Consider the following 275,070-nt stretch of genomic DNA (forward strand, 5'->3'; position numbering starts at 1 on the left):
AAATCCATTAACTAACACTTATTTCTGCTGACAGATGTGGAAATAAATAATATTTTCAAAAGAAAACTGGAATAAATCAATAAAAACTAAAATCCTAAGTAGAAACTGAAGGGCCTGACGGGGCACTTTTTTTTATTCCAATTGAAAGTAAATATTCAAAGTAAATAGCTGGCTATATAGATGAATGTTGAAGAATAGGATTTGGTTTTCTGGATCATCACTTATAGTACCAGAACAACAGGTTCCTTGGCAAGGGACAGAATGCATCTCATGAAGACAAGGAAGAACAGGTTCGGCAAAAGTCTTGCTGACCTGATCAAAAGGACCTTCTATTTAATTTGAGGGAGATGAATTAAACATCCAAGTAAAACTATAAAACCAGAAACTATGAAATACAGCAGCTCTGAAAAAGAAACCACAAGAGTAAAACAGGTACCCAGCAATTCAAGAGAAAAAACAAGAGGGTTATGTGAACAATCAAACTTAAATAATCAAATGACCCTAAAATTAGCACACTGGGGTACAGGTGAGAATAGGGATGAAAATCAGGGCAGTACTATAACGATGGATGAGTACACTTGTCCAAAATAAACAGATTCTCACCGTTCAGCCTTCATTCTAATCATCCTTCGTTTCCAAGAGAAACAATGATATCTTGACTTGCTCATGAATTGGATTTACGTGAGGCAGAGTTGCACAAAGCCTTCAGCCTCACTCTCTCTTCCAGTCACCAAAGTCCACTGGCAAGACAAAAGGCAGGACACCTGACAGTGGCCCAGGATCCAGTGGATTACCTTGGCCGCTCTAATGTATAATCAAGATCTAAGAGCTCCAGTGCCTGCTTTTCGCTTGCCTCCATGGCCACTGAAACAAATTGTTCTCATCCACCCATTCTGCCAGGGAAAGTCCTCAAATGCTTGGAGTAGCCATCCCCCTAACTCACCAACAAGTTTGAACCCTCAATCTGGTTTAGTCCCTCTGCAGAAACAATTTTATTTAGGATGTGGCCTTTGCACATACTTCAGCTCTTGGAGCCATTAGTGAAAGTTAGGTGAAAGATGGACACCAATGATGGATGAGCAACCCTGAGAAGAGCTCAGCAAACCCTCACCCCAGAGGTGCTAGTACTCCCTGAACACCCCATACACCCCCAAACAGTAAACAGCTAGGTGGCACAGTGGATAGAACACTGGGCCTGGAGTCAGGAGTTCAAGTCCAGTCTCAGACACTTACTAGCTGTGTGACTCTGAGCAAGTCAGTTAACCTCTGCCTCAATTTCCTAAACTATAAAATAGGGGATAATAACAACAGCACCTACCTCCCAGGGTTGTTGTGGAGATCAAATGAGATAATACTTAGGACAGTACCTGTCATATAATAGGTGCTATTAAAACGCAAATTATTCCTGTCTCTGTTCCCTCCCTCCCCTCCTCCCCAACCACTAAAACCAAGTACAAACAAACAGGCTCTATACAAGTGGCAGAAGAACAGCACCATCTGTCAAGCAGGCATAAACTTTCATGGAAATCCATGAATTTTAGGGTAGAAGCACAGTAGAACTATTTAGGAAAAGACAAAAATTATTTTTAAATGCATTAACGTTAGGACTGCTTCAATGTGGAATGCTGGGCAGAACACTGGATTTAAAGTCAAAATAAACTGGGATTGAACTGAATGTGTGTGGCCTTGAGCAAATCATTTAACCCTTCCGGACCTTAATTTACTCCTATAAAATGGAGGAGGGATGGCACAGAGAATAAGGGATTAGTCAACATGGTCTCTAAGGTTCCTTTCAGCTTTAAATCTATGATCCTACAGATAACTTCTATGACCTCATTTAGCTCTAAATTCTTTCATGGGGAATATGGATGATGGTTTCCTAATAGAAATTATAAAACAAAGAGCTAAGATGTTGTAGTGATGGGAACAACTTCAACTACCTTAACATTTGCCATCACTTAACAAACTGTCTTCATTTGCCTTGATGAAAAGTTTAATTCTAAAAAAAGTAGCAGCAAAAAATTAACTGTTACTTTAAATTGGGACGTTTTAAAAAATTAGCTCAGAATGCAGAAGTGTCAGGAATCTTAAAAGAAATCGATTGTATATAAAAACATTTGAAATAACAAACAAACAGAGGGCTAGGGCATAGACATTACCTCAGATGTTAGGAAAATATTTCTAAAAACTTCAAAGATGATATAAAAATGGATTATGGGCTCAAGAGGGTTGGAAAGTCATTAAATTTTTTTAAAAAAAACTTTAAAAAAAACTCCAATAAAGGGGAATTCACCATTATTTCCTGAAGCAAAGACATACCACAGAGAATTATACAAAAGTGGCTCAAATGAACCAGAGCTGAAAGATAAAGAGAGAAAACAAAGGCTTTTTCTAAAGTTTTAATCAGCACAAAATAGAAGATATGATCCCTACTTAAGGTAGGCAGACTAACATTTACAGACGTTAAAAGAGAAAGCACAAATACAGTAGTTGTAATACTCATTCCTTCTCTGCCTTCTCAGTCATAGTGCTGTCAAAGCAGTGCTAGATTCAACAAGAGGATCAGAGTTCAAATACCAGCTCTGCCACTTCCTACTTATGGGACCCTGGATAAGTCACTATGAGCCTCAGAATCACAACTACATAAGTAATCCTGCCAAAACTGTTACAGGGATTATTCAACACTTCAAGAGCAAACAGAAAAGGGATGATCACAAGCAGCCATCAAAGTTTTGAATAGAACAACTAATACTAAATTCTTTTTGATGTAACTAGATCACTAGATCAGAGAAATGCTATAGACATTACACATAACTTAATTCCAGCAAGGCATATTACAAAGTCTCATGTGAATAAAGTGAAGTGTGAACTGAATGATGATATAACTGCCTCCAAATTCATGGAATCATGGATTGGTAGCAATCTGGAAGGAAAGGCCCAGTGGGGTACCATTTTTTTTTTTAACACCAGAAGGACCAGAATTTCCGAATGCCTTGAGGATCAAGCTGCATCAACTGACTAAGTACTGTTAAGGCAAAAAAAAAATAGTAGGATGAAAATTTTTATTTCAAAATAAAATATATTTTTTAATCAAGGGACACACCTGGTTCTTCTACTGTTAACCAACAACTTAGATAAAAACATAGAAGGTATGCTCATCAAATCTGAAGATGACACAAAACAGGATTATGGAAATGATCCAAAGAGATCTTAGAACCATAGACTGTTAGAGCTAGAAGGTACCTTAAAGCACAGAAAGATTAAGTGGCTTATCCAGAGACGTAGAGTGGTGTAGTAGACTTGGGAGTTAGAAGTAATTGGGTTCAAATCTCACTTTTAACAATCTCTTGCTGTGTGATCATGCACAAGTCACCTAAGTTCTTTAGGATTCAGTTTGTTTCCTCATCAGTAAATTGGGCATAATACCCATAATATTTACCTTGCATGGTTGTTTTGAATCTCAAATGAGATAATTACATACAAAGCTTTGCAAACCTTAGACTGACGGGCCCAAACAATATGAAACTTAACTAATAAAAGGTAAAACTCCATATTTAGGTTAAAAAATAAATCATATGGATATAAACTGAGTGAAACCTGGTTTTGGGCAATTCATATGAAAAAAAGATGTGAGATTTTACCTGACTACAAAGCTCAGAGTTAATGGTGTAATGCAGCTATTTAAAAAGCTAATGCAATCTTAGGATTCCTTAATATAAGTATAAAATCCAAGAGTGGCGATAATAGCTCTAACCCAAACTCTACTGATCTCAGATTACATTTAGAATAGTATGTTCAGTTCTAGGAAACATGCTGAGTTACATAATCAAAACTGGTGCATCAAAGTTATCAAAATGATACATAATAGAACATGGTCTAAGTAGAAGTTTACCTTGAACTAGGGATATTTAACTTGTGCACAACCATCATCAAATTTTCTGTATTAAAAAAGTATTCTCTTTTGTGTGGTTTTGGAGTGAACAGTGTAACAGGTTGAATTACTGTGTGTTCTGATGACAGAAGAAGACTGGTTACCTACTTGGCTAAAGATGGAGATACTTGGCAGAATACCCCCTAAAATGAACCATATAATCAAAAAGCTTCCTAATTGAGAACATATCTTCCAGAGAGCTTGATCCAGAGTTACCCAGATAGGCTAATCTTAAATCAGTCATGCAGGATATTGTGTAGCAGCAGCAGTCATTCTCATCAAAGACTGCAAAAGAAACAATCTTGTGCTTAAGAAGAATCATGAAGTCCAAACTACAGCAGGGAAACTCTTGTAAAATATTAGCTTAGAAAGCATAAGTGGCATCTGGTCTGGATCCTTCAAAATTTTCTTCTATGAACATTTCTAATTACTTTACCCTAAGGTGTTATTTCTGAATTCATATATATTTTCTCATCAATCAGACATCAGGTGTAACAGATTGCTGAACTCAGCATGCCAGGAAAACTCAGAGAACAAAAGTTCAGGAGGTCTGGTGTTTACAGTTTAGAAATCAATTAACTTTAGAAGATAGTAAAAGTAGGCGATCTAGGGCCAAAGTCCCCTGGGACTGGTTCCCAGGAGACAGAATACAGGAAAGCCAAACCAAAGCATAAGATCTTTCACAGATATGAAAGAAGGCTCATTGCTGCAAAAAGTAGAATGAAATGGAGGCAGATTTTCTGCTTTTGAAAAATGAAATGGGTTACCTCACCATTAAAATATGTTCAAACAAAAACAGGGAAACCATTTATCAGTGATATTGAGCTAAATTATAAACCTCTTGAGGGAAGGATCACATCCCATTTATCTTTTGATCTCCCTTTGAGCCTAGTTTAGAGTAAGGAATTTAAAAATGTCTCTTATATTGAAATGGAATTCCTGATTAGGCAGGAAGTTGGACTAAGTAACCCCTTTGCACCTTTTAAACTCCAAGATCCTATACTGGTAAGGGGAGTATTGAAAAGACTGGACATTGAATACAGGTTAGACTGAGTCAAAAGAAGCCAGGAAGGAACTAATATAGCATGGGTGAAATAGGTGGTCAAAAAGCTTCAGGTCACAATGAGGACAAAGAGAATTAAGTCCAATGGCTTGGGTAATAGAGAACAGATAGGTAAGGAGCATTATGTCCAGAAGGCCAAGATTTAGAAGAGTTATTATGATTAGTGATTAGAACTTTCCTTGCATTGTAGGTAGTATGAGAGAGAAGGGCTGAATAGTAAAACCCCTACTTATCCCTAGGAGCTGCAACATCCCCAAAATATGGTCATTTCCATAAAGTGCTGCCTCTAAGCCAAAATATGAAGCAAACACTTCCATTTCTTAAACGGCATCTTTTCTTCTGTGACCTTTTCCCCAAACCCCAGGGCCTTTACACTACCTCTCAAGATATCCAAAGCCTAAAACCCAGAAAATCCTTACTTTCTGGGGACAGTCCTTCTCACGTTTCCAAAATAAAATATTTTCCACTTGACCTATCAAATCTCTCAAGAGACTTAATTCCAGCTAGTTGTTAGGACAACATCTGATTAAAATTAACTCCCATGACCAGAAATGATTAAGCCACAAATTAATGCTTCCACTCTTACAAAGGCTGAATTTCAATAGAAGTGTTGTTTTGAATGCGTGAGCCTGCCTTTCATATTACATCAATAGAAGCAGACTGCTATACATGTGAATATGCAAGCCTAGAGAGCTAAAAATCTGGCCAATAGTCTTACTTAAATACTGCTTAATGTTTGTAGAGTATGACCTGTCAAGCTGTTCCTAATGCTAACTCTTTTTTATGAGACATCTGAATGAATACTAGGCAGTACAAGAGAAAGAGCTCTGGAGTGAGAGGACCTCGATTTAAATACCATCTTTTTTTTTTAAGGCAATTGGGGTTAAGTGACTTGCCCAGGGTCACATAAATCCCACCTCTTGACACTCACCTGTGCGACCTCCGGCAAGCCACTTAGCTTCATAGGGCCTCAGTTTCCTCATCTGTAAATGAGAGGACTGAACTAGATGGCCTCTGTAATCTCTCTAGACCCCTTTCTGGGATGTTTTTATCTAAAAATAAGGTCCATCAACAGGCATCCCTAAAAGGCATAGGACAGAGCAGACACAGTCCTTAGAGAAAGTTGGTTTAAAAAGAGTTTCAAAGAGAGCTCGCAGAGAGGAAAAAAGAACCCATGTAAACATGCAACCAGGATGTTCTGCATTATGCAGCTTGACCCTCCTTGCTTCTGTATTTCTCAGAATACTGACAGAGGGCCAACTATTCAAGACCCATTAGGGAACCATCATCCGATCCCGAGGTACACCAAGGGTCCACAACGCTCCCCCATTTTTCTTCCTCCACTCCCCCTTTTCTCTGAGTCACGGCCCGTTCCAGGCCTAGGCCTCGAAAAGGAGCTGGACCCGCGAGAGGGATGGGGGACGGGGCGGAGCCTCCGCCGCTGTCCTCGGAGCTCCGAGCCCCTTCCTCTCCTCGGGCCCTTCCCGGGGCAAATCAACGGCGGCGGGTGGGCAGCAGACGGGCGGGGGCGGAGGCGGGAGAAGGAAGGGGGAGCGCGCGAGCCGCTGCCGCCTTCTCTCGGCCCCCAAGATAAACACTGACGTGGGAACGGGCAGCGCGAGACAGAAAGGTCAGAGTGAGGGGGGAGGGGTGACAGCGGCCGCTATCCCTCCCCCCCCACCTCCCGCCTCTCCCCGTTTCCCAGGCGGCCCTCGCGCGCCGTCCCCATCTCCCTCCTTCCCTCCCCCGCCCATCCTCGTGGGCTGGCGCGCGCAACCCCCACCCCGGCGCCGCGCGGGCGGCCGGCGGCTCAACGAAGTGCCACGGGGGGAAAGGAAGAGGCGGCGGGGGTGGGAGTGAGCGGTGAAGGGGCCGGGAAGCCCGGCTCGCGGCTCCTCGGACTCAGAGAGAGGCTGTCTCTCTCCCTCCGTTCGCCAGATCGTCGCTTACCTCCCGAGGGGAGGGGGCGGAGCCCTGTACCGAGGCGATGTACCGCTCCACCTCGGCCTTGCTGCGCCTCATCGCCCCAGTCACGCAGTCCGTGGGCTCTCCGGGGGTCCGGCTCGGGGAGCCCGGCAGCGTTCTCCCTACGTCTCCGGGCTCGTTGAGCCTAAAACTCAGTGACGCCGCCACCGTCGCCGGAGCCTAAACAGCGGGCTGACGTCATCTGCGTGTGGCGTCAGTACTGCGCGCCGCGGCGCTGACGGAGGCGATTCCGCCGGGGAATCCCGCCCCGAGGGACTGACTGACTGACGACTGACTGCTCGCTGGGGGCGGGCTCTGCGTGGGCGCAGCCTGGAGGGAGCGGCCGAGCCCCTAGGACGTCCTTGGGCCCGAGGCTAGCTCGGGACCTGTAGCTGTTCGCGGTCTGGCCCTTCCACCCCGGCTCTGGACTGTGCCCGGCCCTAGCTGGGCCGTGGATAGGGTGGGAGCGCCCTTAGAATGGACCCCACCCCCGACAGGGGGAATGTGAAAGTGCTTTAGAAAAAGTGAAAAGCCACGTAGAAATAACGCAAGATGACTCCACAGTGTATAATCGAGATTATATTGCTCGCTTTCGGAACTCACAATTTTTAAAATTGAATGTTAAAATATGTAATTGGGAAATATTTCACTAAATATATATATATATGTATATATATATACACACACACATATATATTTAATTTGTAAAAGAAAGGCAAAGTGGTGGTGTCGTTGATCTGATAGGACTAGTCTCATCGGTTCTACCTTCATTCACGTTGTCTTTGAACTGTTTTTACTGATGCTGAGTGAAATGAGCAGAACCAGGAGACCATTGTACACAGTGACAGCCACATCGTGCAATGACCAAATCTGATAGACTTAGCTCTTCTCCATAATGCAAGGATCTAAGACATGTCCAAAAGACTCATGATGGAAAGTGCTGTCCACATCCAGAGAAAGAACTATGGAGTCTGAATGCAGATCGAAGCATACTATTCCCTTTTTTTCCCCTTGTCCTGTTTTTTTCCCCGTTTTTTCTGATTCTTCTTTCACAACATGACTAATATGGAAATATGTTTAATATGATTGTACATCTATATCCTATATCAGATTTTATGCAGCCTTAAGGAGCAGAGAGAGGGGGGAGATTTTAGAACTCAAAATCTTATAAAAACGAATGTTGAAAACTAAAAATAAATAATTTTTAAAGAAATTAACTGTATATTACTTTAAAATAGCTAGCATATAAGAGAGAGTTTTAAAGAGCTTTTCAAATAGCCCATATGATCCTCGAAATAACCCTGGGAAGTGGGTGTAGTTATTAAACCCCTATACAGAGAAGAATATTGAAGTCCCCAGGATCACAAAGCCAGTATATTCCTGGGGCAGGGATTTGTTAGAGGGAGAATTCAACCTAGGAATCCACTTTTATGGCAGAAAAGCAGTCTTGTAGTCCATCCCCAGAGAGGGTGATTTGGAGAGGCACTTTCTAGGGTTAATTAGGGGGAAGGGTCCTATTCATTGTGGCTTACCCCACAATAAAAGCAGCCTAGTGCCCTGCATCTAAAGGGCTGGGGGGAAGGGGAAGAGAATAAGTATTAAGGGCCTATTATGTGTCAGGCACTGTACTAAGCACTTGACAAATATTATTTGATCTCCACAATAACCTGGGAGGTAGATGCTATTATCATCTCCACTTTACAATTGATGAAACTAAGGTAGAGGTAAAGTGACTTGCTCAGAGTCACAGAGCTATTAAATGTCTTGAGTTTGTATTTGAACCCAAGATCTTCCTACTCCAGACCCAGTGCTCTATCTGTGACACCTTGTTGCAGTAGGCAGTCTTACTGACTATAAAAATAACTTTTCTACTAGCCTAAATTTTTTTACCATTGGAGTAATTAATGGGGTTTGTAACCCTCCTATGCTAACCCTAAGTCCCCTTCTCTCCAGAAGACCATAATTAAAATGGACATACTAAAGAAGGCTTTTATCATTAGAATAGATGAGTTTATTATAACTAGACACCTTGGATCAGGAGAAGACAGAGGAATTTTAACTAGAGGGGAAACAAGGCTTGGACAAGTTCAGGGCATGGGAGAGAGGGGAAGATGGTCTTTCTTTAATGTCTGGTTTAGGTCTTCAAATTCCAGCAGTTGTAATTAGTAATTTCATTTACATAGTGATAAAGCCTAGTGAATAAACAGTCATTTAAGATTCTTTGTGACCTCATTTTGGGGTTTTCTCTGTGAAGATGGAGTGGTTTGATTGTTGTTGGTCAGGTAGTTTTTCAATTATGTCTGACCCGTGGGCAGCTAGGTGGCCCAGTGGATAGAGCACCGGCCCTGAAGTCAGGAGGACCTGAGTTCAAATCTGGCCTCAGACCAAACACTTGACACTTACTAGCTGTGTGACCCTGGGAAAGTCACTTAACCCCAATTGCCTAAAAGACAAAAAAAAATCATGTCTGACCCCATTGGGTTCATATCCTGCCTCTGATAGATACTGGCTGTGTGACTCCTGAGCAAGTCACTTAAACTCAGTATTCTAGGCCAGACATGTCAAACACAACCCATGGGTCCAAACCACATTAAAATATATTTGGGGAATATTTAACAAAATAAATGTAAATACAATAAAACAAAGATAACATTATGTTCTTAACAACTAAGTCAATTTTCAGCCCAGGAGAATCCTTATGCATGGATTAGTGGCCCCATTTCAATTTTGAATTTGACACCACTGCTCTCAGCAATTCTTTAAAACAAGAGGTCTTAACATGAGGTTTTCTTTTAAATAATTTTAAGATATTTAAAAATTAAAAACATAACTATTTTAATATAATTGGTTCCCTATGTATTGTACTTTATGCATTTAAAAACATGACTGTAAGAAGGGGTCCATAGGCCTCACCAGACTACTCAAAGGGGTCCATGATTCAAAAAAGGTTAGGAATACTTCATATAGAGGAAAAAGAGGAAAGACACAGCCTTAGGGAAAATATCAGTCAGTAGGTAGTAGGCATGGTCTGAACAAAGATCTAGCAAAAGGAGACTGAGAAGGAAGAGTGAAACAGATAGGAAAAGAACAAGGAGAAAATAAAGTTTGGAGAGAAGAGACTATCTAGGGCGTCAAAGAAGGATGAGATCAAGAAGGATGTTATAAATTGGTTTTGTTTAATAGCCTTTTCTATTTTATGAGAGGGTTCCTGTGGAGGTTGGGTTGGGGAATGGCAGGGAAAAGTTGGAGATCACTGCAAAATGACAGTTATGTATAAACAAAAGACATCAATATAACTTTAAAATGTAAAAATAAACTAGAGAGGGCTAGTAACATTGTAATGTAGAAACACTGGAAGATTTCCCAGTAAAATCAGAAGTGAAAAAAAGATTATCATCATTATGATTTCACCTAGTTCTAGAATTACTAGCTAGTTACAGCAATAAGACTAACTAGGAAAATAAACACTAGATAAAAAGGAAAAATTGACAATTTACTCACAAGACATTAAAGAATAAAAAACAATTCAGCAAAGTAACAAGATATAAAATATCAATGAGAAAATATATAAGAAAAAATCACCAGCATCTCTGTATTCCTAACAAAAAACCAGAAAGATGAGAGAAAAACAAAAATATAATTCAAAATAACAAAATCCATTACATATTTGGGACTTAATATGCCAAGAAACATACAAACTATGTAGTGAATAGAGTGCTGATAAGTCTGAAAGATTTGGGTTCAAATTCTGTGACCATGGGAAAGGCACTAAAACCTCCCTGCATCTCAACATTCTCATCTTTCAAATGAGAATAGCTGTAATGCCTCTCTTACAGGGTTGCATCAGATATGTTACAGTAAGTAGAGTACTTTATATAAATGGCTATTGCTATTATTATTACCTATAAAACACTCACTATGGAAATAAAGTCCTAAATAATTGGGGAACATTCATTGTGCCACTTCCAGAAAGTTACTCCAGGTTCAAGACATTTTATGAGTCAACATAAACTAAAAAGCACAGATCACAAGGCCCCACCAATGTGTTTCTTTTACTGGGTCAATCAAATGACACATGAATTCAAAGCAAAAGATATTAGCTCAAACAGCACCACAAAATAAGTGCAAAATAAAGATTTCCCCCCCATATAGTCAGGGGTATACTCTCCCATGGTTTACCATATCACCAGTAGAGATGGGGACACATATGAAACATGTGTGGTCAGAGTACAAACCTGGCAAGGGAAATTCAAGTTTCTAATACTGCAGAACCACCATCCTCTGGTGAATACTTTGGGTGAAGAATTGCATGGAGTATTCAGGGAGGACTAGCACCTCTGGTGCAAGGGCTGCTGAGTCCTTTTCAGAACTGCTCATACAATCTTTGGTGTCCACCTGCCACTCAACTTTCATTTATGGCTCCAAGAAGCTATAGCATGTACAGTGGCTACACCCCAGGAAACTGTCTCAGCAGACAGCCTAAACCAGGTTGAGGGTAACTAACAGGCCTCAAACCCATTGATGAGTTAGGTGATGTCCACCCCAAGCATGTGAAGACTTCCCCTGGCAGAATAGGTGGATGAGAACAATTTGTTCCAATGGCCCTGAAGGCAACTGAAAAGCAGGCGCTTTAGAGCTCTTAGATTTTGGTCATGCATCAAAGCTGCCAAGGTCATCATCTACTGCATCCTAAGCCCTCCCCAGTCTTCTCAACTTGTGTCTTGCCAATGGACTTAAACTCTGGAAGAGAGAGTGAGGCTGATGACTTTGTGCAACTCTGCCTTACTTAAATCCAATCTACTCTCCAGAGAAGACATCACCTGTGATGTCTTTGGTCCTTTTCAGAAATGAAGGATGCACAACAGTTTCAGGTGAAATGTTTTCGCTGCTGAGCTGGGATCTCTCCTTTCAGTCACATCCTCTGCTCTGTTCTCTGGTCAGCATCATCTCAACTGGTCAGCTAGTTGTCAGCTGTTCTCTTCTGCCATTTACTAGATAGAGGTTATACAGTTCATCCTCTCCCAGGCTAGACTACTGGGAGGTGGATAGTGGGCCTGAAGACTGGAGTGGATCTGGGTTCTGAATTATCTCAGGGAAGTTTAGGGCTTAGTTAAGTCAGAGGGAATATCCAAGTCAGAGGGAATATCCATTCCAGTGGGAACTGGGCAATAGAATAGAGGAAAGGAAGGGCTCGATGAATCTTGTTCCACTTTGTTCTCCAAAGAAAAAACTCCTGCTTGTCCATTTGATGCTGGTTGGCTTCCAGGCAGCAAGAAAAACCAGCAGGAGTAGCTGCTGTGGGCGGCTGGAGCCCTTCCCATCCCCTGCCCACAAGCCAATGGACACTTGAAAATAATAGCTAGTTATTAGCTCTTATGTATTAATATACTAATGAAATTATATATAAAATAGATATAACTTATTTGTGTTATTATAACAATATGTGTATATTGATATATGTATAATTATATTATGAATGTATGAGATATATAATTACAAAGTAGATCATTATAAATAGAAATATAAGCTATAGTACATGTAAGATAGAATTATATTAATATATTAATTATATACATCATATATATGTTAATATTTAATATTTTACTTTAAAATATTTAATATTTAATAATGTTACATAATATATAATAATATAGCTAATACACCAATGTATTAATAACAATTTATGGATAATAATAATAGTTAACATTGACATAGTGGCTGCTATATACTAGGCACTGTACTAAGTACTTTACAAATTATCTTCCTAGATCCTCATAACGACTCTGAGAGGTAGGTGCTTTTTATCGTCCCTGTTCTGTATTTGAGGAAACTAAGGCAAACAGGTTAAATAACTTGTTCATGGTCACGCTACTAATAAGCGTCTGAGTCCAAATCTGTATTCATATCTTCCTGGGTTCCTGGCTACCTGATGATTCAACAACAGCAAGGGTAAAACCGGAAGAATTAAAAGAAACTCCCCCGAACTTGTGCCTGGTAATGTGAGTGAGAAAAGCAGATACAAAATAACAACATACTCAGTAATTACAACTACACAAAATAGGACAGCAATGGAAACAAAACTCAGACTGGATAAAATGGACATTGTTGCTATTAATTTGTTAAAGTTAAAGGTCATACCCTTTCCTTAACAGTAAAGTGCAGAAATGTAGGGGTGTACAGGGTGTTCAGGGATGACTAGCACCTCTAATGGGAGGGCTTGCTGAGTCCTTTTCAGGTGTCCACCTGCCACCCAACTCTCACCTGTGTCTTCAAGAAGCTGTAGCACGCACAGTGGCCACAGCCCATACTGTCTTGGTAGATGGGCTAAACCAGGTTGAGGTAACAGAGAGGCCTCAAACCCATCGGCGAGTTAGGGGGATGACTACTCCAAGCATGTGAAGACTTCCTCTGGCAGAATGGGCAGATGAGAACAACTTGTTCCCGTGGCTGGATCTGAACTCAGGAAGAGGAGTCTTTCTCACTCCAGGCCTGGCACTCTAATCACTGAGCCATCTAGCTATTCTGATTTCATCCTTCCTACCTACAAACGTGCCCAATCTCCCTAGAGTTAAAAAAAAAAAACTTCACTAGATCCTACCGTCTTCTCAAGCCAATAGTCCTATTTCCTCCCTTTTCCAGCCAAACTCCCAGAAAAAGTTCTCTCAGCCCATTGTCTTAATTTCTTCTCATTCACTTCCTAATCCTTTCAATTTGGTTACCTTTTCTCAATTCTCATCCTTTTTGACTTTGTAGCTTTTGATACTGTTTTCTACCCTCTACTCGGTTTTTTTTTCCCAGGCATTTGGGGTTAAGTGCCTTGCCCAGGGTCACAAAGCAAGTAAGTGTCAAGTGTTTGGTCTGAGGCCAGATTTGAACTTAGGTCCTTCTGACTTCAGAGCCAGTGCTCTATCCACTGTGCCACCTAGCTGCCCCTTACTCTCTACTCTTGAATGTTCTCTCCCATCCAACTTTTCATGACACTGCTTTCTCATGGTTCTCCATCTGACTGTTCCTTCTCTAATCCATTTACTGTATCATCATCCATATCATACCCCTATTGGTTGGGTACATAGACCTCCACTCCTATCTTTTCTCTCTCTGCAAACTCTCCCTTGGTGAGCTCATTAGCAACAACCGATTTAATTATATCTATGCAGAGACTCACAGATTTCTACATTCAGACCTAGTCTTAAGGTAACTGGGTAGTATAGTGGATAAGGCACAGGATCTGAAGTCAGGAAGACCTGAGTTCAAATCCTGTCTTGGACACTTACTAACCAATGTGACTCTGGGCAAGTCATTTAATCTCTAACCTCTGTCTGCCTTGGTTTTGTTGTCTCTAAAATGAGGATAATAATAACATCTCCCTCCCAATGATATTATGCAAATAAGATGATATTTTAAGTGCTTTATAAACCTTAAAGCCACGTGTATGTATGTATATATGTGTGTGTGTGTGTGTGTGTGTGTCTGTGTGTGTGTGTGTGTGTATACATATATATGCTAGTATTTATTAGTCTCTCTCCTAAACTACAGTTTTGCATCACCTACTGCCTATTGGATATTTTGAACTAGAGGCCCCATGGACATCTCAAACTTACCTTGTCCAAAACAGAACTCATTACTCATATTTCTAGTTTTGGTTCTTGAAATGGGGTTTTGTGCCAAAGCCAGGCTCTACCCACTGCCATGCTTTGGGGTGGGGTGGTTGGCTCTGCTTGATCTCATCATTGGTCCTTGACTTTGCACTGAGACCTCTTTCTCCAGGATGACCCTCTCTCATCCCCTTCAAGACTCTTTTCGGCATCTCAAGAGAGAATGCTAGGGACCTCAGATCCCTGACTTCAGACTATCCTGATTGAAATGATGTGGCTGTGTGCTGGTTGGCATAAAAATAATCGCTTCTCACCGACATTCTCTCCTCCTTGAGCCTTCCAATGTCCCCAACCAGGGCTGTATGATGGGAACTCTTTGCTCTTTCTCTTTTCAGACACACAGCCTCATGGGTGATATATGTCCATAATCTTTTCTCCAATTTTCTGCTTTCCTTCTAATTTTGATTACATTGGTTTTATTTGTACAAAACCTTTTAAACTTAATGTAATCAGAATTATCCATTTTACATTTCACAATGCTCTATCTCCTGTTTATTCATAAATCCTTCTCTTATCCTTAAGTCTGAAAGGTAATATATTTCATGTTCTTCTGATTTACTTATATCTCCTTTTATGACTAGGTCAGGTATCCATTTTGACCATATCTTGGCAAATAGTGTTAAGATATTGATTTATACCTAGTTTCTGCCAGACTGCTTTCTAGTTTTCCTAACAAATTTTTTAACCAAATAGTGAATTCTTGTCCCCAAAGCTTAAATCTTTATCTTTGCCAAACACAAGGTTATTATAATCATTTCTACTCTGTATTGCATGTCCACTGTTCCATCTTTTTATTTCTTAACCAGTACCAGAGAGCTTTGATAATCACCACCTTATAATGCAGTTTAAGATCTGGTACTGCTAGACCTATTTCCTTTACATTTTAAAAAATTGATTCTTTTGATATTCTTGACTTTTTGTTTTTCCAAATGAATTTTATTTTTTTCTAGCTCAATAAAATATTTTTGGTAACTTAAATGGGAAGGCATTGAATAAGTATATTAGTTTAGGTAGAATTATAATTTTTATTATATGAAGCTTTCCTTGTCTGAAACTCAGATATAAGTTCTTTGTATTCTGAATTTTCTGCAACGTAAGAGAAAAATCTGTCCTCTATTTGATATATTGTTACTATAAGTGCTTGTTTAGGAACAGAAGGCCTTTTTTTAAAAAACCATTTTGTAGAGACCTAGCCACAAGCTGTATGCTAATGTACCCAGGCAATAAGCCAAAGAATGATTTTTTTTGTCTTTCTTTCTTTCTTTCTTTCTTTCTTTCTTTCTTTCTTTCTTTCTTTCTTTCTTTCTTTCTTTCTTAGGCAATTGGGGTTAAGTGACTTGCCCAGGGTCACACAGCTAGTAATCATCAAGTGTTTGGACTGAGGCCAGATTTCAACTCAGGTCCTCCTGACTTAGGGCTGGTGTTCTATCCACTGCGCCACCAAGCTGCCCTTCAAAGAATGATTTATTACTCAAGTCTGAAGAGGTCCAAGATAAATCCTGGGCCATGGGTTACACATGTGTTTAAATATGGGTTAGATCATGTTACCATAAATAGAACTCTCTAATATAAGTATATGTATATATACACACACATATGTATATAGTTGCATATTATTGCATGTTTGAGTATATAGTTAGCCCATACATGAGTAGTATTACTTAACCTTTGACACCATTAAAATAGGTTTCATAGTATCTCAAAACCGTTCAAATAAAAAACAGTGCACAATAGGCCATTGCTAATTATTATAAACATTTATTAAGCACCAAGGGTATACTGCTAGATAAGACATTAAAATGTTAATTTAGTGTCCCTGCCATCAGGCTTACAATCTAAAAGAAGTCACATATTTAGGTGTATTATTAGCCTGTTTTATAATTTCTTTCACTTGGAAAGAGCTATTTTAGCAAATAGGTAAGGCAACATAATGTCTTATTTCAAATATAGTGTTAACAGTCAATTTTCCTTTTACCTTAACATGTTCCCCCTACATATATTTGGCTTATTTCTAAGAGAAATTGCACCTACTCATGTGTAAGTAAGGGCCTTGGTTTATTTCATAACATTTAATTTCTCACCCAGAGGACTTTAAAACTTAAGACAAAGATGTAGAACAGACTACTACTATGGTGTCCTACAAACTGTAAATCTTAGCTAGCGCCTTACTAACCTGAAAAGAATTCTTGTCGTTAGAACAAGTCCTATGGACATAAGTTGTCAAGTAGGCAGCTTGTCTTTGGCATTTCCCTCCCTAAGAACTTTCTCCCTTCCCTGAAAGTCTCTTCCCCTCACACTGCCAGTGGCTCTAATACTTTCCTCCATGAAGGACCTAGCATGTGATAAGCAAATATACATTACAGAATTAAGAGATATTAGCCCTCTCAAGTAATCTGCATTTTAAATGAGGACTGGTGGGGACATTAATGCTCAATACAAAGAAATGAATTGTTAACAATAAAATATCAGTTATTGGGATATACTAGTAGGCAAAAACCTACTGTGCCTACTTATGTATTAAGTATGTCCTGATTAGGCCCATGCAATGATACTTTTTTTTTCTGTGTTTCTCCTCTGCCAAAGACTTCTCAAGATTTGTGTTGATCTTTTTAATATCCAGAGTAATTTTGAAAATTCTACACAACTTTTTGACTGGTACTGAAAAAAGTTCTTCCTAGGTCTTATGTTGCTGGTCATATCTGAGATGATAAAGGCACAGTTTTGAGGAACAGTAATCTAAGGTTTGATTGCAAAAAATTATTTTTTGCATCTGTAGACCCTACAACTTGCAAATAACAGGAACCCAATGCATATTAGTTGAAGGAATACATTTAACTTTAAACTACATATAGATTCTATGTTTTACATGAGGCTGACTTCTTTGGGCTACTATAATGTTAAAACACTGAAAACAAAAACTCATGTAATTTGCTACAGCAAGTTTGAAATCATTACCAAAATTTACCTTGGTGAAAGTTATCTGGGAAACAAGTACTTAATTCAAAGTATTCAAGGGCAGCCTAGTACTTCCCAGTCAATTGATTCAAAAGATGGAAAAATCGTAAAAAAAAATTTCCGACGACCTTCTGGCAAACTGATATTTTTTTCCACTAGAATTCATTTTGAGCACTTTATCTTGGACTGATCCTGATGACAAAAATAGCAGTATTTTTTAAAAAAGGTTCCAGAACCGCATTTTTATTATGTAACAAATCCATATGGAAAGTTAGGTTGAGAAACTGTTGGGTATCTTTTATTTTGGGGCTAAAATTCCCCTTTTCAAAAATGCTTCTGACCAATCTAAGGTCACTTCTACCTCCTTTCTGTTAAAAAAAAAAGAATCTAACTGGATAGTGAAACTGAAATAGAAATTCTGAAGCATAATATGTACATCTCTCACTTTCTGAAAGACAACACATAGTAAATTCCATGAGCTTTAGCTGGCAACATATTAAAAAAAAACCCACATATTTAAGGCTATGGTAAAGGAATTTGGGTTTACTAGTCTAATTAAATTCACTTTTTTTTTATTTGGTATTGTACCAAGCAGCAAGAATTTGTGATTAAAAGATGCAATTTTCTAAGGCAAAGTGTGTTTGATTGTATATAAAGCATAGCTATTAGAGAGAATACTAAAAGAAGTCTGACCAATACAGATAAATACATTCACTGTTTTTAAGTGTCAACATTCCAAGATTACATAAAATTGAGTTTTACGTCCTATTCTAAGACTATAGCTTTGACATTAAGCCTAGAAGCACAATAAGAATACTTGCTTTAATACATTAAAAAATACTTCATATGTCCAATATAGTTAAAGTATAATGTATTTTCAAATACCTGGTATAAATTCTCTGCACAAAAAAAAAAAGAAATTTAAAAAAATGAATACATATTTGCTAGATATACTAACTAGTATGTTATATATCTGAATGAAGGACTAAGATTCATAAAGAATAAGAGTAAAATACAAAACCATGCAGGATAATTATTGCATTTAACAGAAAAATAGCAAAATTCAAGTAATTCTGAATAAATTTGTTTCCTGTCTTAGTAACCCGAAAGTCAAGATCTTTAATCTGATGCACAAAAAAAGTTTAAGATTTGCTTGTTAATTTTTGCTCAATGGCAGTAATTTTCTCTTGACTCTGATTCAAAATTATTCCAAGATTTGGTAAGTGAATCATCCAAAAACTAAGACTTTCATAAAAATAAGTTAGGGGGTTTTTTTGCCTGAATTAATTTAAATTTAATCATATGAAACTTGCTGTGCAAGTACAGTCTATCTACAAATGAGTTTGTGTTGAGAAGGCAAATAAGAGAATTTCAGCTGTGTCCTAAATATGGCCATACAAAAGTTACGGTTCTTCAAGGGAAAGAAGGACAATATAACAACATTGTGAAGCTATTTGTGTACAGAAGCTTTTAAATCCTCACTTTTACAGGATAAAACCTTATAGGAGGATAAATGAAATCAAGTAACATGGGTAACATTTCCTAATCTTTGCATATGAAGGAAGAAATTAAAAACAAACAAACAAAAAGTAATTATTTCCTCCCCAAGGTTTCAGCCAATTTCTTAAGTCTTTTCTTCAGTTCTAATGGAAACTTCTCGTAGCATTTCTTACAGACAGGCTTCATGTCAAACTCCACAAATTTATTCCTAAAAATGTTTTTTAAAAGGGTAGGAGGAGGGGACAGGAAGAAGATACATTAGTGGAAATGTTTCAAACATGACAGCTCAAATGATATGAAGTGATTTTACTGAGTCAAATTAACATATCTTGATGTCCTTCCTGTGTAAAAAAAGACTAAAATCTTACTCCCTTTCACTGTGGCAGAAGACACACTTATCCAGGTCTATACTGATAGTTTTATTACACTAATGAACATTTGGGCATTCACCTTTGAATGTGCCATTTCGAGGAAACAGGAAAAAAAAATTGTACAAGTTTGCCTTGCTTTAAAAAAGCTGTGTTCCTGAAATATTAACCTAATCTAATTTTGGTCATTTTACTTGTTTTAAATCAACTGTTAAGGAGCTCTCTATTTAAAGTAACCTTTTTAGTGAATCCTTTGGCAAACTAGAGAATCTTTTAGCAATGCCTGCCAGTAATTTTAATTTTTCTTCTGTAAGAATAGATTCATGGGACTATAAACATATCATTGTGTCACAGGACTGCTCTGATCATTTGGTAGCAACACTATATTACCGAAGATTTTACATTAAGTGGCTTGGAGAATTTTTCCCTTCCTAGAATTAAATGGGTTTTCCCACAAAATACTTATGTTTTGACCACAAAAAAAGTGATAATGATAAAATGGCTGTTCACATTACAAAAAAATTTCACAGAAACTAAAAAGCTTTGGAAAATTCTTAGGACTCTTCCCCTCCCAATCCACCATGGCTTATTTTGTAACTGTATACAGATTATATACACTGTATATAATATCAAAGGCCAAACAGCACAACTTTCACTTCACAGAAAAACTTGGGGTAAAGAGGAAAAAAAGGAAGATTGGGCTACCTCCCCCTCTATAGCCAGAAGGTGGATACCCACGGTGTACTCATTTCAAAAAGGCCATCTCAATGATTTGCTAGCTTTGGAATCTAGAATTTTAAATTAAATAGGGTGAATATGTAATTCCTTAAAGCCATCCAATTCTTTGAAATTCAGTCAACAAGCATTTAATGAGTGAGCAGAAAAGCTCATATTTTTTAAAAAAAAAAGAGGAAGAGAGAAATGGATGAAATACTTCAGATTTCAAAAATTCTGTGATTAAGTAGCAATTTTTAAATCAACATAACAGCAGCACTAAATTAGATGTAAGCCTCAACAAAAGTTTAACATTTGAGCAATTTTGTTATTAAAGTTAAATTATTAACAATTTGCCCTTAAAAAGAAGATACTTTGGATTTTTACATCAATATCAAAATTACTTTTTGGATCTTCCTGTAAAGAGGTTCTTCTTTCACGGACAATTCAAAGAAAGGCTATTTTCAATTAGAATAAAAATACAGTTAAGATTCCATCAGTACAAATAATGACTCCCCTGAACAGGATGTATGTATTCAAATTCACACTATTTTAAGTTATAATTATGTAAAATATGGTCACTGGTTCCAACCTAATGGAAAGATAAAGTATGAATTTGAATAATGTTATCACTCCAGGGAAACTCATTATTTGTATTAATAGGGACCTAGATGTACTTAAATATTTCAGGTAAGTAGTTTCATATAAGATATCTTGCTTGATTGTATTTGCATCCCCAGCATTTAGCACAGTACCTCCCATATAAAAATTGCTTTATAGATACTTTTTCTTTCATTCATTCAAATATCATTATTAGATGATGTATTTTCCACAAAAGTCATCCTATCACTAAAAATACTACAAAATGCTACTCCTTTTCACAAAGTTAGACATTACCACTATTTTCTAGAAAGCTTCTTGATAAACTGTCCATATTCTCATTGTTTATTGCTAAGTTAGAGTCCCTCTCTGGAAACTGAAGTGTGGAAAAGAAATACAAAATGCTGTTATGATAAGGTAATGTTTTAAAAACTTAGAACACATATAAGTATAGAAGAAATAGGAAAAGCATGCTTGCTGTGCAACAGGATGTAAAAGGATGAAATACTGTTGTTTGAATTCTGGAATTAAATATTCTTTGTAATTCTCCATAAAGAGATTTTTTAAATGGTAGTGTCAAGACAATTGGTAGGCAAACAGACATACTAAAGATTTTTTCCTGTTTTTTAATGATACAGTCTTGAATAGATAAAAAGGACAGAGTCTATCAGATAGGTTAACATACCAAAAGGGCTTTTAAGGAATAATTTTAGGTCTATGTTATATGAAATTCTTGAATGACTACTACGTATTTAACACTTTTAAGTATTGTGGTATCCTAAGAATACAGTTCACATATAAAATATTTTAAAACAGTAAAACCAAGGGCTAGGAATCAGTAAGCCAAGATACATCAAATTAAAATTCACCTACATATATGTGAGGCACTGTGCTAGGTATTAGGAATGCCAAGACAGATAGAATCTAGAATCTAGACCCTGTTCTCACTAAATCTGCAATCTAATTGGGGGTAGTAGGATTAAGGGGAAGGCCTCTCAAAGAAGTGTCAACTGACTTGTAACTGTTAGGAAGGACAAGATTTCCAAAGACCAAGAAGGTACTGAGGTGGTAGGAAGAGAGGGGAATGGGCATTTTAGGAATGGGTGGGTGATAGAAGCAAAGGTATGAAGACAAAACAGAACTAGAGGAGAAAGAGGAATTAACAGTGGTCTAGTTTATCTGGCAGGGAGAGTACATAAAGGGGAATAATATGATAAATGTCTGAAAGCGTGAGAGCCAGACTGGATGGTTTTGAACGCCAAGATAAGTTCATATTTTATTTATCAGGCAATGGCAGGTCAAGCCATTATGGGCTATAGAGTAGTAAAGATTTTTTAAAAAGGAGTAAAATAAGATTATTTGAACAAGGTTGTGAAGGATGGATTAAAGACTAGACAGAATGGGGACCTGAGGACCAACTGGGATGTTATTAAAATAGTCTAGTCAAGAGGTCTGAGGTTATAGGAATGGAAAGGAAGGAATAAATTTGAGACATACTGCCAAGGTAAAACTGACAAGACTTTGCAACTGATTGGCTGTGAGTTAGAGGGAAGAGTCAAAGGTGATTCTATGGTTATAAGTCAGGAAAGACTGGGAAGAAGGTAGTGCTGTCAATACCAATGAAGAATTTAGGAGAAAGGGCAGGTTTTGAGGGGAAGATGAGTTCAGTTCTGGACATGTTGAGTAGTGGTGGGACATAAAAGTGGAGACAGTCATCAGGCACTCTGGTACAAGTAAAATACTAGAGGATGGTTAGAAATCTTCTTCACAGGGTGACAATTAATGCTGTGGATTCTGATGAATGTAATGAGGAGAGAGAAAAAAGAATGAAGAAAAGAGTGTCAAGGACCGAATCTTGGAGGAAAAGCTTAAGGGGTAGAAGGAGCCCACAAAAGAGACAGAGGTCAGAGAGACCATAAGAACTTGGTTACAGAAAGTGAGGGAAAGAGATATTATTAAGAATAGTAGAGGTCAACAATGTAAGTACAACAGAAAGATTATAAAAGATAAGAACAGAAAAAGAATAATGTATTTAGTGATAAGAAGGTCTTAGTGACCTTACAATGAGCTTTTTCAGTAGATAATGAGAGATGGGGAGGAACATGTATGATGGTGCAATGTCACAGAGAAAAATGGAGGGGACCAGACTCAGGACACAGCTAGAGAAAGAGGCTAGCTTTAGCAAGAAGGGCTATCAAGAGAATGTAGAGAATGAGGAAAGAACAGGTAAGGATATTGAGAGATCTGGAGAGGGAATATTTGTAAAGTACTTAGGCATAATGCCTGACATTATGTAAATGTTAGCTATTATTGTTATTAGGTAAAAGAAGGGAGCTTAAGGGAGTCCATATTGTGTGGACTCAATTAAGGCAGGAGATGAGGGCATCTGGTGACAGTGAGGGAAATGGGGTGAAATTTGAGGGCCTAAGGAGTAAAGAGGAGAGTCAATATGAGACAAGATCGTCTTGTAGCAGCGAGGACCCAGCTGAGGTTAGTTAAACATAGACAGAAATGGATCCAATCATAATTTCCCCCAGCAGCATTCAGAGAGTAGGAGCAGAGGAGGAGGCAGGCAGTAGGGATTACCCAGTGGATGAGGATCAGCAAAGTAGAAACAGAAGAAAGTCAAGTACACAGGGGTAAGAAATATTTACAAAGCTCTCCCACTCTACTTAACAAAATCAAGATTCTTCTCTTATAAATCTATTTATTTTCAGGCACCTAGGTGATTCAGTGGATAAAATTCTGGGCCTGGAGTCAGGAAGACCCAAGTTCAAATCTGGTCTCAGTCACCTAACTGTGTGACACTGGCCAAGTCACTTAACTTCTGTTTGCTTCAGTTTCCTCATCTATAAAATGGGGATAAGAGTCTACTTTGAAGGGTTTTTGTGGAGGTAAAATGAGATAATATTTGTAAGGTGCTTTGCAAACCTTAAAGTGCTACCATTATACTAGCTATTATTTTAGACACTGACATCTAGTTAAAATAAAAAGAGCTTAAAAACAAAACTACCGATCTTGCAAAAAAAAAATTACTTAACACAGGATTAGTTTAATCACGGATCTGTCTGAAAGGCTTTCCAGCTTTAGTAATCTAACTGGCAGACTCCAGATGCATACATGATAATTACCAGTATTTCAACCTCTTTGATGGTCACAAACACATGCGAGAGAGAGAGAGAGAGAGAGAGAGAGAGAGAGAGAGAGAGAGAGAGAGAGAGAGAGAGAAACACACAGAGAAGAGAAAAGAAAAAGTTCCTGAAGCACTAACCAAAGGAAAATGCTGAAAGAAGGGATAGAAAAGTTTACAAACAGACTGGCTTTTTCTTTTTCTGCTTGTCTTTATCCTTCGCTTCTTTCTCCCGTTTAGCAAGTCGCCGCTTAAATTCTTCTGGCATTTTCTCGTAACAGTGTTTGCAGACTGGTTTTAGATCAATTTCAATAAACTTATCCCTTTGAGCAGAACAAAGAAGAGACAGAGGAAAGAACATAGGACAGTTAAAGAAAGAATCTTTGATTTTAGGAGCCCCGGACAGAAAGGATAAATAAAAAGTCAAAATCATAGGATGAGTTTCTTTGAAACTCTACACACACTTTTTCTTTACCTCTCATCATTTTTTTTTTCACTTCTAAAGATTCACCCGGACTCAAATCACAGAACTTACTTGAGAGTTAACTTAGTGTTGCAAGTAGAACAGGCAAAACAGTTCACACACCAGGCCTTATTCAGGGCTGAAACAACTAGAAAAAGAAGGAGCAGACTCTGTCAATAATCACAAGGTTGCTAATAATGTGTCAAAAAAATCTAAAATTCATTTACTTAAAATGCAGCTAAAACTATTTCATTCCTTTGCTTTGGATCAGCAGCCATCAGCAATACAAGTGAGAGCATTGGCCAAACCAAAAACACTCACCTCATAAGAAAGATTTAAATTAAATGGTATCTCCTCCAAATTAAAAGTAAAACAAAACCTCTCATAAATTTAATCTAACTGCTCCAAATTGGGTATTCATTTATTCACTTTTGAGGAGTCTATCTTCCTGGCTGATAAACAGAACAAAACTTAAGAGTGACTCTTACCATTTTTAATGATTTTTTTTCTTTAAAAAAAAAGATTGATTGCAAAGCTAATATTTGACATCAATACAACTAAGTAACAGGCTTGGAAACTATTTACATTTAAATAAATTTCAACACAAATTATCTTACAACTTTTTAGTTACTCCCTCTCAAAATCCATTAGGATTTTGTGTCCATTCATTTTTCTCTTCTATGGTTTTAATCAGTATGTATCCTATTTTTTTGTCTTTTCATTATTTCATAAAAGTCTTTATAGATTTTTTTATATTCCTCTTATTTGCCTTCATTGTATTATCGTATTCTAGTACATTATTCATCATAATTTATTTAACCCCCCCCAAAATACACACATACACACACACCCCTTTTTCTACTGGTAAACTACTCCCTTTTTCTACCTGGTAAGCTGTTTTGTACAGGAAAGAGTTAAGTGGTGGCGACTTCCATAGATTTTATTGCTTGCTTTCTGAACACTAATCCTTTTGCCAATTGCATGGGGGCAGTGTGTTTGAGAAAGTATTTCCTGAGTGAGGCCATGTCTGCAAAGAACCATAAAGCATGCCGGCATCCAGGATGTTTCTGGTAGAACTGTGCTTGACAACCATTTCCAAACACAGCTGTTTCCTTTCTGTTCCAGTCAATTAGAACTAGCTGATTACCAAGGTACCAGAGTGATAAGAACTCCAGAAATGCTTCTTGGTGCCGGTGCCAGGGCATCAGCATCTGCAGGGTTAGGGCTGTTTTCCCAAACAACCCCAGGAGCTGAAGCTGTTCCTCATAAACATGTACCATTAGTCTCCATGGTTTGTAATCATAGTTGGTATGAAAATAAAACAGGATTCCTCCCCTGAGTTCACTAGCAGTTTGTAACAATGGTTCTCACACTACTCATTGTCATATCAATGACACATCTGGTAGAAGTGAATGTCTGTGATGAGGAGAGAAGCAGAAGTTTATGTGCTATGTGATCCTGAAGTCCTTATTTAAAATTCCTTCTTGCCCACAGTCTAATTCTTTGGGAATTTAGGCTTCTGATAATTGACTGAAATAAATATGATGCTGCATTTAGAATCTGCTTCTTTAGCCATGAGCATCACATAAGATATGAAATAACTATTCTAAGTTCAAGGTGGCAAGCATCTTTCCTTTTTTTGGTGATAAATCTGACTCTGCTGACAGCGTCAGAGCCTCACTCCAATATGACAGAAACAGAAATGAAGATGATAATCACATTCTATAAATAACAAAAGGCAAGCTCATTCCTTGTGATTTTCTACGTGTTTCATAAGATTTAAACAGAGGCTTACCATCCCCTTCGATGACACGGTTACAGTGGAAACAAACATCGCCAAATAGCTGTGGATCGGAAAAAGTAAAAAAGGAAAGTTTAAAACTTCACTGGCAATATGAAAGGAACCATTCTACATCTCTTTCGTGCTTAGAAACAAAAAATAGTGGGTACCAGGAACTACCAAAAATTACTCTTCAGATTAGCAATCCAATTGCTCATAGTAGGAAGTTGCCAAAAGGATAACTCAGTTTTCTTAATGTTGAAAAAAAACCCATCTCTATAATAATGCATTCAATTTTTTAAATTGGTAGCTCCAGCTTTTTATATAACCTTCATTTGTGAATATATCTTTATTCCCTCCCTTACCTAGGAAACCACCCCTTCTAACAAAGAATAAAAGAGAGAAGGAAAGAGAGAGAAAGACTAAACAACAGAATAACTGAATCACATAGTTGTGTTCCATACACAGTCCCCATCCTCTGCTAAGAAGAGGAGGTCACTTTTATGTTGTTGGTTTTTTTTTTTAAAGAGAAAACCTTACAACTCATAATAACAAGAATATCTGATTTTTTTAAAAAAAAGAGTAACAATCACCTGATTGTAGTGAGTTTCACAATATGCCAGACCCTTCCTTTCATAATGACGATGACCAAGAAATGGCTTCTCACACTTGGCACAGACAAAATGCTGCAAAGAAATCACATAGATCATTTCTGAGTTGCCTTGTTTTACTTTAACATTGACAGCTGAATATTGGAATTCTGAAATACAAAAATCTACATGTGACAAACTGGCCACTTCTTTTTGACCACCGAGCAAAATTCTAAACTCTGCCCTCTAGAAACCTGAAACAGGCTGCTTTGGAACGTGACCTACTCAAATGCAAATGCAAAAAAGGGATGGGGATTTTTTTGATGCAGATATAAGGGAGCATTAGTGATGTGGAAGACACATATCAGAAAAGACCCACAGTATAAATCCGGTACTCAAAAGATACTCTGTACCAGGGTTTCCTAACAGTTTTTGGTTGTCATACTCTATCCTTACTCCAACCCCCAAATTTCAGTAAATTTCCCCATACCCTCTATTCAAAATGAAAGGAAAGAAGTTCTATTGTTTATCATGCATATATATACATACAAGGAATAAAATAGATGTTAATTTTTCATAAAGAAAATTTTATTTAGTACAAAACATTTTTTGTAACATAAAGTTGTTAGGTGTTTATCAGAACACAGTAAAATAAATTAATAAGACCCTTGATTTGGTTTGTCAGCTAATAGCATTGTCCTTTGTGTAGTTTTTGAGAGAGATAACTACAAGTTACATTCAGTCTCCAGTTTATTTCTTCCTTTAGATGTGATTGAGAGTAAGACTGAGATTCAGAGATAACTTGTTATGTCTGCCTTGTAAGCATCTTTGGTAAGAATGAGATAGGCTTCCACAAGAGTATAACAACAATTCTGTGACTTCATTGACTAGAAATCAGATTATGTGGGAGATCAATTAGCTTGTCTTTCACCAAGTCGCTGCCACTGGGGTTCTGTATCTAAACCTCATTCATTTGGTTTTGGTCAGGAGGAATTATTTCTTCAGTCATCTCTTTCAGGTTTTTCAAATGCTCTACAATACTCCCTCTCCCTTTCCTACCTCACCTCCTAAACAATTCTCTCTCCATTCCATAAATGTTTTCACTAATTTGACAATACTTGTAATACTTCAGTAGCATAATACAGTTATTTACAAAACATTCCTTATACTTTCTTAAGAAGGTTTCTTGGGGAGTGTGTACCGCAGATTGGGATCACCTGTTCCCATCATTGACCTGAATCACAGAATCCATCTCAAGAGGAAATGCTTAATAGTTTTCTGTATTTATTTAAAAATTGAGTAAGAGATCTTCTTGATAATATGGAAAGTCAAAGAAAAAGAGTTGTTCTCACAACCAGGTTCTTACCTCCACATGCCACTGCTTGCCCATAGCATTTACAACACGTCCTTCAATAGGCCGTCTACAGGCCCCACAAATGGGGACCCCCATTTTGTCATGACATGGCAAGCAATACAGTTCTCCTTTCAATTCACGAGCATCAGCAGTCAATTCTTTCCTGTCATCAAGAAAGTTAGCAAAATTAGCATACATTCAAGGGACAAGAAAAAAAAACAGGCAATATTTTTTACCTAATGCATTCTCTGTAATGATATTTTTAAAGACATCATTAGAAAGTCTCTCTCTCTCTGGTTTCTATTCTGTTAAAATTCAAGGACTAAGAGAGAACTAAGGATCACAGTAGTTTAACAGGAGATCTGGGCTCTTTAATTCTTGTCAAAACCAACCAAGTTGGTTACAGTATGACAGAAAATCATTTAAAATAACATAATATGGACACGCTGCAGGGGAAGTCAGATATGTACCACCATGTTAATAATCATATTTACCTTTCTTCCCGTCACAAGATCTCATTTTATTCTAGCTAGATCCTCTCATCTTCTAGGTTCTAAATGTTATAGCAAAACAGTCACCACTGCTAAGAGCAGTCTCAATGCCACTATCAAGTCTGAGGGAGTTTTTTCTTTTTTCTTTATTAGTAGAAATCTATTTTCTCTCCATTCCATCAGCCCCCATCCCCCCCAAAAAAGACAAACAAAACCCTCGTAACAAATATGCACTGTTGACCAAAACAAATTGTGAGAGTCTTTCAAAACTAAGCTGGGGACCAATTTTATTTAGTACTATTTATTATATTCATAATATAATGTTGCTGTGAGGAACAGCCATTTCTCTTCTATAAATAAGGTAGTGTAAAATGGGAAGAGCCTGACTGAAGCCTAAAGAAAATATTTAAAACTTCCTTTTTGAGTCATTAGCTTTCCTTCTGTTTCAGTAAACCATTTGCCAGGGCTGCTCAAATAAATCAAAAGGAATAGTCTGAGTTTCATTTCCATTTGATATTCTCTGTGCAATAATACTCACGACTCTAATGAAGGTGTTAATGGAAATTAAATAGCCAATGGGTCACAAGAATGAGAACACATGATTCATAAGCTAGATGATTAAGTCTCTGAAAACTTCCAAGCTGATAACACAAAAGAATTTTATTTCACCCTTTCAACTCCCTCTCCTCTATCCTGACTCCTGACAATACAGCCTACAGAGCACTTTTTAAATGGGCATTCTTCCTTTCTTGATAGCTATTTGGGAGAAAATGCATACTTCATAACATTTAAAGGTGGAAGGCTTTCTTTTTAAAGACAGAAAATAGTGTTGTTTTACAATTGAAATCAAACCAAATTAAATCATTCTGATTTAAATAAAACTCTTAAATAAACTATTTTACCCGCAGTTGGCACAGTTGAAATGATCCGGATGGTAAGGGTCATTCTTGAATATAAGAGGCTGCTCATCAATGATGGCATGGCACTTTTGGCAAATATACTTCCCAAGGCCCCTGGCTTTCTCACGATTATGACAAGGACGACAAAGATGTCTAAAAGGAGCCAAAAAGGAAGACCAAATCCAGTAAATTTGTTTATTTGGAATGTTATGTGTTGAAATTAGGAAAACAACTTTAAGGATTTTCCCAACGACCTAGAAAAATAAAAATAGAACTTTTTAAGGGAAACCCAAGTTTCAGACAGGAAAAAATAAACCCAAATCCAAAGCACAGTCATCTTTGGCCACCAGGGGGCCTAAACATTTAACAAGATGAAAAGATCATAGAATCATAGATTTAGCTGGAAGGGATCTAAGAGGACATTGAGTACAGCCCCCTCATTTTACAGATAAGGAAACTGAGGCCAACAGAGGTTAAGTGACTTGCCCAAGGTTGCAGATATATTAAGTAGCAGACCTGGGATTCCAACCCAGACATTCTGATTCCAAATCCCCCACACTTTTCATTGCACCAGGAAAGGCTGGAGGGGAGGGGAGGTGTTGGTGCTAAAAGAAAAGGAATACTTCTTAGTATTTAAGTTGGTGAATAAGAACAACAAAAATGCTCATATCACTACATATAATTATTTATTTTAAAACTTACTGTTGTGTGGAGGTGATCATATGTGCACACATGCACATACACATATGTGTGTAGGTATATGTATTTGTGTGTGTACATATACACACATACATGCATACACATATATGTTTGTGTCAAATGGTGGCCTCATTAGTGTGGGGTAGAGACAGACGGAGGGAGACAGTTCAGGATTTAAAATGCTAACAAAAAAATAAATTTAATTTAAAAAAAAGTTAACAGATATGTTTTAAAATAACCATTTCCTGATACGCCCTGCTCATTGAAAGCTCTCTTGCAAGTATGAAAAACAGTTGAGCCAAACCAATCAAAACAGTAACTATCTTAACAATGCGTGCAACATTCTGCAAGTGCAGTTCCCCACATCTTTCAAAAGAGGAGGGAAGGATATTTCTCATCATCTGTTAATTAGACCAAGACCTGACCATGTGTTTTTATGGTTATACAGGTTTTGAAAAGAACGCATTCCAGCATATCCTGCCCAGCTGAGAATGAGTGGAGGAAATGCACAAGCTAATTGACTGAAGTTTGATCAAAGCAACTCATGAAGACCGTCCATGACAGCATGGACAATGGCATGGGATCTATCCCTGGAAGCAGTACTTACATGAGGGAAATCTTTGGGAAGATGGAAGGACGGAGGAAGGATGGAGGAAGACCAAGCAATGGCTTTTCCCAGAAGAAATCACTTTTAAAACTACAAAGAATTTGATTCAGACAGTATTCACAATAATAATGGAAAGAGTTGTGGCAATAGGAACGTGTCCGTTAAAAGCGCTCTTTGGGAATATTATAGAAATAACACAAGTCTAAAAGACAGAAGAAGTAAATGTCACAGTGTGAGTTTCGTGCTTGATCTTCAATAAGCTGCCAGTCTCTTTTCTGAATTCAATGCAATTCGACAAACCTTTATTAAGCAGCCAGTCAGTGCAGTGGAAAGAGCTCTGGACTTGGCATCGGGATGACCAAGTTCAAATCCAGACACTTACTAGCTGTGTGACCCTGGGCAAGTCACTTGACTTCTGTCTGCCAACGTTTCCTCAACTGTAAAATGGGGACAATAATAATAATAACATTAATATGAATATGAATAGCACCTGCATCTAAAAGTTGTTGTGAGGATTAGTTATTTGTAAAGCACTTAGCACAGTGATGGTATGTACTAAGTAGGTACCTCATAAATGCTTATTTGCTTGTTTTTTCCCCAAAAAACTAGTAAGACCCTAAGAATACACATCCTATGTCACCTTTTTTTCCTTTTTTTTCCTTTTTTTTTTTGGCAAATTGGGGTTAAGTGACTTGCCCAGGGTCACACAGCTAGTAAGTGTCAAGTGTCTGGTCTGAGGCTGGATTTGAACTCAGGTCCTCCTGACTCCAGGGGCAGTGCTCTGTCCACTGCGCCACCTAGCTGCTCTTCCTATGTCACCTTCCACAAGCATCCTGGCTCCCTTTCCTAGCAAATGAATAAAACAGAGAGACTTCAGTGAGTCAACATAGTGAGTTCACTCCTTCAGACCTTATTTCTATTCAGATTTTGAGAACTGGCCCCTAAAAAAGCCCTGGACAAGGAGTAGGAGAAAAAAAATTGAGACACATTACTCTTGTGATAATCACTTTCCGGAACCACAATTTTTGTTTGATATGGATGTAGTCAGAACCTACCTCCCAGCATTCTTGACAAACCCGATGTCTGCTAGGACTTGTTGGCAGAGATCACAGCAGAAGCATCCAGGGTGCCAGCTGTTGTTCATGGCTTTAATAACTCGACCAATGATAAATTCACCTGTGAGGAAATAAAATACCAGGCTGCTTAAAAGGGTGTCAAAGATACTGGTGCTGAAGACAAGGAAAAGTTCCAGAAGAGATAGTTTCTCTATTAATGATAATTGCATCTGTATGTGTGAGCATAAATGTGTGTGTGTGAGAGAGAGAGAGAGAGAGAGAGAGAGAGAGAGAGAGAGAGAGAGAGAGAGAGAGAGAGAGAGAGAGAGAGAGAGAGACAGAGACAGAGAGACAGAGAGACAGAGAGACTGACAGAGAGAAACAGAGTAAACAACTCTGACCGAGAGAATTTTCTATGTGAACTTCCTACTGGTGCTTGTTATCCTCAAGCCATAGTTTTATGATTTCACCTTTTCACCTTTCAGTTGCCACTGCTGTTTGTCCTTTGTTCTCAAAGAGGACCAATGACATCACGAGGGTGATGTCTTAACTTGTGAATGAACAGGATGTAAGTGAGGCAGAGCTGCACAAAATCATCAGCCTCGCTCTCTCCTCCAGAGTCAAAGACCAGTGGCAAGACAAAGGTCAGAATGACTGGCGATGGCCTAAGATGAAGTGGATGACTTTGGCCTTTCTAAATTAAAGTCTTTCCATATTTCTGAAATGGGCCTCTTTCCTTTTATCTGACAATGGATTTTCTTTTATTTGCCTATATTATTGCTAGTAAGGGACAGCATGAATAATCGAAATTCACAGATACCTTAAAACCTCCTTATAAGCCCATAGTTAATTTCTTTTGCCACCAAATCTTTGCTAAGGTTCATATGGTGGTGATTCCAGTTTCCCTTGCTCTCTGTATAAATTCTGGTGGAGGGGCTAAGTTGCTAAAAGACAAAGGAAAAAAGGACAAGCAAAAGACCTGGCTAACCTATGAGCAATGGCTGAATGTCTTCCTCCTTTAGATTCATTTCTTTTTTTCCATTACATGGAACCAGAAAGTAAAAGTTTTCCCATTAGGCTGCACAAGTGTGTGAAAAGTATATTCCAAGCTGTTACCTAACAGAGGGCTGAGTCGATTGCAATCCATTTGTGAACATTCTGAAAGCCTTAAGCCCTCATGAATTAAATTCATTTTGAGGTGTATATGTTTGTTTTGAGGCCCCTACAGACATTTTGAGAGGTTTACTAAGTACCTTGAAGTTGTTTGGCAGGTTTAATGGAGACTGTTATAATCGACACTTTTTAATCCAGTTTTGTTGACTTGTTTATATGTGGAGGAAATGTAAAGAAGATTCATCATCTTGTTTAGGTGCTATGACTTACCACACTGGTGACAGCATGGGGCAAAAAGCATCTGAAAATCATGTTCACAGTACTTCCTTCCTTCAAACTACAAGAAAAATACACATCAGTTAATATGTGTTGAGTACCACAGGGTGCAAATGATACAATGCTATGAAGAAATACAGAAAAAGAGTTACTAAACAAAAAATTCTGCTCTACAAGTTTACAAATTCACTTGAGATAAAACAAACATTGATGAAGTACAGATTCTTTTGTATATATTTATGTATAAATACATTTGAGAACCAATGTACAAATATATGATTTGGTAGAAAGGTCAAGTTTAGGCTAGGTCTGAACTTGTACTTCTTGCTTATTTAAGGATGGATTCCTGGAGGCAGCTTCAAGCCGTCAGTGGAAAAATGCAGTTTAATGAATGAGACTGACTTTAAGGTGGCTTAGGGTGAGAGATTACTTTAGTCGACCAATGAAGCAAGGAAAAGGCGAAGTAGATTGATGGAAGCTGATATGGAAGTGAAACTGCTCATGGGAAGAACGTTATAGGACTGTAGGATTTAGAGTGGAAGACCAGAGGTCACCTGGTCCAATCCTCTCAAACCGAGAGGTCCCTTTTGCCTGCTGAGCTCCTATACACACTTTAAAGGCCAATTCAAATGCCACCTCTTTCTTCACAATGCTTTCTCTGATATCCCTAGCTTGTAATGGCCTCGCCTGTCAGATCCCACATATCATTTTGGGAAGCCTCCAATACACTTAAAATTTTTTTTCTAAATTTTTTCTTTCACTCAGCAAAAAAAATAAACCTTTTCTCCCTTCTACTCTACCAGTTGAAAAAGAAAGACAAGCCCCCAATACAAAAACATACACTTAAAGGGGCAGCTAGGTGGCGCAGTGGATAGAGCACTGGCCCTGAAGTCAGGAGTACCTGAGTTCAAATCTGGTCTCAGACCAAACACTTGACACTTACTAGCTGTGTGATCCTGGGCAAGTCACTTAACCCCAACTGCCTTAAAAAAGAAAGAAAGAAAGAAAAACATACACTTCAGCAAAACAAATTTCTGCCGTTGTTGTTCTGTCATTTTCAATTGTGTCAAACTCTTTGTGCGCCCAGTTGGGGTTTTCTTGGAAAAGATACTGAAGTGGTTTGCCATTTCCTTCTCCAGCTCATTTTAAAGATGAGGAAACTGAGGCAAATGGCATTAAGTGACTTGCTCAGGGTCACCCAGCTAGTAAGTATCGGAGGCTGGATTTGAACTTAGGTCTTCTTGACTCTAGTCCTGGTGCTCTATCCACTGTGCCACCTAGCTGGATTATGTCCAAAAACACCCATCTCAATCTGCACTCTGAGTCCTTTACTCCTATCAGGAGGTTGGCTGACGCTCAGAGACGAGTCCTCCAGAATTAGGGTTGATCACTGTGTTGATCAGAGTTCCTCAGTCTTTCCGAGTTCTTAGTCTTTACAAGAGCATTGTCACTAGATCAGTTGTTCCAATTCTGCTCCCTTCTCTCTGCATCACTTCACATAGATCTTGCCAGGTTTCTCTGAAACCTTCCCCTTTATTATTTCTTTTTTTAAAGTACATAATTAATTAATTTACTTTTAGTTTTCAACATTCACTTTCATAAGATTGAGTTTTAAATTTTCTCCCCCCTCCACCACCCCCTGCCAAGATGGCGTGCAATCTGATCCTTTCGTTATTTGTAATCGTACAATAGCACTTAGTACTGTGTCTGGAACATAGTAAACACTTAATAAATGTTTCCTGATTGACTGATAGTATTCCATCTTGTTCACAGCATTCCCGATGTCACCTCAGCCTCTTAGGATCACTTATTTCCTTTAAAACTTACTTCAAAAGCCAAATTCTTATCTTCTCCCCTAAGTGTTAGTCCCACTCCACCCTCCATTACTTTGCATTTATTTTGCACACAGCTTATAGGCTACCTTTTGATGAACATGTTATTTCCCTTGATAAAACGTAAACTCCTTGAGGGCAGAGACTATTTAATTTTTATCTTTGTATCCCCCTGAACTTATTGGGAAAAAAGCTGTTTACAATCATGTCCTACTTCTTCAGCATCCACTTTTCATTTAACCTCTGGCAATTTGACTTCTCCTGCCACTACTCTACTGAAATTGCTCTCTTTTTAAGGTTGCTAAGAACATCCTGACTGTTTGCTTACCACACTCTCATACTTGGGTAGGCTATTCTCTCTTGATTTCTGAGAAACCTCCCCTCTCCTGATTCTCTTCTTACCTAACTGCTCCTTTGTACTCTCTTTCACTATCTTTCCATCCTCTCAAGTTCGGTTGTCATCAAGGATGTCATCATCCCTCTTCTTTTATTTATCTACAATCTCTCCTTTGGCAATCTCAGATACTTTCCTGGCTTTAACTATTCCCTCTCTGCAGATGGCTCCCAAATTTGTATCTCCTGACCTAGCTTCTGAACTTTAGCCTCATGTCCCCATCTCATGTGCTCTCTTTTCTTGCACTTTCTACCAGCACTTCAAACTCTTCAGGAACCTTATGCTCCACCCAGGATGAGCTGATCACCTGAAATCTTATCATCATGCAGAATGATTCTGTTCAGATATTCAGTACTTTCCCATTTCCCTCAGCTTCCTCTCCCCTCTGACTGGAAGGCTGGAGAGTGGAGTGCTAAATTCCTCCCAGTGCTTTTCTTTAGAGAGGGCAGAGATCTGGACTTTCCAGATAACTCTCCACTTGCCATGTGAAGCTCTGTTTGGTTTGGACTCCAGGTACCCACCAGCGCCCCTTCCTTTCCATTTCCTTTTGTGTGTTTTCTTCCCACAATAGACTGTAAGCTCCTTGAGAGCAGGGATTACCTTTCCTTTTCTTATTTGTATCCTCAGCATTTAGCACAGTGCCAGGCACCTAGTAGGCACTTAAATGTTTACTGAATTTTTAAAACTAAGGTAATTATGTTCTTCCCCAAGCTGGTTCTTTCTTTTGACTTCTCTAGAAACCTTGAGGAATAGTTGGCTCTTCCCCTTGATCTTACTTCTGTCCATAGGTGCAGAGATTTATAGAGGGAATTATTACATGTAATAGCATTAGAGTTATACGTTGGTATCTTATCCCCCTACTAGACTGAAAGCCTCATGAGTGTACAGATCACATCTCACAAAAACTTTGTATCTTTCCTGTTGCCAAGCAAAGGGCTTTAATAAAGGAAATTAATAAGGGTTTCTTGAGTTAGTAACAGAATTAGGGGTTTATATTAAATGGTATAATACCAGGCAAAGTTTTGGTCTTTATGGGCTGCAAAAAATCTAGACATTTATTTTCTATTTTTCTGGTCATAAAGTGCATTGAAATGGCTAGATCTTCAGACAAACAACTGTTCTAAACCAGAGAGATTTTTAACTTGTCTGACATTTCCATCTCTCTCTGCCTTTCCTGAATGATATCATTCAGGATTAGAGGAAATAAGAGGATGAAGATGGAGGCTGTTTGTGCCAGAAATCTTTGAAAACAGCTCTCCCAATAAAATCACCCATCATAAGGGTGTCTTTCCTGTTACGTATTTTTAATTGAGGGAAAATAAGGGTAATAACATATATTTAGTTAAAGTAACGAAGCGAATATTTTGAAAATATATGTGCTTTAAAATGGGTTTTATCCCCAAATCCAGAAGATTGACCAAGAAGTAGAATTCTGATGTTTATTTTATGGAAGAAGCAAGCAATGCTAGGTTAAGAGATCAATCCCTGGCCATACATTGTCTATGAAACAACAAAGGGTAGGAAATAGCATTTTGGATGTGCCAGTCAGTCTAGTCGTCAACTTTGGTGAAACTGTGATTCCCCATCATTGTTTGTTAGATTTTTAAATCACTGAAGAGCTTCACTGGGAGCAAGTTCAAGACACCCTGGGATGTCACAAAACCAGGATTAGAGCTCTTCTCTCAGTAACTGAATGAAATCTCATGAGACCTAATGACTCCTGCATCTACATGTTCAGCTCTCCTCTTTCTCCTGAGTTCCAGCTGTGTACCTCCAGCCACCCTGCAGGATTGTGCCACCTGGATGTCCTACTAATATCTCAAAATCACTATCATCATCATCACTGCCAACATATGTAGCACTTCTTATATGCCAGGTATTGTGCACTTTACAATTATTATCTCTATTTGATCCTCACAACAACCCTGAGAAGTAGGTGCTATAATAATATAATAATAATAATAATAATAATAATAAATAATAACAATAATAATAATACCCATATTATTCCCATTTTACAGATGAAGAAACTGAGGCAAACAGAGCTTAAGTAACTTGCCCAGGGTTACATGGCTAGAACAGCTACATTTGAACTCAGGTCTTCCTGACTCCAGGCCTGATGTTTATCCATTGAGCCACCTAAATGCTGTGTCCAAAACATGTACAAAATGGAAGTCATATTTCCCTACCAGATGGTCCCCCCCCATTTATAATAAACTTTGCCATCTACAGCATCTCTTACATCTAACCCTTACTCTCTAATTATGTAGTTCAGATCCCAATCACCACCTCTCTGACCAGTGGTGTCAAATTAAAATAGAAACAGGGGCCACTAAGGATCCCTGTGCGCTACATTTTGACTTAGTAAACAACATAGTAACATTACATTCTATTGTATTTTTATTTATTTTGTTAAACATTTGCCAATTACATTTTAATCAAGTTCCCCCAGCATTTGGAAGTATTGCTGGGGCAACTTGTTTGACACCTCTGACTTAGGCAACTGAAAAAGCCTCTCCCCACCTTGCTTTTTCTTTTTTTTTTTAACATTCATTTTTTAAAATTTTGAGTTCCAAATTCTCTCCCTCCCTCTCCAGCCCCTCCTTCACCCACTGAGAAGGGAAGCAATATAACTCATTATATATACATAAATGTCATGCAAAACATATTTCCATATTAGCCATGTTACAAAAACAGGTGGGTGTGCAAGAAAAATAAGGTGAAAAACAATTTGCTTCATTTTGCACTCAAGAATCTGTCAGTTCTCTCCCTTGGAGGTACATAGCATTTTTCATCACAAGTCCTTTGGAATTGTATTGGATGACTATACTGATCAGAGTAGCAAACTCTTTCATTATTGATCACAGTTACAATATTGCTGCTACTGTCTACAATATTCTGCTCGCTTCACTTTGTATCAATGCATATAAGTCTTTCCAGGCTTTCCTGAAAACATCCCCTTTGTCATTTTTTTTTTGTGAGGCAATTAGGGTTAAGTGACTTGCCCAGGGTCAAACAGTTAGTAAGTGTCAAGTGTCTGGTCTGAGATCATATTTGAACTCGGGGCCTCCTGACTCCAAGGGCCGGTGCTCTATCCACTGAGCCACCTAGCTGCCCCCTTGTCATTTCTTATAGCACACTAGTATTCCATCACAATCAAACATCACAATTTGTTTAGCCATTCCCCAAATGATGGGCATCCCCTCAATTTCCAATTCTTTGCCACCATGAAAAAGCTGCTATAAACATTTTTGTATGTATATGTCTTTTTCCCTTGAAATAGCCTCCTAATTGATCTCCCCTCTCTGAAACATCTTTTAGTAGTTCCTTAGTACCCCTAGGATAAATACAAAGCACCCAGTTTGGCATTTAAATGTTCCAGACTTATTTTCTTATTATTCTTCTTTCAAATATGCTATCTTCTAGCCAAACCAAGTCTTTTACTGATTCCTCAAATTTAGGATTCAATCTCTCATTTCATGACTTTGCATAGGCTCCTACTTATGCCTGGAATGCACATTTGCATCACTTTCCCAGGTACAGTAACTGTTTTATTTTTATCTTTTTTTTAATCATTTCAATCTCCTGAACTTGACTTCAAATCAGAGAGGTGAATTACCTTTTACAGTCTTACTTTATATTTCTGTTCCTCCACAAACCATGATCTCACCAATGACGATACTGCCTCTACTGGTATAGACCAGGGGTCGGGAACCTGTGGCCTTGAAGCCACATTGGCCCTCTAGGTCCAAACTTCACAGAACAAATCTCCTTAATAAAAGGAGTTGTTCTGTAAAACTTGCACTCAGGCAAAAGGCCACACCCAAGGACCTAGAAGGCCTGGTATAGTAGACTGAAATCCATACATGCCTTCAGGTCCTCTCATAAATCCTCCATAGAAGATCTACCCAATGCCCTGGAGGTCTTTTTCTTGTTTTTAGTAGCTCTGAGCCACCCTTTCTCTGGCATCAACCAGCTAGAATAAATCATATGATATCACAATAGCATATACTTTAAATAGAATACAGGGTAAGATAAGTAACAAAGAATAAAATCAAGGTACAAACATTTTTGCCATCATTTCCCAAGGTGATCATCTCTTTATCCTTCAGGGACTAAAAGTTTTGCATCCATTTATCTGTCTATTCCCACAATGGCTTACCAACCCAGCAGTGTAATCTAGAACAGTAGTATACTAGTCAAATAGAAATGCATCTGTGTTGTCACATATTGACTTAGAAACAACAAATTAACATTACCTATTCTATATTCTATTTTTACTGATTTTGTTAAACATTTCTCAATTGCATTTTAATCCAATTCTTCACTCTAGAGTTTTGCTGAGAGTTTGACACCTAGTTGATGATAAAAGGCTGTGATAGTGACTTGCTCCTTGGACAGACACAGAAGTCTCTATGCCTTGAAGGTTCTGAACTAGAGCTCGAATCTCCTGGAAGGCAATGTTTCTAAAGCATTGTTGAGAACTTATTCTACCTTCTTGGGGATGAATATTAAATGCCTCTTACCACATTGCTACCAGGAGTGTGAGGAAACAGTCTGCTAGCCCCAACAGGCATAAAATGCAGCCCAGGGAGAGCCTATGGCTCTGGGTCCATTTTCTCCTCTCATCTCCATCTCTGTCCTTTTTTTTCTTTTTCTCTAGGATCAAAGTTTCTCTCTCATGAAATCTCTGTATAACTTCTCCCAGGTATGCTACAAGTCCATTATGCAACTTTGAATGCCTAGCACAGAGCTCACCAAAACAAATGTTAACTGTAAACTGCAAATGTTAGTGGCTTACAGTTGAAAAAAATTGGGAAATTTTCCTGGAGAAGGCAGCATTTAAACGGGGGACTTGAAAGACAGGGAAGATTCCAAAAACCTAAATGAGGGCCAAAGCACACTCTAAGGCACAGAAATAGCAAAGTACACTTAGGACAGTTCTTAAGTTCATGGATTTAGGAATTAGTGATCCTATCTAATTGTAACACAAAGGACATGGTAAAGTCTGGAAAGGTGGTTTAGGACCAGAAGGTGATAAGAAGGTTGGGCTTAATTCTGTAGGTGACATGGAGTCATTGGCTATTTTTAATCACAGCACTAGGCTGAGCAGAGCTGTCATAACTGGTAAAGTCAGTTCACCTTGGCAGTCAGGAGAAGATAATTATTTGTTAATTATATAGCACTTTTGACATACATGTAAAAAAGTACCTTCCTTACAATAACCCTGTCAAGTAGATAGCACAGATAGTTACTGTCATTTTATAAATGAGGAAACAGAGGCAAAGAGAGATTAAATGTCTTGCCCAGGGTCATGTGGAAGTTGAAGTACCAACATTCAAACCCGGTTCTGATGCCAAATCCAATGCTCTTTCTGCTACACTTGATTTTCCCACATCTGAAACATATCTGGGAATAATCAATTTAAGGTTTACCAACCAAGAGCCTATTCCCAATGCTTGAAATGTTCTCCCCTCCTCAACTTCATCTGCTCAATTCTTACCCATCCTTTTAAACAAAGTTACGAGAAAAAAAGCCTATTTTTTTTTAAGAGAATGACTTTTTGCCCAGACAAATAAGTTAATGAGCTTCTTTAGGGCAAGGGCCAGTATGCCATTTTTTATGTTTAAGTTCATAAGTGGCTTTGGAGAATCCATGTGGCTACATGTTGATTTGGCTTCACTTTTTACCAGCTATTACCACTGACCTAGAAGAATGCTGGTGGAATGTTTGATTTTGACTGATTATTTAACCCAGGCTTTCTTGCCCCTTGCTTTTGCGGTTTTATATCACAAGAATCTGAAGAGACTACCACCAGCTCTCCCACTGATTCACTCGGTAACCTTCAATTCACAAGCACTTCCTGGCAAAGTCTTCCTTTCTGGACACGCATAAAGTAGCTATTCTATTGAACTTATAATGCAGTTCTCTACCATGACACACATTTCTGACAGTATAACAAGGAAGTTATATTTTTGCTTGAAAGAAACATAGATTTTGAGTGGGTAGCAAGGATAGAAGCTACAAAAGCAGTAATTATAAATGTATTCCTCCTCAGCTGTCAACAATGGATAAAAATAATACAGACTCATTCATCAACAAGTCTTTATTTTATGATTATGTGCAAGGTGCTATAATGAGTACATTAAAAAAAACCATACTATCTGTATATAGCTGGGCTTAAAAAAATATAGCTTTTAGTGGAATCTGGGGAATATCTTTAGATATGTAGATTTAGCCACTTTTTTCTCTATCATCTCAAATCACTAAACATCTGCTCTCTATCATCCAAGACGTCTATAAACTACTTAAAAAAGGAGAGGAGTGTCACCATTGCTTTAGACTTTCATTAGCGTCAAACTAATAGACCCAAAGTATTATCAATATTTACTCTTCATGAGACTCACAAGGACTTCTCACCAACTACTCTGCCACCCTGGACCTCCACCTTAAAGTTCCACACTCCTGAACAGTGATTGTATATCTAGACCACTATTTTAGGGGGGCCCTAGCCATGCTTCACTTTTCTCACAACTTGACTCTAAGGACTCCTCCACCCCTTGCCCACCCTTGCCAACTGCTTTCTCTCATTAAAACATAAGCTTGTTTGTATTTGAATCAAGGTATCTGACATTCCAATTCAGTCATGCAGGTGCCATATTGGATAATTAGAAGGCAGAAACAAAAATAGTGCCCAAGGGGTCCCTACATTGATTTAGAGGACAGTACTGAAAGTAAGAGACCCTTCTCAGCCAGAGGACCATTTTCTTTGTAAATTACAAGAAGGAAGGAGTGCCCAATTTTAAATCAATGTTAGCAGGAAGCTACCAGTGGAAAACAGATGGGTGGTGAAGAGGAATGATGGTAATTAGTGACACAGAATGAAGCATCTCAGTAGTTACTGGAGAAAAAGTTATTAGACAACTAATCAAAAGAATGATTCCATAAACTGTTATGATGCTTTGGATTATCTCAGAGAGTACAAATTTAAAGTTTTTTTTTAATGTTATTTAATGTAACTGTCCCGAAGTCATATGATTCAGCACTAGTTTAAGCTGAATATTTCCATCTCAATGTGACAAAATTCCTATCTCTTTATCTCCCCTGAGATTATGAATTGTGTGAAGTCAGGCAGACATTTCCTGATATGAACAAAACATTCACAGGCAGTGAGTCGAGATTATTGTAAAACAAATCAGGATACAATTGTACCAGAAGTATGAGTGTACTGGGCAGCTGAGATAGCTTATTTATAAGTACTCACAATTTTGTGAAGTGTTAAAAAGGAAACCTCTCATTTGTAGGTATGAAAGGGCACTAACTAACCTTTAAACATGGGTCAAGTGGTGAACCATTCTCTCAAGTGACCAGTGTCATAGAAGATGTTGGAAGGGAAGCTTCTTTTGAGATTTTGTCAAGTAAAGTGTATGCATGCACATACTTTAATCTGCTCAGTGAATAATGCCACAAAAAAATGTAAGTAAGCATTGATCAAAATTAGTGGGGCACAATGTTTGGCCAATCCAGAGTACTAAAAACATAGCTTCATAAATCAGGGCTCAGAAAGTCTGCCTTGGGCTCTACCAATACCTCAATAAGTGACACAGATGGTCCATTTAACCACTCAGAATGCATTTCTAGCATATATTTGCTCTGAAGATGTGAGTATAAAGTATAATCTAAGTTTATGAAGTGATTTGAGATCTTTTGATTAAAAGTACAAGGAGTTCTGAATATAGCTCTTAAACTCTGGGGTAAGAAAACTGAGTTGGACAAATAAAGCTTCATTACAGTGGCATGATGTAATGTTAGCATATCAATTTTCAGCACAGGCTATTTTAACCATAAATCTAATTGTCCTCTTTTGGCTTTGATGTTCCAGATCCAATTATGTGACAAGACTATCAGCAGGTAGTTCTGCAGTCTATTTTTGAATGACTTGAATACCAGTGGGCTATGCGGCCTACTTTAGATTAATGTTTAAAAACCTGGTGAGATTAGGATCAATTAGTAAATAGACTACCTAAGAATTTATTAAGCACCTACTCCGTGCCAGGTTTCTAGTCTAATACTTTCATTTCTACACAAGATGAAATTGAGGCTTACAGAGTTGACATAATTTGCCCAAGGATATAGGATTTGAATCTAGGTCCTCTTGGATTACAAATCTAGTGTTCTTTTCACTATACCATCCCACTCTCAAAAAGCTCGCACATAAATTCTTTAAGGACATGGACTGCAATGTTAAAGATAGCACTTTCAATTCAGTCTGAAGCAGAAAAATGACCAGTGAGATGGAGGTTAGTCCATCATCAATCACCCCTTCTATCTTCTATTTTCTCTTCCCTCAGTTTTTGTTCTCTGTCCTGGTTCTCCTCTTATCTGCCTCACCATTCTTCTCCATCTACTTTGCAGGTTCTGCTTCTGATTCATACCCTCCAAGAATGGATGTCACCATCTCCTCAAGGTTCCCTTTTGAGGCTTTTCCTCTTCTCTCTCTGCAACCTCTTCCTTAAAATGATCCCATCCATTTCTCCCCAACAAAATGTATGCTCTGGCTTAGATTCTTAAAATCTAGCCACTGCTCAGATTCTCAGACTCCTTCAGAGTCTGCCCAGTATGACGGATGTTCTAATAAACCGTGTTTTTGGCTTTTAAAAAAAAAAAAGGAAGCTTTGAGTAGGGGTTGTTTCTTTCTTTGTACTTGTATTCCCAGGGCCTCACACAGTGCCTGGCACATTGTTATTGTTGTTCAGTCCTGTCCAATTCTTCATGATCCAATCTGGGGTTTTCTTGGCAAAGATATTGGAGTGGTTTGCCATTTCCTTCTCCAGTTCATTTGACAGATGACGAAACTGAGTCAAATAGGGTTAAGCTGGGTCACCCAGCTAGTAAGTGTCTGAGGCCACATTTGATCTCAGGAAGATTAGTCTTCCTGACTTCAGGCCTGGCACTCTATCCACTGTACCACTCAGTTGTTCCACACATAGTAGATGTTTCATACCTGACTGATGCCATGACTTCAATGATTACCTCTGTGTAAATCTTTATTTAACAGATGACAAGCTAGGTTGCACAGTGGATAGAGTGGGAGGCCTGGAGTTGGGAAGATCTGAGTTCAAATTTGGCTTCAGACTCTTACTACTCAACCCTGGTGTCTGCCTCAGTTTTCTCATCTGTAAGATGGGAATAATAATAGCCCTATTTCCTAGGGTTATTGTGAGGATCAAATGAGATAATAATTATGAAGTGCTCAGCACAGTGCATGGCACACAGTAAGTAATATGTAAATAGCAGCTATTATTATTATTAGCTATCTCTCCTATTATGTTACCTCATTTCCAACTGCCTTTTAGATATATTAATAATTCAAAATTCAAAATCAATGAAACTGTTTTCCTAAATCTATACTTCCTCTTATTTTCCACATTTCTATTAATTCAGTCACTATTCAGTCACCTAGGCTGGAAACATTTGGGTCATCTTATCCCTGATCTCCCATCTAATTAGTTACTAAATCCTGTCAAACCTATCAGGGCAATTTCTCTCCTTTCCACTACTCTAATTTAGGCCTTTTTGCCTCTCACTCAGACTATTTTAATAACCTCCTAAATAGTCTTAATGTACAAAAGTCTGATTATATCACTCACCTTCTCAAAAACTTTTAATAGCTCTCCATTGATAAAATATAAACTTCTTATAATCAAAAATTCCACAACTTACCTTTCAAGACTTATTTTAAACCACTTGGTTTTACATTCTCTACGTTCTAGCCACACTGCACTGCTAGTCATTCCCTAATCTTGTCCTGCTCACTCCTATGTCCATACATTCACACATACCATTGTCCCCCACATCTGAAAGGGGATCCATTTCACTTGCTGAAAGCAGGACTTTTATTTAAGGCTCAGTTTTCACCTCTTTTTAGGCAGCTAGGCAGTGCAGTGGTTAGAACTCTGGAACTGGAGTCAAACCTCAGGCACTTTCTAGCCATGGTCGTGAGATTTAAACCTTTTCTGCCTCCATTCCCTCAACTGTAAAATGGGGATAAATAACAGCATTTACCTCTCAGTGTTTCTGAGAATTAAATTAAATAATAAGTAAAGTGTAAATGTAAAAAAGTATAAAAAGTAAAAAACATAAAGTGCTTTTGCACATCGAAGAAGTTCAATGAATGTTTGTTCACTTTTTCCTCCTCCCTTTTTTTCTGCCTCTTTCTCTTCTAAGAATCTAGAAGGATAATTTGTGTACATGTTTCATTTTTTTAGATCCCTGAGAGTACATATTATTTAATTTTCTACCTTTGTATTCTAGCAAAGTACACAAAATATCACTTAATAAATGTATTTAATTTTTTTTATTGAAGTGTTGTGCTTTCACGTTGCAAACATTTACAGATTACCCCAACTCCATAAGACCTCTTGAAACAAAGTAAAACAATTAAGCAAAACTAACAATATAGCAATCTCTTCTGAAAGTGAATGCATAGTGCCCATTGGTAGCACCCCTCCCCAATCTCTAATTTTTTTTTTAAAATGAACAGTGATCTTTCTTCTTTTCCTCATTAATTTAATGGAACCCACAGCTAATACCCAGCTATCAGTACAAGGTACTAAAGTATTCCTAGGAGACCCCAGAGATCTGGTGCTCTATCAGCCTGTCCAAATTGTAGAAGCAAAAAAGTGAGAGAGGAGCCCAGCGGGTGAAGCAACATATAAAATGTATAAGGTATCAGCATGCAACCACTAACTAGCTGGATGACTTTGGAGAAGCTCTCTTGCTCTCAAGTTTTTCAACAGTAAAATAAGGGGAGGTGTGAAGGGTCGGACTCTTCACAGCTCATTTTCTTTGGCTTTTATGAAGTCAGGAAAACAATCGTCTGCTCTGAGGACTTTATGGCAAAACAAATGAGAAGAATAAAAGAGCTCTGATTGAAAATCTCCAGCAGGGCTGCTACAACAAAATTAAATCATGGAAAACTAGGCAAGGGGGAAAAACAGACAAGTGTCTAGCACCCACCAACAAGCACGTTCCTGGTATGTTTCTGGGCAACAGAAGAGAGAGAGAATGGGGGAATGGTTTGCTTAAACACCAAGGAAAAGAATCTAACCAACCAGTGAAGCAAACTGATAACACAGGAAGAGAGAAAATTATCATCGCATGAGGGGCAAAGCACAAACTGACTCACTCTCAAATGGAAAACAAGGCAAATGATTGTTTTTTCAAATGTTCTTTTGCAGGCAACCAATTTGTTGCTGGGTCTTACTCTTGCTCTGCGTGCTGACTGTTTCTAGGAGGCCCTGAATAAACACTCTCTCAAAAATCATTCAATCTACTGGAAAGTTTCTTCTATTCATCCTTTAGGACTTTGATACCTTTACCTGGAAATCTGTTTGTTTGTTGTTGTTGTTGCTGTTATTTTGTCTTTTTGTTTGTTTTTGTTTTTAGGGTGGGGGGAGGTATATTATATCAGAGACAGCAACCTCCTATAGTGCTTGTGAGAGACCAAATTGAGTGTGAGGTTCAACGCAAAAACTGGTTCTGGGTATTTATAATGTCATTTTGAATAATATCATGCAGACCTAGGAAGGTATTTATAGTTAAGTAGTAGAAGGCAGGCAAGAGTAGGATGGGTGAGTCATAAATTATTCCGTTCTATTCAAAGATTATTATAGCACTTTCCCTGAAACACAGAGCATTACAGATACAGACCTTAAAATTTTAACTCATATTCTATTTTTGAGGTGGTTTTATCAGTTAACTAGGGGTGATTTCTTTGTCGCAGATAAAAAGACAACAGAGAAGGTAATGTGGGACAAGTCTACAGGCCTTCAAACATGCCTATCCCTCCTATCCTTAAAACATCTTCACTAGCTACATATGAGGAAGGGCAACTTTGAAAGTAACATACAGGATTTCATGGCTTTTCTTTTTTTTAAAGTAAGTGTATGAAACAGATTCATGATTTCATTCAGAATCCTCGCTGTGTGTATGTAAATGATCTTTCTGTGTGTTTAAGTTCAGAATAAAAAAAATGAAATAACTGTCATTAGACTTTTACCATCCCTTCAAGCTATATTTCTCTGCTCTGTTTTTTAACCAAATTCTGAAAAAAGCTATTTATAATCATTACCTCTACTTCCTCCCTTTTCATTCTATTTAAACTCTTTGTAATCTGACTTCCAAACCTCACTCCTCAATTGAAAGTCTTCCTCCAAAGATACTAATGATCTTTCAATTGCATCATTTGATTTTCTTTTTATCACTCTTTATTCTTTACTTTTCTGCAGCTTCTGACACTCTTAACCACCCATATCCTTTCTTCCTGGATACTCTTTCCTCTCTTGGTTCTCCTGTCTATCTGATGACTACTTCTCACACTCCTTTGCTGGATCATCATTATTATGCCCTTTAAATATGAGGGGGCATGGAGAGAGATAGGAAAACAGCATTCTCAAAGCTCTGTCCTAGGCCCTCTTCTTATCCACTCCTCACTCTCCAAATTTCTCCATTTCCATGTCTAGAAACCCCTGGAGATGCCTCTGCCTTGTGGCCCTCTCTTCTGATTGGTGAATCCCTGGTCTGGATTCCCATTTCATGCCAGGCCATGTTCACTTCTTTGGATTTCTCTACCTTCTTCTTCATCCTGGACTCCTTCACTTTCCCCTTGTTTTTCACCTCTCCTTTATGTGTTGCCTTGCCCCACTAGAATGAGTTCCTTGAAGGTAAAGTTTTTTTTTTTTTTGCTTGAAGAACTTAGAGGGAAGCCTGGCCCATAGGAAGTGTTGAATAAATCCTCTATATATCCACCTTTTTCTTCGTGACTTTATCAGCTCCTATGAGTTTGATTACCATCTCTATGGAGATCAGATGTATATATCCAGTTCTAGTCTCTCTACTGAGTTCCAGTCCCACATTGGTACCGCCTACTGTACCTTTCAAACTGGATGTCCCATAGATATCTCAATTTCACCAAGTCCTCAACTGAACTCATTATCTTTCCTTTCCAGCCAACCTTCCCCACTTCTGTCAAGTGTACCACCATCCTTCTGGCCTCTCAGGGTTTCAACCTTACTTTTATTCTCAGATCCTCAGTCCCTCTCACCCCACGTTATCAAGTCAGTCGCCAGAACTTAATTTTTCACCTCCACATTATCTCTAGCATCTTGACTCATCTTTGTACATACAGACACCATCTTACTTCAGGCATCCATTGCTTTTTGCCTCAACTATTTTAGTTTGTTTGTTTTTTGTTTATTTTGGTCTCCCTTCCTTAAGTTTTAGTCCACTCCAGTCTTTTTTCTATATGGCTATCTACTTGCTAACATTTTATTTAAAATTTTTGCATTTTTTTCATTAGGGAAATTGGTCTATAATTTTTTTTCTCTGTTTTGATTCTTCTCAGTTTAGGTATCAGCACCATATTTGTGTCTCTATATCAAAGTGATTTTCTTTAAACAAAGGTCTGACCAGATCACTCTCCTATTCAATAAATTTCTGTGGCTACTTATTAATTCTACAATCAAAAATAAACTTCTCGTGGCACAGTGGATAGAGCACCAATCTTGGAGTCAGGAGGACCTGAGTCCAAATCTGGCCTCAGACTAGACACCTGACACTAGCTGTGTGACCCTGGGCAAGTCACTTAACCCCAGTTGCCTCACCAAAAAGCAAAAAATAAAAAAAAATTATTAATTATTAAAAATAAACTTCTCTGCTTTACTTTCAAGGCCTTTCACAATGTGACCTCAACTTATGGTCCTAGGCTTACTATATATTACTCTTCTATTCATATTCTACAGGTGGCACAAGCTTGGAGTCAGGAAGATCCAAATTCAAATCTGGCCTCAAACACTGACTAGTTGTATGACCCTGGGCAAGTCATTCAATCTCTATTTGCCTCAGTTTCCTCAACTGTAAAATGAAGATAATTTGATAAAATGAGCACCTTCCTCTCAGAGTTGTTGTGAAGATCAAATGAAATAATATTTGTAAAAATGTTTAGTACAGTGCCTGACACAGAGTAAGTAGGTGCTATATAGAAGCTTATTCCCTTCCACTACAGCCAAATGGGACTTCTCTCCCACCTCTGTGCCTCCACCTGCCTGGAATGTGCTCCTTTTTCACCTTGACTTTACAGAATATCCTTCTCTTCTTTTCTTTCCTTCCCGACTTGGCTTCAAGCACCTTTTACACAAGAACTTTATATAAGCTCCTTTTACACAAAACCACTCCTGATTTTGCCAGCTGTTAAGGCCCTCTTTTACTAAAGCACCTAGTACCTACTTTGTGGTTATTCTGTACATATTTATATAGTATGTACATGTTTTAAGTGCTTGCTATGTGCAAAGGACTATGCAGAAGTGATGTGTGTTTCTGGGAGGGAGCGGTGGTAAAAACAGAAGATAGTTACTATAATCTGCACAACTGTAGTGACCACAAATACCAACCCCTGAACAAATTTTTTAAAATTATGAAGTGAGTTATGTGGATTATGGGTTATTGAGTCATCTCTCATCTGTCTCTGACACTCCTTCTCCAGGGATTCAATTTGGCAAATGTTTTGTGGGCATGGCACTAGCTGTGGTATTGTTGGAGATTCAAAAGAGATGGAAGACATAATTCTAGCTCTTGAAAGAGCTGGCTGGGAAAATTTTATATCTATATCTATGTATGCATGTACACACACACGTATGTATACACATGTAGGTGTGTATGCATGTACATACACATGTACATGTATATGTGTGCATAGAAATCTACATAAATAAAGTTTCCCATATACATATTTGTATGTGCACATATTTATATTCATATGTAAATCTGTACAGGCACATGGGACACTTAAAGGTTACTTGAAGGCACCACAGGAAGAAGGGCTGAGAGCACATAGGGAGAAAAAGCAATCACAGGACTTGGGTTCCATTCCTTGCTCTACCACTCACTCACTCACTAGCTGTGGGACTTCGGAGAAGATCCTCCCTGGTGGTCAGTTTCTTCATCTGTAAAATTAAGAGGCCAGACCTGATGATCTCTAAGATGCCTTCCAGATCTATGTCTACCCATCCTAACACTTAGAGCCAGAAGGGACCTTAGAAACCATTTAACACAATCATTGTTTTACATATGGAGAAACTGAGGCTCAGATAAAAATCATAAAGGTCAAAGTAGGGTTGTTGCTGTGTAGTTGTTTCAGTTGTAGCCAACTCTTCATGACCCCATTTGGGGTTTTCTTGGCAAAGATACTGGCGGGGTTTGCCATTTCCTTCTCCACCTCATTTTACAGATGAAGAAACGGAGGCAAACAGGGTTAAGTGACTTGCCCAGGGTCATACGGCTAAGAAGTATATGAGGCCAGATTTGAATTCAGGAAGATGAATCTTGCTGACTCCAGGCCCGGCACTATATCTACTCTGCTACCTAACTGTCCCTCAAAATGGGGTAGGGTTAGTTAATAAAAGTTTTCTGAAGGAATTTATTTTTGAAGCAGATCTGATAGAGAATAAGGAGCATGGATAGTTGGAGAGGAGGTCAAACAACACTGTAAGAAGGGTAATTGGCAAGGCGGTGAAACTTAGAAAGCTAAATGCACGTGGCAACAAACAGTATGGTTTGATTTCACTACACTGGCCATACTGCGGAGGGAAGGAGAATTAGAACAGCTGATGGGGTCTCAGATGCTCACAGAACAACACGCTGTGGGAAACACTGGGGAAAGACACCTTGGGGAAGTGAATAGAGTCCTGACTTCAGAGTCGGAAAGATCTGGGTTCAATTCTTACCTGTGACACAGAGCTCTGCCTAAGGTGTAACTTTGCAGTGCCCCAGAAGACTTTCCAGTGGCAAAGAAGGTATTGATTTACCTTGGTGGAGAGTTTCCTCTATTTATGAAATCACAATTCCAGTGAGACAGAGACAGAGACAGAGACATACACATACAATGGGAACTCAAGCAGGTCAATGATATACTATATCACTGCAGTGAAATTTAAAAAAAGAAATTCATAGTTTCTTCTCAACATCTTACATTTGCTGCTCATTAATACCTAACATGTACCAAGGACAAAGCACTGCATTTATTATTTTAATAAATGTTAGAGGCTGGCAATCAGAAGCAGAGAAAAATTTCTATGTCAGGGCTGGCTCACCTCATAGAATAGGCCTTCAGGGAACTGCTGGAAGCACTGGGCGCAGACGAAACACTGCTCGTGGTACAGCTCGCCATTGCTGTTCACAATCTTCTCGGCAGGTGCAAAGCCTCCTTTGCAGCGTTCACATAGGGCATTAGCCAGGGCATTCGCCATATTGCTGTAAAAGACAAGGGGAGGGGGGGAGACACACAGAGACTGTGAGACTTTTTTCATGCTTAAAGATATACAGATAAAATGGAATGCAAAACACGATCATACGATTTAGAGCTAGAATCTCCTTCATTTATACTTGGGAAACCTTAGGCCCAGGCAAGTGAAGAGATTTGTTTTTTGTTGTGGGTCAGTTGTTTCAGGCTCATCATGAACCTGTTAAGGTTTTCTTTTTTTGGGGGGGGGAGGCTAGGCAATGGGGTTAAGTGACTTGCCCAGAGTCACACAGCTAGTAAGTGTTATGTGTCTGAGGCTGGATTTGAACTCAGATCCTCCTGAATTCAGGGCCAGTGCTCTATCCACTGTGCCACCTAACTGCCCCCTTCATTTGGGGTTTTCTTGACAAAGATACTGGAGTAGTTTGCCATTTCCTTCTCCAGTTCATTTTACAGATGAGGAAATGAAGCAAACAGGTTTGAGTGACTTGCCCAGGGTCAGACAGCTAGAAAGTGTCTGAGGCCAGATTTGAACTCAGAAAGAGGAGTTTTCCTGACTCCAGGCCAGGTGCTCTATCCACTACATTACCTAGCAGTCCCCAACTTACACAATCAATATTGTTGTGTAAATTATACATAAACATCAAAAATACTTTTTAGAAAATATCCCCATTACTAATATGTTTAGACTGTAGTGGACTTGAATCTATGGTCTCTAATCTCTAGGAATTTACATTAAAAAATTCAATCAACAAACATTAAGTACCAGGGACTGTTAAATGCTGGGGACACAAAGACAAAAAGAAAACCATTCCTGCTCTCCAGGGGTTTATTTTCTAATGAAAGGATTAAGATAGATAGCAGAGGGACAGCTAGGTGGTACAGTGGATTCAGCTCCAGCCTTGGAGTCAGGAAGACCGAATTTCAAGTCTGGCCTCAGACACTTGACACTTAGTAGCTGTGCGACCCTGGACAAGTCACTTAACCCCAGTTGCCTCACACACACACACACACACACACACACACACAAAATTAAAAAGATAGATAACAGACATAAATAATAGATAGATAATTAAGTACAAAGTCCATACAGGAAGAAATGCAAAATAATCTTGGGAGAGAGAAAACACTCACAACTGAACTAGAAAGACCAGAAAAGTAAAGTTTCTAAAAAGCTGGCATGAGGAGGGAATATATTCCGTGTGTACAGTACCTCTCCCCACCCCATCCTACCTGTAGGTACCCCAGAAGAAGGTGGCAAAGAAGGTATTGATTTGCCTTATGAAATCACAATTCCAGTAAAAGAGAGACACAAATACACACACATTCCCCCCACTGCATAAATACATAGAGGTTGTCATGTTAGAGGAACAGCTGGAAGGTCAGCTGGGATGGAATGAAGGACATTCACCAGATGAGGAGTGATATGAATTAAGACTGGAAAAGTAGGTGGGAGTCAGACTGTGGGGTGTTTGAAACGCCAGGCTTAGGGCTTTGTATTTTATCCCTTAAGTAATAGGAAGTCGCTGAAGATTTGCTTACCTGTGTTCAATTTCTCTTAATATAAATAGGCAGATAATACCTGCTTTGGCACTATGTAAAACTAGAAGGGTCAAAAGGAAAAAACCCTGACTACTGAGCTATCAAATGAAATCATCTCGAAAGTTTCTTTTCCCTAATAAAAATGCTAACAAGATTCCAAAATGGAGTATTATTGCCAAACAAAACAGGTTATAGGGGTAGAAATCTTTGCTTTAATTCAAGTGGCTCCTTTGTTTGGAAAACTGAAAAAACTACTGCTTAAGTTACTATTTCCATTTAGTAATATTATTAGCTTCCCATAAGCTGCTTTAAGTCGAAAGAACAACGAAGTGAGGTAGGTAGTGTAAGTACAACTATACCCATTTTGCAGGTGCTGAAACTGGTGTGCTCATGTTCACCTGGCAGAGTCCTCATTCCAACCTAAGTCTCCTGACTCTTAAGAACAGCGTTCTTTCCTCTCTAGCATTCTTTCCTCTGCTGCCTCTCAATAATAACTTGCATTTATATAGTGCTTTAAGATTTACAAAGCACTTTGCTCACAAGCCCATGGTAAAGGCAGTACACATATTGTCATTTTATTGAAAAGGAGACTGGGGTTCAGGGAAGTTAAGCAATTTACCTGTGGGTCCAAACTATTAAACCCAAGATTCAAAACCCATGTCTCCTGACTCCAATTTCAGGGTTCTGTTTCCTACACAAGGAAGCCTCTGCACCTAAAGTTTCCAAGAGCCCACTGTTCTACTGTCTAATTGTATTATAACCCCACACTTAAGCACTTTAAAAAATTACAATATACACTGCTATCTTGGAGTCACACAATTTTAGCATAAGAAGCCTAGAGAATCTTTTCATTTTATAGGGGGGAAAAATGAGGCCCAAAGAGTCAAGCGATTTGATCAAGGTTACCTAGCTTTTTTCCCCAAACTAGTGCTTTTTTCTCCTCTATCCTAACTGTATCATGTTTGAAGGTCTAGGTTCCCCTACCCAGTAAGCCCTTTGTCAACAAGGGAACATGTCTTACTAGCTGTGTGACCCTAAGCAAGTCACTTAATTCTGTTTGCCTCAGTTTCCTCATCTGTCAAATGAGCTGGAGAAGGAAATGGCAAACCACTCCAGTACCTTTGCCAAGAAAAACCCAAATTGAGCCACGCAGAGTTGGACAGGACCTAAATGACTGAACAACCCAGGGTTGTTGTGAGGATCATGTGAAATAATTGTAAAGTGCTTAGCACAGTGTAGGGACTTAATAAATGCTAGCTGTTATTAGCTAATACTCTTTGTTTAGAAAAATATTAGGGATATAGAGAGTACTCAATAAATACGTGTCAATTGATTGATCAATCAATTTCAAATTCTATCAAACCAAGTACTCCAATGAAATCTATAACCTCATCAATTTGGACATTGCCTTCCAATGACACAGATCAAAACCCATCCATGCCAGCCCATCTGGTATAACTCTTGATCCATCTCCTCCTATAAGTTTGCCACGGGCATCTACCCACAGTGCTACATCTGCCTCCCCTTTTTCAGACATCTTGAAGAAACCAGTGGAACACTCTTTTTTGATCGTACATTTCCCTGATGATATCCTTTCCTCCAGTTTTCTTTGAAGTTCCTTATTTGTTACACATTACAGTTAGCTCACACCCATGATGTACATTGCCACCACTCCCTGCGCATAATCATTTTCAATTCTTTGAGGACTATTGTGCATCATGATTCATTCTTACATGACAACAGCAGTAGGATATCGGTATTAGACAATGGGCCTTTGTTCCTGGGAGCAGTCTGGGGTCATTAAAGAAGCTCTGCAATTTCTTGAAGATAATAGTCTCCTAAATCACACATATCCTGGGGGGAAAAGATGAGCTATCGTTATAGTGCTAGCTATGTGACCATGGGCATGTTATTTTTGTTCCTTTATTTATTTATTTGTTTATTTATTTATTTTTTAAAAGAAACTAGGTCTCCCTATCTTGCCCAGGTTGGAAATATAGGTGCTATTCATGGGCCTGATCCCACTACTGATAAGCATGGGAGCTTTGACCTGCTCTGTTTTGGAGGCAGGCTGGTTCACTTCTCCTCAGGCAACCTTTCACTGTATTTTTTTTTAATTTTTTTTTAAGGCAATTGGGGTTATATGACTTGCCCAGGGTCACACAGCTAGTAAGTGCAAAGTGTTTGGTCTGAGACTGGATTTGAACTCAGGTCCTCCTGACTTCAGGGCCAGTGCTCTATCCGCTGCACCACCTAGCTGCCCCTCCTATCACTGTATTAATGTAGAAGGTGGGGACCTAGCTTCCTGTAGCTCAGAATACCAGAATTCAAGAGATCTATCAGCCTCGGCCTCCTCAATAACTGGGCCTGTGTCTCCACATCCACCCACTTTATTCTTCTAGGATTTGGGCTTCTCATTTATAACATAAGAAGTCTGGCCTAGGGGCAGCTAGCTGGCGAAATGGATAGAGCACCAGCCCTGAAGTCAGGAGGACCTGAGTTCAAATCCAGCCTCAGACCAAACACTTGACACTTACTAGCTGTGTGACCCTGGGCAAGTCACTTAACCCCAACTGCCTTTAAAAAAATCTACTGCTACCCATTTTTCCTTTTAAAGGCATCATAATAATAACTTACATTTATGTAGTCATTTGCAAAGTGCTTTCTTTACAATATCCCTATGATGTAGGCAGTCCGAGTATTATTGTGCCCATTTTACAGAGGAGAAAACTGAGGCTCGAGGCTCATGGAGTGAGCCCAAGCTCACGGAGGAAGCCTCAGTCATGACTTCAACTTGATTTTCTGACTCCCAACACCAGTACTCTTCCCACTATACCACCAAAAGTTAAAATCAAACCCCTCCATTAGCCAAAAAAGATGAAATATCATTTTCTCCTTCCTATGGAAGCTAGACCTCCAAAAAAGTGACAAGAAAAGGGGGGGGGGAAGCAGTTATAACAAACCAACAAAAACCCCTATACGAAAAAAGGACATTTTTTCCTAAAAACAATTCAGCCAACAGCAGCAACTCAGGTCAACAGACTACAAACCACAATTATAACCATAATGAAAATAATCTGCCGAAACATTACCTTGTACTTATAGGGTTTCGTGCTTTCCAAATAGCTTTCCCGTGTTTGAGTCAACCAGAAAATATTTATTAAATGATTCCCAGGGGAATTGCTTCTTATTTCCATTTACAATAGATAATAAAAAGGAAGCGCAGAAATGTTAAATAACGTGCCCTAGGTCATACAGTTTGATAGTGACAGTTTATCTGGATTAAATTCAAGGCTGATTCTGCCTCCAAGGTCTCACTTACGACTTTTATAAATAATTAGAAGCTATAATGAATTCAGCTAAGGATTTAAAACACATGTCAAGGTAAAGAGTTTTCTACCCTTCCTCATCTCCCTTCCCACTCCCATCCCAAAAAAGGGGGGAGAGGGGTGAGGAAGAAGCAGGATCATAGTCACAATATGCCTCAGCTGTATGGTACACTTCCCGTCCCCCTCCCCCGCCGTAACAATATGGTCCATTTTTTAGTCTAGCTGAAATGAAATCCGTGTGAAAACAGTGTAAACATCATCCCACGCCTCCTACAGGAAGCCTTTCCCAGCCCTTTTAATTCTAGTGCCTTCCCTCTCTTAATTATTTCCTATTTATGCTATATATAGCTTAGTTGTACATATTTGCTTGTTGTCTCCCCCATTTGATTGTGGGCTCCACTAGGGTAGGGGCTGTCTTTTGCTTCTTTCTGTATTCCCAATGCTTAGCACAATGCCTGGCACATAGGTAGCCAGGTTTGAAGAAATATCATTGCTATATATGATACATATCACATGATATGTAAATATTATTGCTACATATCATAGTGTAATTTTTGTGATAGAAATAATCAGACAATGAAGGATCACCAAAGCTGTCTGGTATCAAGGAGAAATCAAATGAGAGCTCACAGAAGCAATATGGCTAATTATAATCAGTTAATTTGCCAGGATGTGAAATCAAAAAGTGTTCATGCAAGAATTCCTGTGAACACTTAAACCCTCAGGATAGAACCTAAAAATCTACCACGGATTAAGTCAATTTATTCTAAAACAAGGGTTACTTATATCTAGCTTTCCACATTTAAATGTGCCAGCCTTCTCCCTTCCATTTGTTGTAGCTTTCTGAAAATAATAATTATACATATTTATATAGGGCATACATTTTACAAAAATATCATTCATAGCAACTATGCAATAGATAATATAATTATAATCACCTTTATTTTGCAAATGGAGATCCTAAAGCTCACAGAAGCAGAGATTTAGAGCTTAAAGGGATCTTGGAAATTACCTAGTCCAATTCTCTTATTTTACAAAAGGGTAAACTTGGACTCAGAGAAGTTAAATTATTCACAAGGATAGTTAGAGAGTAAGGCTAGAAAAGCCTAGGCTTTCTGACCCTAAATACAGCACCCTTTCCACTGTACTATACAAAATTAATCAATAATTCAACAATAAGCACTTATACAGCACTTACTAGCACAACAGGCTCAGATTAAGCATTTTTCTGGTTTTAATCAGAACATCACATAGCTCTGGACATTATCTTCAGAATCTCCTGAATAAGACACCTTCCACTCTCCTCTGTAAATCTGGGAGGTCCCTGGATGTAGAACATTGCATATAGATAGTTTCAGATCTCCCTTTCCCCATATTAGATCGGTTTTTGTTGATTCTTTTTTTTTCCCTCTTGTCTCATTTTCTTTCTTTAAAATATAGTCTTTGCTACATGTGATAGCTCTCTGGGAGAGTTGAGGAGGTATGGTATACTAGAGGTAGAAACAAAATAAAGCATGTCCCAAAAGTCTCAATGAAGTTCTAAGTTTCCAGCAGGTTAGAACTGCAGGGACTTTTGGGATACCTTGTATATGAATAAAAAATAATTTAAAAACACAAATTCATTGGATAACACAAATCCTGATCACAATATAATGAAAACAATCCCTAATCTCTCAACAAATGAAGCTGTTAAATGGGACGGACAGGTTACATTCTAGTACTGGAGAGCACTTAATGATCACTGGTAAGGAAGAGTTAGCAGCTGTGAAGTGTGGTAAACCATTCAAACAACAAAGTCATTAATTTAATCTTTACTCATTTGGAATTTTTAATAATACAAAATGTGTAATCATTTAACTTGGGCCTGCCAGTTGTTTATGTCTGTACTACTGCTGAAAAAAAGTGAGGGGGCCTTACCTAGCAGAGATATTTTACTTCCATAATTGTGATCTCATTAACGTGGGCATTCCTATATCACTGTAGACTGCTAATCATCCATGCCTTCTCATCTTTTGTGATTATAGCCCTTCCCTTTTCCCATTAATCCTACACAAAAGATCTTAGGGTATTATTTATCATATAAACTTTAAAAGCATTTACTTATAGGTAACCAAGTTGGCCAATCATTAACTATTTTTATTTATTAAATGAAGTCACCTAAGAACCATTACTAGAATACAGCCTAGTTCTAGGTACTATAGGTAGATATGTATTGTGGACGAAACATATTAAAATATACAAAATGTACAAAAAAGTACAAAAATACATTCTTGATAAATATGCTGTCAGAGCCTCTAAGTGATTATCCCTCGAACTTGCCTTGAAATTTAACAGTGTCTGAAATGCGCAAAAATTTTAAGATCTGACATCTGAAAATATAAGATACTTTGGAGTAAACATTTTTTCATCATACTATAGAAGAAATGAAAATTCATCTTTGCTGCTATCAACCTAGTGAAAAAAAGCGACTACCCCATCTAACCTAAGAGTACTTTTATGTTAACGGACCACATTAACTAGCAAAACCAAGAGAAATTATCGAAGGCACAAATCCATCAACTTGTTAACAGTAGGCATATTTAGCAATGCAGCACCCTTCAAAACCATTCCTACAAGGACACAATGGCAAAACAGCCAGTGAGTTTAAAAGGCTGAGAACACTAGATTCCCATCAGTAAAGTACCCACCCTGGCAGAGGGGAAACTTACAATCTTGCATAAAAGTCACAGAATTCCTTGTAGACTTTTATGTCACTTTGCCTACGCTGCAGTTTGGACACAGCCTTCTCGCCTTCATTCTCATCAGCATCGTGGACATCGTTAATTACAGTCTGTGGGATTTCTTCGTTTTCTGGAATGACAAAGGGGTGTACCCTGCCTGGGAGTGCCATCCTGAAGCAGTAACTTATCTGAGAGTTCTGATACCGGGACAGAAAGCTGCAGACTACATCCACCAGCGGGAAAAACAGTGTACAGGACTTCCCCCCTGATTCCCAGCAATGGGATTCACTTCCACTGTTTACACGTCAGTTAGGCAGGCTTTATAAGGGCTCCGCAGAAGCTTCAAGTTAAGAGCCCAGAGGCACAGTAGACAGAATGACAAGGTATGATTTACTTGAGCTTGCTGGAAGCCCTACACATAGCACTCCATTAGAGCCAGCACAACTCAGGGAGGAAGGGCAGTCTTCACTGTCTATTATGGACCATGAACATTCTACCACAGCACAGTGGAAGTATTTTATGGCCAACCAAGACTCAGTCACACACACTCACTCTCTCTCTCTCTCTCTCTCTCTCTCTCTCTCTCTCTCTCTCTCTCTCTCTCTCTCTCTCTCTCTCTCTCTCTCTCTCTCCCTCCTCCCTCCCTCCCTCCCTCCTCTCTCTCTCCTCTCTCTCTCTCTCTCTCTCTCTCTCTCTCTTCTCTCTCCTGTCTCTCTCTCACACATACATTTATTTCCAGATTCTAAAACTAAACTCAAATAGAAACAGGGACCACTAAACCACACATAAGGATTCTACGTGGCACATACTGACACAGAAAACTACATATTAACATTATCTCTGTTTTATTGTATTGCTCCTGAGTCACAAAGAAGTTAGTTTAAAATTTAGAGAAAAGAGGAACCTCTAATAGGCTGCTTCACCTGCACCTTTTTCTTTGGTATTTCACTTCTATTTTTTTCTACAGCTTTGCCTATGATTGAATCCTTGCAAAGCTCCCAATCAATATTTCTTAATAATTCAGTTATCTCTAGGCCTCCATCTCAAAGGCTCCATAAGCAGCCAGCACAGGGGCAGTTTTGTAGGCGATTACTCAGTCCCTTCCAACACACATGCCCAGCACTTGGCTTTCCGCTTTTACCATAGGGACCTACCCGTTTTAGCATTTTGTGCAACAGATCAATTTGCCCCACCCCAAAGGTCTGTGTTATGGCAAACAATAGTCAGACTTGTGTTTGTTGGTGTTCTTTAAGACATTCTCTCCAGATCTAAATTCTTACTGCCTTTCTTCTTTCTATATGATTGATAAAATGTCTGAATTTTATCAAAGACCCCCTGGTCTCTGACAGACAAAGACAAAAACAATGAAACAGATCAAATATATTTCTACAAAGAAGCTTCTCATGATTTGCAAAAAAGATACTCTGTGTGTGTGTGTGAGATGTGTGTATGCATATATATACATACACATTAATTACATACACATATTAATATTGTCTGCAACAAATTTATCACAGGTTATTCTCACTTGTACAAAATGAACATCTGAGCCACCTTGCCCCATCACTTGGTACACATTCAAGAAGTGCCAAATTGTTTTCATATTAATTTAAGTAAAAATATAATTATGAAGGCAAATCTACTATGAAATATAATGTACCCTAAAGACAAATTTAATGTTTCATAATAATCCATGGCTCTCCTACAATCAATTTAGATGATTGAGGGTTGACCACCTAGAACCTAAAGAAGAAACAGATTGAAACTGTGGAAACATTTAGGTGGTGGACAAAATTCTGGACTTGGAGTCAGCAAGAACTAGGCTGAAATCCTGCCTTAAGATATGTACTGTCTGCGTTGGCCTTAGGCAAGTCACTTAATTTTTCTAAGACTCAGTTTCTTCATCTGTAAAATGGGGGTATTAATCTTAGAACTAACCTTATGTGACTGTTGTGAGGCTCAAACAAATATTTAAAGCATTAAAAAAAAGTCAGCCATCATCACCATCATCACTAGGGCCAGTGAAAACCTGAAATTTATCATGTGGCTCATAGATATTCACTGTAATGTTAAAAAAAAATGGATTCCATGTTTGACTTAGCAAGGACTACAAAATATATTCACTTGTGAGCAAAATGTTTGTCTATGTGAGGCAAGTTATCATAAGTCATTTATAAGATTTAGAGACAGAAGGGGCCTCAGTGTAATACAGACCAACATTCTCATTTTGCAGGTGAAGAAGCTTGAGATCCAGAAATTAAATGACAACGTCATCAAGACAGTAAGTGGGAGAACTAGGATCTGAACCCAAGTCCTCTGACTTTAAAGACAATGTTTTTTTTTCCCCACAGCACTATTCCCCTCCCCCCACAACATTGCTAATAATCCAATAACTCTTCAAAACACATGACAGTTTAAGATTGGTTAAGAAAACAGTAAGTTAGGTTGGTTTAGGCTGGATAATATTATGGAGTGGTAGGAAGGGCTAGAAAGGTTAGTTAGCCAAACTGGGGAAAGCCTTGAATGCCAGGTCTTTGTAGCTAATGAATTAAACCTTTTAATTTTCTTTTCTTTTCTTTCTTTCTTTCTTTCTTTTTTTTTTGAGCAGGGAAGTGGCATGACCAAATTTATGCATTAGGAAAATTACTCTGAGGGCATTATACAACATAGAAGACATATTAGGAGGTTACATGAATACTTTAAGGAAGAAGTAACAGGGATAGGAACTGTACTTGTGAGCTCTTTGGTATGGGAAACTCACTCTATCAGCACTGCACTGAGACTAAGTGACTTGTCCAAGGTCACACTGCCAATATATGCCAGAAGAAGGATTTGAATCCACGTTTTCCTGGCTCCAAGATCAATTTTGTATTCAATATACCATGCTGCCTTTGAATTCTGGTGGTAGTGGTGGTGAAAAAGAAAAAAAAGAGAGATACTAGAGAAGACAGAACTTGGTGACTTGATTGAGAACAGAAGACTTGGAAGCATTAAAGATGGCTGAAGTTTGGAGCCTGGGTATCCGGGAGGATGTTGGTGCCATAAATAGAAAATAGGAAAGTCAGGAGGAGCAGGGCAAGCTTTTGACCATCATGAAGGGTTTGGTTTTGGACAAGTTGAGTTGGGATGCCATCAGGGTATCAACAGGCAGATAGATATGTGGTTCTGGAGATGTTGGGAAAGATTGGAGGACACAGTACACTTGGGAACTGTCCACATAGATGTGACAGTTGAAGCCATGGGAATGGATGAGATTAACCAAGTCAAAGAGCTGAGGGATAAAGAAGAGGACAGCAGATGGAACTTTGGGGAAGACCCATAGTGAGGAAAGTGAGGAAAAGGAGAGAAGCCAACATAAAGGGATTAGTCATAATTGAGGAGAACCTTTGTAGAAACTATTGTTATTGAGCAAAAAAATGTCTCTAAGGAAAAAAACCCCACTATTGTTCACATTACATATTCTTATTTCTTAACAGTTCTTGCTACGAGTTATTTATCATACAAGAACTTGGGGACCTGCTGCTACGTGCCCAGCTCTCTGCTATGAAGATATGTAAGGTCCTAAAGTTAGCCTTCAAGAAGCTTACACTTCTGCATAGGGAGAAAAACACATGATACCACCAAAGAGGGCTGCTAGGTGGCACAGTGGATAGATAACTGGGCTTGGAATCAGGAAGACTCAACTTTCTGAGTTCAAATGTGGCCTCAGACACTTAACTGCTGTGTGATCCTGAGCAAGTCACTTAACCCTCAGTTTACCTCAGTTCTTCATTTGTAAAAATAAGCTGGGGAAGCAAATGGCAAACCACTCCAGTATCTTTGCCAAGAAAACTCTCAATGAGATTCTACAGAGTCGGACACATGTGAAAACAACTGAATAAAAACAACATTAGCCACTGAAATACTGCAACCACATAATGGTGGAGCTCCAATAATACTAAAAGGGCCAAGGTTTCTCACATCCTGCATAGGAAAGGACTGGGATCAGCTCTTCTAACACTGCAAAGTTATATGGCCTTACTCTCCTCAAAAGCCTGTTTAAACTGAAAATTCAATTCAATTAATCACTCATTTCATCTTGATACCATGGATTAGAACCAAAGCAAAAGGTTTTTTTAAGGGCCTAAATATTTGAGTCATTATTTTTAACAAGGCATGGAAGAAGATGAGGGAGTATTTAAGGCCATGTCAATAACAATTGCTGAGGTTCAAGTTTTCAAATCCAAACATTTTGTGATTTTTAAAGCTTTTCTGGCACCTAATAAAGTCAGCTAAAAAAGTATAAACAATCTTTTCAGGAGTAATTAATTCTGAGAGAAATATTTATCCCAAGTCACTTGATTTATGGTACTACTGCCACTGTAGCAGTACAATCAAACCAACAGCTGTTAGGGGAAATTAACAAAGGAGGAGGGGGATGTATTTCTGAAGAGAACTGCCATTTTGGGCTATCCTGTATTTGCTTTAGCAGAAAGTAGCAGTAGGGGCAGCTAGGTGGCGCAGTAGACAGAGAGCACCAGCCCTGAAGTCAGGAGGACCTGAGTTCAAATCGGCCTCAGACCAAACACTTGACACATACTAGCTGTGTGACCTTGGGCAAGTCACTTAACCTCAACTGCCTCACTTAAAAAAAAATAGTAGCAACGGCATCAAATATGCTCTGTAGAATCACTGAATCTGAATTCCAGAGCCAAGTTCCATTGGGGTTCCAGAGATTGGGCCAATAAGAGTTCTATCCAAGAGTAACCTAAATTGACCTTTTTATCCATTTGCAAAAGACTCTCTCTCTACACTCGAACAGATAAGTTTGGGTTCAGATCAAGCCCAGGCAATAAAGTATAAAACATCTAAACAGGTAAGTATATGCATACCTGATCATTTGAGCAGGATGAGAATCCTCATAACTAGGAAGATCAAGAAATGTTTCCTATAGGAAGTAGCACGGGAGCTGAACTTTGAAGAAACTGAAGGATTCTAAGAGACATAGGTAAGAGGCAGTGCATTCCAGTTGAAGCAAGGAGAACTATCTGTACAAAGGCACAGGGAAAGAAGATGGAATGTCCAGTTTTCGGGACAGCAAGTAGCTCAGTCCTACTGGAAATGTAAACATCCATGAAGCGGAGGAGGAGAAAAGAATTCTGGAAGGGCAAGCTGAAGCCAGACTGGGCAAGGTTTTAAATGTTACATTAAGGAGGGTTCATTTTGTCCAAGAGGCAACAGGGATCAAATGAAAGCTCTCGAGCAGTAAAGTAGTAACATGGTCAGACTTATGGTTTAGAAAGATTATTTTGGCAGCTGTCTGGAGGATGGAATGAAGAATTCCAGAATCTGAGAGTGAGAATGGACCTCAGTAGTTGGCCAGTCCAACCTGTACCTGAACATGAATTCATTCCCCCTGTAATACACCCAGCCTGAAGTCCTCTAATGATGGCAGCTAGGTGGCGCAGTGCATACAGTACCAGCCCTCCAGTCCTGAGGGCCTGAGTTCAAACATGAGCTCAGAGATTTACTGAATGTATGACCCTGGGTACGTCACTTAACCCCAATTGCAGCGACCCCCCAATAAAACCTCAAAAGAGAATGAATCCACTGTCTTTCAAAACAGTCTGTTCTATTTTTAGCTAGCTCTAGTTATGAAATTTTTCCTTATATCGTACCTAAAACTACCTCTGCAAATTTTTTCCTATTGCTCCAAGTTCATGAACAAGTCTAATCCTTTCTTCCACATGAGAGCCATGACAATTCCGTTAACTGATCTTCAAATGGAATAAATTCAAAGATCTCTGACTGACTTCCTTTGGTACTCTCTGGCTCATCACCAATCTTGTTAAAATATTAAAGTTAAGTGGTGTTTGGGAAATCTTTTTTTTTTTGACTGGCTACACGTGTTTGTAATAGGGACTGTGTTTTCCTTTCATTCTCAATGAGCAAGAGGATTGGAATGGGAGGGAGAGAAGGTAGGTTTCAGCCAATTGAAAAAAAATTAATTAAAAAAAAAGAAAGCAGTGTTTGAGCTTTGTCTTGAAGGAAGAGAGGGTTTCTAAGCAGTGAAGAAAAGGAGGTTCATTACAGCCCGGGTAATAGCCAGAAAAAAATGCAGGGAGGAAAGATGAAGTATTCTAGGTAAGGAACAGTGAGTCTAGACGGCTCTGCTTTCTACATGAAACCTTCCTTTCCTGCTCCCCACAATTACTAGCATACTCCCTCCCAACTACCTTGTAACAACAAGCAACACCATCATTCAGTCAATAAACATTTGTAAAAGAGCCACTATGTGAGTACAAAGAAAGACAAAAGATAGTGCCTATTCCCAAGGAGCTCATGGTCTAATGGGGGACATGAAAGCAACTATGCACAACAAGACAGAGATAGGATAAATCAGAGATAAATCAGCAGAAGGAAAGTATCAGCAGTGGGAGAGGAAATGAGAACTACCTAGTATTTTATTCTTTTCATTTTTATTCTTCATAGAAGTACTTGTCTCCCCAGATAGCATGCAAGTTCATATTTACATCTTCAACAACCAGCACGGCTGATAAAGCACAGCAGGCACTTAATAATCCTTATTGCTTCTTTGACTGATAGTTTGCTGACACACTCAAGGTCAACAACCATTCACGAGGCGCTTTTATGTGCCAGGCTCTATGCTATGTGCTGAGGACACAAAGGAAGGCAAAACATGGTTCCTGTCCTCAAAGAGCTTCCATTTGAATGGAGGAGACAATATACAAACAATCTTACCGAAGGAAATCCCTTCCAAGAACAGGTATCACTTTAACTTGAATTGCCCAATCAGAAGCACCTTTTTAAGAAATGGCACCATTTATTAAAATGCCCCTAAATAGCACTGACTGAATTATTCAACAGGACCAAAGTGTATCTCTCTCTACTAAATACTTCATCTAGCAGGTTTTAAAACTCAGCTCAATTGCTTTAGGTAGCTGCCTATAAAATACGTGTGTGTGTTGTGTGTGTGTGGGTGTGTGTGTGTGTGTGTGTGGGTGTGGGTGTGGATGTGGGTGTGGGTGTGGATGTGGGTGTGTGTGTAGGGAGGTGGGGGGACTCTTATATAGGCAAAGGCATCAAGTGTTCTGCAAAATGTTTTATTTTATTCCACAAATAGATATGCATCATACCCGGATCTCTGAACTAGGTACTTGGCAATAACAGCTGCCATTGGGCAATGTAATTGCCCTGCTGGAACCAAACAATCCGTCTTGCTCCAGCTCAAAGCTTCTGTGTCATTCTGGGCAGCCCAAAGTGACAAAATATCCCTGCTTAGTTTCTGTGTGGTCAGACTGAACATTTTCAGTGTGATTTTCAAACCCACTCAAATGGAAAGTTTAATCTCGAACTTCCCCAGACAGCTCAAAACAGAAGCAGCATGACATGCAAATAAAGATACTGCAATTGGAAAATTCTCTCTTGTTTCCGTGGTTCCAACACCACACTCTGTTTTTTTCTCTCTACAGACAATAAGAGAAAAGACTTGGCCAGAAAGGAGATATTAAGATTTAATTGGTGCATATTCTTGACTTTTTTTATCCTAAAATGATTTCCAAAAAAGAAAAGCCTTCTTCTTCTCCAAGAGGATTTAGGGTGGGAATATTTTCCTCTTCCCTAACATTTTTTTTTTCAAAAGTTCAAAATGATGAAAATTATTTATTTTAAAAATAGTATTATTCTTTTTTAACAGTATTTTATATTTTCCAGTTACATGTAAAGAAAGTTATCAACATTCACTTTTATAAGAGTTTGAGTTCCAAATTTTTTCTTCTTCCCTTCCCCAAGACGGTAAGCAATCTGATATAGATTATACACATACAATCATATTAACCATTTCCATATTAGTTACAAAACAGTACTATTCTTGATAGTTGATTATTAATTAGCATTCTCAGGGCATAGCAATATTTTAAAATAAAAATCCACAATGTATAATAGGAAACTGGTTTAAGTGAGCAGGAAAATTCCTTAATTGATACAGATCAAAGAAATATAGTAACATCCCTTTCCCTAACAAAAAAAGGCAAAATGCTTATATATAATAAGGATTACTAGTCTAAAAAAACCTTAGTTTTAAATCCCTTCCTGTTCTCCTAGGTCATAACCCCTATTCTGATTTCATTGTTCTCTTTCTTCAGTCTTGACCTTATGGTCAGCAATTTCAACAAGGGACTTTTTCTCTACTCTTGAATTCCCCCTCACCCCGCCCCACTTTATCCTCAGCTGTTCCTACCCTGCTAATTCTCAACCATGGGTCAGCCCACCACCACCACCACCACCACCACCATCTGCCTTCTCTATATCTGCTTCCAAGTCACTAAGCAAGGCTATAGCAGATACTTGACCACACAAACTGCGGCCACTCACAATACATTTATGTTTAGCTAATCATAACTGGACCCTCCTCACTGCATAGCAAGCATTCTCTTGCCTTTAACTTATGCCCTATCATACTCTACAGAGTGGCTATACCAAATCATTTTCTTTTGTCCCGATTCCATGCCTCTCCTCTTTCCTTCTCCCCATCTCCCTCCCTCCCTCTCTGCTGATGCCCTCATCTCTTTACTGAGAACAGCGTTGTCGTGGAGCATGAGCTCTTTCAATTTTCTTTCATTTTCCTTCTTCTACACCTGAAAGCCTATATTCTCACCATTCTTTTCTCTGGGCTCAGTGAATGAAGTAACCTTATGTCTTTGTCAGGACTACCTAATCCCTTTACTTATGTTCTTGGTCTCATCCCTTTCCACTTTTCCTGGAACCTTGCTCCACTGGAGCATTCTGACCATTCTCCCCACTCTTCCTTTTAATTTCTCCCTCTTTATCAGATCCTTCTCTGCCACCTACAACTCAGCACTCTGCTAACTTAAAAACTCACCAAATAACAAAACCCACCTTTTTCCTTGATCCTGGTGCTCCTTTCAGTTATCCTATGTTCCACCTTCCCTCCCCCCCCCACTATGAAAAATGCTTGCATTTGGTTCTAACGGGAATGGGTGGGGGGGAGAGGAAGAGAAGAGAATAAGCATTTATATAGCACCGGTTATATGACAGGTACTGTGATAAATATTATCTCATTTAAGCATAACAACCTGGGGAATTAGGTGTTGTTCTTACCCTAGTTTTACGGTTATGGAAACTGAGGTAAACAGAGGTTAAGTGACTTGCCCAGGGTCACACAGCTATTAAGTGTCTGAGACTGAATTTGAACTCAGGCCCAGCACTCAGTCTTATCCACAGCACCACTTATCTGCTCCTAAATCATCTCCTTCATTAGTTCATTATCCTCCTAGGGTTCTCTGCCTGGCCCCTTTGTTCTTCTTTCAGAGAACCCTCCCATTCATATGCTCCTTTGGCTTCAATGATCACTTCTACACTGATAAATCCAAAATCTCTTCTCTTTCCACTGAACTCTAGTCACGCATTTCCAAGTATCCTGTGGGACAACTCCATCTGTATCTCAAATACAAGTCCTAGATTAAACTTATTTTCTCTCCTAAACATTCCCTTTCTAACTTACCTATTTCTGCTGATAGCAGCATAATTTTCAATCACCTAGACTAGCAATCATAACTTTTTCCCCTCTCCTTCTCTGAACCCCACCCCATCCAATCAGTGGATTCTTTTTTTAACTTTTTTTTTCAATTGGGGTTAAGTGACTTGCCCAGGGTCACACAGCTAGTAAGCATCAAGTGTTTGGTCTGAGGCCAGATTTGAACTCAGGTCGTCCTGACTTCAGGACTGGTGCTCTACCCACTGCACCACCTAGCTGCCCCCTAATCAGTGGTTTCTAATAATCAATCTTAGCTATTTTTATATTAGCTTTTTCACTCTCAGTGTCAACATCCTAATTCAAGCCCTTGGATCACCTCTGACCTTGAACTGTCATCTCCCAAGTGGTCTCTTTGCCTCTAATTCAGGGATTCTTAACCTTTTTGTGTGCCATGCACTCTTCTAGAAATCTGATGAAATCTGTGAACAATTCCTTCTCAGAAAAAATAAATATATATTTTTAAAAATTCACAACTGGAAAGAGATTATAAATTTCAATTATAATTTAGCAGGAAAAAAAAGACGCAATTTTTTTTTTCCCATCTAAATTTGAGTCTGATAAATCTAACCAATGGACTTCAGGTTAAGCACCCTTGTTCTGACCTCTCTCTCTCTCCTCTCAAAATTTAGGCAAACATTTTTTGTTGCCATAATAAACTTCTCAGTGCACAAGTTCATCCATGCCACATTGCCCTGTTCAAATATAAACCTCTCAGCCTGACATTTTGCGCCTCCTCCATGCTATTCCTAACCTACCTTTCCTAACATTGTTTCACGTGCACTTTGGGCTCTGGCCAAATTTTAACCCTTAGCTGTCATCTTGAACTTTCTTGCCTCATTTATGTTCATGTAGGCTTTTTCTCCCATGCCTCAAAAATACATTCTCTTCCTCTCAGCATATTGAAATAATCCTCTCCCTTCAAGGCTAAATTCATTAATCATTTTCTGGTCTGAACATAATCTGCCCTGTGCATCTAATAGTAGCCTAGGGTTGGGGCAGGGGGGAGGGAAGAAAAAAAAAAAGAAATTTACATGTACTTTATATTTAAAAGGAACAGCAAATTGTACATAATACATTTGCAGTTTCATGTGCAATCATCTTTTTTATTATACTATATTATGAAAATGCTCATTTTATTCCATAAATTAAAAATAAGTAAATAAATGTTAAAAAAAATATATTTGCTGAACTCAAGTGCAAAATCAAATTTACAAATTAGAGTACGCCTTTAGGGGAAAAGAATCAGATGATGGATGGGCTTTATCACAAAGAATATAAAAAACCTGTAAATTTTTGGGAAATTCATTCAACTTTTCCTGCACCTATTAAAGAAGCCCTATCTATCTATCTATACACACACACACACACACACACACACACACACATATGATTACTTTAGAGAGAGAGAGATGTTGCTCACTAGTGATATACATGTGTAAAGTTTCCTTTCTCAGGACTTAAAGAATCCTAGTTTGTCTTTCTCTTATGCTAATCACATTCTAGTTTCTTGTAGAGTTATTTATGTATAATCCAACTCACCCTAACAATGAAGTGAGGGACTGTCACTTTCTCCCCACCCCTCAGCATAAATACCCTGCATATGGTGGCAGCCATGGTACCATCCAAGGAATACTGCATCTGAAGAGAGAAGACCTCAGGTTGAATCCAGGCTCTATTACTTACTAGCTGCAGAACCATAGGCAGATCACTTCATCCCTCATGAACTTGTTTCCTCAAGTGTCAAATTAGGACAAAACCACTTATCCTATCTACCTCATAAAGTTATCCCCCAATAAACAATCAAATGAGATAATTTAACAAAAGTACTTTGTAACTCATAAACCACTTTAAACTTCTAGACTTCAAAGATTTGTCAGCTCCTTGAGGAGCTTGCCTTTGTATTCTCACAGCCTAGCACACCACAGACACTTAATAAATATTTGCTAAATGATTGGTCGCCTTCATTAGAACCTAAACTCTTAAAAGAGTAGGGATTGTTTCATTCTCTGTATTTGTATCCCTAGCTCTAACAGCAGTGTTCGTGCATTATTGTTGTTATGAGAGTTGTATCTGACTCTCCGTAACTCCAGTCGGGGTTTTCTTGTCAAAGATGCCGGAGTGGTTTGCCATTTCCTTCTCCAGCTCAGTTTACAGATGAGGAAACTGAGGCAAACAAGATCACACAGCTATTACATGTCTGAGGCCAGATCTGAACTCAGCATGACAAGTTTTCCTGAGTTCAGGCCCAGTGCACTACCCACTGTGCCACCTAGCTGCCATGAATGCATAGTCAGGGCTTAAAAATACTTACTGATTGATTGACTGGATATTCACTTCAGGGACACAGATTAAAACCCCTCCTTATCTTCGCAGGCCATTTGTTGAGTTGCTATGGTGGCCAATCCTGTGATAGATGAGTTTCTCTGAATGTGGCTAGGCTGGTTCTCTGAGAACAGACACAGGCTCTGTCTGTCACCAGGTCCATAATTAAAACATTTCCATGTTGGTAGGAGCTGCTAAGCCCGTTAAGCTTACTGACACAGACTTAAGAACTTAATGTTACCTCCATGCTACCATGAGGCATTAGAGCAGGGCTTCCCACAAGAAGGAACTACATAGCCACCAGTTATTACCACTGACCTCTACATTACTGCCACATGTGATGCATGATAAATGTGGACTTTGGAGTGGTACACGAGCTGCTAAGCCTTTCCGAATATGCCTTCTGCTTATTCTACACCTCCATTTATGGCATGTGACCTGGGTCTCAAACACTGCAAACAGATCATTCTGCCATTGATTACATTCAATTTCAGAGTGTCTGAATGCCTACTATTTTCTTGCAGTAGCTCTCGCTTGAAGATCTCAGTGCAGGTTACTAACATTAGTCTAACATAACAATAATTTGTCCATTGTCACTATTAGTAGAAGTCCAACAAAACAGGGCAGTTCATGCTAAAATAACCCCGGTTCATCTTTGCTGTAATAGACTCTGGAGGTAGGGGTGTAGAGGAGTCGGGAGAAGGGGAAGCAGAGCCTTCATGAGCCTTCTCCTTGGGATGAATCTCTTTGAGATTAATAGCCCAATGTTACAATAGGGATTTTGGCCAAAAGTAAAACAAGAAGAAGGCAAGACTTTTGGCAGTTCTCTCAAAGTGAAAAGACCTGGGGGGCAGCTAGGTGGAGCAGTGGATAGAGTGGTAGGCTCAGAGTCAGGAAGATTCATCTTCCTGAGTTCAAATCTGGCCTCAGACACATACTAGCTGTGTGACCCTGGACAAGTCATTTAACTCTGTGTCTGTCTCCGTTTCTTCATTTGTAAAATGAGCTGGAGAAGGAAATGGCAAACTATTCCAGTTTCTTTTGCTAAGAAAATGGGGTCATAAAGAGTCAGAAACAACTAAAGAACAACTACAACATGACACAGTGGGTCAAGTGCAGGATTTGGAATCAGGAGGTCTGAGTTTGAATACTCGCCTCAGATGCTTATTATTATTAATAATAAATAATTAACATTATTAATTATTATTATTATTGATCACAGCAAAGTCTACTTCACCCAAGAGCCTCAGTGTCCCTATCTGTCAAATGAGGATGACAACGCTTGCTTACTTACCCTTACAGGGTTGTTGAGATGAAGGCACTTTGCAAACCTTAAAGTGTCATATGAATGTGAGTCATTACTATCATAGTTATAGAATTTTTAGAGCCATAAGGGACTAATGAGATGGCTTAGCCCAATTCCTTCACTTAATAAGGGAACCGGGGGCTAGGGAGGTTATGTGATTTGTCTAGGATAATGCAAGTAAGGGGAGGCAGAACTAGGACCAGAACCCAGCTGACAGATTTCTAAGATTCAAAGGCAAATATTCAGCATGTTCCTTATTATGTGATTATTCAGTTACTGGGAATCTCAAAATGATAGTAATTGCAGCAACAGTTCATATGTGAATAGCATTTTAGAGTTTACAAAGAGCATTTCTCTACTACTCTGTAAGATGATTAACCCTGTTTTATGGATAAGAAAATGAATGCTCAGAGGTTGATGACTTGCTCAAAGTAACCAAAAATCCAGTACTGAGTGACAGGTCTGTCAAACTCACATAGAATAGGGACCACCGATCCTTACAGATCCCTGCTATCTGCATAGTGCCTTCATTTTAAAATGTAATTTTATCTATGTTTTATTATACTTTTATTTACTTTGGTAAATATTTCCCAATTACATTTGGATCTTGCTGGAGTGTTGCTTCACTTTTGATACCTCTGGTCTAAACGATGCACTCACTATTCCTTGGTAAAAGATTATTTACTAACTCTATTCTGTTGTCTTCTCCACCTACCCAAACCACACTGGTTCTTAAAGGCCGGTTGAAGTCTCATCATTAAACCTTCTAGGACACTAACAGCCAAAACTGATTTTCCCCCTTAACTTACTAAAGGCAGTGCTTACACAGGACTCCCATCATATTTTATTCTCTGTTTCATTTGTGTTTGATCTCCCCCAAAGAGAAACCAAGCTCTTTAAGGACAGGATGTGAATTTCATATTCTCTATATGCCAGATAGGGAGTCTAATAAGGGCTAAAAAATGTAGCAGGTGACTCTAGGAACAGTGGGTGGGAGTCACAGTGAGGCAGATTTCAGCTTGACATAAAGAAAAACTTTTTAATCATCAATAAGCTCCTCATAAGTGGAACAGGTTGCCTGGAATAGTAATGGACTCCCCAATCCCCAGCAGAGACTGAATGACTACTTGTATTCTAAAGGGGAATTTCAGCTACAGGTTGGACTAGATGAAGTCTTCAATTCTGGGGTTCTGTGAATCGAATCTTTTGTAAGGAAAGAGTTTTCTGACAATAGGAAAGGAAAACACCAAAGGAGAGGTCTAAAGGAAGCCCTTTCACATTTTGTGAAATCAACAAGGCCTTCATTGCTGTAACACTAAGGAATTCTTCTTTCCCAAAACAATGGCAGCAGATTCTCTGAGTCAGCAATCACGTTTCTGGGTGGGGTGGCAGGAACACAGACAGGCAATAGGCAGCTTTTGACCTTGGTGTGCTTCAGCATGAATTCTCTTTTTGGACAAGTGATGCAATTTGTTTAAATAGTAAACACACTGTATTTGTATAGCACTTCCTGATTCCTGGAGATTTTGTGCAAAAATTAATGATAACTAAGTCTATCCTCATACCTAAACAGAGAATCTAGGTTAAGTAGATATTACCATCACCTCCTATTTAAAAAAAAATTGATACATTTCCTTTTGACAGATATTTCCTAACAAACCCTCTTTTAATATATAACTTGGGTAGACACAATTTGTTGATTGTTACCAGGAAGGGAAGGGTCCTATAATTCTGGCAGTATGATGCTAATGTTGATTTTCTTTGACCAGAATTTTTTTTTGCCTTGTTCTAATGTTGCATGTTGTTTTTTGGGCTCTACTTTCTTCCCTGTGCACCACTTAAGATCTTAGGATCGGGCTTGAGTGGAAGGAACCTCAGAGGTCGTCTTGCCCAAGCCCCTCATTTTATGGATGAGGAAATTAAGACCCATGGTCAGGAAGCATCTTGCTCGATGTTTCACAGGTAAGGGCCAAGTTCAGAATTTGAGCCCTGGCTCCCTGACTATAAATCAATCAATACACATTTATTTAGTGCCTACTATATGCCAGGCACTAAGTAATGGGAATACGAAAAGAAGCCAAAGATAGTCCCTGCCCTCAAGGAGCTCAAAATGTACTAGAAAAGTGACAGCTAGGCGGCACAATGGATAATCGAGCACTGGGCCTGAAAAGTCAGGAGAACCAGACTTCAAAATCCAGCCTCAGGCATTTACCAGCTGTGTGACCCGGGCAAATCACTTAACCCTGATTGCTTCCAGCCCCCCCTCCCCAAAAAAAAGCTAATGGAGAAGAAAATAAGCAAACAGATATATACAAACAAGCTATATATAGGATAAATAAGAAATAATGAAGAGAAAGAAAGTTCTAGAATTAAAAGAGATTGGAAGAGCCTTCTTGTAGACTCAAGTTCAAATCTTAGTTGTGATCCTGAACAAATCCCTTAAGCTGTTTGCCTCAATTTTCTCATCTGTAAAATGGGGATAATAATAGCACCGTACCTCCTAGGGTTGTTGTTAGGATCAGATGGTATAATAATTGCAAAGTGCAGGGCACATAATTGAGTGCTCTATTTGTTGTTCAGTTGTTTCAGTCACATCCAACTCCTCATGACCCCAATTTCGGGTTTTCTTTGGCAAAGATACTGGAGTGGTTCGCCATTTCCTTCTCCAGCTCATTTTACGAATGAGCAAACTGAGGCAAACAGACTTGCCCAGGGTCACACAGCTAAGAAGTGTCTGAGGCTGGATCTGAAATCAGGTCTTCCTGATTCCAGGCCTAGCACTCTATCCACTAGACCACCCAGCATCCCGCCCTCAAGTGCTATATAAATGTTAGCTAAAAAAAATAATATAAGGGAGCTATGCAATTCAGAGACTGGAGGACCATAATCACTACAGGTATAACATTTTGATTAAAGAAAATGCCCAGATTGTCCTTGAAATCTGGCTAGTTTGTCCATGAAGTGCCTTCTGTGGCTGAGATAGGTGTAAGTGGCAGACTTCCTGGCTCTAAGTTTACATTCTTATTATAGTTATGACTCACTCAAAGATACCACATTGAAGATTAACCTTCAGCTCCGCTGGTAGAGGAAGGCACTGAGTGGGAGTATCATGTGAAAGCTAGTTATCCCCACGCTAAGTTAAACATCCTGAAATTTTTAAGGATGCCAGGTGCCCACTTTGTTTCCATCAAGTGAGGCTAGCTCACCCTTTCGACTTAAATATATGTTTCCACTTTCTCTTTTCAATGATTTTGTTTTTAAAGGAATTTTTTATAATGTCAAAGTATCTTTCCCCCTTTTACATAATATGTGTGTGTGTGTGTGTGTGTGTGTGTGTGTGTGTGTATGTATGTATTTTGGTGAACCTTTACATCAAAGTTCTAATAACATTCAAAACAAAACACCCCCCCCTCCAAAAAAAGAAAACGGTCAAGGTCAGTTGCATAAAAAGGAAAGGAAACACTCTTCTTCTGCCTAACTTAATAGATTTCAGCCTTACCTGAAACATCTATTAAAGAGCACCAGATTGTTCTAGCTAGTATGGTTTCCTGCAATCAGAGTTTAGGAAATAGTAAAAGGATCTAATAAACCCAAACATGACCCTCTTGCAGGGTCAACATAATTATCTTCAGATAGCTACGGGCTGACACTCTGCTGAGCATACTGATATTTTGGGGAGTTCTTGTCTAGGCTACTGTTTCCCTGCCCTCATAGTGTTCTCTCGCCTTTCTGTTGCTTTCTGAAGTTAGGGTGGTTAAGAGAGGTTCATTATGAAAAGTAGGAAGTTTTTTGTTCAAAGCCTTGAGGGATTTTTTTATTTTTTTTGTTTTTTACAGGAAAGGTGCTCTATAAATCCAATAGTGCACAAAATAAAGAGAGTTATGGCCTCAAGCAGACCCATTTGCTTCCTTTACGTCTTGGAAACTACAAAGTGGCCCTGAAAATCTGGAAACTGCTTCTTTTTGGGGGAGGAAGGGGTACAACACTAGGAATCTGGGAGCCTCTGGGTCTTAAAAAGTCCTGTGCAAGGTAAATTTATGGCCAGGAAGTGACTATTGTTCACATCACCTCTTTCCCCGCCTCCCCAATACCAACATGAGGGAATGAGCCAATCTTTTGAGATGTGAACCAGCCAGTAACTTAAAACAATTGTATTTGTTTTTACTTAGCAGACGTTGGGTGAGAAAGGAGTAGCAGGATATGTGTGGTTATGGAGAAAAAGGGGGTGGAAAACTGAAAGGTGGGACAGAGGAGGTGAAATTCTAGGACAGCATTTTCTATATGAAGTTTTTTATTCAGAGAGAATATTGCTACGAGCAGCATTATTTAATCCTTTAGATATTAAATACTGTATGGAATTATTTCAAGGACTTGAGATTTCATTGTTCACTGAATCACAGATTTAGAGCTAGGAGGGAGTTTAGAGGTCACTGAGTTCAACTCTCTCATTTTATAGATGACGAAACTGAGGCCCAGAGAGATTCCTTCAGTACCTAGAGATGAACTCCACTTTAGGTAATTATGACTATATGAATAATCCCTAGAGGTTGAATTATATTAAATTTACCTTGCTCTACACTGCACAGGGATGTGGCTGTGTGAAGAGAAGGTATAAATTATTCCCACAGCAATTACCTTTCAGTATGTTAAATATTCCCATCTCTCAAATCATCATCATCATTATTATTATTATTATTTTTGCTACCTAATAGCATTTAAATCTAGTGCAAGTATTATATTAAGCTCTTTAGGTAAACAGAAACAGAAAAAAAGAATAAAGGGCATTTTTTTCTTTTTCTTAGTGGAAGAATATTCTTTGATAATTCCATAGCATTCTTTTCAAGTTGGAAGTGCTAATGTGCCAGTAATATTATTATACATTATTATTCAGTTGTTTTAGTTATGTCTGATTCTTCGTGACCCCATTTGGGGTTTTCTTGGCAAAGATGCTGGCATGGTTTGCCATTTCCTTCTCCAGCTCATTTTAAAGGTGAGGAAACAGGCAGACAGGGTTAAGTGACTTGACCAGGGTCATCCTGAGCCCAGATCTGAAGTCAGGAAGATGAGTCTTCCTTACTCTAGGCCTTTCACTAGATCCACTTTGCCACCTAGCTGCCGTAGCATTATTACACACAATGTTTTAAGTATAAATGACTTTCCCAGGGTCACATAGCCAATGTCTGGGTGGATTTTGAAACCAGGTCCCTTTGACTCCAACTACAATGATCCACTATACTAACATTTCTCAAAATATGTTCTGTAGACCCCTTGTGGGGGGGGGAGTCCAAGACCCTTTGGAGGGGACCACCACGTTAAAACTATTTTTATAATACCAAAACATTATTTGCCTATTAAAATATTCCTCTCTTTTCCAGATGGGTTTCATTTTCTCCATACACTTCAATCAAAACAATCCCCTACAACAGATGAAAGGCAGAAGTGGAAGTGAGAACCTTCCATTTAGCCAGATATTAAAGAAATTTGCAAAAATACATAAAACAATGTCATTCTTTTTATTAATTTTTTTTTGTTTTGGAAACTAATCATTTCTCATACAATTATGTCATTTATGCTAACATGTAATAGGCTTATTACTTTTATCATTTTTAAATAAGCTAATAAATGTTAAAAATGTACCAGTTTTAATTTCTAATACGGTAAATATTTATAGGTATAACCACATAAACAAGAGCTCCTTGGGCTCCTCAATAATTTTTCAGAGCACAAAGAGGTCTTGAGACCAAAAAGGTTGGTTTTATACCATGTTCTACGCCATGTCATGCTGGCCATGGACCTTCATTCAGGTGATGCCCATTAACCATGGGTGTCCCAGAGGGTGCTCTCCTGGGCCTTCTCTTCTCCCTCTATACTATTTCACTTGATGATCTTCCAAAGATTCAATTATCATCTCTATACTGATGGTTCTCAAATCTACCTATGCAGACCTAACCTCTCTACTGGCTCCAGTCTCCCATCTCCTACTGCCTATTAGACATCTTGAATTGGACATCCTGTAGATAATTTAAACTTAAAACATACCAAACCAAACTCATCACCTTTCCCCCCAAATCCTCCTCCTCTTCCTAATCTCCCTATTACTGTCAAGAGAACCACCACCCTCCCCATCAGCCAGGCTTTCAATCTAGGCATCACTTTCAATTCCTCATTCATTCTTCACCCCTTCACATCCAATCTATAGCCAAAGCCTGTTGATTTCACCTGGACTACTGCAATAACCTGTGAGTTGATCTCCTTGCCACTTGTCTCTCTCCACTCCAATCCATCTTTCACTAAGCTGTCAAAGTAATCTGAAGGAAAGCTGAAGGTTTAAACTTGGGGCCTGCTGTTTGCCTGCTTCCCTGTGTAGCCAACTAGATTAAAACATAATCGGGAAATGTTTAACAAGAGAAACAAAAATACAACACAGATAATGTTGATTTGTGGTTTTCTAAGCCAATACGTAAGCAGGGATCTGTTTCTATTTGAGTTTGACACTACTGCCCTTAAACACAGGTCTGATTAAGTCACTCCCATAACCCGATAAAGTCCAGGACCTCCTTATCACCTGTAGAATCAAATATAAAATCCTGTTTGGTTTTTAAAACCTTCATAACCTACCCCACCTCCAACCCCTCTTCTTCCAGTATTCTTTTATCACCTCCTTTGTGTTCTCTGGCCCACTGACAGTAGCGTCCTTGATATTATTTGCACAAAAGAAGTTGTCTCCCCAATGTGTGCATTTTCACTGGCTTATCTCCCATGCCTGGACTCCTCTTTCTCTCTTCATCTCCACCTCCTGGTTTCCCAGGCTTCTTTCAAGTCCCAGCTAAAATTCCACTTCTTTCCTGGTCTTCTCTCATTCTAGTGCCCTTCCTCCATTGCTTGTCAGCAGCTTATCTCATATAGTTTGTTTATAACACAGTTGCTTGCATATTGCTTCCCTCATTAGATTGTGAGGTCTTTGAGAGCAGGTTCTTTATTAGCACAGTGCCTGGCACATAAAAGGCACTTATGAAATGCTTCTTGACTGACTTACTAAAGGAAACATTCGCAACACAGAAATATGATATGTGTATATACATATGAGAGGCAGCTGATGGCTTAGCAGACAGAGCACTAGGCTTGGAGTCAGGAAGACCTGAGTTCAAATCCAGCCTCAGACACTTTCCCAGCTGTGCGACCCTAGGCAAGTCACTTAACCTCTGACTGCCTGATAAAAAGGATCCAGCAGGGAAGGAAATGGCAAACCACTCCAGTATCTTTGTCAAGAAAACTCCAAATAGGATCATGAAGGGTCGGGCAAGACTGAAATGACTGAACAACACATATGTACATGTACTCTAGAAAGGCTATACATACATATATGTGTGTATATGTATATATGTATATACACATGCACATATACATACATGCAATCACACAAATTATGTTGATCAACACAATGACTAATCATAACTCCAGAAGAATGATGAAGTTAATTTCTTTTGGGACTAATCTTTATCTGCTTTGTATATATTTGGCATTTGCATATTATCTCCTTCCAATAGGGGGGAGCTCCCTCATTCACTGCTTGTCTTTCACTTTTTTTTTCTTTTTTTTTTCCATTGTTGAGGCAATTGGGGTTAAGTGACTTGCCCAGAGTCACACAGCTAGTGAGTGTTATGTGTCTGAGGGTGGATTTGAACTCAGGTCCTCCTGAATCCAGGGCCTCAGCTCTATCTACTGTGCCACCTAGCTGCCCCTGTCTTTCATTCTTGAAGTGGACCGTGACCTCAGGAAGGAGATGTCTTGACTTGCAAGTAAATTGGATTTAAGTGAGGCAGGGCTGTGCAAAGTCATCAGCCTTACTCCCTCCTCCAGAGCCATCTGGGTCCAGTGGTGAGATACAGATCAGGACAATTGGGGATGGCCCAGGATGCAGTGGGAGGCCTTGGCATTTTTCCCAATGGAGGATTCTTTTTTTGTCGTTCTTAATGTTACTTTGTGTCACTAGTGCTTATTAGCACAGTGCCTGACACTTTATATGCACATAATAAGTGCTTGATGACTGATGAAGTCCCCTTCCCATCTGTTTTCAGAGAGGCAGTGGACTAGAGACACAGAATGAGACATATTTTCAGATAAGACCAATGTATGAATTTGCTTTGCTTGGTAACTGTTAGGAGAACAGGGCAGCTAAGTGGTCCTGTGAATAGAGCGTTGGGCCTACCACCAGGAAGACCTGGGTTCAAATCCAGACTCAGGCACTTACTAGCTGTGTGACCTTGGGCAAGTCACTTAACCTTGTTTGCCTCAGTTTCCTCATCTGTAAAATGAGCTGGAGAAGGAAATGGCAAACCACTCTGGTATCTCTGCCAAGAAAACCTCAAAATGGGGTCATGAAGAGTCAGACGTGACTGAAGAAAACGACTAAACAACAAAAACAAATTGTTAGGAGAGGGCTTTTATTTTTGGGGAGCGGAAGATGTTGGAGGAAGAGGTTGGGGAGGTAGGCGTAATAATACAAATTATAACAAGAATAAGAAAACACTATTAATAAAACATTAAACAGACTTCGAGTATAAGGTACCTAGCCTTACCCCAAGTGCCCTTTCCTTCTACCCTTCTACTAAGGCTCCTCACAGCAAATTCTGCTACCCCTCCTGTCCTAATGCTAGTAACGATCACTTTGGTGAGGGAGCCAAGACATCCCAGGACACACTTAGTTCCCTCTCAATCTTGTTTCTTGTGCTTTCTTCCCTCTCTGCTCTCCTAGGAACTGCCCACCCTTTGGAGTTTTCATCCACAGCTTCACTCTTTTATCAACTTAATTAAATTCAACTACAATGAACTCAGCCAACACTTATTAAGTGCCTGCAAGGCACTATTAGGTGCTGGGGAAGTAAAGGTGAAAATAAAAAAAGATGCAGAAAGCAAGGAGTTTGCACTCTAACAGGGAAACATCAAATAAGCAGATAAATTAATGCACGATCATTTGAGAAAGGAGAGAGCACTTATTAAACTCTCAGCCAACTCTGGGTTCCAAAGGGCTCAAGGCTCAGTGGGCTTTTCCAGGTTCATGATAGTACTACAGAAACTTCACGATAACAGCTGAGTGACTCCCTAACACTTACCCCCTCCAAGCAGCTGTGCAAAAACAAAAATCCAAACTTGCAAGTTTTTAGAATATCCATGGGTTTAGATGTAGAAGATGGAGAGGAGCTATAAAAAGCAAGGCCTGTAGGGACAGCTAGGTGGCACAGTGGATAGAGCACTGGCTCTAGAGTCAGGAGGACCTGAGTTCCACTTGACACTTACCAGCTGTGTGACCCTGGGCAAGTCACTTAACCCCTCTGCCGAGCCAAAAAAAAAAAAAAGCAAGGACTTGTTTGGGGAAGTTGACTCTAAGAGGGACTCCCAGGGCCAGACAACTTGCTCTTGCAGTGGTCTACCTGTTTAAAAATATCTATATGGCCTGAAATTTAAAAATTTTTTAAAAAAACCAATATTCTATTAACCAGAATTTCTTTGGATTAAAACATCTACTTTTAAACTACCTTCTACAGGGGCAGCTAGGTTATGCAGTAGATAGAGGAAGTCAAGTGGACTTAGAGTCCTTGGAGTCAGAAGGATCTGAGTTCATATTCGGCCTCAGACACTTGACATTTACTACCTGTGTGGCCCTGGGCAAGTCACTTAACTTTGATTTCCTCACCAAAAAATGGGGGGAAACCTACCTTCTACAGGAACACATTCTTATTTCCCTTGGCTTCCCATCCAAAGTTACCTTGTATGTGTCTTGTATATACTTAGACACGTACAGGCTCTCTTCATTTCTAGAATGTAGTAAGCTCACTGAGGGCAGGAATGGTTTTATTTTTGTCTGCACCTTCAGTTCCTGGAACACAGCAGGTACTTAATGATCCTTTTGGATTTTAATAATAATTCCTGTTGCTAATATAGTTGTATATGTTAGATATAATACATATGTATATAGAGATAGATACAATATATAGATCTATACATTGTTATATAGATCCATATATTGTATGTATATATCTACATATAGATACAATATTTAGATCTATATATTCTATCTATCTATTATATATATCATATATGCCCTTCCTTTGGGCAGCTTGGTGCAGGCTACTCATCTTCCTGAGTTCAAATCTGGCCTCAGATACTTACTAGCTGTGTGACCTTGGGCAAGTCACTTAACGCTGTTGGCCTCAGTTTCCTCATCTGTAAAATAAGCTGGAGAAGAAAATGGCAAATCATTCCAGTATCTTTGCCAAGAAAATCCCAAATGGGGCCACAAAGAGTCAGGAACAACTGTATAACAAACAACAATAGCAACAAATGTAGTGTTTTATAGACACATCTTATTTGGTCGTCATACAAATGTCATTACCTCTGTTTCACATATGAGGAAACTGAGGTTATGTGAGTGGATTGTGTTTCTGCAGTTAAGTTTTTGAGGTGGAATCCAAACCCCAGAACTCTGGACTCCAAGTCAAGTGTTCTTACCCACCATATCATAGCTACCTCCTCACTCTAAAGAATGTAAAATTCAAGGAGGATTAACCCTATCAGTTGTTTATTCCTTGGTATAAATTACTTCAGTCTTAACTGTCCACACCAAAACAATGGGAGTTCTGAGGAAAGGGAATACAGACAAGTAATTTTGGAGCATGTGAGGAAAAAAAAAAAGGGGGGGGCAAGTAAGGTATTGTTATAGGGAGAGAAGGGGTAGGGGCAGCTAGGTGGCACAGCGAATAGAGCTCTGGCCTTGGAGTCAGGAGGCCCTGAGTTCAAATCCAGCCTCAGACACCTAACACTTAACTAGCTGTGTGACAGCTAGTCACTTAACCCTGATTGCCTAAGCAAAGAGAGAGAGAGAGAGAGAGAGAGAGAGAGAGAGAAGGGGTAACTATAGTCCTGGTGTCAACCTTCCTCTCTTAGGCTTTACTGAACAGTTCATTTTGTAACTCTTTATTTAATGCAATTATTATGAAAGATCAAATATAGTAACTTGTGTTTGTGCCATCCCCCAACAGGCCTGTAAGTACCATGAAAATTGGGACCAAGTCTTCTAAAATTTCATTCAAGTCATTTGGTGCTCTGAACTCTATATATATTTAATGCATAATTATTGAATGAATGAATGGGTTAGGTCAGTCTGAGGGCTCTGTACATTTGACATAAGGGACACCAAAAAGGAGTGGTAGATTTCCAGAGACATATTTCCTCCATTCAAAAATATCTGTGTGGGGTTAGCCCTGAGCCCAGGAAAGGGGAAGGAAACTTTCCAGTTTCCTTCTGAACCATGTAGCCCCATCCTCCCAGCATTTATTCTGATTTGCCCTCTTCTAAGAGCACAATTATCTTAATTAACACCACTGTTCAGCTATATTGTGAGCCAAACAGATTTTTTGGTGAGCTAACCTAGAATCTAAACACTTTTTATAATATGGCTTTGACAGCAGAGGTGGGGTACTTCAATCTAAACTTCACTAGTAGGTCGATCTTGTAGGTACTACCTATCTACCTACTAACGAAGTTTGGATTCAGTCAAAGGACCGACCTTGAGGACCCAGAGGCCACATGTGGCTTCAAGGCCGAAGGTTCCCCACTCCTAGTTTTAGCCCTTTCACCTAGACTACTTCAGTAACTTGCTAATTAGTCTCCCTTCCTTAAGTATCTCTCCAACTCCAATCCCTGGTCTTCAACACAGCTGCCAGAATGATTTCCCTAAAAGCACAGCTCTGACCTTATCATTGGCCTACTCAATAAAATTCAGTGGTTCCCTATTACTACTAGGATCAAACAGAAACCTTTCTGTTTGACATTTAAAGCTCCTCATAACTGGCCCTTCCTATCTTTCTAGTCTTCTTACCTATTACTTCCTTCCATGACTCTTTAGTCTCCCAACCATACTGGCCTACCAGCTGTCCCCTAATACGTGACCATTTTTATCTTCTCCATCTCCTATGCCTGGAATACTCTCCCTCTTGGTCGCTGCCTCTTACGATCTCTGGCTTCCTTTAAGACTCAGCTCAAATACTATTCTGACGGAGGCCTGGCATTGTCCCTCCAGCCGCCAGAGCCTTCCCCTTTAAAGCTGTCTTTCTTCTAGGTAGGTAGGTAGCTAGGTAGATAGATAGACAGTAAGACAGATAAACAGATGGATAGGTGAACAGACAGATGGATGGATGGATAGGTGGACAGACAAATGGACAGATAGGCAGACAGACAAAGATATGAACAGATAAGACTAACAGACGGACAGATGGGTGCATAGATGGACAGAGAGTAACAGATAGATGGAGACAGACATACACACAGATAGTATTACCCATTTACATGCATGTTGTTACTCCTATTAGAATATTAACTCCTTAAAGGCAAGGATTATTTTTGCTTTCTCCATGGAATCTTCTGCAATTAGCACAGTATTTTGCATGCTGTAGGCTCTTAAATGCTCATTGATTGACTGACTTAACTGAGTTACAAATAAATTTTTGGAAAAACCTACTGTCAACAGCTAGGGTCCAACTATTACCTGTACAGGACTTTGCTTTTAACACTGAACCACATTAATAATGTAAAGGGAAAGCTTCCTGACTATAAGGTTACCAGGCATCAGAATATATACAGAGCAGGGAATCTTCTCAACTGGAGTCATTTTAAAAAGAGGACTGCTACCCATCTCTCTGACATGGCTAATGTTCAATCCAGTTAGCACAGTGTATAGAGCTCCAGCCTCGGAGTCAGGAGGACCCGAGTTCAAATCCAGCCACAGACACTTTACACTTACTAGCTGTGTGACCCTGGGCAAGTCACTTAACTCCAACTGCCTCACCAGAAAGGGGAAAAAAAAAGCCTCCCTGGGCCTTATAACTTGGCCAAAAAAGTAGAATTCACATACATAAACTAAGTAAATATTTACAGAGCCCTACAATAAATAATGACTAACCCATATACCATAATCTGGGTCCAGGAGCTAAAAAATTCAGGAAAAGAGCTAAGTGTCAGTGGATAGAGCACTGGACCTAAAGAGAGTCCTGAGTTCAAATCCAGATTCTGATCCATACCAGATGCATGACCCTGAACAAGTCACAACTTCTCTCAGCCTCAGTTTCCTTATCTATAAAATGGGGACATATAGTGCCTACCTCCCAAAGTTGTTGTGAGGATTACATGAAATGTTTATAAAGTGCTTTGCCCCTTAAAAGCTGGCTATTATTATCAGCTGGGTAGCTAGGTAGCATAGTGAATAGAATGCCAGGCCTGAAGTCAGGAAAACTCAGCTTCCTGAGTTCTAATCTAGCCTCAGACATTTACTTAGCTTGTGTGGCCCTAGGCAAGTCACTTAACCCTGTCTGCTTCGGTTTCCTCATCAGTAAAATGAGCTGGAGAAGGAAATGGCAAACCACTCCAGTATTGTTGCCAAGAACCTCAAAAGGGGTTATAGAGAGTCAGATGTGACTGAACAACAAAATATTATTAGCTATTATTATTATCCAAGGTAGCTGGCTGCCTTAAGGACATAAAATAATCCTTATTAGGAATTATCCTTCTACTCAAAAAGAAGCTCTGGCCAATATAACTTTTCTCCAAAAAGCCCTACTATATTTAGTTCTAAGAGACAAACAGGTAGAGTGATTAACATGAGTGTGACACAGTTTTTACATTAGGGAAAAGAGTTTTTTACAATCTATTAGAAAGTCAGGGCCTGAATGAAAGGGCGGTAAAGCCAAAATGAAATGATCTGTGTAAACAAGGGCAGTCTCATAAATTCTTCCCTTATCCAACAAGGACAGCACTTAAAATTTCCATGAGGAGAAAATTTGTAATGCCAAATCAATTTAATTAAGAGGAAGGATGTTGGCAAGACTTTGAGCAGGGAGGAAAAGGACAAACACTAAAAAAAGTCCAAAGAGCAAAAACTCAAATTATAGTCAAGACTGCAAAGCATTTTTGGTCACATGAGGATGCGTGATAACATTTCCCAGCACAATCATCTCTTCTAAACTCCCCTCTTCCCTCAAAAGAAAATTTGCTTGGTACCAATTTAGTAATCTAGAAGGCAAATAAAATCAGAAAAATGATAGGGTAATGGCTCATAGAACAAAGTCAATATTTTCCTGTTCAGAAATTATTCTGTCTCTGTCTACGAAGCAGATATGGATCAGCTCCAAACAAATTACTTATATAAACAAACTTGGAAGTCAATTTACCTTCTTTTTTGTTTAGTAGCTTTGGTATACTTGAGACAGCCTGATTAGGGTCTGAGACCTGGAAACGCAAAGCCAGCATGGATGAGCACAGGGCTAGTCATGTTATAATCAATATTCCTGTATTTCAATTGCACCCTGTGTACCCTCTATCATTTTAAAGATTAATGAGCAGAAAAGAGAAGTCAAGGCCTCTCTTCCAAAATCATCCTGCACTAATTAGGCTCCAATTAGGAGTCTGGGTTTAGAACAGAGAACAGGGTCAGAGAAGGCCAGCCAGATGAAGAAATTTCAGATTGCCTAAAGCAGTGCTCAAATTCAAATAGAAAGAAATCACTGCAGATTTGGTATTGGGTTAGACAACCACAAATTAACATTCTCTATGTTGTATTGTATTTTTATTTATTTTGTTAAACATGTCCCAATGACATTTTCAGTCTTGTTCAGGCCACCTAAAGCAATAAACAGTCCCTTCTCTTCTTGGGTTTATTTCTCACTTTCTCTTTTATAGAAATTCTAGACAGTGCTCTTTGCCAGGCAGGTCTTGAATACACTACCTTGTCCTTACTGCCTCTTAGTCTGATATGGGAATCACTTGTCCAGCACAGAAATATTGACTTGCAGAGCAGATGGATACAGATGAATCTTCATGGGTAAAATTACTAGAAATGCCATACACAATGACTTTTTTGATCTTCAACATTCATTCACTCAGCAAACCTTTACTGTGTACGTACTATGTTAAATAATATTAGCAGCTAGTACTGTATAATAACACTTTAAGGTTTTGGGAGCAGCTAGGTGGCACAGTGGATAGAACACCCAGCCTGGAGATAGGAAGATCAAGTTCAAATCCAGGCTTAGACACTAGCTATGTGACCCTGGGCAAGTCACGTAACTGTTTGTCTCAGTTTCTTCATCTGTAAAATGAAATGGAGGAGGAAATGGCAAACTACTCCAGTATCTTTGCCAAGAAATCCCAAACGGGGTCACGAAGAGTTAGACATGACTGAAAAATGACTAAACAACAACAAAATTTTACAGTTGAGCAAACTGAAACAGATGGAGGTAATTTGCTTAAGGTCACACAGATAGTAAATGCTTAAGGCCACATGTGAACTCAGATCTTAATTAGTCCAGCATTAGTACTCTATCTATGCTGTAACCAATAATTTGGCTCCCCAATTACAACAACAAAGCTTACAAAGTGCTGTACGTACCATCTTGTTTGATCTTCATAACAACCTATTAGGTATATACAGGTATACATTAGGTACATATAGGTAGGTCCTATTATGAGGAAACTGAGGCTGATAGTGGTTAAGTGACTTCTTCACACACTAGTAAGTATCTGAGGTGGTACCTGAACTCAGCCTTTTCTGACTCCAAGTCTCATGCTCTGACCTAGCTACCCAAAAAAAGAAGCATGGAGTAGCTGGAAGACAAGTGGCTGACCTGTGTTCGAATCCCAAGGCTGACACAACCTGGCCATAAAATTCTGAACAAATCAGTGCCTTTCTCAGTGCCCCAGGCAACTCACTATGCCTATAAATTTCAGAGCAGTTGCTGATCATTGTTAGTAAAGGGAGTTTCCGACATGAATGAAATCACAAGTCTGGGTAAAACAACAGTTTAATCCTTGCTAGAGTACAAAGAGATATGAAACTGACCTTGTACTAGGAGAGCTTAACAATTTAATAATGGAGAGGAGAAAAGGGAAGGTATGTACATACACAACTATGGTACAAGAGGCAAGTATGAGGGAAAGGGTACAGGCAAAATCCTAATTTGAAGGAACCAGAGGGGAGGAAGGTCAATAGAAGAGGCAGCATCTGAACGAATCTGTGAACCAACCAAGTGAGGAATTTCCAAAGATACTGATTGACGGCATCAGGTTCATAAGATGATAGACTTAGATGTGGAAGGGACCTCAAGAGGCCACCTATTCTAATCCTTTCATTTTATAGATAAGGAGGCCCAGAGAGGTTAAGAAACTTGCCCAAAGTCACAGAGGAGTCTGAATTTGAACCCAGTCCCCTAACTCTAAATCCGGTACTCTTTCAACTTATCTTCACCTTCTGGCTTTCCTGAAGCTTAGCTAAAATCCCACCTCATCTCCCTTAATTCTAGTGCCTTTTTTTTTTAATTTTGGAGGCAATGGGGGTTAAGTGACTTGCCTAGGGTCACACAGCTAGTGAGTGTTATGTGTCTAAGGCCAGATTTGAACCCAGGTCCAGTGCTAAGAGTTGGGAAGCATACTTCATAGTAAGTCTGTGGAGTCATCATTGGTCATCGCATTGATCAAAGTCCTTAAGTCTTTCAAAGTTGTTTTCCTTCACAATATTATAGTCACTGAATTTTTGTTCTTATTCTCTTTGCTTCACTCTGCATCAGTTCATATAAGCTATCTCATGTTTCTCTGAATCCTTTTTTTTTCCCCATCCTCTCTTCTAGCACAATAATATTCTATTACATCTATATGATCACAATTTGCCTGTAATTCCTTCTCTTTGAATGTTGGAGGAAGAAAGAGGAGTCAGCAGATATTAGGGGTGTTTCATTTGTGATTTGTTCTACCACTCCCTAACCAGTCAACAAGTAGTTATTAAATGCTTCCACATGTGCTAAACACTTAGCACGTGATACCTTTCGTTGGGCTATGATTGGGAAGGAGCTAGTATAGTTTTGTCAGTCAACAATCATTTATTAAGTGCCTACTATGGGCCAAGTACTATGCTAAGCACTGGGGCCATGAAGCCAGGCAAAAAAAGACAGTCCCTGTTCTCAAGAAGCTCATAGTCTGATGGGGGAGAGAACACGCAAAGAGCTAAGTACAAACAAGATAGAGACAGGTTAGATTGGAGATAATCAACAGAGAGAAAGCACTAGAATTGGGGCACCCCTGCTTTAACTATCTAGAGGGGCATGATCACTGACATGTTCAAACAATAAATGATTATGACACGTTGGTTATGTCAGAGGAAAAGGAAAAGGTGTATCTGCTTAACATGATTTAAGGCTCTTATCACCTACAGACCTGTTATGAAGCCTAATGGTGCTTATCATTTAGAAGCTCTGTGGTTGGGAGGCAGGAATGCTGGCTTCTACTATCAGCTATTGCCCCAAACATAGAACACAAGCACAGGTAAACTTTTGCCAACTCTACCACTTTTGCAAAATTGTTTTTTTTTTGCCAAAGTACGTCTTTTAAATGTTTCACGCACGTTTTAAATTACATTTTTTTCAGTTGGCAAAAATCCACCTTGTCTCTCTCTCTTCCTCCCCCCTTTGAGAAAGGAAAAACGAAATCTTTGTTACAAACACAGAGTCAAGCAAAACAAATATCTAAGAGTGTGTGTGTGTGTGTGTGTGTGTGTGTGTAAAAATTACTCTGGAGTTCTTCATTTCTCTATCAGGAGGTAAGTAGTATATTTCATTGTTAGTCCTCTGGAATCATAGAACCCTGTTTTATAAAAAGCACTTTATAAGTACTTAAAATTTTCCAAATGACTTTTCTCTCAACAAGCTCATGAGGTAGAATGACAGCAACATCATTCTCTCTTCTTTTTTTTTTTGAGAGGCAATCAGGCTCAAATGGCTTGCCCAAACAGCATCCTCTCAACAGTTCAAAGCCCTCTTTTCAGCCTTCCCTCTGCTATCACCCTCCCCCACGTCAATCAACTGCCAAATCATATCAATTTCATTTCCACAAAACTTTAACCTCATTCTGTCCTTTATACTTCTATTGATATTACCCTCATTGAGGCCATCCTTGCTTCTTGCCATCTGGACCACTATAATTTTGCCTCCTAACCAATCTCCCTGTCTCCTGTCATTCCATTTACCAGTTGAGCTTTCTAATCACTGCCACAAAGAAATGGTTTCACAAATTTGATCACATCACTGCCCTTTTCATAAGCTTTTAGTGGCTTAGCAACACCTATAGGTTAACATATAAATTCTTGCCCTAACCCCACCCCACCCAATTAATAAGCAATTTTCTTTTTTTCTCTCAAACCCCACTGAAAAAAGAAAAAGAAAAGCAAATCCCTTGCATTGCCAAGCAAAAACAAATTCCTACACTGGACATGTAAAAAAATGCATGTCTCTTTCTGACTCTTCAATCCATCACCTCTCTGTCAAGAGTTGGGTAGCATTTTTCATCATCAGTCCCCTGGAATCATAGCTGGTCATTGAGCTGAAAAGTGTTCTTAAGCCTTTGAAAGTTGTTTGTCTTTATAAAGTTGTTGAGTATATATGAACTGATCTTTGGATTCCTCTCACTTCACAGTTCATATAAGTCTTTGCATGTTTCTCTTTTGAAATTTCTTATAGCACAATATTATTCCATTATATTTGCATATCATAATTTTTCAGACATTCCAACTGATGGGCACTCTCTTGGTTTCCAGTTCTTTGACACCACACATACAAAAAGAACTGCTATAAACATATCAATTCTTCAAGTTGGAACTGAAGAAATCCTTACAATCTGGCTTCAACCTACCTACCCCTACCTACCCTTCTACAATTATTTAACACTACTCCCCCCTTCATACACTACTCAGTATTCCAGCCACATGGAGCTGCCCCTAATTTTATCCTACTTGTCCTTTTTCATCTCCTGAACTTTACATATATTTCCTTATGTTCAGTGATTAACTAGATTCTCACTGCCTTGTTTCCTTTGCATTCTTGTTTTCTGAAGTAGACAGTACACTATTCTAGGGATACATCAAACAATTCAATATTATCTGTTTTTCTCATTTAAAACTCAGCCCATTGGTAAGCTGCTGTGATGAAGAAGCCGAAAAGGTATGTTTTTATCTTTTACCTGGGGACTAACATGGGTTTTAAAATATTGACTTTTATGCCTAATATCTTCATAGTGTGTCAGTGTTTAAGATAAGAAATGATCAGCCGCATTCAGTACATTCATCTGATAAATCTTGTTCTGAAAGATACCCATTATTCAAAAAGCATTTATCAAATGCCTACTACTTGCCAAAAATTTTGCTAAATTAGAAATGGACTTGTGATTTCAATACTAAAGGAAATTTCTAGGTGAGGAAACTCTCTCTACAGATGGATACTTACTTTGCAATTTATACTATCAGAGAAAGTCGGGGCAGGTAGGTAGCACAGTGGATAGAGCACCAGCCCTGGAGTCAGGAGGACCTGAGTTCAAATGTGACCCCAGACACATATCAGCTGTGTGACCCTGGGCAAGTCACTTAACCTTGATTGCCTTAAAGGGGGGGGGGATGTGATCCAGGTACCTCTGGGAGTAACAGACCTTTTCAGTGAGCTCCTCAGGGTCAAGACTATTTTCATAATAATGCTAAGATATTTTAATTTCTCATCTAGCAAATACCAATAATATAAGCCACATAAACAAAAGCTCCTTAGGGGAAGGCTCTTAATAATTTTTAAGAATATAAAGTGATCCTAAAACTACAAAGTTTGCCAATGGCTGGCAAGGAGCAGAGAGATGTTAAGCGACTTGCCCCGGGGTTATGCAATCAGTATCAGAGGCAGGGCTTGAGCCTAGGTCTTCCTGGCTTTGAAACCATCTTTTCTTTCTGCAGTACCAAGCTGCCTTTCTGACAGACCCTCCTCTCAAAGGAGTTTTTGCATTCTAACCATGGAGACCATGTGTACATGTAGAGGCATACCCAAGAGTCACACAAAGTAGATAACAAGGAAATTTGAGAAGTCACTTGTAGCCAGAGACTGGGAGAGAAAGCCCTCTTGCAGAGGAAGTAGCAGCTGAAGTTTAAAGGAAACCATGGATTACAAGGGGAGAAGGAAAGAGAGGGCATGTATGTGTATGTGTGTGTATATGTATAAGCATGTATCAGGTACAGACTGTGTGCCAGCTTTGTATAGGGGTGTGTAAGAAGCATTTATTTTTTTTAAATTTTATTTATTTTTGGCTACATTTTAATTTTCAAACTGTCTTCCTCCCTCTCTCCCTTCCCCACCATGAAGTAGAGAAGGCTCGAATTCTCTCTCTCTCTCTCTCTCTCTCTCTCTCTCTCTCTCTCTCTCTCTCTCTCCTCTCTCTCTCTCACACACACACACACACACACACATAAACACACACACAAAACCATATTACGAATACTTCTTTTTATCAGTTCTTTCTCTTGAGGTGGATAGCATCTTACTTCATAGGTCCTTTGTAGCTGCAGTAGCATTTATTAGGCATGTGCTATGTGCCAGCTTTATATATGAATATATGGAGAGAGAGACAGACAGAGGTAAAGAATGAGAATGGCCATCATCTAGGAATATACATACACTTAATGGCATTCTCCTGGTTCTGGCAAATATATTAGTATTATTTCACTTTTAACAACAGTAGAATACAAAACCATATATTGAAAGCATAATTTTAGTCAAATTACTTTCCTTGCTTTAAGTGAATGAATGACATCTGGATATTTCTGGAGATATGAGAATTACCTGTTATTTTTTTCAATATGATGATATAAAATAGAAAGAATGTGGAAGTCAATAATAAGTTATATTGTTGGAATTTAATTTTGTCATGGGAATCCACACTTAGAAAATGTGGGATATGTGTGTTGTGCAATAGAGTAACAGACTGGGTCTGTTAAGAAGTCATGTTTTATCTTTCAGTACACAGAGAACTGATAGGAAGAGAACACATATATATTTCAAAGAGCTTTATTTCTCTTTGTAGGCCCCAGTTTTACAACAAGAAGCCAGCTACTTTAACTTTCCATTTCAGCAATACTCTCTACTACATAGACATGTTTTAGATGGCAGTACCCTCCCTTCAGGAAATGTGTCATGTGGTCTAGAGTCAGAGGCACAGGTTAGAGTTCTCGTGGAACTCTCATATCATTTGGTCCAGTCTCCTCACTGGAGATTGAAGACTGAGACCCAGAGAGGACAGATGAATTGCTTAGGGTCTGGCAGAACCAGGGGGAAAAAAAAACAAACAAATAGCTGGCATTTATATAGTAATTCAATTTACAAAGTGATTTATACAAATAAAAACTCATCTGAATCTTACAACAACTCTGTGAGGTAGGTGCCATTATCATTATTATTGTTATTGCCATTACAGAGATGAAGAAACTGAAATCAAAAGTTAAGTGACTTTCTCTGGGTCCCACAGCTAATTGAGTCCCTGAGGCATGTCTTTCCAACTTTAAGTCATAGAATCACAGATTTAGAGCTTCAAAAGGCCCTGAGGGGTCACCTAGTCCAATCTCTTCATGTTACAGATGGGGAAACTGAGGTCTAGAGAAATTAAACGACTGGTCCAACATCATACAAGCTATAAATGCGAAGGCTGGGATTCTCACTGAGGATTCCCACTTATCCAGTACTCTTTCACTGATACCGCTCAATCCCTTACAACAATATGGTGCCTCTCAGGACTCCTGACTTCTCAGCCTAGAGTTCTTTCTTCTACTACTACTACTACTACTACTACTACTACTACTACTACTCCTACTACTACACGAGAGAGAGAGAGAGAGAGAGAGAGAGAGAGAGAGAGAGAGAGAGAGAGAGAGTGTGTGTGTGGGAGGTGGGGGGGAGGAAGGATCCTGCGAATGGATACCCTGACTTTGCTACTGGTCAACTCTTTGACCTGGAATCTCATTTCCTCATCTGTGAGATCAACAAGTTAGAATCAAGGGCATCCCTTCTGACATCTCTTCTAGTATTAACAATCTTTGTTTCTTGAGCTCAAACAAAATGATCAGTATGGGGTAGCTGATAGAGAGCTGGCCTTAAAACCATAAACCAAGGTTCAAGGCCTTCCTCCTATGCTTACTGGCTATTTTCACCTGGGCAAGACTCTTACCATTCTCAGAGCTCTAGGTAACTCTCAAAGACTACAGGGTTCAGAGAAGCAACTGACTTTCATTGACAGAAGTTTCCTCACTAGCCAATGAAATGACATTATAAAGAGTAACAAAAGGAGCAATGGCAGTATTTAAGGGATAAGAAAGCAGATGAAGGGAACAAAAATGGAGGGTGGGAAGACCACTTGACCAATTCCCCTCACATTCTCTAACACAGGGTTTGATCATTTGCAACATGATGAGCAGACACAAGTGTCTGCATACATGTGTGTACCACAGTGGTGTTTCTGGCACTATTATTTTTAAAAGTATTTTATGTAATAAAAGTATATATATATATATATATATATATATATATATATATATATATATATATATATATATATATTATTTTGTATAGCGTGCAAAACCACAACTATTTAGAGGTCAAGCTGCAAAACATTTAAAAAAGGATGGCTTCAGTCTAAAATTTCTAATGTGTACACAGACAACTGTACTATAGCTACACCTAAAAATGGAAATATAATCTATTAGTACAAATAGAGGCCTTACATTTTCCCCAAATTATGCCTCATAAAAAACATGGATGTTATCTATGATCCTGCTGCAACAGGTTTTGTCAAGACCACCATCTAATTCCCCCCACTTCCATGCTAAGGTGTAGGAGACTGATATATATCTGTTGAGCAGCTGATTTTCATAGTAAATATGGTTATGCCATATAAATGTTTCTCAGTGTAAACCTACATACTTTTGCACAAGATTTCATTTTTACAGTACAGTATATATTCAGGAACAAGTGACAACAGAACTAAATACCCTATTTGTTTAAATAATTTTCCAACTAGCACACATAAGCAAAAATACTGCCAATTAATTCTGGGGTTAAAACATGATATGCCAGATTTCACTACTGCTAAGATCACAGACATGATGAGAAAGGTCACCTTGCCCAGTAATTTTCTATTAGCAGTAGCAATGCTACTGCTAATACCTCTCTAGAAGGTCATAGATTTTTAACACAATACTAAAAATTAAGTTGTAATTCTATTTTGTTGGGTTTTTGTTTTGGGGCACATATTAACCAGAGGAAATTGAGTCTGTGGCTGTTCAATGGGGCAAGAAACCTGAATTCATGGTCTGAAGTCCTTAAGTACTTTAGTTTACAAAATATATATGGTATATAATGTGTGTGTGTGTGTGTATTTTTTTTTTTACAAAATACAATATACTACGACAAAGGGGATAGTTTCAGAAAAACCTAAGAAGACTTATATGAACTGATACAAAATGAAGTAAGCAGAACCTGGAAAACACTGCACATAATAACAACACTATTCTAACAATAAAAAACTGTGAAAGACTTAGCTACTCTGATCAATAAAAACAATGATCCACAATTCAAATAGACGTATGAAGGAAAATACTAAGCAAATTTTCTTTTATGTTCCTTATTTTACTTGCTTTTTTTTATTTTGGCAATGTGGCTAACATGGAAATGTTTTGCATGACTATGTATAATAAGTATCATATTGCTTGCCTTCTCACTGGGTGAGGAAGGGAGAGAACTTGGAACTGAAAATTTAAAAAAAAATACCATGTATTACCATGAATTTCAAGGCATTCTCAAAATTTCAAAATAAATGCCGGTCTCTGAAGGCATTTATCAGAAGCACTACATTCTTATGCAAACTGAGAGTCCCTAAAGGCACACAATCTAATCCTATGAATAAGGCCTGCAGTAGCTAATTGTTTGTATTTTATGTTTAGGGTTAAGCAGATTTCCACTTAATATTTCATTTTTGGCATCAGGCATGTAGTATCTTTTTTGGCAATAGTAATTGTGTTGTTGTACTTTACTGATGCGGCGCCAAGGAAACAAATCTGCAAGTGAGAATGGATTAAACAGTAATATGATTTAAGCAACATGTGAGGAGAGATGAGAATGTATTTGTTAGTAGCTAACAGTGGGTATCTGGGTTTGATTACGTGTACCAATTTTAATCCTGAAGGCTAAAAATATTTAGGAATAGCATAAACCTATGAGAAAAAATCCTGTTGTCAAAATTTTCTAAATTAAAAAAGAAAATGACACACACAAAAAAGAAAATGACAAGATGATCTCTCTGTTCTCTGGCCATCCACTGCTACTCCTAAAATAAAAATTAAATGAATGTGGGAAATAGAGTAGTAAAGAGAACAGACACCTGTTTGAAAATGCATCCCCTGAATTAGAGTGAGGTCAGCCTTAATCTACTAGTACTAACAAGATTTAGTTAAACAATGCAGTTATCTTTTGGCCTCACCTTTAATCAAAGCTCAAAGGCAAAAACAGCTGGTCTCTTCAAAAGACATAAAAAAGAATGTCTAAATAGTTCCTCCCCTAAAGTAATTATTTATTTACAGACAATGAAATTCATCCTTAATATCCCATGAAACATAATTTAAGGGTTTAGGTTTAGCCCCAAATTGTGTTGTATGAATGTGAGGTAAGCATGAACTGCATCCACTACCTATGATATAGTGTTCAATACTGAAGAGACTGCAAATACTAAGGGGAAAACTCTTTTACTATTATCCAAAATATGAAGTAAAATTTATCCAGAACAACTTCTAAGTAGCTTGGACCAGGGTTAGATTAGACTTTACTCCAAGGTTTTTAGAAGTCATTTCCAACAAGCCTGTCAACTTGGAAGAATGAAACTAATATTTTTTTCTTGCCTAAACAAGCTTTTATCATTTATCATGGTCTAAAGTTGGAGCTTTGCACCTTTCCTTTATTCTGCTATGATAAAAACAGGTTAACATTTCTTCTATGATACATGCTTTTCCACATAAGCTATTAAACACTTTGTATAATTTAATATTAAATAATATTTAAATGTTTAATGTGAATATTTAAAATTAAGGAAAAAGTCTAAAATTAGATGATGTAAGAGCTAAATGAATATCTTCACCTTGCCCCAGCATTTCTTCCCTGTAATATTACCACTGCTTCTCAATGAAATATGAGTCTGCAAAAACCTTTTTACTTAAATTCAATCTATGATATCTAGAGGTGTGACAAAGATAAAGCCCAATCCATTCAGAATAAAATGATCATTACTGATTTAAGTGCTTCCAAATAGCTCTTTTAGTAAAAGGAAAAATATTGAAGTGAAAAATTTAAATGAACTTGTTTCTTAATTTTAATTCCTAAAACAAGTAATACAAATGCAAATTTAATTTTGAGGTTAAAATGTGCTTAGAATCAATCTCTATGTGAAATTTAAATTGGGAATGCTGAATTGCATCTGAAAACAAGCATTTTATAGAAGAAAGATAATGCTCAGCTGAGGCTATAGTAGTTGAAGCAGGGAGCTCCAATGCTTAAATTAGGAGTCTAAAAAAAAGAGATAAAGTACTATACAGTAAATGCAATTAAGAAATAGAGAATCACCTCCCATTCCTTCTGCCTTTCATCAGCACTAAAACAGAAATACATTTCAGATCAGAAGCAAATTGAACCTAAATCATTTCCTCAGCAGTATATATATGTGGGATGCCTTTAAGGGTTTTTTGGAAACTAAGGTGTGGAATTCTCACTAGTTATACTCAAAAAGTAAATCGTGTTATTTTAAGACAAATTAAATCTCCAGGAAACTTAAACCTTTGTGGTGAAATAAGTTTGTGAATTTTTAGTCATCCTTCCTTCCCAGGTCACATTAAGCAGTTCTACCGCATTCTTCTGTCTAAATTCATTTAAATAACAAATAACTCCCTGTGAAGGGGGAGAAAACCCTCCCCCAAGCTCCATGATCTAATAAGGTACACCAGGCCATTTTAATAAATGTGTATGTACACATACGCATATACACACACACACACTTGGAAAAAAAAAAAAAGAAAAAGACCACATCATCAAAGATCCCAGAGAAGCCATATATTCTAAGGTTTTAGTGAAAGGATCTTATAAATTATAAATCATAATTTATTAAGAAGGCATGTTTCCAAAAGAGAGTTTTACAAGATGTCAGATAAAACTGATAGGCATGGGGGAAACCAGTAGACAAGGAATCTGTCTCTTATAACTTGGAGCAAAAAAAAAAAATCCTGCATTTTTACAAAGCACCAATCTAGTAACAGTGTAAAGCCCTACTGCCCCCACTTTAGATCTGTCTTAGGATTTTATTAAACTCTTCATTGTAGGCTTTAAATTCCTACTTGAATTTTCTCTTCACTTATATTCCTTTTTATTACCTCTATCTGAAAGTTACGGAATCCCATTCCAATTATAAGATGCCTTTACCTGTAGCCAACCATTAATAAGCACTCACCTTAACTTCTCCTTGGGTAACCCATTTAGTCCCAAACTATCTGGCCGATCTCGTCTCCTCCTGTAAAGACCTGAATGGGAAAGTTCTTTCAGCTGTAATGTGGTCATACTTCTTTCTATAAATCAATTTTTTAAAAAGTGTTTCTGTCAAAATAGGTAGCTGCCAAGGTGTCTGGAAAGGAGATTAAGTGAGCCGCTGAGCAGCGTGTCTACTGCACACCTGCACTAGCCTGAGTTAAAACCTCAACACAGGCAGTTAGAGTACAACTTCCTGTTTCTCATATAGGTACACACCCTCTAGAGAGAGAGAGAAAAAGCTGTACTTCCCATATCGTCTGAGCCTTGTACCTATGAGGTCTTGTCATCTGCTGAAAAACAAAACTCTGTGTAGGAGAATAACCCTACCAACTTTTTAATGCCAAGTTGTCCATCACTGACTGAAAAGCTAGAGTCATGTAATGACCAATGAACCACTGGGAATGTGCCTTTAATTTATGCCAGGAAAGCCATCTCAGCACTTCACAAGTAACAGTCCCTTTGAAGACGTGCCTGGTCATCATTCGGTCTTGGGGATTCTTTGCTTAATTAAGGAAGCTTAAGTCCAGAAGGATGGCACCAGGAAGCAATTCAAAATCAACATTCTAATTTACATGAGAAGAAGGAAGGTCAGATGACCTGAGAAAATTTTCATCTTTTCCCCAACATTTGTTTTCCAATAATAATCTGACATTGTTTAAGCTGTTCAGCAAGGCAGTTTCTTTATCGAATTATACAACTACCACTCTTGTTTTCCGAGCTTTACATCCCACTCTACATTTTCTGCCATGAAACAATCAACAAGGGCCTAATATGTGCCAAACAAATTAATCAGTTCCTGGTCTCAAAAAGCTTACCAGGGAGACAACAGGGATGTTTATGTTTATGGGACACATATAAAACTGCAGTTTTAAGCTATTAAGACATAAGCTATCAAGTGCAATCAGACTTTTGGGATACCTAGTAAGAGTATATAAAGGATAAATACAGAACAAAGCTACGTGGTGCCATGGATAGAATACTGGGCCCCAGGTCAGAAAAACTCATCTTCTTGAATTCAATCTAGCCTCAGACACTTATTAGCTATGTGGCCCTAGGCAAGTCACTTAATACTGTTTGCCTCAATTTCCTTATCTGTAAAATGAGCTGGAGAAGGAAATGGCAAACTACTCCAGTACCTCTGCCAAGAAAACCCCAAATGGGGTCACAAAGAGTCAGAAACAACTGAAAAACAACAAAAAACAGACCAATCCATCTATGTAGATTGGTAACTCCAGCCTTCCCTAAAACTTACAGCTAGTACGTGTTCTGAAGCTAACATGAATCTTCATCTTGCTGACTTCAAAACTGGTCCTCTAGTCACTAGGCTTTATTGACCACTCCAGACTGTTTTTCTACTAGAATTAATGTTTGTATAATATGTAGTCAGTTTTTGAGTCATGTTTGACTCTCTGTGACCCCATTTAGGCTTTTCTTGGCAAAGATTCTAGAGAGCCATCCCCTTTTCCAGCTCATTTTTACAGATGAGGGAATTGAGGCAAACAGGGTTAAATTAAGTTACTTGCCCACAGTCATACAGCTAATAAGTGTCTGAGGCCAGATTTAAACTCAGGAAGATGAGTACTCCTGTACCCTGTACCCTATCTACTGCACCATCATCTATAATATGGATATATTTATAGATATAGACATACACATCATACATATATACATAGATATAATAAGTATGTATGTATATACAAAATAATGTATGATATACATATATTATATACACACATTATATATTTGTATAATATATGCACATCGCAAATTGTATATCCAGTAGACATCTTAAACTAAACATGTCCAAAACTGTACTCTGGACAATTTCCCCCCCCAAAAAATCCCTCCCCCAACTTCCCCTGTTATTCTTGAAGACAACACTACCCTCCCTGTCCTTCAAATTGGTAACTTAGGTGTCATCCTCAACTCTTCCCTATCTCTCACCCCTCTAAGATCCAATCTGTTGCCAAGACCTCTTGATTTCACCTCTGCGATATCTCTTCAATACATGCACACATACACACATATGTAGGCTCCCTTAGACTTGTATGAAGTAATGCAAAGGGAAGAAGGCAGAGACCTACCGCAATGAAAATGGAAGACTCCAACAATCAACACATGGGAGAGAGTGAACAAGTATTTATTTAGTGCCTACTATGTGTCAGGCATTGTGCTGTTTCACAAATATTTTCTCATTTGATCTTCATAAGCTTCATTCCCCCTTGAGGAAGGGGCTATTACTATATCCTCATTTGCAGTTAAGTCACATATCCAATAAAACGTCTGAGGTAGGATCTTAGTTAAGGTCTTCCTAATTCCAAGGAACACCTAACTTGAACACCTCCCCCTAGCATATACCAGAGGTATCAAACAAGAAGCAGTAACCACTCCTGAGGACTGCCAGATACAGATCACAATTACAATTACAATAATTAGGAAATATTTAACAAAATAAGAAAAAAATACAGTAGAACATAGATAATGCTAATATGTGTTTTTCTCTAGCAGAGCTCTTCATTCATGGTTTAGTAGCTCATTCTATTTGAGTCTGATAGCATTGCACTACAACACCTAACTGTGCCCAGGAAGAGAGTGAGGCTCACAACTTTGTGCAGCTCTGCCTCACTTAAATCCAATTAATATACAGGTCAAGACATCACTGGTGGTGTCACCGGTCCTTGGAAAACCAAGAATAATCACTAACAACTGTGCCCCCCCCCAAAAAAAAATGCCTCCTTAGTTTACTCAGCATTGTCTGTTCATTCTTGCGCCCAAATCTGCATCCTTTGTATTTTAACTGAGTAAAATAAGAGACCAACTTGGCAGGGGGAACCATCCCTCTCCCAGCTGCCATATGATCACAGTGGCGACTACTGGAAGAATTCCTACATCTACCCACCTCTCCTTTCCCTGCTCTCACAATATCATTTGTATCACATCTACCACCCACAATAAAAATGAGTGAAAAACAGTTCCAGCATCCCTCTTTCTCCATATTCCATTCATTCTCAGGTTAGAGAAGGAAGAAATTTTAAACTAGATGTTAGGGATTCAACATTACTTTGAGGAGGAGGAGGATTTTATTTTGGTCCAAATGAAGATGGAGGAAAGAAGAAACACATGGCAATCCTGAAAGGGGCATTCCTAGCCTCCTCCTCAACTTCTCAGTAGCCTTTGATACTGTCAAGCACCTTCTCTTCCTTGATACTCTCTTCTCTATGTTTTGGGGACACCACTCTCCTCTGGTTCTACTCCTCCCTACCTGACTGCTGTTTTTCAGTCTCCTTTGGTGGATCTTCATCCAGATAATTCCCTATAACCACAGGGTTCCACAGGATTCTGTCCTGGGCCTTCTCTTCTTCCTCTTCACTACTCCTCTCGTGATCTCATCAAGACCCATGGATCTGATTACCATTTCCATGCTGATGATTCTCAAATCTACCTATTCTGCCCCAACCAACCTGTGCTGACTTCCAATCTCCAACTGCCTTTCAGATGTCTCAAATTGGATGTCCAATAAACACCTTCAACTAAACATGTCCCAAACTGAACTTGGCATCTTCCCTATTATTCTTGAAGGCAACACCATCTTTCCAGTCCCTTAAACTGGTAACCTGGGTGTCATCCTCAACTCCTCACTATCTTAAACTGGTAACCTGGGTGTCATCCTCAACTCCTCACTATCTCTCACTCCACCGGATCCAATCTCTTGCTAAGATCTATCAAATTCACCTCTGTAATATCTCTTCAATATACCCTCTTCTCTCCTCTGACACTACCAGTGCCTTGATTCAGCAGACCCCTGTCACACCTCACATCTGGATCATTACAAAGGCCTGCTATTGAGTTGGCCTACCTCAAGTCTCTCCCCATTTCAATTCACCCTCCTTTCAGCCACAATGGTGATTTTCCTAAAGTACAAGTCTGACCATGTCACTCCTATGACTTAATAGAAGCCAGTAGCTTCCTATCACATCCATCATTAAATACAAAATCCTCTGGTATTCCAAGCCCTTAAAACTTAGCTCCTGGAAAACCAAGGAAACCTTACGTCCTACTTTTCCAGTCTCCTTATACTTATTCCCCGCCAGGGACCCTGGTTTCCTGTCTGTTTTATGCATAAGATACTCCATCTCTTAGCTCTGAGCATTTTCTCTGGCTGTCCCCATGCCTGGAATGCTCTCCCCTCCTTATCTCTACCTTCTGGCTTCCTGAAAGCCCCCACTAAAACCCAATCTTCTACAGAAAGCCTTTCCTAACTCCTCCTAATTCTAGAACCTTCCCTCTTTTACTTATTTCCTATTTATCCTGTACATAACTTGTTTGTATGTAGTTGCTGGCTTGTTGCCTCTCACATTAGACTGTGAGCTCCTTGAGGGCAGGGACTGTCTTTTGCCTTTTTTAAAAAAAAACTCTGTGCTTAGCACAATGCCTGGCACATAGTAGGCACTTAATAAATGTTAACTAACTGGCCACCTTCTCCTTTTTTGTTTCTTTTTCTGAACCCAGGAGAGAGACCAGCTTTTCAGACTACTGGATTTTCCAAGTCAAGATAAGGAAGCAGTCAGGACACTGATAAGAATTTCAGCTTGAAGCACATGACTGAGATAAACCTGTATTTGCAGGAAGCCTGAAGGCAGAGATCCAGAAAATAGACTCCCTGAGTCCAAGAGTTCCTGAATTCAAGACAGAGGGAAGAGATACCCCTTCAAGAGAGAGGTGAAGATCTTTTAGACGTGTCCAATGAATATATTTGTTTTGCTCGACTATAATTGTTTGTAACAGATTTTTTTTGTTTTTTGTTTTCCATTCACAACGGGGAAGGATGGGAGTAGGAGGAAGAGAGAGCATATTTTTGCTGTTTGAAAAAAAAATTAATTATAAAAGAGAAAGGTGAAGATTTCTTGATATAACACGTTCCTTGAGAAAAGAAGAGTCATTCATTTCTGTTCGACTACCTAATTGGAGAGCAAAGGCAGTGAGCTGCAGGGCTGAATATGTGGAGCTAAAGCCTGTGTGGGTGGGGAGATGCTTATTTAGCACAGAGTGCCTAAAATGGAAATTGGGAAATGTGTTACCCACACTTGAAACTTAAATGTGAGTAATATGTAAGTTTTATTTTGAAGATATCACTAAAGAAAACTCCAGGGTGGAGTCAAGAAGGCAAAGACAGAAACTGACCATCTCTGGGTCAGGCGCCCAACACTGGAAGCTCAGAATTCTTTGGGCTGGTAGCACTAGGCCAAGGGTTGCATTTGGGCGTGTTCTGAATTTACTAATTTGTGTACATACTGTTCCCCTCCCCTCTTCCATGACCTTTACAGGAGAACATAAGCTCCTGAGAGAAGGAGCTGTTTTGGTTTTTTTCTTCCTTTGAATACTCAAAGCCTAGCATAGTACCTGACACAGGGTAGGCATTTAATAAATGTTGTTGAATGGAAATTGAATTGAATAAATCAGTAATGGAATTGGTAATGGATGAAGAAGCCTCTTCTTTTTTTAAAATGTTTTTCTTGTGTCCTTAAATCATAAGGCATGGGCGATAACTATTCTATAAATATCTAAAATTCATCTTGATCCCAACCCTTTACCTGCTACTCCTGATGGTAGAACTTGGAGAGGAGTTTGAGTAAAGGGAATTGACTTGAGAGCCTACAGAGGCCTTAGAAATGATTTGGCCAATATCCTTATTTTGCAGATGATAATACTGAATTCCAGAGATGTAAGGTCAGGGACGCTCAAAAGTCCAGTGAGAGTTTAGACTAGAATCCCAGTCTTCTAACTACTGGGCCAATGTCTTTGCATTACATCAGTATTAATGGAGAAGGGCAGCGTCCCTACAGAAGTTCCAGGGTCATTTTAATTGATTTGAAACATCTGCCAACCAAATGTAATGCATATATGGCTGTTTAACAAGTTTTTGATGATGCAGGAGGAAAAAAGGAATCGTTTAAAACTTAATCTAGTCTCAATTAAATAATGATGAGATTTGTAAAGGTTTCAGTGAACTTTGATTTTGTTTTCCATATGATGGAGGAGCCTATAGAGACTTCGAAATGGGAAGAAAACTTTAAAGCAAGGTGACTGTGAAGTTTGTAAACTGTCAGAATCCATCATCTTAGGTTCATAGGATCACAATTTTAGAGATGGGAGAGACCTCTGAGGTCATCTAGATCAACAGATTCATTTTACAATTGAGGAAACTGAGCAATGACTTGACCAAAGTCATTCTGATAGAAGAGGCCAAAGCTGAGATTTAAATCCCAATCTGCTGATTCCAAATCTAGCCCTCTTTCCACTACACCACTCTGCCTCTCAACAAGGTCAGAAAAACAAAACAGACCTCAGGAATTTTTTTTGGGGGGGGGAAGTAGACATCTTACTATGATATATAAAAAAGGACCCATGACTATCCAAATAAAATGAAAATCAGCTGTATTCACCATAAGCTACATGCACATGCATGGGTGGTTCCTATGAAAAATACTTAAATAAGGTGGGCCAAGATTTTTTAAAAATGATTTCAAAATTAAATGTGGCAGGCTGATGTGAAGAAAACTGCTCAGTGGCTAAGCCGTGACAAGGCAGGAAACACGTGACTATGTGGGATACAGCCTGTTTGATAAATACATGTTGCTTGATAAATATGATGTAAGGTACCAGTTACTAAACTGTAAAAGAAACAGGCAAAAAAAAATCATTCTTTGCCTCTTGACCAGAAATGAATGTTGTCTTGAATAAAATGGGAGTTAAATTAATTCCTTGAAATTAGTAAAAATGTTGGAGTAGAATAAGACGAAAGCCTTTTCTATTCCTATATGATCAATGAAAGCTGCAGAGAGGTAAATTGCTCGATATAAAGAAAAAAATTATTAATACTGAGAGCTATACAAAGGGGGTTCTTAATCTGGTAGCAGTCTGGACTGGAGAGCTTCTGAAGTCAGGTTATCAAGCAGTTATAAAAACACCTATCTGTGTTACGGTCCCTTCCTGATTCTATTCTATCGAGACACTTTTTTTTAAAAGTGCCTTTCATTCAAGTTTTTTTTCCTCTCTTTGACCTTGAGATCTTTAGTCTATGTAAAGTTCTTCTTCTCCTCCTCCTGCTCTTCCTTCTCCTTTTTCTTTTTTTGTTTAACCAACGGGGTTAAGTGACTTGCCCAGGGTCACACAGCTAGTAAGTGTTATGTGTCTGAGGCCACATTTGAACTCAGGTCCTCCTGACTCCACGGCCAGTGTTCTATCCACTGCGCCACCTAGCTGCCCCTCCAGTTTTTTTCACTATCACAAAAACTGTTGCTACCAGTATTCTGTCACATACATCAAACTTGTCTTCCCATCTCTGGCTTCCTTGGGATATTAGCTCAACAATGGGATGATTACTGGATCAAAGGTGTAAGCAGTTTGGTAACTTCTCTTATGAATAAAATTAATTAGTCCAGGACTGATTTATAGCTCTGACAAGAAAGTACTAGCGTAATACTGTTGGGAGAGCTGTGAAATGGTCCAAACATTCTAGAAAACAATTTGGAACTGTGCCCAAGGGCTATGAAACTGTGATCTATGAACAGTTAGAACATATATGTGATCTATGATCTATGAACCCTTTGATCTAGCCATACTACTACTAGGTCTATGCCTCAAAGAGATCAAAGCAAAAGGAAAAAGGACCCATATGTATAAATATATTTCTAATTGCTCTTCTTGTGGTGGCAAAGAATTAGAAACTGAGGGAATGCCTGTCATTTGGGGAATGGCTGGACAAACTGGTACATGATTGTGATGGAATACTGTTGTGCTATAAAAAAAATGAAGAGTATAGTTTCAGAAAAACCTAGAAAGTCTACACTGCTTTCTTGCTTCTATGTACTCCTATTGCAATTATAATCAATATTCTACAGTTCAGGACTAATTTTTAAAACTGGTTTAACAAGTATTAGCCTTGGTCTGCTCAATTTTGAACTCCTTGAGACAGATACTCTATTTTAAACTTCTTTATACCTTCCAAAACAAATAGCACGATGCTTAGCATAAGTCCTAACTTACTGAAAAACCTGATTTATTTGGAAGGCCAAAAGCATGGGGTGTAACAGAAAAAAAAAAAAAGCAGATTCAGGGGTCTGAATCCCAAGCTTTGCTAATCTGTTACCTGTGTGACGTAGGTCAAGTGACCAAGCAAATCACTGGCTCTCTCTGTGTTCTGGTTTCATGAAATGATTAGATGATCTGATCTCTAAGCTTCACCCAGCACCCCCCTCTTTTTCAGTAAACAGTTGAGAAATTTTAGAAAATGATTTTCAAGGCTCAATTGATAATTTCATATATGTTTCAAAATACTTCTTTGCATTCAGCATCAAAGAATTTACCATTCTATAACACAGATTATGTATGTAATACATATAAATTTTATGTAATATAATATTAACATATAATATAAACCTTTAAATACACTCTAGATTTTCAGAAAAGGCTCCTTTATAGTAATTCAAGCACCTTCCATGCTTGCAGGGAATTACACAGTACTCTGCATGTAGGAGCTCAACACTTCACATCTGAGGAAGAAATAAAACATGGCCAACACTAGTGTTTGCCCAAGCTTGTCACATTTCGAATCTCAGTGTCCTATTCTAAGAAACCCCTTCACGCAACAGAGGAGAAATTTAAAATATAATTAAGCATCACATCTCCCCCAAATAGGCAATTAGTGGTATTTAATCATCAGCTAATGTTCTAGCAAACATTTGTTAAGTACAATGATGGTAAACTTTTGAGCCAGAGCAGCTATTACCAGCTTTTATACCCCTAACTTCAGGCAGGCCTGTGAATTGGCTGAGTACCTGTGTATTTCCAGGTCACTGATTTCCATTTATGACATAGAACAAGAGACAGATTTCATATTGTGCAACCAAGATGTAGAGCCTGATGGAAGTGATCCCTTTAAATGGTATCCCTTAAATAATCATTGACAGAGGAAATATTTCTCCAAATACCCTTCCCCTGCCGGGTTTCAGCTTCCTCCTTTGGACATGTTTTTTATGTGTAGGAACATGTACAGGCACATATACACATGAACACACAACCAAGTTAAAAGTCTCACAAAGGGCATGGTTTCTTTTCTAAGTGAAGGTTCCTGGGATGAACTGTGTTTTCTTGGTTACATGCATTAATCAACATGTTTTGCGGATTTGCAGAAGTAGGTTCAAACCACAGCTGTATAACACTGTGTGTGGGTTCAAGTTCAAACTCATGCGGTGAAGGATATGAGAACAAATCACCACAATTCTAGAAACAAACAACAAAAAAGGGCAAGCTATGGAGACATCAGGCCGTCCAAAGGGACAGCTCAGTGTGAAAAAGCTACTATGCTCTAAGAAAAGACAAACAAGGTGGGGTGATCACAACTGCCCACATTTCCTCTGGTGTGCACCGTGTCATTAGTTAGCAGCCCCATACCTCTGATACATATAGCTGCAGCCGTGACTATACCTCATCATATCCCTGGCCAATCTGATTGTGTCATCTATCAGCTTTATTAACAAAAATTCCTAGATTGTTGTCTCATCTTAAAACCAAGGTCACAAAACAAACCACCATGTTCTATCAGGCACTTGGAAAAACTCATGAGCAAACATTATAAGCATTACATGTCAAAAATATACCAGTTACCCAGAAACTTCCCTTGCAAAGAGAGACCGGAGTAGGCAAATTGCCCATCAGCCCTGAATCTGACAAAGGAAAAGAAATTCATGGCATCAGGGTAGTTACTTAGTGGTTATAGAGAGCTGACTCCAGGTAGTAGGTTCAAGTCCTGACTTTGAGAACCACTGACTAAGTGACTTCAGGAAAGCCACTTAACCTCTGTAGTCAATTTTCTAAGACAGGGTTACAGAGAAGTTGCCAACCTGCACTGGTGGAATGAATTTCTTCAACAGAAATTTCTTCCACCAAAAAAAAAAAAAGCGGGGGCGGGGGAGGGGGAGACAGCTAGATGGCACAGTGCATAGAGCTCCAGCCTTGAAGTCAGGAGGACCTGAGTTCAAATGTGACCTCAGACACTTGACACTTAACTAGCTGTGTGACCCTAGGCAAGTCACTTAACCCTGACTGCCTCACCAAAAAAGCAAAAAAAAAAAAACATTTCTTCCACCAATGAAATTGTTAAATGCCTGACACTGCCTTCCTCCCCCAAATTGTTTTAAAGTAGTTTAGAGAAAAGACTGAGTGCTGGGCCTGGAATGAAGACGACTCCTCTTCCTGAGTTCAAATCTGGCCTTAGACATATCTGTGTGACCCTGGGTGAGTACTTTTTGCCTCAGTTTCCTCATCTGTAAAATGAGCTGGAGAAGGAAATGGCAAACTACTCCAGCATCTTTGCCAAGAAAACCCTGAATGGGGTCACAAAGAGTCGGACACAACTGAAACAGCTGAACAACAAGAGGAAAGACGACAGACATGGATGAAATATAGGCTGATATACCAGAATTACCTTTCTCAAATCACTTCATCTCCTTGGAGATGCCATTGCCTCAGTTTCCTTATTTCTAAAGTCTCTTTGAATTCTTAAAATTACACTATCTTATGATTACCAGAGGAGTACATGGCCATCTAATGCAGAACAAATGACATTTATCAAAGGGATCACAGACCTCAAGCTGGAAGGGATTGTACAGGTGAATTTGTACAATCCCCTTGTTTTACAGAAGAGGGAGGGAAAGCCCATAGAGGTTAAATGACTAGCTCAAGGCCACACTGGTAGTGACTGAGGAAAGGATCTGACTCTACATACTTAGGCTCCAAATCCAGTGATGTTCCATTGTGTATATTGCATGACCTTTTACTGAAAGATGGCCAACAAAGGGTGGGTTCTCTATGGGTCTCTCCTCAGCTGCTTGGGTAGAAATCTTACTTTTGAATATAAAATTAACAAATAAAAAAATGGTTATTATACTATATGCAACAAACAAGTCTGAAAGGTAAGAGAATGACTGCAGAAAGTTCCTACATTTCCCCATCAAATTATGAACCCTAAACACACAATGAAATACCATAAAGAATAAAGAGGTGGTATTGTGGAATAATAGTGGATAAAGTGCTGTGCTTGGAGCCAGGAAGATCTTATTTCAAATCCCACCTCACTTAATCTCCCTAAGCCTCAGTTTCCATATTTATAAATAATATAGGCAATAATACCTGTATAGTATCTATTTCAAAAAGTTGTTTTGAAACTCAAATGAAACATATGCGATTTAATTCAGTAAACATTTATTAAGTGCCTGCTATATGCCAGGCACTATGCTAAGTGCCAGGATATAAAAAAAGATAAAAGACAGTCCTTGCTTTGGCAGTTTATACTCTAATGGGAGAGACAAGATACAAATAAATATATACAGAAAGAGGCAAAAGACAGACTCAGGAGCTTACAATGTAATCGGGGAAAACAACACGGGAAAAAAATTATATATATAAAGCAAGGATAAATAGGAAATAATTGAGGGAGGGAAGGCATTGGAACTGTACTGACAGGAGGGCAGGAAGGTCAATAGTCAGAGGAGGAGGAGGAGAAGGGAGAGCCTTCCAGGCATGGGGCACAGTCAGGGAGAATACGGTTTTGTAAACTTTAAATTGATACATATCTAAATGTCAACATTTATGTTCTATAAACGTGGCTTATAATGAAAAGGCATCAGTGGTGGCTTTTTAGTGGTAGCTAACATCTCCCACAAAGAAAGTATTTAATAATAGTATCTTAAGATCATAGATTTAGGGTTGGAAGGGACCTCAGGGCTCATTAGTTAAATACTTTCCTTTTACAGATGATAAAACTGAGGCCCAGAGAAGGAACTTGACTTACCCAAGGTCACAAAGGCAGTTAAGAGATGTGACCTGAAACTTAGGACTCCAGCTTTAAATCTATGCTCTCTGGGGGAGAAAAAAAAAGAAGCAATAGAGATTCGTCCAGTTCCTAGGCTTAAGGGTTTGTAATTAATTCTTTTCACAAACATCACTGTGTTTAATGAAGAAACAGCCCGGAGCAGTGGAATGAGCATAGGATTTAGAATCCTAGGTGTTTCCTTCTCAATTCTTGGCTTTAATACTACCTCTAGGCAAGTCATTTCACTTTCCTGGGCCTCAAATTTCCTCCTCTGTAAACTAAGGGTATTATTAGCCTCAAAGACCTCTGAGATTCCTCTTCTGCCTGTAAGCAAAAGATACTCAAATCCACATAAGGGAATTTGGGATATGCTGCATTGTAGGGCACAGATGTGTTCCAGAAAAGATGGGGCTAAATTTTGTATTTTGCAAATTGAATCAAGTGAAATTCATCAAGGAAGTTCAGCCAAAGGAATTTTATTGGTAGTCATTTTGTTAAGGGAATAATCACTACTAATGCCATTTTGGGGGGATAAAAGTAGATTTTTGCATGTTAATTGGCTTAAAGTCAGATCACCGTAATGCTGCTAAATTCAGTTCCACTTTGCTCTACCCACCCACCAAGCACTTCATAATATCCCAATATCTGATAAGGTTTCCTAAAATAAACTTTCACTTAAAAAAGAAATCAGTCGACACAAGTTCTTGTGCATGACAGGAGAAAAAATACAAGCTTGTTTTCTACATTCCAAGACTGGTAGAACCAAGAGTCAACAACTCTGGTTGACTGAGTACTACGAGCAACAAACATGGCTCCTCTCCCTTTCCTGGAATTCAAAGGTATGTATGTACTCGAAATCGGCTTTCCTGCCCACCCCGAACTCGGCACTACAAGCCGTGACTTTGGTACTAAGCTTGTTATTGTCAAAAATGTGTCTCTCATTCCAAAATTATTCTCATCAGGTCACTGAAATGTTTACCAGCTCCTATGGAAACCAACATCTAAAAGGCTCCATTGCTTCATTTCTGAAACCTAAACTTTTTTTCATTCCCTTTGTCCCCCTAACTCGGGCACAGTTCATTTCCCATGACTACAAATGGTCATATCTATAAGAAAGTATTCTCAAACCTCAACTAATAATCTACTTATTTCAAGTAACAGCCTATTTAACAAAATTTCAGAAGAATGGTATAGTCCGTACACTGGACTTTGTCGTTAACTCAGATTTCACAAGAAAAAGGTGCAATTGTTTGAAGTCTTTCGAATTATTATTTAGGGCCAAGACAAAGAGGTACACAGAATGCAGAAGGACTTAAACATAACAAAGGAGAAGACAATAAAAAAGAAGTTACATTAAATAGTCAACAATAATTCCCTTCTAACAAAACCCATTACTAACTACTTACTGAGTAAGATATTAAGCACTCTACAGAGGAAAGAAAAGAGTATGGCCTCGAAGAAGAATCTGGATAGCATTTGAGCTGGTGAAGGGTACAGTAGACTCACTCTAGGAGACAGGAGCCACATTAAGAGAAAATACCACTTGATTTAAAGATAAGGAAACAGAAAGCTGTCTCCTAATTACTAGGGTAGTTAGCATTTTAAAAGATTTTGTGTTATATGTGTGTGTGTGTGTGTGTGTGCACGTGTGTGTAAATAAAATCTTATTTGATCTTCCCAACAATTCCAATAGTAGGTGATATTATTATCCTTATTTAACAGATGAGAACACTACAGGCAAACACTTGGGTTGACTGTGTTTTATGTCTTCCTCAGATGTGAAGTGTTGAGTTCACACATGCAAAATACTGTGTAATTCCCTGCAAGCATGGAAAGTGCTTGAATTACTATAAAGGAGCCTTTTCTGAAAATCTATAGGGTATTTAAAGGCTTATATTACATGTTAATATTATCTTACATAAAGTTTATATGTATTACATACATAATCTGTGTTATAGAATGGTAAATTCTTTAATGCTGAATGCAAAGAAGTATTTTGAATTGCAATACAGTGTTTGCCCTGGCCAAGTTACTTAATTGCTCTTTGCCTCACTTTCCTCAACTGTAAAATGGGTATAATAGCACCTACCTTCCAGAGCTGTTGTGAGGATCAAATGAGATAATAATTGTAATGGACTTAGCACAGTGCCTGGCATATAATAGGCATTATACAAATACTAGTGATGATGATGATGATGATAATGATGACAGAACTTGCCCAGTGTCACACAAGTAATACGTGTCTGAGGCAGGATTAGAACTCAGATTTCCTGATTTTAAATCCAGCACCCCATCTATCATGCCATCCAGCTGTATCACTAACAAGCTGTTTTTAATTATAGCTTTTTATTTGGTCCAGATTCTATGATTTAATTGGATTGGGTACAGGAACTCTCCTTATCAACGAAGGTCTCTAACTGTTCTGCAACGTAGAGTCTTACAGTGTTGGAATGAAAGGTTAAGTGACTTTCCCAGGGTCACACAGTCCTTATGTGTAAGATAGGGAATTCGAACCCAGGATGCTGGCTATCTACTATGCAAACCTTCTTTTCAGCATAATTCAATCAAATTAGGTTGTTCCTCCAGCCTAACTTAATTATGACCTGAACTTAATTAATAATTAATTAAAGACAAAGTTATTGAAGTATAGCTCCTTGATGACTTTTTCCCCATTTGGGAAAGTATATTTTGGTCATCATGATTTTGCAACATATGGCATTTTGCTCACATACTTCCCAATTCCAAAGCTCAGGTCTCCAGGCCCCCTTTAGTCTTCATTTCTACCTCCTTTCTAATGAAGACAAGATATACATTTTATACACTTTAGTCCTACTTCAATCCTTTTATTTATTTCTCAGGTCTGAGACCTCTTCAGGGAATTTTTACTATTCCTTTGCTTTTCTCAGGACCTTATAAACACATTTTCAAAATAAGAAAAGAATTTTTAAATGAGGTTTTCATAAATCATTTCTTCAGTTTTCTGGATAAGGGAACCAATTAAGAAGTCTCAAATAACTTGTGCTCACACACAGAACAAACTAAAACTAAGAACTCTTGACATATAATAAATATATTTGGGTCTTCCTAAAACATCAGCTTGCAACCCTACCAAATCACCCCCTACCTACTACAGCAGCATTAACTGAATTAAAATATAAAGAGTGCTTTGCAAATTTTAAAGCACTATATAAATGCTACCTATGATTATTGTAGGCATTCTTGCTTTAAGGTAGAGGCTGAACTGGATGATCTCTAAGGTTTTATCCAAATGAGAGATTCTATTTAGTTCCTAATCTAGGGCCTAGAACCATTCCCATTCCCATCCCTACCCCATATATATATATATATATATGTATGTATGTATGTGTATATATGTATGTGTGTGTGTGTGTATATATGTATATATCTCAGTATTCTTTTCCAATGGGCCTTCAAAAGTGAATCATAAACTAGAAGTTGTGTCTGAATATTCACAGGTTCAGAAACCAGTGGAGCAGAGTTTTTAGCCTAGCAACAAAAGCTCAGGTCCCTTGGGCAATTCCACAGACAGACTGGATAAACAGATTGTAAATCAATGCCATTCCCATTTGGCACTGGTCTGCCCTTCCAAACTGACATCAGGTCCAGGCCTAAATGGCAATTTGGTGCCCATTTGCTTCTTCTCCGCTTCCTAACATATGTTATAATTAAGCACATGGAATTGCTGACTTAGTCAGCCTATATACTTAAAATTGGAATGATACAGAGAAGACTAGCATGGTCTCTGCACAAACTTAACACCCATACTGTAACCAGAATTTTGTTTGTTTGTTTTTCTCAGTGAAAGAGAGAGGAGGTGAGAGGAATATAACATGGCTCTTCATTTACAAACAAAATAAGATGTAATTAAAAGTAATTCAGTACACAGAGAATTTTTTATGCTATTTAAGTAAAGAAACAAAGGCACTTCTGAACATTTCCCTCTAATACAAAGAATTATATTATGCATCTTTGGCTAATATTCTCATAATTATCTACAATGAAAGAAAAGGAGTCAAACTGATGACCTTAGAATTAAAGGAAATCTTGGTTTTTCTGGGGTCGTCTGGTTGGATTCAGATAACCATGTCTGCACGGTTTCCTTGGAGGCTGTATCTGAATATTCATGAATGTTTCCAAGAATTCTAACTACCAAGGCCAGATGTTCCCTTCTAAATTAATTGTCCTTTTCAAAGTACTTCCATGGCAACTATAAAGATAATGCCAGCCAGAAGAAGCAGCAGAAGCCACAGAGATCCACAGCTTCGGAAGGCAGTGTTACTGAGATGATAACAACAATGCTAACATCCAGCATTTATATAGCACATTAAGGTTTTCGAGTGAGAGGCTTGCAACCTGCCATTTTACTCATACTCTCTGGGCAAATAACGTACTGAAGACAGAGTTAGCAAAGAATGTGAGATAAAGATAAGAGCAAACACTATCTGTATCTAACTCCTGGGTAGAGATGTACAGGCAGGACAATCAGGATCCCAGATTTAGAGCTATGAGGGGTCTTAAGGACCATCTAGTTCAGTCTCCTTATTTTACAGATGAGGAAAACTGTGGCCTGGAGGGAAGTGACTTGCTTAAAGTCAAATATGTAGATGTATGAGAGCTGGGATCTGAACCCAAGACCTTGAACTCTTCATCTAGCATTCTTTCCATTTCACTACTCTTTCCTTTCCCCTTTAACTGCCTCCTGGGGCAGCTAGGTGGTGCAGTAGATAGAGCACTGGGCTTGGAATCAGGAAGACTCAGCTTCATGAGTTCAAATCCATCCTTAGGCACTTACTAGCTGTGTGACCTTGGGCAAGTCACTTAACTCTGTTTGTCTCCGTTCCTGATCTGTAACATGAGCTAGAGAAGGAAATGATAAACCACTCCAATATCTTTGTCTAGAAAACCCTAAGTGGGGTCACAAAGAGTCAGACACAAATGAAAAGGATTGAACAACAACAATAACCCAGAAGATCATTATTGGCACTTGACTATCTCTTTAAATTGAATAATCCTTGTTCATTTCACCATTTCTTCTCTATAGCCCTTAGTTTCCAATTTTTAAGTTATGCTTATACTTTTCTTCTGAACTCTCTTAAGTGCTAAACTTTTCCCATGTTAAGTTGTGAAGCAACTTTAAAAAGAAAAAAAAAAAGAAAAAAAGAGCCTTGACAAAAGATCCAGGACAGAGACCTGACCTAGGAAAAATCATTGTCAACAAAATAAATGAATGAATGAATAAATCATAATGGCTCCTGTCTTCTTTAATGCTTCCATAATTACTTTTGTAATATGATCAAGTAAAATAATATATGCCTGTGAAAATATGTTTAATTGGAATGCATATGAAGAGCCTGTATCAGATTGCACACCATCTTGGAGTGGGAGGTGGAGAGGGAGGAGGAGAAAATTTAAAACTCAAAAGCTTATGGAAGTGAATGCTAAAAACTAAAAATGAATTAATTATTAAAAAAAATAATATACATAAAAGTGCTTAGCCCAGAGCCTGGCACATGGATAGCACTACAGAAATGTCTGTCCTCTTCCCTCCTTTCCCCATCACTTCATTTCCTAGTAAGCTAGATAGTGAAGTAGAAAGAGTCTAGGACTTGGAGTTGGGAAGACTTGAGTTTGAATCTTGTCTCAGATACTCCCTACCTGTGTGACCCTGGACAAGTCATTTAACCACTCTATGCCTTGTCTCATCTGTTCTGTAAAATGGGAATTACAATAACACTGATCTCACAGTGACTTAAATGTAAAGTGCTGTGCAAATCTTAAAGCACTATATAAATGCTAACTACTAACAACATATTATTATTAGCATCCTAACTGAACATAGACTCACAAAATAGAAGAAAAATATTTTTGAACTGGATAAGTGGCCTTAGGACTTAAAATTCTTAATGAGGGCATTCTCGGGGAAGTAGCACAAAGACAACACTGGCAGGGGAAGGTGGAAGCTAAAATTTCCACAATCAGTGTTACTATTTATGTGAGAGATTGTATGGCATGTTGTGTAGAACACTAGACTTGGAATTAGGAAAACTTGGGTTTGAATTCAGCTACTGACACTGACTACTTGTTTTATTCCTCTGAGCCCTGTTCTGTGAAATGAGAATGACAATATCTGTAATACCTACCTTACAGAGTTACTGTGAGGCTCCAACAGCATCATGTATGCAAGATGCTTTGTGAACCTTCAAGTGCATGTGATTTTATTCTTTGCAAGGCCCAGTTTATTCCAATACTTGAACAATCCACAAAGTCACCATGAGCCCCATAGGTCGAGGATCCTTCACTGGGGCTTTATCCTGTACTTCTTTTGCCCAACACAATAGTTAACCACTGACTGAACACACATCTTGTAATAAAGGGCCAGGACACATCTTTACAGCCCCTGACAAAGACTGGAGAAAGGGTACGCTTTCTTAAAAATGCTATTAAATGGTCTTAATGAAAAGCTCAATACTGCAATTTGCTCTCTGGTCTTTTTTTTTTTTTAAATCACTCTTGAAATACAGAACTTTATCTATAAACTACTTAAAGGAGAAAAACACCTTGCCAAGAAAGACCAAGTAGAATACAGTTTCCCAGTAAAATGGAATTTTTAGGGCAACAAAAGACTAAAAGGCCGCAAGAGAAAAATAGCACCACTGTATTTTAACAATGGTGAGTTACTTGCATTTTTGGCATTATTATTATTATTATTATTCATTGAGTTTGGGTTTTCCTCAGAATTCCACACAGATCATGTACTACATAACAATTTTATCATAAATGTTCACCTTCTACACACATTTTAGGACACAGAACTCTGGTCCTTTCAAGGCCCTTACAATGTCAACCATTCTTAAAGGATCATAGTTTTAAGTTAGCTAACTTTCCAAATGCTATTTCTGCCCCCATGTGGTTTTATTAGGCCATCAATTTTCAGAAAAATACAGGGAAAGGAGATCATGTATGAAAATCAATCCACAAACATTTATTAAATGCTTACTATATGCCAGTGCTAAGTGCTGGAGATAAAAGAAAGGCAAAAACTATCCCTCCAGGGAAAATCCTTTGAATTTCTCTTACAATAGATACACAACTGAAAAGGACCTCAGGTCATCTAAGTCCTACCATCAGATTTCACAGATGCAGAAAATGAAGCTGAGAAAAATTAAATGGATCAGCCAATATCACATATGTAGTACACAGCAGAGTTACAATTCAAACCCAGGTCTTCTGACTCAAAATCCAGTGTTCTTCCCACTGCCTCCTTCTCAAGTCTTGTCAATCTGTCACCTTAACCTTCAGTGACATATCACAGGAAGCTCTTAGTAAAATTTTGAGAGCATTCCCTCCTCACTTGGGGAATGGTAACTAGTGAAATGACTAACAAGAGTGCTAAGTAGCTTTTAGTGGTGGCAAAAATAAATAAAATCTAAAATTAAAACAAAAAAGTGAGTAACTATCATTCTGAAGAAATAGCTGAACAAATCAAGGTATTTAAATGTGTAATTCAGGCTTTGCTTGTTACCAGGATCACGACTGTGGAGATCTGGTAGGGTAGCACTAATTACTTTAGCTCCTGGATCAGACAGTCCTATACGAGGTTCCCTCCAGACACTAGTTTCTTTTCCCAAACTCCCTCAAGATTAATAATTAACACAAGAATCTGAGGAATTCTGGGTAGCCTGTTTAGCCCCCAGGCAGATAGCTGGGGTCCACCAAACTTCACAGAATTATAGCTGAAAGGGGCTTCAGAGGCCACTAAATTCAGCTTCTTCATTTTCCTAATCAGGAAATTAAGGCAAAAGAGAGATTAATGAGATAAATGACCTGCCCAGGGTCACATTCAGCTAGTAATCAGCTGAGACAGGATCTGAGCAGGATCTTCCAGATTCCAGAGGTCTAGTGTTCTGACCTCTGCTCTAAGCTGCCTTTCCATGCCTACTAGTAACCACCATGGAAACGTCTCCTCTAAGAATGGGCTAAGTCCAGGTTACAAATGTAGCAGCATATTACTGCACCTTAAGAAATGAAGATGAGCAATTCTGAGACTTGAATGAATTGATACAGGATAAGATAAGGAGAACCAGGAGAATAACATACACGAATATGGTACGGTAAATGAAAACAATATTACAAGGCAGTCAGTTCCTGACTAACTGTAATGACCAATCTTGGCTCTGGAGAATAAATGATAAACGTAAGAAATGACATTTATGTAGCACTTTGAAGTTTACAAGGCGATTTCCGTACATTATCTAATCTGATCCTCCCAATGCCTCTTCGAGGGAGGTGATATTACTACCCCTGATTTGTAACTGAAGAACCAGGTCTTCTGGACCTTATTTACTATGCCACCTCTGATGAAATACAGCTGCTAAACTGACATTTCTAAAATACAGATCTGGCTGGGCCTCAGTTTCTTCATTTGTTAAATAAGGGGGCTTAAGTATTTGTCTTCTGAGGTTACTCGCAAAGTCTTTAATGGTTCCTCCTTCCCTCTAGAATAAAATACAAACTCTTCTGTTTGATATTTAAAGTCCTTCACAATATGCCTCTATCTTCCCAGACTTATTACTACTTATTACACACCTCTACATTGAAGCCCAATTGGTCTGTTTGCTGGTTCTCCTATGTAACAGTCTCTCTCCGTCTCCAGACTTTTATCAAGGCTCTCCCAGATCCCTGGAATTCTTTTCCTCCTCACCTCTACCTCTCAGAATCCTTAACTCCCTTCAAGGCTCAGTCCAGGGTCATCTCCATTATTAGTGGTGTTCAGTCATATTCAGGCCTGTCTGATTCTTTTGTGGCCCCATTTGGGGTGTTCTTAGCAAAGATACTGGAGTGGTTTGCCATTACCTTCTCGAGCTCATTTTATAGATGAGAACCCAAGGCAAATAGAGTGAAGTGACTTGCCCAGGGTCAAGCTTCTAAGTCTCTGAGGCCAATTTTGAACTCAGGAAGATGAGTCTTCCTGACTCCAAGCCCAACACGCTATCTACGGTGCCACCCAGCTGTTATTACACCCTTCCAGATCTCCCTTACCCAACCACCCAGTTATCACTAGTTTCCTTATCCCTTCTGAAATTACTTTGTATATTATGCTTTGGATATGTAAAGTATATGCTTTTCTGTATACATACACATATACATACACACAACACATGCTTTTGTATTTACTTAAGAGGGCTGGCACAGTTTAGTTGTTTTGTATTTTTTTTTAGTCTTTGTATCATTTCTCTGATGCTCCTACACAGAAGTGATTTTAAACTGTTTGTTTCACTAAACACCTTCCCTCCTCTTGGCACAGAAGAGGAGGCAGGAGAATCTAGGGGTGCTACAGGTTGTCAGTAATAACAGCCTTGTGATCTCCTTGGGGACAGGGACCGTGTTTTTTGCCTTTTTCGTAACTTTGGTGTTTAGCACACAGTCTGCCTGGCACACAGTAAATGCTGAATAAATGCTTACTGACGTGCCAATTGGCTGATTTTGTTTAATTGTGTTTTTTTTTCCTATGATATAAGGGAGGATTCATTGAGGGGAGATACACAAACACAAGAAAAAGGAATGTGGTATACAAACAAAAGGCTAGACAAAGGGGGTTTGAAAAAGCATGTTTAACAGCTAGTCAGGGTAAGAATACTGAACCAGAAAGTTATTAGAGATAAACTGTTGGTAAAGGATAAAGATCAGAATGGAACACATCTGAGACTGAGAGATTAAAAAAACAAAACAAAACCACAAACCACCTCAGTTACAACACTAATAACAACAGCAATTCAAGGGGTAGGCTGGGTTCCTGCCAAATTCAACTGAACAGCTGAAGAGAGAACCTTTCCTAGCCTAAGTTTAAAATACCAAGAGTAAATATTTAGCACAAACAGGGAACAGAAAAGGCCAGTAGAGAGGCATTTGACTACATCTACATGTGAAAATACTCACCAGCTTTTCAGAGCAAAGTCTGGGGACTCTCTAATTTCATTATAGAAGTGGAGATCTTTCTGCATGCCCAGGCCAAAGAAAACTGAGCCCCATAACTATATTGCAATGGATTCTATGGAGATAAGCTAGACTGGATCTATTATTAAAATTATATGCCTTTTTATTCTCAGTACACACTGCCTCCCTCCCTTACCCCATTCCTCATGACACATTCACTCACAGAAGATTCCATACAACCTATGTTTACAGTTTCCCCTTTCTTCCATGATTCTCCATTACTAACACTTAAAAAGTGGGCTCTAAGACTCTTTGTCCCTTCCCCTCACTTCGGAGGGCACCTCTAGTAACCCAGAACCAAAGCAAAATCAAGAGTAGAATATTTATAGAATTAAACACCTATTCTATGCCAGACACTTGTGCTATGTGCTTTACAAAATATCTCATTTGATCCTCACGACAACTCTGGGAAGTAGGTGCTATTATTATTCCCATATTATGGTTGAGGAAACTGAGGCAAACAGCAGTTGAAGGATTTCAGGACCACTGCTCTATTCACTCTGCCACCTAGCATATTCTTCTGCTTTTATGGTAGCTGGGAAACAAAATTCCCTGAAGTAATAAGCTACTCTGGAAAGTTTCATCCATAATTTTTGAGGGGTGGATTCACAGGGGACCATCATTCTCTTTGCCCTTCAGCCTCAATCAAGAACAAGCACAGTTTCAGATGAATTTTAAGCTTCTGATTTGGTAGGTGGATGGGTCAGAGATCAAGCTGCCACATTCTGCTGAATAAATAGCCATGTGGTACAATGGAAAGAGAGTTGGAGCTGAAGTCAGGGGATCTAAGTTCAAATTCCCTCTGTAACACACCCTTAAGCAAATCACTCAGTTTTTTCTCAGTTTCTTCTTCTGTAAATGACTAGATGTCTTCTGAAGCCCCTTTCCATCTCTACATCTATGATTCTACGATCCTCTGATCTTGCCGTTCAGTCATTTCAGTTGTATCCAACTCTTCATGACTCCATTTGGGGTTTTCTCGGCAAAGATACTGGAGTAGTTTGCCATTTCCTTCTCCAGCTTATTTTACAGATGAGAAAACTGAAGTGACTCGCCCAGGGTCACACAGCTAGTAAGGCCAGTGCTCTCTCCACTTTGCTACCTAGTTGCCCTCTGATCCTGAGCACCCTCAATACAGGCAGTCTTGGCTTTATTTTACTACACTGTGTTATCATGACAACTTACAGGTGGAGATTCTGGGGTCAAGAGGACAGTAATTTTAGCTCTGTTCTTCTGCCAGGATTGAAAACAAGAGAGCTATTTAGTGGCAGTTGTAAGGATCCTGGTTTTTCAGCTAAAGTTTCTCCCCACCCCAAATCCCAAATCAAATTAATTCTTGCTTAAATATGCTTCAGTACAGCTACCAGATGGTAACATCCCAGGCACAAAACTAGCCCAGAACCATTGGGCTCCATTTGGCAGGCTGAGAAGAAAAGCTCCCAAATTCCAACTAACACTCCAGTGCAGCACTGCTAAAATAGGACTGAGCTGAATTAAATTACATTTAATTGACTGGATGAGGAAAAAAAAAACCCAACAGTGGATCCTCAGAGATGAGTATCTTTACTATTATTCTGACCACCTAAGCAGAATGTTGTATTAAAGATGCATTTCATGAGACATGCATTTCAAGAGAGTACCCAAAAGGCATATGCAGTGGCAGCTTTTCAGAAAATGGGGCAGCCAGTTGGCACAATGGATAGAGTGCTAGGTCTGGAGTCAGAAAGCCTCCTCTTCCCGAGTTCAAATCTGGCCTCCAACACTTAATAGCTAAGTGACCCTGGGGAAAACACTTAACCTTGTTTGCCTCAGTTCCTCATTTGTAAAATGAGCTGGAGAAGGAAATGGCTAACCTCTCCAGTATCTTTGGCAAGAAAACCCCAAATGGGGTCACAAAGAGTCAGATACAACTGAACAACAGCAAAAATAGAAAAAGAAAACAATCAGATTTCATTATCCACGTCATTGCCTTTACGAGTACAGAAGATTTAAAAGAGGCAGAGAAAGCAGGGAAGGGAATAAAACATTTATTAAGTATCTCCTATGAATCAGTTACTATGTTGAGTAGTTTACAAATATTGTTTCATTTTCTCCTCACAACTACCTGGAGAGGTGCTCCATTTTACAAGCAGAGGAAAGAAAGGCAGATAGTTAAGACTGCTAAGTGACTTGCCCAGGGTTACATAGTTACTATGTGCCTAAGGCTGGATTTGAACTCTTTCTTGCTGATTTCAGGACCTAGCCACTTTACTACGAGTTATCTCATAAATAAATAAAAAAGCAAGATCACCTTCCCCTCTCTCCCCTTCTCCTAAAAAAATCTTCCCCAACTACCTACTAGAAACAAAATTCTTATTAAGTAGAGAAAGTTTTGATCCACTACAGTGGAACAAGAGGTATACTATGATCGATAGATCTCTCTCTCTCTCTCTCTCTCTCTCTCTCTCTCTCTCTCTCTCTCTCTCTCTCTCTCTCTCTCTCTCTCTCTCTCTCTCTCCCTCCCTCCCTCCTCCCAAGATACCACAATTTACAAGCAAAACACTGAAGCAGGCAAAATTTGCTTTTTGTATCTAAGCTCACTCCAGGTCACTTTGATCCTCTACTCTCTCTTTCTCTCTAGGACCTTACACCTTCATAATAATCATGCTAGCTGCCCAGGGCACTGTACCAATACTACAATCCATCTCTTCAAACGTTATATGTCTGTCTCAGTTCCCTCCACTGTGCTAAGTAACCAGCTAGCTGGTTTGATAAACTAAATCTGCACTAAGGTGGAAATGGCTTGTGTTACTCCCAGACAACTCCCAAGGCTTATTAACGTAAAGCAAAGAAGTAATAAGGGAATTTCAGCCACTGGGGGACCATGACCAAAGGCATCGGTACTTTCCATGCTAGGATCATACAAGAGGCCTATTCATTGGATAATTTGTGCATGGATTCATTCAGGAATTAATTGTGAATCTAATTATTAGAGCTTCAAAAGATACTTGTAGTCAGTATTGGAAGGTAATTGACCAAAAACAAATAAAAACAGATTTAGCTTTAAGTTAGTCAACAGTATCCATTTATCCAATAACCTTCTCAGTCCTCCCTGGTAAAAGTTCTGAGGAAGTTATCAAAAAAAATCTCTGTTCTTAATTATCTGCTGCAAAATGGTAATTTCTTTATTATCCTAAGTTTCTCCATATATACTGAATACAAGCTATGAGCAGCTTATAATCATCAGTAATAGACTACATGAGTGAGTGGCAAAATAATACCCAAGTGGTTCCCAGTCCAAGCAATTACAGTTGGATAATTAGTTTTTTAAGTGTTGAATGATATTAGGAAGAAGAAAGTATTTAATCACTGATAGAAAGGTCCTAAATAATTACTTTTTTTTTTGCTTGAAGTGTCTGAATTACTGTTGTTTGATAGGTATTTAATACTTGTTTATGTAATTGAATTAAATGTTTTGTTGCCTAGTCCTCACAAATCAGCCTGGCCAGACCTAAAAAACCAGGCCTTTTCCAGATCTCCTCTGGTATTAGTGTGGTATCCTATCCACTCACTTCGAATTTTGTCACCTTTTATTTTTATTCATCTTTTTGTGTATCTATCCTGTTTCCCAACCAGACCAAAAAATTCCTGAGGGGTTTCTTAGACTTCTTTGTGTGTGTCCTACACAATGGGGACAGGTCTCTAAATAATGATGATGACAATAACAATAATTACTAGCATTTATAGAGCACTAGCCAATGTCCCAGGTATTATGCACTTTACTAATATTATCGCATTTGACCCTCACAACAACCCTGGGAATTAGGTACTACTACCCCATTTTGCAGTTGAGGAAATTGAAGCAAGCAGAGGTTAAATGAATTGCCCAGGTTTACACAGCTATTAAGTGTCTGAGGAAGGATTTGACCTGATTTTCAGTGCAAGGTTTTACCTATTTTGCCTCCTAAGAGTTAAAGAAAGGAGTAGGGGAAATTATGGATGTAAGAAGAAAGGAGGGCAGGGCAAACATGGACATAACATCTATTTTCAAGTATTTAAAGGGCTGTCTCTTGTGGTGTAAGAATTAGACATGGGCTGCTTGACCCCAGGGGAGAACTAGTAGCAATGAGTAGTTTTAAAAGTTAATAGCATATGTTTCTCATGCTTGCAACATGTATAACCTTTATTAAATTGCTTACTGTCTCAGGGAGAGAGGTGGTGAAGGAAGAAGGGAGAAAAATTGGAACTCAAAATTTAAAAAAAATGTTAATTGTTACTAGTATCTAGAAAAATTATGAAACAGATGTTGAGCAAGTAATATGTAGGGAAAACAAACTCACTTTATCAACCATGATTAGGAGTAGATATTAAAATATGTACTCTCATCAGGAGTACCCTATACCAAAGATATCAAACATGCAATCCATAAGCCACATGCAGCCTACAACATTGCCAAGCGGGGCCTGAACTATATTAAAATGTAGTTCCTATCTGATAATGTGTTGGTGAATTTATATGTATGTGTGTGTGTGTATTTATATGTATATGTACATATATAAACACATATGCCAATATGCGGCCTACTGGGATTCTTATGAATAGTTTAATGGCCTCCATTTCCCTTGAGTTTGACACTACTACCCTTTCTCCACTGAAATCACAGCTCTGGTTTAAAAAAAAAGCATATATCCCATACACAAATAACTGATTTGTAACTAATACAATGAAATACAGAAATAGGATGACTCTAACAGAACATAATTTAATATTTGCTCATTTGGAAGAAAACATCAGTGGATGTTTGCTACCTGTGTGACCTTGAGCAAATCACTTTATCTAAGCAAGCCTCAGTTTGCTCATCTGTAACATGAGGGGATTGAAGTAGATGATTTTGGCAGTCCTTTCCAATGACTTTGCCCTCTTATAAATGTCTAGGGAACATATCATTATGTACCTCATAATGATGATGGTGATCCCTAGGTAGAGAATGGGAAGGAGGGAAAGGAAAGGGAGGAGGAGGGAGAAAGAGAAGGAGATGTCCCTAAATTGGAGGTAAGAAACTTTTCTTTTGGCTAATTGAAAACTAACAGCCATACTCCAGAAAAGTTCACCTTCAATATTATTGGAAACATTGCCCTCTAGTGATCACTGCTGTTATGCGTATTTTCTCAGGAAACTAAATTACTAAGGGCTGCCACAATATTTTAATTGATTCCATCTTTGTTTTAAATTTAGGCTCTAGGTACTCTAAACTATTTCAAATGCATGCTGATATTTTGTTTACATTCTCTATATATGGTATAGTGGGAAAAGCACTGGTTCTGGGGCCAGAGGATCTGGTTTTAAATCCAGACTCTTTACTATAGCCATTGTTGTTCAGTTGTTTCAGTCGCGTCCTATTCTTCATGATCCCATTTGGGATTTTCTTGGCAATGATACTACAGTGGTTTGCCATTCTTTTTACTCAGCTTATTTTACAGATGAGGAAACTGAGGCAAACAGGGTTAAGTGATTTGTCCAGGGTCACACAGTTAACAAGTGTCTAAGACTAGATTTGAACTCAGGTCTTCCTGGCTATTTAGGTCCCGATTAATGTGAAGAATGAATTTCCTGAAGTGGATGCATATAGTCTAATTTTCACTATGTGAAGTTATAATTATGTGCCATGTAACCTTGGGCAACTCACTTATCCTCCTCGTGTCTCAGTTTCCTCTTCTATAAAACTCGGGGATTGGACTTGGGTTCTAAAGTCTATCCTTTCCAACTTTTTTTTTTAAGGCAATTGGGGTTAAGTGACTTGCCCAGGGTCATACAGCTAGTAAGTGTCAAGTGTGTGGTCTGCAGCTGGGATCTGAACACAGGTGCTCCTGACCTCAGGGCTGGTGCTCTATCCATTTCAACACCTATCTGCCCCCCTTTCCAACTTTTAATCGGTGATGCTATGAGTTTGACACCCAAGTGCTTAGCATACAACTATGCATATAGCCATATCCAAATGTTCAATGAATATAAAATCTATCTCTCCCCAAAACTGAAGCAAGCTGAACTAAGCTATAAAAACACAAAGACTATTTCAACTCCATAAGGATCACTTTATTTACACTCTCTAAATATGCCATATTGCTATTTCTACAAAGTAATTTCATTTTCGTGTTTTAATATTTACCCAAATTACTCTAAAACTCTCATTTTTTCCCCATTACTTTACCCTAGACTCTCTCTCCACTTTGTTGTAACTCATTATCACCACACCCTTCTATGACACTACCCCAACTCTACCCAGTGGAAGTTTCTCAATTTCCCTAAATTTACTTCTGTGAAATGTAATATCCTTTTGTTTCTTGGTTCAACCACATTAACATATTAAAACTGAGGCAATGTAGTACAGTGGAAAGAATTTGATAGATTTGGAGTCAGAGAATCTGAATTAAAATTCATTTCTCTGGGCCTCAGTTTTCTCATCTGTAAAATGAAAAGGTTGGATTAAATCAACTCTAAGATCCCTTCCTACATTACAACAACAAGCCTATGCTTTTATCACATGAATACTATACAGTGGCGTTCAGATAAAACAGAGGTTGGGGGCAGCTAGGGGGTGCAGTGGATAGAGCACCAGCCCTGAAGTCAGGAGGACCTGAGTTTAAATCTGGCCTCAGACCAAAACTTGACACTTACTAGCTGTGTGACCTTGGGCAAGTCACTTAACCCTAATTGCCTAAAAAAGCAAAAACAAACAAAAACAAATAAGACAGAGATCCACATCTCAATATCCACATTCTCTGGATTATTCTGAGTTTGTTCAAATGAACAGTTATCTTGTAGGTCCAATGAGCGATCCATCCAAGACACAAACCTATGGACTGTCAAATGGTGGGGTGAAAGAAGCCAGTTTTAAAAAGGATTCTTCACTGGACCATTTTTTATTTTTAGTAAAATTCATTTCCATAGAAAAGCAAAAGAGTAAGCAGAAACAGAGTTGAACTTAACATACTTAGTCAACTAGCATTTTTTAAAATGCTTATGGGGGCAGCTAGGTGGCGCAGTGGATTCAGTACCGGCCCAGAAGTCAGGAAGATATGAGTTCAAATCTAGCCTCCCTCAGACCAAACACTTGACACTAGCTGTGTGACCCTGGGCAAGTCACTTAATCCCAACTGCCCCCTACCCAAAACAAAGGAAAGGATAAAATGCTTATGTTTCAGGCACTGTGCTAAGCACTTAAGATACAAAAAAAGGCCACCCCCCCAAAAAAAAAAAATAAAAAGTCCTGCTTTCAAGGAGCTCATAGCCTCAAAGAGCAGACAATATGCATACCACGTACAAATGAGACATATCCAGTATAAAGTGGGAGTGATGGGGGGGGCTAAGATTAAGGAGGATTGGGAATGGCTTCTTTTAGAAGGTTGGTCCTGTTGGTTTTGGCCCTTTGTGTTTGAAGAGGACCAATGACATCACGGTAATGTCTTGATTTGCCCGTGACTTGGATTTAAGTGAAGGCAGAGTTGCACAAAGTTGTCAGTCACTCTCTCTTCCAGAGTCACTGAATGCCAGTGACAGGACAAAAGTCAAGAAGACTGGAGATGGCCTGGGATGCAGTGGATAACCTTGGTGTCTCTGATGCCTGACCAAGCTCTAAGCACTCCATAGCATCTGCTTCAGCCACCATCATGCCTGCTGGAACAAATTGTTCTCATCCACCCATTCCTCCAGGGCAAGTCTTCACATGCTCGAGGTAGACATCCCCCTAACTCAGACAGGTTTGAGGCAGGTTGGTTACCCTCAACCTGGCTTGGCATGTCTGCAAAGACAATTTACCAGGCACTTGAGCTGAGCCTTGAAGGAATTAGAATTCAGGTTCTCTGACTCCAAATCCAGTCTTCTTTCCACTCTGCTAAGCTTTCTCCCTAGTAATGCCCCTTTAAGGATATCATTTGAAAAGGAGCCGTTCTGGTGTGACTGCAGAAAGGGATATTAAAATATTCCATTAGCCATCCTTAGTCATAGTCATCTGGCACTGCTGTTAATTAGAAGTGAAGAAAAGAAACGAGTTGTCTGGGGTAAAATCTCTACTCATTCAAAACTGAACGCTGAAATAAGTACATAGCACTTGCCTTAAAACTAGGTAAACACATTTAGATGTTCTTTACCAGTTTATTACAGATATTATTTAAAAACAAATTAATTTCATTTTACTCCTTAAAAATTCAAAACCCTTAAAACAATCCATTAGGAATGGGAAAACCATATGGACTAATTCAAATATGCACTAGGCAGGATAATCTTTGGCAGACAGGAGAAACTTAAAATTAAATCATGAGCCAAAGACCACAAAAAAGGACCACCCAAGTTCAGCTCATTTAAATTAAGGTGAGGCTTTTGGTTTTTGTTCTCAAAATGAAATCTCTCTCTCTCTCTCTCTCTCTCTCTCTCTCTCTCTCTCTCTCTCTCTCTCTCTCTCTCTCTCTCTCTCTCTCTCTTTGTGATTTTAATGGTAATAGGGAACTCCCAATAAGATAATTCTCTCTATTAATGCAGGTCAGCCCCTGCTCTAAAATTTATGTTTTTAGAAGCAAGAGAAAGAAATACATAATACTCAATTCACTTGTTCATTTGTTTATCTTGTTAAATAAGAACAAGAGAAATAAAATTTTATTCTATAAGTGTAATAACAGCTGCATTCAAATTCCCAATTGTAACAATTAAGGGATACAAAAGAGGAAAGGAAAAGGCAAACAGAAGGCAAGAGAATCCAATAGGTGAAATAAAAGAAAAAAGGAACACAAACTCATCTCAACAGCTCTTGAGGGTTCAGTTACCATCTTTATGCAGATGACGTCTAGATCTTTAAATCCAGTCCTACTGACCAGAGATGTGATCCAACATCATCAATTGCCTTTTAAACATTCTGAATGGAATATCCTGTGGATATACCTCATGCTCCACTTACATAAAGTGCATTATCAGTCTCCCCCAAATCCACCTCGTCTATTTCTCTATTTCTACAGAAGTTACCATTACCCTCTGTCAACCCCTTCTGCAACCTTGAAGTCATCTTCCACTCTTTACTCTCCTTCATTCCCTATATCTGATTAGTTACCAAGTCTTGTTGATTCTACCTCCAGAACATCTCTTCCATCTGCCTTCTTCTCTCCACTCATACTACCACTACCACTCTAATTCAGGCACTAGTCACATCTCAAGTAGGCTATTGTAACAACCTCAAAATGGGTCTCTGTGGGGGCAGGTAGGTGGCGCAGTGGATACAGCACCAGCCCTGGATTCAGGAGGACCTGAGTTCAAATCCAGCCTCAGAAATATAACACTTATTAGTTGTGTGACCCTGGGCAACCCACTTAACCCCATTGCCTAGCCAAAAAAAGGGGGGGTCTCCCTGTTTCATGTTTCTCCCCTCTTCAATTCACCTCCACTGAGCTCCTAAATTAAGATTCCTAAAGCAGAGGATCTGACAATGTCACACTATTGATCAAGAAGCTAGGGCAAAATACAGACCCATCTATTAGGCATTTAGAGCCCTTCAGATGGTTGACTGAACACCATTCTCCTTCGCACATTCTGTTCCAATCAAACTGGATTACTTTCTGTTCCTCATACACACAATTCTTATTCTATCTCTTGGCTCAGTGCCCTGTGCCTTATTCCTGGAATGCCCTGCCTCCTCACCTCTAACCTTTAAAACCCCTAGTTTCATAGATCAGTCCTGTTAGCACCTTACATATAGAATAAAAGACAAACTCCGGTTTGGCACTTAATGCCCTTTACAACCAGGTTCCTACCTCACTAGACACATTAATCTGATTTCCAGCCAAACTGGCTTTCTTGTTATTCCTCACAAACCACATTCCATCTCCTATTCTCCATGCACTGGAATAGGCAGACCCTAGACATACTTGAAATGCGTTTTCTCTTCATCCTCATCTCTCAGATTTCCTAGTTTTCTTCAAAGCATTTCTTTCAAATGCCAGCTCCTAAAAGAGGCTATTCCCAACTCATGACACTGGTGATTCCTCCTATCTTCAGAAATTACTTTGCATATAACTTGCATGTACTTAGAAATATACATGTTATCTACACTAATAGAATGTAAGCTCCTTGAGGGCAAGAATTGTCTTTTTTTTTCTTTGTTCTCTCCATTGCCTAGCACAGTATTGGGCACATAATAGGCAGGAGGCACTTAAATATTTGCTGGCCCATTCTTTCGAAGCTGGGCTCAAGTGGCATCTCCTATGGGAGACCTTTTCTGATGTCCTGATCTTCAGTTGTTAGGCCTTCCTTCATTCTGAAGTCATGTCATTTCTGTTTATTTTTGGACATGTTGTTTGCATGCTCCCTGAGGGCAGGAAGGATCTCATTTTTATCTTTGTACTCCCAGCAACTCACAAAGTGCACGGCAAACAGCAGGCACTTAATAAATGCTTCACATGTTCCTGTGATCTATCCTAAGCAGCAGCTGGTGCAGTGAACAGAGTGTTGGACCTGGGAGACAGGAAGATCTGAGTTCAGATCCTACTTCAGACAGCAGTTGTATGACTCTGGGCAAATCACTTCACCTCGTATTTGCCACAGTTTCTTCATCTGTGAAATGGGGATAATAATAGCACCTATTAGCTCAGGGCTGTTGTGAAGACATAAAGAGATATTTGTAAAGCACTTTGCAACCTTAAAGCGATATATAAATGTTGCTATTATTTATTGTCATCATTCATTAGCTCTTCAGCAGTGAACTGTTTTTTCACAATTCTTCAAGTTTTCTTAGAGGAGACATCTCTTGAACCAATAATAGTTAGCAATAGCTAACATGTCTATAGTTCTTACTACGTGCCATGTATTGTGTTAAATGCTTTACAACTATTTTTATTTCATTGAATCCTCACAACAACTCTGGGAAGTGCTATTATTATCTCCATTTCACAGATGAGGAAACTAAGGCAAACAGGGGTTAAGTGATTTGCTCGGGGTCACACAGCCAGTAAGTGTCTGAGGCTGAATCTGAACTTAAGTCTTCCTGACTCTATCCACTGTGCCACCTAGCTGCCCCTTAACTAAGAGTATGAATACCTGGGTTCAATTCAATTCACAAAACATTTATTAAGCGCTCACTATGGATCAGGCACCATGCTAAGCACTGGGGAGACAAAAAGTGGCAAAAGACAGTCCCTGCCCTCAAAGTGCTTACAATTTAATGGGGAAAACAAAATGCAAACAAATACACACAATGCAAGCTATATACAGTATAAATAGGAAATAGGAAGGAAAGCACTGGAACTGAGGGGATAGGGTAGTATTCCGTAGAAGCTAGGATTTTAGTTGGGATTTAGAGAAAGCCAGAGAGGTCAACAGTTGGAGAAGAGGAGGCCATTCCAGGCATGGTGAATAGCCAGAGAAAATGCCTGGAGCAAAGAGATGGAGTGTCTTGCTCATGGAACAGCCAGGAGGCCAGGTCACTGGATCAAAGGGTATAATGTTGGGGAATATGGTGTATGAAGTCTGGAAAGGTAGGAGGGGGTTAGGTTATAAAGGGCTTTGAATGCCAAACAGGATATTTTGTGTTTGCTCTTGGAAGCAACAGGAAGCCACTGGAATTTGTTGAGCAGCGTGGTGACATAATCAGACCTGAGTTTTAGGAAAATCACTTTAGTGGCTAAATGGAGGATGGAATGGAGTGGGGAGAGATTTGAGGCAGGCAAATCTACCAACAGGTTATTGGAATAATCTAGGTGTGAGGTCATGAGGCCTGCTTTAGGGTGATGGTAGTATCAGAGGGAAAAAGGGCAGGTATAAGAGAGATATTTACCAAGGTGAAATCAACAGACCTTGAGGACAGCTTGGATATGGGAGGGTGAGATATAGTGAGGAGTCCAGGATGAATTCTAGGTTGTGAGGCTGAGGGACTGTGAGGTAGGCAGTTGCCCTCTATAGTAATAGGGAAGGTGGGAGGGGGAGAAGGCTTACAGGTAAAGATAACTTCAATTTTAGACACAGTAGGTTTCAGATGTCTTCTGGACATCCAATTCAAGATGTCTGAAAGGTAGTTGGAAACGTGAGACAGAGAGGCATGACAAGACAGATGTATTTGAGATTTATCAGCTTAAAGATGGTATTTAAATCCATGCGTGCTGATGAGATCACCAAGTGGAGTTAACAGAGAGAGAGAAGAGGTCCCAGAACAGAAGAATCCTGAAGGAAACCAACTATTAGAGGACATGATCTGGAGGATGATTCAGCAAAAGAAACAGAAGGAGCAATCAGATAGGGAGGAGGAAAACCAAGAGAGAATAATGTCTAGAAAACCTAGAGAGAAGAGAATATCAAGGAGGAGAGAGTGATCAACACTGGCCAAGGCTGCAAAGAGGTGAAGGAGAATGAAGACTGAGAAAAGGCACTGGATTTGGTAAGTAAGAGATCACTAGTAACTTTGGAGAGGGCAGTTTCAGGTTTCAGTCTTAGCTGTTCTGTTCTGCTACCAGTCGGGTGATCCCTGGAAAGTGACAACCTCTCTGTGCTTCATTTTCCTCACCTATAAAACATTTATCTACCTTATCATTCAATCTATAATTATTTATTAAGTGCCCATGATCCAGGCACTGTATGTACCAGATGCCAGAAACAGAAAAGACAAAAATGAGAAGTCTCTGCCTTCAGGGAGCTTCACCTCATAAGCTTGCTGTCAGAACCAAATGGGATAAGAGATTTCAAATCACTTCGGAAAAGAAGCGTCAAATGGCACCCAAATGGGGTAGACTTCATTTATTTCTGGAAGAAACAGGATTAATAAGACACAGCTTTCAAGGTAAAGAGGGATTGGAAAAAATGACTCAAGATACCAAAGGCATATGATCACAGAAACAGCTGGACTGGAAGTCAAACTGAGGCCATCATTTATCATATGTCTCTGACAGCTGGGTTCTGCAAAAATTCCCATATATAGTAGCTGTTCTGTGTCATTTCCTCAAATGCACATTAAGCTTTTCCATCTGAGAAAGACATCAGCCCTTTGGGAAGGAGATAATTCGGCATCTGCTTCCGTATACATTAAAGATAGTGCTATTTCCATATTTAATCCTTTGCAGATTTGCCAATCAAGAGACCAAGACATGTCATTTTCCCCAAATACAGTTCAACATAAAGCAGTCAGCACTCGTTTTCCTGTGTTCTTTACTGACAAAGGGAGATAAAAGCTAAATTAACTTCATGAGCCTCTGCCTCTACAAATAATCCTCTAAGCATAACGTTGGGCCTACTTTTACCACAAAGTATCTTTCAAATTGAAACTTTTCCACTGACTTCCTTTAGCTTTTTATAGACCCCTTCCCTTCACTGGAAGGGATGGACCTTGGAAGTTAGTCCCCTCGTCTTACAGAGGGGGAAATGAAGGCTCAGAAGGAAGTAACTTACTCAGGGTCACATAGTAAAGATCAGAAACAGGGCTTGAACCCTGGTTTCCAAAGCTAGGGCTCTTTTTTTTTTTCTTTCTTGGCTAGGCAATGGTGTTAAGTGACTTTGCCCAGGGTCACACAGCTAGTAAATGCTGTGTGTCTGAGGCCAGATTTGAACTCAGGTCCTCCTGAATCTAGGGCCGGTGCTCTATCCGCTGTGCCACCTAGCTGCCCCTAAGCTAGGGCTCTTTTCACTAATACTTCTTCAACTATTATCTCTCATTTGTCCTCAGAAAAGGTATTGTTGTGTAGTCATTTCAGCTGTGTCCTACTATTTATGACCGTATTTGGGGTTTTCTTGGCAAAGATACTGGAGTGGTTTGCCATTTCCTTCTCCAGCTTATTTTACAGATGAGGAAACTGAGGCAAACAGGGTTAAGTGACTTGCCCAGGGTCACACAACTAGTAAGTATCTGAGGCCAGATTTGAACTCACAAAGATAAATTTTCCAGACTCCAGGCCTAGCATTCTATCCATTGTGCCACCTAGTTGCTCAGAAAAGGTGTACGAAACATATAATTAAAAGGTATTGACAAGGTTTTTCATAGCTACCTTATGGACTGTGAGTAGCTACAATATTAGGAGAAGGGAAGGAGAAAGGAATAGCATTTCTATGAAACCTATTATATACCAGGCATTGTGCTAAAAGCCTGTATAGATAGATCCTCACAACAACCTGAAAGGTAGGTGCTATTATTATCTCTACTTTACAGTTGAGGAAACTGAGGCAAACAGAGCTCACACAGCTAGTGTGCTCAGGGTCACACAACTAGTAAGTGTCTGAAGCCAAATTTGAACTCAGGTCTTCCTGATCCGGGCCCAGCATTCTACCTACTTTGCTACCTAGCTGCAGGGAAAAACATCTTAGGTCAAAGACCTAATACTGTAGTTACTCCAAGTCCTTTATATATAATTATTGTTAAAGCACTTAGGTAGCTCCTCTAAAATTATGGTCTCGCTCCATGAACTACAACCCAGCTCATTACATATGTGGTTGGGGATAGGTAACTGAGGAGAGGTGCTGCAGACCTTCCCTGGAGGATGAGGTCAAACAGGATCAATCCCAAAAGACAGTCTAGTGTATGTAGTGCTGGGTTTAGCCAGAAGATCTGGGTTCAAATTCTAGTTCTGACAATTATATTAGTAGTGTCACCACTGGCAAACTTCTCTGTACTTCAGTTTTCCAATCTGTTAAAATGGGGATAATAATGTTCACACTAAATAGGGATGATAATGCTTACACCAGCCACAACGTTGTGAGAAAAGAGCTTTGCAAACCTTAAACCGTTATGTAAACATATGTGATTATGCCTTTCTTAAACTGGTGACCAAAAATTGTTGTTTAGTGTTTGACTATTAAAACCTGCAGGTTTTTATACTCTCAATAAGTATTCCCAAGACTGACATTAAAATGAGCTTCAATGATCTCATTCTTGGGGTGGGAGGATAAGGGGGCAGAGAAGGAAGCTAGTTTTAGTCACTGCTTCTCCTACCTTTACTCATTTACGCTGACTAGGAAATATCTGATATGTAAATAAAAGATTCAGTTCAATAAATATTTATTTAGCACATTTTTTTGTGCCAGTAATTGTAGTAGACACTGACATACAAAAACAAAAAGGAAAAGTCTCTGCCCCCCAAAATCTACATTTGTCTGCACTGCACAAAGAACAGCATCTATCATGGTGTGTCTATGGGGATCTAATTCCCAGGTCAGACAGAGAGAGACCTCCCTGATCCCCACGATGGCATTCCAGTCTACTCAAAGCAATGTCCTTCCCTGTGCATATCCCATTCCATCTCTATGGCTTTGCTCATAATATTCTCCTTCTTATACAAAATGTCTAGTCAACCCATCTCCCTATCCATCTCTGCCAGGGATAAAGTCTGTGATTTCTGACCTGGTTCTTGAGGCCAAGTTCAAAGCTCCATTTATGCATTTATTCATTGTAACCATTAAGCAGCATCTTCTATATGAAATGCTAGATAACTACAGATAATAGAAAGAGGAGTGGTAGGATAAGGCATGAGACAGGCAGTCAAAGAGAAATGGGGTCAAATCCTAAATCTGATAACTAATTTTCTGTACATTTTTCAGTGTCTTCTTTAGACTCACTTTCCTTATGTGTAAAAAATTAAGGGGTGAAATTAGATAATCGTTAAAGTCCCTGGAAGATCTAACAGACTATAATTCTCTGGTCAATTTCTATTGTCTTATATTATTAGTACATGTTATTTTGTAGTTATTCTCTAATTGGATAGTGTGTGAATGATTTATCTTTTTTTTGGGGGGGAGGGCTAGGTAATGGGGTTAAGTAACTTGCCTAGGGTCACACAGCTAGTAAGTGTTATGTGTCTGAGGCCAAATTTGAACTCAGATCCTCCTGAATCCAGGGCCGGTGCTCTATCCACTGTGCCACCTAGCTGCCCCACTGAATGATTTATCTTTTCCCAATCCAGGACCTGACTTTCTAAAAGCATTTTAGAGCCTAGGACATTGTTGTGTACACAGAAGGTGCTTAATAAATGCTTGCTGAATAAAGACATATTGGCTTAAAGAGCCAAAACAAAATGGAATGTCAGTTACTATCATCATCATTTAATTCATATAGCTAAAGTTTATAAAGTACTCTGTGTGTGTGTGTGTGTGTGTGTATGTGTGTGTGTGTGTGTGTGTGTGTGTGTGTGTGTGTGTGTGTGTGTGTGTATTAGTCAGGTGGCACAGCAGATGAAGTGACTGGCCTGGAGTCACGAGGACTCTTCTTCTGAGTTCAAATCTGGCTTCAGACACTTACTAGCTGTGTGATCCTGGGCTAGTCACTTAACCCTGTTTGCCTCAGTTTCTTCATCTATAAAACAAGCTGAAGGAGGAAATAGTGAACCACTTCAGTATCCTGGCCAAGAAAACTCCAAATGGATTATAAAGAGCTGGACATGACTAAAAGACAAAAACAACAAATAAATGGAGGGCTTTTTTTATTTGGATCTAATGCTCTTTCTACTGTACCACACTGCCTCTGGTAACCATTTCCTAGAGATGGATGGGAAGAAGCAAAACATTTCCTCTGCCAAAATTATCTTAATATAGAATCTTACTTGCTATGGATCTATGATATCATCAGTATGGTTATTCCCTCTACCAATATGGATCCCAACCCATTCATGCCTTCTCATCCTAGCTGATTCTTGTCCAAGACTGTCCAAAAATCCTCTGAAGAAGGATGCTCAACACATTAGAGGCCCTTCTTCTTTTTTCTTTTTTTCTAAATATTTCACCAATGTCAGTGCAAGATTCTGAGATGTCCATCTATTTAACATTTCTAACTGTGGCTATAGGAGAGTCCGTCTCCTTTTTTGGTCCTATAAATGTTCACGATTGCACTAAAAATAGAGGAATTTATATCAACACTTCCAATAATTTCTTAAGGGCCCTTCAAGCTCTAAGATTCATTGGTTCTCTCTCCTCTCCTAGAGCCCTAAAGATGTGACAGAAACATTCCTACCCAAGGTACTGCAAGGCAGGCTGACAGTATTATCATGGACTTTCTTTTTCTCTTTGGAATCTCAGAGCCTCCATTTGCAAAAAGAAGCTCTGCATAAGATACTTCCACATTGGTAACTGGGGGTGGTCAGACAGACTGGATGAGAAAATTGTCTAAGAGAGTAGATGGCATCCAGTTGGTGGGTATCGTGGAGCCATCCGTGGAATGGAGGTAGGAATGAATGACTGCAACAGTGACAGGGTGGGACCAGAAACTTCTGCCTTCCTAGCTTCCCAATTCTCTAACTCTTTACACCAGCATATGAACTGGCAATAACTTTTTATCATCATTTATTAAAGCCAGAGTTCATATTTTAGCCTAAGAGCTTCCAAAGTCTAAATGATTCCATCAGACAGCGATAGAAGTGACATCTCTTCAAATTTACCTTGTAATACTCTAATTCCCAGGAAGCCTTTAGGAATAAATAAATCATGCTTTAACATTAGTAAAAGATCTTCTTGTTGCCCTGAACGATTTACCCCCTTATCATCTCTCTGGAAAATAACAGACAAACATTTCTATTCCTGCATACACAAGAGTTTTTGCTACTGCATAACCTTAACAGGCATTAATTAGTACCTACCCCAGGTCTATAGCTACAGGTATACCTGTATGTAATAAGAATGCTCCTAAAGTTCCCTGAATTGAGAATTTTCTGGATCTTGTAATTTAAACATGAAAAGAAAATTCACATTTATACAGTGCCTTTAAGATTTACAAAATGCTTTCTTCATAATAATAAGAAGCAGGTGGTGAAACTACCATTATTCCTGCTTTACAAAAGAGGAAATTTAGGTTCAGAAAAGTGAATTAATTTGTCCAGGGTCAAAGCTGGGCTCTGAATCCAAGACTCTTCTAACTCTAAGCCTGACACTCTCTCTATTGCTTTGCTGCCTTGCAGTGAATCATCTTATGAGGCATAGAATACTTCTGAAATGCAAATAGAAACCTTAGAATATCTCAAGAGTTGGAAGGGACTTAGGAAGTTAATCAGTCCAACCCATATCTGGATAGGAATCTTTCTGACAATGTACATGACAAGTAATTGTTCAGTCTCTCTGCCTAAAGACTTCCAGTAACGGGAATGCACTACTTCCCGAGGCAGGCAGCCTATACCACTTCTGGACAGCTCTAATCATTGGAAAGTTTTTTTCCAGCAGAAATTTACTGCTTGGCAATTTCATCTGCTACTCCTTCCTAGATTCTGCTATCTAAGGTGGAGTAGAACGAATCTATTCTCCCTTTCACAGCCTTTAAAATACCTGAGGACAACTGAATGGGATGTCCCAGTGAAGACTCCTCAGTGTAATTAAGGTTTGGGATAAGGCTGAGTGGGATAAGGGCTCCTGTGAAGACTTCTTAGAAGAATAAATAGAAATTGTCTTAGACCCAAGGCAGGCATAGCAGCCCAACAGGCCTAAGTTTAGGTTTACTAGAAATCACCTAAGTTACGGGAGTCCAGTCCCAAGTACCCCCCCCCCTTTTAGACCATTGTTATATCAATAGTTAAAGTTTGCCAAGCCTGAAACTCCTGAAGAACCCCCCCCCCCATCTTGTTGTACCTGTTGCTATATTTTTGGTCATGGTGACCTGGCTATACAGTACAGTGTCTAGCTTGACTGCACATCTTTAATTGCTTCTTTGGTATTACTTCAGCAAACTAAGGGGCTAAATACAGGCATGTACATTGTTCTTTTGGTTTTGTTTTCTGTTTCCATAGATTGTAAGCCAAAACACTGGCCAGTTGGTGGGAGGGGGGATTTACCTGTTAGGGCTATTTAATCTAGTTCTTAGCTCCTGTACTCTGTCTCCCCTCATCAGAGCATACTGGTGGAGGGACACCCGAATCTCAAGATTTGAAATAATAAATTAACTTTCTGTTTCTCCTTGGATACCTCTGTGTTTTTTTTTTATTTGAGTGGCATCCCACACACAACTATCATGTTTTCCCTACATATTCTCTTCTCCCTCGATTTTTTTTGAGGGATCCTCATAAGACATGGATTCTAGCCCCAATCATTATCCAAACTGCATTTTGTCAGTGTTCCTAAAATGCAGTGCCCAGAATTTAACAATCCAGATGCAGTACAACAGGACAAAATGCAATGGGACTATTACCTACCTTGTTCTGGGCACCATGCCCTTATTTAATTAAGTCTAAGATTTGGTTAGCTTTTTTGCAGCTGCCATAACATAATGCCGACTCTTATTGCTCATAAAATGCCTAGCCAGATCCCTTCAATGTGAATGGTTGTCTATCCATGCATCCTCAACTTGTAATTGTATAATTGACTTTTAAAAACCAAACTGAAGGCCATTATTTTTTTCCCTTATTAAATTTCACCTTGTTAGATTGGGCAGCTGGGGGGCACAGTGGATAAAGTGCTGGGCCTGAAGTCAGGAAGACTCCTCTTCTTAAGTTCAAATCTGGTCTTAGACACTTACTAGCTGTGAGATATAACTCTACTTGCCTCAGTTTCCTTGTTTGTAAAATGAGCTGGAGAAATAAATGGCAAACCACACCAGTACCTCTGCCAAGAAAACTCCAAATGAGGTCATCGGATATGACTGAACAACAACAACAGATCTGGACTTATCTAATTTACTGATTTGGGGAGGATCTTACCTTTGTTATCCAGCTCATAACCTCAACACATACACTACCCCTCCTAGCTTTGCATATTCCCAACCAGCATTTTACAAGTTAGGGAAAGACACAAGATAACAGTGTGACAAATCTAGGACACCCAAAAAGATCTCAATTGATAATAGTTACTTTCCTCAAGGCACATTACACATAAACAATGTTTGCTCATGGCATATTAGGATGGTCACAGGACATTCTGTATTCTATGATTAATATTTCTTCTGGCAAAACAAAAAAAAGTACAAGGTTTCAAAATTTCCTACCTTCAAACTAGCACAGGACAAAATAGTTTTTACATGTTTAATATATAAAAGCACATATAAAAGGTTAGAATGGGAGCTATCATTCTCTAAACTAGCATATAAATGACTCTGAGAATAACCATTTAAAGAAACACAAAGAATCCTAGTCAAATCCAGTTTAGACTCTTCTACAATTTAATTCAGAGACATTAAGTGCCCATACCACAATTCTTTAGGCATTACTTTCTTTTCTCAAACTTTACATATTTTCAAAAATTCCTAAGCACTTGGTATCATTCCTATATCATCTAATTCCCATTTCAAATACTTTACCTAATTTGCTTCCCCTTCTCCCTTCTACAGATCCAGCAGAGAACCTCCTTTTCAGCAAGTCTATTCTTTTTTAAATTCAATTATCAGAACCTTTTGAAGTCAATTTTGTACTTCAGTGAGTTATCTTTAAAAGCTATTTCCTCTAAACTGCATAGTACTTCCTCCTCTCAGCCGTGTATCTGTAGCCTTCAACTATATTTAAACCAATGAAACCAAGTTGGGTTTTCTCCCTCACATTCAGAGACATGTGACATGGTGTGTTGCATGATAACCCTACACTTCTGAAGGAACATGACAACACCCTAAAATGTTGTCATAGCTCATATCCTGTTGTGCTATTACTGGAGTTCCATTAACAGGAGAAGAAATTCAGCCACAAACTAATCAATTATGAACAGGCATGTCCATATCTCATAAATGAGTGCTAACCTGTTAGAATCCACAAAGGTATGCATCTTCTCCTTCCTTCAAAATGGCCACATGTTACTTTACTGAGACAAAATATGAGATAAAAATAATGCCAAAATTCACTTGGAGGAAGAAAAAAAATCTAGAATTTCAAGGGAAAAAAGAATGGAGGGTGTAGCATTTCTATACCTCAAGTTATATTATAAAGCTGTAATCATCAACACTATTTAATATTAGTTTAAAAATAGAAAGGTAGAGGGCAGCTAGGTTGTGCAGTGGACAGAGCACCGGCCCTGAAGTCAGGAGGACCTGAGTTCAAATCCAGCCTCAGACCAAACACTTGGCACTTATTAGCTTTGTGACCTTGGGCAAGTTACTTATCCCCAATTGCCTTAAAACAAAAAAAAAAAAATAGAAAGGGAGATCAGTTTAAAAAGTGTGTGTGTGTGGGGGGGGTTAGATGAGATTGGCCCAGAATCAATCCAGTATTTGATACACTAGAAAACAAACTATTTGTCAGATATTTATTAGGTACCTTTCATTAGGGAGACAATGGGCATAACTGACTGTATGTGTCAATAAATAGTCAATGTACGAGTTGGTTTTTCTGAACTATTTCTTTTTCTTTTCTTTTCTTTTTTTTTTTTTGGTGAGGCAATTGGGGTTAAGTGACTTGCCTAGGGTCACACAGCTAGTGTCAAGTGCCTGAAGCCAGATTTGAACTCAGGTCCTCCTGATTCCAGGGCCAGTGCTCTATCCACTGTGCTACCTATCTGCCTCTTTTTTTAGTCTTGTTATAAAGGGGAGGTTACTTGAATGGGGGAAGGGAGAGGGACATTCAGAAATGAATGTGATATACAAGAAAAGGCATCAGTAAAAAGCGGGAAAAGGTTACAGGGCTTTTCGTGGTAGCAAAGAACTAGAAACAAGGTGGAGAGTAGCAGGACAAACTGCTAGTTTATAAGTGTATAAATATAAAGGAATGATATTTGCAGGAAACACCAATGAGGAATTCAGAGAACATGGAAGACACATAAGAACTTTATCAGAGCAAAGTAAACATAACCAAAACAACAATATATACAATGACTACATAAAAGGAAGCCAAAATCTGAGTAACTGTAATGAACAATCTCGGTTCTGGAAAACAGAAAATGAAATCTACCTCTTTCTTCTTGGTACAGAGGTGGGAAACTACAGGTGCAGTAGACTGCATACATTCTTACATATGGTCCCTGTGTTGGTTGGTTTTGCTTAACTTTTTGTTATGAGGGAGTGTTTACTGCAGAAAGGAAAAGAAATGAATGATACAAAACAAAAGGCTTTAATAAAACTTTTTTAAAAGGCTTCAGAGAACATACTTTATATGTTCTATCCAATGAGTCTCTTATGAGACACTTAGCGTTTCTTTCTTGAGTGTCCATAAGTTTCATGAATAAATTAATGATAGAGCATTTATCAAGTACTTCCTATGTGCCAGGCATCGTGCCAAACACTGGGAACACAATGGAAGAAATCAAGACAGAGACTAGAGGAAGATAACACAAAGTAGAGCTAGAAGAGGGACTGCGTGTGGCAGCATCCTCTGGAAAAGGCCAAAAAGTGACACGGAGCCCTCATTAAAACAGGTCAAGATAAACAGGCAAGATAAGGCAAGAAAGAGCTTGCCTATAAGAGAATCTGCCCTGTGTGTGGCGGGGGAGCAGTTAGGTCTTTACACATTTGTTTATTAAATGCCTGGTAAATCACTTTCAAACATGCCAACATAATGCTGTCCAGCTTTATTAAAACAGTCCAGGTTCAGCTAAGACACTAGTCTCTGTCTCATTTAGCAGTGTGAACTTAATGTTCCAAAACCGTTCCATTCTCCCCTTACATATACTTGACAGATACCATGAAAGAGAAAAATGAAGCCAATTCTTCCAGGGACCCTTGCTCAAGAACGATTTAGTCATGCCTGAATAGGAAGGCCTCCTGGGACTCTTCAATGCCAAATTTCCACTGAAAAGATCAAGGATTCTTTGGTTAAGACCACAAGAAAACCTCATAAGCAATTAATTCAGCCCTCCCTGTAAAGGCAGACTCCTTTGCTCTGTTTCACTTTTGAATATAAGAGGAGCATTCTGTAATATTTCTTGGTCTTGCAGTAGTATTTCTTGTCATTCGATTTCATTTTATTTTCAAGTCCACATTCTCTCTCTCCCAAGTCCTGTGACCCCATATCCCTCATAGAAAAAGCAATAGAAACAAAAGGTACACATATAGTCAAACAAAACAAATTCCCAGCCCTAGGAAATTGTGCCTGGCCATTGTGTCGGTCAGAGTTGCCAAGTCTTTCAAAGCTGCTCTTAGAGAAATATTTTTAAGGGTAATCACTACATCACTTAAAGATCACAGCATGTTATAACTGGAAGCAATCATCTAGTTCAACCTATTTTGTTTCACAGATTGGGAAGCCTAGAGAAGGAAAATGAATGGGTCAGTGTCACACAGGTAGGTAGGTAATGGGAAAAGAGCAACTAGAACCCACTATTCTAGACTTCCTATAGGGTGTTACTTGCAGTGAATGATGTTACCATTTAGAAAATTTTTGCTACACCTGAGATATGTTTTCCCCCAGGTTCATCTTCACCTTCCTTTTTCAAGCAGTTCTCTAAGCTATTGACTCTTTTTTCATAATTCTCTTGCATCACTCTCATTTTTCCTCATTTTTAGTTCTACCTCTCTTTTATGATTTTTAAGCTCCTTTTTGAGCCCTTCCTTGAGTTATTTTTGGGCTTGAGACCACTTCCCATTTTTCTTTGGGATTTTGCCCACAGGTGTTTTGACACTGTTACACTCTTCTAAGTTTGTGTCTTGGTCTTCCCTGTCATCATAATAACTTTCTATGGTAAGATTCTTTTTTTGTTTGTTTGGTTTTTGCTTATTTTTTTTCTTGGTCTCTTTTTCCTTTTACATTCAAGCTCTGCAACCGGGTTAGAAGGGGCACTGTCTCTGGCTTTGTGCCATGGCTGCAGGCCCTGGCTGTTTACCTGATGTTGTGCTGATGTTGCCCTGAGGTACCTGGGGGACCCTCCTGTCTGGTGCTGTGCTGAGGAGGTGGGGTGGGGGGGTAGCTGGTGCTGCTGGAGGCTGTAGGGGTCTGGTCAGTTACTTGGTGTTGAGCCGGGGTCCTAGTGCTGGTGTCTGGCGTGTGCTGAGGGCCAGTGGGGTGTTTCTGCATTTCCCTGGGACTATACTGAAGCGTGTGGAGCTCTGCCCTACTTTCTTGTCATGCCGCAGGATTCTACACTCTGAGAACCCAGTACTCAGAGCTGGAGTCTGCTGGTTCCCCTGACTAGGATAAGGCACATGGGGGGTCCTGATGTTGGCATTTGCTTGCTCCACTGATGGGGGCTCAGGATCTCCCACTGGTTTGCTGAGGTGGGGCTTGTTGCTGGCTTACTGGGACATTTTCTGTCCTGGACTGCACTCCCCTTTTACCTGAGTGAGAGGGGCCTTTCTTGCCAATCTTCCAAGTTTCATAGACTAAGAGATTATTTCACTCCATCTTTTTACTGGTTCTGCTGTTCCAGGATTTGATTCGGAGTGCTACTTTATGATTGGAGGTGAACATGGCAGCATTAACAACAATTTACCACACATTCTGCCATCTTGGCTCCCGAAAGTCAAATCTCTCAGCTTTACCTTGCGAGATACCATTTCTCACTAATGTACGTGGGGAAAAGTGATTCCATTTCCCACTGGAAGAGACTGGGCACACACCTAGATTCTATATTATTTTAGTCATTTCTGCAGCTAAGCTATTTGTTCCAGAATCTCACAAATTATTTTGAATTTTACAAGATCAAGAAATATATGAGCAAACCAAGTTAGTGCTAAGAGGGACAGGAACAGAGAAAGGAAGGGTGCTTCCACTGGTACAGGGAAATCTCACGAGGAAAATCCCTCTACAAATGCAAGTCAGTACCTTCTCTACAACTTACATTCTTTTTTTTTTAATAAATCTGTTTATTTTTAGTTTTCAACATTCCCTTCCATAAGCTTTTGAGTTTTAAATTTTCTCCCCCTCCCCAAGACAACATGCAATCTGATATAGGCTCTACATATACATCTATATTAAACATATTTTCACATTAGTCATGTACAACTTACATTCTTCAAGAGTTGTCTAAGAGAACTGAAAGTTAAATGACAGCCAGGACGTGCATAAGAAAAGGGATCTTCAACACCCCCAAAATCCCAAGTGCTACAGAAAGTGACTTTAAAAGCTACTCCAGCATCCTAGAACTCTGGGAACAATCAACACTTCAAAGATCATCCAGATGAATACTATTTGGGCATTTAACATCTGTATGTTAAATATCCTATTGGGCAAATCACTTAACTTTCATGGACTGAAACTTCATGTACCTCATCTATAGGATAAGGGAGTTGGAGAAAGTGAAGCATATCCCTCCCTAACTCAAATCCAATTCAATTGCAAGTTATGTCATCATCTCCCTGATGTCATGGTCCTCTTCGAAAACGAAGGACAAACCACAGAAAGGAGTTGGACAAATATTTCTGTCTTTTCCATCTTTAAATGTATTCTCCTATAACTTTACCTTAAAACCTTTATTATATATATATATATATATATATATATATATATATATATATATATATATATATGTATGCATGTATATATACATACATATACACACAATAGATATATACACTCTGTGTGTGTGTGTGTGTGGTCATTTAGTCATGTCTCACTCTTTGTGACCTCATTTGAGGTTTTCTTGGCCAAGATCCTGGAATGGTCTGCCATTCCTTCTCTAGCTCATTTTACAGATAAGAAACTGAGGCGAACAGGGTAAAGTGACTTATCCAGGATCACACAGCTAGGAAATGTCTAAAGCCTCATTTGAACTCAGGTCTTCCTGACTCTAGGGCTGGTACTCTATCCACTGCGCCACCTAGCTGTCCCATTTTATTTTATAGACAAGGAAACTGGTCTTGAAGAAGAAAAGTGACAGCATTAGTAGCAGAGCCAGGGTTAGAACTTGGGTCTTCTGGATTTTTTTCTACATCATAGAACATGTGGTAGAACATTAAAACTGGGCGTAAGGAGGCCTAGATTCTACTTCTGATCATCACTAACTGTATGACCTTGGATGAGTCACTTTACTTGTTTGGGCCCCAATTTTACCCACAGAATTAGGGGATAAGGGCAGATGACATAATTTGGAGGACTCCTTCCAGCTCTAACATTTTATGAGAATAACAACTAGACTGGAACATAATTATCATCTGCAAAAAAACAGACCACACATGCTTCTCTTTCATTTCATTCTAAAATCCAGCTACAAGGGAATGGTTTAGATTTCTCACATAATATTCAAACCACCTAAAGAAGAATCGAAAATTTGATGTGTATGTGTTTTTGAACTCAAGGGTATGTGTGCATGTGTGTGTGTGTGTGTGTGTGTGTGTGTGTGTGTGTGTGTGTGTGTTCTCTCTTTTGGAAGGGGGATGCAGAGCAATACAAGCAGGGAAGAAAGCAGAGGTAAGGACTTATAGAAGGAAGCTGGAGCTAAAAAGCTATGTGTGGGAGAGCTGCAGGCTCTCTGGGGGACAGCCCTAGGCTCCATAGAGATTCATAAACAGTTGGCAGGCAGACAGTCTCTTTCCTTCCAGGAAGAAACAAAGCAGAGCTGCAACATTCCAAGTGGCAGCCTCCAGGATTTGGAATTCTCTCTCGAGGAAAGTTTCTGAAATTGTTCCTTTAGCTAAAATCTCAATAAGTGGGTAGGTCACATGAAGGGAGAATCTACAGTGCAAAAAAGTATGGGTTCTCCTAAAAAACCTTACTGCCATGGGAAGACTTAGGGCAGCTAGATGGCACAGGGGATAGAATGCCAACCCTGGAGTCAGGCAGACCTGAGTTCAGATCCAAACTCAGACATTTATTAGCAGTGTGAACCTGGGCAATCACAGAGCCCTGTCTGCCTCAGTTTCCTCAACTATAAAATGATCTGGAGAAGGAAATGGCAAACCATTCCAGTATCTCTGCCAAGAAAACTCCAAATGAGGTCACAAAGAGTTGGACACGACTGAAACAACTGAATAACAACAACATGGAAAGACATATAAACTAATGCTGAGCAAAAGAATCAGGACCAGGAAAACAACACACAGTGACTACAACAAGGTAAATGGGAACAACAACAAAAATAAACAGGAAACTGAAGACTGTGCAATTATAATGACCAAAATTGACCCTGGTCTTAAGAAGCGATGAGAAAATGTATTTCTCTCTTCCTACTAAGGGAGTAGGGCATGCGAAATGATGTATAAATACTGTCTGGTTGATGGTTAATTTTTGCTAACCTGCTTTATCCTCCTCTTTCTCTTTTATTTTTTGTTACAAGGGAAGGCTTTCTTGGTAGGAGTATATGTGTGTGTGTTGGGGGAGGTATATACTTGGAAATGAAGGTAATGTAAACACAAAACATATGAATGCATTTAAAATAAAAAAATCTACTCCTGAAAGCCAAAAAGCTCTTCAGAGATCTTTTGATAATAAGGAATGGATATTTTCTTCCTTTATTCCAGCAGATGGAACCAGAGATCTGTTAAGCTCCTTCTACTGCTATACATATATACACACATTTCCAAGATAGGTTTTAAAGGCTTTGGAAAGAAGCCAACCTTTTTTACCTACAAATTTCAGTGCCATTTTTTTTCTTTACAAGAAAAAGTATCCCACAAACACAAATAAATCATATTAAATATTTTCATACACAGCTATCTAAATGGATATATATCCATTACTTCTAAGTTTTCTGATTTCATTTATACATGGACATCTCTCTCTCTCTTAGATCCTTTCTTAATCTGAATTAATTTCTTCTCCCTTTGAAACTGTTCCCTGAAATCAGTCACATTCATTCAATTTCACCATCCCCAATATGTAATACATCTTATTGCTATGAAACACAATCTCCAAAAATGGGTGGATTTTGTATGGGCTTCTAGGTGGTAGGCCTGGAGTCAGGAAGACTCTCCGTTCAAAAGCAGGCTCAGACACTTACTAATTGTGTGACCATGGGCAAGTCACTTAAGCTCTGCCTGTCTTGGTTTCCTCAACTGTAGAGTAAGGATAACAATAGTATCTTCCTCCAAGGTTTTCATGAGGGTCAAATGGGATAATAATTGTAAAGAGCTTAACACATTGCCTGGCACATAGTCAGTGCTATATAAATGTTAGCTATTACTACTACTTCTGCGTCTGCTACCAGCACCACCACCACCACCACCACCTCCCACCTACCTACCTACCTAAACTTGTTTTCCCTCACCCTGATACACCTCCTTTTCTTTCTCTTTTTCAATAGTGCTTACAGGCCAATACCTTTAAAAATGTCACTCTCTAGTCTTCAAATAGTTCAACGTCATTTCTTACTTGCCCCATATCTAAAACAAGTATCTTTCCATTTCACTTAGGAGAGCATTCTTTCCAACCATATCTAAGATTCTGATCCTTTGATTATTACTACTTTTGCTTATACTCTACTTGCTTTACCAAATTTAAAACAGTGCAAAATAGAATAAAGGATAAAACAAATGAAGACCACAGGGGAGGAGGGGTGGGAGTTAAGAGATATTTGAGATAAATTAATTACTACTGTTGGGTGCTAAATTTGGCTCCAAGTTTCTTGGCTGCTACAGTATAAAAGGAAATGAATTGGTTACATAGTATTCATTGTCTGATAGAGAATGTCCACATTCATAAGCACAATTTTTTCCTGGAAATGAAACACAGTGGGATTTATCACATGGGTCCTTGCATAAAATATCCTGGGTAATGCAGCAGATAACATCTTCAACTATGGCTTTTTAAAAGGCACGGAAATATTACTCAAATGGACAGTTCTCGTTATTGATTCTCTAAAAATATTGAGGGCATAACATTAAACATAAGTCAGTGAAGGCATTTCCGGGAGAGAAGTGGGAATGGAGAGAGGATGGAGGGGGGACTGCCAGGCATCTTTTGCACTGGCTATCACATGGATGAGTCGATGATCTCCTCGGCACTACAGTCTCTCACTTGAGATCCAAAATGTCTGTCATTTTCCTCTATTCTTCCATCTTCTGAACTTGCCTATTATACTACCCTCCCAGTCACCCAGGCTCACAAGTGAGGCGTCTCAATCCCCTATAACCAATCTGTTGCCACATCCTGTCATTTCTACTCTTGTAACATCTCTTGTATGTGTGTTCTTTCCTCTGACACGGCCACCACCTTAATGCAGGCCCTCTTTGCCTCATCCTTGGACTACTGCACAGCCTGCGGTTAGGTGGTCTCACTGCCTCATCTGTTCTCATTCCCATCCATATTCCACTCAGGGGCCAAAATAACATTCCTAAAGCACAGGTATGACCACGTCAACTTCGACTCAATAAACTCCAGTGCTCCCTATTACCTCCAGGATAAATATAAAATATAAAATTCTGTTTGGCTTTTACAGCCCTTCACAAACTAGACCCTTCCTACTTTCCCCATCTTTTTACATTTTATTCTACTCTACCTACTCTACAGGGGCATCTAGGTGGCACAGTGCATGGAGCACCAGACCTCGAGTCAGGAAGACTCATCTACCTAAGTTCAAATCTGGCCTTAGACCCTGGTCAAGGCATTGAACCCTGTTTGTCTCAGTTTCCTCATCTGTAAAATAAGCTGGAGAAGGAAATGGCAAACTACCGCAGGTATCTTTGCCAAGAAAACTCCAAATGGGGTCACAAAGAGTCAGACAGGACTGAACAACAAGTAAAATGCCTGAACAACAACAGTGTACTCTACCATCCAGCACTGACCTTGCTATTCCTCACAAAGGACACTCCCGGGGCAGGCAGGTGGATAGAGCACCAGCCTTGGAGTCAGGATGACCTGAGTTCAAATCTAGCCTCAGACACTTGATACTTACTAGCTGTGTGACCCTGGACAAGTCACTTAACCCCAACTGCCTCATTAAAAAAACAAACAAACAAATAAACAAAAAAGGACACTCCACTCTTCTACTCTGTGCCTCTGGTAGTCTCCCATGCTTTTCCCATTCTCCCCCTCTTGGCTTCTCTGGCTTCCTTCATAACTGCTCAAATCTCACTTTCTGTAAGAAGTCTTTCCTGGTCTCTTCCTTCCACCTCCACTCCTTCATTCTAATGCCTCCAATATAAATTTATTTATCTTGTTCTCACACAGCTCTTTGCATGTTTTCTCTTCCATTAGACATTGATCTGCTTGAGGTCAGAAACTGTTTTTTACCTTTTTTTGTACCTCAGGGCTTTGCAGAGTGCCTGGCATATAGTAAGGGCTTGATAAATGCCAGTTGACTTATTGCTGACCTCTGTGGTAGATTCTCTAAATAAAATACCTTCAGAAACCACGTTTCCTCTATGGCTGGATAAAAAAGCCTCTTCATTTTCTGAGTGCCATACTCACCATCTCCTCTCATCTCTGCTTTGGTTTCCAATAACAGACTACATTTTTCACAAGTGTCAACGTCTTTACATTCTTTTCTGCCATGTTCCATAACCAAAACAACTCTCCTTATCGATGCTTGCCAAGTCATCACCTCTGAAAGCTACCTAAAATTTCATGGCCTAAAAGAAACTAAAATCAAAACAACCACTTACTATAGCTATCAACACGTCTTGGCTTGTGAACTCTTTCTATGCCTTCCTCAGACTAAAGTCTGTAGGGCTTTGTTTTTTTGGCAGCCCATACTCTAAAGAGGCAGCAAATGCCAAAGTCTTAAAGAGAGAGAAGGGGAAAAAAAACCAAATCCTTTTCTTAAGTTAATATTCTAGACCACTATCATAATCTTGGAATTAAAAAAAATAAAACAATATTATATTGCACAGAATTCCCTCAAATGCAGCAACCCAATTGCTCAAATGCCTCTATTTAATTTATAGCCAGCTTCTTATCGCTCATGCTAATTACAAAATAGAAGAGCAGAATGAATACTTTGAAACAGTAGATAAATAAAAGTTATTCATATTTGGTTGTGGGGCATTTTCTTAAGACTCGTGCCCACATTCAAGTAGCTCTAATATTCTGGGACTTCACAGTACTTTGAACTAGTTGCTAAGTTTAAATCCTGGATCATCAAGCAAAAATTTCATAAAGGCCCCTTTATCACTTGTCATCTATATAATAAACAGATTTGTGATCCCTTATTCCATGGTACTTATGCTCTTATTAAGAGAATCTCATTTGGTAAAAGCCTGCCTCTTGAAAGCAGAATTTCTTTGCCCTCCACTGTCTTTTACACCTGGCTCCTCTTCTACATTAGAAACATATTTTAACTTTCAACAAGGAAAATAATTTATCTTTAAGTGATTCCTACCAGTCAGGGAAGGAAAGGATATTGAAGGGGTAATGGGTATAAGAATACCATGCTTTCATTTCCTTTCCTCCCATACTCGGCAGTTGCCTGCCCTGAGATTTAATCTAGTCAGGACCAGAGAAGAAGCCTTCTGAATTGCATACCCTTGGCCCTGGTACTCAGCATGAATCATATCTCTCCTCCTCATCTTCTTGCCCTGACTTTGTTAATTTTGTGCAGAACACTATAATTCCCAGAGCAACAGTTGTTCTGTACTTAATCAGCCCTGAGAAACACCATGTGAACATATAAAATGAGATTCTGAATGAAAAAAAAAAATCGACTCATTACTATGTGCCAGGCATAGTGCTAAGCACTAGGAATGTAACAACAGGCAAGACCGTACATTTACAGTCTAATCAGGAAAGACAACACCTCTAAGGCAGTGGGGGGAGGGGGGGTGTATAAGAACTCAAAGGGAGCAAGGACTGAAATCACTGGGCAAATGACTGACGAACATGTGCTTTCCAGGAACTTTAGTACCGATGAGATTATTTTTCTCAGAGCTGGGGGGGGATTAAGAAGAAAGACAAACAGGATGGCTGGAATGATACTGAGAGGAAATAAGGGACCCCGGGGATAACATTAACTTCCAAGGGGTTGGACAACCCTTACTTTCCCTAAGCATCCCAAAATTGCATTGTATCATAGATTTAAGAGCGAGGAAGGACATCAGAGGTCATCTTACTCAACTCTTTCACTTCACAGGTGAAGACATTAAGAGACTTGCTCAAGTTCATCCAAGTAGAAAATAACAGAGCTAGTGTTAGTCAGAACCGAGGACATTTGCTCTCCAAATCACTTAATTATGATTTCTAATTAATAAAAGTAAATGCTTATTTTGCAGTGTCCCCCCCCCTTTTTTGCCCCATTTGAAAAGCAATTGACTAGTCATGTAGAAACCTGCTTTTGCCACAGTCTCTGTGACCCTGGCTATCTCATTTAACTTCTAAGAATTGGCCTAGATCAGGGGTGGGGAACCTGTGGCCCTCTAGGCCCTCAAGTGCGGCCCTTTGACTGAATCCAAACATGTGGCCTCAAGGCCAAAGGTTCCTCACCCCTGTGACCTGTAATCGTTGAAAGAAGGCCCTGAAAAATGGAGATAAAGAAATCAGTGAATGAGGTAGGACGGAAGCTCTAGCAGAGGCAGTTAGGTGACCCAATGGATAGAATGTTGAATTTTGAGTTAGGAATACCTGAATTCAAATCCTGTCTCCCATACTTACTAGCTGTGGGAACATGTCACTTAATCATTTCTCTCTGCCTTAGTTTCCTATCTGTAAAATAGGGTTAATAATACAATTTACCTCCCAAGGTTACTGTGAAAATCAAATGAGGGAACACGTGGAAAGTGCTTTAAACCTTCAAAGAGATATATAAGTAATAACACTATCATCATCATCATCATCATCATCATCATCATCATCATCATCATCATCATCATCTTGAATAACCAGGGAGTAGGATCAAGGGCAGAGAGAGCCACAGTGGCTTACCCATATACCAGCTGTTTTATGTTCAGCTGTTTCTACGTTGCTTATAAATGGAATAACAACCAAGAAATCTACTAATACAAGGCAATCTAATACATTATAAATATATAGATAATTCATTATTTAAATACACTGTATCACAATGTTAATTAAGATCAAAACAATTAGAACATTATCTAAAATCTTGGCATTCTGTGCACAGAATTTTGCCCCGAATCAGAAGCCTCTGCAACAATAGGGTTGGACCAAACGATCTCAAGTTGCTTCTCAATCTAGTATTCTATACATGCTCAGCATGAAGTTGCTTATAATTCAGCAAATATTAAGCATTCACTGTGGACAAGGCACAATGCTAGGTACTAGAGACAGGAAGAAGAAAACAAAATTGTATCTGCCTTAAAAAAGCTTACATTCTACTGGAAGGATCCTGTATATATACAGTTAAGTGAATACAAGGTAATTTTATCAGGAAGAGTACAGTAAGTATTGAAGACTAAAATACGTGGGTCTGAACTTCAATTTAAGACTAAATCTATTCCTGGGAACAAAGGAAAGGCTATCCCTCCAAACATAATTTTGGGGTAGGCCAGAAGTTATTTCCTTAGAAATAGTTCCCTTATGCATATATGGGAACTAATCTGAAAAACTGTTTACATTCCTGGAAATCAAATAAACACTGTCAATATTTCCTACAGCTGAACTGCTTTTGAGTTCAGTGAAAGCATTAACTCTTTTGTTAAATACTCTAAGGAATGGAATATGTCAAATGCGCAAGAATTTACATAGCAACACCAACTTACCGAAATATTTCAAAATAAATTTTTCCATAAAAAGGTTACATTTAAATAGAGTAAAACAAAAGAGTATTACTCAGAACATGAAATCGTGATTAATCAAACAAGTGATTAACATATCCAGATGCAAAGGATAAGCTCAGTAAAAACAGCTTAATTTAAAGGGGAAACATGAGTCACATTTTGAAACTGTGTCCAGTTGAAGATTTTACTATATAACTCCATTAAAAGACTCAAATATATACATTTTTACTATAGCATGCAAAAGGTTTTTTTGGGAGTGAGATAAGAAGCAAGAGAGAAAATAAGAGGTTTTTAATCCAATTCTTACTCCCCAAACTAGATTTCTTTAACAGATTGAGGTGGTTTTTGTTTTTAAAAAGCTTTCAGTTGGGACTCCCAATAAAAGAGTACATGCAAGTAGTTGCTTTTTTTTTCTTTTTTCTTTTTTTTAAGGCAATTGGGGTCAAGTGACTTGCTCAGGATCTGTGTGATCCTGAGTGTCAAGTATGTGGTTTGAGGCCACATTTGAACTCAGGTCCTCCTGACTTCGGGGCTGGTGCTCTATCCACTGTGCTACCTAGCTGCCCCAAAGTAGTTACTTTTTAAGAATATGTATGTAGAGAAAGAAGAGCCAAGATGGCAGAGAAAAGCCAGCTCCTAGCCTGAGCTCTCCACCCCTCTGAACACTTCAAAATAATGCCATGAAATAATTTCTGGAGTGGCAGAACCCACAAAAGGTCAGGTCCAACTAAAAATAACTTTGAAGGTTGGCAGGAAAGGTCTTTTGCACCGAGGTGAAAGTGGAACACAGTCCCAGCCCCAACAAACCAAGGACAGGCCTTGGGAACCATTGAATCAGCAGCTGTGGCAGCTGCCTCCAGAGCTCTCAGCCCACAGACAAGTAAAGGGGCCAAAGAACTGGTCTGAAGGAGATTACAGGGGCCTCTTTGTGGCACTGGGGGCGGGACTCTGTTGCTCTGCCCATACTCCCATCAGGGTCTCTGTCCTAGGTGGGAGTCCCAGAGCCAGGAGGAGCACTACTAGCACACCAGAGCTTACGGTCAGAGTGCGGTAGGAATCCTCCTTAGAGTTTCAGGGCAGAAAAGAGTGTTTGTCGTCACTCACAGAGCAGAGCACAGGCCAGGAAAGTAGTAAACACTTCTCCTTAGATCATACCACCTTGGAAGAACTAAAAACTTACAGGTCCCTAAAAGTATCTCTGAAAAACAAGTGCACAAAAAGCCTGAAACTTGGGACACGTGCACCCTCCACCCTGGAAGCAGAACCCCACTTTAACAAAGAGTTAAAAGTCAAGAAATACACTGAAAAAATGAGCAAACAGGAAAAAAAATTCTGACCATAGAAAGTTAGTATGGTAACGAAAGATCAAAACACAGACTCAGAAGAAGATAACAAAGTCAAAGCTCCTATATCCAAAGCCTCCAAGAAAAATACAAATTGGTCTCAGGCCATGAAAGGGCTCAAAAAGGATTTTGAAAATCAAATTAGAGAGGTGGAAGAAAAATTGGGAAGAGAAATGAGAGTGATGCAAGAAAATAGTGAAAAAAGAGTCAACAGCTTGCTAAAGCTGTTGGTAAAGCTGTTACCAACTCCCTTGGTAAAGGAGACACACACACACAAAAAAAATCTCAAGAAAATAACACCTTAAAAAACAGACTAAACCGGGCAGAGCCAAGATAGCGGAGTGAAAGCAGTGACTTGCTTAAGCTCTCCCCCAAACCCCTCCAAATACTCATAAAAAATGGCTCTAAACAAATTCTGAAGCAGTAGAACGCACAAAAAGACAGAGTGAAACAAATTTCCAGCCCAAGACAACCTGGATGATTGATCAGAAAGAGCAATTGGAAGCTAGTGATTTTATGAGAAATCAAGACACTGTAAAACACATCCAAAAGAATGAAAAATTAGAAAACAATTTGAAATATCTCATTGCAAAAACAACTGACCTGGAAAATAGATCCAGGAGAGAGAATTTAAAAATTATTGGACTATCTGAAAGCCATGGTCAAAAAAAGAGCCTACACATCATCTTTCAAGAAATTATCAAGGAAAACTGCCCTGATATATTAGAACCAGAGGACAAAACAGAAATTGAAAGAATCCACAGATCTCCTCCTGAAAGAGATCCCCAAAGGAAAACTCCTAGGAATATAATAGCCAAATTCCAGAGTTCCCAGGTCAAGGAGAAAATATTACAAGCTGCCAGAAGGAAACAATTCAAGTACTGTGGAAACACAATCAGGATAACACAAGATTTAGCAACTTCTACATTAAAGGGCCGCAGGGCATGGAATGTAATATTCCGCAGGGTAAAGGAGATAGGACTACAACCAAGAATTACCTACCCAGAAAAACTGAGTATAATCCTTCAGGGGCAAAAATGGTCATTCAGTGAAATAGAGGACTTTCAAGTATTCCTGATGAAAAGACCAGAGCTGAATAGAAAATCTGACTTTCAAATATAGGACTCAAGTGGAACATGAAGAGGTAAACAGGAAAGAGAAATCATAAGAGACTTATTAAGATTGAACTGTTTACATTCCTGCATGGAAAGATGATATTTATAACTCATGAGACCTTTGTCAGTATTAGGGTAGTTGGAGGAAAAAAATTATATGTATAGATAGATAGATAGATAGATAGATAGATAGATAGATAGATAGATAGGCACAGGGTGAGTTGAAGATTAAGGGGTCATATCTGGAGAATAAAATTAAGGGATGAGGAGGATTATACTGAGAAGAAAGGGAGAGGTAGAATGGGGTAAATTATCTCACAAAAAAAAACAGAAAAGAAAAGTCTCTTACAGTGGAGGGAAGCAGGGAAGGTGAGAGGGAATGAGAATCTTATTCTCATAGGATTTGGCTTAAGGAGGGAATAACATACACATTCAATTGGGTATGGAAATTGTCTTACCCTACAAGAAAATAGGGGAGAAGGGGACAAGAGAGCAGGGGGATGATAGAGAGGAGGGCAGATTGGGAAAGGGTGTAATCAGAAGTAAATACTTCTGAGGAGGAACAGGGTCAAAAGAAAGAATAGAATAAATGGGAGGGCAGAATAGGATTAAGGGAAATAGAGTTAGTTTTTCACAACATGTCTACTATGGAAGTGTTTTGCATAACTGCACATGTACAACCTATATTGAGTTGCTTGCCTTTTCAATGAGGGTGGGTGGGGAGGGAGGAAGAGAGAAAATTTGAAACCTAAAGTTTTAAAAACATATGTTTAAAAAAAAAGTTTTCACATGCTACTGGGAAATAAGAAATACAGGAAATGGGGTACAGAAGTCTATCCTGCCCTACAGGAAAATAGAAGGGGAAGGGGATAAGAGAAGGGGGGAGAGAAAGAAAAGAGGACAGACTAGGGGAAGGGATATTCAGAATGCATGCCATCTTGGGGTGGGGGAGGGTGAGAGGGTGAAAATTTGGAACTCAAAAACTTGTGGAAATGAATGTTGAAAATTACAAATGAATAAATTTATATTTAAAAAAAGACTAAACCAAATGGTAAAAGAGGTACAAAAAGCCAATGAGGAGAATGCCTAGAAAAACAGAAAAGCCAAATGGAAAAAAGCACAAAAATTCACTGAAGGAAAAAACTCCTTAAAAAGCAGAATTGGACAAATGGGAAAAGAGGTACAAAAGCTCACTGAAAAAAATAATTTCTTAAAAATCAGAATTAGGCAAATGGAAGCTAATGACTATGAGAAATCAAGAAACAATAAAACAAAACCAAAAGAATGAAAAAATGTTGATAGAGTTGTGAGCTAATTCACCCATTCTGTTGAGCAATTTGGAACTACGCCCAAAGGGCTAAAAAACCATCGTACCCTTTGACCTAGCTATACCACTACTAGGTCTATATCCCCAAAGAGATAAAAACAAAAAAAAGAAAAAAGAAAAGAACCTATATATACAAAAAAATTTATAGCAGCTCTTTTCCGGTGGCAAAGAACTGGAAATTGAGGGAATACCCATAAATTGGGGAATGGCTGAACATACTGTAGTATGTGGTTGTGATGGAATACTGTACTATAAGAAATGATAAGCAGGATGCTCTCAGAAAAACCTATAAAGACTTACAGAAGCTGATACAAAGTGACATGTACTGTGTACCAAGTAACAGCAATATTGTAAGATGATCAGCTGTGAATGACTCAGCTATTCTTAGCAATACAATGATCCAAGACAACGCTGAAGGACTTACGATAATAAATGTTATCCATCCCCAGAAAAAAAACTGATGGTGTTTGAATACAAATTGAAGCATACTTCTTCTACTATATTTTTCTTGAGTCCTTTTTTTTTTTGCTATGTTTTCTTTCATAACATGACTAATATGGAAATGTTTTACGTGACTGTACATGTATAACCCATATCAAACTGCTTGCCTTCTCAATGAGGAGGGGTAGGGAAGGAGGAAGGGAGAGAATTTGAAACTCAAAATTTTAAAAACGAATGTTACAAAATGTTTTTACATGTAATTGGGGAAAAATAGTAAACAAGAAAAAAATTTAAATGAATAAATGAATGAAAGAGTATGTATGTATGTACAGTGAGGGGAGAAATCCATTGTGTTCATCATTCATTTAAGACCAAGACCAATATCTGACTTCAAAATTTTAATCAAGAGACTAACCTTTTGTCACTACACACCTTGTATTACTAAAAATTACTATTACTAAAACAGATTAATATCAAGGATGGAATAGGAATGAAAATGAGGAATTCAAATGCACTTTATCCAAAGGGGACATCGTAACCGTTTGCAAGGATCATGGATCATAAGGTCCTAGATTTAGATGTGGAAGGGACCTCAGAGGTCACCTAAACCAAACACTCTCATTTTATGGATAAAGAAACTGACGCTCAGAAAGGTTAACTGAATTTCCAAGTCACATTTCATTGTATCAGCTCACTCTACCTTGTTGAGATCTTTTTGGATCCAGGTTGTATTATTTAATGAATTAGCTACACCTCCCAACTTCTTGTCTGCAAATTTATTAAGCACACCACTGACGCCTTCATCCCAGTTGTTGATGGAAATGCTGAATATCAGAGCACCAGAGAGATTCCTGAGTCTCCACTAGAGACGCGCCCCTCCCAACTGACAGCGATCTGTTAATAACTGCTTTTTGGATCCGGTCATTTAAGCAGTTGGTGAAAGAGGATGAATACGTTTCAAAGGAAAAGAAAGTTAATCCTCAAGAGAAATATATATATGAAGAATTAAATGTTACCAGAATTGGGGGTAATTCTTAAATACAAAGTTTATTTTTCAAAGTAATTTACTACAGACATTAAGAAGGGTAGAATGACTGCATATATATAACTGACCACTTACGGTCACAGGGAGGAGAGAAAAGAGAGATAGAATTTAGAACTCAAAACAAAACAAAAAAATGCTAGAAAATTGTTTTAGCATGTAATTGGGGGAAATATTATATATGTATGTATGTATGTGTATATATACACATATATGTTTTTTAAAGAGGGGTAGAGATTTCTCCAGGACTTGAATAAACTATCTCCATAATTCAACCTATTGCAATCATTTTCAAATGCTGCTTTGTTTATGATGTTTTCTAATCCTCTGCTCCCTGCCTGCCTCCCTCCTTCCAATCTTTTATGCTTCTGTTTGACTGACCTCCCTAGCAAACACTGCAATTTCTATTACAGACTTTGAGTATATCTTTTCCACCCACAAGATAGTAAGCTCCTTCAGGTTCTAGACACTTTGTCATTTTCTTCTGTGCATTATTCCTAGCACTTAGCACAGTATATTAGACATATTAGGTAATTAGCAAATGTCTCTTGTTGAATTTGAACCCTTTTTTTTAAGAGGTCATTTTAACTGTCAATGCAGTAACTACTGCCATCATTTTTTCTTTGAAGAAGAGAACAGACATCCTGTTCCATCACCTTTTACAAGAGTTATCAACAAACTCGACCTGGGACACATAAGGTACACTTCTGCCTGGAGAAAGGGAATGGAGCAGAAGGCCTTTCAGACCTCCTTTCAATAACACAGCTCTCTGAAATTTTAAAAACAAAACCCAAAAACGATGCTGCTTTGTTCACCATGCATATTATATAAAAATAAAAAATCCACGGGAAATGCCAGTATTAACAAAGTCTCTCTACCATTTGCTGAAAGACTACTATCATCACAAAGATCAATACCATTTTTGAGTCACTAAAAACAACAAGCAAAAAACCTATTTCTCTTAATTATTTATTCTATTCCCTGAAGAACTGCCCTAAATACTGGCCTTCTTCTTCTTTGGTTTTCCAGAGCAGAGACTGAGCACACACATGTACACCTCTGTCATTTTTTCCTTGATGTCACTCTTTCTCAGTTGGTACTGGTTGACTAGAAAGCCCTAAGACCATGGTCATATGTTTCCTAAATATTTATTAAGCAAAATTAAAAAAAAAAAAGAGGAGGATGGACATGAGGCAACATGATACAGTGTAAAAAAATTTAAAATAAAATACTTTTTTTTTTTTGCTTTTTGGTGAGGCAATTAGGGTTAAGTCACATAGCTAGTTAGCGCGACATGTCTGGATTTGAACGCAGGTCCTCCTGACTCCAAGGCCAGAGCTCTATCCACTGCGCCACCTGGTGGCCCCCTAAAATAAAATAAATTTAAAGTTAAAAAAGCACTGTTTCTGTAGTCTGAGGATATAAGTTATAAGCCCAGCTTTGTCGCTGTGTGACACTGGGCAAGCCATGTAACTCTTCTGGCCCTTAGTTTCTTTATCTTTAAATTGGGGGAAGGGGGAAGGAAAGTTAACTAGATGACCCCTAAGATCCCTTCCTGCTCTACAAAGGGGATCCTATAAGAAATGTTTAAAAGACCCCAATGAGTCAAGGCTAACTGTTGGGCTGTAGCCAATTACTTCAAATAATGAATCTCCCTGAAAGTAGTCACACTACTGGAATTCACAGGCATGGGCCCGGAGTCTGGGAAGACCCAAGTTTGTATCTGATCTCAGACACTAGCTCTGTGGTAAGTAAGTGACTCGCCCTGGACAAGTCACTTAACTTCTGATTGCTTCAGTTTCCTCAACTGTAAAATGAGGATAATAACACCTACCTCAGAGAGTTATTGTGAGGGTCAAATGAGATAATGTTTGTAAAAATGCTTAACACAGTGCCTCCTGGCACATGGCAGGCACTACAGAAATGCTTATTCCCTTCCCTTCCCTTCATATTGTAAGTTTCTATGGGGCTGGAACCAATAACCATATTTTATATAATTATAACTTTGAATAGTAAAAACTTGAATACATGGGATATATTATTTGCACTAAGCAGGACCTAGCCATAATAATAAACTGTAACTTTAAAATGAATGTTTGTAGACAAAAGGCAATATCAAAAAAAAAAGACCTTCGAGGGGTGATAAGTGAAGTAGGGGTGGAGGTGGGCTATACCACGGGAGGGATCTCCTTAATGTGCTAATTTTAATCGGTGATAAGCTGAAATAATTTCAACTTTGATTAATACAATATAACATGGGACAGTGTTTGAGACTTTAATCAACCAACACCAACCAGAAAAATACATTTTTTTAAAAAAATTTTAAAAAAGGAAGGCAATGAAAGCTCTGTGGTGCTATGTTGGAAAACCAAGGCAAGAAGACAAGCCCTGACTGGCTCTAGAATCAGGGGAGAGCTGACTTTGGTATCTGCAACCCGCAGGACCTTGACTAAGTCATTTGACTTTCCTGTGCCTCAGTGTGCTGATCTGTAAAGTGAGAGAACTTGACTAGATGACTTCTAAGGACCATTCCAGCTTTAGAGAGATGATCCTGTGTTTATGCAGGTAGTAGAACAGATAGGTAAAGTATCCCTTTACGATAACTACTTAAAGGTGAGTCCAGCTGTCTGATGATTAGTGTGCCTTGTGAATAAAGGCAGTAAAGGCACTGGGAAGGGACTGGAACAGAAACTGCTGCCAGAGGGAGGAGCCCAAGGAGCAGTTAGTAAGACAGTTTTCCTAATGAAAGACAAAGGATGGGTAAAGTGCAAAAACATCTGGATAGATAATAAGGCTCTGAACCAAAGAGTGATTATTAGTATTGACTCAAGCTATGTTTAAGCTCCTTATGAGCCCTGGGGGCAGCAAAACTAACTTTGCTATTTCAAATTAAATTTCAGAGGACAGAAATTTTTTAGGACATAATTTACAATGGCCAAACTTGCTGACTTCTGTTCTTTGCACACTATTTTGGAGGAGATTATGCTAGACCACATTCCAAGGCCCACATAAACCAGTAAGAGATTACAGTTAGAAATAATATTGTAAAAGGTAACAAAAATGTATTACTATCCTTCAAAAACAATTAGCCATTTTCTCCCCTCCATGGATAAAAATAAATTCATTTTTAAAACATTTTCTTCATTTTAATTCATTAAATAAAACAAGCATTTCTAGAACATAGTAGAATGAAAAAAAGATGATTGCACATGAAACTTCAAATCTATTATGTACAACTTGCTATTACTTTTAAACATATAATAAAACTCTCATGCAACATTTTCTCCCCCCCCAACAATGGCTACCATTAGACATAAGTATGTATAAATATTTATATAAATATGTCAAATCATTCTATACATGCTTCTATTTATCAACTTTTTCTTTGGATGCACAAAGCATCTTCCTTCATAGGTCCTTTGTAGTTAATTTGGGTATTTATAATAGTCAAACTGACAGTCGCTCAAAACTGTTCTTAAAACAATATTGCTGTTACTGTATACAACATTCTCTTGGTTCTTCATTATTTCGTGCAAGTCTATCAATGTTTTTCTAAGATCATTGAGCTCATCATTTCTTATAGCACAGTAGTATTTCATCACAGTCATATACCACAACTTGTTCAGACATTCTCCAACTAATGGGTATCCTCACAATTTCCAGTTCTTTGTCACCAGAAAGAGCTGCTATAAATATTTTAGAAGATACAGATTCTTTTCCTTTTTCCCTAATTGTCTTTGGAAACAGACCTACTAGTAGTATTACTGGGTCAAAGGATATAAGCAGTTGAATAACTCTTTGGGCATAATTCCAGATTGCTCTTCAAAATGGTTGGGTCAATTCACAGTCCCACCAACACTGAATTAGTGTCCTAATTTTTCCACATTTCCTCCAACACCTGTTGCTTTCCCCTTCAATCATTTTAGCCAATCTGATAGGTGTAATAAATTCATTTTTGCCATTTGCCTGACATGTTGTTATTCAACACAGGAGAAGCTATTTGAAACCCAAAAGGTGTTGAGGCATGTTACCATAGGAATGTTTGCCTACAATTTGTGTGTATTCTAGGAGGGTAGTGGACCTGGTATGAACTAGGACTTCCCTGGAATCCCAACAAATGAGGCAGAGAGAAAAGATATTACCTCAGTCCCCAACTCTCTATAGTGAATACTCTGAAGCCTTTCTCTTAGATCCAGGATGATGAATTTTTACAGATTTTTAACTTCACTACCTCCTTTAAAAAAGCACCCATATTTCAAATTTGGTTTCAAAATTGAGAATTTATAAATCAATCAGGTACTAGACCAGGACCTGGATTCCCAGGCACCCCCCCTTAACACTTATGTGTAAACTTGAGCAAGTCACTGCATCTCCTGGGCCTCAGTTTCCTTATCTGTAAGTCACTGGACTAAATGGCTTCTCAGATCCATTCTTGCTGCAAGTCTAAGTACTCACTTTCATTATTTCATAATATAAGGCATTTATTACCTACCAGCTAACCTCTGCTCTAAATTTACTATTTCTTGTCCCTACTTGTCTTCTACTTCCTTGCTCCTACCTGACATGAATCCCTCTAGGAAAAAAAAGTAATCCCAGATTCTATCTATGTCATTTCCAGGGTGGATCATTACCTTAGGCTGGACTATTTCAACAAAAAGCTAATCCTTTAATTGTCAAACCTCAAAGAAACATAAAACTTTTCAGGTGAAAAAGTCTAATATGGTCATTTTACAGATGAGTAAACTGAGGCTCCCAAAGATAAAATATCTTGCCTAGGGTCATGTGCCTAGATGGTGGCAGGGGCACTCTTGTCCCACGTTTTACTATGACACTGCTGCTGCCTACAATTTAACACCATGTAATTCTTTTCACACAGGAAAGGGCACCAAATAACCCCCAAATTGTGTTTCTACTCAACTGTTCCTTCCTTTAAAGGTGAAAATAAAAAGGCACTAGTTTATATGCACTTGAAAGAGGTACAAGAGGAGGAGCTCTGAGACTCCAGTACAATTTGATTAGGATACCAAAGACCAAGTTCCAATTTAATTATCCCTCCCTCTTGTTGTGCCTTCCGTGAAACAGTATCCATAAGGCAGGGCAGGGGCTACGTTTATAAAGAGCTAAATCAAGTTTAGTAGAACGAAAATCTGGCAGAAATGTAAAAAGCCAAACTCTAAATCCAAAACACCTTCCCATAATAGATGTCCCTAAGAATACTAACAGCTTTAATCACAAATATTGGGAAACCACTCTTTGTTTAAACTTATGAAATTTTAAAAGTCAAGGGAATCTGTCAGCATCATTATTACTATATGTTTACTGAGCATTTTACATTGCTCTGGGCCAGGGTTATCAGACATAAAGGGGAAAGGTTCTTGGCTGAGATAAAAAACACATGCATGAGAAGGAAAAAACAAAATATATTCAAGGACTGCAGAGTCACTGATGAGCAGTTAAATGACTGGCAACTTTTTCCAATAAGCTGTCTCTGAGTCAGAGAAGGCTAAGAAATCAAAATACTGGCCCCACCCTTGTTTAAAAAAGTAAAAACTCAAAACAGACCTCAAGGCAATATCAAGTAGACATCCACCTGGCTCTACTCGCCCACTAATTTTCAATTGTTCCCTGGCCGATGGTCACTTCTCTACCAACTGCAAACAGACTCACGTCTCCCCATCATCAAGAAAACTCTCACTTGATCTGTCCATCTCCTCCCCTTCTCTCTTTCCTTTTGTGGTTGAACTTCTTGGGAACGCAACCTACTAGGTGACTCCCCTTCTTTCCTCTCACTCTCTTCTTAACTCTCTGCAGTCTACCTTCCAATTTTATTATTCAAGTGAAAATACTCTTTCCAAAGTTATCAATGATCTCTTAATTGCCAAATCTCATGGCCTTTTTTCAGTCTTCATCCTTCTTGATCTCTCTGCAGCCTTTGACACTGCTGATCACTCTTTTTTCCCCTTATATTTTCTTCTCTCTAAATTTGCACAGCACCACTTTCTCCAGTTCTCCTCCTGCTCATTTTAGTATGCTTTCTCCAGCTCCTTTGCTAGATCTTCATCCAGGTTGTAGGTGTCCAACCAAGTTTCTGTCCCAGGACTTCTTCTCTTCTTTTGTCCAACTATACTATTTCACTTGGTGATCTCATTATCTCCTGGATTCATCTCATTATCTTCTGGTTTCAATGATGATCTTTATGGAGCTCTATTAGTCCAGTCCTAACATATCTCCTCATCTCCAGTCTCACACCTTTAACTGCCTAGTGGACATCTTGAACTGGATGTCTGCACAGACACCTTAAAATAAGCATGTTCAAAACTGAGCTCGTATCTCTCCCCTCAAACCCTCTCCTCTTCCTAACTCCCTTATTATTGTCCAGGGCACCACCATAATCCCAGGCACCCAGGCTCACAACCTAGGTGTCATCCTCGACCTCTCACTGTCACCTCCCTCTCTTCCATGTCAAATTCAGTGCCAAGACTTGTCATGTCTACCTTTGCAATATCTCTCATCTATACTTTCTCTCCTCTGACACTACCACCATCCTGGTGTGGGTCCTTATCACCTCATTCATGGACTACTGCAATAGGTAGGTCTACCTACCTCAAGTCTCTCCCCACTCTAGACTCAGTTTTTAAATTCATCTTCCTAAATCACAGGTCTAACCACGTCACAACCCTATTTGACAAACTACAGTGGTTTTCTATAACCTCCAGGATCAAATATAAAATCCTGTTTGGCTTTTAAATCCCATTACAATCCATTCTCTTCTTACATTTTACTACTCTCCTCTCCCCTACCACGTACTCTGCTATTCCAGTGACACTGAACCGCCATCCTGGGATAAGATTTCTCTCATCTTCCCACTCTGTGCATTTTCACTGGTTGTCCCCCAGGCCTAGAAGTCTCTCCCTCCTCACCTCCTTCTTCTGCCTTCAAGTCTCACCTGAAGTTCAACCTTTCTCCAGAAGCCTTTCTCAGTCCTCCCTAAAGTGTATTCCCTCTGAGACTATGCCTGTATCTTGTTTGTACATAATTGTCTTTGTGTTGTCTCTTCTATCAGACTGTGAGCTCCCTGAGAGCAGGGACTGTTTTTTGCCTTTCTTAGCACAGTGCATGGCACATAGTAGATGCTTAAGTAAATGCTTGTTGCGGGGAGCTAGGTGGCAAATGATAGAGCACCACCCCTGGAGTCAGGAAGACCTGAGTTCAAAACCAACCTCAGACCAAACACTTGACACTTACTAGCTGTGTGTCACTTAACCCCAACTGCCTAAAAAAAAAAAATGCTTGTTGACTGGAAAGACTTGCATGAACTCATGCAAAATGAAGTGAGAACAGCCAGGAAAACAGTATACATAGTAACAGCAATATTGTGCGATGATCAAGTGTGAATGACTTAGCCATTCTCAATAATACAATGATCTAAGACTTTTCCAAAGGACTTATGATTTAAAAACGCAATCTAACTCCAAAGATGAAATGACAGAATCTGAATACAGATTGAAGCATATTTTTTAGCTTTATTTTTCTTGGGGGCTTTTTTGTCTGTTTTCTTTCACAACATAGCTAATATGGAAATGTGTTTTGTATGACTACACATGCATGACCTATATCAAATTTCTTGCCTTCTCAAGGAGGGCGTGTGCAGGAGAGAATTTGGAACTCAAAATTTAAAAAACCACAAAATTATTTTTACCTGTAATTTGAAAAATAAATTAAAAATTTGATATAAAAATGCTTGTTGATTAACTGCCTTTCATTTTTAGACATGGTACAGAAAATATCTTATACTTCTTTGCATTCCATACAGAACCTGGTACAGTGCCCACCATTGAGAACTATGCAGTAGTAGTCCAGTAAATATTAACTGAGGGCTACTTGTTGGGTTGGTTCCTTATCGACAGGGAAAGCCTGAGCTCAAATGGGTTAAGTGCTTTGTGTGAACACTATATATATATACACCTTGCTTTTGGTCCAGACCTGTGATTTACTGGTGTAGATAACCTGTTGTGTGAAAATTCGCTCTACTGAGCTAGGTCTGCAAATTATCGTCTCAGAAAGTTGCCTGTTAACACTGTGAAGTTAAGTCACTTGCCTAGAGTCACACTGCTAGTATGTGTCAGAGGAAGTATTTGGATCCAAGCCCTTCTGCCTACAAGGCTGGTCCGGTCAAAAAAGAAGCTGCCTCTTGCTCTGGGTGTGCGTGTGGACCTGTAGCTGTTTTACCTCAGCCCCACTCCCAAAATGCTAAGCTTGAGAATGGTAGTTAGCTTCTGGGGATGATACTGCTCTTGGTTCCAGAGAGCTTGGCCATTGGGGTTGAGACTTCCCGGCTTAGGTGGCATAGTACAATGAAAAGACCATAGATGCTTAAAGTAGAAACTCTGATGTCGAGCAAATCACTAGATTTTCCTGAGCTGTAGTTTCCTCATGTGTAAAATGAATGAGCTGACCTCTTAATTCCCTTCTAGATCTATTTAATATATATTTTATATATAATTATCAGTATATTACATAATTATACCTAAAATTAATTTAGTATATATTTAAACATATAAACAAACACATATGACTTGGCTAGTAAAAACATCTTTTGTGTGTGTGTGTTTGGCTAGGCAATGTGGTTAAGTGATTTGCCCAGGGTCACACAGCTAGTGTTATGTGTGTGAGGCCGCATTTGGACTCAGGTCCTCCTGAATACATGGCCAGTGCTCTATCCACTGCACCACCTAGCTGCCCCTCTAGTAAAAACATTTTCAAAGTCGCTTACTAAGTTGTGTTACCTTGGACATGTCACTGCCCAGGTTTCAGTTTCATCTTTTGTTTAAAAAAAAAAAAGGCCATTGAACTAAGTGTCAAGGGTTCCTCATCTGGGGTCTGTGAATATGTTTTTGTTTTCAATATTCTGATGACTGTATTTCAACACAGTTTATTTCCTTTGTAATAACACGTATTTTATTTTATGCATTTAAAAACATTCTTCTGAAATAAGATATATAGGAAATGGGGTATAGAAATCTCTCCTGCCCTACAGGAAAACTGAAGGGGAAGGGGATAAGAGAAGGGGGGGAGAGATAGAAGGGAGGTCAGATTAGGAGAAGGGGTACTCAGAATGCATGCCATCTTGGGGTAGGGGGAAGGACGAGATGGGGAGAAAATTTGGAACTCAAAATCTTGTGGAAGTCAATGTTGGAAACTAAAAATAAATACATTAATTTAAAAAAATAAATAAAAACAAACCAAAAATATTCTTCTGAGAAACGGTGCATAAGTTTCACCAGACTGACAAAGGAGCCTAACATAAAAACATAGCTTCTGGATTGTTCAGTCATGTCCAACTCTTCCTGAACCCACTTGGGGTTTTCTTGGAAAAGATACCAGAGTAGTTTACCATTTCCTTCTCTGGCTCATTTTATATATGAGGAAACTGAGGCAAACAGAGTTAAGTGACTTGCCCAGGGTCACAAAGCTAGTAAGTGCCTGAAATCAAATTTGAACTCAAGTCTTCCTGACTCCAAGTTAAGCCACTGCCCAACTTCTGGCTTAGAGGACTTTTATGTTCCCTTCCAACTTCTATGTTCTAAGATTCTATCATTTTAAGTAACACCAAACCACCAAATTAAAGAGGAAACAAAGAAAAACCACAAAATTAGATACACACTCCAGCTCAAATAATTTTCCTCAACTAAAATGTTTTGAAATCACAGAAATGGAAAAGTTAAATTTCAACTTTTCTCTTGAGTTTTAGAATAGTTTTTTTTAATTCTCTGCCTTTTTACAACATAATCCAGAGAATATTGAGTTTGCCAACTTATTTATCTCTTAGCTTCTGATTCACTCAAATTATGCTTTTTTACCTAAGAAACAAAGGAAAAAGAAAGCCATCAATAGAGAGTAAGAAGATAGTCAGATGAGAGGAGAGGTAAAGAAAAAGAGTCACCTAAGCTATACTTTAATGCAATAACTTAGACTAGACAGTCAGTCATATTAGCTTCTCAAAGGTAGGTGGAAACTACAAAGAGAAATTTTCATACATTTGGGGGAGAGTGACTTCTAAAAATGAAAGTGATTCTTCATATGACTTGATTAGATATGGGTCAAAGTCTTCAATTTAATATCTCTGCAATCAATTATGTACATCATTTGAAATACAATGTATTTCAAATTTATATACAGTAAATGAAAGCAATCACACACTAAAGGTGCTCATACAACAGAAGTCAAGGACCAAATAAATGCTGGATGTAAAAACCATGAACTTAAAAAGGTAGAAAGCCACACATCTTTCTCAAAGTGACTTTTTAAGCAGATTGGAAATAGGTCAAATGCAATGGTGAAAATTACTTCAAATGGGTGCAGTCTGGGTCCATCACATATTTATTTTTACAAAGTTTGTGCAATAGAAGGAAATTAAAACTACCCAACTGAACACTTCCCCCTTTTTAAAGGTCAGCTTCTTTTTTAAGGGGACAGCCTGTGAGATAAGTTTGGCAATACTCTCAAACAGCATTTAAGCCTCTAAATTTACAGAAAATCCTCAGCCACATTAGAAAACATGCCTAGGGAGATCATTATTGCTTAACATGATTCCAACAGCTCTCCCCCATGTTTTATTGGTTTGAATGAAGCACTAACATTTCTTGCAATATCTGTTACCCTAAGTCTTTAGGGAAAAGAATGAGTTACATGTGCTTGTGAAAGAGTCACTGTTGAAAGTGTTGATTACTGTGCCCTCTCCTCTTATTATTACTAACAAACACTCATGAAAACCTTGGAATTTTTCAATAAGCTTAAATTCTTCCTCATCATTCCTCCTGAACTTCAAAAAAATGAACATATTTGCATATATATCTCTATCTATCTATCTAAATAAGGATAAAGAATTGTTGGGGTTTTTTGGCTTGTTTTTTTAGGCAACTGGGGTTAAGTGACTTGCCTAGGGTCACACAGCTAGTTAAGTGTTAAGCATTTGGTCTGAGGCCAAATTTGAACTCAGGTCCTCCTGACTTCAGGGCCAGTGCTCTATCCGCTGCACCACCTAGCTGCCCCTAAAGAATTGTTTTTTAACCACGGCCTGCTCAAAGCAAGGAATCTGGAAGCCAGAATTTTGATATGGTCCCCACTGTTTCACTACTGTATACACAGACACTGAACATATACATTTGTTTTTATAAAGTCTTTTGTTATTGCCATATGAAGATTCCCATGAAATCCCAAGCAGAAAGCAACATACTGAAGGTCGTGGAGATGTGTATTTTAGTGTTGAACTCCTGACCGATGATTACTAAGGCTTCAGCTACTCAGGCTCGTGGCCATTTTATTCATAAAAAGGAAACGCTCATAAAATCCCCTGTCTCTTACATACCACGGGGTTTCTACAAGAAGAGTGAGATATAAGCAGAATGTTTGGGGAAATTTTTGAGAAGTGTTATTGCTTTAAATAGTAAGGAACAGAAAAACTTTCATTATTGAAATCTAACAAGGAATACAGGGTGGTTCAACAGAAAGAACACTGACTTTGTAATTAGAGAACTGGGGTTCAAATTCTGCCTTTATGATTTACTTCCTATGAAACTTTGGACAAGTAACTTAATCTCTCTGGACTTTGGCTTCCTTATCTGTAAAATGAGTAGTCTGTACTAGAGGCAGCTCCATGGTACAGTGAATAGAGCACTGAGTCTGACTCACAAAGACCAGAGTTCAAATCCTAACTGGGACTTTGGAAGAGTCATTTAACCTCTGTTTGCCTCAGTTTTCTCATCTGTAAAATGGGAATAATAATAGCACCTACCTCCCAGGGTTGTTGTAAGTTTCAAAATAAAATAATAATTTAAAAGTACTTAGCACAGTTGCACATAGCTTGGCACATAGCAAACACGATACATAAATACTACCTATCGGTGGCTCCAGGACAGCTAGCTGTCCCAGGGAACATGCAGGGACTAAAGTCAGGAAGACTCATCTTCCTGAATTCAAATCTGGCCTCAAACACTTACTACCTGTGTGACCCTGGGCAAGTCACTTATAACTCTGTTTGCCACAGTTTCCTCATATGTAAAATGAGCTGGAAAAGGAAATGGCAAACCACTCTGGTGTCTTTGGCAAGAAAACCCCAAATGGGGTCATGAAGAATTGGACCTGACTGAACAAAACATAGATGGCTCATAGCTCAGTGGTTATAACACTTGTAAACCAGGAGACCTGAGTTTGATCCTCTACAGAGCTTGTTCTTTAATTGGTTTGGGGCAGCTATTCCTAGCTATGTTTCACTGGGCAAGTCACTTAACCCAGTCTGCCTCAGTTTCCTCATCTGTAAAATAAGCTGGAGAAGGAAACGGCAAATCACTTCAGTATCTTTGCCAAGAAAACCCCAAATAGGGTCACAAAGACTACTGAACAACAATAACAAATTATCATTAGATCAACGGTTCTCAAATTTTTGTTTTCAGTATCCCTTTATACTTAAAAACTGAGAATTCCACCCAGCAAAACTGAGTATAATCCTTCAGGTCATTCAGTGAAATAGGGGACTTTCAAGCATTCTTGGTGAAAAGACCAGAGCTGAATAGAAAATTTGACTTTTAAATAAAAGACTCAAGCGGAACATGAAGAGGTAAACAGGAAAGAGAAATCATAAGAGACTTATTAAGGTTGAACTGTTTACATTCCTGCATGGAAAGATGATATTTATAATTCATGAGACCTTTGTCAGTATTAGGGTAGTGGGAGGGGAAAAAATTATATATATGAATGTATGTATGTATGTATGTATGTATGTATGTATGTATAGATAGAGAGATAGCACAAGGTGATTTGAAGATGAAGGGGTGATATCTGGAAAATAAAATTAAGGGGTGACAGAAGGAGAAAGGGAGAGGTAGAACGGAGTAAATTATCTAACATGAGACAGACAAGAAAAGGTTTTTACAGTGGAGGGGAAATGGGGGAAGGTGAGAGGGAATGAGTGAATCTTATTCTCACAGGATTTGGCTTAAGGAGGGAATAACATACACAATGGGGTATGGAAATCTATCTTACCCTACAGGAAAATAAGGGGGGGAAGGGGACAAGAGAGCAGGGGATTGATGGAGGGGAGGGCAGATTGATGGAGGGGATAATCAAAAACAAACACCTCTGAGGAGGCACAGGGTCAAAAGAGAGAATAAAATAAATGGGGGGTAGGATAGGATGAAGGGAAATATACTTAGTTTTTCACAACGTGACCACTATGGAAGTGTTTTGCACGACTACACATCTATAACCTGTATGGAGTTGCTTGCCTTTTCAGTGAGGATGGGTGGGGAGGGAGGAAGGGAGAAAATGTGTAACCCAAAGTTTTAAAAATACATGTTTAAAAAAAATTGTTTATAAAAAAATAATAAAAATACGATTCTCTAGAAAAAAAATAAATTACAGAGAAGGTACAAATTAAAAAAACCTGAGAATCCCTTAAAGAGCTTTTGGTTTATGGTAGATCATATTTGTTGAAATTAAAATGTTTGGGGATTATTATGAAAATAGTTTTCACCTAAGGACCTTCTGAAAGGGTCCCTGGAAAACACTTTGAGAACCACTGGACTAAATGCCTCTAAGGTCTCTTTCAGCCCTAAATTTATTATTTGGTGTCTCAAAGAGTCAAACACAACTGAACACCGACAGATGAAACAGAGGAATCCTCGAGGGTCTCTTGAAGGAAGTGGTACTTGAACTAAGCCCCTGAAGCATATATTCCAAGAACTGGCAGAGAGGAGAGAGAGCATTCCAGGCATGGGGGGAAAGCTTATGCATAAGCTTGGAGGTAGGAGACTGGCGGGGGAGGGGGGGGCGCGCGGGGGCGGGCGCATATGGGCCCCCCCCCCCCCCCCCCCGCACCGGGGGCTTGAGCAAGTCAGTTTGGCCACAGTATACTGAGTGTGGGGGAGGAACAACAGGTCATCAGCATGAAAACAAAAACTGGAGCCAGAGTTTGAAGTACTTTACATGCCAAACAATGAGAGTAATCTTTGAGTCTTTGCTATGTATGTTTTGTTGCCCAGTGCATTTCTTTGATGATAAAGAGAATTTTGCTTTGTGTAGTTCTTTTTTTTTAAGAGAGAGTTAGGGATTGCTCAGGGGAGCTATAAAAGGAGGGAGAAAGCTGTAAAAGGAGGGAAAAGACTGTCTGGAGGATTTTTGGTTTCGAGCCAGGGCAATTTTTGAAGCCTAAGCATTCCAGAGAACTGGTCTCAGTATAGACAAAATTTTACAATTTGAAAATAAGTTCCTTAAGGGTTTCATTTCTGACTTTGTAACCCTTGTACACAATACAGCCTCTGGCATGTTGTTGTTGTTCAGTCCTTCAGATGGATCTGACTCTACCTGACCCTATGGATTTCTGTCCATGGGGTTTTCTTAGCAAAGATACTAACGAAGATTCCTACAGGGATGCCCATCAATCGGGGAATGGCTGAACAAGTTGTAGTATATGATTGTAATGGAATACCCCTGTGCTACAAGAAATGATGAGCTCAGTAATCTTAGAACATCATGGAAAGCCTTGCATGAAATAATGAAGAGTGAAATGAGCAGAACAAAGAGAACACTGTATACAGTAAAAGCAATATTGTTTTAAGAAAGCCAGCATCCATCTTAAAATCAGCTGTCACTTGATTTGACAGCTATCCACAAACGGAATGGGGTGCTTCAGTGTATGACTAATAACAACAATAAAGATACTTAGCGAAGACATTTCCTTCTCCAGCGTGCCTCATTTTACAGATGAGGAACTGACACAAATAGGGGTTAAGTTACGCGCCCAGGGTCACACAACTATTAAGTGTCTGAAGCCACATTTGAACTCAGATCTTCCTGACTCCATCCGCTGCATCACTAGCTGCCCCTACAACAACAACAACGACGAGGCAAAGGTAGTTTCACTTCTAACGTCATATCCCTTGCACACAGCACAATACCTGGCACACAGTAGGCATTTAATAAATGTCTGCTGATTGATATCATAATATACAAATGGTTTAATACAAAATATATACCAATTTCCACTAGGTCTGGGAGGATATCTCTGTATTCTTTTTTATACAAAAATAACAGTTTTGTACAAAAAATACTCACATGGCAGAATTATTTATTGCAGCTTCTATTTCTATCCCATAATTTAACAAAGACACTATTAAAATATGTCAATGACTTCAATCTCCTCTCCTCTCCCAAATCTCTGTGGAACTTTATAAATAATTTATGATTCATAACTCTTGGAATTCAATTCAACATTTATTGGACCCCTATTTTGTTCCAGGCTAGAACAGATAGGAGAAAATAATTATGGTAAAAAAAAAAACAGCAGAAAGAAAGCAGAAAGCAGATTATTCAAAAAAGTCAAGAAACATATAATATATTTATCATAAACGTCAACAATCAAACAGGACTAAGGAAAAAAAAAGACTTCTAATTTATTCTTCCATAAAATCTCAGGGATTAAAGGGTCTTTGAAAAGTCACCCAGTCAATGCCCATTTCAAGTGAGCTTACACATAAACTACTTCCAACAGGTAGGATTCTGTCCTCTTTTTAAGAAAAAAACTGTCTTCTATTGAAAAGCATTTAAAGATTTTAATAATATCCCTTCTATAAGCCTTCTGATATTCGATTATCCTTTCGGAATAAAGTTGTTTTTCTCTGTTCCAAACTTAAAGCCTTCATGCTGAAGTTTAATCTAATTTCTTCCTGTTCTTTTCATAACAAAAACGGAAATTGGCTCATCAAACTCAAAACACAAAAAGGCCCATCACCTTCAAGACTGTTACTCAATTATGCCTCTGTCACATTTCATATGGCACCTTTGTTCCTGCTGGATCCAACCTAAGGTGCCTGCTGCTTTGGTGGTCTGCCCAGTTATTGCTTCACACTGGGAGAATGCAGAAAAGAGCAGTCCAGAGTGAAAAGTAACAATTCTAGGCCATTGTGGCTTATATTTGGATTGGAAAGGCCTATTCACTTGTAAATATTTTACTCTTTACTTCAGCTACAGGATGATAATTAGGTCCAGAGAGAGATGAGTCCAGAGGATATATAACCTGAGCAACCCTAGGGACCTAGTCTAGAGCACAATTCCTAAAAACTACTCGATACCTACAGGGATGCCCATCAATTGGGGAACGGCTGAACAAGGTGCGGTATGTGATTGTGATGGAATACTACCATGGTATAAAAAATGATGAGTTCAGTGATCTTAGGAAAACATGGAAAGACTTGCACAAAATAATGAAGAGCAAAATGAGCAGAACCAAGAGAACACTGTATACAATAAGAGCAATATTGTTTTAAGAAAAACAGCATCAATCTTGAAATAAGCAACCTGATTTGACAGCTGTCCACAAATGGAATGGAGTGCTTCAGTGTATGACTAACAATAACAATAATAATAATAATAATAACTATCATTCATATAACACGTTAAGGTTTGCAAAGTACTCTCCATAGGTTTATCTCATTTGATCATCACAACAATCTAGTGAGGAAGATGCTATTATTGATCTCCATTTTACAGATGAGGAAACTGAGGCCAAGAGAGGGTAAATGACTATCCCAGGGCCACACAGCTAATAAATACGAGAGGAAAGATTCAAATTCAAGTCTTCCCAATTCCAAGTCCAACACTCCATCCACTGTGCTACCTAGTTACTATTTTTCAGAAACAGTATAGAAAGGATTCCTTATGGAGGTATGGCTTGATCTAGATGACCTCCGACATCTAAGTGTTAACAGGATTTGGAGTGGGAAAAGCTGGGCTCAAATAGTGGCTTTGTCACTTATCTGCCATACCCGGATCAGTCGTTTCAGCTGTCAGAATCTTCTTGACCCCATCTAAAGTCTTCTTGACAAAGATACTGAAGTGGTTTTCCATTTCTTTCTCGTGGTCATTTTACAGATGAGAAAATTGAGGCAAACAAGGTTAAGGGACTTGCCGAGGATCACACAGCTAGTAAATGTCTGAGAATGAATTTGAACTCAGGTCTTTCCCATTCCAGGCATAGCGCTCTACTCACCAAGCTATATGGTAGGAATAATACTCTTAATGCCAAGCCACCTTGCAATTTAACAAAACTAAAGGCTCAAGCTATTGGGATCAATTCCTGATCCTTTTAATACAAAGAGCCACAAGGAACTCCAATAGCTCTCTATAGGCACAGAGAGTTTCATTCAGCTAAATCAACTTAAAGTTTCCTCAATGAATATTGCCATTGAATATCTTTCCTCAGCTATAGCTAAATAAATCTCCTTTTGTTAAGCACTGAAAGATCTCCAAGTATTTCATTTCATTCCAGTATCAGACTTAAACTACCAGGGGGACTGGCTGGAGTCAGGTTCAGCCCACAATACTCTTGAATGACCTTGGACAAGTTCCAAAATCTCTCTGTGCCTCAGTTTCCTCATTTAAGCTTCCTTCTAGCTCTACATCTACGTACAATCTTATGAGCTTGTTTTGCCACCTCCTGCCTGCATGATGTTGGGCATTCTTCATCTCTAAAACAAAGGGGGACCCAGGGCAGCTAGGCAAGATGACCTCCAGGTCCCTTACAGCTTGACAACTATAATTCCATGGCCTGAGATCCTGTGCTTCCATAAGCCTTCAAGGTGAGGTACATTTAGAGTTTCTAACCCTGTATTTCCATGGTGGAGGCTAGGATAAAAGCACTCATTTTGGAGGCTAAAGTGCAACTTACCTGGCTCCTTCTTCATTACCCTGTTACCACCCTATCCTTATTACTTTATGAGGATGCTCATGCCTCACTTTTTTCTTTTAACAATAATAATTTCTTTTTTATCTCCAAGGATCTCAGTCTAACAACATAATTTAGATCAAAGCATGGTATTCTCTGAATCTTAGCTATTATCCCTAATCACCACTGAACAACCAGACTGGGGAGAGGGGAACTCTTTCCCTCAAAATTTGAGTGGGAGAAAAATGAACCAATCAACAAGCATTTAAGTATCTACTACATGAAAAGTACTCTGTTAGGTGCTGGGGACACTGAAACAAACATTCTTTTAAATTACTAATTGCTTACTCCATCTCTGTCACACAATCTAACAAATGAACTATCAAAATATATCAATTATTTTCCCCAAATTCCCAGTGAGACTTCATAGATAAAGCATAGTTCATAACCGTGGGATTTCGATGCAGCATTTACTGGACACCAATTCCAATAGGTAACCACAAATGATCTAAATAGCATAGCTTACTGAGATCATATTTTTATTGTGGTGATCTCTCCCAAGTGCCTTGAGAAGAGGAAATATTCTAAGCAAATTATATACAGGTTGTGGGAGTGGCTGAAACTATTTCTAACTGGATAAAGTTTTAGACATTTAATCAAACTTTGAACTCTGACCTTAATTAACAGCACTGAATTTATACCAAGAAGTTAAAAAATAAACCCAATATACTGTATATCCCCTGATGCTTCAGACTGCAGAAGGGAGACAGGAATTTAAATTCACATGGTAGAAATTCAATGTATGATAGAAAGTAACAAAAACTGCTACTTTACAAAACAAGAGTTGCTGGAGAAAGGAAAAGTGTATCAACTGGTCTTTGTGTGATTTGTTATTGGCTACACAATGCCAAATGTCTAATGACTGATTCTATTTCTTTAAACTAGGTCAACCAATGGTTTTGGCATTCTGTAGACCACCCCCTACATAAGCCCACAATCACTTACAACTTCCCTTTAAAAGGGTCTAGTGGGCAGGCATCATAGTGTAGCTATCAAGCTTTATAGACAAAATCATACTACATCTTGTCTGATTAGAGCATAATACATATAAAATAGTATTAGTATAGTATAGCAAATAAATTAGTAAATTGATAAATAAAATTAAAACTAAATATTGCCTTCTCTGGATGTGCACAAGAACTAAACAATAATATTCTTTAAACAGGGTTACCTTTAAATACATACATAGTACAGGTGCTTAAAGAATAGTAATAATCATTAGCCTAAGAGAGGGTTATTTGGTTATAGGAGAAGTGTCCTCACTATACAAAGCCTATTTATTTATTGAAAACTAGTCTTTCGACTAATATCCAACACTTCAATTAACTGTTCATTCATTAAATAGCTATTAAATGTCTACTATATGTAAGGCACTATGCTAGGGGCTTACTTTATGAGGATATACAATGGCATAGACAATGCCCCCTAGGAATTGGCACATGATAAAAGGGCAATAGCTATAGGGGCTGGAAAGGTACTCAGAGACCACATTTAATGGGGGACTTGCCTCAAGTCATATAGGTAGAGCACATCAGAGGTGGAATTGAACCCCGGTCTTATGTACTGAATTACCCAAATAACTCTGTTATGTACTGAATTACCCAAATAACTCTGAAGCAAAAGAAAGCAGGATGCAAGCAAAGAAAAAAAAAAGCTGAGGAACAGATGATTTTTCACCCAGGAGTCCCTTCTAATATGCTGCAAACCCCTGGGTGAATGGAAAGGCTGAAGTAGAAATCTTTTTTTTTTTTTTGGCTAGGCAATGGGGTTAAGTGACTTGACCAGAGTCACACAGCTAGTAAGTGTTATATGTCTGAGGCCACACTGGAACTCAGGTCCTCCACTGCACCGCCTAGCTGCCCCTAGAAATCTTAGAAATAATTAATCAAAAGGAGAAGAAGGCCTACTGATGATTTTTAAATTAAAAATTAGAAACCACACCCCCAAAGAGATTGGAACCTAAGGAGCAATACTGAAAGCTAATCAAACAACAAGGATTATTAAAACACACACACACACACACACACACACACACACACACACACACAGAGTAAATGACTGCTTAGAAAGAAATTCTCTCTTTCCAGTTCCTGTTGGACTGAAGTAAAGTTGTACTGCTGGTCTACCTCCGCTCCCCACTCTTCAAGAAGCAGGTCCCATCTAGTCTCCCTCTGCTCATGAACTCTTCCCTGTTTTCTATTGCCCAGTTGGGACCAGAGCCAGTTAGTTATTATCCCAGGCACATTACAATAGCTCCAGTGTTCGTAGGATCCTAGGTTTAGAGTTAGCAGAGACCTTAGAGGTCATTTAGTCCAGGACTTCAATTTATTTAAATTTTAATGTGTTTTATGGATGCCATCAACCTCTTTCATTTCACAGAAGGGGACACTGAGACCCAAAGGGGCTTAAGGGACTTGTCTAACAGAGCACCTGGAAAGGCAGAACAAGTGAAGAGGAGAGGGAGAATCTCAAAGGCTGTTTCTCCATATAGCTCTGTGGTCCAGCTATTCAATACATTTTTGTCATTTAAATTTCACTCAACCACCCTGGAAGGCTGTGTAAGGAGAGACACAAGTAAGTGACGAGGGAGCTGGTAGTTTTTCCACAAGCTAACAGATTTTACAATATCCAACACTGTGCCTTCTGTGAAGACAGTGTGGAACAATAGAGAGAAAACCCTGAAAATTGTGCTAAATGAATATCGCAGAATTTTACTGCATCCTAAGAACTAACAAATGGGAATAATAGAGGTAAATTTGGCAAGACTTGTGTGAACTCATGTACAACAAATTAAGCAGAACCAAGAAAACCACAAATACAATGGCTATAATAATCGAAAGGAAAATACTGATAAAAATCATCAGAGTAGCCACACGATGCCACGGATAGAGGGTTGGACCTTGACTGAATCCTGTATCAGACACCTACTAGTTCTGTGACCCTGGGCAAATTACTTAAGCTCTGTCTCAGTTTCCTCATCTGTAAAAATGGGGATAATAATAAGACCTATCTCCCAGGACTGTTTTAGGTGCTTCACAAACTTTAAAGCACTATACAAATATTGTTATCATCATTATCATTACAGCTCAGATCAATGCTATGACCAATCTTGACTCCAGAGATCTGCTGATGAAACATACTTCTTCCCTCCTCTGTTGAGAAGTTGTGAATTACAGAAATGAAATGAGGAATATGCTGTCAGACACGATCAATGTGTCCATTTGTTTTGTTAACTGTAATTCTTTGTTACAAGGGAGGGCTTTGCTGGGGGACAATGTGAGACATGACAGTGATATACAGGAAAAGGGCTGCTGGGTGGTACAGAGGATAGAGTACTGGTTTTGGAATCAGGAAGACTCCTCTTCCTGAGTTCAAATTTGACCTAGCAGTGTGACTATGGGAAGTCACTTAACCCTGTTTGCCTCAGTTTCCTCATCAGTAAAATGAAGTGGAGAAGTAAATGGCAAACCACTTCAGTGTCTCTGCCAAGAAAACCCCAAATGGGATCATGGAGAGTCAGACAGGACTAAAAAATTACATTACAACAAAAATAAAAGAAAAAGAGGGGTCAATTAAAAACTTAAAACCTAGATTCAGGTCTCTCTAACATTAAGTAACTTTGGGCAAAATAAAAAAAAAATCTCCTTGAGCTTCAGTTTACATTTGCAAAACAGAGATGACATCTGACCTCCCTCTATCTCATGGAATTATTGCAAAGGTCTTTGTAAAATTTAAAGAATGAGAAAAACATAAGTTGTTATTAATATGAAACTATTCACTCAGGAGACTAGAGGCCATTAGGGTTTTGTAGATGTACCAGACAAAATTCCTTCAAGCTAAATGTATTGGATGGACGAGTGTATCAAAATGCTAACACTGTCTATTCAGAACCAATAACATAGGCAGCTTTAGGACCCAAATGGGCGCAAAACACACTGCTACAACACTACTAATGGGAAATTAAAGCAATGATGAAATCATGTAAGTGATTAGGAATCAACTTGAATGAAAAAAAAATCACCAAGCTCTTCTAAAAAGACAACAAATATTTCATCTGAATTACTGAAAGACATTTTAGATGTCATTCCCAAACACCTTAGTATTTCTGGCAGATTCCAAGCAACAAGCCACATGACGTCCATTCTCACATTTTGTAACTGAGCTCTACATACCATAGGCTGAAAATAACATCTGAGGGTGACAAGACACATTATGACTTATTTTCACAGTTCCCTAAACAGGGCAAAAGCAAATACTGAACTAAATACAAAAAATAAAAAGTGTTTCACAAGGAATGATCTTTTACCTTAGACCAGGGGTTCTTAATCTGAGGGGGTCACAAACCTTGGAAAATACATTTCAGTAACTGTATTTTGACATAATTGATTTCCTTTGTAATCTCATGTATTTTAATCCTTCATTTAAAAACATTGTTCTGCAAAAGGGGTCCACAGGCTTCATCAGCCTCCCAAAATATGTATATGACATACACAAAAATATTTTAAGAACCTCTAAATCTAAACATACCTATTAAATACTCAAAGAAGCAGACATCTAGTGTTTGCAATACTGGGAGAGGCTAAAAATAAAATAAGCCTTCATCCCTTCTGCAGAATCAAAAGTCAGAGGCAAAAAAAATTCTACTGTAAACAAAGAATAATTATTAAAAAATCTGAGTTATCCTGAAAAATCTACTGTTATACTAGTGATATTTTACTACTTGAGTTAATCACAATTAGTCTTTTCTCTCAAGGCAGACAAGTTTGCTCTTTCCAAGACAAGTATTATAGTTTGCTTTTTTGGATTGACTTTTTTTTAAAAAGTGCATCTTTTCTTTTTTAAAAAATTTTTAATTTGGGGCACCTAGGTGGCACAGTGGATAGAGCATCAGCCCTGTATTCAGGAGGACCTGAGTTCAAATTCGGCCTCAGACACATAACACTTACTAGCTGTGTGACCCTGGGCAAGTCACTTAACCTCACTGCCTAGCCAAAAAAAAGAAAAAAAGAAAAAAAAATTTAATTTATTTTGTATTTTGTTTTTCCTCAATTATATGTAAAAAATTTTCATTGTTTGTTTTTAAAATTTTGAGTTCCAAATTCTCTCCTTTCCTCCCCACCCTCCTCATTGAGAAGGCAAGTAATTTGATATAGTTTACACATCTGAAGTGAAGCTTGTATTTCCTAAAGGCATGATTCAGAGGACTCCACTGTTCTCCAGGAAAGAGGAGACCTCTATCCATCTGATTTTCTGAAAAAATTAAAGAAGATTTCCCACAATGACTGACTGCTTTTCCATGAGTGGTAAAAGACTATATTTTTTTATATAACTAATAAACCAAGTAAATTTAAGAGTACAGCGCTCCCCAAAGTAGGCCCTCTTGTTTTTCGAATATGTGCAGTGAAAACATTTTCCTAAAAAAACATAGATATATATTTATTAGGCCTTTGTTCTTCAGAGAGGTACTAGTGCTATCCTATTTTGCCTCTTAAGTGACAATTTAATTAGAAAAAAATAAAATACTAATAAACAGTAAGTAATAATTCTATCAAAACTTTCTTTGATCCTGCCACTTCTATAACATCAACCAACAAGCATTTCTTAAGCACATATTGTATGTCAGATACTATTCTCCATGCAGGGGATACAAAAACAAAAATGAAACAGTCCCTACCTTTAAGAAGTTTACATTTCTAATTGCTGAAATAAGCACATATGTAAATATAGTTTATTTAAAATATAGGCAGGCAGCTAGGTGGCTCAGGGGATAGAGCACCGGCCCTGGATTCAGGAGGACCTAAGTTCAAATCTGGCCTCAGACACATAACACTTACTAACTGTGTGACCCTGGGCAAGTCACTTAACCCCACTGCAGGAATAGGGGACTGGCCCTATGAGTTCACTGGTCTGTAGAATTTACAGATGAGGAAATTCTCTTGGGACTTCCTCTAGAACTTAGAGCCTTAGAAAACTGTGATTTCCTCAGGGTTACAAAGCCAGTCTGTGATCTGAACTTGAATCTGGGTCTTCCTGGCTCTGAGAGCAGCTCTTTTATCCATCACATCAAGACATGTACATGTACAAAATAAATACAAGGTAATTTTTTGGGGAAAGGCACTAACAGCTTGAGGGTGAGCAGAAATGAATCAGACAAAGTTTCACGTAGAAGGTGGTGTTAAGGCTGAGCTTTGAAGAAAAATAAGGATTTGTAAAAGGTGGAGATGAGGGGGAAACACATTCCCAGCACATGACATGAGATATTATATTATATTTCTCCTCCCATTCACAGACAAACTTCTTGCCTCTACTTCACCTCCTACTCATACTTCCTAACATTTACCATTTGACTATAATTGCTTTCTCCAATTTTGCCCATGACCTCTTCAATCGAACAGAGTTTCTCTTCTCTGTATATACCGTTCTCTCAGTGGTTTTATCAGTTCCTTTGGGTTCAAAGGTCATCTCTACATAGAAGTCTTCCAAATCTATTGATCCAGATCTAATCTTTCCCCTAAACTCCAGTCTCCCATCACCAATGGCCTGTTATACATCTCTACCTGGATGTCCTTAGGCACCTGAAGCTCAACTAAACCAGAATTCATTATCTTCCCTCCCTTCATTCCCATCCCCAATCTGCCTTTCCCCCCCCACACACACACACACAAAAAACTTCTTTATTTCTGTGACGGGCAGCACCATCCTTTTAGTCACCTGAGTTTACAACCTCGAGAGTCAGTTTTGACTCTCAATTTTCTCTTATTGTCCCATATCCAAACAGCTGCCAAGTCTTACCCATCTTACCTCCATAACATATTTCACATCTTTCCCCTCTTCTCCCCTTATATAGACTTTATTCTAAATTGAGGCCCTTATCACTTCTTACCTGGACTATAACAACTGCCTCCAAATTAGTCCCCTGCTTCCAGTCTCCTCTCTCTCTCTCTCTCAAATTATCCTCTTTACAGGTGTAAAAAATAATTTTGCTGGAGCAAAGGATCTGATCACATCATTTCTCTGCTCAAGAAACTCCAATGATTCCCTACAACCTCCAAGAAAAAATGCAAACTCTCCCACACCACAAAATTCAAGAAATTCATGTAAGGCTTTAAAAATTCACCATTGGAGTCTACTTTAGTAAAGTGAATTATTCACAAAGCTGGGCAGAGAGTGTGATGGAATTCAGGATCACTTACATGTTCAAAAAAGAAAAAGAATGCAAGAGCCCACATCACTCTATGTCTCCTATGTATATATTAAGTCCCTTATTTAAGGCTACAGAGCTAGAAATAAAGGGAACTTTAGGGGTCATCCGATCTAACCCCTTCATTTCACATAGCAGGAAACTAAGGCATAGAAAGGCAGTGAGTTTCTTCCTTTTTATAGAAGTAATGGCAGCTAGGTGGGGCAGTGGATAGAGCACTGGCCTAGAGTCAGAAAGAGTTGAGTTCAAATCTAGCCTCAGGCATTTACTGGCTGTGTGACCCTGGGCAAGACCCTTAACTCTCTTTGCCTCAGTTTCCTCATCTGTAAAATGAGCTGGAGAAGGAAATGGCAAACCACTCCAGAAGAATCCCAAGAAAACCCCAAACAGGGTCATGAAAAGTCAATACAACTGAGATGACTTAACAACATAGAAGTAATAAAGTGATGAACCCTGGATTTGAACTCAGATCCTATCACTCCCAAGTTCAGTGCTCTTTCCACTATTACACACTTCTATTAGATCTGCCCGGCTGGCAGTCTGCTAAATAAGGCACCTAGGTTGGGCCATGCACCTACCATCACACATTAGTTGCTTGATGTTTTGTTGACCTGGGATAATCAATCAATTGATAAATATTTATTAAGCATCTACTATGTGCCAAGCACTGTTCTAGGCACTGGGGATACAAAAAGAGGCAAAAGATAGTCCCAGCCATGAAAGAGCTTACAATTTAATGGGGGAGACAACATGCAAACAAATATAGGCAAAGCAAGTTATATACATGATAAACAGAAAATCAGTAAATGAGGAAAGGCTTCCTGTAGAAGGTGAGATTTTAGTTGGGACTTAAAGGAAGCCAGGTCAGTATCAGAGAGGAAGAGGGAAAACATTCCAGCAATAGGAAGTGGTCAGAGAAAGTGCCCAGAAGCAAGAGATGGAGTAACTTGTACGTTGAACAGAAAGTTGGGGAGTAAGATGTAAGAAGACTAGAAAGATAAGAGGGAGCTAGGTCATAAAGGGCTTTGAGTGCTTCAGATGTGAATAAGCTTCCTACCTGTAAACACCCTAGAAATGGAGTTAATATGCTCTCCAGGTGGTCCTTGTTATTTACAGAGATTCAGAAGCTAAGTCCCATAGACAAAACACTTGGGAGGAATAATCAATGTTGATAAATAACCAATGTACTCTAGTCCTAATGGGAAGCCATTATGTCATGGCACAAAGTCAGCTAGCACTTTATCATCCCTGGCTATAGATAGTAATGGATCGTTTCTGTCTCTTAAAGAAAAAAAGAGACTTTTTTTTCCCTCCAAGAATGTTTCCTTGGGCATAATAATTAGCCAGTGCTCCGCACAAGATTAAGTGGGAAACAGAAAAATGTGCTAACAACCTTACCCAAAGTCCCCAAGTGAAGGTGCAGGCTTGCAATAAAGAGGATGTGAAATACCCTTCTTTAAAGATAAAGTGAGTAAAGAATGTTCCTTCAAATGCTTCTGTGAAATGGCATGAAATAAACTACAATGGGTGAATAGGTCTGTGATATTTTCTGCCATATCTATGACAGTAATATACAATTCCGTAGTACCTGGTATGTAGTAGGCACTTAATAAATGTTGGTTGATTGATCACAAGGTTCTATCACAGCACCACTTCTATACATAATTCTGGGGCAGTTAGGTGATGCAGTAGATAGAGCACCAGCCCTGGATTCAGGAGGACCTGAGTTCAAATCTGGCCTCAGATATATAACACTCACTAACTGTGTGACCCTGGGCAAGTCACTTAACCCCAATTGCCCCACCAAAAAAAAAAAGACCCAAAAAAATGTAACTCTATATATATATAATTCCTCAAAAGATAGAAGAGTATAGAGTTACAAATGAATCAGAACTTTCCTTGGTTTCAGAACAATTTGGTATACTTTGTGTACCGCTCTGGTGTGCCACTCTGGACTTACCTCCAATCCTTTCTTGGCACAGATGCCAAAGTGATAACCCTATAGCAAAGGTCTGCCCACGTCACTCTCCTCACTCAAGAAGGGCCAATGGCTCCCTACTGCCTCTAGGATAAAATTCAAACTCCCTTGGCATTTAAAGACTTTCACAAACTGGCTCCAACTTCTCTTTCCAAAGTGACTTCAAAGTATCTCCACTTAAGTACTTTACATTCCTGTTCAATTGGCCTTCTTGCTATTACTTGTGGGAACATTCCATCTCCATGCCTGTGCACAAGCTGTGCACCACGCTTGGAACGTTCTCTCTCCTTAATTCTCTGAATCCCTAGCTCCTTTCAAGGCTCAACTTAAGCAAAACTTCCTACACAAACACCTTCCAGATCCCCCAGCTACCAACACTCTCCCCTCTTCTTGCTGAAAGTATTCGGAATATGTGTTATATATACTAATCTTTGTACATATATGATTTGCTCCTAGTTGAATGTAAGCTCCTTGAGGGCAGGGACTTTTTTTTTTGTATCCCCTTCACCTAGTACAATGCCTGGAAAGTTATAGGTGCTTAATGAATAATTATTTAATTGAATTTGACCTTAAGGGATTTGCTCACTTCCCCAGTCTCCTTATCTGTAAATATGTGATAATTCCTAATCCCCTCAGAGTTTTTGTGAAGGTCAAGTGATACAAAGTGTTAAAATGCTTTGATCCAAAAGTTAGAGGCCCCTTAACCCCTAGCCCAGATAAAAGCTATTATTTTGTTGCTGTTCAGTTGGGTTTGACTCTTCACGACTCCATTTAGGGTTTTCTTGGCAGAGATACTGGAGTGGTTTGCATTTCCTTTCCAGCTCATTTTATAGATAAGGAAACTGAGACAAATAGGGTTCAGTAACTTGCCCAGGGTCACACAGCTAATAAGTTTCTGAGGCCAAATTTGAACTCAGGATGAGTCTTCCTGATTCCAGACCCAGAGCTCTATCCACTGTGCCACCTAGCTGCTAAAAGTCTTTATACTTAGATACAAAAATCACAGCATTAGATACTGCAGTGTCGATATATCACTGGCACCAACTATCTGGTACTAACCAACCCCTAATAACCAGGGCTGCAGACTGAATCCCACTTGCAGATGATCCAAAAGTGATCTCACCCCTAAAGGGAGTTGGCTTAGAACTGATCTCAGAGCCAGAAGGAGCACATGGAGCCAGAGGGATCCCCAGTGGTACAGACCTTCTAAGGAAACAGATTCTCCAAGAAAGCCCTGGGCTGGGTTGGGCGAGTTCTTTAACTTTAGCCTAGTTTTGGCCAAAAATTTTTGGGAGAAGGGGAGTTACAGACTACTGACCAAGTAGAAAGGGCATTGTCCTCACTGTGGGAAGTGACCAGTGCAGAGATAATCTGGAATTTCCTGGTTCTCGTCAGTTTGTGATAAAAGAAGTCTATGAAAATGAATTGTCCTTCCTGAAGGACGATTTCAGCACACTGAAAATTATGGAAGTCATTATGTCTAATAAGGGGGATGGAGGCGATCGCTATGGTCTCTTCCAGGCTCTAGAGTTCTTACAATTCTGTGATGCTCAAAGGAATTTTCCATGTTTCTTTTCATTTGGATTTGTAAACCCTACAAAGCCTCTATTACTGAGATCACTGGTTCATCTTGCCAACTGTAAGCCACAAACGACTTTCTCCCTTCATTTATATAAAGGTTAACAATAGTGACTCACTTTAGTCAGTAACCATGAAGCAGAAATGGAGCCTAAAAACAGAAAGCACTCTTTAGAAGAACACTGAACTACAAGAAAAGAATAATAAAATTCCTCATCCTATGAGAATTTATTTAACAATGAGCAGAGTCAGGGTTTGGAATAGGGCAAGACCCCAGCAGAATAAGGGAGCACTAGCCCTCGCAGGGCTAGTAGTGATGAGCAAGTAATGTCTATAATAGTGAGAATTATCTCATACTAATTCTCTTCTCTTGTTTACCTATGATAGCTAATCCCTGCCTTTGGTGATTTCTAGTCTCCACTGTTCCAGAAGGAGCCTCCCTGAAAAACTCAGACTGCTTATTTTTTGTTAGTCTTGGAGGGAACCAAGGTTAGTAATCTTAGCATCTCCTTTTTCTTATTCTACATGAAATTATAAGATATTAGTTTGTATTCTGGCATAGCAAACAGATGGATGATTCAGACTAGCAAACTGTAAAACCCTGATGCCATGTCAAAGGAGTAAGCACTTTTAGTAAGCAGTTACGGTAACTACTAGGGTTAGCTAGGTGGCTCAGTGGATAGAGTACAGAGCCTAGAATCAGGAAGACTCATCTTTCCAAGTTCAAATCTGGCCTCACACACTTTCTAGCTATGTGACCCTGGGCAAGTCATTTAATTCTTTTTGCCTCAGTTTCCTCATCTGTAACATGAGTTGGTGAAGAAAATGCAAACCCCTCCAGTATCTCTGCCAAGAAAATCCCAAATGGGGTCATGAAGAGTCAGACGTGACTGACACGACTGAACAACAACACAGTAACTACTAGAAGAAAAAGACTCAGATGTACAAAAATATTTACAGCAGCTCTTTTTGTGATAGCAAAGAACTGAAAATTGAGGGAGTACTCATCAACTGGAATATGGCTATATAAGTTATAACATATGATTATGACTGAATACTATTGTTCGATAAGAAATGACGGAGACTTTCAGAGAATCCTAGGAAGAAGTTGATGTAGAACTGTGAAATAATTCATATAATATCAATACTGTAAAGACAAAAAATTTAAAAGACTAAGGAATTCTGATATGACTGATGGTAATTTTAGAGGATTCATTCAACTCAATAAACATTTATTAAGCACCTACTATATACTAGATACAATTAAGAAAAAGACAGTTCTTGCCCATTACAATCTAGTGAGGGAAAATAATACACAAAAGGAAGCTGAAAAGGAGGGGTGGGAGACTTGAGGGTAATCAGCATGGGAACTGATGGAAAATGGAGATTTACCTGCAAACTGCAAAGTTCTGAGCCCTCTCTAACTTCAGTCAATTTAAAATAGAATACTTTGTACAGCAAAGGCACCAAAACACATCAGACTGATTAAAATTACCGAAAACACTGTAAGCAGCATCAAAGGCCCCAAAACCATTATGTAAGAAGCTAGTCAAGTCCTCACACAACCTAGGCATTAAATCAATGTCTCTGCTTTACCTGAGTCACCAAGGAAAATAGCAGGGCAGTTAGCCTCTGTCTCTCTCTCACAGCATTCCACATTCCCTTGCGAAGTACACTGACAATCAGAAGCCTGCAAATTCTAACTAAAATATATCAGAAAACTGCATTTGGAATCTAAGCACCATTCCTGGGCATGGTGCCTATTACAAGGGTTTTTTCTATTATGTGAACTCTTTTCCTTTCCAGTCAAGAACAATGGAGTCCCTTGATTCATTTAAAGTTACCTCCTTTCTCTCTTGGAATATATGTATTCCTTCATTAAATCCCCATGACTTCATAGTAATCGAATCTGGGTTCATATGATTAAGTGGCATGATAGAGGAAGTGGGATAGAATATAGGTCCCACCCTTCTTCCCTGATTCTGTGGGTTTAGTTGAAGATCAGCATTGGATGGAGGTGTAAGTGACAACACAATGCTATTGGTCCTTTCTTTTTTTATTTATTTGTTTGTTCATTTATTTATTTTTAGGCAGTTGAGGTTAAGTGATTTGCCCAGGGTCACACAGCTAGTAAGTGTCAAGTGTTTGGTCTGAGTCCAGATCTGAACTCAGGTCCTCCTGACTTCAGGGCCAGTGTTCTATTCACTGCACCACCTAGCTGCCCCGCCCCTAGTCCCTTCTATATTATGGATCCAACTAAAAACTGTCCTTCCACGTGAATTAGATTGTTTTACGGATGAACAAAGCCCACAGATGGGTAACTAGTTAGTGAAGGTCATGTGGCATTTGAACACATATCTCCTCACTTTGAGCCCCGGGATCTTTCCACAAGATGATGTCCTTCTCCATTTTCCATCAGGTCCCATGGTGATTACCCTCAAGTCTCCCACCCCTCCTTTTCAGCTTCCTTTTGTGTATTATTTTCCCTCTGTTAGATTGTAATGGGCAAGGACTTTTTCTTAATTGTATCTAGTATATAGTAGGTGCTTAATAAATGTTGGCTGTAGCCAACAATCTTTCATGAAAGTCAGGCAGTAAGAAGTCACCTTTGATTATCAATATGCTTGGAGGTTGAAAAAGAACCTAGAATGATGCCTTTCTGTACAAAATGCAACAAATTACTTAGCCTAAAAAGAAGGGTAAGGGGAGAAAATTTTCAAGATAACAATCACAAAATCAAAACACTAAAAAACTATTTGTTACCACAAAAATTAAATTCACCCTACCACACTGCACTGAAAATATAACCTTTCTGTAAACTCTCTTGGAATCCATGTTATGCTACACATCATTCTTCCAGGTAGCCAAAAATAATAAACAACAAGGGTCTGGGTTATATATCAAATAAATGCATTTGTTACTATAATTACATTTAAACCTATCAATCCAAAAATTAAATATTATACCGTATGTCAACCAAACTTACTAGGCGAAATATAAACTGTACTGTGTTATTACTGTGATATAAACTTTTTAGACAACTGATTTAAAGTATAAAGCAAAAACTTCCTCTTCTCCATATCTGCATGCTTCAACTCAATTTTTCATAAACAAAATAGAGAAACCCAAACTGAATCCTGGATATCAGTTCAGTCAGCATTACACTCAACTCAAAATCTTTCTGTTAATACCAATGTTCCTGATAACTACAATACTATGTTCTTATGAAGTAACTTTCTCAAAGTAGTTAAAATTCTGGATTCATCCATTAATCCTTATGTCTGTGATAAATTATATTAGCAGCTAGAAAGGCCCAGGATCACATCATCCAACCCTTTCATTTTATGGAGGCTAGACAATGACTTGCCTATGGTCACAGAGCTGTGCAAAGGAAGAATGAGAAACCAGTTCTTCTGAAACCTAGTCAGTCCAATGCTAGTGACAAGTGAGAATGGCAACTGAGTATATTTTTTCATTTCAGAGAAAAGGAAAACAGATAGCAATTTGCCTGTAATGCATAATGATGATACAGAAGGGGAAATGTGTACTACACTGTTACTGAAACTACTAACCTTTATATATAGCACTTTAAGGTTTACAAAGCTATTTCCTCATACTAACCCTGTCAATTAGATTGTTTTACGGATGAGCAAAGCCCACAGATGGGTAACTAGTTAGTGTGGCATTTGAACACATATCTCCTCACTTTGAGCCCAGGGGATCTTTCCACAAGATGATACAACCTTTCACGTGTTGCATCGATAAAAGTAAAGTTCTGTCCTTTGCTTCGCTGCTGTTTTCTTTCCCACAGTAAAAAGACTGTAATATCTGTATTCTAGGACCTTATGTTAATCAGTTTGTAAGCCCCTTCTGGCAAGGTGAACAGGGACAAAATGGGGCCATGACATTAACTTGATACCTGAATCTTCATCCTTTAAAGTGACTGCATGAGCATCTAAAGACCCCCTACCTTCAGTGTTCTGAGCAAGGTATTAGAGATGTGTGGGCAAAGGTGATGGCCATCTGGGAATCAGTGCAAAATACACGAGTTGAGGGACCTCGTTTGAAATCCTAACTCTGCTACTTACCACCCCCGTGTCATCTCCCTCTCTGAACCTCAGTTTCCCCATTTGCAAAATATGGGGGAGGGAAATGATCTTTAAGTTCCCTTCTAGGTGTGAACCTATGATTCCACAGTTCAAGAAACTAACACTTTATATAAAGAGAAAAGAGAACCTACTAGCCAAGCCTAGTTCAGCTGATGAATTGGTGAAGTTTTCAGGCAAAGGACTGCGCCCCAACAAGGCAGCCTCAAACATTAGCTCTGGAGCACTCATAACTTAGAAGACAATGCAAATTTCATTCTTTAATGACCATTGCCATTAAAGGAGAAGAAAGGGGCCTGACAAGAACAACAAAATTACACACAGGCTGGAACAATTTTCTTTGCTCACATACCCTATAAAATACAGTAGCCAACAACAGTGATTTACAGTAACAGAGATGATACATCATAAGCAACTCCTACCTTGCGTCAGGAATGCCCGGAGTCCAGCCCAGGTGCCCAGTTTGGGTTGGTCCTTCACTTCTCAATCCCAAGTGCTGCTTACTGCTGCCTCCCTCTGCCATAGGTGAATTTCTGGAAGTTCAAGGTAAATTAGCTGTTCACTTTCTCTAGTCTGTGGTGCATGGCTTCTGAACCTTTAAGCTACCACTCTAATCAATCAGTTTCAATACATTACCCTCCTCCTTTCACATTAGGTCTCAGCACTTTCCATTTATTTGTTCCTCTGGGGAGAAAAGAGTCTGACGTTACCCTCCCCCCAAAAATGTTTCACTTAGTTTTCAGTTTTTGTTGTTTTTTTTTTTAATGGAGCCAATAGATTAGGTGAGACAGGCCTGTACTTACTTAAATGTTAGGTTGGAATCAATTCAAAGCAGACTCACCCTGTATGCTGAGGAGAGGAGGCACCCGAATCTATCGGTCCTCTACTATGTACCATCACATCTAAATGCCTTCCCCAGGCACATACCTAAGGAATGAGTAGTTGAGTTAGGAATCAGGAAAACCTGGGCAGCTAGATGTCGCAAAGGATAGAGCACCTGACCTTGGAGTCAGGAGGACCTGAGTTCAAATCCAGTCTCAGACAGTTGACACTTCCTAGCTGTGTGACTCTGGGCAAGTCACTTAACCCCAAATGCCTCACCAGGAAAAAAGGAATCAGGAAAACTCATCTAGCAGTAAAAGAGTACTATGAGTACTGAGTTCTTACTTATCCCTCTCAGAAGGAACTCAATATTCAAAGACTGCAGTTGTCCCAATAAGGTGGTGAGGAAGCAGGGTCATGTACTAGGCCAAAGAAGAGTGCTTGCCCTTCTGCCTAAAAGTGAACCAACCACATTCATATCAGGAATCCCAAAGTGCAGGTAATAATCCTTAGTATGTTGGGGGCAGGGGAAGTCTTTTCAAAGAAGATATAAGGCTTTCAAAGTAAATATGTCACACATACCCCACACACACACAGAGGTTACAATGACAAATTCTGAAAAATGTAGGCATTACTATCAAATATCATACCCTTTCTTAGGACCAGTGGGTGTAGACTAGGTAAAGAAAGATGAGTCCAAAAAAATTGAGGCGGGGGGAGAGACAGAGAGAGAGAGAGAGAGAGAGAGAGAGGTAGACAAAAGAAATTTTGACAGGGGGTGAAAATCTTACCAGTAGTAGGGGAAAGAAAAGGTGAAAGGATAGGGCAAAAAGAAGGAAGGGGCCTCTTTTCAGTTAATTTTTTCTTCTGCCAAATCAGAACACCTGAAATTTATCCCTCTCTCTAAGTAACTTAGCTTTGGCTTTCCCTAAGCTGCAAGTAACCTGGTCTTCATGAAGCACAATGACTTTCATCACAGCCTCATTTTAGATTGGAGATACAGGTTGTTAACCAACTGGTCAGGTAGCTAACTAGTCCAGACACCTAGTTAGGCCTTATGTCTTTTTTGGGGGTGTGGGGGGGGTGTATTCTTGAATAAATTAATAGCCCACTTTGGGCTGGGATATTAACAGACAAATAAGGCTAAAGCACAATCCGGGATAACAGAGGTAATATCAAACCAACTTGTCCTACCTAACCTGGGGGTTAAAGCAACATTCCAATGACTTGCTAATGAGTTTAATCTTCTTCAGGCTTGAACTGCTAGGAACTGATTGCCTCTTTCCAGAGTACATGGTTCCCAATTAACCCAATTTGCAGTCTCCCAGTCTAAAGAGTAGATGAATAAATGCCATGGAATAAAGAGGGGAAAAGAGGAACAATGATTTTTTTTTAAGATGATATTCACCTTTGGGGCAGCAAGGTGGCACAGTGGATAGAGCACCAGCCCTGAAGTCAGGAGGACCTGAATTCAAATATGGCCTCAGACCAAACACTTGACACTTACTAGCTGTGTGATCCTGGGCAAGTCACTTAACCCCAATTGTCTAAAAAAAAAAAAGATGATATTCACCTTCAATAAAAATCTAACAACTGTAGAAATTAAGGAATGTTTCCTATTTAAAATAAATATAAACTAATTCATTTTAGGATTTCTTCAAGTGTTCTAGTCTCCCTAAGAGGGTGGTGTGGAGGGTGGGAGGGAAACTACCCTCATGGCATTCCATTTGCTGACATTTCAATACTCCACTCCTCACATAAAGCAGTATCCTGGTGAGAAGTTCATAAAAAATAAACATTTGTACAGCATTTTCTGAATCTCCCACATTTAATCTGATCTTCACAAGAAATCTATGGGGTAGGTAAGAGGTACCTGGTATAATGTAAAGAATATTACTGGTCTTGGAGACAGAAAGTCTTGGATTTGAGTCCAGATTCAGACTTATTATGGGTGTGACTTTGGGCAAGTCACTTTACCTCTCTGAGCCCCACAATGATACCTGAACTCCCTAATAGGGTAGTTGTGTGAACAAAGTGAGAGTTATTGTTGCTATCCCTGTTTAATAGATGAAGCACTCCAGTGCCCACCATTTTACTCACCAATCTTACCACCATTCTGATACACTCCATTCTCTGCCTTCAAGTAGGCAGGCCAGCTCCTCCCTGCCTGGCACTCCTTGTTGGTGAAAGTGCACCATGGGGGCAACTAGGTGGCTCAGTGGATAGAGCTCCAGCTTTAGAGTCAGGAGTATCTGAGTTCAAATCCACCCTCAGATACTTTACACTTAGCTGTATGACCCTGGGCAAGTCACTTAACCCTAATTGCCTCACCAAAAAAAAAAAATCACTTGGGGGGAAAAAAAAAAGAAAGCACACCACATATCTAGGAACCCCTACAACCACCATGAGGCACTCTGACCATCTTCCTGCCATGCCACCATGCACATTTTCTCCTTTCTATCTCAGGAAATGGTAATCAAATTAACAACATCATTCCTGGAAAGGACAATTCAATCACTAATGCCATGATTCCACTCATCTGCCCTATAACTTTGCAGAACAAAATATCACCCTAAACTTGACAGATTTTTATAAAATAAAACAAGTCTAAGTTGGAAAAGTTATGGAAAGGTAGAAGGGTATCTGCACAAAAGACCACTGCAAGAGCAAAATAAGGAATAATGACTGCAAAAATAGGAATATGTGGTGATACTTCTTTTTTTTCTTTTTTAAATTTATTTTTAGTTTTAAACATTCACTTTTATAAGATTTTGAGTTCTAAATTTTCCCCCCTCCCTACCCTCCACCTTCCTCAAGACAGCATGAAATCTGATGTGGGATACATGTTTCTATACTAGTCATACTGTGAAAGAAGAATCAGAGCAAACAGTGTGGTGATACTTCTAAGCAACAGATGATCACATATTCTTTTGATATAAATACAACGTAGTTTCAGAGGAAGGATACTAGCAGTTAAAAGAACAAGGCAAGGCTTCATGAAGAAGGTGGTGCTCCTGCAGCACCTTGAGGAAATCTAGGGATTCTGTGTAGCAAAAGTGAAGAGGGAATGCATTCTGGGCATGGGGGAAGGCCAACACAGAGGTATGGAGATGAGAGGCGGAGTATCACTGTGAAGAACAGAGAGAAAGGCAGTACAAAGTCATAAAGAGAGATGGAGTGCCATATGTGAGGAACCGTTTGGCCAGCTTCAACCATGCTGGAAATCAGGGCTTATGGTCAGGCCATGAAGGACTTTAAAAGCTAAACAAAAGAGTGTATATACTACTCTAGAGACAACTAGGAACCACTAAAGTGAGGAGAGTCCTGAAACAGGGAAGCCTGTCTAATAATGATTCTAGGCAAGAAGTAATAATGACCTGAACTAAGGGGTGGGATGAAAGAGATGTTGTGAAAGTAGAAACAGAGGTGGCAATTTATTGGATGTTTACAGACTGGAAGAGTGAGAAGGAGGAACCAAGGATAACATCTAAGTTACAAATTGGGAGATCAGAAACAATGGTGGTGTCTTTGATAGAAACAGGGAATACTGGAAGAAAGATGAGTTTGGGGTGGGAAGAAGAAGATAAATGTTGAGTCTGAGATACTGACAGAGCGTCTCTCCAGCCTAAAACGTCCAGTAGTCAATTAGAAGCGTTAGACTGAAGCTCGGAGGAGAGACTGAGGATGGATATGTTAGATCTTAGGGCATATATCCCAAGGGTATCATTGATAAAAAGGCCCCACATACATCAAAATATTTATAGCCAGTACTTTTTGTGGTGGCAAAGAACTGTAAATAAAGTATATGCCTATCGATTGGAGAATGGCTAAACAAATTGTGGCATACGAATATAATGGAATATCACGATGCTGTAAGAAAAATGACAATTATAATAAAATAGAACACTGGAAAAAATTACATGTATTAATGAAAAGTGAAGGAATCTGAGCCAGAAAAACTGTATACATGACAACAATGTAAACTGAAAGAACCATAAAACAATTTTTTAAAAATGTGGCAAGATTTTTTTTTTTAACACGAAGGGCCACAAAGAAGAACACAACTCCTTCCACCCCTTTAGGGGTGTCATGGGTCTAGAACATTGCATATACTGTTAAATTTTTTTCTATCTATTACTGGTTTTGCTGATTGTTTTTCCTCTTCTTTTCTTTTTAATTCTTTGTTAAATGAGATCACTCTCTGGGAGGATGAGGGAGTGTGATACAGGGGAATTTTAGGCAATGTAAAAACAAAAGATCAATAAAATTTTATTTTTTCAAAATAAATAAACCATGTCATCAAAGTAACACTGCAACACATATTACAAGAAATGATGGAGACCTAGGAGCAAGACTGAGGAGGAATGAAGGGTATGAAGGAAAAATGCATTTAACAAAAGAAAAAGCTAATGATATAATCAGAGAACTGGATAACATGAGAACTGAAAGGTGTAAACACACCATTACATAAAGGAATTCTGACTGACAAAATATAACCTCAAATGTGGATGTAAGTAGTAATCCCCAGAGCTAAAATCCACATCACTCATCAGTTTATTCCATTAATGAGAGATTAATGAGTAGTAAGACATACAGAAAATAATGAAAACAGTTGCACTTAATTACACATCACTGACAAAATGGAAAGAGCATTGAATTTGGAGTCAGAGAACTTGGGTGTGAATCTTGGCTCTGCTACAGTTACCTGAGTGACACTTAGGAATGTTCACCTCTTGGGACAGGTAGGTAGTGCAGTGGATAGAGCACCAGCCCTGAAGTCAGGAGGACCTGAGTTCAAATCTGGCCTCAGACCAAACACTTGACACTTACTAGCTGTGTGACCCTGAGCAAGTCACTTAACCCCAATTGCCAAAAAAAAAAAAAGGAGCGTTCACCTCTCTGGGTCTCACTTTCCTCAGCTATAAGATGAAAGGGTTGAATTAAATGACATCTGAGGTTCCTTCCAACTCTAAATCTACAGCCCTGTGATGCTAAAAATGTCAGGAAAATAGAATAGGTTAAGATTTTCTTCTCATAAAGGTCTGATATAAAATCCATTAGGGGCGATCGGCTCTAGGCAAACAGACCTGGGAGTCAGAAAGGGCTGAATTCAATTTTGGCCCTCTGACACCTATTGACCAGGTGACCCTGGGCAGGTCAATTTTCTTCCTGGTGTCTGAGGCATGATCTAAGGTCAAGTGGCAGAAAAGATGCTGATCTATATTGGTAGATGAAGTTTTTCACTGGGAGCTTCCTACCCCAATAAAATCACAGGTCCAGTCCAAAGGAAAATAAAATAATTACAGAAACTACTATTATTTACTTCCTGTGTGACCTTGGGCAAATAAGTTAACCACACTGGGCTTCAGTTTCCTAATCTGCAAAATGAAAAGGTTAGACTAGAATCAGTGATTCTCAAACTTTTTGTTCCTGTGATCCCTTTACACTCTTAAAATTTACTGAGGAACCCCCAAAGAACTTTTATTTATGTAGGATACATACACACACACACACACACACACACACACACACAAACAGAACCTAGAACAAACACCAGAAGATGTCACTTTTTTCTTTTTTCAAAGGAAGTAATTTTTGCAGAAAGTCTGCAAGAATAAGTCTAAAGAAAACTATTTAAGAGTTTAAAATACATGTGCATATCTACTACAGCATACATATATATACATACCACATCAGAAATGAAAATGGTTTTGACCTCATCAATCCCCTGAAAGAGTCTCGGGGACCCCCAGGCATCCCTGGACCACAGTTTGAGAACCACGGGACTAAATAATTTCTAAGGCCCCTTCTAGCTATAAATCTATGGTCCTATGAAAACGAAAAGTGGAAAAAGGCTGCCCCATTGACATACTACTAGTAAATGGGAAAAGAAAGATGAAATTTTGTTGAAGATTTTATATAAAGGCTTCTGACATATGTTATATAAACCTTTTGTACAATTATAATCTCTCTTAATAAATAATTCTTCACCTAGAATGAAAATGGCTACGTTAAATAAATGTTCCATATAAAATTAAACATATGAAAAGATACACGGGCCCCACCCCCTAACACACACCTGTAACAACAAAGATAAGTTTACAGGCTGAGAAGAGTACATGGTGGGGCAGCTACGTGGCGCAGTGGATGGAGCACTGGCCCTGGAGTCAGGAGAACCTGAGTTCAAATTCAGCCTCAGATGCTTGACACTTACTAGCTGTGTCACCCTGGGCAAGTCACTTAACCCCACTGCCTATCAAAAAATTAAAAAGTAAAAAAAAAAGAGAAGAGTACATGGACATAATATTTACATTACCCACTTCTCTATTACACCACTTTCTTTAAAGAAGAGGACTACTTTCTAACTCTAAAAGTCCTATCAGTGTGGATAATGACGATTGGTCCCAGGACTCCTTCCCTTGTGTTGTCATTGTGGAATGTGGGGGATGTTTTACTAGTGTCTATGTTCCACAAACTGGAGATCATCCAAAAATGGGCAATCTGGATCAAGGGACCACAGGTTCAGAATTCAAAAAGCCCTTATCAAGTCCAACACACTCATTTTACAGATGTAGAAACTGAGGCTTTTTGCGGTTAAGTGACTTGTCTAGCACCACACAGTGAGTCAAGTGCTGGGGGAAGTATTTGAACTCAGGTCTTCCTGACTCCAAACCCAACATTCTGTCCACAGAACCACCTAGCTGATGAGAATCCTCAAGATCGTGCCGAGTAAGCACATAAGCTCCTTGAGGGCAGGGACTAACTTTGCTCCTTTTTGTATCCCCAGTGCTTAGCACAATGCCTCACACAAAGTGGACACTTTAAAAATGTTTACTGATTGATTACAGAAGACTCCTCAAATAATCGATTTATTAAATTCCTACTACATGCCAAGCACGACGCTAGGAGCTGGGAATAAAAATTCAAAAGTAAAATAGTCCCTACCCTCAAAGAGCTTACAATCTAATGAGGGAAGACATGGACACATAACAGCGTATACAAAATAAATATGATGTAATTATGGGAGAGAAAGCAGCTGTAGAGGCAGCTGGGTGGTGTAGCGGACAGAGCACTGGACACAGAGTTGGGAAGACATGAACTCAAATTCAGCCTCAGACATGCAACTAACTGTGTGACCATAAGAAAGTCACTAAACTTCTGTGGGGGGGGGCAGCTAGGTGGTGCAGTGGATAGAGCAACGGCCCTGAAGTCAGGAGGACCTGAGTTCAAATCCGGCCTCAGACCAAACACTTGATACTTACTAGCTGTATGACTCTGGGCAGGTCACTTAACCCCAATTGCCTAAAATAATAACAAAAACACAAACTTCTGTGGGACTCAGTTTCCTCAACTGTAAAATGGGGATAATAATAGAACCTAGCTCCAGAGTTTCTGTGAGGATCAAATGAGATAATATTTGTAAAAAGCTTATCACAGTGTCTATCATAGAGCAAGTAATTAATAAATGATTATTTCCTTTCTTCTGGGCAGTTTTGGAGATCATGAAAGGTTTCACGTAAAAGGTAATGTTTAAATTCAATACTGAAAAAAGAAATACTAGGGATTCTAAGAGGTGAGAAGGGAGTTCATTCCAGGCATGGACAACAGCCATGCAAAAACAGATTGCAATGTTTGAGGGTCACCAAACAGGGCCGCTTTGGCTAAACCATACTGTGTGTGATGGAGAGTAATGGTTAATAAGCTTAGAAATGTAGGCTGGGGCCAGGTTGTAAAGGACTTTAAAGCCCAAACAGAGGAGTTTATAGTTTATTCTTGGAATTCACTGAGTACTAGGAAAATCATTTTGGCAGCTCTATGGAAGAAGGATTGGAGTGGGAGATTCTTGGGTTAAGGAGACCAGTTAGGAGGGTTTTGCTGATTCCCTTAGGTATTATCATTCTCCTTTTTGAAAATAGTATGTATTTATAATGGAGGAAGGAAGAAAGGCATGAAGGGAAAAGCATTTATTAAGTCCTTACTATACGCCAAGCACTGGGCTAAGTAAGAGAAAATTACTGCTGGCAAGGAGCTCACATTCTGATTGGGGGAGACAACACAGCTCAGCAGCAAGGTGGATGGTGATGCTCATGGGTCCTTAAGGCTCATCACTAAGCCAGACCACAGGGCCTAACGGTCCCAGAGAGCCCAGTGGCAGAACAAACGGTAAGGCCCGGAGACTTTGGGACATAGTAACAGGACTTTAGTTGGTGATTCCCAAATCATCCAAGTGGTATGACTTGCTATTCCCACCTGGCAGCCCCTATTTGGGACGTAGGCAACTTGAATGGAGGAAGTACAAGTAATTCACAAAAATTTCTTGTATCCAGAGATATAAAGGTACAGTGAGTACATACAAAGGGGAAAAAAAGATAATACTAAGGGGAAAAATAACCAAAAAAGCAAAATCTAAAATAGAAGAGACTTTGGAAATCATTTAGTCCAATTCCTTCATTTTACAGATGAGAAAACTGAGGACAAGAGGTAAAATGATTTAACTGAGGTCCCAAATTCAGTCAAAGATAAAGCTGGAACTAAAGAAGCCTAACATTTCATGTAGAAGCATGTAGAACTGATACAAAAGAAAGCTGTAAAAGAAGAGCAGAAATAAATAAAATGAAGGACTGAACAAACAAAATTTTTTTTTCACAAAATAAGCCAGACAATTAACAGCAGTAGTCCTAATCTGTGAGTCAACATGGATAGGAATATTTTGAACATCTCAAACTGTATCTTCTCTAAATATTTTAAACTCAATATGTCTAAAGTAGAACTCAATATCTTATCCCCCAAACCCTTTCCCCTGCCAAACTTCCCTATTATTGTCAAAAGCTGGTTCAAGTCTTGATGCTAAAATATACTATTATGGGATCATTTAACCTCTCAAGGGCACCATGTAACTCTCTAGGAGTACAAGACAGAAGAACTTAGATCTGTTAGTAGGTAGAGTATCTACATTGGGAGGCACCCCTCGGGTGCGCCGGCCCCCCCCTTCTGCCCCCAAACTGCAGAAATCACAGGTTCAGACAAAACCAATCAAGACTTTAAAAAGTCTGACATATCATATGGACCCTCGCTTCTACAAAGGAATAGGATGAATTTGTCTTCTATCTCCTCGTGGAAGTCAAACTCTGGCATTATATTTTTTTCCATCATCATCATCATCCTTCTCCTCTTCCTCAGCCTCATTTAACTCCTTCTCCCATCTAGGATTCAGCTATTTAACACCCTCATACTACTGGAATAACTTCACACCTAAAAGTAACTCCCCAAACAGCTTGGATCCAATTAAAAAATTAGTTTCTTTTCAGATGATTCTATGAATGCCCCCAAGCTCAAGCCAACAATGAAAATCCAAGAAATGCCAATCATGGACCACAGAAGATACAAAATTATCAGATCAGCTAATCCAATGGCCAGAGGAAAGTAATGCTCTCATTGGTTAGAACTGGTTATTGAATTAAATTGTGACTCCATTTACTCCAGAGGTCAGAAAACATGGAAGCTACTATAGGAGGAATGCAAAATAGTGAAAAGTGAAAGCAACCAAAGAGGAGACAAGATTGGTACAAACTAGAATAATTAACAGTTTAGGAGAAATTAAGCAAAATGGCAGAGTAAGATACCTCTTGAAACTCTTAAAGGCCTGGCATTTTACAGCCCAGTACACTAGTTTGCTATCAAAATGAATGATGACTGAATTATAAAGAAAAGGTCAAATTCTGTTGACTCTATTTTGTTTGTTAAAGTAGCAAAGTGGGCTTTTTAGAAAGGCTGTCAATGAAAATAAAATGCTTAAAATAAAAATCTTTTAAAAGTTTCGCTTGTCCAAAATATATCTTGTTTTCCAGCCAAAACAAAACAAAACGAAAAGAAAAACCTGGTTTTCTGCTGTAATAAAATGGAAAAAAAAACCAACAAGAACTACTTCCAAGAATTTCAGCAATAATGCACGAAAGTACTACCACTTCCAATCTTATCTGTCCAGCTAAATGCTATTGAAATGTGACTCCATGAGCTTCTGCCCACATAATGCTTCATGGCCCACAGTACTAAAGAAACAAAGAACAGTACACAGGAAAACCACACGTCTATGTGATAAAGTCAGTGTGTCTCACAATAAATGCGTTCACAAAGAGCTAACTTGAACTGCATGTTAGACTTCTGCAAAATTGAGATCAAGAAACCATGAGGTCCTCAGAAATATTTATTGTCTTATCAAAAGTTATTCAGAAAATTCAACTTCATATTTTAGCTTTCCTCTCGACAATTCACCTTATCTCCAGCTACTGTTCACTTAGCAGTTTTTAAGATGCTCCCTCAGGAGCTGATTAATCCCCTAACTGATCATTAGAAAACTAATTTTTTTAATTTTTAAAATTAATTTATTTTGATTTATCAACCATCACTTCCATAAGCTTTCGAATTTTAAATTTAGAAACTATTTTAAAATTAGCTTTTCATTCCTGTTTCTCCCATGATCCCCCTTATATTAGCTTCTGCATTATCTGACCCATCACTGCTACAATAACAGTACCTGGGGGTCAGGACAGGTGGGGACTGGGGGTACAGTTGGTGTCTCCACAGGAGAGGAGTCTTTTTCTTTTCCAGAAGTAAAAGGGTCATGCAGCCTTAGAAGAAATTCTTTTAAGTACTGACGTCAGGATCCCAAAACAACCCTTTCAAAAGAAATGACGCTTCTGTGACTTAAAGAAGTTACTAAATGCTTTTCATCTTTTCCTAGAACAAAGTATTATTTATGGTCATTAAACTACAATTTTGCATTTTATATCTTCTGCAATCATGCTCCCCTCCAAAGGGTACCTTGTGCATGTCAAAAGGACCACTAAGAAAAGTAAGTAAAATCAGTTCTAACACTGTCTTACAACATTCAAAACGATCACTTTGGATATCTCATAGATATATATATACATATAAACACATATGTATATATATACACATAGAGACACACACACTATATCTATATATTTTTTTACAAAGGACCAAAACCTAGGGAAAATGTAAGCTAAACCAATTCTCACATCTATCTTTTACAACATGAAAAATACTCATTTCTAATATTCTACCTTGAAACTAAGCAAACACGTCACAGGGACAAACACCTCCAGATGTTTTATGCTAAGCAAACGTCTGGCAAAGGCATTGGCTGGCCAAAGGTATGCTCTCATTTCCTCCGGCGGGTTAACAAAAAATATCAAAAATGCACAAAGCCCTAAGCACTATTCGCAACTCCCTTTGGAGTCGGTACCTGGCCCTTTAAAATCTTATATTCTCAAGTTCATTTTGAAAAGAAAAACTAGTCTCTGACTACATTTATCTATGCTTTACTACTGCTGAAAAAATACAAACCACCCACACTGGAAAACAAAAGGCTACTCATTTAACAAATGGATTATTGTACTCCATCTTGACTTTCAAAATGGATATTACATATTACATATTCGTTAAAACACACCTCACTTGCCGTGACAAAGGCCACATTGTATCCCCAAGAAGAAGCTGCTCCAAATAGTGAATGCACTAAAACCCCAGAGAACTTACATCAATACTCTGCAGTGCTGGCAGTGACCTCAGACTGTGTGAGAGTTGGGACATCATTTCCCCAACACGTTCTGAATGAGAAAACTCATGAGCAGTGAATGAAGATCTGTTCCCTACTTACATTTCCTACTTTACACAATAGACAGAGGCATTCACAACAGGCTTGTGGAACCAAGGTAAACTTTAACCCACATTCACATGCTTGAGTTTCCTAGTGAATTGCTTTTTGGGTCATCAGTAGAATAATCCAAAGAGGCCATATTATAACTGAAACTTCCAGAAATCTTCTCTCCCCAGGTACCCTTTTATTTTATTTTAAAAAATCTTCATCATTTACTTATTTTTAAGATTCATTTTCTAAAAATTTTGAGTTCCAAATTCTCTCCCTCTCTATCACCCTTCCCCCCACCCACAGAGAAGGTAAGAAATGTGATACCAATTATACATATGAAATCATGCAAAACATTTCCTTATTAGCCATGTTGCAAAAAAAAAAAGCAAGAAAAATAAAAAAATGAAAAAATTATGCTTTAATCTGCATCCAGACTCCATGAATTCTTTCTCTGAAGGTGGACAGCATTTTTCATCATGGATTCTTTGGAACTGTCTTGGGTCACTGTCTTCTTCAGAATACATACGTCATTCACAATTGATCACCATTACAATATTGCTGTTACTGTGTACAATGATCTCCTGGTTCTGCTCATTTCACTCAGCATCAGTCCAAATAAGTCCTTCCAGGTTTTTCTGAAATCAGCCTGTTCACCATTTCTTATAGCATAATAGTATTCCATCACAATTATATACCACAACTTGTTCAGCCATTCCCCAATTGATAGGTTTCCCCTCAATTTCCAATTCTTTGCCACCACAAAAAGAGCTGCTATAAATATTTTTGTACATATAGGTCCTTTTTCTTTTTCTTCAATCTCTTTGGGATATAAACCTAGTAGTGGTATTGTTAGGTCAAAGGGTATGCACAGTTTTATAGCTCTTTGGGCATAGTTCCAAACTGCTCTCCAGAATGGTTGGATCAGTTCACATCTCCATCAACAATGCATTTTTCCACATCCTCCAACATTTGTCATTTTCTTTTTCCGTCATATTAGTCAATCTGATAGGTGAGATGGCACCCTGGAGTTATTTTAATCTGCATTTTTTTAATCACTAGCAATTTAGAGCATTTTTTCATATGACTAAAAGGTAGCTTTGATTTCTTCTTCTGAAAACTGCCTGTTCATATCCTTTGACCATTTGTCAAATGAGGAATGACTCATATCCTGATAAATTTGATCCAATTTTCTATATAAGTGAGAAATGAGGCTTTTATCAGAGAAACTTGCTGTAAAAAATATTTCCCCCAGTTTCCTGCTTTCCATCTAATATTGGCTGCATTGGTTTTGTTTGTGCCAAGAACTTTTTTAATTTAATGTAATTAAAATTCTCCATTTTATTTCCTGTGATTCTTTCTATCTCTTACTTGGTCATATATTCCTCCTTTATCCATACATCTGACATGTAATCCATGCTCCCCTAATTTGATTATGGTATGATTTATGTCTAAATCACGTACCTGCTTTGACCTTATCTTGGTTATGGTATGAGAAGCGGGTCCTCAACCAGGTATCCTTTTAACATACTATAAGATTTTGACTAATTTTTCTTTGCCTGACACGTTAAAAAGAATTACCCTGGAGGGTAATCAGACATCTGCCAGAAACCTGTGAGATAATACATATCTGTTCCCTCAACCTTACTCCCAATACATATCAATCTTTCCAAAATTATGAGAATGAAAAAAATGGGCATCTAGTCAAACTGAGAGGGCAGTGAGTTATAGAGGCAAGGCAATGTGATACAGGGTAAAAGCCCACTGGACTGGGTTTTAGAAATCTGGGATTCTAATACTGGCTCTGCTTCTAATCAGATTTCTGCCCCTGGGCAAGTCAGAGTCTTGTTTCTGGTATACAGAATAGACTGGTTTCTTCCTGCTCTAAATTCTATGATTCTGGTTTTATGAATCTTTACCAGTCTCTTGCCACCATTCAGTGACAAAATGTGGGACCTCAGCAATTGCTTGAAGATCAAATAAAGCTGAGTCCAGCAATAAAATTTCATGGCATCTACTCGGTGAGAAACAATACAGAAATTGTGGATACAGAGTGGTCCTTGAAGTCAGCAAAACCTGGGTTTCAGGTTCTGCCTTTGATGCCATTTACTTATCTGTGTGATCTTAGGCAGTTAGTCAATTGAAAAGGATATATTTAATACCTACTACATGTCAGGCACTGTGTCAATTTCTGGGGATACAATGACAAAAATGAAATAATTCCTGAACTCAAGAAGCAGCATCATGTGCATAAATAAATATATCTAGAATACATGCAAAGTAAATTCAAGGGTATTTGGGTAGGGAGGACACTAGCAGCTAAGGCTTCATGTAGAAGATGGTGCTTAACTTCTGGCCAAGATGGTTGCTTGAACTAGAGACAGCCTTCCCAGTTTCCAAATACAAACAGTTCTCACTTTACATAAATTTGCATTATGCAAATTTAACTTTATGTAAAGAACTCTGAAAGAAATCCTCATCAAAAAAATTTATGAAAATTCCTTATGTAAATGCTGTACTCTGAAGGCAGCATAAATGGTGACAGGAAGCTGAGAAGCATCCACTGCTCAGTTTCCACCTGTCTGAGGACAATGAGTGTGTATCCTTGTTCAACAGTGATTCTTGTATTTTCACGATGGCTGGCACAAAACGTGCCCTTGAGGATTTTGAAAAAATGAACCATCTCATAAGTGTAAGCCGATAGACTTGGAAATGAAAATGAAATAATTAGAAAATATGGAGGACAAAAATTGTCATTGATGACATGTGAACTTGGTCTTGTGGTGTAGACTGTGAACACCATATTGAAGGATGCTGCCTGGATAAAGGAGCATACAAAAGGAAGTGCCTGCCTTAAGGTGGCTTATCTGTCCAAACAACAAAGAAACATTCAAAAGGTAATTGCATGTAGTTGATTTATCTGTCAAAACAAAAAGGTGCTAGTCTAGAGATGGAGATAACTATGAAGTACGGGAATAGAAGACCAGACTCAGAAGAACATTCCTTTAGCCTTGATGACAATTCAAGCCAAAGCTTAAAGAGCCTTTAAAGACTCAAAAGTAAAGTATTCTGAAGGAACACAGGTATTTACAACAGGCAGTGGTTGGTTTTCATGGTTTAAAAATCATGCAAGATTTCATAATGTACAAGTGTCAGGAGAGGCTACTAGCACTGATACGGAAGTAGCAAAGGAGCTCCCAGAGCTCCTGCAAAGTAATGGACGAAGGTTCCTATTTGCCAGAGCAAATTTTTTAATGCAGATGAAACCTGCCTATTTTATCAAAGAATGCCATCTCCACCTTACATCTTGATCAAGGGAAAAACTATGCTGGGGTATACATAATGTTTTTAAAAATTGTTACTCTTCTGGGGGGCAGCTAGGTGGCGCAGTGGATAGAGTTTCAGCCTTGGAGTCAGGAGGACTTAAGTTCAAATCCAGCCTCAGACACTGACCCTAGGCAAGTCATTTAATCCTGATTGCCTCACCAAAAGAAAAAAATAGTTACTCTACTGCTGGGAGGGAATGAATCTGGGAATTGGAACTCAAAATGTGTCCTTGTACAGCACTCAGAAAATCCCAGAGCATTGAAAGGAATCAGCAAGGCAACACTACTTGTGTGTTGTTTTGCTAACCGTAAGGCATGGATAACCTTTATCATCTTTGGGGGGCGGGGTTGTTTGTTTTGTTTTTTAAAAAAATTTGTTTAGTATTTTATTTTCCCCCAGTTACATGTAAACACAATTTATAACATTTGTTTTTAAAACTTGAGTTTCAAATTCCCTCCCTTCCTCCCTCACCACCCGTCCTCATTGAGGAGGCAAGCAATATATAGGTTACACATTCTTAGCATCTCTGAACAATGGTTATACACTGCTTTATTCCTGAAATCCAAAGGTTTTGTAATAATACTGGCATTCCTTTCAAGATTCTACTTATTTTGGATCATGTCCCAGGTCATCCTCCCCATCTAGATGACTTTAATGAAAATGTAAAAGTGGTCTACCTTCTCTCTAACACTACTTCATTATTACAACTTATGGCTCAAGGAGTGACTGAGAATTACTTTTCCCCAGGCAATTACAGACAAGGACTCATTCTTGTTCAGTCATGTCCATCTCTCTGTGACCCCATTTTGGCGTTTTCTTGGCAAAGATACTGGAGTGGTTTGACATTTCCTTCTCCATCTCATTTTATAGATGAGGAAACTGAGGCAAATAGGGTTAAGTGACTTGCCCAAGGTCACCCTGCTAATGTCTAAGGTCACATTGGGTCCTCCTAACTCCAGGGCCAGCATCCTAATCACTGCACACCTACCTGCCCAAATATGGACTTGACATTGAGAGATTTCTGGAAGTCCTACAATATCTATCATGCATTCTGGAATATTGCTAGGGCATGGGAAGATGTAATAGAAACACATATGAAAAGAGTTTAAAAAAAGGGTGCCCACAGTTTGTTCCCAATTTTTGTGGATCTGACAAAGGTGAAACTATTCAAAGAAGTAACAAGATTATAAAATTTATTGTAACATTGATAGACTTAACCCTTCTCAGCAATACAAGGATCTAAGACATCTCCAAAGGAGATGGAAAATGATGGAAAATGCTATCCACATCCAAAGAAAGAACTATGGAGTTTAAATGCAGATCGAAGCATGCTATTTGCTATTTTTTTTCTTCTGCTGTGTTTTGTTTCCTCTTTCTGGTGGTTCTCCCATTAGTTCTAATTCTTCCTTACAACATGACTAATGTGAAAATATGTTTAATAGGAATGTATCTGTAGAGGCTATATCAGATTGCATGCTGTCTTGGGGAGGGAGGTAGGGAGGGAGGGGGAGAAAAATTTAAAAAAAAATTTAAAAGCACTCAAAAGCCTACGGAAGTGATTGTTGATAATTCAAAATAAATTAATTGAAAAAATTTTTTAAAAGATTGTAAAATTAGCACAAGATCTGGAGCTAGAAGTGTATGAGAATGATATGGAGGAGTTACTTGAGTCTCCCGGAAAAGAATTGTCGAATGAGGATCTAACAGAGCTACCAGGTACAAGGATTTCAGAAGAAGAAAGGGAAAGCTTTGGAACTCGAGGTCCAACCAAAAAGGTTTACAATGAAACAGTTGGCAGCAGCATTTCATCATCTGAGTGATTTTTTTCCTTGTATTGAAAGGATGGGTCCAAATACTTCAAGATTTTTAAAATTTCGAAGACTAGTTAAGGATAATATTGCTTGCTATCATCAGATAAACACCTCTGGATAGCTTCAGAAAAGAAGGTTGCATAGCCAATGACTAGCGATAAAGGCTAGGTACGGTGGGTGGGGAAGGGGCAACATAATGCATGTCTATGTTAACTTTACTGGACAGTGCTACGCATACTTTATCATTAATTTTACCTTTCATTTATTATCATGGTCCAATATTTAATATGTCTGCATTTTAGTACAATTTATGACTTGTGAGAGGTATTACTTTACATATGCCTTTGTCATACAGGCTAAGTGAAGTGGGTGGGTGGGGTAAATTCGCATTATGGAAAAATTACTTCATGTAGAGGTCTGCAGAAGGGTCCACTTACATAAAGCAAGAACTGTCTGAACCTACCCCAGCAAACCCTGAAGTGCACCTCAGGACAAATGATTAAGAAATCCTATGAGAAACTTCAAGAACTGATTTCTACGTTAGAAATGCACACAAATTCAAACAGAAGCCCACAGGCAATTGGAAAGGCCCTCCTCTCTGCTAGCCCCACCTCAACTTTCCCCCAGATAAGTCAGTGATGGTGCAGAAGTTGCCTCCCTGCACAACCAGAGCCAGACCAGTGCAGCACATAACCAGTAAAGCTCTGTGTCTGCAAGAGAGACAGTAAAAATGGAAGGTTCCCCTGAGAAACTCGAGTGGTCAGAAAGCCCCAGAAAACGTAAGCAAGCAATAACCAGTGACTATAGCAGTGCCCCAGTGCCCACTCTAGAACAGTCCAGGCTGGAGAGCTCTGATCGCCCTAATGCACTGTCCTAGGATGCTGGAAAAGACCTTTAAGATTCAGCATATGAAACCTCAGAGATCCAGGATGGCCTAAGGGAGGTGGAGATCAGTATAGGAACCCTGGGAAAGACCTACCAGGGCTGACCACCCCACTGAAAAACACAGAAAGGGTTTGTGCCTGATCCTGGCACAAAGCCCCAGCTCAAGAAATAAAGCTGGAAAGATGAGTCAATCAAAGAAAATGGTGAACATCAAAAATTATTATAAATCTAAAGATCCCTAAAAAGAAGTAATGGATGCATCCATAACAACTGTAAGAAAAGACTTAATGGAAAAAAATGGATTTTAAACAAGGATTATATGAATACTTAGAAGAAATGAAGAGATTAAAAAAAAATTCTGGAGAAAATTAGTGGAAGGCAAATAAATAGCTTGGAAGGTGAATAAGAGTACCTTAGAAGACAAAGTGATAAATTTATCCAAGAAATGGATCTCTGAAAACTAAAGTAGACCAAGTAGTAATCAATGACTCCTTGAGATAGCAATATTAGAATAAAATTGAAAAATCAAAATATTAGAAGTGAAAATTAAAAGAAAATTTAAGATATCTGACATAAAAAAAATTAAATTGGAAAATAGGTCAAAGAAACTTAAGAAACACTTGACTCCTTGAAAACCATGATTAAAATAGAACAATATAGTTAAAGAAATCATACATGAAAATTGCCCAGATCTATTTGAATTAGAGGACAAAGACTGAAAGAATCTATCAATCACTTCCTGAAAGGAACACCAAGAAGAAAAGTCCCAGGAATGACAGCCAAAGCCAGAGCTCCCACATTAAAAACAAAACAAAACAATACCAAAAAAAAAAAAACCCACTGTAAGCATCCAGAAAGAAGTAATTTCAGTACTAAGTAAGTACAGTCAAGATGACACAGGACCTGGCAGCTTCTTCTATAAACAAGAGGGCATCTTGGAATACAATATTCTAAAAGGCAACAGATAGATACAACCAAGAATAATTTACCTTGCAATGCTGAATCTAAACTTTGGCTTTGGGTAGAGGGGGAGGAAGGGTGAAACGGGGCAGGGCAGTGGGGACATGGAGGCAATGAGGAAATGTTCCTTAAATGGAACAGAGGATTTTCAAGCATTTCTGATGAAATGACCAGAACTATTTGAAATACAAACAAAAGAGTACAGAGAAACCCAATTAAGTAAATTTATTTGAGCAACTGGAAGATTTATAATGATGTAATATTAACAATCTAATAGAAAAGAAATAAATAAGAACTTTAATGTCTGCAAAGGGTAGCGAGGAAAGAAAAAGAAAGAAAGAAAGAAAGAAAGAAAGAAAGAAAGAAAGAAAGAAAGAAAGAAAGAAAGAGAGAAAGAAAGAAAGAAGAGAGGGAAGGAAGAAGAAGGGAAGGAAGGAAGGGATCCTGAGAGTGGGTTGGTTCTGTTCTGAGGACTAGAAAGGGAAAAGAGAAAAGAAGATAAAAGTAGAAATGCATGAATATAGAAAGGTGGAAGAAAGGAGTAGAACTTGCTATTTCCTTGGAGTACATGAGAATTAAATACATGGAGGAATCTGATAAACCTCACTCCTTTCCAAAACAGACAAAGGAAAGTTTAACATAGACACATATAAGCAAATAATGTGATGCAGAAATGCATCAAACACAACAGGGAAACAAGTGGGAATGGAGAGGAGAGGTTAGAAAGGAAGATAATACCAGGGAGGAACCAGTCACAAACAAACACTCTTTACTGATCCCAAAGAGAAGATTAAAGGAGGGAAAAGAAAAAAATAATAATCAAAAAGGGTACCACAGACTATTAGATAGTTGGGGAAAGGCTGAGCAAATTATAATATACTAATTTAGTAGAATATTATTATATCATAAGAAATAATGAAAGAAATCATTTCAGAGAATCCTAGGTAGTGTGAACTGATGCAGAGCGAAATAAGCAAAATCAGGAGAACAATTTTTTAAATGAATTTTTATTGATGTCTTCTGTGGTTTTTTATGTCATCTTCCCCAGGATCCTTCCCCTTGCCCCTCCCAGACAGCCATACCATATTACAAAGTGTTTTTTTAAAGAGAAAATAAAATCATCACAATTAATGATACATTTTAAAAGTCCGAAACGTACAATGTGTAACAGCTGTGGATCTCCCACTTCCACAAAAAGGATGGCTTGGATGTGTCCTCTTCTATCCTCTTCACTGAAGTTATGCTTGACCTTTATAATTTCGTTACATTGCCTTTTGACCTTTTTAGTGTGCGGTTGTTCTTTCCATTTATATTGTTGTAGTTAAACAACAATACACAAGTGTGTTGCTTCCTTGGCTCTGCTTCACTCTTTATCAGTTCATCTGGACCTCTCCATGCTATTCTGTACTCATCACATTCATAATTTCTTGCAGCACAATAATATTCCATTACATTTATGTGAGTAGAGAGAACATGAGATATGTGGACGTGGGATATTGTTTTTTATTTTTCACTTATGTCCAACTCACGTTACATCACCTTCCACAATTTGTTTAGGCATTCCTCATTAGATGGGCATCCACTTTGTTTTGGGACCACAAAATGTGCTACCATATGTACATCAGAACTTTCTTATCAATCACTTCCTGGGAGTATAAGCCCAGCAATGGAATCAGGAAAATAGTTTATATGAGGATAGCAACATGATAAGGAAAAACAACTTGGAAAGACTTAAAAACTCACCAAATCAATAAATAACCAACCACGTCTCCAGAGGTCCTATGATGAAGCATGTGACACCTCCTGAGAGGTGATGGACACAAACCACAGCAAGGAACATGCATTTTTGGAAATGGCCAGGGTCAGGATTTGCTATATGAATTCATTTTGCTTGATAATGTTTATTTGTTACAAGGGTTTCTTTCATTCTCTCTCTTGTTTTTATAATTGGGAGGGGAGAGAGAAGAAGGGGGTTAGCAGTAGTGGCGTCCCAAAAAAGGCCATTGTAACATTTTTTAACATTTTTTCCAAGTTAAAGAAAAGCATTTATTAGGGTGATACACCCAAGCAGAACTGCTCCCTGTGAGGCAGAGCCTGAATGGGCTCTATTCCTGCTCCCCTAAAGGAAGAGAGTGGCCTCAGCTTCCTGTAGGAGGCAAAGGTGGTTAGCTAGGTCAAAGGTATGGTTTAAATACAATTTTATGACGGTTTTTTTTTGATGAACAGAAGAGAACATAAGGTTATTCAGATAAATACTTCTTAAAAAAGCAAACAGTATGAAATTTAGATTCATACTTTCCCATAGAATCCCCCCTTTTTTTATCCTGAGTATAAGGAAATGCTCTTTTTTGGTGTTTAAGTTCAGAATTTTTTTAATTTCAAAAAAAAAAGATGGTGCTTAAAAGCTGAGTATCGAAGGAAACAAGGGATTCTAGGAGGTTGGTAGATGTGAGGAAAGGGTCCATTCTAGGCATGAGGGATGAACAACCAAGCACTGAGCACCAAGACAGAGGCTGGGATGTCACATGCGAGGAACAGTAAACAGGACAGTTTAGCCAGAAGGAAGAATGTATGACAGGGAGATATGTGTAACAAGACTGGAAAGGCAGCTTGGAGCTAAGCCTGGGAAGGTCTACAAAGGCACAGACAGGAGTGTGCAATCCCAGAAGCAACAGCGAATGACTAGGGGAATGACATGGTCAGACTTTCATTTAAGAAAATAATTTTGGCAGCTGGGTGAAGGATGAATTGGACAGAAGTGACAGTGTTGAGACACGAAGTCCAATAAAGAAGGTACTGCAATAAAAAAGGGGATAGACATGATAGCTGCAAGTGGAGAGAATGTGATACGTGGGTGCAAGACAGTGTTCTTTATTGTTCAGTCATGTCTGACTCTTCGTGACCCCACAGACCATAGCACACCAGGACTTTCTGTCGTTCACTATCTCTTGTAGTCTGTTCTATCTATCAGTCTCATCTTCTGCCATCCCCTTTTTCTTTTGCCTTCAGTCTTTCCCAACATCAAAGTCTTTTCCAATTCTCATTTAGGGAGGTGAACTATTTAAGCTTCAGCTTCAGTATTTGACCTTCCAGTGAATAGTCTGAATTAACTTCTTTAAGTACTGTCGGAGTTGAGCTCCTTACTGTCCAAAGGACTCTCTTGAGTCTCCAGCACCATAATTCCAAAGCATCGATTCTGTGGTGCTCAGCTTTTCTTATAGTCCAATTCTCACAGCCATACATTGCTACTGGAAAAACTATAGCTTCGACTATATGGACCTTTGTCGGCAAGGTGATGTCTCTGCTTTTTAGTATGCTGTCCAGATTTGTCATAGCTTTCCTGCCAAGGAACAAGTGTCTTTTAATTTCATGGCTGCAGTCACCATCTGCAATGATCTCTGAGGCTAAGAATATAAAATCTGCTTACATTTCTTCTCTCTCTATATCCCAGGAAGAGATGGGACCAGTTGCTAAGATGTTAGTTTTTTTGACTTGAGATATTATGGGGACACAAATGACCAAATGGTGCAACTGAATGAATTATATAAAATGAGGGAAGAATGGGAGTTCATTACACCAAGACTGCAAACTTGGCAAATGAGAAATATGGTGATACTTTCAGTCAAAGTAGAGAAATTCCATAGAGGGGAGGATTTGGGGAAAAAGAAAATGAGTTTTGTTGTATAGTTTTAAATGTCTATAGAACATCCAGGTTGAAATGTCCAATAGGTAGCCAGTGATGTGAGAAAGACTAGGGTTAAATACATGGATCTGGGAGTCATCTACACAGAGATAGTAATTATGTCCATGGGAGCTGATGAGGTCAAAAAGAAAGTATAGAGAAAAAAGAGAAGACCTAAGAAAGAGCCTTGGGGAACACCCAAAATTAGAGGATATGATATAGATAATAAATGTCCAAAGCAGACTGAGAAGCCACACAAGAAGAGAAGAGAGTAAGTCATTTGAAGTACCGTCCATTTCATTTCTAAATCTATGACCTATAAATACATTAGCTATGTGGCTATGGACAAGTCATTTAACTTCTCAGTGGCCCCCTGGTAACTTTCTAAGACCATAAATTACGGGTGAGCTGTCCATCTTGCTTTGGTGGATGGAATTTCCACAGGAGTATTCTGATCCAATGAAATCAGAAGTCCAGACCAAAACATAAACAAAACAAAAGACTTGCTATAAGTAATGACTCTCATATTTAACTTAGAATAATACTAATTATTACTAATTACTAATACTAATAAAACTTAGAAGAACTCTTAAAATGGTCAAAGACCATTTAATCATTACAGTCTCCAAGAAAAAGGAGGGAAAAATCTGCTTCAGCAAAGAGCTAATACTTGGGGGCAGCTAGGTGGTGCAGTGGATAGAGCACTGGCCCTGGAGTCAGTAGGACCTGAGTTCAAACCTAGTCTCCAATGAGACACTTGATACTGACTAGCTGTGTGACCCTGGGCAAGTCACTTAACCCCAACTGCCTTGCCAAAAAAAAAAAAAGACAAAGAGCTAATACTCCATTTGCAAAAGAAATCTTTCTTCATCCATTCCTCAACCCTCTAATGAAGTTAGAACTCTAAATTCACCCCTCTCTGTTACTTCTTTGGCCACAGACTGAGGTCACAGAAATATAATCACATGACGGCAGCTGCTTGAAAGAAGAAAGTCATAATTCAAATACATACATCTTCATTTATTTCTTCCCTTCCCTAAAAACTCTGGGCAACATGATACTAACCAGATGATTACTGTGTTAGTTTCTCTTTTTCTTTAAATATCTCCTCAAAGTTACTACTCTGCCCTCCAGAGATTATCTTCCTTTCATATATGTCAATGAACAGCCTTTCAATGAAGTTCTACAGAATCTTAAGTATAAGACTATTTATAATACTGGCTAAAAATAAGAGACTTACTCAAATCAGACATAGGTTTTATAAGGAATGGATGGTTGGTCAGGGTTTGTTGGCTTAGCTATAAATGACTTGCTATGTTAATGACTATTTTGGATGATGTAACAATCATTACGTTTTAAGATCATAGGAACACGGGGGTGTGGGGAAGGAATCTTAGAGGTCACCAAATCCACCCCCCCTCATTTTACATTTCCTAATGAGGAAAGAGAGGCCCAGAAAAGTGAAGTGAATTCTCTAAGATCTCATTTCAGATATCTCTTGAGTATAGTGGGAGCCCTCCAGGTCAGCTCTACCAATCCCAAGGTCCCTGATGTACAGAGCATTGTCCTAGGTACTGAAGGAATGACAGGAAATCAGAGATAGAATCTACTCTGAATTCAAGCTCCTAGGAACTATCACAGCACCTGGATTACAGTAGTAACAATCAATGCTTGCTCATCATCATCATCATCAAGCATTTATCTAGCGCCTACTATATACTATGAACGATGTTAAGCACTGAGGACACAAAGACAAAAATGGGACAGTTACTGACCTCAGGAGGTTTATATTCCCCAATTAAATGCTTCTTTCCCTATATTACACCATACAGAACAACTAGCAGCTCAACCTGACTAGAATGAAGAGGACCTGAAAGAGCAACTAGAGACATCTATCCTCGATCTTCTCTTTTCCAAGCTCTAACTCTCTTAATGAAGCCTAAGATCAAATCAGTATTTTCTTTCCTTTTTTAATCTTAATTTTTTTTAACATTCATTTAAAAAAAATTGAGTTCAAAGTCTCTCCCTTCCTTCTCCTCCCCACAGAGAAGGCACTCAATGTGATATCAATTATACATCACATCATCTTTCTTGGCCGGTATCTCGCACTACTAACTTTCCCTTAGCAATCTTCTTTCTCTTCTATCTTTAAACTCTTCATCTTCTTAGTTTCTTTTCCCTAGTCTTAGGCCACCCTTGTCCATAAAATAAACAAACAACCCTTCTCTTGATCATGCTACCCCTCCAAAAGATTTCTTCCATCACTATTCTTCATTTCATTATTAACATTACTAAAAGATCAGACTCTCCTTCCCCTTCTTCACAATCCACTGCTTCCTCTTGCTGACCTCCACCTAGATACTCTCTCCTTCTTGGCTCCCCCTCCTACATCCCTGACCATACCTTCTATTCTTTTGCTGGTTGCATCTCCCGAGTGTATAACCCTTCTTAAGGCTCTGTCCTTGAGCCTTCTCTTTTCTCTCAAAATTCTCTCCTTTGGTGACATATTCATTCTCAACTTCAATTACCATTTCTACATGAATGACTAATAAATTTCCGTTTCTAGCCCCCTCTTCTCCCCAGTCCACTGCTGACTTGATAGAACTACTTGGGGCTGTCCCTGAAAACTCATTCTTCCTTCTGACTTACCTATTTTTTGCTAACGGTATAAACATTCTCCAAGTCATTGGTCTCTAAAGTGGAACCTTGACCTAAAGCAAGGAATGATCAGCCATCTCACCCTTCCCTCCCCCAACTACATTCAATCATGGGCTTATCTCTAACCCTCTTCTCTACTACACTGTTATTGGGTGTACCACCAATCTTCTAGTCACTTGGGTTCAATCTCTTGGTGTTATCCTTGACTCTTATTCTCCTTCACTCCAAATATTGTCATTTTATCTCTACAGCATCTCTTGGATCTATCCTCTTCTCTACTCAGAGTCCCCACAATAGTTTGGGCCCTCATCACCTCTTGCCTGGACTATTGTGATAGCCTGGTCTACTGGTCCTAATTGGTCTCCTTGCTTCAGCTCCTTCCCTTCTCTAAGCCACTGTACTCACAGCTGCCAAAATGACTTTTCTAAAGCACAGCTATGACCATGTCCCAACACTACTCAATATAACTCAAATGGCTCCAGAATCAAATTATTGTCTTGTCTTTCTCTTAAATTTGTATTTTTTTATAAGTTTTACAATGTATGCAATTATTGTACGGTAGTACAATTTGTAAATAAATATGAAAATATAGAGGTGAATGCTCAAGTTTGATTTTTTTTAATTTGATTTTTTATTTTTTGGCTAGGCAATGGGGTTAAGTAACTTGCCCAGGGTCACATGGCTAGTAAGTGTTATGTGTCTGAGGTCGGATTTGAACTCAGGTCCTCCTGACTTCAGGGCTGGTGCTCCATCCACTACGCCACCTAGCTGCCCCTGGTTTTTTGTTTGTTTGGTTGGTTTTTTAAACCACTGAGGTACAGGATTAAAAAAAGTTTAGAGATCAATGCAAACTTGAAACCTTGAGTCATCTTTGATTTTGGCCTCCCCTCACAACTAATCAATGGTCAAGTCTGGCTGATACTATTTTGACTAGTTCTATCTGTCTCCTCCCCTAGTTCAGACCCTCATTAACTTATATCTGGATTATCACCATGACCTTTTAATTAAGTCTCCCAGCCTCCAGTCTCTCCATCCTGCATATTGTTGCTAGAGTAATTTTGTTAATACACAGCTCTGAGAATATTAGTCCATTGTTCATATAGATACCAACCCAGCCTGGCTTTTCAATTATGCCTGCTCTGCTCCTAAATGCTGTTACTACTAGGATATTTGCCTAAACACCCACCTATGCTGGTTCTGCCTGGGCTGAGATATGACAATAGGTATTCAGGACAGGAATTTGTAGTACTAATGCATGGAAAAGGAACAAGTTACCTTCCACACATTTCTGACCTACATAAAGAGAGGCAGAGACCACTGCCCTGATGCAACATAAGGAAAAGCTTTCTAATAATTAGGGTTATCCCACAAGTCAAAATAGTTTAGATTGAATTCCCCTCACCTAAAGATCTTCAAACTAAGGCTGAATGACTACCAGAGATGTCACAGATGGGGATTCTGGCTCAGGTATGGGTTGGACAAGACACATCTGAGGTCACTTACAACTCCAAATTTCTATGATTCTGCATATAAGTACAAGTTGAGATGACCCCATATCTACATTTTTGAGGTTGGAAAATGATGCTAAAGAGTTTCCAAATATGTAGTCACTGAACAGGATTTCATGCCCATAATTCTTGCATTGCTTTCCAAAGTTCCATGGCTACAGAGATGAACGGTTCCATATAACCATGGTAGAGAACAGACTTCATACAGAGTTCAGCTAAACTAAACCAGATGGCCAAGCGCTTTCCCCATGTTTACTGATAATTCTCTCTGCATGTTGGTGACTCAAACATCACAGTATTCTCTAAGCAATGCTGTCACTGGACTTTTCAATTCACAAATGAAGATCATTCATCACGGCTTCTATGAATGGTCTGGGGTTGTTCAAATTGGCTGAGCGACTACAGCCCATAATGGAAGAACTAAAGGGATTCTGGGTGGGCCCTGTAGAGCAGTGGAAAGAGCTCTACCTCTGAAGTCAGCAGTCCTAGGCTCAGATCCTGCCTCTGACTATGGAACCTCGGGGAAGCCACTTAAACTCCATGTGGCCTTAGTTTTCTCATCTGCAAAACAGAACGGTTTGTAAAGATGGCCTCTGGGGTCCCCTCCAGCTCTGGATCTAATTCTATAATCTGTTCCATGATACTCTTCCCAAATATCAAAAGAAGCTGCCCAACTGCAAAAGAGTGAGCTCTGCCCTGAACCTTCCTTTCCCCCATAATAGTGGCAAAGACCGACCCCATAAGAAAGAAGGCAATGGGGCCTTTCCCCTGAGAACCACGGTCCTAACTTTCTTCTTTTTACTTCCCAAATATACCAGCAGCATTTTATTTAAAAATAAATTGAAGGGGCAGCTAGGTGGCACAGTGGAGAGAGCACCAGCCCTGAAGCCAGGAGGACCTGCATTCAAATCCCAGTTCTGCTGACTATTACCTATGTGATCTTCAGCTAACTAATTTGTAAAATGAGATTAGGGGTCCTCTCTACATTCCTTTCTAGTTCAAAATCTATACTCCTACAATAATCCCTATGACTTTTGTCAACAAAAATCTGTGATATACTCAGAGTGGGTCTCTTTTTGGATTAATTAAGCTTAATATGACATCCTACAAACCATAAACCAAGCCAAAGTAAAAGAATTCAACTCACAGGTAAATCAGTTCTTCTATTACCCATACTGTCCTCCTGGACCTTCAGTAAAGGGTATAAAGGCAATATGCCCTGCTCTTATAATGTTACTCCTCTAGTAAAAAACTTTCAGTGGCTCCCAAGGGCCTCAATAATCTGGCTCCAACCTAATCCCCACTACTTCCCCAACTCCGTTTTTTCAACTAATTTGCTTTCTCTTTTCTAACCTCCAGGTCCTTGCTCACACTGTTCCCCCTGCTTGGATCTCATCTATTACTATTAAAATCTTCACCTCCTTTATAAGACTTAGATACCTTCAGAGCCCAACTCTAGCACCTGTCATCCCACCCTTGAAACTTTCCTGATTCTTCTCACCTGAAAGAGTTTTCCTTCAACAATTTTTTCAGGGTATTTTGTATCATAATTATTTGTATGTATGCTTCATCCCCACCCAACCCAATCCCCACCACCACTGGATTATGAGTTTTGTGAAGGCAGAATCTGGGTTTTATTTCATCTTTACATTCCTAGCACCTAGCATAACAATTAATATATATATATAGAAGGTGCTTAAGAAACATTCATTAAATTGAACTGAAACACTGTTTTCTGATGTTTTGCTTTTGAGTGAACACTTTAAGTGCTGGCTCATTTTCTGTCGAGTGTAAAAGTCCAGAAATAGCTACAACGATTCAATTCTTCTGAAAAACGCAACACATTCCTGAAGAGAAAGTCAGGTCCTAGAGAACAGTTTGACCACTGGAGAGGCTCCACAATCGTAAACAAATGGAAACTTTTTTAGAAGTTTATTCATTCAAAAGACATGTGTTAACACGTATTCTTTCCAAGGCACTGAGTGAGGTGCTAGGGGGAGATAAAAAGCTAGATGATAGAGTCTCAAGGCTCTTTCATGGAGCTTATTAACATCCAGCAGGGAGATTAAGAGATATAAACAAGGAATTGATGTAAAAAAAACTATGATATTGTCAGAAGAAGGTTTTGAACAAGGATGCAATGAGAGATCCTAGGAGGGAAGACATCATTTATGGCTAAAGCAATCGAAGAAAATTTCAGGAAAGAGGCTATATTTGAGCTGTCTTAAAGGATGAATGGGATTTCAACAGGTAAACTTGAAGTGGGACAAAACACTATAGGGCATAAGAAACAGGCATGGGCAAAGACACTGAGACTAATCTTAGGATGGAGTCAGAAAGACTTAAGTGTAAATCCTAGTTCAGAGCCTAGCTGTGTGACCCTGGGCAAACCTGTTTCCCCCATTTGAAAAATGAGGATAATAATGGTACCTCCCTCCCAGTGTTGTTGTGAGGATAAAATGAGATAATATGTGTGAAGTGCTTTATAAATGCCAGTTATTATTAGAAGGAGGAAAAGGAAGAGGAAGAAGAGGAAGAAGAAGAAGAGGAGGAGGAGGAGGAGGAGGAAAAGATGATTAAGGAATGACAAATGGGCCAATATGGCTAAAGGATAACATATGTGAAGGACAGTAGTGTAAAATAAGTCTGGAAAGGTAGGAAGAGCTAGAGGCCATGCCATGTGAGGATCTAGAGATACTTAAAAACTTGGAGGCAAGGGTTTAGAGAAGACATGTGGTTGATCAGTCACTTTTTCAATCTTGTTTGACTCTTCACCACCCCATTTGGGGTTTTCTTGGCAAAGATACTACAGTGCCTTGCCATTTCCTTCTGCAATTCATTTTATAGATGAAGAAACCGAGGCAAACAGGTAAGTGACTTGCCTAGGATCACACAGCTAGTAAGTGTCTGAAGCAAGATTTGAACTCAGGAAGATGAGTCTCCCAACTCCAGGCCTGGCACTCTATCCACTGCTCCACCTACCTGCCCTAGGGAAGATATGATATTCCAAAGCTTCCTCAAGTATCTGAAGAACAGTCATATAGAAGAGTGTTAAATTTATTCTGTTTTGTCCTCACAGGATAGAGCTAGGATCAATGGATGAATGTCGTAAAGACAGTTCTACGTTTAACCAAAAGGAAAATATTTCCCCAAAATGCGACTTGTCCAAAAGAGAAACAACTGGCTGATCTAGGAGGTAATGGCCACCCATCACTGTCAGTCTTTAAGCAGAAGGGGGATGCGGGATGGTCATTCTTCAAAGAGATATTGTAGAAGGAATCTCTGCTTAGGCATGTGTTGGACTGACTTCTCCGACGCCGTCCAATTCTGAGACTCTATGAGGTCTAAGGAAATTAAAGGATGTTTTCAAGGCCACATATGATTAGTCAGTACTAGACTTCCAGTTTTCCTGATTCCCATTCCTATGCATCTGTTACTATCCCATCCTGTCTACTCCCTCTCTCCCTCTCCCTCCTCCCCCACACATAGAGTAACAAAGTAAGGCCAAAAAAAAAACATTTGGGAGAGAAAAGGGAATGTGGACGAAGGAAATACCACATATCCTGAATCACAGGATCACAATAATCTCCCAGGGAAGAAATACAATCTTGCTCCCTTCTAAACACCCTCTCCATTCCAGTTATGGCTTTCAATATGGTGGAAAGAGTACTGAATTCAGAGCTAGGCAGCCTAGCTTCACTGTGACCTTGGGCAAATCATTTAAACTCTGAGGACCATCATTCCTCATCTGTAAACCACAAGACTGGGGTAAAACAAAAATTTTTTTTAAAGATTCCAAACCTAAGAATGAGAAACGAAAAGACACCACAACCTATAAAGTACAAGTGTATGTAGTCATCATTATTTCTTATTATGATGAATGTCCTCATTAGAATCCTACTAAATCAACAAGCATTTAAATGTCTACAATTGTACAGGTACTGTTCTAGGCACTGTGGATCAAAGAGACATATATAAAACTTGTCGGTGCCCTCAAAGAGCTTATATTCTACCAGGAAGACATAATTACATGCAAAATACATACATTGTATCATGACACAGAGGTCACCTTGTGTTCTTAAAGGCCATGCCAGCACAGGCCATGGTTAGCTGGGTCCTTTTTGGCTGGGATAGCATTAATTATACGGTCCATGTAAGTTCACAGAAGTTCATCACCAGAGGACTGACCACTGGGTTACCATTTTTCTCAGCCACAGAAACTAATGAGAAATTATACTATAGCATGGCATAACAAATAGGAGGGAAAGTACTCACCAGGATAAAATCATGGGTATTCTGAGTACTGGAGTATTAAGAGTAAACTTCCAAGCTCCAGGCTATTACCCTTTTCAATATTTTTCATGGCATATAAAATACAATAATCAGGGCCTATTTTATTCCTTTTTCCCCTAACACTGAATTAAATTACCTTGTAGGATTAACTAGAACCAGAAGTATCATCTAATATGAAAAATTAAGTTGTAAAATGCTCCTAGAGTGGAAATGTCTGATGACATCAAAAGTAACAGATGAGATGATGTCTGGTTTGGGGAAAACAGCTGCTACAGAAAGGATATGAAAATTGCCAGGGGCAAATGGTTGCTTCTGAAAACAATCTTAAGATTAAGTTTTGGAAGACACCCTGGAAACAATCAAAAATTAATATTTGACATAGATAAGGCCATCAACAAGCCCAGATTTTTTTTTGGGGGGGGAACAATCTAAATTTAAAGAAACAAGGGACTTGACACTTACTAGCTGTATGACCCTGAGCAAGTCACTTAACCCCAATTGCCTAAAAAAAGAGAGAGAGAGAGAGACAAGGGTACTCGAGCAAGGTTTTGAAGAAGAAAGGTCCTTTATGCCACCATGTGTTCTGATTTTTTCTGTTTTCACTTCAAATATGGATCATGCTATTGGGGAGGGGAAGGGAAACTAATTACAGGAGGCAAAAAATAGACACACAAATTTTCCCACCCATTTGTGGAAAAAAACAATGTAACATAGACTTAATACAACACTTCATCATTTTAATGGACCTGAGATCTCAGTGATGGGAATACTCATTCCAATGGTGTGAATAACAACTTAACCATACCCTCTCCTGGGCAATTTTCGTCCATGTCCTCCCATAACTCAGTCATAGAGGATCTGGACAATACTTTGAATGCTTCTGGTCTAACTCTTACTATTCCATGAGTCCCAGGATAGCACCTGGATTGCTCATCTACTATTCCTCACATTTTGTTACATGAATGAATGACCTAACTTCTTTTCTAGAACAATATTCATTGAAAAAACTATATCCATGACACATAAAGAATTAAAGTTCAACAAGTATCTATCATTCAACACATAAGACAGAGTCTTTACTCTCTTGGAACTTAGAGTCTACTGAAAGAGATAAGACATAAACAAACATGGTATTATAAAAAAAATAGTAGCTCACATTCATATGGCATGTTAAGGTTTGCAAGGTACTTTACATAATCATTTCATTCTATCCTACTATCAACACTGTGATAGAGATGGTATTACTATTCCCACATTACAGATGTAGAAACTGAGGCTAAAAGAGAGGAAGTGATTCAATCAAAGTCACAGCTAGTAAATGTCTAAAGCAAAAATATGGCTCCAGGTCTTCCCAACTCCAGTCCAGCACTTGAACATTATGCATTGAAGAGGTGCTAAGCAAGATTTTAAAAAAGGTAACATGTCCTGTCATTACTGGAGGAGATGGAGACACAGAGAAGATGATGGGTATCTAAGTCAAGTTTTAAAGGATAGGTAGAAATTCAACAGGTAAAAAGAAGGATAGACAAACACAAGGAGGCAGGAAATTACAGGATGGGCCCATGAGACAAAGAAGTCTAACTTGGTTGAAGCACTGAGTACAGAGTATATGGAGGGGGCTAATATGAAATAAGGTTATGGAGGGCAAAAGAGTTTAAACTTTACTCAGAAGTCAACAGGGAAGCACTGAAAAAAAATTTTAGTGGAGGTCTGACATGACCAAGCCTAGTTTATGCAAAACAAAGATTATTCTGTTAGTTTATGAAGGATATATTGGAGCAGGGAGAGAGTGGTCCTGAATAATATCTAAAAGAACTTCTTTAAATATACAGCTGTGATCCCTTCTCCCCCCTCCCCCCCGTATAGTCTAGTAAACTAGGCAGCTTCTAGTTTAAAGAATTTAATCTGTCCGAGACATACTGTTTCTTTTAAAGAGAGTGGAGGAAGGATAATGACCCCGAGGCTCTAGAGGGGAGCAGAAACTCAAGCACCACACTCATAATGAATACATATAAATAACTATCCCAAGAGATGACAGAAATCATTCCAGATGGAATGAACAGAACTGAATGGAGAAAAACAACACTTGCCACCGTGGGTACAGATCTCTGAGTCCCTCCATTCAGAATGATCAATGATAAGGCGGCTTGGCAAACTAGCACAGTATTTCAAAGCTAGGGGGACCAAGCCCTTTTTAACATTAAAAAAATTCAGAACCTCACCTAATAGCAGCTGTTTTATCACTCATCTCAGCTTTTCCTCTTACATACCTGTGTGTTCTGAAGCAAATCACTTCACTTGTTCCAAACCTCAGTTTCCTCCTCTATAAAATGAGGTTAGATTAGATAACCAAGTAAATAGTCACTCCGAGGTCCCTTCCAATTCTCAATTAATAATAACCCCTAATAGGCATTTTAAAAGGTGATTTAAAAGCTGCTGTAAATTTAGTAAAGTTTTAAAATAAATTTCTATTTTATTTACAACAGTATCTACATATGCTCGAAAAATAGTGCAAGGTAGTTTTTTTATTCAGGCTAACAAACGTAGGTTTGCTATATAAAGAACAATTGAAATATTAATTGCTCTTGAGCAGATCAAACCAAAATAAAAAATTACAATACTACCTAAACTAATTTACTTATTCAGTGCTGTACCAAACCCCACAAAGAATATTTTGTAGAGCTAGAAAAAAATAACAAAATTCATATAGAAAAATGAAAGACAAGAATCTCAAGGGTAATAATGAAAAAAATTTGGAAAGGAAAGAGATCTCTCAGTACCAGATCTCAAACTGTAAGTCAAGAATAATTAAAATGCTTTGGTACTCATTAAAAAAAGAGAGGTCAGTAAATAGACTAGATTAAGTATACAAATACAGAAGCCAACAAACACAGTAACAGTATTTGATAAACCCAAAGGGCCCAGTTGGGAAGTACTCATTATTTGACAAAAAAACTGCTGAGGTTTCATGTGCAATCATCTTTTTTTTAATTATACTATGTTACAGAAATGCTTGTTTTAGTCCATAAATTAAAAAAAAAATACTAGGAAAACTAAACAACAGTCTGGTAAATATTAGATTTAGATCAACATCTCATTGCAACACCAATAACTATATACATATAGCCTATATCAGATTGCAGGCCATCTTGGGGAGGGTGGGGGTAGGGGGAAATTTAGAACTCAAAAATCTTATAAAAGTGCACATTGAAAACCAAAAATTAACTAATTAAAAAAACATTGAAAACCAAAAATTAACTAATTAAAAAAACACACACCAAGGTAAACGCCAAACATATACATGGCTTAGATATAAAAAAGTCACATCACAAACAAATTTGAAGGAAGGATAAAAGTACCCTATAGATTGGATAGAGAAGAATTAATTCATGACCAAAAAGGGATAGAAAGATTTACACAAGATAAAATGGACAATTTTGATGACATAAAATTTAAAACTTTTTACACAAACCAATCAGCTGTGGACAGAATTAGAAGGGAACTGGAAAAGAATTTTTTGTAGCAAGTTTGTCTTCTAAGATATATAAGGAATTGAATCTAATTTAGAAGTCAAAAAGCCATTCCCCAACGAATAAATGATCAAAGGCTATGAATGGGTGGTTTTCAAAAGAAGAAATCCAAACTATCAAAATTACACAGAAAAGAAAAGGTTCTAAATTGCTACTAATTAGAGAAAAACAAATTAAAGTAACTTTGACAATCGACCTCACACTTGGACTGGCAAAGGTGACAAAACAGAAAAATGGCAAATGTTGGAGAACCTGTGGGAAAACAGGTATGCTAGTACACTATTGATGGAGCTGTAAATTGGTCCTGCTATTTTAGAAAGCAATTTGGAATTATGCCCAGAAAGTTACCAAACTGTGCATACTCTTTGACCTACCTATACCACTAGACCTATATCCCAAAGAAATCAAAGAAAAAAGGAAATGACCTATATGCACAAAAATATCTACAGCAGCTCTTTTCATTTTAGCCAAAAATTGGAAACTAATGGAGCGCCCTTAGGGGAATCACTAAACAAATTGTGATATGTGAATGGAATGGAATATCATTGTGCCATAAGACATGATGAAATGGGGGCAGCTAGGTAGTGCAAGGGAGAGAATACCAGCCTTGAAGTCAGTAGAACCTGAGTTCAAATTCATCCTCAGACATATACTAGCTGTGTGACCTTGGGCAAGTCACTTATCCCCAATTGCCTCCCCCCCAAAATTTATGAAATGGATAATTTCAGAGGAGACTGTGAAGATCTTTATGAATAGATGCAGAGCAAAGTGAACAAAGCTAGCAGTATAATTTATACAAGGAAAACATTATAGAGAAAAACAATTTTTAAAGACTTTAGAACTCTGATTGACTCAGTGATCAACCAGAAGTCCAAAGAGTGAAGATGAAACATGCCATTCATCTCCTGACTGAAAGGGAATGAACTTAAAATGCAGAAAGAAATACACATTTTCAGCTAATGTCTGAACATAGCAAATGTCTGAAATAATGGGAATTTGTTTTGTTGAACTACGCAGATAGAGATTGAGGGATTTTTTTAAAAAATTTGCTCAGTAAGAGGGATAGTGTAGTCAGAAGGATGGGTTACTTAAAAAAAAACACCTGTTACTTGAAAAATAAATCAAAATAAAAAAGAGGGGAAAAAAAGATCAAATGACAATGTTTGGTGAGCATAGAGATTCAAGGGCTCTTTTGCAATAAAACATGGCTGACAAGTGAGGAACTACTGATGTGATTCAAACAACTGTATTTTATAGATGAGGGAACTAGGGCCGAAAGTGAGGAATGCCTAGACGGTCACAGCTGAGACTCCTGGCAAAGTGTTTTTTTTTTCTTTCCTATTCTGGCCATTTATCTGCTCGGTTTACACCTGTTGTTGTTGTTTGCCCTTTGTTTTGGAAGAGGACCAATGACATTACAGTAATGTCTTGATTTGCATGTGAACTGGATTTAAGTGAGAGAGAGTTACACAAAGTTATCAGTCTTACTCTGTCTTCCTGAGTCATCGGAAGTCCAGTGGCAGGACAAAAGTCAGGACAACTGGCAATGACCCGGGAGGCAGTGGATGCCCTTGGCATCTTTGATGTCTGACCAAGCTCTAAGTTTGCCATAGCACCTGCTTCAGCCACCTTCATGGCCGTTGGAACAAATCATTCTCGTCCACCCATTCCACCAGGAGAAGTCTGCACATGCTTAGGGTAGACATCTCCCTAAACTCACTGACGGATTTGAGGCCTCTAAATTACCTTCAGCCTGGTTTAGCCCTTCTGTCAAGAAGGTTTACTTACCAGTGTGTGACCACTACACGTGCTATAACTTCTTGGAGCCAGAGCTAAGAGTTGGGTGAAATCAGATGGACACCAATGGAAAATGAGCAGCCCTGAAAAGGGCTTGGCAGGCCCTCACACCTGGGGTGCTAGTCCTCTTGAACACAGAAATAATATGAAGCTATTTAGCATAGAGGATAGAGCACTGGACCTAAAGTGACCCTAGGCAAGTCACTTAACCACTGTCTGCCTCAGTTTCTTCATCTGTAAAATAGGGATAAAAATACACCTATCACCCAAGGGTTGTTGTGAGGATCAAATAAGATATTTCTAAAGAAAGCACTAAAAGTACCATAAGAATGCTTCCCCTTCTAAACCTCCACCAAATAAAACAAAACAAAAAACCCTGGAAATTCTTAGTGAATCCTTACATGGAATGTTTTAAGATTTATCTTATTTTTCCTTCTCCTCAACAGAGAAGATATATAACTGGTTAGAAAACATTTATCAAGGGACAGCACAAGTTTTAATCCTCAAGTGATTCATAGACTCATGGAATGTCGGACCTGGAAAGTACCTTGGAGATCATTCTGTCTAAACTCCTCATTCCACTAATGAGACGATTGAAGCCAGAAAGATCAAGTGATTTGCCCTGTTACTCAGCAAATTAGTAGCAGAACCAGGAATAGAACCCAGGTCTCTTGACTCCCAAGGTCAGAGTTCTTGTCACTATACCAACAGCTCACTCTATCCATTCACTGAACCAAGATCTTGGTCACCAAGTTCTATTAAGAACCTGAAAGTTAGTATACACATGTACTGGATGATATCTGAAAATGATACTCTGACCCCTCCCATCTTAAAATCCCAAGTAAGCTGTATGTATTTCAGTTTGTAAAATACTAGGGAAAGCATTAGGCTTGAAGTCAGGAAAGACCTTTGTGAATACTGCCTGTGACACTTAGCTATAATAATGGGCAAATCACTTAGAAGGTTCAGTTTCCTCATCGCTAAAATGGTGATAGCAACACCTGTCATACCCATCTTATGGAATTTTTTGTTAGGTTCAAATGGGATAAGGCCTTTAAATGCAATGTAAACCTTAAAATGCTACTTACATACACTGTCTTTCATATTTTTAAGCAAGATCCATGTTCTGCATATATATGTAGTGGGGTGAGGATAGTGAAAAGAATGCTGTATTTGGATTTAAAAGATACAAGTTCCAATCCCAATTCTGACACTTCCTCTAGCTATAGGTTCTTGGATAAATCATTTAACTTCTCTGAGGAATGGACTGGGTCAGAGCTGTCAAATTCCCAAGCAACCAACAAAATTCCCAAACTAGGTTAAAATATAATTGTAAAATGTTTAATAAAATAAATAAAAATTCAACACAACATAGATAATGTTAATTTATAGTATACTAAGTCATTACTCTCAGAAAACAACTGAACAAAGTCAACTGCACACAGACTGATTTGAGTTTAACACATCTGAACCAGGTGATCTCTGTGGTTCCTTTCAGGTAATAAGCAATCCTTCGCCCTCTTTTTCCTTCTTTATCTCCTCTCTTCTTTATTTCTCCTTTTTTCCTTCCTTTTTCTTCTTTCCTTATCTTTTTTCTCCTCTCCCCCTTTTTTGTCCCTTCTTTCTCTTCCTTTCTTTCTCCCCTCTCCCCTCCCTTCTCTTTCTCTCTTCTCTTCCTACTCTCTCATCATATGATAGAATACTTAAAACGTCGAATATGCAATTCTGGAGTACAATCCTAAAAATGTAACCTTGTTCTGAATGAACGCACAACCGAACTGTGATCTAATAAATTGAAGTGGGAGGTGACATCAATTAAATTAAGGCATTGCAATTCATCAGTAGTACCATATACAGAGTAAAAGCTCCTTAGATAATGAACTAAGCAGATGAAGAATGCCTATTGTCCAGGCTATGATATACAGCTATAGAGCCAGGCCATCAGTACACATGCATGTGTATCTTGGACTAACACTGTGGATGGACAGTGAGCTGGGTCTAGAAATTAACAGGGGAAGAAGAGGCTGGATTGTACCTACATTTGGGAAATTACACAATGTTTTAGTGCCCTCAAGCTTCTCCCTGAAACAAAGGCCCATCTTTTAACACCAACATTCTGCTCGTGATGCTTTCTAACTCTGAGTTGTAGAATACCACAGTCTCCAAAGAATTAAAATTGCAGATCATCCAAAAGATGACATGGCAGGTTAGAGACTGTAGCAGATTACTAACAAATAATTGATAGCCCAGAAGAAATAGCATAAGAGATCATTAGAAAGGTTTAACAAAGTTCAACCAATAACCAGTCCTATGCTCCACTGATGTCCAGCAAATGTCAAGCAATCCCCAGGAAAGTTCCCAGAAAGCTGGGCAGACCTCCTGTGGAAACATCTGCAGGATCTGTGGCACAGTGGATAGAGATTGAGACTTAGACTCTCAAAGACATGAGTTCAAATCCCATCTCTGACACTTAACACCTGGGTGACCTTAGGTCCACCTAGTCCAACAATCTCATTCAACAAAAGAGAAAAACAGGCTAGAGAGGCATATGACTTACCCAATATTCAACACCCACCCTCCCTGGCATTACAACCCATAATCGATACCTAAATTTTAGACTTTCCTGTCCCCTACTTTTAACACAACACTGACATTTAAAGAAAAAGAAAAAATTATATTTTAATTTTGAAAGTCATTACAAATGATACATTATGTACATCAGAAAGTGGGCTCTTTGAGGGAAAGGGACAGCTTCTGTTTTTCTTTGTCTTCCTGGCATTTAGCACAGTACCAGGCACATAGCAAGACTTAAGAAATGTTTTTTGACTGACTACTGCACACAGTAAGGTCACATCCAAAGGGAAAGCATCAGGTACTTCTTAAAAATAAGGTTCTTGGGCATACGGGTTCTTAGACACAAATGAACACTCTCTCAAAAATCAAGTAGGAGCTGACATTTATTATAACTAATAGTTACTGGCATCCATATTTGGCTTTCCTCACAACTTTTGGTAGGTATTTCAAGTATTACCACCTCCATTTTACAAATGAATAAATGGGCTCAGAGAGACTAAGTGATTTGTCCAAGGCTTGCATAGACAATAAGTATCAGATTTGTACTCAGCTCACCCAGATTCCCAGTCCACTGGATCTTTCTGCTACAACACCGTGCTCCAGTAAACCACAAGGACTTATCTACTTGTTGCTTCTCTCTTCCCCCCCAAAAAAGTGAATCCTTAGGGAAATGCACAAATACTCAGTTAACATTTCCTTTGTAGGTTAGAAGTGCAACAACTCTGCAGTTAAGGGAGCGGGGGAGGGGGAGAATTTTAGGCAGAATTTCAACCAATAAGTAGGTAACTGTAAAAATGCTAGAATTCCATTCTGCACAGGGAGCCTCCGCTAAAACAACACGCAGGCTGCAAAAAGAACATTGACACCCAGAGCTCCATCCAGCCTGCTCTAAAACCAGCCCAGTCCTGAAAAAGCAGCCCCAACAAGCACACACATACTGTCATTAGTCACTGTGCCCTTAATTTGCCTCTCAGTTGCCTGGCTCTGGGGAATTGCGACGACAACACAGGTTTTTCAATTAACTGAGTGCCACTGCACTTCAATCTTTTCTGGTGTTTCCGGGGCCAGCTGCTTCCCTTCCAGGCCCCATCCCTCCCTCAACCTCCTTGACCCACCCGCGTTGCCTTAACCCCCGGCCACCCCTTCCCACACCCACTCAGATCCAGGCCGAGGTCAAAGTCCAGATCGTGGGCTGGAGAATATGCAGACGCACAGACTTCAGACTCAGAACAGCCCAGACTCAGAACAGCCTCAGACATTCTCGCCTGGTCAGCCCACTTTAGGGGCTGGGGGAAGGGAGGAGCGAAAAAGCACCGTGGAAAAGACATCAAAAACCATCCGACGGCTGCTACCACCGACCGCACAAATGCTGACTCGGTTAAAAAAAGAAAAAAAAAAAAAAAGAAAAGTCTCTACCCCTGGAAAGGCTCTTCTACTCCGGACTCTGCTTCTCCTCTGGCCTCACTAAACCAAGACAAATGCCCCCCCTGCCTCCAGTGGAGTGGTGGGCACAGAAGGTCCTCGCCAAAACAAATGGCCCCCTGCCCCTGCCTCAAGTAGTATGGCTGGCACAAAAGGTCATCGCCCCTTAGCCCACCAGAGGCTTCCCTCCCTCTCCCCCCCACCAAAGGCGGTGCTCCTGAAGCCCGAGCTCTTGGCGCGGAGGTGCGACAATCACCCTGCAGCCCCAGTCCCTGGGAGTTGCGCAGCCCTAGCTGAGAACCTGACCAAGGCTTCCTCCGTAGCCCCCGGGCAGCTTCTCCGGCGCCTCCGCCCAGCACCTACACACGCTGGCAGCCGAGGACAGGAGCTGCCATCCCTGCAGCTCCCAGACGCCAGAGGGGAGCAGGAGAAGAAAGAGCGAACTACAAGTGTGGAGGAGCCCCACGTTGGCTAGCTTCTGGAGCAAATCACCGCACCATTCCTCGCCTTCTCTTTTCTCCACTCTCTCCTCCTCCTCTCTTCCTCCTCCGGGGGTTGCCACCGCAGCAGCAGGGGATGAATGGGGGCGGGAGGGCAGGCGTGCAAAAGTGGGACTTATCTGGTTACCTGTTGGTCATTCCCGCCGCAACACCCAACATCTTCCCGGCAGCTCTAGGACGTCCTCTGACTCCAACGCCGCCGCCGCCTGCTCCTGTCCTTTCTCTTTCCGCCGCCGCAACCACTTGAATCAGTCCAGATCCCCTCGCACCCAGGCCACTGGCGCGTGTCCGCTCGGAGCCCCAGGGCGCAAGGGCTCCAGTAGCCTGTGCACTGCTGGGACTGGGGGGCCGGCGGGCCGGGCCAGGCTGGGAGGGGGCTGCTCCCAAAAGCAGGAAGGGGAGGCGGGGAAAGCAGCGGGGGATGGGGCGGAGAGCGTGGAAGAGAGCTCGCTAGGCAGTCAGTCTCCTCCCCGGGACTTCGTAATGGCGCGGCGCTGCAGGCGCTTCCCCGGCCCCTCTCTAGCTCTCTCGCTCACTCCCGCGCGGCCACGGTGCCTTTTCGCAGTTGACCGCCAGGGTGGGAGAGTGAGCGTGGCTGAAAGCGCCCGGGGACCTGGGGGAGGGAGACCGGGAAGGAGGCATACGGTACAGCCCTCTTCCCAAAACCGCAGCCCTTAGAGGCTAAGTGAACGGAGCCATTCATTCTTTCTCCTTCCCCAACTTCTTTTCTCCCGGTTTAGGGAGCTCCCCCAAGTTTGATTCCTGGACCCACTGAGTGCCCCAGATCAGATTAGAGAGAAAGCACTGGCAAGGGTGGGGAGAAACTCAAGACACGTGCATTCAGGACTCGGGCTGGGAAGCGCAAACTGCCCCCACGAGCTGGGCTGCGGTAATTCCGTGGTCAAGGTGGCGCTTCTGGCCAGACACGCTGTGCATGCCGCAGACAGGACAAGAAAATCTTTACTACCTTCTCTTTTTAGCTCTGTCAACTACCGCAGGATTTTGCAGCCCCGAATATTTCTTTAGTTAGGGCACTGCTGGTACATCAACAAAGAAAGCCAGGCTATTTTCAGCTTCATCTCAGGGTCAGTTTGCAGTTTTGTCCCGTGGCTTGGCGGTAATAAAGGCAAATCAGGTAAGAGAATATGAATGGCTCATCAAAACTGAGAATTAGGAGATTTCGGTTCTACTTCCAACCTTGCCACTAACTTTGTGAACCTAGGCAAATCAATTAACCTCATTTGGATTGGAGGATTTAGAACCTTAAAGACTTCGTAGCCCCCCACTCTCACACCGCCTCATTTTACTGTGAGATAGTAGAAGAGTAGCAGTCAGGAGAACCTCACTTGTGGCCTCGAGGCTGAAGGATCGCCTACCCTGGTAGGCAGCGCCTGTTTTATTTGTAAAATGAGAATGATCATGCTTATTCCATTACAGTGCCATCAAAAGAAAGAGAGGTCCTATCCTGGCAGAACTTTAGGGAGATCTCAGTCTCAATTTTGATATATACGTAAAGGGGGAGGCTAACATTCCCCTCACTGTTCTCTTCAAGGTTCTATCAAAATTCTTTCTCTGGAAAAAAATCTGATATCAATAATTTACACAGTATAAATTTCCTCTTGGAAGCCATTGGCACTATACCCTTCCTTCTACTGGTGAAATGAAAAGTTCAGCCTCCTATCAAAGGAATTCCAGGCAGGATGTAGGTATTTGGGAAAAGCAAGAGCCCCTATGACTGAAATAAGACTCAGCTAAGGGGCAGCTAGGTGGCGCAGTGAGGCGAGAGGACCTGAGTTCAAATTCTACCTCAGACAAGTTCTTGCCTGGGCAAGTCATTTAATCCCGATTGCCTGAAAAAAAAAAAAGACTAGACTAATTTATTCCAAGTAAAACTGCCGCCTTAGCAGATGTCAGTAAATGCTTACTGTGCACTCACTACCGACCCAAAGAAAGTCAAAAACACAGTTCCAGATTTCAAGGGGCTTACATTCTAAAGGGGGTGAGAGTGAAAGTAGGAACATGCAGGCAACTATGTACACATGAGATCTATGCCGGAGCTCAGAGACAAGGCGCTAGCTGGGGGCAGGGGCAGGAGGCCGGGGAACCAAGAAAGCCCCTTTGCCCATGGCATTTGAATCTTGAAGGAATCCAGAAAGGGGAGATGAGGAAGGGGAACACTCAAAGAATGGAGGTCAACTAGTGAAAAGTCAGAGTATGGAGACAAGCAAGGCCAGCACAGAGTCCACAGAGAGAGCGCACTTACTATGTGGCACTGTGTAAACACTGAGCATTCAAAGAAAGGCCAAACACAGCCCCTCACTTAAAGGAGCTCAATTCTAATGGGGGAGAAAGCATGCAGGTAAACTGTGGAAATAAAAGATACACACGATGTAAATGGGGCAGGGTACCGAAGTAGTTGGGGGAATAATAGGCTGAGCTAGGTGTGGAGTGAATGAACATGGCTGGATTGGGTGCTTCCTCAACTGGAAATTCCAAGAACAAACTCACCAAACGTTGGAGGAGACTGAAGGCAGAGAAAGAAGAGCACCACGGAGCAGATTTCAGGGCGTAGTTGGCAGAGCTACTAGACTGCAGAGTTATGGAGGGGAGTAAAGTATGAAAAAGACTGGAAAGGGCAGAAAGGACCAGGTTGTGAATGACTTTAAAAGCTGAGCAGATTTTTTTCTTCTGTATTGAAGGTGGAAGAAAGGCACTGAAGAATATTTAAGTAGGAGAGGGTGACTTGGTCAGACCTATGATTTAGGTAGGTCACATTGGCAGCTGAGTGGCAGATGGGCTAAAGTAAGGAAAGACTTGGAGCAGGGCCACAAATCAGAAGAGGTTTCAGTAATCCTGGCATTAGGAATTGAGAGCCTGGACCAGGATGATTGAAAAGAAGGGAAGGCAGAGGGGAGATGAGAAGGTAGAAACAGTAAGATTTGGCAACTAATTGGATATGTGAAGTGAGTACAAGCTAGAAATAGAGATTCGAGACAGGAAAGCATTTTGAGGAGTTAAAGCACTATACAAATAAATGTAGGTTGGTACAATTATCATGGGTAGCTAGGTGGCACTGTGGATAGAGTGCCAGGCCTGGAGTCAGGAAGGCTCATCTTCCTGAGTTCAAATCTGACCTCAGACATTTATTAGCCACATGACTTTGGTCAAGTCATTTAACCTTGTTTGCCTCAGTTTCCATATCTGTAAAATGAGCTGGAGAAAGGAATGGCAAACCACTCCAGTATCAACAAAAAAACAAACAAAAACAAGCGGGAAGTGACTAACCAACAACTGTGAATTTATGAGAGCACATAACCAGGAGTCAAATAGGCCGGGCAGCCATGGATGAATTTCAGTCAGCATCACTGAAGAGAAATCTGTACCGCAGAGGTCACAGAGCAATTAGATTATGTGAGTATTTGGGAAAGCAGGCACATGGGCTCATAGATCTTAATGTCATCTTTTTTTTGAGGATGGAAGTACCATTGTGATCTTTTCTATTCTTTGAAACTTGCGCTCTTTGATATATCTTAAGAAATGATCCCTGGGTGCTTCTGAAATATTATTTTTCCATGTGCTCCTTTTCTGGCTTTATCTTCTTAGGTGCCATTATGGCCTCCTTCATACAAGGAAGTTTCTCTGAATTCTTCATATTTGACTTTTCTTATGACACAATAATATTGTATTACATTTATTTATGACAGTTTGTCCAGCCACTGCCTGTTCAACAGACACCTAATTTCCTCTTTCGATGCTACAAAAAAAGTTTTTATAAATATTTTTGTAAATATAGGGGTATTTACCTTTACCTTAGATCTTCTCGGGTTATATACCTCTCATGGGCTCTTCTGTATGCAACCACTAATGTTCCTGGGAAAGCTGGGAGACCTGGGAAAGACCTTAGCTGAAAAAGGCCAAGGTCTCCCACTGCATCTGGGGTTATCTCCAGTCATCTGGATCTATGTCTTGCCACTGGATGCAGAGGACCTGGAGGAGAGAGTGAGACTGAAGACTTGGCACAGCTCTGTCTCACTTAAATCCAACTCACTTGCAAGTCAAGACATCACCCTCCTGATGTCATTGGTCCTCTTTGAGAACAAAGAGCAAACGAGAACAAACCCCATATTCCCATCTATTTGAGATCAAGGACCACCTGATTTAACCTCCAATTATATCCCAACACATTTAGCTACAGATACCTAAATTTTGTATGTGGATTCTTCTATTTCTTTGGTCTGGCTTTTGACCAAACACAAAAGATACCATTTTAGAGAGTTTTTGCTTTAAAGCAAAAAAGACAAGTGACAAGTCCCCAAATCCTAATTCACCCTCCACTGTACGTTGCTGTTTTATGAGGCAATATTGACTGTAGTTATCTAATCATCATTACCTGTGAAATTGTACGAATTCATTTATGGTCCAAAACACATTGCCCTGGGCTGCCATGGCTTTCTGCTTAGCAAATATGTCAAATTCTTGCTGACTAAGGTAGGTTTCTTTCCCTTTTAATAGTATTTTTTTTCCAATTACATGTGAAAACAGTTTTCAACATTCATTTTTGTAAAATTTTGAGTTCCAAATTTTTCTTCTTCCCTCCCCTCCCCCCTTCCCAAGACAGCAAGGAATCTGATGTAGGTTATACATGTACAATCATGCTAAACATTTCCACGTTTGACTAAGGTGGTTTTTAGACTCTTTTACTTTCCTTATTAGGACAATTCATTTTTATTGATTAAACTCCTACATGAAATTATTATAGTTAATGTCAATGTCCTTTCCTTCATCCATTTCCAGATTTTTGCTGTGATTAATTTGTTTAAATAGGTCATATTAAAGCTATTTTTATTGTACACCATGTAGTTTTCTTGTTTTTTCTTGTTTTCTCTAGCTTTGTGTTAATTTTAATCTTTGCTACAGCAAATCAAGAGATTGACTATATGAAGGCCTTTGATTTAAGAGTGACTCTTCCATTCATAAGGAATAATTTCCTGTCTGTTAAAATAAAATAAATTTAATTTTTCTATTGATATTGGGAACTTGCCATAACTGAAGCCTTCCAGTTATTTTCTTAAAGAAAGTATTTATGACATATAAGTGGGATGATACTTTGTAGTCTACAAATCTTTGACCTCTCTCACTGTGTGCTGCTTAAATATATTTTCCAAGCTATATTTTGCTAATGTCAACCTATTCCCATTGTTGTGTTGAAGTCACTGAGTAGCAAAATATATTCATTCAATTTGAAGCATCATGTTATATTCTATATAGAATTTATCTCTTCAACCTTTGCAGTAGAAGTTGATGTACAAACTGTCATGATAGTCTTTTTTGCAAATACTTACCTATCAACCAACAAGTATTTATTATTTACTGTATTCCAGGTACTGTGCCAAGTATTAGAGATAAAAAGAAAAAAAAATGAAAGTTTTTGCCTTCAAGGAGTTTATATTCTATTGGGGAAGTAAGATTAGATAGATAGATAGATAGATAGATAGATAGATAGATAGATAGATAGATAGATACACACACATATATGTAAACATGTGTGTGCATATATATGTTTACATATATTTATATATTACATTTATGTACTATACACATATGTGTATATAAGTCCTCATTACAGGACCGGCACATGGGCAAAAATAATTAGCGTGTTTTGTTGATGCAAACTTAGAAGAAGTAGGGAGTCTGTTTCCAGGGGAGTTATGATGATGAGAAATGGGCTTGAAGATTCATAAATATTCTGTAGCTGCTTCAGGTCTGCTAAGTACATGGGTAGGAAGAATCTTCTTCAATTGGCTGCATGCATAGCCAAAACTGGGGACAGCAAAGAGACCCCACTCAGCTTCAACCTAGTCTCTTTGGGTTGATCCCTTCATCTGCTCTGCTCATGGTTGGAGAAATGGTACAGGTGAGAGAAAATATTATATGGGGAGAGGCCTTGAGAACTTCTTACTGTTCAGGCCAGGTGGCCCTGAAAAATGGGCCCCAGTTCTTAGCCTCTGTGTTTTGTTTTTTCCATCCTAGCTTCCAATCTTGTGAGCTGCAAAAGATCATGAGTACCATAATAGGGGATGACCAAATTTCTCATGAAATGATGTTTCTTAGGGATCTGAGGTGCAAAACAAAACCAACTCCCTTACTTGCCTTCCCAAGGAGAACCTACGATCTATTCTTCCAACTTCCTTCTGACTTATAGTTTGTTTACAGTAAGAATGTCAACACTGATAAGATTTAGTTCCTCGAGTCGTTGAATGAGGAATTCACATTCAGAGTACCAATAGCTAAGCTAATATTTATAGATGGCCTGAAAACTACATGATTCATAGTACCCTTGATACTAAGATAGGCTGGTCCTTAGAAAGTGGACTGTTTGTTGCCAGAACTATTCCGAAAGACTTTGAGCAGGGTAGCTTGCATCCCAGGTTTTACCCTTTAAGAACCCATGGTAACCCCTATACCACATTAAGGCATCAGAGTAAACCCTATGTAGGCCTGCTTTTCATAGACTTAGGGGTAGTGACCAAACTGTTATTTTTTACTAATAGGGAAGTCCCAGGTGAACAAATTCCTTCTAATACTGTAGGTAAATACCTTTTCTGATTCTTATAGTCTTAAAGAAGTACATAGAGCAGAGATATGAAACCAGAACCAAAACCAGATTAAAATGTAATAGGGAAATAATAGAATAAATAAAAATACGATAAAATATAGATAACATTACATTTTAAAACTATTTCAAGGGCAGCTAGGTGGTACAGTGGATAGAGCTCCAGCTTTGGAGTCAGGAGGACCTGAGTTCAAATCCAGCCTCAGATGCTCGACTCTTACTAGCTGTGTGACCCTGCTCAAGTCACTTGACCCCGATAGCCTCACCAAAAAAAATAAATAAACTATTTCAATATGTGGCTTGTAGGGTTCCTTATGTACAGATTAGTGGCCCCTGTATCTATTTGAGTTCCATACCACTGGTCAAGAGCCCTGAGAAGTTATGTATTCTAGGAACTGGTATCACACAGCTTCTATATGCTACCTATGTGACTTGAACCAAGATTTTCTTTGAGGCCAACTTTCTATCTACCATGCCATTCTTTCTCTTTCATATATATAAAATTATTTAGCCAATAATCTATGCATGAATCTAAGACATCCTTAGGGAAAATAGGCAGGTTTCTGCAGGTGATTTTCTATAGCACATCATATAGTTGTGGCCACAAAACCAACAAAGTGATGCACAGAATTTAAGATCCCCTGAGTTTATCTCTTGTTCCTCTTAAGAAAGTATTTGACTTGGTTAGTGGAAAATATGACATTCAAGGCCCTTTTCAGGGTAGGGATCATCTTAGAATCCATGTTATCCATGGGGATAACTTTTTCAGTAATTCTTTGAATACTGATACCAAATAAGGTGTTAAACAGGGTGATGTGAATGAATGAACAAAAAAGCAGCTACTATGTGCAAAGCACTGGAGATACATATACTAAAGCCAAGACACAGTCCCCGCTAACAAGATCACCTTCTAATGGAGGAAAACCACACGTAGAAGAGAACTGAGAAACAGGGCACATAGTAGTGCCTGAGGTCTACAGGATATAATAGCAGGTCAGATTCTAAAATACATTGGCCCTCCATCTTGCCATGAATTATAACCAGTAACAACCTGCTTATCAAAATGCTGTGAATAGCCATGCCTGCTCCACAGCTGGAGGGTTAGAGGGGCTTGGGCCCAACTGTTTGGAAAGGGTAAATCAACTCAAAGGTCTAAGTAGATCAGGGTATTGCAGCTCCCTCCATTGGGGTAGGGGTTAGCATTTAACCTAGAAGGAAAAAATTGGAAGTTAGAAAAGAAAGAGCATGGTGGGCTGAGACTAGGGGAATAGCTCCCCATGATCTGGTCTGCTCAGCTCTCTGCCACTTGGTGGGCTCTTGTGATAGGGGAGAGGCTGAGATAACAGGGAGAAAATTAGGTTATGTAAAAACAAAAGGTATTAATAAAAATCCATTTTAAAATATTTATATCTTGGACAAGTGCCATAGATAGACAATGATCTGGGCCCTGAATTGAATAGTAAGAAGAAATGAGGTTCAGTTGCCTTTGCTAAATTACAGTACCTTCAGTGATCCTGAACTTTTGATTGTCACAAATACTTAGCTTTCTATCACCTGTATTTGTGGCATTTAGAGATGAAGAAACAAGTATAGGAAAGTGAAGTAATTTGCCTAAGGTTACACCACTGATGAGTAATAGACCCTGGTGATGTTAATTAACTGTGAGTCATGAAATATACACACATATACAGTCATGAAACACCATTATCTGAGAAGAAATAAAATTAAATCAATAGTAAATAGGTTTTAGGGGGAATATAAAACTTAAATAACACAAGTAACTCAAAGTATAATAGGAAGACTTTCTATGATCTATCAATCAGTCTATGGACAAGAATATATTAAGTACCTGCAATGTGCTGTGCTAAGCACTATACCAGGCAGTGAGGATGCAAAGACAGAAGTAAAATAATGGCTTCCTTCAAGGATCTTACATCCTGAGAAACAAAATATACATATAGGGAAATGTATATAGGAATAAGTAAAAGATAAGGAGGAAGGACACCAATAGTTGTGGAATCAAGAAAGGCTTGCTTGGCAGATTTTAGGGGCAGCTAGAGGGCACAGTGGATAGAGCACAGGCCCTGGAGTCATTAGGACCTGAGTTCAAATTTAGCCTCAGACACTTGACAGTCACTTAACCCCAATTGCCTCACCAAAAAAAAAAAAAAAGAAAGAAAGAAAGAAAGGTTGCTTGGCAGATTTTAGGGGCTAGAGGGCACAGTGGATAGAGCACAGGCCCTGAGTCATTAGGACCTGAGTTCAAATTTAGCCTCAGACACTTGACAGTCACTTAACCCCAATTGCCTCACCAAAAAAAAAAAAAAGAAAGAAAAAAAGAAAGAAAGGTTTGCTTGGCAGATTTTAGGGGCAGCTAGAGGGCACAGTGGATAGAGCACAGGCCCTGGAGTCATTAGGACCTGAGTTCAAATTTAGCCTCAGACACTTGACAGTCACTTAACCCCAATTGCCTCACCAAAAAAAAAAAAAAAAAGAAAGAAAAAAAGAAAGAAAGGTTTGCTTGGCAGATTTTAGAGTGGTGTTTGGTAGTACTTGAGCTATGTCTTGAAGAAAGCAAGGGATTCTAGGAAGCAGGGATGAGAAGGAAGGGCGTTTAGGCTTGGGAGACAGCCTGAGAAAAAAAGATGGAGTGCTGAATGAGGAACATAGAGGAGGCCAATTTGACTGGACTACAGAGAATGAGAACAGGAGTAATGGATAATAAGACTGAAAGAAAAAGTTGGGGGAAAATAGTTGTGAAAGGTTTTAAAAGACAAAGGGGTTTACATTTTAATCTTAAGGCATTAGAGGAGTTCATTAAACAAGGGAGTGAAACAGCCAAATCCTTGCTTGCAGAAAATCACTTTAATCTGGGAAGATGCATATGAAATTTAAGCAAAGTGAAGTCAGCAAAAACAGGTGAACAATTTCCACAGTAACAACACTGTGAAGAAAAACGACTGGGAAAGACTTAATGATGCTTATAAATGCAATGAACAAAAATGATTCCAGGGGACCAATGATGAAGCTTGCTGCACACCTCTTAACAGGGAGGTGATGGACTCATGATGCAGAATGAGACTATGTTTTTGCTAGACTATGCAAATTTATTGCAAGAGTTTTGTTTTTCATTTTTCTTCTTAGTTGGGGGGTTGTTGGGAAATGGGAGGGAGAGCACATAAATGCTTAAAAAATAAAATCAAAAGATATAAAGTAAATATAAAGAAAATCATTTTGGCAGCTGTGTAAAGGATGGATTAGAATGGGGAAAACTTGAAGCTGTGACTCCAATTACAAGGGTATTGCCATAATGCAGGCAAGAAGTAATGGCAGCCTGAACTAAAGTGGCGATTATGTGAGTAGAGGGAAGGAGTTGAATGAGAAATCTATTGTGGAAGTAGAAATGGCAAAGTTTGGCAACTAATTGGGTTTGTAGACTAGAGGAGAATGAGAAATCAAGGCTAACACTAAAGCAACCTGCGAGACTGGAAGAATGGCAGTGTCCTTGATAGACTGTTGTTGTTCAGTTATGTCTGATTCCTTGTGACCCCATTTGGGATTTTCTTGTCAAAGATACTGGAGTGGTTTGCCATTTCCTTCTCCAGTTCATTTTACAGATGAGCAAACTGAGGCAAATAGGGTTAAGTGACTTATCCAGAGTCACCCAGCCAGTAAGTGTCCGAGGACAGATTTGAACTCAGAAAGATGAGTCTTCCTGACTCCAGGCCTGGCGCTCTATCCATTGCACCATCCGCTGCACCATCTAGCTGCCCTTGACAGATACACAGAAGTTAGAGGTGTGAGTTTCAGAGAGAAAATAATAAGTTCTGGCGGACTGCAGCACATCAGAAATGATTTGTATGTGATGAATGACCAAAAACATTATAGAGTGCCATGTGTAGCTGGAAAAGGGGGTGGATTAGTCATGCAGCAGGAAAGAGAGACAACAACATCCTGAGTATTATGCTGGTACCCAGATTCCAGAAGAGCTAAGAGGAAAGCCTTCAGTGTGTAGATTCTGTATGGAGCATTTATTAGAAAACATGTACAAGAATTCCACAGTTAGAGAAGTCATGTAGAGGTTAAGATCTGCACGAGGGGAGGGAGTGCTCACATTAATGAAATCATAGATCTACCAAAATACCAAATGTTTCCACTTCCAACTTGTGGAAGTTTTTGAACAGAATGTTTCCAGTCAATTGCATGAATCAAAGTGGTGTGCAGCATTTCAGGAAGGAAGGCAGAAACAATAAAAATGATGAAATTGTTGTTGTTACTACCCAAGGGAGCTGATCCCCTTTAAATCTTTTCCGCTCCCTCTCTGGGAGAAATTTGACAGCTGAGGAAATAACAGATTGAAGAAAGTATATACAAAGAGGGTAATGAAGACTGAGTTAGGGTGATTTTGGTGCTAGAGGAAAGGGGAGATTCTAGATAAATTACAGATGTATAATTGACATGATTCGGCAACTGATGGGTTTTAGGGGGTGGAGAGGAGAAAGAAAGAAGGAATAATTTAGAATGATTCCTAGTTTTTTAACCTGATTGGAAGAATGGTGGTTCTCTTAACATAATTGAACCTTATAATGTAGTCAACTGTCTATTCTCCAGTTCACTTTCCTTCTTTCGTAAGTATTTCAGAACCCAGGTCAAAGGATTCTTCTCTCCCCTACCCCTGCCTTCATCCTTGAAAATTTCTATATTTGCATTAGCATCCCTTTAAACACAACTTCAAATATTGGCTTCCCAATTCAGCAAACTCCTCAACTCCCATGACTTCCATCTTCTTTCTACCTCAATATCCGGGGAGTGGGAGGAAGGGAGGAAAGGGGAGGTAGTGTCATATTTCATACTTCAGTTATTAAACTTCAATTTTACTTTCTTTTCTCTTCCTCCTATCTTCTTCCCCTTTGAGACAAAAAGAAGAAAACTCTTGTAACAAATATGTATGGTCAAGCTAACAAATTCCCCCATTGACCATGCCCAAAAATATGTTTCATTTTGTATCATGGGTCCATCACTTCACACATCATACTTCAACATCGTTATCTAAACTATGCCATCTCCATGATTTTAAACTTTGAAATTCACTTCCCTGATCATAATCTGTCCTTCTATCTCTGTCTCTAACTCATTCCTCCAAATCTGTTCTTCATCTTTCAGTTCATCATTCACCATTCATCATTCAGTTAACAAGTACTTATTAAGTATGTATTATGTACTAGGTACTGTTTTCACTATAACTTTCAATCCATTTGTCCCTCTCTGTTTTCCACTCCCATCATTTCATTCTGGCTTCATTTTCTTCCCTTCAGGCTTCACTTTTTTTTTTTTTACAAAACAGTTCAACAAGACACTGCCTTCCATCCACCCTTTAATCCCTCTCTCCACATCCTTCTGCCATTTCTTAATACTGGACCATCTACTCCTCTGCCTTTTTCTCTTCTATTCTCAAGCTTCTGAATGCTGCTCAATGAAGTCACAAATTGTGCTAAATGAATTCACTAAAAATTCTATTATCTAACCTCAACTGGTCTCCTCTCTGATTATGTCCCACTGATCTCTCCTTTTCTCTCATCTTTAGCTTCTCCTTATCTCTTGGCTTCTTTCTCCCTACCTACAAATACTGTCATAAATGTCATTTATTAAGGGGATTTGTTCTGTGAAGTTTGGATTCAAAGGGCCACACTTGAGGACATAGAGGACCACATGTGGCCTCGAGGCCATAAGTTCCCCACCCCTGAGTTGAATTCATCTTCCCCTAGGATTATACACAGTTGGGTATAATACTCTTGGTTACGTTGAGTACGTTGGGTTGCGTTACTTTTTGGGTAGGTTACTCTTGGTTGCAAACCTAGCTCCTTTGTCTTCTGCAGTATTGTGTTCCAAGTTTACTCCTTTATCTTGGTATCTTTTGTGATCCTAACCGTGGCTCCATTGTATTTTTTTCTTCCTGGTGGCTTGCAGCATTTTCTCCTTGACCTGGGAATTCTGGAATTTGACTAAAATATTCTGGAAATTTTCATTTTGGTATTTCTTCTAGGAGGTACCCTCTGGTTCTAAGATATCTGGGCAGTTTTCCATTATAATTTCCTGAAATATGCCATATAGGTCCTTCTTTGATCATGGCTTTCAAGTAGTATAATAATTCTTAAATTATCTCTGCTTGATCCATGTTTTAGATCAATTGTTTTTCCTATATTTCACATCTTCTTCCTTTTTTTTTCATTCTTTTGACTTTGTTTTATTGTTTCTTGATGTCTCGTGTAGTCATTAACTTCCACTTGCACAATTCTAATTTTTAAGGAATTATTTTCTTCATTGAGATTTTGTGTCTCTTTTTCCATTTGGCCAATTCTGCTTTTTAAGGAATTAAGTTCTTCAGTATTTTTTGTACCTCTTTTACCAGGTTGTTAGTTTTCTTTTCATAATTTTCTTGCATTGCTCTCATTCCTTTTCCAATTTTTCATCTACCACTCTTATTTGATTTTAAAACTCATTTTTTCTATTATTTTAAAATCTTTTTTTTCTTTTTAGCTACCAGGAATTCTTGTTGGGCTTCTGTCTTGTTGGGCTTGAGTCCAATCTAAGGAAGGGTCCTTGCTAACCTTGTGACTGCTAGCACTCCTCTCTGTCAACCTGTAACTGTAAACCTGAACTGGGTGATGGACAATGGAGTGGCCAAATGGTGCCTGGTCAGGGCTCCCCTGAGATCTCTTACTGAACACTTCTTCAATTCCCTTACCATCTCTTGGTGTTGAGAGCTCCTGGTACCACTGTGGCTATACCTGCTGCTGTCATCACTGCTGCCTCCAAAAGCCCACAGCTGGTGTCACCACCATACTGCACTCCATGTCTCACACCAATCTTTTGTTGGTTACGCTGCTTTAGAATTTGGTTTGATTCATTATTTCAAAGTTATTTAGAGGGGAATGTTGGGAGAGTTTTGCTAGAATGTTCCCTTTACTCCACCATCTTGAATGTGGTTTGCGCAGCACTTGGGAATTTTGCTAACCACTGGTGGCCAGTGGGCCATGAGTTTGGCATCTCTGATCTAAGCAACTTCTTGATTACATTTGTATTCCATAAGGCATATTTTTCTTCCACAATGGCTCACTTCTAGTATGTTACATTTTGAGTAGTTCTGTCAACTTAAGGCTAAGAAATGTTAATCATTTTTGGTCTGTGTGTTGTTATCTCATTATTTCCTATTGCAAGTTTCATATGCTAGGGCATTATACTTAGTCTAGTTGTCTATTTGTTGATCTGTCCTGTTTGGATGATATTTCTCTAATCATTGACATATCTGTTATGTTAGCATATTTGAACCATCCTAGTCTTCTGTCCTGAATGCTACTTCAATTTAATATGGCTTTACTTTACACAAAAGGAAAATTTCCTTAAGTAAAAACAAAAGCAGCCTCTAATGAGGTCGTAACTCCAGCTCTAACTGTGCTTACTCTATTTCCAGAAAAGCGGAACTTGATGTTAGTAATTTTTAAGAAATGTTATTAATAATAAGTATTGTGCTTCTGGGCAAGAATATGGAAACACTTTAATGGAAAATGTTTTTAAAGGCTATATGAATAATAGAAAAGTTATTGAAGATCATTGCTGTACTATAACTTTTCAGCTCTTTCAGCCAGGGGTTTCTAAAGTGAATGTTGAAGGTGAATTTGAAAAAGAGACAGTGAAAGAAATTCAGAGTACCTTAGAGCCTCCTCATTCAAAGCCCTCTTTTATTTTACTGAGTAGCTATAAGAAAGTCAAAGTGGGCAAGTGTATGCAAAGCCTTGAACTTTGAGTCAGAACACATGATAGTGGCATTTCTTTCATTTTATACCTGGCTCAGTCCCATGTGGTAGCTATACTTATCATGTCTCAATTCACCGGAAGTTCTGACTATAGGAAAAATCAAAGCTAATAATTTTCTTAGCAATTTTTGTCAAATAGTGAGTGAGCCTCAGTAGTCAGGATCTTTGAATTTATAAAAAAACTAATTTTCTGTGTTTGCTTCTGTATGTTGTATATTTAAGGTGTGCTGCTGTTCAACTTCTGCTTTGTTTTGTTTTGTTTTTTGTTGTTGTTCAGTCATTTCAGTCATGTCTGACTCTTCATGACCCCATTTGGCTTTTTCTTGGAAAAGATACTGATATGGTTTCCAGCTCATTTTACTGATGAGGAAACTGAAGCAAACAGGGTTAAGTGACTTGCCCAAGGTCACTCAGCAAGTGTATAAGGCCAGATCTGAATTCAGGTGTTTCTGTCTCCAGGAAGTGCTCTATCCACTAAGTCACCTAGTTGCCTTTTCTGTTTTTAACCATTACCAAATCATTTTTATGACTACTGTTTTGAAGTACACTTTGGAACTAGGCCCCTTTTCTTCCTACTTTTAAAAAAATTATTTCCTTTCAGATTTTGTTCTTCTAGATGAATTTTTTCCCTTAGCTCTTTAAGGCAATCCTTTGGTTGTCTGGTTGGAATGGCACTGAATAAGTAAACTGATTTAAGTGGTATTGTCACTTTTATTATATTGGCTCAGTCCACCCATGAGTAATTCATATTTCTTCAATTATTTGTGTCCATCTTTATTTCCATTGAGAGTGTTTGTATTTAAATATTTGCATAGTTCCTGTGTATGTCTTGGTCAGTAGGCATCCAAATTCTTTGTACATTCTATAGTTTTTTAAAAATAGAATTTCTCTTTTTATTTCTCTTTGCTGAGTTTGGTTGGCAGTTTGTAAAAATGCAATGATTTATGTGGATTTTTTATCCCATAATCTTGCTTAAGTTTTTAATTATTTAAATTAATTTTTAGTTGATTTTCTAGAATTAAGTAACCATCATATAATCTGCAAAAGTGATAATGTTAAATCAAAGTTATTCTTTCGTATTGTCCTCAGTTATAGGTGTGTACATATGTATGTAGAGAGGAGGTGATTAGCATAACTCTCCTTTCCCCAAAGTAGGTCTTTACAGTAGAATTATTCTAGAATCTCTACCACCTTGTTTTCCTTCCTAATTTACCTGGGCCCTTCGGAGATCCAGAAATACAGAGACAATGAAGCAAAATTTCTTAGGGTTGTGCTTATGTAATTATTATTACTATGGGTCCAGTATTATGCTAAGTATATACAAGAGTAATATATGACTTGGGTTACTACCCCTTAAGAAACTTTACATCTATTAGGGGAACTTAAGGGAAGTAGGGGAGAAAAGGAAGATATAATGCAATCTCTGTCACTTTCAGTTCACTGCCTGCTTGTGGAGATGTTGTCTGCTGGATAAAATTATTTATGAAACCCTGCCTGCCCTTATCTTATATTTTCATCAAGGACATTTTCCCTACATGCAGAGACTCTTTATTCACACTTTTTTTTTTTGAGCAGTCTAGATATCACAGAGGCCGGCATCCATAATCAAACCCTGTCCTTTACTTGCTCTGGTAGTTTGCCCTGTATTCATTGCTCTGGAGTGCCCTGTTTCCCTCCCTGGAAGCAGAGGGGGAGATAAAAAAAGTATCTAGAGTACAAATATGAAAGGCTATAGAATAGGCAGTTTTATTCCCACACAGAAAGGGTAATGATGAGTGATACAGAATGATAGAATAATTACAATCAGCAGAGAGGCTACTATTCAAATGTAAGGCTGGGATTGAAATGACTCCCATTGATTTTAGTGCCTTAGCTAGGGGAGAACAATTTTTTGATTGAATCATTCCATCAGAATTGAGTGTGAAAAGGGCCTATACGCATCCTTGAACCCTCAAGGCTGTTGTGTGAGAGACTAGGTCAAAGCAATTTGTATAAAAGACAGAGGCTATATCAGAATTTGAGCAAAAAAAGACCCTGTAGGACTGGAGTTGAGAGGCTAGAGCGAAGGGAGGATTGAGCTGTGTCAGAGAAGGGAGACATTGAGGGAGAGTCGTTGGCTCTCAGGCGTCTCAGAAAGGAGGATCCAAGCTGAGGAAGGTTTCAAGAAAAGGTCTGTACTCTCCCCAACTTCCGTTGGGTTACTTGACTGTCCACTGATGGAATAATATAATCTGCTATTTTGTTTCCCAAATGTTTCCAGTAAACTGAATTTTGCCTCAAACAAAAAGAGGCAAGCTAAGTGGTACAGTGGATAGAGGCCAGGTCTGCAGTCAGGAAGACCTGAATTCAAATCCAGCCTCAGACACTTATTAGTAGTGTGACCATGGGCAAGTCACTTAACCTTCTTCCCCACAGTTTGTAAAATAGGGATAAAAATAGTACCGCACCTCCCAGGATTATTGTGAAGATCAAATGATTTAATAATTGTAAAGCACTTAGCACAGTGCCTAGCACATAGTAAATGCTAGATAAATGGCAGCTATTATTACCGATTAATATTAGAGACCAGAGATTAACTATAGACAGATATTAATAAGAAGTTAGGCAGAGAGCCCATTCTTTGCCCAGATATTGGGAATTTTCTTACTTAGGAGCCAAGAGGGATTATGTTATGCAAAAATTAAAAACTTTTTCATCTAAAACCAAAGAAAGAATCAAATGGCATAGGGGCTATTAATACTGTTCCCTGGGTTTAAAACAAACTAATCATTGTAACAGAGTATTACACAAACCTCATGGGGACCTTTACTATAGGGATGTCAACTAATTATTTTACATTTTACTTCCTCGGAGTACAGCCTGATGAATGAAGGGTGGGCTCTTTTCTTTCTGGTGGTTTCTCTCTATGGGGGCTTCTTTGTCCTTTTTAGCTGGTCTGCCACAGCCACTGTCATCACCACTGTTTCCACCACCTTGATGCCCAAGAAAGGGAGAAGATGAAATTTTGGAAAAGAATATAGATATACATAAAGATCTTAGCCACAGTCTTGCCTAGAAGGCAATATACTTATTGTCTAGTCCCAGAGGAGAGAAAGTCATCCCTCTGGGAGAATTCAGAGAGTCATCCTTACACCCAGGGGAGTTCCAGCTCCAGAGACAATGAAGGATCGTCATGATCAATGGGAAACAGAAGATATCAAAGTGTATGCTGAAGTAGGGGAAAGGCTCTTACATCATGCATCCTGCCTCAGCAGGAATGTAGGAATGTGGGTTTGGTAATTCCCATCATCTTCCCAATCACCTTTTGGTAATGAATACCATCTGTGATATCTTTCTCATTCTTTTGGAATATTCTTCTTGAGATATCTTGAAAATTGATTGTGACTACCTTGAAAATTTGTCAGCTCCAGTGTATTTGAAATAAAGTCTTCTGTACGTATTTGGTCAGGTATAGCCACCCTTTTGGATTTCATCTTTTTTTTTTTTTAGGCAATTGGGGTTAAGTGACTTGCCCAGGGTCACACAGCTAGTAAGTGTCAAGTGCTTGGTCTGAGACTGGATTTGAACTCAGGTCCTCCTGACTTCAGGGCTGGTGCTCTACCCACTGCACCACCTAGCTGCCCCCTAGACTTCATCTTTTTAAGAGTCACTTCCATACGCTCATATACCTTCCAAATTAAAGTCATCTATAGTCATACAAAAAAATGCTCTAAATCACTATTGATTAGGGAAATGCAAATCAAAACAACTCTGAGGTACCACATCATACCTGTCAGACTGGCCAACATGACAAAATAGGAAAATGGTATATACTGGAGAGGATGTGGGAAAATTGGAACACTAATACATTGTTAGTGGAGTTGTAAAATGATCCAACCATTTTGGAGAGCAATTTGGAACTATGTCCAAAGGGCTATAAAAATATGCATAACCCAGCAATAGCACTTCTAGGGCTGAATCCCAAAGAGATCATAAAAATGGGGAAAGGACCCACATGTACAAAAATATTCATAGCAGCTCTTTTTGTTGTGACAAAGAATTGGAAATTGAGGGGATGCCCATCAATTGGGGAATAGCTGAACAAGCTGTGGTATATGAATGTAATGGAATACTATTGTGCTATAAGAAATGATGAGCAAGCAGACTTCAGAAAAACCTGAAAAGGCTTGCATGGACTGATGCTGAATGAAGTGAGCAGAACCAGGAGAATGTTGTACACAGTGACAGCCACATAGTGTGATGACTAATTCTGATAAACTTAGCCTTTCTCAGCAATGCAAGGATGTAAGACATCTCCAAAAATCTCATGATGGAAAATGCTATTCACATCCAAAGAAAGAACTATGGAGTTTGAATGCAGATCACAGCATACTATTTGCTCTTTTTTTTTTTTTTTTCTTGTTCTGTCTTGTTTTCCCTTTCTTGTGGTTCCTCCTATTGGTTCTAATTCTTCCTTACAACATGACTAATGTGAAAATATGTTTAATAGGAATGTATATGCATAGCCTATGTCAGATTGCCCACCATCTTGGGGAGGGAGGTGGAGAGGGAGGGGGAGAAAAATTTAAAACTCAACAGCTTATCGAAGTGATTGTTGATAACTCAAAATGAATTAATAAAAATTTTTAAAAATTTCCTTCCTTTGGGCAGAACACCCTCAGGTCTAAGGGAAAAGGAAAAGAGAGGAGAGGAAGAAAAGAGGAGAGGAGAAGAGAGGGGAGGGGAGGGGAGGGGAGGGAAGTAAGGAGAAGGGAAGGGAAGGGAAGTAAGGAGAAGGGAGGGGAGGGATGGGCATTGCCTCACTCAAAGTGAGAATCTGAAAAGACCTTAGCTTAAAAGAGCCAGGTTTTCCATTTCATCTTGAGCCTTTTCTAGTCGTCCTGATGAATATCTGGCCACTGGACGCAGATGGTTCTGGAAGAGAAAGTGAAGCTGATGACCTTGCACAGCCCTCCCTCACTCAAATCAAAGTCAGTTGCAAGTCTTATCTTCATCTCCCTGATGTCATAGTCCTCTTCAAGAATGAAGGACAAACACAACAACAACACAATATGCTCATATTGAGTACTAAGGTGTTAGTACTAAATGTGGTGGTTCTGCTCTTATCACTGACGAGAAGAGATTGCTTTAGAAATGCTGACCAATCTGTTTCATGTCAAACATGTTTGTTGGATATGCCCGATGCAGGGATTTATTTTTGTTTGACTATGCATATTTCTTTTAAGGGATTTTTTTTCATTTTTCCTTTTCCCTAATAGAGGGGAGGTAGAAGGGAGAGAAAACAGATTTTTGTTAAATGAAAAAAATTAAATTTTAAAGAGAAATGAAGGTAGAAAGATATCAATAAAAAGATTTTTTTCCAAAAAATCTGTTTGAACCAGAACATTGTACATAGTAACAGCAACATTGTGCAACAATCAACTATGAATGACTTAGCTCTTCTCAGCAATACGATGATCCAAGACAATTCCAAAGGACTCATGATGGAAAATGCTCTCTACCTCCAGAGAAAGAATGCAGATCAAAGCATACTATTTTCATTTTCTTTATTATTTCATGTTTTTTCCTCCTTTTGTTCTGTTTCTTCTTTCACAACATCACTGATCTGGAAATATGTTTTACATGACTGCATATATATATATATATATATAACCCAAATCAAATCGTTTGCTGTCTTAGGGAGGAGGAAGGGGAGGGAAAGAGAGAGAAAATTTGGAGCTCACATTTTTTTAAATGAATGTTAAAATTGTCTTTATGTGTAATTGGAAAAAATAAAAGGCTATTTTTTAAAAATCTGCTTTTGTTGTCACCCTTCTTATCTATAAAAGCTTTCAGGATGCTCTGGCTTAATTGGGCTCGTGCCAAGCTTTCCACAGAACAGTTTCCTCTCCTCTGCTTTTCACTGTTTGTAAGGCAATGCAGTTTCTAATCTCCCACCATCATTCTCCATAATGTTTTGCAAATGAGCTTGTATTCTAAACCAGTGTTGCCCTTGGCTGCCATATCTCTCTTTTTGGCAAGAAATCAAGTTTTTGTTGGCTAAAGTGGTTTCTGGGTTCTTTCGGCCCTCTTTTAGTGGTGACAAAAATGATTTATTGATATCTTTTGCTTTTATGTCACCTTCATTCTAAATATATTTCTCTTCTGCCCCCTACCCAGGGAGCCATCCATTTGAACAAAGAATAAAAAGGGAAGGGAGAGGGAGAGGGAGAGGGAGAAGGAGAAAGAGAGAGAGAGAGAGGTGGAGACGGGGAGAGAGAGAGAGAGAGAGAGAGAGAGAGAGAGAGAGAGAGAGAGAGAGAGAAGCAGCTTAGCAAAACTAGCCAACATACCCGCCAAGGCTGACAGTATATTCAATGTTCCATAAGTCATTACCCTTTTACATAGGTTATACTTCTCTAAGTAGTGATAAGCAGAGTCAATGTCTTTACTTTTAAATGTTTTCAGTTTTTAAGAGTCAGCTTCTTTGATACTTTGATGGCTCTGTGATTATATTGACATAGTTACTATCTTCAATAGAACAGATCAAAACCCATCTAAACCTTCACATTCTGTATGACTCTTAGCCATGTGCTCCTTAAACCCATCCCATCGTAAAGCATCTCTTCATGAGTTAACATAAGCTTTCATTGTTCCCCTGGGAGCAGGGAGCTGTTAGGATCATTAAGAACATTGAACAATTTCTTCAATGTAATCTATTCCATCTATTCAACCTATGGACTCAGCTCCGTTTTCAGTGCCTGTCTGAGATATAGGTACCGATGTGCCAACTCTCTGGGTTGCCTATTCAGATGCACATCAATCTTTACAAGAAGTATTCTTCATCCACCTGGTTTTTCCAGTGTGGATAGTGAGAATGAACTCTTGGAGTCATTCTGGATCTCATTTAAGGAGTTTCTAAAGGTTCTAGGGTATTATTCAATCAGCACAATGTCTTCTACAAAAAGAACATCTGGAATAACTCCTTAAGGACTGCAGAGCAGTGAAAAAATCCTGGCTCTAGAATCAGGTGGGTTCAAATCCCAACTCTGACATGTATAACTTGTGTAACCTTGAGCAAGTAATTTAAGCCTCTCATCCTCAATTTCCTCACCTATAAATAAAGTGAGGGGGTTGGGCTTAATGGCCTTCTGAGATTCCTTTTCGATAAGGACCACTGATAGTGATCCTGTGAGTTAAAGGGAATCCTTGTTCCATTTAGACCCAGTGTAGGACATCAGCCACCGTGGCAGTAAACAGGATGGTGTTTATAGTCTTCTGTTTTATACCTCACTTTACATTGATAATTAACCATTATGATATTTTTAAAAATGTTATTAAATGTCAATTTGAGTTTTATTTGACACCTATGGTCAGGCCTCATAGTCTGCTCCTTGGTAGCTTGTAAGCTTCTTAAAGATAGGTTTTGTTTTTTGATTCATATCCCTAACATCTTGCACGTAATAGATGTTTAATAAATGTTCTTTTGAATTGAAATTATCTATCATCTGTCAACTATCTTTCATCTAGCTTTGCGTCATCTATCTGTCATCAATCATCTATTATCTATCTCTTATTTATTCATCTGTCTATAAATCATCTATTATTTATTCACTCATTCATTTATTATCTATCACTTATTCATTCTATTTATCAATCATCTGTCCAAACATCCATATACCTATTCATCTATCTATCATCCATCCATCCATCTATCTATGTATCTATCTATGTATCTATCTATCTATCTATCTATCTATCTATCTATCTATCTATCTATCTACCTATCTTATGTATATGTATATATATTTGGTCCAGACTTGTAGTTTCACTAATATAGGGAAACTCCAGGAGAGGAAACCTCTACCAATGCATTAGCAACTGCACTGCATCATATAGCCTTAGGGGATTGTCTGGAGCCATGAGAGTGCATCTTACCATGGTCATACAACCTGTGTGTGTTCAAGGCAGGACTCAGCCCTGAGTCTTCCTGACTCTGAAATAGGATCTTTATCAACTATGCCATCTCACATTTCTGAAGTACTTCAATGCTTACAAATGTTTTTTGTCTCATTATTGTGAAGTAGAACACACAAGTGTTATTACCCCTATTTTACAGCCCCAAACACTTACGGTCACACACTGTTAATAATTCTCAAAGCTGGCACCCAGGTCACCTGATTCTAAGGCTACTTATTATACCACAGCTGCTGCCTACAATAGGATCTACTGAGATACTCTCATCTGCATCCAACTTTAAGAGATTAGAGGAAATATGGCTAATTACTTTTTTTGGGTCAATTTTGGTTCTAGATTACATGTTAAGTACCATTGTAAATGTTAATTTTTTAAAACATATCACCCACAGTGCAAACTGTTCATTTGCCATTTAATTCTCATTTTTTGCTTTAGTAATTTTCCCAAGGGTGTGACTGTTCCTTGGAATGCCCTCATGCCTAGCTAGCAACTAAGTTAAAATTAACTTTAGGGACAAGTGTACAAGTTTAGCAAAACCCAGTGACTCCACTTTGCATGTTTGTTTTGTTTAAGATCTATGAAACTTTAAGTGGCTTTGAAGCCGGACCCAGGACATCTATACTTAGAATACACAAGATTCAACATTAGTCTGTAATCCAGGAAGTCAGTTCACATTATATTCACTTCATGTCATTCAAAAACTGTATTCTTGTTCTCTGAAAGACTTCCTCTCTGACCTCATGTCGACATTTTGAGGCTTGTTCCATGCACAGTCTCCTCTTTTCTTCCTTTTTTCCATTCCATTCTTGCTCAACACTGTCTGTCGGAAGCACGTCCCCTCCCTATACTCAAGGCCCTTCCATTTGAAATATGATTTTTAAATGCCTCTTTTATTTGTTGCCTATTTTTTACACATTTTGTTCAGGGGTGATAGAGACTTAGACCAGATGAATTCTACGATGGAAACAGAATTCAGAGAATCACAGAATATTAAGGCTGAAAGAGACCTTAGAAGACCTGTTCTCCGATCGTTTTATCAACTTGTAGGAGATTTTAGAGGTGAAAAGCTGGATCAGCCGCTTCGTAAACCCCATATGGGGTCTCCACCCACAGTTTAAAAAGTATTAAAGGGGTCGAGAGTAGAAAAAGTTTAAGAAGCCCTGATACTGTTAGTCCACTTCCATTATTTTAACTATTCATTATTATCAATTACTGAAGAAATGAAGGCCCAGAGAAGTTAAGTGATTTGCTCAACGTCACATACTAATAAGTGGCAAAGCCAGGACTCAAATCCAAGTTATCTGACTCCATGTCCAATGCCCTTTCTACTATAACACACTAATTGTGTTAGTTTCTACTGTGACACATTGTGTTTGCTAGTGTGCAAAATCAAGATTACCAAGCTGGCAATTAAAAGTGATGGAAGGGTTATCAATTGAAAGTGTAGGAGGTTAATTGGAGGAGTCCCCTGATTAAATTGATGTACTTATAAAGATAATAATAATAATAATAGCCTTTGATTGGGACTTTGATTTAATCTGTCTAAGAAGAAGTGTCCTTGCCCTTACTCAACTCGGTGAGAGCAGTGGGGGCTGGATTGGTTGACTTGAGCTGTTGCTTGAGAATCTACCTCTTTGTACTGGCCTCTAAAAGGGAGTCTTCACCCTTTTTTTTGTTTGTTTGTTTGCCTTTTTGCTCTTTTTTCCTTATTCCTTTTCAGAGGACAGACCCTTAGCACAGAGCTTGCCACACAGTAGGTGCTTCATAAATGTTGACTGTGAGTCTAGGTTGTTTTTTGTAATTTCTCTGCAGTGAAATAAAGTCTGCTTGGTATTCAACTTCCTTGAGTGTTTGTAGGGGAATTGGGACTAGTTTAAGCCAGAGATGTCAAACAGGCGGCCTATGGGCCTTCAGAGTGCAGCTGAACCCAATTTAAATGTAATTGGGAAACATTTAACAACATTTAACAAAATATGCATAAAAATACAATAAAACACAGATAACATAATATTTCAAAATGAAGTCAATGTGCATCTCAGGGATCCTTGTGTACTCTAATGGCCCCTTTTTTCATCTGAGTTTGACAACACTGCTTTAAACCACATCTATAGAGAGCTAGAGTGGGGATAACATGAACCACATTTTTATAATTTTGGAGGAGCATCCCTAAGATCAGAACCAATCTGTGTAAGCTCAGAGTTTGGAGTGCCAGACACATCACTTGCATTATTAATATTTAAGGTGGTTTTTTTTCTAACAAACATGAGTAGGCTTAAATCAGACAATTACTAAAATAACACTAAAGAGTCATCCTCAAAAGTGTATTAAGTAGCTACAAGTTCATAGCATTGTATTAGGAGCACCAAAGAGTTAAATAAGTCAAGAAAACAAGCTTTTATTATATGCTAGGCAGGTGCTAAGCACTGGGAAATACAAATATAAGTAGGAAAATAGTCCCTGCCCTCAAGGAGTTTACATTCTAATATTATTTAATATTATTTTAGTTAAGCAATTGGAGTTAAGTGACTTGCCCTGAATCACACAGCTATAGTAAGTGTTATGTGTCTGAGGTCAGATTTGAACTCAGGTCCTCCTCACTCCAGGGCCGCTGCTCTATTCACTGCTCCACCTAGCTTCCCCTGGGAGTTTACATTCTAATGGAGAAAGGAAAAACAGAAAAAGAAGCTGAGGCAGGAGGAAGAAGGCACCCTCACAGGTGAATGCAGGGTACCTCACAGGGTAAAGAAAGTCCAGGGAGTCAGGACTGACACTGGGAAAGGAATGGAGGATTGACTGCTTTAAGCAATTTCTTTAAAATGCAGGTTCTGGGAGGAATCAACCAAACAGAGAAAGGGGCTTTAAGGCGGCACATACTTGCTTCATGAGAAGGGTGAGGGGGAGTGAACTTCCAAGGTGAGAAAACTACTTTGGCATGATGGATAAAGTCTGGAGAGTTAGGCATGAACCCTGGAGAGGAATTCCATAACTGACCTTTAGGGGCTCACAGTAACTAAGGAAGGTTTTATCTCCTGGCATATCACCTTCCCAGGACAATTTGTTTATTAGCAGAGGCATTTACTAATCCAAATGAAACTAGTTGATAGAGTGTGTGGGAGAAATTTTTTGAGAGGGAGAGGATGTTTCCTTGCCTCTTGCCTGCTCTCGGGCCACTGCCCCTTTCATTCCCAGAAGTACAGGGTAACTGTCAATAACTTAGCATCACCCTTCTAAAAAATTTCTGAAGCCTATACTGAGATAACAACAACAACAAAAAAACCCCTCTATTTGTCCTACAAATTAGCAGAGTAGCTCTCTGGACCTCTTCTGTTTAACAGGACAAATGAATTTCCTTTAAATTTTGTTTTCAAGCAGTCCTTTTCTGTGATTCAAAGGCTGATTTGGACGATTTATCCTGTTGTATTGAAGAGGAAGCACCAGCAATATTCGGTCATGTAATTAAGTTATCTGAATATTTTATGGGCCCCAGGAGATATGCACATGATCAAGGAGAATGAGCTCAGCAAGAAAGTCAGGATGAATCAAAATGAAATGAAACATTAGACAATGTCCAGCTGAGCAGCATAAGCTCATGGGTTACCATAAGAATACACTTCAGCACAAAACATTAAGCCTTCTGGTTGGTCTCCCTTCCTCAAGGCTCTCTTCCCACTCCTGTCCATCCTCCACAGGCTGTCAAATTAATCTTCCTTATGTGCAGTTCTGACCATACCACCTCCCTATTCAATAAACTCCAGTGATTTCCTACCACTTCCAGGATCAAATATAAAATCCTCTGTCATTCAAAGGCTTTCCTAATATGGCTCCCTCCTACATTTCCATTCTTATACCTGATTCCCTTACATATGCTCTGAGACCAAGGGACATAGGCTTCTCATACACATTACTTCATCTCCTGAGTGCTTTCACTGACTGTCCCTCAATGCTTGGAATTCTCTCCCTCCTTATCTCCACCCATTGGTGGAAGTCAGAGCTAGTGCATCTTCTACAAGAAATCTTTCCCAATCTTCCTTAATGCTCTTAGCTTTTTTTTTCCCATTTCTTATCCCCAGTATAGTCTTTCTGAATTTTATTTGTACATAGCTTTTTGCTTACTGTACTCCCATTAGACCATTAGCGCCTTGAAGGTAGGGACTGTCTTTTGCCTTTCTTTGTGTCCCCAGTGCTTAGCCCAGTTCTTGTTGACAGACTTTTGGGATTATACTTACTTCCCCACAAGAGTCAAGCATCCTCAGTGCAAAGTGGAATATTGACAAATGGATAATTATTCAGGGACTACATTTAGTGAAAAATGTTGTTATTCTTGTGAGATCATATACCCTACAATTATCTTTAACTGATACTTAAAAAAAAGGAAAAGAAATATATGATAAAGCTCAAGTTTCAAAGTACCTTAAACCTCTCCAGTAATTGGGTTCTATAAGGTTAGGTTTTGGACATGTGTAGTCTTAGAGAGTTGCCTACAGCATGGGAGAAGTTAAGTGATTTGCCCAGGGTCAGAAGCAGGATTGAACTCAGGTCTTCTTGGCTTTGAGGTCAACTCTCTGTTCACTATATCTCACCGTCTCTCAATTTGGTTGTAATAAGAAAAAAAAAGCTAAGTTTTTACAAATTAGATATGTAAAGTAACCATCTGTCTTAGAAGCAAGTGTATGAATTAACAGAGAATATACATTCCAATATTTACTTTTTTCTAGATCTTTGCACATAAGTATATAGTATCAACCATTCTATTGGTTCTTATTGATATAATAATCAGTAACACAGAAACTCAAGTTCTGGACTTACATGGGTGAAGTCTAATCTTGGGAGAAGTCTCCTTCCTTGGGACCTTCCCACCTCCACCTTCATTCCCCACATCACTATCTCTCTGCCTTTTTATGCCCCCACCCAAAATTTCAGAATATGATTCATATTTAGGACTCCATACATGTGAGTAAAGGGGTCCCTCCAGAACCCTTACAAACATTCAATGTAATAATTTATATTCATCAGATAAAAGCCAGCTTTTATTTTTTCACTCAGAAAATGCAGAAATCACATAAAAGACTCACAATATTCCATAAGCAATCAATATAATTCTCTCACTCTCCAGCAATTTGTACTTGCCACCAGTGTTCTAAAGATCTCCAGATTTATTAGCATACCATGCTTTGGCTTCCATTTTGAAGGGAAATGAACTTGGAGCTGCCAGTAGGGAAAGCTCCACCATTCTCTCGGGTTCTTATTTCCACAGGGATGCATATAATTTCCCCAGTGTATCGCCGAATGGCTCAGGCTACCCTCAGAAGGGAAATGAACTTAAGGCTGCTAGTCAGGCAACACCTAAATATTTCAGTGAGTCTCTTTTTCACCCCTCAGAATAACTTACGGTAATCATCAACAGAAATGGCCAGGTCCCTTGTTCTTCTCCCCCATCCCCACCCTCCAAGTCATGGTTTAAGGTCTTTGTTGTTCCTTCCAACACTAGGGAGCCAAATGTAAAATAATCTTCTTTCTCTAAGATGAATTCTGTTCAGAAAAGTATCCTTTTCTTGATTGGAGACAGATCCCTGAACTCTTGAATTTAGGGTTTCTTACAAGGCAACTCTGAAAGTTTGTTCTGTCTAGGAAATTCCCCCTTCTCTGGCTAGAAGGCTGGATTCTGAAACTAAATCTTGGGGTTGTTAGGGAGGAAATTCTCAGGATCTCTCACCACTTGGCCATGTGATTTTCCTCTCAATTACTACCATGAGGTTGAGAGGTTGCACCATTGCCTCCTTCAGGCTGGAATCAAGAACCTGACATTGTCCAGTAATTTGCCTTTCAAACATGTACTTCTGCTCCAAGGCACCCACACACATCTTCCAACTACCTTGTTTTTAGGAGCTCTTCAGAATAAAGGTGGAAAAGGAAAAAGAACTGAACAGGTCGTTTGACTCCAAGAGTCTACTCTTTGAAGCCTCCAAGCCAACCAATTCATTTTGGGCAAATCTTCTTTCAGTGAAACCCAACCTCCTGGAGGTTCCAGGAGGCATCTATACTATCCATAAGTAGATGGGACTAAATATTCCATATGTAGGTTCATTTCCCAGTAAAGTCATCACATTGTTTAGGAAGTGCTTTGATCAGTCCCTTCCATTGATTTCATAGAATTATAGACTGTTAGAGCTGGGACAAGAACAATTTTATTTTATAGGTGAAGAAATTGAAGGCCAAAGAAGCCAACTGACTTGTCCAAGCTAACACAACTTAGTAACTTTAAAAAACATTTTATATGTTAACAAGTTTTCTTTAATTGCATAATCACTTATAATTCAGAGAGAACATGAAAGATTTCTGAGCCTAAAACCTTTTCCACTGGGGCTTCTCATGTTGCTTTATAATGAATAGGGTATGTCTGTGATAGGAAGAGTATTCTTTTTAGGCAACAGATAACTGCATTCCTTTAGATAATGTTTATCCCTCTTCCCTTCTTCAAAAGAAGGTGAGGAGGGCAGGCACTTACGTGAGTTAATGATTAATAATGTAGTATAGTTCATGGGCCTGGCATCTGATCCCCTTCTCCCTTCTCTTTTGGGGGGACACACTCACTCATCCTGCACTCACAATATTAGGTCCTAGGGGTAACGCTAGTACAGTGACTGTAATTCTACTCCTTACAACTGATTGCTTGTACCCTTGCAAGTGTGCTCCCCATTTAACTAATCAACCAAGAAGATATCATTATGCTGAATCAGAAATATTTGCTAGACAGAGGACAGAGCAAGAATAATTAAAAACAATACTCTATCCATAAACCTGGGACACATTCTCCCAACAATTCATAGAGTATCTTTCAGGGACAGTTGGCAGAAACTTAAAAAATTATAGTATTGAAGTACTTGAATAGGGGATATATGTGCCTGGGATAACTTCTGATTCTGGACTTAATATTTTTGATATCTCTCAGAGATAATCTGTGGATCTCTTCTGGGCTTCTATATTCTGATGGCTGATATGCTCAAACTACTCCTCTGTTGGTCTTATAGTGTAGGAGCAAGCTCTTTTAGCAACTCAGAGACCCTAAGCCTGGGATCCATGGAACTTTTCCAAGTTTGCTCTCTTGACTGATCTGTGATGCAGTAATATGTGTGTTTTAACAAAATCAGCAACCCTAAGCCTTGGACTTGCAAAGCCTTTCCAAGTCAAGCAAAGCATTTCCAAGTTTTGTTTGACTTTGAGGCACTATTATACTCTTTTGATAAAAATAGCTCCCCTAAACCTGGGATCTACATAGCTTTTCTAGATCTATTCCCTTGGCTGGGCTCTGAGGGCACTTCTAAGGCAGTAAATGCCAGTTCAGGGAAGGGTTAAGGTAGAACCTTTCCAGTCAACTCTTCTAAGCAGCAGAGTTCTTCCTCTAAACTTTTCTAAATGGCAGGTGGCAGTGGAGACTGATGTCTTTCTATGACCCAGCTCTGAGGACTCTTCTCAGATCTACTTAGAAGTATGGTCTTGTCCCTTAGAGATCTGGTCACAACCAAAATCTACTGCACCAAAGAAGGGTGTCTTGTGAAATGACTCACTTCTACCTTATAGGGAGAAACCAAAACCCACATTTCTGTTATCTAAACCACTGTTAATAGGATTTTACTGAGCCAGTCTCTAACCTGAGAATGAGGAAACAGAAGGCCAGAGACTAAGTACCAGTAACCAGGTAGCCGTTTAATTAATTAGTTTCATTATGAAGAACAGATTCGCGTATCAGGATTTCTCCTGATCAGAACGCCACCTTGTTAAAGTAAAGACCGAGAGATTACATACATAAATCACAAGTGGGAAGGGAGGGGGGAAAGTGGATTACAAACAATGTTTTCCTTGGGGTTGAAACCCACAAATGGAAGAAAATACAACAATTCTGGAGATCTGTGAGAGCCATATTGCTCAAGTCTTGGGGGGGTCGTTACTTGGTGGGTCACAGGACCAGAGTTCCATGCTGGGAATAGGTTCTAGTCTTTGATTCTCATCACTTCAGGTACTCAAGCAGAAGGATGCCAGTGATCGTGAGTGTCATCAAAGTTTGATTTACCATTTTAAGCTGTATTGTGAGCTCTCTCACAAGAGAGGCAACTCTGAAAATCTAATCTATTAGTATATTCATTACACATAGCATAGTGATTATTATAAGAAGCGTAATTCCTTTCATACCACAAATAGATTGTAGAGTTGTCAATGTTCAATCCAACTCTGCTTTCCACCAGCAAAGCTTTCCTTTATGGAAGGCAGAGATCTGAACTTTCTGGGTAACTCTCCAGTTTCTATTAGCAATTCTGCTTAGTTTGGACTCCACAGAACATCATGCCCTTGCACTGCTTACCCTGGTGAACCTTTTTCAGCTTCCTTTTGTGTGTTGTTTTCCCCCGCTAGATTGTAAACTCCTTGAAGGCAGGAACTTTTTCTTATTTGTATTCCCAGCACTTAGCACAGTGCCTGATAAAGTAGGCACTTAATAAATGTTTATTTGTCAAATATTTATAGCGGCTCTTTTTGTGGTGCCTAGGAATTGAACATTAAGGAGATGCCCATCAGTTGGGGAATGGCTGAACAAGTTGTGGTATATAATTGTAATGGATTATTGTGCTATAAGAAATGATAAATAGGTGGATTTCAGAAAAACTTGGACTTACATGAACTGATGCAAAGTGAAGTGACCAAAACTAGGAGTGCATTATACACAGTAAAGCAATATATGATGAAAAATGGTGAATGACTTAGCTATTGTCAGTGATACAATGATCCAAGACAATCCCAAAAGACTAACAATGAAAAATGCTATCTGTCTCTAGAGAAAGAACTGATAGCATCTGAATACAGACTGAAGTATATTATTTGTTCACTTTCAATTTTTTTTGGTTTGAGTTTTCTTCCATAAAATTACCAACAGGGAAATATATTTTACATAATTGCATATGTATAACCTGTATCAGATTGCTTACTATCTTAAGGGAGGGAAAGGGAGGGGAGGGAGAGAGAGTTTGGAACTCAAAACTTTAAAAAATGTTGAAGATGTTTCTATAAGTAATTGGGGAAAAATAAGATGTTATTAAAAATATTTGTCTTGTCTTGTACTGTTCCAAAGTTGAGGATTTCCTAGCTTTCAATGTTAAAGTGCTGGTATGTCATACATAAAATACATGCTATGAAACAGGACATTTCAGCCATCTTTACTCCGTGTTTAAATAAAGGCTGCTTACTTAACATTTGTCACAAATTTTTTCTGCCCCTTTCAGTCAATAAAAGTTTCAAATGGAAAGAAGCACTGCCTTACAGTATATCCTTGGCTAGAATGTGTGGGCAATAGGACAAAAGTTCTCTAGAAAATTTTAAGATTTTCTGTTTGGATGAGGTTTGGTGGGAATTTTGCAACTGACAAACTGACTCTGTTCAGGGTGCCAGGATGAGTGGACTGATGTGGGGGTAGGGTGACATGATGAAGGGTAGGGAAAGAAGAAAGAAGGAAGAGATTCTTTGGAGAAAGGTGACTATTCTGGACCTAGGTGCTTATTGGTGATTCTGGGACCTTGATAAATATGGCAAAATCATTGGGTAGGGATCTAAGCATTTGTCCTAATTGGGTTGATAGAGGCACCCAGTTTGACGTGGGTAGGTTCTTTTTTATGTGCTTTTAGTTACCTTGGCATACTCCTAGAAACACCTAGAAAGAGCAAAATCTGGTGTCAAAAATGTGTGTAACACAGAAGAAGAAAAGAAAGGATAGGTAGATCCTCAGTGACAAGCAGATCACTGTGTCTGGGAGGGTGAGTTAGTTTTCAGGGCTAGGGATCAATGTGTGGGATAAACCCTCCTAATTCTAGCTTGTTCAACGGTTAAGTGAACAGAGGGCACAATGGTGCTGAGCTCAGGATTTCACTTATTTATAGATTAGAGGAAGGAAAACAGTGCCTAGACTAAGTTTTCTCTGACATAAGCAGGAGAGAATCTACAAATGCTTCCCCAAACTGAAGTTATGCTCAGACCAGCCTGTGACTCTTCAAAACCACATAGGCCATTCCACATTGTATTTATATTTATGCTGAGGAAGGAATAATCTAAAACTTCCCCTCCTTTTTCCTTTTACTCAAAATTGGTACAGGTTTTGTGAGATCAAAACAGATTTTCCTAACAAGTTATATTTCTTTGAGAGTTTAATAAAAATAAAGACTGACATTGAATCTGGAGTCTTACTTTTTGCTTTTTAAGAATCACAAGACTTTAATCACAAGACTTCATTAGGGAAATGTGGCAACTATAAAGTGAAATATAAAGTGCAGTGTAGACTGAAAATGAGTGGAGTTGTTTGAAAAGGGGCTAGAGAATTCCAGCTCTCTAAACAGGCAAGCATATCAAACATCAGCTAGAACAATAACACATCAGGAGCAGTGAGAATTGGGTCTTTTAGGAGAGGAAAAAGAAAAGGTTTCTTTGTCTATGACTTCAAGAAAGCACTCAACCAGAAATGCCAAAAATTCCAAATATAATGAATTCTTAATTACTTATGTTAAAGGAGAGAGGGTAGCAATCTCCCAAAGTCGTGGAATCATGTAATTGAGTACAATGTTAGAACTGAAAGAGACCTCAGATATGATCTAGTCTAACCCCTCTCCCCTTTTTAAACAAATGTCACTTATACTTTGTTATATATATATATATATATATATATATATATATATATATATATATATATATATATATATATATATATATATATAAATATATATATATATATAATATATATATAATGTATATGCAAATATGCTAAATACATATTTAATGTATTTGCCACCCTAATCATATTTTGCTTTTATTAATAGTAAAACTAGTCTTGTGTCTGAGTATGTGTTGGTGGTGGTAATGATAATGATTGACATCCTGCAAGATGATGGGAAACAGACAGGATGAAGGGAAAAGTGGCCTATAATTAAACATTTGCTTTAGGTAGTTCATAAATCAGCTTGGTTAGCCATTCCCCAGTTGTTGGGTATCTATATTAAAAGTAAATTTTATAAAAGCAAAGAATAGAAACAGCTGTAAAACCTCATTATTACAAATAGTTTAACACAGGACGGAACCAGGACCAAAGAAATGTGATTTAATGTCCAAAAAGTCACAATTATTAGAGGCAGCTGGGTGATGCAGTGGATAGAGCCTTGGGCCTCAGAAAAATCTGAGTTCAAATTCCCCTTTAGACACTAGCTGTGTGACCCTGGCCAAGTTACTTAATTGCTCTTTGCCTCAGTTTCCTCAATTGTAAAATGAGAATAGCACCTACTTCCCAAGGTTGTTGTGAGCATCAAATGAAATAATTATAAAGTGCTTAGCACAGTGCCTGGCACAGAGTAAGTGCATTATGTTGTTATTATTACTAACAGTAGTATTAGTAGTAGTAGGTCTATGGCATTTTTGTAGTATTCAACAAAATATATATTCTGTGCAATAATTTCTCTAACCTACAAATATTGTTTGGCAAAAAACGGATCCCACAAAACCAAGTCTGATCATTCCTTATATTAGTAAACAATAATATCATTAGATGGGGGCAGATCACGAAGGGCTAGCATGTTTCTAAGTTAAATGGGCTAACATATTCAAGACTCATGAAGTGGATAAGGTGACCTTTAAGGTCCTCTTCATTTCTAATAATCTGTTTCTACTGTGTTTATATGAAGTCTGGCTCTCTGTGGGGGTCAGTGCTCTTTCTTGTACGTACATAGTTGTTTGCATGTTGTCCCTGCCATTAGAATGTAAGCTCTGTTAGGGCAAGGTCTCTTTTTGCCCTTCTTTGTATTTCCAGTGCTTAGCATAATACCTAGCACATAGTAAGTCCTTCAAAAAAAGTTTGTTAATTGATTAACTCTGTCTACTGGGCTTTATTATGGTGGAAATGAGAATCAGGAGGCTTGGGTTCCAGTCTACAACTAACTACCTGAGTGATCCTGGGCAAGTCACTATCCAGACCTCAGTTTTCTCACCTAGTGAGGGCCTAGGATTAGTCAATATGGAAGGTCTTTTCTAATTATAAAGTTCTGAGAGTATCACATCTGGGATACAAAATATAATCAACAAATATATTTTTCTAAAAATTTAACTCAGTCATGGAAATTTTTTGGTAGGTATAGCTGTGGGACCTAAAAAGATGACAAAAGACATTAATAAAAATTGTAAACAAAACAAAAGAAAACCATGCATAGCATTTTTAAGAGTACTGAAAACCTGGTTCTCTTCCCAGCTGTAATCATTAACAGTACCTGTGATCTTAGAAAAATTCCCCAATGCCTTTATGTCTTGGCTTCTGTATCTATAAAGATGAGGTAATATTTACTGTATTTACTTCACAATGTTGGTGGGATGAAGTGAGATAATACAAATGAAAAATATACATACATACATACATATATATGTAGGATATGCTTATGATTCAGGCTTCTATCATCAAGCATGTGTCATGACCACCTTTTTTCAAGATCTAGGGAAAATGTGGCAGTCTGGTGAAAAACAAAATATTGCAAGCTGACAAGATTTCCTGAATCTCTTTCAGTGATGACATATAATGAACATTCATGATTACTCTTCACAGCACCCTGGGGATATATACATAAACATCCCAAGGAGGAAGAAATGTAAGATGTCTATACCATTTGTCTAAACTAGAATTGCCATGCTTGTAATTCAGAACTAAACTTGGTTTTCTGGTTCCTACAATCTCCAATGAAAAATAGAGAACAAGAAGGGAAGGGAAGAAGAATGGAAGGAAGAAAGAAGGAATAAAGGAGGAAGGAAGAACAGGAGAAAGGAAAGAAGAAAGAGGAAAGAAGGAAGAGAAGGGGGAGGAAAGAGGAAGGAAGAAAGGAAGAAAGAAAAAAGAAAAAGGAAGGAAAAGTAAAGAAAGGAAGAAAGAGGAAGGAAGAGAAGGAGAAAGAAAGAAAGGAAAAAGAGAGAAAGGAAGAATAAAGGAAGAAAAAATCAATAAAGCATTAACAGAATACTACGGAAGAAAAAAATATAAGTTCAGGAAACACAAGTGACAATTTTGTTACTACTGCATTACATTTAATATACACTTAAAAACAAAGTTTGTAAGAGAAGTTCAGTTTCACAGGCGATCCTTTTGTTCTCTCTGATTATTGAAATGTTTTTGTTTGTTGATGTTTAACTTAATGATAATTATGAAAATTAAAAAGAAAAATGGGTGACTCTTTGAAGGTACTTACTTATAAGACTTTCAGGCCAGAAAGTTTTCTCTCCTGGTTTGTTTTATGAGTATGTACAGTACACAAAATATTTTGGCTTGCTTTGTAATACAGCTACAGTGGCTCCATCTTACTAATCCCTGGGGAGAAAGCTCAGCTGAAAGACATTAGTTGTGTGGAATTAAGTTCCGCTTCCTTGGTGTGAATTAAAAATTGATGCTGCAGCTGATTTTCAGTGGCTGATTTGTATTGGAATAGCCTTGGACCAAGCTTATAGCACTGGGCATAATTTAAAAATGCTGTGTCATCACAGTATTTGTGCGCTGTTGAGATTTTATTTTAAAGAAATGTGTTTGGATCTCAAAAGTTAAAACCATCTATATTTTTTAAAAAGGTACTTTCTTCTCCAACAATGAGCACATTCTCTTAGCATCTCTTAGTAGTAAGAGACTGAGCTTTTAAAAAAAAGAACTCCATTTTCTGTTATTTTTGCTGGCAAGCTCATAATAAAAAAGATGTCATTTTTATCCTAATCCCAGTATTTGGATCATTAGAAAAATCTTGTTTGAATAATAAAAGCACCCTCAAACAACACCCTGTCTCCCTCCCTCCACCTAGGCATGCTAAAAACATGTTTAAATTAAGACTGTTTGGATTTTTTTGTTTTGTTTAAAATCTCATATTTATATATTCTTTCAAGGCTGAGCAAAGATGGAAAAAAAATGAATTTGGGGCCTCTTTCTTCTCATGTATAATTCATAAGCTTAAAAAAATTTAAACAGACTCAACTCTTCAGCAATCCAGTTAGAGAGAAGAGAGTCAAAAGTGAGTCAAAAGTATTGCTAAAGCCACAGTTATAATTTTAAATCATTTCCTCTAATGTTAACCAAGTGGCATGGAAACTTTTACTTGACTTTCTTACTCTCTTCTTTGTTGCTGTAGCACTCAGCCCTAGCAGCAAAGTAGGCTTTTTTTTTTAAGATAGAGAAGAGGGAAAGGGAGGCACTATCCCTTTTGTATATTGAGAGCCCCACTTAATTTGATCTTCATCAATTTGAAGTTTGTGTGTTAAAAAGGGCCATTAAAACCATAAGCCATACACTTATTTCTGATCTTACTCCTCAGAAAATTTTACAATCTTTGAACAAACAAATGAAATGTTTGGCAGGTGCTGTGTTGTATGACTTCTTAGCCAACTGTGTTGGAATCAATATTTTTTTTTTTTAGGCAATTGGGATTAAGTGACTTGCCCAGGGTCACACAGCTAGTAAGTGTCTGGGGCCAAATTTGAACTCAGCTCTTCCTGAATCTAGGGCTGGTGCTCTATCCACTGCACTATCTAGCTGCCCCCTGGAATCAACATTTTCAATCAACATTGGAAAACTTGTTTTGGGGCAGCTAGGTGGTGCAGTGGATAGAGCACTGGCCCTAAAGTCAGGAGGACCTGCGTTCAAATCCGACCTCAGACCAAACACTTGACACTTACTGGCTGTGTGACCCTGGGCAAGTCACTTAACCCCAATTGCCTTAAAAAAATAAAAAAACTTACTTCTTCAAATTACTAGGTGCCACCTTATTTTGTGGGCTACAGCTTCCTCAACGCTCAAGTGCTGAAAGCATCTCTAATCAACTTTGGCTCCAGCGTTATTTAGACCTGCATGTTAGATTATTGAAGCTTTAGGTATGTTGTCTTCTCATGGTGGTCTTGGCCAGGTGTTTATACACAGAGGGTTGGTTTGCTGACAATGCTTTAGCTCCCCAACCAGCTGTCCCAATTGGAGACATCTCCATATATGGCTGGAGTGAAGGAACCATGGTGTTATCTTGTTTTTGGAATCCTTAATAATGTACACTAATCCATCAGAACATCAAAGTCTTATTTCTTTTTTTTTTAATTAAAATTTTTTTTATCGAAGTCTTATTTCTGCCTTCCAGAAAAAAAAAAACCAAGAAGCAGACTCCAAATCTTTATGGGTCAACATGTGACATCAGAGAATTTCTAGTTAAAACTTGGCATCTTTTTTTTTAATTTTCAATTTTTTAACATTTTTAAGTTTTAGCTTCAAATCCTATCCCTCCCTCCCTTTCCCCCTCCCTGAAATGGTAAGCAATCAGATATGGGTTACATATGTGCAATTACGTAAAACATTTCTGTATTAGTCATTTTGTACAAGAAGACTCAAATAAAAGAAAAATAAAGTGAAAAATAGCATGCTTCAGTCTGTATTCAGTCAATATCAGTTCTTTCTCTGGAGGTGGATAGTATGCTTCATTAGTTCTTTGGGATTGTCTTGGGCCATTGTATTGCTGAGAATAACTAAGTCATACACAGCTCTTCATCAAACAATATTGTTGTTACTGTGTACAAGGTTCTCCTGGTTCTGTTCACTTCACTATGCATCAGTTCATGTAAGTCTTTCCAGGTTTTTCTGAAATCATCCTGTTTGTCATTCCTTATAGTGGGCACAAAAACTCACTGAACAGAACTCCTTGAAAAGTAAAATGGGCCAAATGGAAGAGAAAACATGGCATGTTATACTCCTTCTAGTGAGTATTACTGTACAACAGGCTTCTTGTAGATGTAGAGGATGTAAATGACGCAACATTGCCTGCTTAACTCACAAGAGTCACTATTGTGCCCTTCATGTAGACCTGTGACAACCAACCATTAGTGAGTGTGTCTCTGGTCTGAGAGGAGTGATTTCATAAGTAAAAATCTTAAGTAATAAGTGTAATTAATTGATATTAATTGAAATTTTCCTTTTCAAAAAAAAATATGGTTTGCTTGCAAGATCGTTTAATCATTAATTATATCTTCACTAGGAAAGTGAGCCACTAAAACCTATCTGCATCCTGAAGAAGTTTTGCCTATTTTAATTTTGGCCTCTAATTATCACCAAGTTGTGCCAGTCTGCTGTAGAATAACTGCATAACAGCCTTTAAGGATCACTAGTATGGGAAGTGGGACTTATTGTTCCTTTTAGGTAAAATATTAATAGTAAGATTGGTTGAAAGCATGAGGAAAAAAATTCTAAAAGCTTGTGGATTTTATTTCCACTATATTCATTAACAAAATCAGCTCATGTTAATTTCATTTCTAATAAAGGGGATAGAAAAAGCCTAAGCCATTTAAGAATAAATGCATTCTCCATCTAAAACCACATTTTATTGACCTACCACAAGTGCGTTGTGTTCCCAAAGATCTAACCTTGTTCCATGGAGACATATTTCATCACCTGTTGAATTTCTGCTTGACTTTTAAAGCTGAACTCAGAGGAACTTCCTTTTTGAAGCCTTCCCTGATCTCTTCCTTGACAAACTTCCCCTCCTCAAATTCACGTAATACTTTGCACCTCTTTATGCATTTTTCATGCAATTACGGGACATTGTAGGTTTCTGTGTATTTGTTTTATTCCCATTTGAGACTGTTAAGATCCACAGCAGGGGCCATATCTTATTTAAAAAGTTCCTATCTCTCCCAAAGCCTAAAGAGTGCTCTTTACATAGGAACCACTTCATGTTTCTTAAATTAAATTGAATTCACCCACTCCATCCCAGTTTATTCAGAGGAGCAGAAGGTATTGGTCAGAAAAGTCCATAATTATTTTTCTTGGTAAAAAAGTAGGCAGCTAACTCAGCTTGGGAAAAAGAAAGCTAACATTTATATAGCACATAGAATGTATCGGGCACTGTGCTAAGTGCTTTACAATTATTATCTTATTTGATCCTCACAACAACCTTAGGAGGTAGGTTCTATTATTATCCCCATTTTACAGATGAGGAAACAGGCCAAAGTGAGTGACTTGTCCAAAATCAAACAGGGATTTGAACTCAGGTCTTCCTGACCTCAGGCCTAGTGGTCTACCCCACTGTGCCAACTCACCACCAAAAACGAAACAAAAACACAAAGCAAAGCACCGTAGTCAACTAGCCATCTGGATCACCACCCTCATTAGCAACCTTTGGTAGAAAACATCTAGTTCCAAACTCAGGAATAGGTTTTCAGTATTGATGGTTTGGATGAAAATATATATCATGGAACCATAGTGGATAGACTCCCATGCTATTACACAAAAACATATTTAAACCACGAGGTACTTGAAGAATATTACTATAGGATCTAACCAAAATGTATTCACAGTGTTTCTTTGAAACTTAAAACTTGGGATGCCAGAAACACATTTATCATCAGAAACTAACCTTTCCCTAACACCCTCCAACAGCTGTTTGTCATTAGTAGAGGAGCCCATGGCGTAGGGTAGGAGTGGCAGCAGAGGAAGGGAGAAGGGCAGTGGGAGGGGATGGGGCTGTCCAGTGTAAATCTACAGGAATGCTGCTTGGTTAATATACAGTGGGTTAGTTGGTTACTCCATTTTTCTGAGGGCTGTAGCTTGCTTCCTTCCTTTCCTTCACCAATACTCATTCCTTAGACCAGCATTTCTTTTCTTCTCCTGCCTACTGAAGAACAAAAGGACAGAACCACATTGGGGCAAATTTCTTGAAGTCTTATTTTTCTTATGTTTTATTTTTCTTCATTCTTATATCTCTAGCATCTAGCTCAGTGCCTTGAACAGAATGTGCACTCAGTATTTACTGAATTAAACTGCTCTATTTGGGGACACCCAGGTTGGTGTTCTCTCTGCCTTACAATTATTTCTGAGGTCCCTTGAAGTACAAAATTCCTGTAAGGTCACAGCAGAACAGAATAATCTTATAAATTTTCTCCTGTCCCTGAAAGAGGCAATATTTTTGAGATTTTTCCTTTTTAACACAAAGTTTGTTTTTTTTTTTTTACTGCTGGTAAAAAAGAGGCGAAAAGAGAGGGCATATTCTCCCCTACGCTGGCCTTTCTATTTTTTTTTTTCACTTAGACTCATTATAGAAAAGATGCAGGTTTATCATGCAACAATAATGGGAAATCTTTGGGCAAATCGTAATGTCTCCCAGCCTCAATTTCCTCATTGTAAAATGGAGCTCATACTTGCACCATCTACCACACAGTGTTGTGGGGATTAAAGTACTTTATGTAATATAATTTATACCCACAAAGTATAATACAAATGCTAATATTTGTCCTAATTTCTAGTTTATATACCCTTTTTAGGCCTGTAAAACCTAATACATTATCTCAGTTGGTTCTCAACAATTCCATTAAGTAGGTGCCATTATTATTCTTGTATTACAGATGAAGAAACTGAGTTTTGGAGCACAGTGCCCAACATGTAGTAGGCACTTAATAAATGTTTACTGATTATAGTTTACTGTAATTTGTTACAAGAAGTTGTGACTTGCCTATGTGTGTCTGAGACGGCACTGTTTTCCTGACTCCAAGCTGAACACCATTCACTAAGGTATTCAGCCTTTCTGGAATTGTTATAATTATATATAACATATAAACTTGATAGTTTACAATCATATTAATATATAAAAGTAGATGTACATATGAATGCAATATGTAATAGAATAATACATGACTCTGTAATAACTAACACTGATATCATACTTTAAGGTTCGCAAAGTGCTTGATACATGTTAACTCATTTGAGCCTCATTATCAGCATTTTACAGATGAGGAAACTGGGACGCAGAGAGGTTAAATTACTTTGCCTACAGTCACGCAGAGAAGTGTCTGAGGCAGGATTTGAGCTCAGTTCTTTCTAATTCCAAGTCCTGTGGTCTATCCACAGTGCCATCTAGCTTACTATTAATACAGGAAACTCCACTTCGGAAGTTACTGGAATTCCTGTGGCTACCCGTTTGGGTCAGCTGCTCCTTCGTGGTCATTCATTTTTAAGGGACTTATATAAGCAGCAGGATCTTGAATGGAGGGCTACCTGTAAAGAGTAATGAAGATCGCTCAGCTTGACATACCTTTCTTTGTTGTCTATATCTAAACAAAATGAAAACC

The 275,070-nt window shown here is 38.8% G+C and overlaps 2 protein-coding genes, 1 long non-coding RNA gene and 1 other non-coding gene across 12 annotated transcripts in view; 2 read left to right on the forward strand and 2 right to left on the reverse strand.

Annotated features, from left to right (window-relative positions):
- The window catches only part of LOC110193424 (E3 SUMO-protein ligase RanBP2-like), a 57,466-nt gene extending 50,308 nt beyond the window's left edge, over positions 1-7,158 (reverse strand). Inside the window, 1 exon segment of the mRNA XM_078147672.1 lies at positions 6,945-7,158. Coding sequence (XP_078003798.1) covers positions 6,945-7,016 — 72 coding nt within the window. The 5' untranslated portion in view covers positions 7,017-7,158.
- A 9,198-nt stretch (positions 7,159-16,356) lies between these two features.
- LIMS1 (LIM zinc finger domain containing 1) lies at positions 16,357-234,030 on the reverse strand. Of its 9 annotated transcripts, XM_078147356.1 has the most exons (11): positions 233,681-234,029; positions 192,539-192,649; positions 51,583-51,742; positions 33,203-33,269; positions 31,820-31,940; positions 29,462-29,611; positions 28,081-28,231; positions 26,718-26,810; positions 26,140-26,188; positions 24,417-24,492; positions 16,357-19,277 (listed from the first exon to the last, which is right to left on the reverse strand). In XM_078147356.1, the coding sequence occupies exons 1-11, from the start codon at positions 233,710-233,712 to the stop codon at positions 19,163-19,165; spliced, it is 1,125 nt and encodes a 374-aa protein (XP_078003482.1). In that variant the 5' UTR covers positions 233,713-234,029; the 3' UTR covers positions 16,357-19,162. The 9 variants fall into 9 exon arrangements, 8 of the variants coding, with proteins under 8 accessions (XP_078003482.1, XP_078003483.1, XP_078003484.1 ...); XM_078147357.1 differs by lacking the exon at positions 192,539-192,649 and having other exon boundaries at positions 233,681-234,030; XM_078147358.1 differs by lacking the exons at positions 192,539-192,649; positions 233,681-234,029 and adding an exon at positions 141,049-141,211.
- LOC110203066 (uncharacterized) lies at positions 89,801-103,553 on the forward strand. The gene is made up of 3 exons (XR_002322859.2): positions 89,801-89,870; positions 91,504-91,540; positions 103,475-103,553. It is a non-coding gene; the product is annotated as an uncharacterized LOC110203066 (long non-coding RNA).
- On the forward strand, positions 114,540-114,646 carry LOC144454926 (U6 spliceosomal RNA). The gene has a single exon (XR_013483473.1). It is a non-coding gene; the product is annotated as a U6 spliceosomal RNA (small nuclear RNA).
- Positions 234,031-275,070: the final 41,040 nt, after the last annotated feature.

The sequence above is a fragment of the Phascolarctos cinereus genome, unplaced genomic scaffold (genome assembly GCF_003287225.1).
Source record: "Phascolarctos cinereus isolate Bilbo 61053 unplaced genomic scaffold, phaCin_HiC Scaffold_7;HRSCAF=346, whole genome shotgun sequence".
Lineage (NCBI taxonomy): Eukaryota > Metazoa > Chordata > Mammalia > Diprotodontia > Phascolarctidae > Phascolarctos > Phascolarctos cinereus.

Bases quoted from the DNA above. Each gene is read 5' to 3' on its own strand.
- LIMS1 (XM_078147361.1), bottom strand. From the start codon at position 59,492: ATGGCACTCCCAGGCAGGGTACACCCCTTTGTCATTCCAGAAAACGAA. The intron at 29,612-31,819 runs GTAGGTTCTGAC...GGCTCCTTTTAG, and splicing joins TTTGTCAAGAATGCTGGGAG to ACATCTTTGTCGTCCTTGTC. The intron at 24,205-24,416 runs GTAAGTTCTGTG...TTCTGCTCAAAG, and splicing joins AACACTAAGTTAACTCTCAA to GGATAAGTTTATTGAAATTG.